Source organism: Engystomops pustulosus, chromosome 1 (genome assembly GCF_040894005.1).
Source record: "Engystomops pustulosus chromosome 1, aEngPut4.maternal, whole genome shotgun sequence".
Classification (NCBI taxonomy): Eukaryota; Metazoa; Chordata; class Amphibia; order Anura; family Leptodactylidae; genus Engystomops; species Engystomops pustulosus.
Window position 1 is genome coordinate 4,456,701 of NC_092411.1, and position 288,358 is coordinate 4,745,058.

The window sequence follows — 288,358 nt, forward strand, 5'->3', positions numbered from 1 at the left end:
CCACAGGAGGAGGCTGGAGGACAGGGGGCTACAGGAGGAGGCTGTAGGACAGGAGACTACTGGAGGAGGCTGGAGGACAGGAGGCCACAGGATGAGGCTGTAGGACAGGAGACTACTGGAGGAGGCTGGAGGACAGGAGGCCACAGGAAGAGGCTGGAGGACAGGAGGCCACAGGAGGAGGCTGGAGGACAGGAGGTCACAGGAGGAGGCTGGAGGACAGGGGGCTACAGGAGGAGGCTGGAGGACAGGAGGCTACAGGGGGAGGCTGGAGGACAGGAGGCTACAGGAGGAGGCTGGAGGACAGGAGGCCACAGGAGGAGGCTGGAGGACAGGAGACTACAGGAGGAGGCTGGAGGACAGGAGGCCACAGGAGGAGGCTGGAGGACAGGAGACTACAGGAGGAGGCTGGAGGACAGGAGGCTACAGGGGGAGGCTGGAGGACAGGAGGCTACAGGAGGAGGCTGGAGGACAGGAGGCCACAGGAGGAGGCTGGAGGACAGGAGACTACAGGAGGCGGCTGGAGGACAGGAGGCCACAGGAGGAGACTGGAGGACAGGAGACTACAGGCGGAGGCTGGTGGACAGAAGACTAGAGGAGGAGGCTGGAGGACAGAAGACTAGAGGAGGAGGCTGGAGGACAGGAGGCTACAGGAGGAGGCTGGAGGACAGGAGGAGGCTGGAGGACAGGAGGCTACAGGAGGAGGCTGGAGGACAGAAGACTAGAGGAGGAGGCTGGAGGACAGAAGACTAGAGGAGGAGGCTGGAGGACAGGAGGCTACAGGAGGAGGCTGGAGGACAGGAGGCTACATGAGGAGGCTGGAGGACAGGAGACTACAGGAGGAGGCTGGAGGACAGGAGACTACAGGAGGAGGCTGGAGGACAGGAGGCCACAGGAGGATACTGGAGGACAGGAGACTACAGGAGGAGGATGGAGGACAGGAGACTACAGGAGGAGGCTAGAGGACAAGAGACTACAGGAGGAGGCTGGAGGACAGCAGACTAGAGGAGGAGGCTGTAGGACAGGAGACTACTGGAGGAGGCTGGAGAACAGGAGGCCACAGGAGGAGGCTGGAGGACAGGAGGCTACAGGAGGAGGCTGGAGGACAGGAGGCTACAGGAGGAGGCTGTAGGACAGGAGACTACTGGAGGAGGCTGGAGAACAGGAGGCCACAGGAGGAGGCTGTAGGACAGGAGGCCACAGGAGGAGGCTGGAGGACAGGGGGCTACAGGAGGAGGCTGGTGGACAGGAGGCTACAGGAGGAGGCTGGAGGACAGGGGGCTACAGGAGGAGGCTGGTGGACAGGAGGCTACAGGAGGAGGCTGGAGGACAGAAGACTAGAGGAGGAGGCTGGAGGACAGAAGACTAGAGGAGGAGGCTGGAGGACAGGAGGAGGCTGGAGGACAGGGGGCTACAGGAGGAGACTGGAGGACAGGAGACTACAGGAGGAGGCTAGAGGACAAGAGACTACAGGAGGAGGCTGGAGGACAGGAGGCCACAGGAGGAGACTGGAGTACAGGAGACTAGAGGAGGAGGCTGCAGGACAGAAGACTACAGGAGGAGGCTGGAGAACAGGAGGCCACAGGAGGACGCTGGAGGACAGGGGGCTACAGGAGGAGGCTGTAGGACAGGAGACTACAGGAGGAGGCTGGAGGACAGGAGGCCACAGGAGGAGGCTGGAGGACAGGGGGCTACAGGAGGAGGCTGGAGGACAGGAGGCTACAGGAGGAGGCTGGAGGACAGGAGGCTACAGGAGGAGGCTGGAGGACAGGAGGCTACAGGAGGAGGCTGGAGGACAGGAGGCTACAGGAGGAGGCTGGAGGACAGGAGGCTACAGGAGGAGGCTGGAGGACAGGGGGCTACAGGAGGAGGCTGGAGGACAGGAGGCTACAGGAGGAGGCTGGAGGACAGGGGGCTACAGGAGGAGGCTGGAGGACAGGAGGCTACAGGAGGAGGCTGGAGGACAGGAGGCTACAGGGGGAGGCTGGAGGACAGGGGGCTACAAGAGGAGGCTGGAGGACAGGGGGTTACAGGCGGAGGCTGGAGGACAGGGGGCTATAGGAGGAGGCTGGAGGACAGGGGGCTACAGGAGGAGGCTGGAGGACAGGGGGCTATAGGAGGAGGCTGGAGGACAGGGGGTTACAGGAGGAGGAGGACAGGAGGCCACAATAATATGAGGTAGAATAGGTTGAATAGGTATACTATGCTTGTGGGTGGGACAAGGGGACGTAGTCTAGTAAAAGTGGGTGGGGGTTTTGTCCCTCTTTTTCTCAGCCAAAAGTTGGGAGGTGTGCGATCTTATGTTTATAAATACAGTCACGGATCCTAAATACATTCTGACCCAAAACCAGACCCCCCCCCCCCTTAAAATTATTAATAAACCCCATAAACACATCTGAATAATCGAATGGTAAAAATTTGGGGCCACTCAACAGATATCCCTCCTACCAACAGGGGTCCAAAAATTGTGCTCATGGGTAGTTTAGAGTATCGACAAACCTGGGCAAAATATTCTGACAGTGTCCAGAGCACCAATGTTTGGTTCACCCTATTACTGTTGTATAAAGTAGAATTAGCAATTTTAGTATTTAAATAACACAGAATGTTTTATTTAATGTTTTATTTTAACACAGAATATTTTATGTTATTTAAATACTAAAACTGCTATTTTTTCTTCATACAACAGTAACGTCTGAATAATCATCTTCTACATTGCTCTCCGATGTCTTGACTCATATTCACCACTAGGTGTCAGTATCGGTCAGTAATGATCTAATAATCTCTTGTTCTTTGTCTTTTGTTCAGGTTTTGGGACTTTGATGATTTTTACCATTTATCACTTTCGGCCTTAGTAATTTGTAATGAGTGGGTAACGCGGCTCTGGTTATAGTCACTCAAAATCAATAGTTAATAAGCAATTTATCTGCAGTTTTGTTCATCCTAATCTGTACTGGGATCGGTCAGAACCCTGGACCAGGGGGCGACCCCTGCACCCGCTGCTGTATCTGCCGCCCGCAGATTAATGTCATATAAATTGATAAGACAGATCCAGCCCTGAGGACGGAGTGCGGGGGGGTAATGGCTTCTCCATACTGCAGCCTAATGGATATGGATCAGACTAAGTGGCTGCCCCTCCCCCACGCAGTATAATAGTCACTATATAATAATCTACAGGGTGTTCTCACTGTTACACAGTAATGAGTATTATATCGTATAATCACATCTAGAAAACCGGGGAATTCCAGCAGCAAATGAGCAGAAGCTTTATTTATCCTTTATGTTAGCCGAAAACTGGTCACTGTTATAGGGGGTGGTCGGGGGGAGATGTATAAATGATGATAATGAATCATAAATAGAATAAAAAAAACAAGCAGCAATTTACTTGGTTTAAAAGGACCCCTAGGCCCCACACATGGCGCGTCCTGGAGCCCATTCAGCCATTACAGGTCCATCCCTGACGACAATACACAACATCATAGTACAAACCTCTGCTGCTGCAGAACATCAGTATACAATCCTCTGCCATGAAACGAGTTTAGCCACTCGCCTCAGGCGGCGCCTCCTGCTAGGCAAGGAGGGCAGAATCTCATAGGCTGGTACAGGCAGCCTGGATGCGTCACTATAAAATAACCGGACGGTGGCACATCCTGGAGGAGGTGGCGCTATCAGCAGTCACGTGCGGCAGAGGGGGCATCAGCCAGGGATTAACTGTCCCAAATGAACAAAAAGATCCAGAAAAAAGATCCAGTTCTCCTGATTCCAAAAGTTATTGGTCTTTATTCCTATTGCATCAAGGACACTAAGTGAGTTATTAATGTGATAAGTTCACAGGACAGTCAGCTGAAAGGACCTACTGGCTTACCACGTGACCACACAGGTCATCAGGTGATAGGGGTGTAATACAAACCTCAGCTGCTGCAGAACCTCATAATACACACCTCAGCTTCTGCATGTCATAATGCACACCTAAGCTGCTTTATATCAGCATAATACACATCTCTGCTGCTACAGGACCTCATAATACACACCTCAGTTGCTGTATATCAGCATAATACATACCTCAGCTGCTGTATATCAGCATAATACAGACCTCAGCTGCTGTATATCAGCATAATACATACCTCAGCTGCTGCAGAACCTCATAATACACACCTCAGCTGCTGCAGAATCTCATAATACACACCTCAGCTGCTGTATATCAGCATAATACAGACCTCAGCTGCTGTATATCAGCATAATACATACCTCAGCTGCTGCAGAATCTCATAATACACACCTCAGCTGCTGTATATCAGCATAATACACACATCTGCTCCTACAGGACCTCATAATCCAGACCTCAGCTGCTGCAGAACCGCATAATACATACCTCAGCTGCTGCAGAACCTCATAATACACACCTCAGCTTCTACAGAACCTCATAATACACACCTCCGCTGTTGCAGAAACTCTGAATACACACCTCAGCTGCTGCAGGACCTCATAATACACACCTCAGTTGCTGCAGAACCTCATAATACACACCTTACTTGCTGCAGAACCTCATAATACACACCTCACCTGCTGCAGAACCTCATAATACACACCTCACCTGCTGCAGAACCGCATAATACAGACCTCAGCTGCTGCATAAACTCATAATACACACCTCAGCTGCTGCAGAATCTCATAATACACACCTCAGCTACCGCAGAAACTCATAATACACACCTCAGCTGTTGCAGAAACTCTTAATACACATTTCAGTTGCTGTATGTCAGCATAATACACACCTCAGCTGCTACAGAACCTCATAATACACAACTTAGGTGCTACAGAACCCATAATACACACATCAGCTGCTACAGAACCTCATAATACACACCTCAGCTGCTACAGAACCTCATAATACACAACTTAGGTGCTACAGAACCCATAATACACAACTTAGGTGCTACAGAACCCATAATACACACCTCCGCTGCCGCAGAAACTCATAATACACAGCTCAGCTGCTGCAGAAATTCTTAATACACACGTCAGCTGCTGCAGAAATTCTTAATACACACCTCAGCTGCTGCAGAACCTCATAATACACACCTCATATCATAATATATAGCTCAGACGCTGCGGAACCTAACAAATCACCCTTACTAATAATATAAAGGAATATCCTTTTAAACCCAACTAATCCCTACAATGAGCCCTTGTGTATAAGCCCTTAGGGTATAATGTGCCCTGGGGGTTCTGAATGTGATGAAACCAATAATACAGAATGTTTCTTCCTACGTTACATTATATTGTGTTACATTTTGTATTCCGCCCTCTTATCCTGTGTCTCCACATTTCACCAGGGGACGTCACGTTACTGTTTGCTCTGGAGCCACGTGACGTGGCTATTTCTGCTCAGCTGTGGCCACATATATCTCCCTCCATTCTGAAGTTCTGTCTGTTGTTCTGTGAGAAATATTTGGAATTCCTCTGACGTCCATGGATAGACTCGTTGTGGAATGTTTTGGAAGCTGCCAGGAAAACCCTCCCTTCCTGAGAGCCGGGAACATTCTGTGACTGAGGCCTCCACCATGGAGTCAGATCCACAGCTGATCCCCTGGACTACAATGAATGACCCCCACCGAAACTTTTATGACCGGCAGAATGGGGTAAACACCGGCCCCCACATAATCCTGCTCACAATGTTATTTATTGTTCATTTTCAGATTCAAAAAGCTTCATGACTGTAAATGATATGTCAGTTCTACCTTTGCATAAGCAAATAAGGGTTTGTTTTTTGTTGGATGAGTTGTATTTCAAATGTACCATATAATGCACTGAGAAAAAAAACATATTTATGGGGTGAATTTTTAGTATTTCTTTTCACAATTTTTACATTCAGCATTGCAGCTTTATTTTGCTTTAAAAGTCATATAAATATAAAATTATATATAAAATTGTGAACTGAACTGTGCGCACTTACTCATAGATCAATGGTCTCCTTCCTTTCCTCCTAAAATCAACTTTTAAAATTATGGTAAGGAGCCAGAAGGGCTATGGAGGTGTTACCAGAGCCCCTCAGTGCTCCCTTAGCAACTTACCCCTCATTCTGCCTGATGTAATCTCACAAAATAGGAGGGGGCTCTAGCACCCCCAAGAGTCCTTTTTGCTCATTAGCATAATTGTAGAAGTTAGGGTAATAGTAATGTCCCTGGTTTATCATGATGGATTTTCAGGGTAGATTTCCTTTAAAGAAGACATTTCGCCACCGTCACCAACACTGTGTATGTGTTAATAAGTGTCGCGTCACTGATTCTAATGCATCTATCTTTCTATTTTTCAGATACTAGTGAATGTTCAGAAACTAAATGAAAGTGTAGATAAACCCTGTACCCTGATAATCTAAGCACATTGTCAGCTCACAGATCTAGAGGAATCATGAAGAGTCCTCGCTCACACTCTGGAATCTTACAATGACCATCGCTGAGTCATAGGAGCTAAAACAGCATGTAAACTGAGTAGAATTATAAAGTAAGTGGTTAAAAATTATCTTTATTGTGTAAACACCACCAGGAGGTTGAAATTTGAGAATTGTCTTTCAAGGGCAAATCCCTTTAATTTGGGAGAGTCAACACATGTGGGGTAATTTCTGCTCAGAGAAAACAGACTCATGTGAAGGGCAGAGATGAGCATTAAATCAGTTACCGCAGAAAATGGTCAACTGTTAGAGAAAGGAACAGACACTTGTAATACAAAGGTAATTAACAGATAAATACCATTGCAAAGGCTGTGAGTGATGACATGAATGGCAGTGTATATAGCATTCAGCTATAGGAGATATATACCTGTAGAAAGAGGAGAAAGCTTCATGTTATATCCATTCAATGTGTGACTGACAGTCAGTGCTCTATATATCCACAGAAGTGTTCATTCAAAATTAGAGTAATTAAGTAATTGCTTATTGGCATCATATACAGTATCATGTATATATATATTATATATATACAGCCATAATATATAAGATGAGATCTGGTTTTCTTTGAGATGTTGATAATCATTAGATACTTAGAAAACCTCTCGTGTCATATATTTCTGCTGTCAACAAATTGATACATTGGTATTAGGTTTTGTATAAATTGTATCCAGTAAAGATCCTCAATCATGTCGGATACATTGATACATAAATCACAACAATAAAGAAATGTACACAGCACTACATTTTATTAATCCCTGCACAGTACTACTTCTCATTAATCCCTGCACAGTACTACCTCTCATTAATCCCTGCACAGTACTACTTCTCATTAATCCCTGCACAGTACTACCTATTATTAATCCCTGCACAGTACTACTTCTCATTAATCCCTGTACAGTACTACCTCTCATTAATCCCTGTACAGTACTACCTCTCATTAATCCCTGCACAGTACTACCTCTCATCAATCCCTGTACAGTACTACCTCTCATTAATCCCTGTACAGTACTACCTCTCATTAATCTCTGTACATTACTACTTCTCATTAATCCCTGCACAGTACTACCTCTCATTAATCCCTGCACAGTACTACTTCTCATTAATCCCTGCACAGTACTACTTCTCATTAATCCCTGCACAGTACTACTTCTCATTAATCCCTGCACAGTACTACCTCTCATTAATCCCTGCACAGTACTACCTCTCATTTATCCCTGCACAGTACTACCTATTATTAATCCCTGCACAGTACTACCTCTCATTATTCCCTGCACAGTACTACTTCCCATTAATCCCTGCACAGTACTACTTCTCATTAATCCCTGCACAGTACTACCTCTCATTAATCCCTGCACAGTACTACCTCTCATTAATCCCTGCACAGTACTACTTCTCATGAATCCCTGCACAGTACTACCTCTCATTAATCCCTGTACAGTACTACCTCTCATTAATCCCTGCACAGTACTACTTCTCATTAATCCCTGCACAGTACTACCTCTCATTAATCCCTGCACAGTACTACCTCTCATTAATCCCTGCACAGTACTACTTCTCATTAATCCCTGCACAGTACTACTTCTCATTAATCCCTGCACAGTACTACCTCTCATTAATCCCTGCACAGTACTACCTCTCATTAATCCCTGCACAGTACTACTTCTCATTAATCCCTGCACAGTACTACCTCTCATTAATCCCTGCACAGTACTACCTCTCATGAATTCCTGCACAGTACTACTTCTCATTAATCCCTGCACAGTACTACTTCTCATCAATCCCTGCACAGTACTACCTCTCATTAATCCCTGCATAGTACTACCTCTCATTAATCCCTGCACAGTACTACCTATTATTAATCCCTGTACAGTACTACCTATTATTAATCCCTGCACAGTACTACTTCTCATTAATCCCTGTACAGTACTACTTCTCATTAATCCCTGTACAGTATTACCTCTCATTAATCCCTGCACAGTACTACTTCTCATTAATCCCTGCACAGTACTACTTCTCATTAATCCCTGCACAGTACTACCTCTCATTAATCCCTGCACAGTACTACCTCTCATTAATCCCTGCACAGTACTACCTCTCATTAATCCCTGCACAGTACTACCTCTCATTAATCCCTGCACAGTACTACCTCTCATTAATCCCTGCACAGTACTACCTCTCATTAATCCCTGCACAGTACTACCTCTCATTAATCCCTGCACAGTACTACCTCTCATTAATCCCTGTACAGTACTACCTCTCATTAATCCCTGCACAGTACTGCTTCTCATTAATCCCTGTACAGTACTACCTCTCATTAATCCCTGTACAGTACTACCTCTCATTAATCCCTGCACAGTACTACTTCTCATTAATCCCTGCACAGTACTACTTCTCATTAATCCCTGCACAGTACTACCTCTCATTAATCCCTGTACAGTACTACCTCTCATTAATCCCTGTACAGTACTACCTCTCATTAATCCCTGCACAGTACTACCTCTCATTAATCCCTGCACAGTACTACTTCTCATTAATCCCTGCACAGTACTACCTCTCATTAATCCCTGCACAGTACTACTTCTCATGAATCCCTGCACAGTACTACTTCTCATGAATCCCTGCACAGTACTACCTCTCATTAATCCCTGTACAGTACTACCTCTCATTAATCCCTGCACAGTACTACCTCTCATTAATCCCTGCACAGTACTACTTCTCATTAATCCCTGTACAGTACTACCTCTCATTAATCCCTGCACAGTACTACCTCTCATTAATCCCTGCACAGTACTACTTCTCATTAATCCCTGCACAGTACTACTTCTCATTAATCCCTGCACAGTACTACTTCTCATTTATCCCTGCACAGTACTACCTCTCATTAATCCCTGCACAGTACTACCTCTCATTAATCCCTGCACAGTACTACCTCTCATGAATCCCTGCACAGTACTACCTCTCATTAATCCCTGCACAGTACTACTTCTCATTAATCCATGCACAGTACTGCCTCTCATGAATCCCTGCACAGTACTACTTCTCATTAATCCCTGCACAGTACTACCTATTATTAATCCCTGTACAGTACTACCTCTCATTATTCCCTGCACAGCAATACCTCTCATTAAACCCTGTACAGTATTACCTATTATTAATCCCTGTACAGTACTACCTCTCATTAATCCCTGCACAGTACTACTTCTCATTAATCCCTGCACAGTAATACCTCTCATTACACCCTGTACAGTATTACCTATTATTAATCCCTGCACATTACTACCTATTATTAATCCCTGCACAGTACTACCTCTTATTAATCCCTGCACAGTACTACCTCTCATTAATCCCTGCACAGTACTACCTCTCATTAATCCCTGCACAGTACTACCTCTCATTAATCCCTGCACAGTACTACTTCTCATTAATCCCTGCACAGTACTACTTCTCATTAATCCCTGTACAGTACTACCTCTCATTAATCCCTGTACAGTACTACCTCTCATTAATCCCTGCACAGTACTACTTCTCATTAATCCCTGCACAGTACTACTTCTCATTAATCCCTGCACAGTACTACCTCTCATTAATCCCTGTACAGTACTACCTCTCATTAATCCCTGTACAGTACTACCTCTCATTAATCCCTGCACAGTACTACCTCTCATTAATCCCTGCACAGTACTACTTCTCATTAATCCCTGCACAGTACTACTTCTCATTAATCCCTGCACAGTACTACTTCTCATTTATCCCTGCACAGTACTACCTCTCATTAATCCATGCACAGTACTGCCTCTCATGAATCCCTGCACAGTACTACTTCTCATTAATCCCTGCAGAGTACTACCTCTCATTAATCTCTGCACAGTGCTACCTCTCATTAATCCCTGTACAGAACTAACTCTCATTAATCCCTGCACAGTACTACCTCTCATTAATCCCTGCACAGTACTACTTCTCATTAATCCCTGCACAGTACTACTTCTCATTAATCCCTGCACAGTACTACTTCTCATTAATCCCTGCACAGTACTACTTCTCATTAATCCCTGCACAGTACTACCTCTCATTAATCCCTGCACAGTACTACCTCTCATGAATTCCTGCACAGTACTACTTCTCATTAATCCCTGCACAGTACTACTTCTCATCAATCCCTGCATGGTACTACCTCTCATTAATACCTGCACAGTACTACCTCTCATTAATCCCTGCACAGTACTACCTATTATTAATCCCTGTACAGTACTACCTATTATTAATCCCTGCACAGTACTACTTCTCATTAATCCCTGCACAGTACTACTTCTCATTAATCCCTGTACAGTATTACCTCTCATTAATCCCTGCACAGTACTACTTCTCATTAATCCCTGCACAGTACTACCTCTCATTAATCCCTGCACAGTACTACCTCTCATTAATCCCTGCACAGTACTACCTCTCATTAATCCCTGCACAGTACTACCTCTCATTAATCCCTGCACAGTACTACCTCTCATTAATCCCTGCACAGTACTACCTCTCATTAATCCCTGCACAGTACTACCTCTCATTAATCCCTGCACAGTACTACCTCTCATTAATCCCTGCACAGTACTACTTCTCATTAATCCCTGCACAGTACTACCTCTCATTAATCCCTGCACAGTACTACCTCTCATTAAACCCTGTACAGTACTACCTATTATTAATCCCTGTACAGTACTACTTCTCATTAATCCCTGCACAGTACTACTTCTCATTAATCCCTGTACAGTACTACTTCTCATTAATCCCTGCACAGTACTACTTCTCATTAATCCCTGCACAGTACTACTTCTCATTAATCCCTGCACAGTACTACTTCTCATTATTCCCTGCACAGTACTACCTCTGTTGTTATGGCGGGCGGTGATGATTGGAGTACATCATAGGTTGCCATGTTTGGGGCCTCCTGGGTGATCCGTCCTGGCATCTCTCCTGTAATGACAGTAAAAGCAATTCTTCATGTTCATTAATTATCACAACACGATGGCGGCCGTCACACTGTATCCACAGAAGGCGTAAAAGATGGTGAAAGTATCTGGTGCTGGTGCTGACATTATACTGTGCACCTTCTATCATGTGATACAGTCTTCTCAAGTTATGTATCTAAGCTGCTGAGTGCATTTATGCGTCATAATCCATAGTGTCCACTGTGTATCTAAGTCTATTATGTGGAATACTGCCTGGTGGACCAGTGTATCTAAGCCTGCCATGTCTGATACTGCCTCTGAGTCACATGTATCTAAGCCTGTACACAGTTTCATATGCCACTGCATGTATCTAAGCCTATTATGTGTAATACTGCCTGGTGGACCTATGTATCTAAGCCTGCCATGTCTGATACTGTCTCTGAGTCACATGTATCTAAGCCTATTATGTGTAATACTGTCTGGTGGACCAGTGTATCTAAGCCTGGCATGTTTAAAACTGCCTCTGAGTCACATGTACCTAAGCCTATACACAGTTTCATGACCCAGTGCATGTATCTAAGCCTATTATGTGTTATACTGTCTGGTGGACCAGTGTATCTAAGCCTGCCATGTCTGATACTGTCTCTAAGCCTGTACACAGTTTCATGGGCCACAACATGTATCTAAGACTATTATGTGTGATACTTCTCACATGTCATCCATATCTTAACTGGTCTACAGTTTTATAAAATGCAAACACTGCATGTATCTAAAGCTGTGATACCTCCCATACATTATCTATACCATTATTTTTATTAAAACAAGGTCTTTTTAAAATAAAAACTTAGATACATATGTATCTAAGCCAGCCATGTGTGATACTGTCAGTGTGTCGTCTACATCTAACACCATTTAATGTTGTATTAAGATAAAGATTATAGGGAGATCTGTCAGAGTTGTCTGAGAACAGAACGGTTCTTGTTGCCCATGGCAACCAATCAGAGCGCAGCTTTCATCTTACCACAGTTGTTTATAAAATAAAAGCTGAGCTCTGATTGGTTTCCATAGGCATCATCTGTATCTAAGCCTGGCATGTGTGATACTGTCCAGGCATCATCTATATATAAGGTTATTTACAGTTGTATAATGATAGAGATTGTCTGTATCTAAGCCTGGTGTGTGTGATACTGCCCATGTGTCATCTATATATAAGGCTATTTACAGTTGTATAATGATAGAGATTGTCTGTATCTAAGCCTGGCGTGTGTGATACTGTCCAGGCATCATCTATATATAAGGCTATTTACACTTGTATAATGATAGAGATTTTCTGTATCTAAGCCTGGCATGTGTGATACTGCCCATGCATCGTCTGTATATAAGGCTATTTACAGTTGTATAATGATAGAGATCATCTGTATCTAAGCCTGGCATGTGTGATACTGTCCAGAAATCATCTATACATAAGGCTATTTACAGCTGTATAATGATAGAGATCGTCTGTATCTAAGCCTGGCATGTGTGATACTGCCCATGTGTCATCTATATATAAGGCTATTTACAGTTGTATAATGATAGAGATTGTCTGTATCTAAGCCCGGTGTGTGTGATACTGCCCATGCATCATCTATATATAAGGCTATTTACAGTTGTATAATGATAAAGATTGTCTGTATCTAAGCCTGGCGCGTGTGATACTGTCCATGCATCGTCTATATATAAGGCTATTTACAGTTGTATAAAGATAGAGATCGTCTGTATCTAAGCTTGGGGGGTGTGATACTACCCATGTGTCATCTATATATAAGGCTATTTACAGTTGTATGACAGAGATCGTCTGTATCTAAGCCTGGCGTGTGTGATACTGTCCATACATCATCTATATATAAGGTTATTTACAGTTGTATAATGATAGAGATTGTCTGTATCTAAGCCTGGGGTGTGTGATACTGCCCATGTGTCATCTATATATAAGGCCATTTACAGTTGTATAATGATAAAGATTGTCTGTATCTAAGCCTGAGGTGTGTGATACTGCCCATGCATCATCTATATATAAGGCTATTTACAGTTGTATGATAGAGATCGTCTGTATCTAAGCCTGGAGTGTGTGATACTGCCCATGCATCATCTATATATAAGGCTATTTACAGTTGTATGATAGAGATCGTCTGTATCTAAGCCTGAGGTGTGTGATACTGCCCATGCATCATCCATATATAAGGCTATTTACAGTTGTATAATGATAAAGATTCTGTATCTAAGCCCGGCATGTGTGATACTGTCCATGCATCGTCTGTATATAAGGCTATTTACAGTTGTATAATGATAGATACTTTCTATACTGTGTACTATGATCGGATGCAGTCTGACGAGTAATATCATTCTACTATGTCCTGGTGCGGTTAGAGTGTCAGCTCCTGGGGTCATGTATATCACATGAGGGTGAGGTCTGTGTATCTGGGGCTTTCCTGTCACCCTCATACTGATCACTGGCCTCATCTGCCTGCATGGTATGAATAGCATCTGGCAGGAGCGGGTGCACCAGGCGGTGCTGGATGGGCATGGATTGGAAGGGGTTAAGCCTGCCTCTTCTTCCCACCCTTCCTCCTCCATCCTCCTCCTCCTCCGCCTATCCTGTGCTTTCCATCCCTGCCACCTTGCAGCTTCTCCCTCCTGTGGTCCCTCTCTCTGGGCAGAGGCAGTGCTGACGTCAGTCCAGCTGCACTCGCAGGGGCTGTGATGGTGTCAGCGCAGCCAGGAATGCGATGCACATACAAGGAGCCATGTTAGGAGGAGCAGAGCGCTGTGCTGGGTAAGTGTCCTTGTCTCCAGGCATCCGTCAGGGGCTCAGCTGTCATCCCCACAATGGGCTCCATCAGGGCTGCGCAGGCTGGGCGTGTGGCTGTCTCCATTGTGTGTGTCACCTTGTACAGCAGCGGCCGCCGCATCCACAGCTGCCATGAGTGTCAGTGTATACAGTGTACGCCTGTGTGTGTATAACAGTATACGCCTGTGTGTGTGTATATAGCAATATATACGCTTGTGTGTGTATAACAGTATACGGCTGTGTGTGTGTGTATGACATTATACGCCTGTGTGTGTATATAGCAGTATACGCCTGTCTATGTATAACAGTATACGCCCGTGTATGTGTATAACAGTATACGCCTGTGTGTATAACAGTATACGCCTGTGTGTGTGTATAACAGTATACGCCCGTGTATGTGTATAACAGTATACGCTTGTGTATGTATAACAGTATACGCCTGTGTGTGTGTATAACAGTATACGCCTGTGTATAACAGTATACGCTTGTGTATGTATAACAGTATACGCCTGTGTGTGTGTATAACAGTATACGGCTGTGTGTGTGTGTATGACATTATACGCCTGTGTGTGTATATAGCAGTATACGCCTGTCTATGTATAACAGTATACGCCCGTGTATGTGTATAACAGTATACGCCTGTGTGTATAACAGTATACGCCTGTGTGTGTGTATAACAGTATACGCCCGTGTATGTGTATAACAGTATACGCTTGTGTATGTATAACAGTATACGCCTGTGTGTGTGTATAACAGTATACGGCTGTGTGTGTGTGTATGACATTATACGCCTGTGTGTGTATATAGCAGTATACGCCTGTCTATGTATAACAGTATACGCCCGTGTATGTGTATAACAGTATACGCCTGTGTGTATAACAGTATACGCCTGTGTGTGTGTATAACAGTATACGCCCGTGTATGTGTATAACAGTATACGCTTGTGTATGTATAACAGTATACGCCTGTGTGTGTGTATAACAGTATACGCCTGTGTATAACAGTATACGCTTGTGTATGTATAACAGTATACGCCTGTGTGTGTGTATAACAGTATACGCCTGTGTATAACAGTATACGCTTGTGTATGTATAACAGTATACGCCTGTGTGTGTGTATATGTGCACAGCCCATGTGTATGTCGCAGTGTTGTGGATGTTACAATGTGTGTGTATGATCCTGTGTGTGGGGATGTATCTGGGTATCTATACGGTGGTGTATATGATGATCCCTGTATGTGACGCTGCGCCTCTGGCCTGTTGTGTCATGGTTTATCTGGGGGGGAAACTGCCCTAGATGTATAAACTAGATATGTATAGGCCCGTATACTGTACACTGTATACACTAGACATGTATAGGTCTGTATACTGTACACTGTATATACTAGATATGTATAGGCCTGTATACTGTACACTGTATACACTAGATATGTATAGGCCTGTATACTGTACACTGTATACACTAGATATGTATAGGCCTGTATACTGTACACTGTATACACTAGACATGTATAGGTCTGTATACTGTACACTGTATATACTAGATATGTATAGGTCCATATACTGTACACTGTATACACTAGATATGTATAGGCCTGTATACTGTACACTGTATACACTAGATATGTATAGGCCTGTATACTGTACACTGTATACACTAGACATGTATAGGCCTGTATACTGTACACTGTATACACTAGATATGTATAGGTCCATATACTGTACACTGTATACACTAGATATGTATAGGCCTGTATACTGTACACTGTATACACTAGATATGTATAGGCCTGTATACTGTACACTGTATACACTAGATATGTATAGGCCTGTATACTGTACACTGTATACACTAGATATGTATAGGCCTGTATACTGTACACTGTATACACTAGATATGTATAGGCCTGTATACTCTACACTGTATACACTAGATGTGTATAGGCCTGTATACTGTACACTGTATACACTAGATATGTATAGGCCCGTATACTCTACACTGTATACACTAGATATGTATAGGCCCGTATACTCTACACTGTATACACTAGATATGTATAGGCCCGTATACTCTACACTGTATACACTAGATATGTATAGGCCTGTATACTGTACACTGTATACACTAGATATGTATAGGCCTGTATACTCTACACTGTATACACTAGATATGTATAGGCCTGTATACTGTACACTGTATACACTAGATATGTATAGGCCTGTATACTGTACACTGTATATACTAGATATGTATGGGCCTGTATACTGTACACTGTATATACTAGATATGTATAGGCCCGTTTACTGTACACTGTATTTACTGGATATGTATAGGCCTATGTACGGTACACTGTATACACTAGATACGTATAGGCCCATATACTGTACACTGTATACACTAGATATGTATAGGCCCATATACTGTACACTGTATACACTGGATATGTATAGGCCTGTATACTGTACACTGTATACACTAGATATGTATAGGCCTATATACTGTACACTGTATACACTAGATATGTATAGGCCCGTGTACTGTACACTGTATATACTAGATATGTATAGGCCTGTATACTGCACATTGTATACACTAGGTATGTATAGGCCTGTATTCTGTACACTGTATACACTAGATATGTATAGGCCTGTATACTGTACACTGTATACACTAGGTATGTATAGGCCTGTATTCTGTACACTGTATACACTAGATATGTATAGGCCCGTACACTCTACACTGTATACACTAGATATGTATAGGCCCATATACTGTACACTGTATATACTGGATATGTATAGGCCTGTATACTGTACACTGTATACACTATATATGTATAGGCCTGTATACTGTACACTGTATACACTGGATATGTATAGGCCTGTATACTGTACACTGTATACACTAGATATGTATAGGCCTATATACTGTACACTGTATACACTAGATATGTATAGGCCCGTGTACTGTACACTGTATATACTAGATATGTATAGGCCTGTATACTGCACATTGTATACACTAGGTATGTATAGGCCTGTATTCTGTACACTGTATACACTAGATATGTATAGGCCTGTATTCTGTACACTGTATACACTAGGTATGTATAGGCCTGTATTCTGTACACTGTATACACTAGATATGTATAGGCCCGTACACTCTACACTGTATACACTAGATATGTATAGGCCTGTATACTCTACACTGTATACACTAGATATGTATAGGCCCATATACTGTACACTGTATATACTGGATATGTATAGGCCTGTATACTGTACACTGTATACACTATATATGTATAGGCCTGTATACTGTACACTGTATACACTAGATATGTATAGGCCCGTATACTGTACACTGTATATACTAGATATGTATAGGCCCGTATACTGTACACTGTATACACTAGATATGTATAGGCCTGTATTCTGTACACTGTATACACTAGATATGTATAGGGCCGTATACTGTACACTGTATATACTAGATATGTATAGGCCCGTATACTGTACACTGTATACACTAGATATGTAAAGGCCTGTATACTGTACACTGTATACACTAGATATGTATAGGCCTGTATTCTGTACACTGTATATACTAGATATGTATAGGCCCGTATACTCTACACTGTATACACTAGATATGTATAGGCCCAAATACTGTACACTGTATATACTGGATATGTATAGGCCCATATACTGTACACTGTATACACTAGATATGTATAGGCCTGTATTCTGTACACTGTATATACTGGATATGTATAGGCCCGTGTACTGTACACTGTATATACTAGATATGTATAGGCCCATATACTGTACACTGTATATACTGGATATGTATAGGCCTGTATACTGTACACTGTATACACTAGATATGTATAGGCCTGTATTCTGTACACTGTATATACTGGATATGTATAGGCCCTTATACTGTACACTGTATACACTAGATATGTATAGGCCTGTATACTGTACACTGTATACACTAGATATGTATAGGCCTGTATTCTGTACACTGTATATACTGGATATGTATAGGCCCGTATACTGTACACTGTATACACTAGACATGTATAGGTCTGTATACTGTACACTGTATACACTAGATATGTATAGGTCCATATACTGTACACTGTATATACTAGATATGTATAGGCCCATATACTGTACACTGTATACACTAGATATGTATAGGCCCATATACTGTACACTGTATATACTAGATATGTATAGGCCTGTATACTGCCCTTGTACTGTAGGCATAGGCCTCTATATATCTGACCTACGCTGATTATCTAGTATCTATCTTTGATATATAACCTTATACAATAGTCATCAGTCATATATTCTGTACATCTGTACATTGTGTCTGCTCCACATGTCACGCTCTGTTTCCTTAAGTGTAAAGTCATTTTTTCCTTGACTGATCTTCTTTAAATTAACCCTCTCAGCCCCCCATGTGCAGCACAGGCGGCGCTGGGCCTGGTGCTCCTATGGCTCAGCCTCCTGCTGATGGCCGATCATGTATCTAATGAATATTTCACATCCTGAGCTTAGGATGACAATTATCTCTGCTCCCCCCTGGATGACAGAGGAGAAGAGCGACCGGTACCAGGACCCGATTGTCATAGGAGCCACAATGCTGGCGGCTGGGAGATTGGGCTGGAAGGAGCCGGGCCTGGAATTCCTGGATCTGGTCTCCTGTCACCAGATATATGGGATTATCAGCCGCTGGATAATTGGAATTTCTCTATGACCTTCATCTGTTTACAAAAAGTCCCTGAATGGTAAATATAGTCCCAAACCAGACAGCGGAATATTCTAGACATAACACATGGTATATACTCATAGTTATTACAGGCAGAGACCATGATATCATTCCTGAGGAACCTGCATGATACCCAGAATTTCCATCCACAGATTCCTGTGTTATACAGAAATAATTGTCTATCACTTTGTTTATGCTTTATCATACACACACATAATAATGTATGATAATATATATACTCTTGTACATAGGGGGCAGTATTATAGTAGTTATATTCTTGTACATAGGGGGCAGTATTATAGAAGTTATATTCTTGTACATAGGGAGCAGTATTATAGTAGTTATATTCCAATACATATGGGGGGCACTATTATAGTAGTTATATTCCTGTACATAGGGGGCAGTATTATAGTAGTTATATTCTTGTACATAGGGGCAGTATTATAGTAGTTATATTCTTGTACATAGGGGGGAGTATTATAGTAGTTATATTCCTGTACATAGGGGGCAGTATTATAGTAGTTATATTCCTGTACATAGGGGGAAGTATTATAGTAGTTATATTCCTGTACATAGGAGGCAGTATTATAGTAGTTATATTCCTGTACATAGGGAGCAGTATTATAGTAGTTATATTCCTGTACATAGGGGGCAGTATTATAGTAGTTATATTCCTGTACATAGGGGGCAGTATTATAGTAGTTATATTCTTGTACATAGGGGGCAGTATTATAGTAGTTATATTCTTGTACATAGGGGGCAGTATTATAGTAGTTATATTCTTGTACATAGGGGCAGTATTATAGTAGTTATATTCCTGTACATAGGGGGCAGTATTATAGTAGTTATATTCTTGTACATAGGGGGCAGTATTATAGTAGTTATATTCTTGTACATAGGGGGCAGTATTATAGTAGTTATATTCTTGTACATAGGGGGGAGTATTATAGTAGTTATATTCTTGTACATAGGGGCAGTATTATAGTAGTTATATTCCTGTACATAGGGGGCAGTATTATAGTAGTTATATTCCTGTACATAGGGGGCAGTATTTTAGTAGTTATATTCTTGTACTTAGGGGGCAGTATTATAGTAGTTATATTCTTGTACATAGGGGGCAGTATTATAGTAGTTATATTCCTGTACATAGGAGGCAGTATTATAGTAGTTATATTCCTGTACATAGGGGGCAGTATTATAGTAGTTATATTCCTGTACATAGGGGGCAGTATTATAGTAGTTATAGTCTTGTACATAGGGGGCAGTATTATAGTAGTTATATTCCTGTACATAGGGGACAGTATTATAGTAGTTATATTCTTGTACATAGGGGGCAGTATTATAGTAGTTATATTCCTGTACATAGGGGGCAGTATTATAGTAGTAATATTCTTGTACATAGGAGCAGTATTATAGTAGTTATATTCCTGTACATAGGAGGCAGTATTATAGTAGTTATATTCTTGTACATAGGAGCAGTATTATAGTAGTTATATTCCTGTACATAGGGGGCAGTATTATAGTAGTTATATTCTTGTACATAGGGGGCAGTATTATAGTAGTTATATTCTTGTACATAGGAGCAGTATTATAGTAGTTATATTCCTGTACATAGGGGGCAGTATTATAGTAGTTATATTCCTGTACATAGGGGGCAGTATTATAGTAGTTATATTCTTGTACATAGGGGGCAGTATTATAGTAGTTATATTCCTGTACATAGGAGGCAGTATTATAGTAGTTATATTCCTGTACATAGGAGGCAGTATTATAGTAGTTATATTCTTGTACATAGGGGGCAGTATTATAGTAGTTATATTCTTGTACATAGGGGGCAGTATTATAGTAGTTATATTCCTGTAGATAGGGGGCAGTATTATAGTAGTTATATTCTTGTACATAGGGGGCAGTAGTATAGTAGTTATATTCTTGTACATAGGGGGCAGTATTATAGTAGTTATATTTCTGTACATAGGGAGCAGTATTATAGTAGTTATATTCTTGTACATAGGCGCAGTATTATAGTAGTTATATTCTTGTACATAGGGGGCAGTATTATAGAAGTTATATTCCTGTACATAGGGGGCAGTATTATAGTAGTTATATTCCTGTACATAGGGGGCAGTATTATAGTAGTTATATTCCTGTACATAGGGGGCAGTATTATAGTAGTTATATTCCTGTACATAGGGGGCAGTATTATAGTAGTTATATTCTTGTACATAGGGGGCAGTATTATAGTAGTTATATTCTTGTACATAGGGGGCAGTATTATAGTAGTTATATTCCTGTACATAGGGGGCAGTATTATAGTAGTTATATTCCTGTACATAGGGGGCAGTATTGTAGTAGTTATATTCTTGTACATAGGGGGCAGTATTATAGTAATTATATTCTTGTACATAGGGGGAAGTATTATAGTAGTTATATTCTTGTACATAGGGGGCAGTATTATAGTAGTTATATTCTTGTACATAGGGGGCAGTATTATAGTAGTTATATTCTTGTACATAGGGGGCAGTATTATAGTAGTTATATTCTTGTACATAGGGGACAGTATTATAGTAGTTATATTCCTGTACATAGGGAGCAGTATTATAGTAGTTATATTCCTGTACATAGGGGTCAGTATTATAGTAGTTATATTCTTGTACATATGGGGCAGTATTATAGTAGTTATATTCTTGTACATAGGGGGCAGTATTATAGTAGTTATATTCTTGTACATAGGGGGCAGTATTATAGTAGTTATATTCTTGTATATAGGGGGCAGTATTATAGTAGTTATATCCCTGTACATAGGAGGCTGTATTATAGTAGTTATATTCTTGTACATAGAGGGCAGTATTATAGTAGTTATATTCCTGTACATAGGGGGCAGTATTACAGTAGTTATATTCCTGTACATAGGGAGCAGTATTATAGTAGTTATATTCTTGTACATAGGGGGCAGTATTATAGTAGTTATATTCTTGTACATAAGGGGCAGTATTATAGTAGTTATATTCTTGTACATAGGGGGCAGTATTATAGTAGTTATATTCCTGTACATAGGGGGCAGTATTATAGTAGTTATATTCTTGGACATAGGGGGCAGTATTATAGTAGTTATATTCCTGTACATAGGGGGCAGTATTATAGTAGTTATATTCCTGTACATAGGGGGCAGTATTATAGTAGTTATATTCTTGTACATAGGGGGCAGTATTATAGTAGTTATATTCCTGTACATAGGGGGCAGTATTATAGTAGTTATATTCTTGTACATAGGGGGCAGTATTATAGTAGTTATATTCCTGTACATAGGGGGCAGTATTATAGTACAGGCAGTCCCCGGGTTACATACAAGATAGGGTCTGTAGGTTTGTTCTTAAGTTGAATTTGTATGTAAGTCGGAACTGTATATTTTATCATTGTAATCCCAGCCAGAACTTTTTTGGTCTCTGTGGCAATTGGATTTTTAAATTGTTGGGTTGTCATAAGAATCAGGATTAAGACTAAAGCTTCATTACAGACGCCTGTGATAACTGTTATAGCTGTTTATTGTAGCCTAGAACTAAAGTACAATAAATTACCAATATCCAGTGGTCCGTTTGTAACTAGGGGTCGTATGTAAGTCGAGTGTTCTTAAGTAGGGGACCGCCTGTAGTTATATTCTTGTACATAGGGGGCAGTATTATAGTAGTTATATTCTTGTACATAGGGGGCAGTATTATAGTAGTTATATTCCTGTACATAGGGGGCAGTATTATAGTAGTTATATTCCTGTACATAGGGGGCAGTATTATAGTAGTTATATTCTTGTACATAGGGGGCAGTATTATAGTAGTTATATTCTTGTACACAGGGGGCAGTATTATAGTAGTTATATTCTTGTACATAGGGGGCAGTATTATAGTAGTTATATTCCTGTACATAGGGGGCAGTATTATAGTAGTTATATTCTTGTACATAGGGGGCAGTATTATAGTAGTTATATTCTTGTACATAGGGGGCAGTATTATAGTAGTTATATTCTTGTACATAGGGGGCAGTATTATAGTAGTTATATTCCTGTACATAGGGGGCAGTATTATAGTAGTTATATTCCTGTACATAGGGGGCAGTATTATAGTAGTTATATTCTTGTACATAGGGGGCAGTATTATAGTAGTTATATTCTTGTACATAAGGGGCAGTATTATAGTAGTTATATTCTTGTACATAGGGGGCAGTATTATAGTAGTTATATTCCTGTACATAGGGGGCAGTATTATAGTAGTTATATTCCTGTACATAGGGGGCAGTATTATAGTAGTTATATTCCTGTACATAGGGGGCAGTATTATAGAAGTTATATTCCTGTACATAGGGGGCAGTATTATAGTAGTTATATTCCTGTACATAGGGGGCAGTATTATAGTAGTTATATTCCTGTACATAGGAGCAGTATTATAGTAGTTATATTCCTGTACATAGGGGCAGTATTATAGTAGTTATATTCTTGTACATAGGGGGCAGTATTATAGTAGTTATATTCCTGTACATAGGGAGCAGTATTATAGTAGTTATATTCTTGTACATAGGAGGCAGTATTATAGTAGTTATATTCCTGTACATAGGGGGCAGTATTATAGTAGTTATATTCCTGTACATAGGGGGCAGTATTATAGTAGTTATATTCCTGTACATAGGGGGCAGTATTATAGTAGTTATATTCCTGTACATAGGGGGCAGTATTATAGTAGTTATATTCCTGTACATAGGGGGCAGTATTATAGTAGTTATATTCCTGTACATAGGAGGCAGTATTATAGTAGTTATATTATTGTACATAGGGGGCAGTATTATAGTAGTTATATTCTTGTACATAGGGGGCAGTATTATAGTAGTTATATTCCTGTACACAGGGGGCAGTATTATAGTAGTTATATTCCTGTACACAGGGGGCAGTATTATAGTAGTTATATTCTTGTACATAGGGGGCAGCATTATAGTAGTTATATTCTTGTACATAGGGGGCAGTATTATAGTAGTTATATTCCTGTACATAGGGGGCAGTATTATAGTAGTTATATTCCTGTACATAGGGGGCAGTATTAGAGTAGGTATTTTCCTGTACATAGGGGGCAGTATTATAGTAGTTATATCCATGTACATAGGGGCAGTATTATAGTAGTTATATTCCTGTACATAGGAGGCAGTATTATAGTAGTTATATTCTTGTACATAGGGGGCAGTATTATAGTAGTTATATTCCTGTACATAGGGGGCAGTATTATAGTAGTTATATTCCTGTACATAGGAGGCAGTATTATAGTAGTTATATTCTTGTACATAGGGGGCAGTATTATAGTAGTTATATTCCTGTACATAGGAGGCAGTATTATAGTAGTTATATTCTTGTACATAGGGGCAGTATTATAGTAGTTATATTCCTGTACATAGGGGGCAGTATTATAGTAGTTATATTCTTGTACATAGGGGGCAGTATTATAGTAGTTATATTCCTGTACATAGGAGGCAGTATTATAGTAGTTATATTCCTGTACACAGGGGGCAGTATTATAGTAGTTATATTCCTGTACACAGGGGGCAGTATTATAGTAGTTATATTCTTGTACATAGGGGGCAGCATTATAGTAGTTATATTCTTGTACATAGGGGGCAGTATTATAGTAGTTATATTCCTGTACATAGGGGGCAGTATTATAGTAGTTATATTCCTGTACATAGGGGGCAGTATTATAGTAGTTATTTTCCTGTACATAGGGGGCAGTATTATAGTAGTTATATTCCTGTACATAGGAGGCAGTATTATAGTAGTTATATTCTTGTACATAGGGGGCAGTATTATAGTAGTTATATTCTTGTACATAGGGGGCAGTATTATAGTAGTTATATTCTTGTACATAGGGGGCAGTATTATAGTAGTTATATTCTTGTACATAGGGGGCAGTATTATAGTAGTTATATTCTTGTACATAGGGGCAGTATTATAGTAGTTATATTCCTGTACATAGGGGGCAGTATTATAGTAGTTATATTTTTATACATAGGGGGCAGTATTATAGTAGTTATATTCCTGTACATAGGAGGCAGTATTATAGTAGTTATATTCTTGTACATAGGGGCAGTATTATAGTAGTTATATTCCTGTACATAGGGGGCAGTATTATAGTAGTTATATTCTTGTACATAGGGGGCAGTATTATAGTAGTTATATTCCTGTACATAGGAGGCAGTATTATAGTAGTTATATTCCTGTACATAGGAGGCAGTATTATAGTAGTTATATTCTTGTACATAGGGGGCAGTATTATAGTAGTTATATTCCTGTATATAGGGGGCAGTATTATAGTAGTTATATTCCTGTACATAGGGGGCAGTATTATAGTAGTTATATTCTTGTACATAGGGGGCAGTATTATAGTAGTTATATTCCTGTACATAGGAGGCAGTATTATAGTAGTTATATTCCTGTACATAGGAGGCAGTATTATAGTAGTTATATTCTTGTACATAGGGGGCAGTATTATAGTAGTTATATTCCTGTACATAGGGGGCAGTATTATAGTAGTTATATTCCTGTACATAGGAGGCAGTATTATAGTAGTTATATTCTTGTACATAGGGGGCAGTATTATAGTAGTTATATTCCTGTACATAGGGGGCAGTATTATAGCAGTTATATTCTTGTACATAGGGGGCAGTATAGTAGTTATATTCTTGTACATAGGGGGCAGTATTATAGCAGTTATATTCTTGTACATAGGGGGCAGTATTATAGTAGTTATATTCTTGTACATAGGGGGCAGTATTATAGTAGTTATATTCCTGTACATAGGGGGCAGTATTATAGTAGTTATATTCCTGTACATAGGGGGCAGTATTATAGTAGTTATATTCCTGTACATAGAGGGCAGTATTATAGTAATTATATTCTTGTACATAGGGGGCAGTATTATAGTAGTTATATTCTTGTACATAGGGGGCAGTATTATAGTAGTTATATTCTTGTACATAGGGGGCAGTATTATAGTAGTTATATTCCTGTACATAGGGGGCAGTATTATAGTAGTTATATTCCTGTACATAGGGGGCAGTATTATAGTAGTTATATTCCTGTACATAGAGGGCAGTATTATAGTAATTATATTCTTGTACATAGGGGGCAGTATTATAGTAGTTATATTCTTGTACATAGGGGGCAGTATTATAGTAGTTATATTCTTGTACATAGGGGGCAGTATTATAGTAGTTATATTCTTGTACATAGGGGGCAGTATTATAGTAGTTATATTCCTGTACATAGGGGGCAGTATTATAGTAGTTATATTCCTGTACATAGGGGACAGTATTATAGTAGTTATATTCTTGTACATAGGGGGCAGTATTATAGTAGTTATATTCCTGTACATAGGGGGCAGTATTATAGTAGTTATATCCTGTACATAGGGGGCAGTATTATAGTAGTTATATTCATGTACATAGGGGGCAGTATTATAGTACATATATTCCTGTACATAGGGGGCAGTATTATAGTAGTTATATTCTTGTAGAAATCTGATGATATGTTATGTTCTGTATGGAATAGGTGGATGACAATCCAATAGATACAGGACTCTGGAGATGTTTCTTTATTGGTGGAGACAATAAACGGTTCAATGAATGGAAAAATCAGTAAAAATACAACTAATTGCTTTAATTAAGTAGTTGTCTCAATTGTTCAGTCTCTTATTGAATTCTAAATAAAATAGAGATATATTGGAGATGGATATGAGACGTGTGTATTGAGCGTAGTCACACTTATGTTGCATCTTCACATAAAACAAAATATTTCCCAATAAACCTGAAACCTAAAAAAGTAAAATATATATTTTTAGTGGGTTTCTGGTTCCCCTCACATGCTGTAGAGAGCCAATTCCACGACCTGGATCCAAAATCCAGAGCTGTGAGCCTCGAGCATCTCCTGCTTGTTCAGTGACTCCGCCAAGATATTTATGTTTTGCAAAAATCGAGAAAAATCTAACTGCCCCCCCCCCTTACCTTGTTACCTTCTAGTGTTGTACCTGACCTGATAAAATCTTATTAAGTTTTAGAATTGTATAACTATAGGCAGATATTAGAATAATTGACATAGCTGTCCGGGTGATTGCACCGCAGCCATGAGACGCATCATGACTCACATGTTTTCATGCATTATGTAATAGACAGGTGTCTGTTGTGTCACATTCCTGCTCCATCGTCTTCTGCGATGCATCACTTGGACATGTGCTCCTCTGTGATGGCCGCTCTGTGCTTGACGTAGACCTCAGGAAGATCTGTGCCATTTATCAGCTCAGGTGGGTGAATCGCTTTGTCCCACGCACACAGATTCATGGTCTTGTCTTCATCTTGGTCAGTTGTCCGTTTGACTTGATCTACTGCACATGTGCTGGTCCTGTAGTCAAGTAGTTGACATTCTTAGATATTGTCAGGCTGGATTTGCTTTAGATGCGTCTATTAATTTTAGTCTCTGGTTTGGGGTCTCCAGCTTCAACATTGAAGCTCCAATGGATACGTCTTCTCTTAGCCAGGAATATATATCAGTCTTAGTTGTTGGTTGAAGAGTCTCCACTCTTCAACCAAAGAGTGTCCTTAGGTCCAATCTCTGTATCACCAGAGGATCTGATCTATTGACCTATGGTACTTGTCCTAACCTGTCCTACCGGCCTTTGGATCTCCTTCTATCACCTTCTCTTTCATTATTTCACAGTGGGGGTCATTTACTAAGGGCCCGATTTGCGGTTTCCCGTCGTGTTACCCGAATATTTCCGATTTCCCCTGAATTGCCCCGGGATTTTGGCGCACGCGATCGGATTGTGGCGCATCGGCACTGGCATGCACACAATGGAAATCAGGGGGCGTGGCTGAACGAAAAACCGGCGGATTCTGAAAAAACGCCGCATTTTTAAAAAAAAATGTGTCGCAGAGCTTGCACTTACCTTCACTTACCATTGGGGCAGATTTACTTACCCGGTCCATTCGCAAGCCAGCAGCGCGTTCTCTGCGGTGGATTCGGGTCTGGACGGGATTCATTAAGGCAGTTCCTCCGTTGTCCACCAGGTGGCGCTGCTGCGCTGAAGAGCATAGGAACGCACTCAAGTACACCGGCCTATTCCTAGTGAAGGTAAGTGCAAGCTACGCAACACATTTTTTTTTTTAAATGCAGCAGTTTTTCCGAATCCGTCGGTTTTCCGTTCTGCCACGCCCCCCCGATTTCCGTTGCGTGCATGCCAGCGCCGATCACGTGCGCCAAAAACCCGGGGCAATTCACGGAAATTGGCCCAAATCGGAAATGTTCGGGTAACCCGCCGTAAAAACGCGTTTTGGGCCCTTAGTAAATGACCCCCAATGTGTCTTCAAGGTCATCAATACGTTAGAGGTAAAACCTATGGTCTTCTTTCTTACTAGCTGATAAAAGTGTAGACAGAACTTGTCTCTCCAGAAGAGATACATTTGTGATGTAGCAAAAAAGTAACAAATGTCCTACAAGCCAAAACCAGGATCATAATGACCATTTAGAATTTTCCAATGGGCCCTTCTATCTACCTTCCTTGTTGATCAGTTGTCTACATTCTCTTCTTTTTTCCTTTTTCCATCGAGTTTCAACTAAGATCATCTTTTTTTCTTGGTGGAACCTCATGAAGTTCCGGGAGCCATCCATAAATCTTAAAAGCCAGACTCCATCTAAGTTAGACTTGTGTGGTGAGTTTTGGGGCCCTTCCCACACTGTTTAGGTGGAGGTCTACTTTGGGTACTCTTGACGTTGAATTGATCCTTGTATTTGGATGCCATGTAGTCCCGATCCGTGTGCCAGGAAACCGGAAGCAATGGGTGTGACTGGAATGGCGCCAAATGTAGATGTAGGTGTATTGGAGAAGATGCTCAGGTCCACACATATAAAGATATAATAGATATTTATTCATTTAGAAGATTGGGCATTTTGCAGGTGGACCAACTCCTTCATTAGGTCTAGGGGTTCAGATATTGCTATACAGCTAGTACCTGAACCCCCAGATCTGGCCGTTCACCTTCAAATTATACATGTATGGACCTCAGCATCGTCTCCAATACATCATCTCCCTTTGGTACCACTCCAGTCACACCAATCGGTGTCGACTCCATCTCTGAGACAAGACACAATTTCACAATAATCTTTTGAGGGCCATCTGTCTTACATGTGTCTATGAGCGGGTAACCGGTGGTCGTGATGTGGATTGTGGCCAGTTAAGAGGTTTACTTGTATGTTATTGCATTCATTTTGTATCATGCAAAATTGGATTTGATCATAGAATTTGCTCTAAGGGTGGACAGATTGGTGGCCCTGTATCTTCACGTCTTGACCATTGACTTTGTAATCTTCTTCCAGGTCAGTAGTTGATCTTTTGGTCGTTGGGTCTTGTCTTCTGGCCTGTGACTTAGCTCTGTATAGCTCTGGGTCCCCTCCTACCTCTGTTTGGGGCTGAGTTGGGGTGATTTAGCTCTGTATAGCTCTGGGTCCCCTCCTACCTCTGCTTGGGGCTGAGTTGGGGTGACTGAGGTATGTATAGCTCTGGGTCCCCTCCTACCTCTGTTTGGGGCTGAGTTGGGGTGACTTAGCTCTGTATAGCTCTGTGTCCCCTCCTACCTCTGTTTGGGGCTGAGTTGGGGTGACTTAGCTCTGTATAGCTCTGGGTCCCCTCCTACCTCTGTTTGGGGCTGAGTTGAGGTGACTTAGCTCTGTATAGCTCTGGGTCCCCTCCTACCTCTGTTTGGGGCTGAGTTGGGGTGACTTAGCTCTGTATAGCTGTGGGTCCCCTCCTCCCTCTGTTTGGGGCTGAGTTGGGGTGACTTAGCTCTGTATAGCTCTGGGTCCCCTCCTACCTCGGTTTGGGGCTGATTTGGGGTGACTTAGCTCTGTATAGCTCTGGGTCCCCTCCTACCTCTGTTTGGGGCTGAGTTGAGGTGACTTAGCTCTGTATAGCTCTGGGTCCCCTCCTACCTCTGTTTGGGGCTGAGTTGGGGTGACTTAGCTCTGTGTCCCCTCCTACCTCTGTTTGGGGCTGAGTTGGGGTGACTTAGCTCTGTATAGCTCTGGGTCCCCTCCTACCTCTGTTTGGGGCTGAGTCGGGGTGACTGAGCTATGTATAGCTCTGGGTCCCCTCCTCCCTCTGTTTGGGGCTGAGTTGGGGTGACTTAGCTCTGTATAGCTCTGGGTCCCCTCCTACCTCTGTTTGGGGCTGAGTTGGGGTGGCTGAGCTCTGTATAGCTCTGGGTCCCCTCCTACCTCTGTTTGGGGCTGAGTTGGGGTGACTTAGCTCTGTATAGCTGTGGGTCCCCTCCTACCTCTGTTTGGGGCTGAGTTGGGGTGACTTAGCTCTGTATAGCTCTGTGTCCCCTCCTACCTCTGTTTGGGGCTGAGTTGGGATGACTTAGCTCTGTATAGAAGTGGGTCCCCTCCTACCTCTGTTTGGGGCTGAGTTGGGGTGACTTAGCTCTGTATAGCTGTGGGTCCCCTCCTCCCTCTGTTTGGGGCTGAGTTGGGGTGACTTAGCTCTGTATAGCTCTGGGTCCCCTCCTACCTCGGTTTGGGGCTGATTTGGGGTGACTTAGCTCTGTATAGCTCTGGGTCCCCTCCTACCTCTGTTTGGGGCTGAGTTGGGGTGACTGAGCTATGTATAGCTCTGGGTCCCCTCCTACCTCTGTTTGGGGCTGAGTTGGGGTAACTTAGCTCTGTATAGCTCTGGGTCCCCTCCTACCTCTGTTTGGGGCTGAGTTGGGGTGACTTAGCTCTGTATAGCTCTGGGTCCCCTCCTCCCTCTGTTTGGGGCTGAGTTGGGGTGACTTAGCTCTGTATAGCTCTGGGTCCCCTCCTACCTCTGTTTGGGGCTGAGTTGGGGTGACTTAGCTCTGTATGTCTCTGGGTCCCCTCCTCCCTCTGTTTGGGGCTGAGTCGGGGTGACTGAGCTATGTATAGCTCTGGGTCCCCTCCTCCCTCTGTTTGGGGCTGAGTTGGGGTGACTTAGCTCTGTATAGCTCTGGGTCCCCTCCTACCTCTGTTTGGGGCTGAGTTGGGGTGACTGAGCTCTGTATAGCTCTGGGTCCCCTCCTACCTCTGTTTGGGGCTGAGTTGGGGTGACTTAGCTCTGTATAGCTGTGGGTCCCCTCCTACCTCTGTTTGGGGCTGAGTTGGGGTGACTTAGCTCTGTATAGCTCTGTGTCCCCTCCTACCTCTGTTTGGGGCTGAGTTGGGATGACTTAGCTCTGTATAGAAGTGGGTCCCCTCCTACCTCTGTTTGGGGCTGAGTTGGGGTGACTTAGCTCTGTATAGCTGTGGGTCCCCTCCTCCCTCTGTTTGGGGCTGAGTTGGGGTGACTTAGCTCTGTATAGCTCTGGGTCCCCTCCTACCTCGGTTTGGGGCTGATTTGGGGTGACTTAGCTCTGTATAGCTCTGGGTCCCCTCCTACCTCTGTTTGGGGCTGAGTTGGGGTGACTGAGCTATGTATAGCTCTGGGTCCCCTCCTACCTCTGTTTGGGGCTGAGTTGGGGTAACTTAGCTCTGTATAGCTCTGGGTCCCCTCCTACCTCTGTTTGGGGCTGAGTTGGGGTGACTTAGCTCTGTATAGTTCTGGGTCCCCTCCTACCTCTGTTTGGGGCTGAGTTGGGGTGACTTAGCTCTGTATAGCTCTGGGTCCCCTCCTACCTCTGTTTGGGGCTGAGTTGGGGTGACTTAGCTCTGTATAGCTCTGGGTCCCCTCCTACCTCTGTTTGGGGCTGAGTTGGGGTGACTGAGCTCTGTATAGCTCTGGGTCCCCTCCTACCTCTGTTTGGGGCTGAGTTGGGGTGACTTAGCTCTGTATAGCTCTGGGTCGCCTCCTACCTCTGTTTGGGGCTGAGTTGGGGTGACTTAGCTCTGTATAGCTGTGGGTCCCCTCCTACCTCTGTTTGGGGCTGAGTTGGGGTGACTTAGCTCTGTATAGCTCTGGGTCCCCTCCTCCCTCTGTTTGGGGCTGAGTTGGGGTGACTTAGCTATGGATAGCTCTGGGTCCCCTCCTACCTCTGTTTGGGGCTGAGTTGGGGTGGCTTAGCTCTGTATAGCTCTGGGTCCCCTCCTACCTCTGTTTGGGGCTGAGTTGGGGTGACTTAGCTATGGATAGCTCTGGGTCCCCTCCTACCTCTGTTTGGGGCTGAGTTGGGGTGACTTAGCTCTGTATAGTTCTGGGTCCCCTCCTCCCTCTGTTTGGGGCTGAGTTGGGGTGACTTAGCTATGGATAGCTCTGGGTCCCCTCCTACCTCTGTTTGGGGCTGAGTTGGGGTGACTTAGCTCTGTATAGCTCTGGGTCCCCTCCTCCCTCTGTTTGGGGCTGAGTTGGGGTGACTTAGCTCTGTATAGCTGTGGGTCCCCTCCTACCTCTGTTTGGGGCTGAGTTGGGGTGACTGAGCTATGTATAGCTGTGGGTCCCCTCCTACCTCTGTTTGGGGCTGAGTTGGGGTGACTTAGCTCTGTATAGCTCTGGGTCCCCTCCTACCTCTGTTTGGGGCTGAGTTGGGGTGACTGAGCTCTGTATAGCTCTGGGTCCCCTCCTACCTCTGTTTGGGGCTGAGTTGGGGTGACTTAGCTCTGTATAGCTCTGGGTCCCCTCCTACCTCTGTTTGGGGCTGAGTTGGGGTGACTTAGCTCTGTATAGCTGTGGGTCCCCTCCTCCCTCTGTTTGGGGCTGAGTTGGGGTGACTTAGCTCTGTATAGCTCTGAGTCCCCTCCTACCTCTGTTTGGGGCTGAGTTGGGGTGACTGAGCTCTGTATAGCTGTGGGTCCCCTCCTACCTCTGTTTGGGGCTGAGTTGGGGTGACTTAGCTCTGTATAGTTCTGGGTCCCCTCCTACCTCTGTTTGGGGCTGAGTTGGGGTGACTTAGCTCTGTATAGCTCTGGGTCCCCTCCTCCCTCTGTTTGGGGCTGAGTTGGGGTGACTTAGCTCTGTATAGCTGTGGGTCCCCTCCTACCTCTGTTTGGGGCTGAGTTGGGGTGACTTAGCTCTGTATAGCTCTTGGTCCCCTCCTACCTCTGTTTGGGGCTGAGTTGGGGTGACTTAGCTCTGTATAGCTCTGGGTCCCCTCCTACCTCTGTTTGGGGCTGAGTTGGGGTGACTTAGCTCTGTATAGCTCTGGGTCCCCTCCTACCTCTGTTTGGGGCTGAGTTGGGGTGACTTAGCTCTGTATAGTTCTGGGTCCCCTCCTACCTCTGTTTGGGGCTGAGTTGGGGTGGCTTAGCTATGTATAGTTCTGGGTCCCCTCCTACCTCTGTTTGGGGCTGAGTTGGGGTGACTTAGCTATGTATAGCTCTGGGTCCCCTCCTACCTCTGTTTGGGGCTGAGTTGGGGTGGCTTAGCTATGTATAGCTCTGGGTCCCCTCCTACCTCTGTTTGGGGCTGAGTTGGGGTGACTTAGCTCTGTATAGCTCTGGGTCCCCTCCTCCCTCTGTTTGGGGCTGAGTTGGGGTGACTTAGCTCTGTATAGCTCTGGGTCCCCTCCTCCCTCTGTTTGGGGCTGAGTTGGGGTGACTTAGCTCTGTATAGCTGTGGGTCCCCTCCTACCTCTGTTTGGGGCTGAGTTGGGGTGACTTAGCTCTGTATAGCTCTGGGTCCCCTCCTACCTCTGTTTGGGGCTGAGTTGGGTGACTTAGCTATGGATAGCTCTGGGTCCCCTCCTACCTCTGTTTGGGGCTGAGTTGGGGTGACTGAGCTCTGTATAGCTCTGGGTCCCCTCCTACCTCTGTTTGGGGCTGAGTTGGGGTGACTTAGCTCTGTATAGCTCTGGGTCCCCTCCTACCTCTGTTTGGGGCTGAGTTGGGGTGACTTAGCTCTGTATGTCTCTGGGTCCCCTCCTACCTCTGTTTGGGGCTGAGTTGGGGTGACTGAGCTCTGTATAGCTCTGAGTCCCCTCCTACCTCTGTTTGGGGCTGAGTTGGGGTGACTTAGCTCTGTATGTCTCTGGGTCCCCTCCTCCCTCTGTTTGGGGCTGAGTTGGGGTGACTGAGCTCTGTATAGCTCTGGGTCCCCTCCTACCTCTGTTTGGGGCTGAGTTGGGGTGACTGAGCTCTGTATAGCTCTGGGTCCCCTCCTACCTCTGTTTGGGGCTGAGTTGGGGTGACTTAGCTATGTATAGCTCTGGGTCCCCTCCTACCTCTGTTTGGGGCTGAGTTGGGGTGACTTAGCTCTGTATAGCTCTGGGTCCCCTCCTACCTCTGTTTGGGGCTGAGTTGGGGTGACTTAGCTGTGTATAGTTCTGGGTCCCCTCCTACCTCTGTTTGGGGCTGAGTTGGGGTGACTTAGCTCTGTATAGCTCTGGGTCCCCTCCTACCTCTGTTTGGGGCTGAGTTGGGGTGACTTAGCTCTGTATAGCTCTGGGTCCCCTCCTACCTCTGTTTGGGGCTGAGTTGGGGTGACTTAGCTCTGTATAGCTCTGGGTCCCCTCCTACCTCTGTTTGGGGCTGAGTTGGGGTGACTTAGCTCTGTATAGCTCTGGGTCCCCTCCTCCCTCTGTTTGGGGCTGAGTTGGGGTGACTTAGCTCTGTATAGCTGTGGGTCCCCTCCTACCTCTGTTTGGGGCTGAGTTGGGGTGACTTAGCTCTGTATAGCTCTGGGTCCCCTCCTACCTCTGTTTGGGGCTGAGTTGGGTGACTTAGCTCTGTATAGCTCTGGGTCCCCTCCTCCCTCTGTTTGGGGCTGAGTTGGGGTGACTTAGCTCTGTATAGCTCTGGGTCCCCTCCTACCTCTGTTTGGGGCTGAGTTGGGGTGACTTAGCTCTGTATAGCTCTGGGTCCCCTCCTCCCTCTGTTTGGGGCTGAGTTGGGGTGACTTAGCTCTGTATAGCTCTGGGTCCCCTCCTACCTCTGTTTGGGGCTGAGTTGGGGTGACTTAGCTCTGTATAGCTCTGGGTCCCCTCCTACCTCTGTTTGGGGCTGAGTTGGGGTGACTTAGCTCTGTATAGTTCTGGGTCCCCTCCTACCTCTGTTTGGGGCTGAGTTGGGGTGACTTAGCTCTGTATAGCTCTGGGTCGCCTCCTCCCTCTGTTTGGGGCTGAGTCGGGGTGACTTAGCTCTGTATAGCTGTGGGTCCCCTCCTACCTCTGTTTGGGGCTGAGTTGGGGTGACTTAGCTCTGTATAGCTCTGGGTCCCCTCCTCCCTCTGTTTGGGGCTGAGTTGGGGTGACTTAGCTCTGTATAGCTGTGGGTCCCCTCCTACCTCTGTTTGGGGCTGAGTTGGGGTGACTTAGCTCTGTATAGCTCTGGGTCCCCTCCTACCTCTGTTTGGGGCTGAGTTGGGTGACTTAGCTATGGATAGCTCTGGGTCCCCTCCTACCTCTGTTTGGGGCTGAGTTGGGGTGACTGAGCTCTGTATAGCTCTGGGTCCCCTCCTACCTCTGTTTGGGGCTGAGTTGGGGTGACTTAGCTCTGTATAGCTCTGGGTCCCCTCCTACCTCTGTTTGGGGCTGAGTTGGGGTGACTTAGCTCTGTATGTCTCTGGGTCCCCTCCTACCTCTGTTTGGGGCTGAGTTGGGGTGACTGAGCTCTGTATAGCTCTGAGTCCCCTCCTACCTCTGTTTGGGGCTGAGTTGGGGTGACTTAGCTCTGTATGTCTCTGGGTCCCCTCCTCCCTCTGTTTGGGGCTGAGTTGGGGTGACTGAGCTCTGTATAGCTCTGGGTCCCCTCCTACCTCTGTTTGGGGCTGAGTTGGGGTGACTGAGCTCTGTATAGCTCTGGGTCCCCTCCTACCTCTGTTTGGGGCTGAGTTGGGGTGACTTAGCTATGTATAGCTCTGGGTCCCCTCCTACCTCTGTTTGGGGCTGAGTTGGGGTGACTTAGCTCTGTATAGCTCTGGGTCCCCTCCTACCTCTGTTTGGGGCTGAGTTGGGGTGACTTAGCTGTGTATAGTTCTGGGTCCCCTCCTACCTCTGTTTGGGGCTGAGTTGGGGTGACTTAGCTCTGTATAGCTCTGGGTCCCCTCCTACCTCTGTTTGGGGCTGAGTTGGGGTGACTTAGCTCTGTATAGCTCTGGGTCCCCTCCTACCTCTGTTTGGGGCTGAGTTGGGGTGACTTAGCTCTGTATAGCTCTGGGTCCCCTCCTACCTCTGTTTGGGGCTGAGTTGGGGTGACTTAGCTCTGTATAGCTCTGGGTCCCCTCCTCCCTCTGTTTGGGGCTGAGTTGGGGTGACTTAGCTCTGTATAGCTGTGGGTCCCCTCCTACCTCTGTTTGGGGCTGAGTTGGGGTGACTTAGCTCTGTATAGCTCTGGGTCCCCTCCTACCTCTGTTTGGGGCTGAGTTGGGTGACTTAGCTCTGTATAGCTCTGGGTCCCCTCCTCCCTCTGTTTGGGGCTGAGTTGGGGTGACTTAGCTCTGTATAGCTCTGGGTCCCCTCCTACCTCTGTTTGGGGCTGAGTTGGGGTGACTTAGCTCTGTATAGCTCTGGGTCCCCTCCTCCCTCTGTTTGGGGCTGAGTTGGGGTGACTTAGCTCTGTATAGCTCTGGGTCCCCTCCTACCTCTGTTTGGGGCTGAGTTGGGGTGACTTAGCTCTGTATAGCTCTGGGTCCCCTCCTACCTCTGTTTGGGGCTGAGTTGGGGTGACTTAGCTCTGTATAGTTCTGGGTCCCCTCCTACCTCTGTTTGGGGCTGAGTTGGGGTGACTTAGCTCTGTATAGCTCTGGGTCGCCTCCTCCCTCTGTTTGGGGCTGAGTCGGGGTGACTTAGCTCTGTATAGCTCTGGGTCCCCTCCTACCTCTGTTTGGGGCTGAGTTGGGGTGACTTAGCTCTGTATAGCTCTGGGTCCCCTCCTACCTCTGTTTGGGGCTGATTTGGGGTGACTTAGCTCTGTATAGCTCTGGGTCCCCTCCTACCTCTGTTTGGGGCTGAGTTGGGGTGACTTAGCTCTGTATAGCTCTGGGTCCCCTCCTACCTCTGTTTGGGGCTGAGTTGGGGTGACTTAGCTCTGTATAGCTCTGGGTCCCCTCCTCCCTCTGTTTGGGGCTGAGTTGGGGTGACTTAGCTCTGTATAGCTCTGGGTCCCCTCCTCCCTCTGTTTGGGGCTGAGTTGGGGTGACTTAGCTCTGTATAGTTCTGGGTCCCCTCCTCCCTCTGTTTGGGGCTGAGTTGGGGTGACTTAGCTCTGTATAGCTCTGGGCCCCCTCCTACCTCTGTTTGGGGCTGAGTTGGGGTGACTTAGCTCTGTATAGTTCTGGGTCCCCTCTTACCTCTGTTTGGGGCTGAGTTGGGGTGACTTAGCTCTGTATAGCTCTGGGTCCCCTCCTACCTCTGTTTGGGGCTGAGTTGGGGTGACTTAGCTCTGTATAGCTCTGGGTCCCCTCCTACCTCTGTTTGGGGCTGAGTTGGGGTGGCTTAGCTATGTATAGCTCTGGGTCCCCTCCTACCTCTGTTTGGGGCTGGGTTGGGGTGACTTAGCTCTGTATAGCTCTGGGTCCCCTCCTACCTCTGTTTGGGGCTGAGTTGGGGTGACTTAGCTCTGTATAGCTCTGGGTCCCCTCCTACCTCGGTTTGGGGCTGATTTGGGGTGACTTAGCTCTGTATAGCTCTGGGTCCCCTCCTACCTCTGTTTGGGGCTGAGTTGGGGTGACTTAGCTCTGTATAGCTCTGGGTCCCCCTCCTACCTCTGTTTGGGGCTGAGTTGGGGTGACTTAGCTCTGTATAGCTCTGGGTCCCCTCCTCCCTCTGTTTGGGGCTGAGTTGGGGTGACTTAGCTCTGTATAGCTCTGGGTCCCCTCCTACCTCTGTTTGGGGCTGAGTTGGGGTGACTTAGCTCTGTATAGCTGTGGGTCCCCTCCTACCTCTGTTTGGGGCTGAGTTGGGGTGACTTAGCTCTGTATAGCTCTGGGTCCCCTCCTACCTCTGTTTGGGGCTGAGTTGGGGTGACTTAGCTCTGTATAGCTCTGGGTCCCCTCCTACCTCTGTTTGGGGCTGAGTTGGGGTGACTTAGCTCTGTATAGCTCTGGGTCCCCTCCTCCCTCTGTTTGGGGCTGAGTTGGGGTGACTTAGCTCTGTATAGCTCTGGGTCCCCTCCTACCTCTGTTTGGGGCTGAGTTGGGGTGACTTAGCTCTGTATAGCTCTGGGTCCCCTCCTACCTCTGTTTGGGGCTGAGTTGGGGTGACTTAGCTCTGTATAGCTCTGGGTCCCCTCCTCCCTCTGTTTGGGGCTGAGTTGGGGTGATTTAGCTCTGTATAGCTCTGGGTCCCCTCCTACCTCTGTTTGGGGCTGAGTTGGGGTGACTTAGCTCTGTATAGTTCTGGGTCCCCTCCTCCCTCTGTTTGGGGCCGGGTGTCTCCACTATCCCTTGGTCTCTGGTTGTGGGATCTCTTCCTGACTCTCTTGTAGCCAGTTGTTCAGCTGGACAGAAGATTCCGGCTCGTTGTTGTCATGATCTATTCTTGGCCGAGGATTTCAGTTTGTTTCCACTTGTCACATGCGCCACACGAGCGGCCGGGCTCTCGCCCCGACATGGGTGAGTTTTTGTGAGACGTTTGTAGTTGTTCTGCACTGGAGACACTGAGCTCAGATATTTTGTGCTCTTTTTATTGTGTTGTGCAATTTTGGGAGAAATGAACTCTTGTAACTTCTGACATTTAGAGGACGATAGTGGATAGGAGGTTTTTAACAAGTCTTCACAAGAAGGATAAGAAATCAAACCTCAGCAATTGAATTTTATAGAACTCTTGTGGATTGTTTTTGTACCCTGGTCTGTCAACTTTTTATTGAAGCATGTTTGACAGTGTTAAAGGTAAAAAAAAACAGAACTGGAGAAGAAACATGGACACTATGTAAAATCCTTTCAGCTCCTCCTGCTCTATAACATGCTGCCTACAGATAGGACACCATGTACAATGTGCTCAGCTCCTCCTGCTGTATAACATACTAACTGCAGATAGGACACTATATACAATCTGCTCAGCTCCTCCTACTCTATAACATGCTGCCTGCAGATAGGACACTATGTATAATCTGCTCAGCTCCTCCTACTCTATAACATGCTGCCTGCAGATAGGACACTATGTACAATGTGCTCAGCTCCTCCTGCTCTATAACATGCTGCCTGCAGATAGGACACTATGTACAATCATTTCAGCTCCTCCTGCTCTATAACATGCTGCCTGCAGATAGGACACTATGTACAATCCTTTCAGCTCCTCCTGCTCTATAACATGCTGCCTGCAGATAGGACACTATGTACAATAATTTCAGCTCCTCCTGCTCTATAACATGCTGCCTGCAGATAGGACACTAGGTGCAATCTGCTCATCTCCTCCTGCTCTATAACATGCTGCCTGCAGATAGGACACCATGTACAATCTGCTCAGGTCTTCCTGCTCTATAACATGCTGCTTGCAGATAGGACACTATATACAATTTGCTCAGCTCCTCCTGCTCTATAACATGCTGACTGCAGATAGGACAATATGTACAATCTGCTCAGCTCCTCCTGCTCTATAACATTCTGCCTGCAGATAGGACACTATGTACAATCTGCTCAGCTCCTCCTGCTCTATAACATGCTGCCTGCAGATATGACACTTTGTACAATGTGCTCAGCTCATCCTGCTCTATAACATGCTGCCTGCAGATAGGATGCTATGTACAATCTGCTCAGCTCCTCCTGCTATATAACATGCTGCTTGCAGACAGGACACTTTATACAATCTGCTCAACTCCTCCTGCTCTATAACATGCTGCCTACGGATAGGACACTATGTACAAACTACTCAGCTCCTCCTGCTCTATAACATGCTGCCTGCAGATAGGACATTATGTACAATCGTCTCGGCTCCTCCTGCTCTATAACATGCTGCCGGCAGCTAGGACGCTATGTATAATCTGCCCAGCTTCTCCTGCTCTATAACATGCTCCTGCAGATAGGACACTATGTATAATCTTCTCAGCTCCTGCTGCTCTATAACATGCTGCCTGCAGCTAGGACGCTATGTACAATCTGCCCAGCTCCTCCTGCTCTATAACATGCTCCTGCAGATAGGATACTATGAATAATCTTCTCAGCTCCTCCTGTTCTATAACATGTGGCCTGCAGATAGGACACTATGTACAATCTGCCAGCTCCTCCTGCTCTATAACTTGCTGCCTGCAGATAGGACACTATGTATAATCTGCTCAGCTCCTCCTGCTCTATAACATGTTGTCTGTATATAGGACACTATGTACAATCTGCTCTGATCCTCCTGCTCTATAACATGCTGCCTGCAGATAGGACACTATGTACAATCTGCTCAGCTCCTCCTGCTCTATAACTTGCTGCCTGCAGATAGGACACTATATATAATCTGCTCAGCTCCTCCTGCTCTATAACATGTTGTCTGTATATAGGACACTATGTACAATCTGCTCTGATCCTCCTGCTCTATAACATGCTGCCTGCAGATAGGACACTATGTACAATCTGCTCAGCTCCTCCTGCTCTATAACTTGCTGCCTGCAGATAGGACACTATGTATAATCTGCTCAGCTCCTCCTGCTCTATAACATGTTGTCTGTATATAGGATACTATGTACAATCTGCTCAGCTCCTCCTGCTCTATAACATGCTGCCTGCAGATAGGACACTATGTACAATCTGCTCAGCTCCTCCTGCTCTATAACATGCTGCCTGCAGATAGGACACTATGTACAATGTGCTCAGCTCCCCCTGCTCTATAACATGTTGTCTGTATATAGGATACTATGTACAATCTGCTCAGCTCCTCCTGCTCTATAACATGCTGCATGCAGAAAGGACACTATGTACCATCTGCTCAGCCCCTCCTGCTCTATAACATGCTGCCTGCAGATAGGACACTATGTACAATGTGCTCAGCTCCTCCTGCTCTATAACATGTTGTCTGTATATAGGATACTATCAGACAGAAAATTGTTTTGGCCTTATGTATAATCTGCTCCGTAAACTGGCTGGTTCCTATGATCTGTGTGTTGACTGCTGGAGAAACTAGATACTGTAGCTTGGCTGAGTATATAGATACGGGTGAGAGTGGCAGATTGGCCCACATTTACTTAGGACAGTGTAGTGTGTACTATGTGCAGTTACCTGTTTAATATGCAGGGGGCGCCAGATTCAGGATTTCTGGCGTCCGTTCTGCATGAATCTGGTGGCCCCTGCATTGCTCAGAGGGCACCACTTTTTTTTGGTGCACCTTTAACATAGGACGTGGGACACATTTCTATAGGACTTTGCATGATAAATGTGTCACATGGTCGGACTGAGCACCGGACGCCCAATCCAGTCGCAATGGGGACAGTGCAAAATGTGTCAAAGAAACTTTATATATACATGTGCAAATAGTTTGCACTAAAAGAACATGCAAAGTCCGACAGAAAACTGGCGCAGGGGCTTCAGTAAATGTGAGCCAATGGCCCAGATTTACTAAAGCCCCTTCTCCAGATTTCTGTCGGACTTTGCATGTTCTTTCATGTACAAACTGCTTGGTCAGGTATTTTAGAAGTGTCCGAGATACAGTGGGGCAGATTTACTTACCCGGTCCATTCGGGATCCAGCGGCGCGTTCTCTGCGCTGAATTCGGGTCCGGACGGGATTTATTAAGGTAGTTCTTAATAAGCCGGGCTGAGTGAAGGTAAGTGCAAGCTCCGCAACAGATTTTTTTTTTTAAATGCAGCGGTTTTTCCGAATCCGTCTGGTTTTCGGTCGCCCACGCCCCCCGATTTCCGTCGCGTGCATGCTGGCGCCGATGCGCCACAATCCGATCGCGTGCGCCAAAATCCCGGGGCAATTCAGGGGAAATCGGTGCAAATCGGAAATATTCGGGTAACACGTCGGAAAACCGCGAATCGGGCCCTTAGTAAATGACCCCCATTGTGGCGCGGCTGCACTATTCTTCATGCGGCACAAATTTCTGCACATAAGGGATTGTTTTGGTGTTCAGTCGGACCGACAGAAATGTGTCACATGCCCCATGTTAAAGGTGCACCAAAAAACACTGGTTCCCTCTGTCGGAGCAGTTCCGGGGGTGCCAGATTCATGAAGAACGTGCACCAGACATCCTGACTCTGGCGCCCCCTGCACACTACACAGGACACTGCACATAGTACACCCTGCACATTGCACACACCCTGCACATAGTACACCCTGCACATTGCACACACACTGCACATTGTACACACACTGCACATAGTACACACACTGCACATAGTACACCCCCTGCACACAGTACACACACTGCACATAGTACACACACTGCACATAGTACACCCCTGCACATAGTACACCCCTGCACACTACACAGGACACTGCACATAGTACACCCCCTGCACATAGTACACACGGCACATAGTACACCCCTTGCACATAGCACAAACCCCGCACATAGTACACTCCCTGCACATAGTACACACCCTGCACATAGCACACACCCTGCATATAGTACACACCCTGCACATAGTACACACCCTGCACATAGTACACACCCTGCACATAGTACACACCCTGCACATAGTACACACCCTGCACATGGTACACCCTGCACATGGTACACCCTGCACATAGTACACACCCTGCACATGGTACATACCCTGCACATGGTACATACCCTGCACATGGTACATACCCTGCACATGGTACACCCTGCACATGGTACACCCTGCACATGGTACACACTGCACATGGTACACACTGCACATGGTACACACTGCACATGGTACACACTGCACATGGTACACACCGCACATAGTACACACCGCACATAGTACACACCCTGCACATAGTACACACCGCACATAGTACACACCCTGCACATAGTACACACCGCACATAGTACATCCCCTGCACATAGTACACTCCCTGCACATAGTACACTCCCTGCACATAGTACACACCCTGCACATAGTACATCCCCTACACATAGTACACCCTGCACATAGTACACACCCTGCACATAGTACACACTGCACATAGTACACCCTGCACATAGTACACTCCCTGCACATAGTACACACCCTGCACATAGTACACACACTGCACATAGTACACACTGCACATAGCACACAGACTGCACATAGCACACAGCCTGCACATAGTACACACTGCACATAGTACACACTGCACATAGTACACCCCCTGCACATAGTACACCCCCTGCACATAGCACACACTGCATATAGTACATCCCCTGCACATAGTACACTCCCTGCACATAGTACACACTGCACATAGTACAAAGACACTGCACATAGTACACACTGCACATAGTTTACACCGCACATAGTACATCCCCTGCACATAGTACACTCCCTGCACATAGTAGACACCCTGCACATAGTACACACCCTGCACATAGTACACAGCCTGCACATAGTACACACCCTGCACATAGTACACCCCCTGCACATAGCACACACTGCACATAGTACACCCCCTGCACATAGCACCCACTGCACATAGTACACACCGCACATAGTACATCCCCTGCACGTAGTACACACCCTGCACATAGTACACAGCCTGCACATAGTACACACTGCACATAGTACACACTGCACATAGTACACACTGCACATAGTACAAAGACACTGCACATAGTACACACTGCACATAGTACACACTGCACATAGTACACACTGCACATAGTACACACTGCACATAGTACACACTGCACATAGTACACACTGCACATAGTACACACTGCACATAGTACACACTGCACATAGTACACACTGCACATAGTTTACACCGCACATAGTACATCCCCTGCACATAGTACACACTGCACATAGTACACACTGCACATAGTACACACTGCACATAGTTTACACCGCACATAGTACATCCCCTGCACATAGTACACTCCCTGCACATAGTACACACCCTGCACATAGTACACACTGCACATAGTACACCCCTGCACATAGTACACACTGCACATAGTTCACACCGCACATAGTACACACCCTGCACATAGTACACACCCTGCACATAGTACACACCCTGCACATAGTACACCCCCCTGCACATAGTACACCCCCTGCACATAGTACAAAGACACTGCACATAGAACACACTGCACATAGTACACACTGCACATAGAACACACTGCACATAGAACACACTGCACCTAGTACACACTGCACATAGAACACACTGCACATAGAACACACTGCACATAGAACACACTGCACATAGAACACACTGCACATAGAACACACTGCACATAGTACACACTGCACATAGTTCACACTGCACATAGTTCACACTGCACATAGTTCACACCGCACATAGTACATCCCCTGCACATAGTACACACTCTGCACATAGTACACACCCTGCACATAGTACACCCCCCTGCACACAGTACACACCGCACATAGTACACACAGCACTGTTTTTAATAAATCTGGGCCTATAAGTTTGATTAGGTAAAAATAATGCAGAGCTACAACTCATGTTCTAGAGCCTCTGCATGTTATGCAAATGACTAAATATTAAAAGGAACAATAAGAAATCTCTTAGAACAAAATTCATGTATTTCTTTTCTTCTTCCAGGTGTCTTCACGTGTAACATGTAGAAGGTTTCTCCAAACTGCAGTCGGTGAGAGTACCCAATGTCCTAAGAGGAGACCATTATGGATAGCCCACCCAAGCTAGCCGGAGAAACCCTAATAGTGCATCATATCCCACTGGTGCACTGCCAAGTCCCGGATAGGCAATGCTGTCCAACCTCCAACAGATCCCATTCCTACAGCAAGAATGATCTTGGAATCACCAGAACAACTTCCTTACCAGAACGGGACCTATCACAGGCGGACTCACTGGTCTACAGCAGTTTAATCCAAACTTCTGAATCATCTGGAAAAGGAAGGGGGAGCAGAAAGGAAGACGATTGGCCGGGGCCAGTCACCAGAAAGAGACATAACCCATTCCTACCCAACGAAGAAGACGAAACCACATCTAGTGGAAGTGAAGGGGAAAAGTCCTTCCATCTCCACGGCACTTTAGGTGGTCCAAAAACAGGATTTCATTTTCAAGACCTGTCCTTGCCTCCATTTCACCTCCACGATAATCCACCAGTAGTGAAGCCATGGATCTTGACCAGAAGATCAGGACTTTTGGATGGGCAAGAGGAGAAGACTTCACCGGACGATCTGCAGAAGGTTACAAATGGCAACCCAGGTTCTTCAATGATTGAAGACCAGTCTTGGAATCATCATGGTGGCCCTGGCTTTACTCTCGATTGGAATCAAAGCTCTGATTTAGGAAGTCAAGATTTTCTCCAAAGCAGAGAGTGTACCTGTAATGGTTCAGAGTCATTGAGGCACTGCAGGTGCTACAGTGCCTCAAGCCAGTCGGAAATGGACCAGCAGGTGAGTTACGTGAGCGACTCCTCCTGCAATAGTTCAGATGGGATTCTTGTTAATTTCAGTACCTTGTATAACAAGATGAACGGACAACCAAGGTCCAACCTAAATTCTGGAAGCCTCTCGTGTGACTCTTCATTTTGCAGTCATCCAGACACAGGGGCTTTCTACCTTGACCTACAAAATTCACCTACCGAGTCCAAGATGTCTTGTGACTCACATGTTCCAGAAGCTTCGGGCAAGCCATGTGGTTGCCACCACCACTCATCTTCTCCAGAGCTGGATGCCAATTGCAACTCCTACCACCTGAACTGTGACTCCGTGCCATGTAATGGAGAGAGTTCAGAACTAACGTCATGTTTCCAAAGCCAGGCAAGGCTTGTAGTGGCCACCCAAAATTATTATAAATTGGTAACATGTGACTTGTCATCTCAATCTTCTCCCAGTCCGGCAGGGTCATCGATAACCAGTTGCTCGGATGACCATACCAAGGGGAGCCCAGTGCAGCCAACAGAGTATTTCCTTTTCCAACAGCCAGAGACCAGTTCAGACACAAGTGATCCCAAACCCCTAATTGAAAGATCCAAGTCGGACACCATTGAGGGTCAGGTCTACGTCAATGTGTCACCACCCAATTTTAATACAGGTAGACAGCGCTCTCGAAGTTATGATCGGAGCTTGGACAAGAGTCCGTCCACTCGACTAGGGTCTCTGGAGCGCATGATGAGTTGTCCTGTCAAACTGAGCGAAGGTCAAGTCATACACACCCAAGATTCATCCCCTAAGAGGGTTACGTCATTTTTGGAATTAGCCAAGAGCAGAAAAAAGAATGGAACTAGCCCTCCATTAAGATCCAGTGGGGATTCTTCCTTGGAGTTCTCTCCAATTCCAGAGTATCATCGAGATGGCGGTAGAACGTATGAACATGGAGAATTTCGGAGTCACAGCCTTCCACCCATGTCGTTCTTGCACTGCATGAGCCGTACGTGTGAAGGATGCTCAAGTGACAATGTGGATAATAAACCCTCTACTTCTAAGCACACACCTAATACTAACCAAACACGTGCAACTACCGACACTGGTGTGGACCAGACCCTAAAGAGCAATGTCCTGGATGCTGGAGCTTCTGGGTTTAATTTTCTCCACAGGGATGCAAGAGTGAAAGGAGATGGTAAGCAGAATATAATACTGCCCCCTATGTACAAGAATATAACTACTACTATACTGCCCCCTATGTACAAGAATATAACTACTATAATACTGCCCCCTATGTACAAGAATATAACTACTATAATACTGCCCCTATGTACAGGAATATAACTACTATAATACTGCCCCTATGTACAGGAATATAACTACTATAATACTGCCCCCTATGTACAGGAATATAACTACTATAATACTGCCCCCTATGTACAAGAATATAACTACTATAATACTTCCCCCTATGTACAAGAATATAACTACTATAATACTGCCCCCTATGTACAGGAATATAACTACTATAATACTGCCCCTATGTACAGGAATATAACTACTATAATACTGCCCCCTATGTACAGGAATATAACTACTATAATACTACCCCTATGTACAAGAATATAACTACTATAATACTGCCCCCTATGTACAAGAATATAACTACTATAATACTGCCCCCTATGTACAGGAATATAACTACTATAATACTGCCCCCTATGTACAAGAATATAACTACTATAATACTGCCCCTATGTAAAGGAATATAACTACTAGAATACTGCCCCCTATGTACAAGAAAAAAACTACTATAATACTGCCCCCTATGTACAGGAATATAACTACTATAATACTGCCCCCTATGTACAGGAATATAACTACTATAATACTGCTCCCTATGTACAGGAATATAACTACTATAATACTGTCCCCTATGTACAGGAATATAACTACTATAATACTGTCCCCTATGTACAGGAATATAACTACTATAATACTGCCCCCTATGTACAAGAATATAACTACTATAATACTGCCCCCTATGTACAGGAATATAACTACTATAATACTGCCCCCTATGTACAAGAATATAACTACTATAATACTGCTCCCTATGTACAAGAATATAACTACTATAATACTGCCCCCTATGTACAAGAATATAACTACTATAATACTGCCCCCTATGTACAAGAATATAACTACTATAATACTGCTCCCTATGTACAAGAATATAACTACTATAATACTGCCCCCTATGTACAAGAATATAACTACTATAATACTGCCCCCTATGTACAAGAATATAACTACTAGAATACTGCCCCCTATGTACAGGAATATAACTACTATAATACTGCCCCCTATGTACAGGAATATAACTACTATAATACTGCCTCCTATGTACAGGAATATAACTACTATAATACTGCCCCCTATGTACAAGAATATAACTACTATAATACTGCTCCCTATGTACAGGAATATAACTACTATATTACTGCCCCCTATGTACAAGAATATAACTACTATAATACTGCTCCCTATGTACAGGAATATAACTACTATATTACTGCCCCCTATGTACAGGAATATAACTACTATAATACTGCCTCCTATGTACAGGAATATAACTACTATAATACTGCCCTCTATGTACAGGAATATAACTACTATAATACTGCCCCCTATGTACAAGAATATAACTACTATAATACTGCTCCCTATGTACAAGAATATAACTACTATAATACTGCTCCCTATGTACAAGAATATAACTACTATAATACTGCCCCCTATGTACAAGAATATAACTACTATAATACTGCCCCCTATGTACAAGAATATAACTACTAGAATACTGCCCCCTATGTACAGGAATATAACTACTATAATACTGCCCCCTATGTACAGGAATATAACTACTATAATACTGCCTCCTATGTACAGGAATATAACTACTATAATACTGCCCCCTATGTACAAGAATATAACTACTATAATACTGCTCCCTATGTACAGGAATATAACTACTATATTACTGCCCCCTATGTACAAGAATATAACTACTATAATACTGCTCCCTATGTACAGGAATATAACTACTATATTACTGCCCCCTATGTACAGGAATATAACTACTATAATACTGCCTCCTATGTACAGGAATATAACTACTATAATACTGCCCTCTATGTACAGGAATATAACTACTATAATACTGCCCCCTATGTACAAGAATATAACTACTATAATACTGCCCCCTATGTACAGGAATATACCTACTATAATACTGCCCCCTATGTACAGGAATATAACTACTATAATACTGCCCCCTATGTACAGGAATATAACTACTATAATACTGTCCCCTATGTACAGGAATATAACTACTATAATACTGCCCCCTATGTACAGGAATATAACTACTATAATACTGCCCCTATGTACAAGAATATAACTACTATAATACTGCCCCCTATGTACAGGAATATAACTACTATAATACTGCCCCTATGTACAGGAATATAACTACTATAATACTGCCCCCTATGTACAGGAATATAACTACTATAATACTGCCCCCTATGTACAGGAATATACCTACTATAATACTGCCCCCTATGTACAGGAATATAACTACTATAATACTGCCCCCTATGTACAGGAATATAACTACTATAATACTGCCCCTATGTACAAGAATATAACTACTATAATACTGCCCCTATGTACAAGAATATAACTACTATAATACTGCCCCCTATGTACAGGAATATCACTACTATAATACTGCCCCCTATGTACAGGAATATAACTACTATAATACTGCCCCTATGTACAAGAATATAACTACTATAATACTGCCCCCTATGTACAGGAATATAACTACTATAATACTGCCCCCTATGTACAGGAAGTAGAGATTGTGACAATTCTTATAACTTGTTACATCATTGATGATTTTATGTTATGTTTCTATTTTTGTAATGATAGGAAATAGATGTAACATTGTTATTACAGTTATTATTTTAGTTATTGGACCATCAGGTCCTTACTGATGTGTGACTGGACCGGTACCGTCCATTGCTCTCCGTCTACTGCAGTTACTACATCTGGGACATGTTTTGGAAATGCCCCTTTAAGCTACAGATATTTATCCTCACCTTAGCCATGAGCCATGGAGCAGGAAAATCAAAAAGAAAAATTCCGGGCCTGTCTCCATGACAACTTCCATAGCTCCTGTGTCTCGCGGCTCAATGTCTTTACGGATGAGGGACATGAAAACATCTTTCCTTTTCTATTGAAAAATTTGGGATGTTTTTATGTTCCCCGGGGGCCATTGTTAATACAGCTGACGGATCCTCAGGATCATGTGTATCAGATAGATGAGAGACCTGGACCCTGCAATGATCTGCTGTTCCAGGCGCCTCACAGTGGAGGGAACTGGAAGCAGACAGCGCCCTCCACTATATAGTGGCCCAACCGAGGTATTGCAGCTCGGGACAATAGGTCATAAGTATCAAAGCTGATGGAGGGATCCGAGAAAATCCTTCCTGTGATTGCACCACCCCAGGGCTGGTACACAGACAGTGCACTACAAATCACTATTGCGCCATTTTGCTAGTAGCGCTATAGCAGAAGTAAGAGGATATACCAGCATGCACTGCATCAGGCCGCAACATTCACAATAGTCTTTGGTTAGTCTACTCCTCTCTGTAAGGAAACTACTAATGCAGTGATATCCAAGAGTTGCACATGGATTGATATCCAAGAGAGGCGCATGCACTATTATCCAACAGTTGCACATGCACTGGTATCCTAGAGCATGCGCAGGCACTGCTATCCGAAAGCTGGGCATGCCCTGCTATCCAAAAGCTAGTAAGCACCGGTATGTGAATGCTGCGCATGCACTGGTATCCAAAAGCTGCACATGCACTGGTATCCAAGAGCTGCGCATGCACTGCTATCCAAAAGCTAGCAAGCACTGGTATGTGAAAGCTGCGCATGCACTGGTATCCAAGAGCTGCGCATGCACTGCTATCCAAAAGCTAGCAAGCACCGGTATGTGAGAGCTGCGCATGCACTGCTATCCAAAAGCTGCACATGCACTGGTATCCAAGAGCTGCGCATGCACTGGTATCCAAGAGCTGCGCATGCACTGCTATCCAAAAGCTAGCAAGCACCGGTATGTGAGAGCTGCGCATGCACTGCTATCCAAAAGCTGCACATGCACTGGTATCCAAGAGCTTTTCATGCACTGGTATCCAAGAGCTGCGCATGCACTGGTATCCAAGAGCTGCGCATGCACTGGTATCCAAGAGCTGCGCATGCACTGGTATCCAAAAGCTACGCAAGCACCAGTATGTAAAAGCTGCGCATGCACTTGTATCCAAAAGCTGCGCATGCACTTGTATCCCAGAGCTGTGCATGCCAAAAAATAGCCACTTAGTTGGGCTGGCCTTAGTAAGTGAGAGGAGGAGCAGGGGAGAGGCTAGAGCAGTGCTGCGGGAGGCACACCCCCAGTACACCTACTAGCTAATTAACATATGTGTAAAAAAATTTTTTTAGAAAACAGAACAGTCATACGTGGGACTTTACCTTTTTTATATGAAATCAACCAATAAAATCCATCCAGATAAACCAGTGACATTACTCCTAGATCCAGGCATTGGGACTGGATTTTACACTGTCGCCCCCTGCTCCCTCAGCACTTCTTCCTCCCTCTACCTGATGTAATCACACACAGTAGGAAAGGGAAGTGTGTCTGCACAGTGTAACATCCTGGGAAGCTACAGCATGGAGGGGCTCTGGTAAAGCCCATCAGAACCCTTCTGCCTCATTAGCATCATTTTGACAGATGATTTAACAAGGAAGGAGGTCATGGATAGCAAATATAAGAAGGTTCCCACAGTCCCGGTGCCTGGATCTATGAGTAATGTCCCTGGTTTATTCTGATGGTAAATTAAAGAGGTTGTTGGGAAGTTGAAAATAATTTATAATAATATATTAACTTCCTTTCTAAAACAGCGCCACCCCTGCCCCTGGTGCGTCCCGGTACTGCAGGACAGCTGCATATAAATGTATGGAGTGTAGCTGCACTGCTATCCATTCACCAGGGGCAGGGGTGGCGCTGTTTTTGGATGAAGCAGCCATGTTTTCAACCTCCAGACAATCCCTTTAAATATATATTTATTGATTATTTCTCGTCTTTTTATGTGAGATAACGAGCCGGCGATCGGCAGGAGCTGGTGAATTGTGCTGCGTCATGGACACAAGGCAGAGTGTTATCCTGGTGCCCGGGGTTTTTTTGGTTTTCCTTGGCCGATGACGTCTGGAAATATGAAATCTAAAAACTCATTTGTGATGTGGGATCTTATCTGAGCTGCTGCTCATCCATCCTGGAGGCTGCTGATTCACTGACAGGTAGCGGAGGACTCGGCGGTTACTGGAAAGTCAGAGACAACATGAGTAATGCAGTGAGCGGGTATAAATAGCCCGAGCGGACAGCTGCCGGGGACATTATAGAGCAGACACACCCCGGGAGACATGGAATATTACATACCTGACCCCTGCTGACCTCTGCCCTGACACATTGTAACACGTGCACATGTCATATACTCACGGAATTAGTCATGTAATATGCACAGAGATGGATACATACACATCAAACGCTCAAGGAAATACCATATATATACAGACAAACGTATCCAAGTCACGAGGATACACAGACATAGTAATAATCCTAATAATTTATATAGCGCCATCATATTCCGTAGCGCGTTACATATCATACACCTATACAGACAAGACATATCCACGTCGTATGAGGAGATACAGACGGACAGCCATATAGCTCCTACGCCATGCGCCATAAGCTCCTGCGCCAGTTTTTTTACGTTGGCCATGGCACTTATTAGAGGAACCTGCCCCCCCAGATCTTAATACCGTATTTTCCGGGCCATTAGGCGCACCGGACTATAAGGCGCATCAGTACTAAACGCCTTATATATGGAATAATTCCATATATAAGGCGCATCGGACTATAAGGCGCAGGGTCGGGAGCATGGCGGAGGTCCGGGGGCATGGCAGAGCGGAGACCGTCCGGAGTGGAGACCGACCGGAGCGGAGACCGGAGAGGTGAGCGGGGAAGGGGGTCCCTTCAGGTGGAGGATGGCAGCGGACCCTACTTACATAGGTCCCCGCTACCAGAGACAGCAGATCTCCAGCGGGAACTGCAGACCATGCGGCAGAAGTTGGTTCGCGCTATGGCGCCTGTTGTCCGTGCCACGTGGTCTGCAGTTCCCGCTGGAGATCTGCTGTCTCCGGTCTCCGGTAGCGGGGACCTATGTAAGTAGGGTCCGCTGCCCTCCTCCATACATAGGGCGCACCGGACTATAAGGCGCACTTTGGATTTCTAAGGAAATCCTAGGTTTTTATGTGCGCCTTATATTCCGGAAAATACGGTACCTTAATAACTGGAGACGGGAGGTTTCCTTAAAGATTGGTAATAATCGCACTCTCGGATATGATCCTATAGAAAATGATGAATACTTGAGGCCATTTTAATGGTGAGATGCTGAAATTTGACAATTTAAAACTAACGTGTGCCCGCATTACCATAGCACGGCGGGCACACATCGGCGCCAGGGAAAGCAGGAGGGGCTAAGCGCCGCTCACCCCCACCCCTCTCCACAGGGAAAAAAAACATGGAACACGGCGCCGTATTCCGGGAAAAGAAAGGACATGTCCTATCTTTTCACGGGGTACAGAACGGGACGGTGCCGCTCCCGTACGGCGCTGTTCACCCATTGCCTTCTATGGGGGACACACATACACATAAATAAACACGTACATACACATAAATACACATGTACATACACATAAATACATACATACACACATACATATACATAAATATACACAAACATACACATAAATACACACATATATACATAAATACACATAAATACACACACACATATATATACATACACATATATATACATACATACATATACATAAATATACACAAACATATACGTAAATACACACATATATACATAAACACACACATACACATAAATATATATATATATATATATATACATAAATACACATGCCTCTTTGCCTCCTCCTATATTTGTTGCCTCCATCACTCCTGTCTGATCAATGATGTTTGTTTTTGATGCCAATAACATGGCACTCTTCTGTCAAGTGGGCGGTCCTGGGCGGGGCCAGACGGTCTGGAACCACCCACCAGACAGTAGAGGGCCTATTAAGCATTTGGGGGGAAAACTAATGGCACTGATTGCTCTTGGACTGTGGGGACTACAGACAAAATTCCAACTGTGCCGGAATCAGTGGAGCCGAAGCCACGAGAGGAGGCCGAGCCGTGGACTGGTGCTTAGATCCAGTATATGTAGATTTCTCTGTAGATTTGTCTCTGCTTTATTACATTATTTTGTGTCTGATTGCACTTGGATGATAACTCCAGCATCCGTCGTGTCCTGTAGGACTGTAGAGTAGTAGTTACCGTCTATCGGGCTGTGAGGTTTGTTTAATAACATTGTCTGGTTACTGAGAAACAGAAGTGTCCAGGGAGACCCGGCGCCGGCCCAGGCCGAGGATCCCCAATGTCATCACCCCGGGGGACCAGCTGTATATGGGAGTCATTAAATAGGAGGACAGGAGATGCTCATGACATAGGATGAAGAAGACACTTCATACACCACGTCGTATACTAGTTATTGTATATTGGGTGGGGGGAGGGAGAATTTAAAGAGTAACTGTAGAGGGTTTTTTTCACAATTTAATAGCTCTGAAAAACAACTTTGCCTTTTATCTTTTTTACCTATACGCAGCAGTTTCTTTGCTATCCCCCTCAGATTACCTCAATGGTGCAGGAGCTGCTTGAACTGCCTACTCTTTATCATTTGGTTTCATGGGGGAAAGGGGCTGCTGCTTCCTGCTGACAGGGGAAGAGGTCATGTGACAAAGCTCTCACTGTGTATGTAGCAGGGCTGGATGTGTTCTGAACAAAAGATCTACCTGTTCCCTATGAGTTCTTCCATCCCAGTCTGTGATTCTACAGAACTTTCTCTGTCTGTCTATGCTCTTCATGCTGCTCCCTCCCCCCACCTTGTCATCAGCAGCATCAGCTATGTGCAGATAAGTTATTAACTCTTAGTGCTCACACAGTACAAGCTATAGACTACATGTAAATGGGTTACTTATGATTCCTACCACTTATTCCATGTCCCCTACTCCTTCATGTGATGGTAGCTGCCAGGCTGTCACCCTATACACCCTCTATGTGCTCTATGCAGTGTTCAGTGGATTTACTTTTGGGAAACTAAATGGATTTAATGCTAAATTACTTTGAGAAAGAACACTAGGCTTCATGGGATCTGTGGGCAAGCTAACTGGCCTCAGCTTGAGGGCATAGACAGACAGATATGAGTCTCCGCCCACTTCACCTCTAGTGAGAAAGATTTTTGACAAACACTTTCAGAACAGAAAATGCAATAACTTTGGAAAGTTAAAGGTGAGCAGCACAAAGTAGGCATCAAAGGGGGAATCACCTGTAATAATTAGGTGAAATCATTATATCTTTACAGTTACGCTTTTTGACATTATAAAACGCTACTTACAACTACCTGCCACTTCCTGGGTGTAACCTAACTCCACAGGAAGTGTTAGCGGAGACTGCTGAGCCAATCAGGGGCTAAGATGGATAAATTCTCCATCCACTGATTGGCTGATTGGCCTCATTTAGGGTTTCCTGGTGCCAGGAGAGTTTCTGGTTGTGCAGTACAGCGGAGACCTGGAACGACTCTACTGAAGCAGGGGAAGGGCAGGGAGTGGGAATCTTATTATGTTTATCCAAGATCGATCTGTATCTCAGCAGCTGGGAAAGCTCACACCCGGGTCCTGCCAAATCCGGATGTATCGAACCTTCTAGCTTTGTGATTCTGAAGTCTTAAAGGGGTTGTAGCAGGTTTCATTGTCAGTATAGGGGATAACAATCTTATAGGTGTCCAACTGTTAGATCATGAGAATTAGGGTCTTTTTCTTAAAGGGGTTGGTCGCCCTTTTAAATAAGTTGCCCACGTGCCTTTACGGCCTTGTGGATAATCCCTGAATGTTCATCAAGTAATTCAGCAGTTCGGCTACTTACTTTTGTGCTGTGTGCAGACTCTCCATGCTTATTTCTTTACATGTCTGAGCTCTGCTGAATAGGAGGGGCTGCAGCAGGAGAGTTATGCCTCTTCCTGCTCCCCCCCCCCTCTTTCTTTCTCTGTCAGTGAGGATAGACAGTGATAAGAGAGAGGCTATAAGTGATAAGAGGAGGGGCTGGAGTAATCAGAAGGAGGAAGCTGTGTATATATACAGAGGGCAGCATGGGGAGAACAGGTACATATTTATAAGGAAACATGTCTAATGGAAGAGATTTTTTGAAAAGTGGCCAACCTCTTTAATTATTAATGAAGCAGTAGGTTAAGTATGTGTCCTGCCGCTCTATTCAATACTATGGGAGCAGAAAAAATTGCTGAACACAGCGCTCTGGTATCTCCATTCAGTGTTTATGAGAGTGCAGGAGATGTACTCGGCAATTCCCGGCGCTGCTATAGTATTGAATGGAGTAGCAGGTCCAACATTAGTGAAACAGGACTTTCATTGATGGGGGTCAGTTCTTGTGAGCAGTTGGACCGTTGTATATAATCCCCTATTTCCCAATGATATAAGGGGTGAGAGCTGATGATATAGGGGGCACTGATTACATGGGAGAAGGGGCTGACTGTGGTCTTCTCTTTTGTTCTTTTGTGGGGAAGAGTAATTTTACTCTTTCATTGCTTCAATATATCTTTTTCGCTTACTGTTGCATTGTGGGAGAGGCCTAATGAAATCAGTGCAGCCTGGAGAGGCAGTGTGTGGTATGGAAGATCAAAACCATAGATAATTCTAAATCTTATTGCATCCTTGTAGATATTTAGTAATAACCCAATTCATCAGTAAAGGGGCAATCATTGCACCATCCGGGGTGGGTCCGGGGGGTTTCTGTTTTCCTCCTTGATCTCAGATCTGGTGCACTGATGTATGTAACGCACAGAACGTTGCGATGTGGTTCACATTGATGAATCCCTGCAGACCCCGCTGGTTACTACAGATAAAAGTCTTGTGAAGTTCTCTGGGAATCGTTGCGGCTTCTGCTCCGAGCTTTGTCCTGGGAATGCAGATTTTTTTGGCTTTTTAATTTGGTTTTTGGGTGAGCTGAAGAATCTGGATCGGCGCCAGCTTCACACAGCGGCAGAACCTGCTCTGCTTACTGAAATCGCCCTCATTATAAGCAACGTATAAAGACGTTGGATTAAATAACCTCATTATTATTCCTTGTGTTTACCCCATGGGAACATAATGAATATGTAGATGATACAAATAGAAGCCCCGGAGATGCTACACGTAGAAGCCCCTGGAAATACTAAGTAACGGCTGTTACACTTATATACTCACTATAGTCAGTACAATGACCCCCCAGATTATAAGAAATGGCAGGGGGGGGCGGTTTTTCAACAATGAGGCTCATTTACTAAGGGTCCGAACCGCCGCACTTTCATCGGGGTTCCCGAATCTTTCTGTTTTGTGCCGAATTGCCCCAGGTTTTTGGTGCACGCGATCGGAATGTGGCGCATCGACGTCAGCTTGCATGCGACAGAAATCGGGGGGGGGCGTGGCCATCGGACAACCTGACGGATTCGGACAAACTGCGGAATTTAAAAAAAGGAAATGTGTCGCAATATCAAGCACTCACATGCACCAGGAAGAAGAAGGTGAACACCAGCGGACCTCGGCACAGAAGTGACAGATGCAGGAACTCAGGCACACAATCTTAGTGAATCGTGGCAGACCTCGTCGGACAACGCACCGCGTGATTGCGACGGGACGGGTAAGTAAATGTGCCCCATTGTATCACTGAGCTCAGACTTAGATACAAAATCTTTGCAGATGGTATCACACTGGATAGACATAGATACAAAATAGAAACATTTGTTACCTATCTTCAGGAAGGGAGATTAATGTCTGATTGATGGGGCATCCTCCGGCAGATGGTTGTTTCCACCAGGAAGCATGTGCCACCACTACGACTACTATTTAGATTGCTCTCAAGACTCACTGAGCTCCTGTTGCATGGGTTGTATTATGGGTAAATCCATCGCTTCTTTCAATACCACCTACTGGTGACATCTCTTCCTGAGATGACTCAACCCATCTGGTCGCCAACGTGTTGTGTAACCATATGTCAGTGATGGCGATCCTTTTTGAGACCGAGGGCCTAGACTACAACCAAAACCCAGGCATTTATCACAAAGTGCTTATATAAGCAGCAATTTATGTATTTATTTGTTGAACTGTTCTCCTAACCTACCTGCCTCCTAAGGACACTGATACAAATGAAAGCAGGAGGGCAAATCCAGACTATCACTTTAGCTTCTCTCCAAGGTCCCGCTGTACAGGAAGAGTGGTGAGGCCAGCAGGAGCACCTTCATAGATATTCCGGTCCTCTCCACACCTTCACGCTCTTCCTTCAGTCCCAAGCTGTCAAGAGATTCTAGGTGCCAGGGATCTAAAGTTATGGCTCCTATTTTCCAGGATGTATCTCATGCATGCTTGGCCATTGAGGTGCCACCCTGTGAGGATATATGAGATACTTCCCTGGCGATTAAAGGGTTAAAATGGCATGGAGATTAGTAAATCTTGACTTATGTGATTCTTTGAGTCCTGGTGAACTCTGAGCTGAGCTTGAGTGCCAACAGAGAGCAGTCTGAGTGCCATTTCTGGCACCATTGCCATAGGTTCACCACCACTGCCATATGTGATCCATCAGACCAGAACATCTTCTTACTGTACTTCATGACTGGTCATAGGCTCGTTGGGTAGTGGAAAGCAATTAGTATACACACCCTGACCCGTCTGCAACTATATAACTCCGGTCAGTATGTCCTATGTTTTCCACAGCAGCTCCGTTGTGGGATCTTCTTTACCAAAGCACATTAGTCTTGGGCGCCCATGACCTTGGTGTATAGTAAAAATTCCAGGTTATAGGTAATGTTCTTATATTATCACTTGATCTCATGGATCGTATCATGTCTCTTGTCGTCACACAGGTATGGGAGCAGAAGCCAAACCAGTTTTCCGCTACAGCAAAGACCAACGTCCAACCACTTTACCAATACAACCATTTGTATTCCAGCATCATTTTAGCAAACCGAAAACTCGCCCCCTACACAGTCACTTCACCTCTAGCCTATCCCAGTTGTATGGACTGTCCAGTAATAGATCAGCTAGTCAACAAAATGTATCAGAATCCCAATCATCGGCACCAGGCACTCTGGTCGGGCAGATGGAGGCCAATGGTGGCCACAGTAGAACCATCAATTTACCTGGAAAACTTTCTTTGGATGGACTGGCAACCATTAGAGATGATCAAAATGGAAAGCAAGCACCCGAAACAACGCGGCCATCCCCATTGGGCAGTTATTCTCCAATCAGGAGTAATGCCACTTTCTTTCAAAGTATGGACTCTGGTTCCTCCAGTTCTCCATCTCCAGAAAAAGCCAAGGAGAACCAACCACCTAGAAGTCGCTCCTGTCCGACATCAGCCAATCTTCTGCCTCTAAGAGCCACACAAGTCAGAGGGACAACTCTACCGGGAGCTGCCAAACCCACTCGGAAATTTGATGTGTCTCCCAAGATGGAGGTCCCAAGGCCACTAGTCAAGAAAGAGCCGCTCAAGGAACCAGGCACGCATGTGTCCAAGCATGGACTTCCCCCTATTACCTCTCTACCCCTGCTGAACACGGTTCTCCATGAGGTCACCCAGCCTAGCCAAACTGAAGAGGACAAAACAAAGAGAGTCCCAGAAAATATCATGCTATCAAGACCTGTTAATGGTAATTACATTTTTACATATTAATTATTTTTGCTTAATTTTATAATTCTTTAAAGAAGTTTGAGAGAAGTTTTAACATGTTGTGGCTTTACATTGAAAAAAAATTAGATTGTAGTTTCTCTAAGTGCTCTTTGAGCATGTCCTCACACTGCTGTGTTCTTAGCTCTCTGCAAAGCTCTGCTCCAGTAAGCTTTGGGTTTGATACTATAGCAGTCACTCAAGCTGTAGAGGGGAGGGGCTAGAGAGCAGTGCACTATATAGAGCTTAGAGCACAGCAGTGTGAGGACAAGCTTCAGTGCACTTTTATTCTAAGCAGTATGGGCCCTCTGAGACCATTGGAGGAGGGAAGGTGCAAAAATGGTAGGATTTTGGACCCGAAATCTAGGGTACAATGGTAAGTGGATAGAAATATTAGTGCATGGAGATCAGTGGTAGGGGATAGATGCCAACATTTTTAGACTATTTGTCAGGACTTAGGTTCAGGAGAATAACGGGTCACACTGGTCCGCCCTTTGACAGCTCTCCTCCCTCCAGAACCTGAGTGATTTTATCTGCAACAATTTGACATATATCAGACGCCTTGTACCAGACGCCTTGCATAGATTTTGCCTAAATACATTATTAACCTCATTAATAAATCAAATAATTTAGTTAATGTCTAATTGTTAGAGCACAAGAAAGCTTGTATTAAATTGAAGATTTAATATAAAAAAGGGCAGTGCTTACAAACATAAAGGGTTATCATACAAAAAAGGTAACAAATTAAACCAATAAATGCATACAAAGCAAAAATAACAGTTTGATCAAATAAAAAGGCATAAGAAACTGAATTTACTACATTACCTAACATTGATAAGTCCGGTGCCGGGGGAAGCAGAAATACATGATCAATCTCTATCCAATAGGGATCCCCAACGAATGACAATTGACTTCCTGCAAAGTTCTATCTAAGTTCCATTTCAAAATGACACAAAGTAGCCTTGGAATATGTTAATTTCCTTTGATGACTTGTTTGCCTGTGTTCCTCAGAATCTTTATATGCTGTTATCTTGCCATGTGGGTGTCCTATAAACTTGATCTTCCTTCCTTTTCCCTTATAATGTCCCGCACATATACATACTAATCATGGGATGTCCCTGTTAATGGGATGTCAGACCGATGCCTTTGAGACAGTTACAGCCGGGGGTGGATGGAGTTTTTAGGAAATATGAATTATGCCTCAAGTTCCATTGATGTGTAGAGCAGGAGGGGTTTTTCTAGCTGTGACCTTAGGTCATTACCTCTTGCTGACCTCGTTAACGGATGTAGAGAGGATCTCATCCACATTCTGGGATCTCATTCTATGATAGGATCTCTGGTTCTGGGAGAGATTGGTTTTATTGCCCCAGCATCCTGCCCTGGAGTAGAGGCATTTCAGAGGGGAGGGTTTCCTACCTCTCCTAATTTTGAGATATTCCTATGTTTTCCACCAAACTATTATTCATGGTCCCTCTCTCCGGAATGCATGTTGCCTTCAAAAATAGACTTTATCTGCATGACATGAAAGACGAGAGGTCTTGTTGAAGTCTTCTCCACAAGAGCATCCAATCCCTCATCTCCCAGGATGTCCTTTCCTTCCCAAACAATGTCGGTCCCTAGGTTGGTCTTGTCTTCCAATACAATAGTGATTGTGTAGAAGTTGTCCCACCACTCACACAGTTGAGGGTTAAGGAGACCTCAACCAGCATCTTGGACATCACATTGGGTCACGTGCATGGTCTAGATGTCCACCAAGATCAAGTCTTCTCCTATATTGTGGCCACTAACATGACTTGAGATTTGGTTGCGTCACCTTTCACTTGTCTTCTTTCTCTTCACTAACCGCAGTCACTTCTTCCTTCTCTCTCCTCCTTTCCTCTGATCGCCTGTTACCACTGTGTAGCCAATCACCTGTCCCCTCAAGCACTGAAATGGAGGGAGTATAGGCGCCGGAACCCATTGGGCCTGGACCGAGCTCATGTGCTACCAGGATTGTCCGGAAGTCTGGACAGAAGGCAGGAAACGAAGATAGTGAGGAGGAACCATTTCTTCGACTTCCCAGGCAGTATCGGCGGCGGCCATTTACACTCCCGCTTCCACGGTGCGAAGTGAATGATTGGTTGTGTATACAGGGAGGAGACTGTGTGGATGGAGAGGAATTAGAATATGAATGAAGGAATGATATAGGAATGTATCCAGACTATATAGAAAATGTATCCAGGAATTCATTCATTTAAGTATAGTTTGGGAACCGATGCAATGCAGAGTGTGGTTTAAGAAGAATGAATGAATGAATGAACTGTAGCTACAAATAGAAGGAAATATATATTATATTGCAAGAAGTATTTGGAATGAATCATAAACATAGAGTGATGTAGATAAGCAGACGGAAGGGAATCTATAGGGGAATGAACGCTATAAAGATAGAAGAGATTATGGAATGAGTGCATGAAGCTGGGAATGAATTCATACAACACAAAACATGTTACAATAATTAGTAGATATTTCTTAGAAATAAAGGAATCGTTATTATTAATATTATTATTATTATATATGACAAGAAGGATTTTCGAAGATTTAGAGACAAACATAAACATTAAACAGGAGGGAATACAAAAAATTAGGAAAGATTTAGGAATGAAAAATGATCTACCCCGAAACGGAGGAGATTCTAGAAATGAATGGGTGACCGAGGAGTTTATGAATGATAGAGAATTGGTGTAAATTTAAATGAATAATCTGCAGTAAGAAGGATGTAGAGATGGGTAAATGAATGAACACCCTGGGACATATGAGAATACTCATACTCATGAACAACAGCAACAAAGAATCTATAGAGGGATGTAGGATTTGATACATGACATAAAGAGATGAAACCAGGAAAGGAGGATATATATATATATGCAACTCAGACAATTAGGTTATATACCTGACGAATGGTCGTGGTGATGAATGAAGGAATAAATGAACAAATAAAAATAATAAAATGGGAATAATCAATGAATTACAGAATTTTTGCAAAAGGAACAGAGAAGGAATGATAGGAAAGAAAGAAGTGTTGTATATTTACTTCTATATTGCATAATGTCTAGGAATGAATGAATGAATGAATGATAAAGTCAGCGACTGGTTTGGCAAAAATGATCGTACAAAAATTCTAGTGAAATAAAGTAATTTTGTATCATATGCAGACGATCTAGGAATGAATGAATGAATGGATCTATGAATGAAAGGGACGTTTATTATCCGTCATCTTGAGCAGTTTGTGTTGTAGATTTAGCAGATTTCTGTTCCATTCATGTCACATCATTTTCCGCGCTTTCGCTTGTGGATTGTTTTGTTATTTTGAATGAATTTCTCGCCTTTCATTCCACTTTCATATCGTTCTCTGTGCTGACATCTTATCTGATTTTTATCATTTTCCATCATAACTTATCTTTTTTTTTTTCCATAGGAAAACCTTCGTCTCTGATCTCCAGTGACTTTTTCCCAGACTATTTCTCCATGACGGAGCGCCCCCCGGCCGAGTTCTGCCTCTCCCCAGACTGCAGCGTGGAGGCCGTGTCTATTGATCTCTTGCAAAAAAGGGGTAAGTGGGTAAAAGGGGTGTGAATAAAGTATTGTACCCCCCCCCCCTGTCACCCTCCAGGTCCCAAAGCAGCAGCTTTGTGGGGTTCTATAGCAGCTACAAGTAAAGCAAGTTTTCCAATGGTTCCATAGCAGCTTCATTTGCAGTTTTTCTTGAGTCCCATAGTAGCTTCATAGCAGTATAGATTTTGGGGTCCTATAGCAACTCCATTTATTGTTCGTTTTTGTGGCCCCTGGCAGGTTTTTTTCTGGTCCCAAGTTTTCTGTATGCTCTATAAGAATACATAAGCTTCATGTGTTGGGTCACATAGCAGCTGCATGTGGTGTATTTGTTGGGTCACATAGCAGCCGCATGTGGTGTATTTGTTGGGTCCCATAGCAGCTGCATGTGGAGTATTTGTTGGGTCCTATAGCAGCTGCATGTGGTGTATTTGTTGGGTCACATAGCAGCTGCATGTAGTGTATTTGTTGGGTCCTATAGCAGCTGCATGTGGTGTATTTGTTGGGTCACATAGCAGCTGCATGTGGTGTATTTGTTGGGTCACATAGCAGCTGCATGTGGTGTATTTGTTGGGTCACATAGCAGCTGCATGTGGTGTATTTGTTGGGTCACATAGCAGCTGCATGTGGTGTATTTGTTGGGTCACATGGCAGTTGCATGTAGTGTATTTGTTGGGTCCTATAGCAGCTGCATGTGGTGTATTTGTTGGGTCCTATAGCAGCTGCATGTGGTGTATTTGTTGGGTCACATAGCAGCTGCATGTGGTGTATTTGTTGGGTCACATAGCAGCTGCATGTGGTGTATTTGTTGGGTCACATAGCAGCTGCATGTGGTGTATTTGTTGGGTCACATAGCAGCTGCATGTGGTGTATTTGTTGGGTCACATGGCAGTTGCATGTAGTGTATTTGTTGGGTCCTATAGCAGCTGCATGTGGTGTATTTGTTGGGTCACATAGCAGCTGCATGTGGTGTATTTGTTGGGTCACATAGCAGCTGCATGTGGTGTATTTGTTGGGTCACATAGCAGCTGCATGTGGTGTATTTGTTGGGTCACATGGCAGTTGCATGTAGTGTATTTGTTGGGTCCTATAGCAGCTGCATGTGGTGTATTTGTTGGGTCACATAGCAGCTGCATGTGGTGTATTTGTTGGGTCACATAGCAGCTGCATGTGGTGTATTTGTTGGGTCACATAGCAGCTGCATGTGGAGTATTTGTTGGGTCACATAGCAGCTGCATGTGGTGTATTTGTTGGGTCACATAGCAGCTGCATGTGGTGTATGTGTTGGGTCACATAGCAGCCGCATGTGGTGTATTTGTTGGGTCCCATAGCAGCTGCATGTGGTGTATTTGTTGGCTCACATAGCAGCTGCATGTGGTGTATGTGTTGGGTCACACAGCAGCTGCATGTGGTGTATGTGTTGGGTCACATAGCAGCTGCATGTGCTGTATTGTTGGGTCACATAGCAGCTGCATGTGGTGTATGTGTTGGGTCACACAGCAGCTGCATGTAGTGTATTTGTTGGGTCACATAGCAGCTGCATGTGGTGTATTTGTTGGGTCACATAGCAGCTTCATGTGGTGTATGTGTTGGGTCACATAGCAGCTGCATGTGGTGTATTTGTTGGGTCACATAGCAGCTGCATGTGGTGTATTTGTTGGGTCACATAGCAGCTGCATGTGGTGTATTTGTTGGGTCACATAGCAGCTTCATGTGCTGTATTTGTTGGGTCACAAAGCAGCTGCATGTGGTGTATTTGTTGGGTCACATAGCAGCTGCATGTGGTGTATTTGTTGGGTCACATAGCAGAGGCATGTGGTGTATTTGTTGGGTCACATAGCAGCTGCATGTGGTGTATTTGTTGGGTCACATAGCAGCTTCATGTGGTGTATGTGTTGGGTCACATAACAGCTGCATGTGGTGTATTGTTGGGTCACATAGCTGCTGCATGTGGTGTATTTGTTGGGTCACATAGCAGCTGCATGTGGTGTATTTGTTGGGTCACATAGCAGCTGCATGTGGTGTATTTGTTGGGTCACATAGCAGCTGCATGTGGTGTATTTGTTGGGTCACATAGCAGAGGCATGTGGTGTATTTGTTGGGTCACATAGCAGCTGCATGTGGTGTATTTGTTGGGTCACATAGCAGCTGCATGTGGTGTATTTGTTGGGTCACATAGCAGCTGCATGTGGTGTATTTGTTGGGTCACATAGCAGCTGCATGTAGTGTATTTGTTGGGTCACATAGCAGCTGCATGTGCTGTATTGTTGGGTCACATAGCAGCTGCATGTGGTGTTTTTGTTGGGTCACATAGCAGCTGCATGTGGTGTATTTGTTGGGTCACATAGCAGAGGCATGTGGTGTATTTGTTGGGTCACATAGCAGCTGCATGTAGTGTATTTGTTGGGTCACATAGCAGCTGCATGTGGTGTATTTGTTGGGTCACATAGCAGCTGCATGTGGTGTATGTGTTGGGTCACATAGCAGCTGCATGTGGTGTATTTGTTGGGTCACATAGCAGCTGCATGTGGTGTATTTGTTGGGTCACATAGCAGCTGCATGTGGTGTATGTGTTGGGTCACATAGCAGCTCCATGTGGTGTATTTGTTGGGTCACATAGCAGCTGCATGTGGTGTATTTGTTGGGTCACATAGCAGCTGCATGTAGTGTATTTGTTGGGTCACATAGCAGCTTCATGTGGTGTATTTGTTGGGTCACATAGCAGCTGCATGTGGTGTATTTGTTGGGTCACATAGCAGCTGCATGTGGTGTATTTGTTGGGTCACATAGCAGCTGCCTGTGGTGTATTTGTTGGGTCACATAGCAGCTGCATGTGGTGTATTTGTTGGGTCACATAGCTGCTGCATGTGGTGTATTTGTTGGGTCACATAGCAGCTACATGTGGTGTATTTGTTGGGTCACACAGCAGCTGCATGTGGTGTATTTGTTGGGTCACATAGCAGCTACATGTGGTGTATTTGTTGGGTCACATAGCAGCTGCATGTGGTGTATTTGTTGGGTCACATAGCAGCTGCATGTGGTGTATTTGTTGGGTCACATAGCAGCTGCATGTGGTGTTTTTGTTGGGTCACATAGCACCTGGATGTGGTGTATGTGTTGGGTCACATAGCAGAGGCATGTGGTGTATTGTTGGGTCACATAGCAGCTGTATGTAGTGTATTTGTTGGGTCACATAGCAGCTGCATGTGGTGTATGTGTTGGGTCACATAGCAGCTGCATGTAGTGTATTTGTTGGGTCACATAGCAGCTGCATGTGGTGTATTTGTTGGGTCACATAGCAGCTGCATGTGGTGTATTTGTTGGGTCACATAGCAGAGGCATGTGGTGTATTTGTTGGGTCACATAGCAGCTGCATGTGGTGTATTTGTTGGGTCACATAGCAGAGGCATGTGGTGTATTTGTTGGGTCACATAGCAGCTGCATGTAGTGAATGTGTTGGGTCACATAGCAGCTGCATGTGGTGTATGTGTTGGGTCACATAGCAGCGGCATGTGGTGTATTTGTTGGGTCACATAGCAGCTGCATGTGGTGTATTTGTTGGGTCACATAGCAGCTGCATGTGGTGTATTTGTTGGGTCACATAGCAGCTGCATGTGGTGTATTTGTTGGGTCACATAGCAGCTGCATGTGGTGTATGTGTTGGGTCACATAGCAGCTTCATGTGGTGTATTTGTTGGGTCACATAGCAGCTGCATGTAGTGTATTTGTTGGGTCACATAGCAGCTGCATGTGGTGTATTTGTTGGGTCACATAGCAGCTGCATGTGGTGTATTTGTTGGGTCACATAGCAGCTGCATGTGGTGTATTTGTTGGGTCCTATAGCAGCTGCATGTGGTGTATTTGTTGGGTCACATAGCAGCTCCATGTGGTGTATTTGTTGGGTCACATAGCAGCTGCATGTGGTGTATTTGTTGGGTCACATAGCAGCTGCATGTGGTGTATTTGTTGGGTCACATAGCAGCTGCATGTGGTGTATTTGTTGGGTCACATAGCAGCTGCATGTGGTGTATGTGTTGGGTCACATAGCAGCTGCATGTGGTGTATGTGTTGGGTCACATAGCAGCTGCATGTGGTGTATGTGTTGGGTCACATAGCAGCTCCATGTGGTGTATTTGTTGGGTCACATAGCAGCTGCATGTGGTGTATTTGTTGGGTCACATAGCAGCTGCATGTGGTGTATGTGTTGGGTCACATAGCAGCTGCATGTGGTGTATTTGTTGGGTCACATAGCAGCTGCATGTGGTGTATTTGTTGGGTCACATAGCAGCTGCATGTGGTGTATTTGTTGGGTCCTATAGCAGCTGCATGTGGTGTATGTGTTGGGTCACATAGCAGCTGCATGTGGTGTATGTGTTGGGTTACACAGCAGCTGCATGTGGTGTATTTGTTGGGTCACATAGCAGCTGCATGTGGTGTATGTGTTGGGTCACATAGCAGCTGCATGTGGTGTATTTGTTGGGTCACATAGCAGCTGCATGTGGTGTATGTGTTGGGTTACACAGCAGCTGCATGTGGTGTATTTGTTGGGTCACATAGCAGCTGCATGTGGTGTATTTGTTGGGTCACATAGCAGCTGCATGTAGTGTATTTGTTGGGTCACATAGCAGAGGCATGTGGTGTATTTGTTGGGTCACATAGCAGCTGCATGTAGTGTATTTGTTGGGTCACATAGCAGCTGCATGTAGTGTATTTGTTGGGTCACATAGCAGCTGTATGTGGTGTGTTTGTTGGGTCACATAGCAGCTGCATGTGGTGTATTTGTTGGGTCACATAGCAGCTGCATGTAGTGTATTTGTTGGGTCCTATAGCAGCTGCATGTGGTGTATTTGTTGGGTCACATAGCAGCTGCATGTGGTGTATTTGTTGGGTCACATAGCAGCTCCATGTGGTGTATTTGTACATGTGTCTCACGGTCCTTTTCTCTTCCAGGACTGGTGAAGGCTGTGAATACGGCTGTAGATCTGGTTGTCGCTCACTTTGGAACAAGCCGGGACCCAGGAGTGAAGGTCAGACAGAACCGGACCAGAATTTATTCCTCAGTAATGATACTGCAGAGTATCGATGTTTCAGGTTCCAGATTCTGTGTCTTCATGAGAACCTTCCTGTCCTGGTCCGTGCTCTGGTGATTGAGTCATCAGAGGGGAACTGGACCTTATAGGAACCAAATCACAATCCGGATTTTACACCCAAAGGTCCAGCGTTCCTATGATGACACTGAGAGCATAAGCACAGGAAGTGTTGTCATGGGGTCGGAGAGGTCCTGTAGTGGGGACAATACATACAATGACATAGTCCTATAATTATCCCTAATGAGGAGAACCCCCATCATTGTGGTCGGTTATTGGAAGACTCGTTACTATAGATCCATCACTACACACATCCACAGACCGCAGGTCATCGAAGGGTTACAGCTCCCGAGAACCCAATATTCCGGATAGTCCTATGATTGTCCTATGAATTATCATGTCTGCTGCCTGAAGGGCGCCTGTCAGCAGGATTCACCTTCCACAGATACGGGCAGTAATATGTATTGTCCCTGGAGGGATGTGTAATCAAGCCGGGCAAACTTTGTGCTTGTTGTTGGTAGCAGCAGAACTGTGAAATATGGGTTTAGATTCCAGGATTGTTGCTTCTCCAAGTGCAATGGCGGAGTGTCCTCACACTGCTGCGCTCTTAGTTCTCTGCCTTACACTGCTCCACAGTCCCTCCTCTTCTGTTCTCATTGCCTGTAGTATTCAACCAGGAACCTAGTACGGCTTTTAAATTTTTAAAGCAGAGGGGAGTGGAGCAGTTCAAGGCAGAGAACAGAGAGCACAGCAGTGTGAGGAGACTCCACATGTGCACTTTGGGAAGCTACAATGCAGGCATACATAAACACATTTGTCACAGCCCTTCTATTACCAACTACACACAAAGGTCTGATTACACATCTCTCCAGGGACAATAACTAACACTGGCTGCAGAGAGCTCAGGGCACAGCAGTGTGAGGTCTGATTACACATCTCTCCAGGGACAGTACATAACACTGGCTGTAGAGAGCACAGAGCACAGCAGTGTGAGGTCTGATTACACATCTCTCCAGGGACAGTACATAACACTGGCTGCAGAGAGCTCAGGGCACAGCAGTGTGAGGTCTGATTACACATCTCTCCAGGGATAATACATAACACTGGCTGCAGAGAGCACAGAGCACAGCAGTGTGAGGTCTGATTACACATCTCTCCAGGGACAATAACTAACACTGGCTGCAGAGAGCTCAGGGCACAGCAGTGTGAGGTCTGATTACACATCTCTCCAGGGATAATACATAACACTGGCTGCAGAGAGCACAGAGCACAGCAGTGTGAGGTCTGATTACACATCTCTCCAGGGACAATACATAACACTGGCTGCAGAGAGCACAGAGCACAGCAGTGTGAGGTCTGATTACACATCTCTCCAGGGATAATACATAACACTGGCTGCAGGGAGCACAGAGCACAGCAGTGCGAGGTATAATTACACATCTCTCCAGGGACCATACATAACACTGGCTGCAGAGAGAACAGAGCACAGCAGTGTGAGGTCTGATTACACATCTCTCCAGGGACCATACATAACACTGGCTGCAGAGAGCTCAGGGCACAGCAGTGTTAGGTCTGATTACACATCTCTCCAGGGACAATACATAACACTGGCTGCAGAGAGCACAGAGCACAGCAGTGTGAGGTCTGATTACACATCTATCCAGGGACAATACATAACACTGGCTGCAGAGAGCACAGAGCACAGCAGTGTGAGGTCTGATTACACATCTCTCCAGGGATAATACATAACACTGGCTGCAGGGAGCACAGAGCACAGCAGTGTGAGGTCTGATTACACATCTCTCCAGGGACAATACATAACACTGGCTGCAGAGAGCACAGAGCACAGCAGTGTGAGGTCTGATTACACATCTCTCCAGGCACAATACATAACACTGGCTGCAGAGAGCACAGAGCACAGCAGTGTGAGGTCTGATTACACATCTCTCCAGGGACAATACATGACACTGGCTGCAGAGAGCACAGAGTACAGCAGTGTGAGGTCTGATTACACATCTCTCCAGGGACAATACATAACACTGGCTGCAGAGAGCACAGAGCACAGCAGTGTGAGGTCTGATTACACATCTCTCCAGGGATAATAGATAACACTGGCTGCAGAGAGCACAGAGCACAGCAGTGTGAGGTCTGATTACACATCTCTCCAGGGACAATACATAACACTGGCTGCAGAGAGCACAGAGCACAGCAGTGTGAGGTCTGATTACACATCTCTCCAGGGACAATACATAACACTGGCTGCAGAGAGCACAGAGCACAGCAGTGTGAGGTCTGATTACACATCTCTCCAGGGACAATACATGACACTGGCTGCAGAGAGCACAGAGTACAGCAGTGTGAGGTCTGATTACACATCTCTCCAGGGACAATACATAACACTGGCTGCAGAGAGCACAGAGCACAGCAGTGTGAGGTCTGATTACACATCTCTCCAGGGACAATACATAACACTGGCTGCAGAGAGCACAGAGCACAGCAGTGTGAGGTCTGATTACACATCTCTCCAGGGACAATACATGACACTGGCTGCAGAGAGCACAGAGCACAGCAGTGTGAGGTCTGATTACACATCTCTCCAGGGACAATACAGAACACTGGCTGCAGAGAGCACAGAGCACAGCAGTGTGAGGTCTGATTACACATCTCTCCAGGCACAATACATAACACTGACTGCAGAGAGCACAGAGCACAGCAGTGTGAGGTCTGATTACACATCTCTCCAGGGACAATAACTAACACTGGCTGCAGAGAGCACAGAGCACAGCAGTGTGAGGTCTGATTACACATCTCTCCAGGAAAAATATATAAAACTGGCTGCAGAGAGCTCAGAGCACAGCAGTGTGAGGTCTGATTACACATCTCTCCAGGGACAATACCTAACACTGGCTGCAGGGAGCACAGGGCACAGCAGTGTGAGGTCTGATTACACATCTCTCCAGGCACAATACATAACACTGACTGCAGAGAGCACAGAGCACAGCAGTGTGAGGTCTGATTACACATCTCTCCAGGGACAATACATAACACTGGCTGCAGAGAGCACAGGGCACAGCAGTGTGAGGTCTGATTACACATCTCTCCAGGGACAATAACTAACACTGGCTGCAGAGAGCACAGAGGACAGCAGTGTGAGGTCTGATTACACATCTCTCCAGGGACAATACATAACACTGGCTGCAGAGAGCACAGAGCACAGCAGTGTGAGGTCTGATTACACATCTCTCCAGGGACAATACATAACACTGGCTGCAGAGAGCACAGAGCACAGCAGTGTGAGGTCTGATTACACATCTCTCCAGGGACTATACATAACACTGGCTGCAGAGAGCAAAGAGCACAGCAGTGTGAGGTCTGATCACATATCTCTCCAGGGACAATAACTAACACTGGCTGCAGAGAGCACAGAGCACAGCAGTGTGAGGTCTGATTACACATCTCTCCAGGGACAATAACTAACACTGGATGCAGAGAGCACAGAGCACAGCAGTGTGAGGTCTGATTACACATCTGTCCAGGGACAATACATAACACTGGATGCAGAGAGCACAGAGCACAGCAGTGTGAGGTTTGATTACACATCTCTCCAGGGACAATACATAACACTGGCTGCAGAGAGCACAGAGCACAGCAGTGTGAGGTCTGATTACACATCTCTCCAGGGACAATACATAACACTGGCTGCAGAGAGCACAGAGCACAGCAGTGTGAGGTCTGATTACACATCTCTCCAGGGACAGTACATAACACTGGCTGCAGAGAGCACAGAGCACAGCAGTGTGAGGTCTGATTACACATCTCTCCAGGTACAGTACATAACACTGGCTGCAGAGAGCACAGAGCACAGCAGTGTGAGGTCTGATTACACATCTCTCCAGGGACAATAACTAACACTGGCTGCAGAGAGCACAGAGCACAGCAGTGTGAGGTCTGATTACACATCTCTCCAGGAACAATATATAACACTGGCTGCAGAGAGCTCAGAGCACAGCAGTGTGAGGTCTGATTACACATCTCTCCAGGGACAATACCTAACACTGGCTGCAGGGAGCACAGAGCACAGCAGTGTGAGGTCTGATTACACATCTCTCCAGGCACAATACATAACACTGGCTGCAGAGAGCACAGAGCACAGCAGTGTGAGGTCTGATTACACATCTCTCCAGGGACAATAACTAACACTGGCTGCAGAGAGCACAGAGCACAGCAGTGTGAGGTCTGATTACACATCTCTCCAGGGACAATACATAACACTGGCTGCAGAGAGCACAGAGCACAGCAGTGTGAGGTCTGATTACACATCTCTCCAGGGACAGTACATAACACTGGCTGCAGAGAGCACAGAGCACAGCAGTGTGAGGTCTGATTACACATCTCTCCAGGGACAATACATAACACTGGCTGCAGAGAGCACAGAGCACAGCAGTGTGAGGTCTGATTACACATCTCTCCAGGGACAATACATAACACTGGCTGCAGAGAGCACAGAGCACAGCATTGTGAGGTCTGATTACACATCTCTCCAGGGATAATACATAATACTGGCTGCAGAGAGCACAGAGCACAGCAGTGTGAGGTCTGATTACACATCTCTCCAGGGACAATAACTAACACTGGATGCAGAGAGCACAGAGCACAGCAGTGTGAGGTCTGATTACACATCTGTCCAGGGACAATACATAACACTGGCTGCAGAGAGCACAGAGCACAGCAGTGTGAGGTCTGATTACACATCTCTCCAGGGACAATACATAATACTGGCTGCAGAGAGCACAGAGCACAGCAGTGTGAGGTCTGATTACACATCTCTCCAGGGACAGTACATAACACTGGCTGCAGAGAGCACAGAGCACAGCAGTGTGAGGTCTGATTACACATCTCTCCAGGGACAATACATAACACTGGCTGCAGAGAGCACAGAGCACAGCAGTGTGAGGTCTGATTACACATCTCTCCAGGGACAGTACATAACACTGGCTGCAGAGAGCACAGAGCACAGCAGTGTGAGGTCTGATTACACATCTCTCCAGGTACAGTACATAACACTGGCTGCAGAGAGCACAGAGCACAGCAGTGTGAGGTCTGATTACACATCTCTCCAGGGACAATACATAACACTGACTGCAGAGAGCACAGAGCACAGCAGTGTGAGGTCTGATCACATGTCTCTCCAGGGACAATAACTAACACTGGCTGCAGAGAGCACAGAGCACAGCAGTGTGAGGTCTGATTACACATCTCTCCAGGGACAATAACTAACACTGGATGCAGAGAGCACAGAGCACAGCAGTGTGAGGTGTGATTACACATCTGTCCAGGGACAATACATAACACTGGCTGCAGAGAGCACAGAGCACAGCAGTGTGAGGTCTGATTACACATCTCTCCAGGGACAATACATAACACTGGCTGCAGAGAGCACAGAGCACAGCAGTGTGAGGTCTGATTACACATCTCTCCAGGGACAGTACATAACACTGGCTGCAGAGAGCACAGAGCACAGCAGTGTGAGGTCTGATTACACATCTCTCCAGGGACAATACATAACACTGGCTGCAGAGAGCACAGAGCACAGCAGTGTGAGGTCTGATTACACATCTCTCCAGGGACAGTACATAACACTGGCTGCAGAGAGCACAGAGCACAGCAGTGTGAGGTCTGATTACACATCTCTCCAGGGACAATACATAACACTGGCTGCAGAGAGCACAGAGCACAGCAGTGTGAGGTCTGATTACACATCTCTCCAGGGACAGTACATAACACTGGCTGCAGAGAGCACAGAGCACAGCAGTGTGAGGTCTGATTACACATCTCTCCAGGTACAGTACATAACACTGGCTGCAGAGAGCACAGAGCACAGCAGTGTGAGGTCTGATTACACATCTCTCCAGGGACAATACATAACACTGACTGCAGAGAGCACAGAGCACAGCAGTGTGAGGTCTGATTACACATCTCTCCAGGTACAGTACATAACACTGGCTGCAGAGAGCACAGAGCACAGCAGTGTGAGGTCTGATTACACATCTCTCCAGGTACAGTACATAACACTGGCTGCAGAGAGCACAGAGCACAGCAGTGTGAGGTCTGATTACACATCTCTCCAGGTACAGTACATAACACTGGCTGCAGAGAGCACAGAGCACAGCAGTGTGAGGTCTGATTACACATCTCTCCAGGGACAGTACATAACACTGGCTGCAGAGAGCACAGAGCACAGCAGTGTGAGGTCTGATTACACATCTCTCCAGGTACAGTACATAACACTGGCTGCAGAGAGCACAGAGCACAGCAGTGTGAGGTCTGATTACACATCTCTCCAGGTACAGTACATAACACTGGCTGCAGAGAGCACAGAGCACAGCAGTGTGAGGTCTGATTACACATCTCTCCAGGGACAATACATAACACTGGCTGCAGAGAGCACAGAGCACAGCAGTGTGAGGTCTGATTACACATCTCTCCAGGTACAGTACATAACACTGGCTGCAGAGAGCACAGAGCACAGCAGTGTGAGGTCTGATTACACATCTCTCCAGGGACAATACATAACACTGGCTGCAGAGAGCACAGAGCACAGCAGTGTGAGGTCTGATTACACATCTCTCCAGGGACAATACATAACACTGGCTGCAGAGAGCACAGAGCACAGCATTGTGAGGTCTGATTACACATCTCTCCAGGGATAATACATAATACTGGCTGCAGAGAGCACAGAGCACAGCAGTGTGAGGTCTGATTACACATCTCTCCAGGGACAGTACATAACACTGGCTGCAGAGAGCACAGAGCACAGCAGTGTGAGGTCTGATTACACATCTCTCCAGGGACAAGACATAACACTGGCTGCAGAGAGCACAGAGCACAGCAGTGTGAGGTCTGATTACATATCTCCAGGGACAGTACATAACACTGGCTGTAGAGAGCACAGAGCACAGCAGTGTGAGGTCTGTTTACACATCTCTCCAGGGACAGTACATAACACTGGCTGCAGAGAGCACAGAGCACAGCAGTGTGAGGTCTGATTACACATCTCTCCAGGGACAAGACATAACACTGGCTGCAGAGAGCACAGAGCACAGCAGTGTGAGGTCTGATTACACATCTCTCCAGGGACAGTACATAACACTGGCTGTAGAGAGCACAGAGCACAGCAGTGTGAGGTCTGATTACACATCTCTCCAGGGACAGTACATAACACTGGCTGTAGAGAGCACAGAGCACAGCAGTGTGAGGTCTGATTACACATCTCTCCAGGGACAGTACATAACACTGGCTGCAGAGAGCACAGAGCACAGCAGTGTGAGGTCTGATTACACATCTCTCCAGGGACAAGACATAACACTGGCTGCAGAGAGCACAGAGCACAGCAGTGTGAGGTCTGATTACACATCTCTCCAGGGACAGTACATAACACTGGCTGTAGAGAGCACAGAGCACAGCAGTGTGAGGTCTGATTACACATCTCTCCAGGGACAGTACATAACACTGGCTGTAGAGAGCACAGAGCACAGCAGTGTGAGGTCTGATTACACATCTCTCCAGGGACAATATATAACACTGGCTGCAGAGAGCACAGAGCACAGCAGTGTGAGGTCTGATTACACATCTCTCCAGGAACAATACATAACACTGGCTGCAGAGAGCACAGAGCACAGCAGTGTGAGGTCTGATTACACATCTCTCCAGGGACAATACATAACACTGGCTGCAGAGAGCACAGAGCACAGCAGTGTGAGGTCTGATTACACATCTCTCCAGGGACAGTACATAACACTGGCTGTAGAGAGCACAGAGCACAGCAGTGTGAGGTCTGATTACACATCTCTCCAGGGACAATACATAACACTGGCTGCAGAGAGCACAGAGCACAGCAGTGTGAGGTCTGATTACACATCTCTCCAGGGACAAGACATAACACTGGCTGCAGAGAGCACAGAGCACAGCAGTGTGAGGTCTGATTACACATCTCTCCAGGGACAGTACATAACACTGGCTGTAGAGAGCACAGAGCACAGCAGTGTGAGGTCTGATTACACATCTCTCCAGGGACAGTACATAACACTGGCTGTAGAGAGCACAGAGCACAGCAGTGTGAGGTCTGATTACACATCTCTCCAGGGACAATATATAACACTGGCTGCAGAGAGCACAGAGCACAGCAGTGTGAGGTCTGATTACACATCTCTCCAGGAACAATACATAACACTGGCTGCAGAGAGCACAGAGCACAGCAGTGTGAGGTCTGATTACACATCTCTCCAGGGACAATACATAACACTGGCTGCAGAGAGCACAGAGCACAGCAGTGTGAGGTCTGATTACACATCTCTCCAGGGACAGTACATAACACTGGCTGTAGAGAGCACAGAGCACAGCAGTGTGAGGTCTGATTACACATCTCTCCAGGGACAGTACATAACACTGGCTGTAGAGAGCACAGATCCACCGGGTTCTATTCCTCAGGGAACATCAGTCGCTGAATTCTAGATCTCATTTAGCAGGACGGATCCAGCGCAGTGTAATAAACCACATGTCAAACCAGTCCACGACCTTCCAGGACCTTATGTTGGAAATGAGGGTCATGCGATCTCTAACTGTCCATTACCAATCTCCCTCTCAGGACCTTGAGCTTATATTCATGAATACTATCATAAGGTCCTGGAAGGGAGTTTTGTATGTGGATTATTACACGATGCTGTGATCCATCTATCTAAATGAGGGGGAGATTTATAAAAAGTGTCTGAGAAATAAAAGCAGAGTGGAAGCTGCGCTCTGATTGCCATTGGCACCTAGAACAGTTCTACTCTCAGACACTTTTGATAAATCTCCCCCATAGTGTCAGAGCAGACAAATGAATCCGGGTCCAGGGATTCAGTGGAGGAATAGAATCCGGTAGAACTCCAATGTCCCAGCAATCCTTGTGGTGATGAAGAACAATCACTACTCTATTGGGTTGGATCATTACCTGATACAAAGTATCTACGTAGGATGAGACATTGATTTACTGTGCAACTAAGAGACTATTACACCGGAACGTCATAGCGGAGGGAATGCTGAGGCAGCGGATATGACCAGGATCCAGAACCGGAGGGAACCTGGAGGCTCCTCAGACACATAAGAAGATACCAGTATTATAGCCCGGGAGCTTCAAGTTACATCTCAGACACTAATGGATCAGAAAATTCTGTATTGACAGAACCCCCATCCCTTAAGTGTCCAGTTTCCGCACATATTGTATGTACTGGAGTATATAAGAGCATGAGTAACCTCTGGTGTCACACATTGTCCTCCTGGGGCAGCCGGCTGACCGTGTGTGTGCCTGGTATTACATTGTCCTCCTGGAGCAGCCGGCTGACCATGTGTGTGCCTGGTATTACATTGTCCTCCTGGAGGAGCCGGCTGACCATGTGTGTGCCTGGTATTACATTGTCCTCCTGGAGCAGCCGGCTGACCATGTGTGTGTCTGGTATTACATTGTCCTCCTGGGGCAGCCGGCTGACCATGTGTGTGTCTGGTATTACATTGTCCTCCTGGAGCAGCCGGCTGACCATGTGTGTGCCTGGTATTACATTGTCCTCCTGGAGCAGCCGGCTGACCATGTGTGTGCCTGGTATTACATTGTCCTCCTGGAGCAGCCGGCTGACCATGTGTGTGCCTGGTATTACATTGTCCTCCTGGAGCAGCCGGCTGACCGTGTGTGTGCCTGGTATTACATTGTCCTCCTGGAGCAGCCGGCTGACCGTGTGTGTGCCTGGTATTACATTGTCCTCCTGGAGCAGCCGGCTGACCATGTGTGTGCCTGGTATTACATTGTCCTCCTGGAGCAGCCGGCTGACCATGTGTGTGCCTGGTATTACATTGTCCCCCTGGAGCAGCCGGCTGACCGTGTGTGTGCCTGGTATTACATTGTCCTCCTGGAGCAGCCGGCTGACCATGTGTGTGCCTGGTATTACATTGTCCTCCTGGAGCAGCCGGCTGACCATGTGTGTGCCTGGTATTACATTGTCCTCCTGGAGCAGCCGGCTGACCATGTGTGTGCCTGGTATTACATTGTCCTCCTGGAGCAGCCGGCTGACCATGTGTGTGCCTGGTATTACATTGTCCTCCTGGAGCAGCCGGCTGACCATGTGTGTGCCTGGTATTACATTGTCCTCCTGGAGCAGCCGGCTGACCATGTGTGTGCCTGGTATTACATTGTCCTCCTGGAGCAGCCGGCTGACCATGTATGTGCCTGGTATTACATTGTCCTCCTGGAGCAGCCGGCTGACCGTGTGTGTGCCTGGTATTACATTGTCCTCCTGGAGCAGCCGGCTGACCATGTGTGTGCCTGGTATTACATTGTCCTCCTGGAGCAGCCGGCTGACCATGTGTGTGCCTGGTATTACATTGTCCTCCTGGTGCAGCCGGCTGACCATGTGTGTGCCTGGTATTACATTGTCCTCCTGGAGGAGCCGGCTGACCATGTGTGTGTCTGGTATTACATTGTCCTCCTGGAGCAGCCGGCTGACCATGTGTGTGCCTGGTATTACATTGTCCTCCTGGAGCAGCCGGCTGACCATGTGTGTGCCTGGTATTACATTGTCCTCCTGGAGCAGCCGGCTGACCATGTGTGTGCCTGGTATTACATTGTCCTCCTGGAGCAGCCGGCTGACCATGTGTGTGCCTGGTATTACATTGTCCTCCTGGGGCAGCCGGCTGACCATGTGTGTGTCTGGTATTACATTGTCCTCCTGGGGCAGCCGGCTGACCATGTGTGTGCCTGGTATTACATTGTCCTCCTGGAGCAGCCGGCTGACCATGTGTGTGCCTGGTATTACATTGTCCTCCTGGAGAAGCTGGCTGACCGTGTGTGTGCCTGGTATTACATTGTCCTCCTGGAGCAGCCGGCTGACCATGTGTGTGCCTGGTATTACATTGTCCTCCTGGGGCAGCCGGCTGACCATGTGTGTGCCTGGTATTACATTGTCCTCCTGGAGCAGCCGGCTGACCATGTGTGTGCCTGGTATTACATTGTCCTCCTGGGGCAGCCGGCTGACCATGTGTGTGCCTGGTATTACATTGTCCTCCTGGAGCAGCCGGCTGACCATGTGTGTGCCTGGTATTACATTGTCCTCCTGGAGCAGCCTGCTGACCATGTGTGTGCCTGGTATTACATTGTCCTCCTGGAGCAGCCGGCTGACCATGTGTGTGCCTGGTATTACATTGTCCTCCTGGAGCAGCCGGCTGACCATGTGTGTGCCTGGTATTACATTGTCCTCCTGGAGCAGCCGGCTGACCATGTGTGTGCCTGGTATTACATTGTCCTCCTGGAGCAGTCGGCTGACCGTGTGTGTGCCTGGTATTACATTGTCCTCCTGGGGCAGCTGGCTGACCATGTGTGTGCCTGGTATTACATTGTCCTCCTGGGGCAGCCGGCTGACCATGTGTGTGCCTGGTATTACATTGTCCTCCTGGAGCAGCCGGCTGACCATGTGTGTGCCTGGTATTACATTGTCCTCCTGGAGCAGCCGGCTGACCATGTGTGTGTCTGGTATTACATTGTCCTCCTGGAGCAGCCGGCTGACCATGTGTGTGTGCCTGGTATTACATTGTCCTCCTGGAGCAGCCGGCTGACCATGTGTGTGCCTGGTATTACATTGTCCTCCTGGAGCAGCCGGCTGACCGTGTGTGTAGCTGGTATTACATTGTCCTCCTGGAGCAGCCGGCTGACCATGTGTGTGCCTGGTATTACATTGCCTGATATATTTAGGACACATCTAATATTTCCCAACCCATCAATTACAAAAATGATGATTCAGATCTGAGACTGATACAATTACATTAGGGAAATGGATCAGTAGACAAGTATGTGCACCGGTGCCCAATGGGATTGGTAGAAACAGTCAACCATGGACCACTGGGGGTCCCTGATGTATTAGGTGGTACATTCTATATCTTTGGAGTCTAATGATGCAGAGGTCTACCAGTATTAGGGAGTCTTATATTGCAATGTTTGCTGGGAAAACTATGCAGATTAGTTCTCCTCTAGAGGAAAGAAAACTGTCTCTTTAGCACCACCTATAGGTTGTCACCATTTACAATAGATTTCAACCCTTTAAAGGGAACCTTTTGCCTCAATTTTCTCAAATACAGCTAGAGACTGGTTCCCATAGAGCCCTATTAACTAAAAGCCCCCCTTCTTTTAACTAAAAATTGTTTCCCTCACATCCCAATAAAATCAACTTTGTTATCTTACCTGGCATCCAGCCAGATCCAGCAGCAGGAGGAGGCAGGTCCTGCTTGGCTTAGTCCAGCAGCTTTTCCCCATGTCCCATGCCTCCTTATCACCATTCAGACCAGAGTGATGTCATCTGAGGTTCTTTACCCTGTAACATTTGCAAAATCTACCCCATGTATGTATCTGATCACACAAAATCACAGAAGCCTCCATGGAGGATTGGGAGGAGTAGAAGTCCATGGAGGCTGCTGTGATTTCATGTGATAAGATACATACATGGGGTTTATTTTGCAAATGATACAGGGTGAGGAACCTTAGATGACATCACCCTGGTCACATGACATGAAGTGCTGAATGGCGGAGGGGGCCATGGGGAGGAGCTGCTGGACTCGGCTGAGCAGGACACGCCCCCTCCGCCTTACTGCTGGATCTGGCTTTAAGCCAGGTAAGATAACAAAGTTGATTTTATGGGGCGGTGAGGAAAACAATTTTTAGGTAAAAGAAGGTTGGTATTTAGTTAATAGGACTCTATGGGAAACTGTCACTAACTTTATTTGTGAAAAATGTGGTGACAGGTTCCCTTTAAAAGGCTGTGAAACTAGACAAATCATAAACCCCTGGAAATGGTTACATAGAACACAGAACTAGATAATGAACAGCTTTTATCTGCATTGTCTGCAGGCCAAACTGGGGAACAGCTCCGTGAGTCCCAATATTGGACATCTGATCCTGAAATACCTGTGCCCGGCCATCAGGGACATCCTAAGCGATGGCTTGAAGCCTTGTGTCCTGGATCTGATTATTGGACAGAGAAGAAACATGCCATGGACGGTGGTGGAGGCATCGACACAACTAGGTACGGGCAACATTCATCTGGCATGGGGCCATAGGGAGCCCTGTTTGGTGGTATGTTGGATAGCTGACGTGGTGGGGGGGATGGACTGTAAGGAGGGGTCTCTTACCTGGGAATGATGTGACATGTAAATATAAAGGGTCCATATAGACCCTGGGGATCCTCAATGACAAACCTGCCATCCCCCATCCAGGTCCTTCCACTAAACTCCTGCACACTCTGTGCCTGAAGGTGAACCAGTACTCCGAGCTGTCCAATCACAACCTCCGCTTCAACGCCTTCATCTTCGGACTCCTCAAGTAAGTCCACAGTCCCCCTACAGACCCTCTGCACGTAACCTGTAGTCCATCCGTTTCTAACATATTATGTGTCCATTTGTCTTATCAGTATCCGATCACTGGAATTCTGGTTCAACCATCTGTATAACCATGAAGGTAAGTCGCCAAGATCTGCTTCATTTTTAGGAAAATTTGTTGTAGGTTTGCCAAAAAAGTTTGCATGGTAAATGCACAATTTCATACAGAAAGGTTGGATCCATTTTTATGCAGTTTGTGAACTCAAATTAATGTTAAATAGTGGGAAACCTCTGCAATGAATTAGTCTCTGCAATGTCTATACTTACCTACAATGTTAGATAGAAGTCTATGGAGAGGGGAGCAGGTGGGGGATGGCTGATAGAGGAGCCACATACAAGCTGATTTTAGTGATGTTTCACGGAGCAGCTTTGACTATTGGTGTAACAAGACTTCAGGGGCCACCATGCAAACTTAGGATCTTAGGGACCCCATGTTCCTAAATCCTCACTGCCCTCCCCATTCCACATGATACACTTCAGAATACAATTTACACCGATATATACACACATACACTACATATGCATTTCACACATACAGTATATACACACACATTGGGCACATTTATCATATGCTGCCCCTAAGTGGACCCTCAGTCATTAATATTCCGCACAGAACCCCCTATTAATTGAATGTAGCACAGCAGCTCCATCTCTTGTTAATTTATATGTAACGCGGCAACCCCCATTGATTAAAATATAGAACAGCATCTCCACATTGAAAGAAATCTACAATCAAAATCCAGCATGATAAACCACTTACTCATAGCTGCAGCGCTCCATATGGCTTCTTCTCCTTGGGCTTCTAGTGCAGCCATTGAGGCTAGGATAATGCTTAGAGGGATTTTTCATTCATAAACAGCCACCCAAGTAATAGATCAACTGATGATACTAGAGGGCAAGTCATGGGGTTATTGGTCCATGTTCTTGGGATGATGTATATTCTTCTGTCTTCTAGATATCATCTGGGCTCACTATGACCCTGTTGGTTTCTTGTCCGTGTCCCATGGAGTTTGTCAACCTCTGTTTGAAGAACTTCTTCTCCTTCTCCAACCTCTGTCTCTTTTACCTTTCGACTTGGACCTTCTATTCGAGCACCACTTGGTCCAGATGAGCAGAGAACAGCAGCAAAAAAAGGAGATGCTCCGTGTGAAGCAGGACCTCATCCAGTCCGTACACTCCACCATACAGCTCATGAGAAGCCGTGAAGAAGAAGAGCAGACTGGCCAAGAGAGGAAAGGTCTTATGAAGACATCTTCAGAGGAGTCCAGCAGTAATGAGAGGCCTACAGGCGAAGGCGCCGCTGCTGCAGACCTGGATGAAGAACACAAGAAAGAGGCCACGATGGAGGTGAAGCGGGACAAGCAGGCCGGGTGGTGGTACCAACTCATGCAGAGCTCCCAGGTCTATATTGAGAACTCTACTGATACAACCAGGTTTACCCGGCAAGACAGGAGAAGGCCTGGAAATGGGGGGACACCTAAAAAAGTGCCACCACCCAGAGAGGGGGTCGTAGATGGAGCAGAGGCTTGTCCGTGTGTGGAAAGGACGGTGGAAGAGAAGCCGAGTAAGAAAGAGACGGGAGATGATACTCAAAAGGATAATCGTAAGTCGTGGATGGGAAGTCCCCCCGAGTCTGTGCTCAATGAACTGAAACACGGGCAAGAGAAAGTGAGTGGGAACTCACAAAAGACCGGTCAGCCCAGTGGTCCGGAGCCCGGGGCGGCTAAAGAGAACGTACAGAGCAGCCCTGCCCGGAAATGGGGGCATCTATTCGGGTCAAGGAGGAATATGAGTGAAGGAAAGCAGATGAACAGGTGAGTGACAGCATCTTACAGGGGAACTATACAGATGCATCATGCAGACAGCTATGTGTATCCACTGGAAGTAACAATGTGGCAATGTGGTCCATAAGGACCTGTAGTTGTGGGTCCCAAATCAACATGACAGGTCCCCTTTGTAGATGGAACGTAGACCGTGTCCTATACCTATTACATCATCCTATGGTTAAGCACAAGTGTATTTTAGGCTTCCTTAGGACAATGACTAACATATGATGACGTCGTAGGAAGCTAAGATCTCCCAGCATCCCCTACTGGTTCAGTGTCTTTCGATTTAAATTCTGGAAAGTGTCGTCCTTACACTTTGCCATCCGGTATAAACTATCACTGTTTAGTACTGACTGTTTCCAAATGTAACCAACAGAATTCTGAGTGCAGCTCTGCAGGATAATAAGTAACCCGTGATTAGTGATGAGCGCTTCCGAACCTCAATGTTCAGGTTTGAGTTGAACATTGGGGGTCAGAGTCATCTGCACCCAGTCAGAAGTTTGGGTCTGGCTCAGAGATCCCCAAACCTACCACCCCCCACCAGTCATACTGGTTAACTCTTTAAATGATGGCCCTTTCCATGCAGCCGCCACTTTCCCGAGGAGCGTCGCTCCCCAATGACGTAACGGGAAGCCAAGATCCTCCGGAAAATGGTGGTGCTCATGTTCTGCCATGTACGTGGCACTCGTGTCTCCTGTATTTAAGTCCTGCCGCAGCTTTGCTGACGTCATCTAAAGGGGTTTTCTGGTGGGGACCAAACCCTGAACCGAATTTTCAGGTTTGGGATTGAGGTCAGCTCATCACTACTCAAGATCAGAATTTTTAGATCCTATGGATCATTGACTTTTCATCCACTTTTGTATCGGCTTTTGTTTCCTTTGGCCCCTGTCTTGCTATAAATGTTTGATGTCATTGCTGTCGCTGTGTCTCCGCCGCAGGCTACCCTCGGGCTGGCTGAGCCTCGATAAGTCCGTGTTCCAGATGGTGGCTCAGACGGTGAGCGCAGGTATCTGGGGAGACTCAACCTCTGAGAAGGAAAGCACGGCCGCCGAAACAGGAGCCGCAGCCGTGTCCCCATCTTCCCAGAAGCCTCAGTAAGTTCCCTAGCGGAGGTCTCACTGCATTACCATACAATACGGGGCTAATCGGCCAATCACAGCCCAGCTTTCATTTTGTATGTTGCTCTGGTAAAACGAAAGCTGTGCTGTGATTGGTTTAAGATGTTTTTTTTTTTTCCAGAAACAGCGCCCCCCTCTTCCTCATGTTTGTGTTTGGTACTGCATCTCATCTTAGGTAAAATAACTTATTAGTAATGGAAAAATGGGTAGAAATTGGGGCAGTTCCGATTTATACCCTTACCCCCCAGTGTATGGCAGGCGTCGCTATGATCTCCTCGCTATGACTCATTATACCCGGCCGCTGTTCACAGTCAGTCTGCAGCGCAGGAGAAATCTGGTGGACGGCGTCTGACTCCAGAAATCACAGCGGACAGATGCACATTTGTTTACGTGTCCGTCATAATCGATCCTTGTATCCGTCCATCACGCCGGAGCGTTAGTCATTTCTCGTCGCCCATCACACGGATCTGACTTTCGAAATTATCGTCAGAGTCAGAGTCGCACAAGTATCCGATCAGAATTATCTCCATGCAATGATACAATCCAGAACGTTCCGTGAGATTCCATTGGAGGACGGGTCATTTACATCATATACAATATAATACAATAACAACATTGAATGTTCCAATAATCCAACATTGATTTGAATATGAGCTGTAGTTACTGGTACCGGCCAATCTACATAGATCCGGTCCTGTACATAGAACGGATCTTCCTCCCAGAATCAGCGGATCTGTGTTGGTCTTGACAGTCGGACGTCCAACAATCAATATCGTTAACCTGGAAAACTCCTTTAAAGGGAACCTATCATCAGGTTTTGACATTTAATCTAATGACGGGTTCCCTGCAGCTTATTAATTTCTATTTTTTTTAAATATAGAACCATAAAAATAAAGGGGGAGATTTATTAATCTGTCTAGGATAGAATTCTGTCGTAGTTTGCACTAAAAAACCGTCTCCACCCCATTTATAAAGGATCTAGACAGTTTTCTGGGGGGTTCCATGTTCTATCCTTAGGTACATTGGGCTGTTATTGGTTCCTGTAGGTTTATTTCGGGAAATAATATTCTGATTTGTTATGTTTAGTGACCGGTGACCACAGACTGGTCTATAATGTGAGACTATGACAACTACTACTAATCCCTATAACCCGTGTTCCTTATCTCCTAGACAATCCTCATCTTCAGGTCAACACCCAGAACGTAACCAGAACGACATCAGCTTCACATACGAATCGCATCCGGAGCAGCTACGAGGCGGCCTCCAGAACCGGAACCCCCTTATGCCCCTGAAGTTTGTTCCTCAGCCCAACCGAATAGACTCATAACATCGGTGGGACGCGCTGCGTTCAAGACACTCAAAAGACGGGGCTCATTGTGAGAGCGGCATGAGGAACGCGCCAAGATCTCTGTGGTTCTTCTACAGAACGGAGTGACCCTAGGGTGACCCTACTGACCTCTGGGAGGATATTGGAGCCTTATGATTGGACGAGTGCGGTGGGATAGGTCACGTTAATACAGTATTCTTTCTTCCTGCGCCCAAACCAACGTGCACGTGTGCTAGCCGTGATATTGCCGTGAGCTGTGCATGCAGACATCTTAGAATATACCCCAATCCTTACCGATTGCCAGACTCATTACCGGGCAAGTAGACTTCTCCGATTCTGCAATATCCGCCATTTCTCTGTAACTAGCACCTAAATATCAAAGGCTCTCCATTCTTTTTCCCTTAGGATAGCTTAGGTAAGCCTGCAGTGCCCGACCCCAAGAGCTTACAATCTACTTGGTAACCGGGAGCTCAAGCCTTTGGCTGCTTATATCACATCAGTTTGTGTCCTTGTACTAATAGCGATGGCCGAGAGGAGAAGGAAGATGGTAAATGGAGAGAAGAAACCCACAAGTGGAGAATCCTGGAAGCTTAGGATGTAGACAGGTCCCAGAATATTGGATGGTGGGGAATATAGAAAGATGGCGGCGCGGGATGGGGGTGGATTGAGTAGGATGAGAGATGAGTGGTACAAGAAGGGTTTCGGAGGATGTGGTGGACCCTGGGTGAATAGGGCTGGGGGGGGGGGATCCATGTAATAAGGTGGAAGGAGCTGCAATGGAGTTTGGTGGAGGAGATCCTACTCTATAAGCGAGGAGGGTGTTGGGTGATATAATGTGGCTCTCACCCCATTATTACAGACCACGGTGATCATAAACCAAACATTGGGATGGGAAATGGGATAAGGGAACTTTTATGGGAACAGCCGGTCAGGACGGACAACACATTGCTGGTGAGGAGGCTTCATCCGTAGCTCATCTCATCCGCACCGCAGAAGATCCATTACCAAGAACATTTCCCCTACCGTGATGTTAATAATCGTAATATCGGAGGAGGGGGGGGGGGGCACTATATATATATCCCAATAATAAGCTATATTACCCCTATTGACTTATTCATGCACTTTCTTCATTTTCTTGGATCCCAAGAGCTTACAATTCAGTCAGTCATGGCATCTGATCCCCCCCCCCCCTCAGTTGGCGATCAGTAACGTAGTGTAGTTGCGCTTTTCTTCCATATTCCTGCAGCGGATTAGTATTTGTACTGGATATTGAGTGTGACCCAGTGGTTGTAGGGGGGTCTGGGTATTGCTGTGTATATAGATATGGCAGCAGTGTGTGTGCTGGATGCTCGCACTGTGAATATTATATTCCGGATCACCTGCGTCGCCGTATACGCCAGGGCTGGGCTGCTGATATCCTTGATGTATCCACCATGTGTATAAATGAGAGGATCTGCAGTCTGGTTTCGGATAGGTCCAGATGACCCGATGGGGGTTTTACGTGATCCATAACGCGTTTCCTGCTGGATTTTCGTATATGGAAAATAACTCACAATATTCAACCCTGTATAATAGTTCATAGAACGCGTATCAATAATCATTACTGGAGATGCAGAAGGCGTAAAAAGAGCCGCAAAGCGTAAAAACGGTATAAAATGATTTACCGCAATATGGTACTGGTGAAATAAGCCGCTATACTAAGGTGGTGTCAGGGGAGAAAGCTCCAGCGGATGTTACTATGTAGTTGCTACTTCTTCACCCTTACAAGGTTACATTGTAACAACTTTACCATGTATCAGGGGCGGAGCTAAAAAACAAAACCCTCAGCTTATAGGACAAGAGGATAGGGAAGTATATAGGACCTGCATTTCAGGACCCCACAGCCGCATAGGAAGGGAGATTTTTGGATCACAGCTTTTGGTACTGTTTGTGTAGCAACTATTATTATGCAAATGAACAAACCAATTTAATGGAAAACCAATGATCATCTTGGACCACAGCCAGTGGCCGCACTTACACACTACAAAATAAACTTTGTAATACTGAACCTTGACAGGTGACAGGTTCCAGTGGCCTGTGCGATGCTGATTTTACAAATGCTGTTGTCAGCATTCTAGACCATTTCAGTACTTTATGTAAGTTTCATTCACATTACCTGGCTCCCAGCCAGCAGCGTGTGGTGAGTCCCTGGGGAGGGGACAACTGCAGCCTGTGAGTGCCTGTGTCTCCTCATGTCTTCTTTCTCTTCTCCATTCCATCCCCCTCCCTCCCCTGCCAGCTCAATGCACATGACAAGAAGTAGGGAAGGATCTGTATGAGTGTAGAGGAAACTGAGGCACAAGATGCAGCTGCACCTCACCAGGGATTCAACACAAGCTGCTGGCAGGGAGCCAGATAATGTGAAATAAACTATGATAATGTACTGAAATGATTCAGAATGCTGACAAAGACATTTTTTAAATCAGCCTAGCACAGGGTATACCATTCCTGGGGACAGGTTCACTTTAAGTCCATGACTAGATTTAGCAAATATCATCTCATGGACATAGAAGTTCTCAATTTCCTGCAGGACATCTGATCCTGGATTTCCTTTCACATCAGTTGATAATTAAACTGATCTCTGAAACCTACTGGCAATTTTGCATATACACGTGTGAATTTATATGCGTTTTTGCTTATTGGGCGATCCTGATCGTGTGAATGTATATGTGATCCACCTCGAACACAGAATTCACATGTTCCAAATGGTGTCCATCATTTGCAAAAATAATAGTCGAATAATTCCAATATGATAAAGTTTCAAACCGAAACTCGTACTCAAGTTATGTACAGTAAATGTGTATATATATATACTTTGGGGTGGTCATTGGGTGGTCACAATGGACACTTGTGCACCTTCATAGGATCTCTACTTTGGGAACCGTTCTTACAATGTTGAAGCAGTCTTACAAACAATAGGAACACTACATTGAAAAGAACCATTACAAACCAATTCTGTCCCGACGAACCCCCAACATTTTTTTTTTGCATTGGTACGAAAACCATTACCGAATGCCCACGATGGCTTACAGTGACATTTATCATGTATTTTCTGTCGTCAAAAGCCATAACTGTTATTAATTTGAATCATGTAATCGGTTATATACTAAATCTTGACCAAGCGTCTGCTATGTGCTATAGGGCGGGGCTTGTAGTAACGTCTACAGTGCATTAATAAGAGACATATCTCTATGGAGTATCAGCTCTGTGTTCCCGAGGCATTTCATAAAGAAATCTCCTAATTAACTTTGCAGTCATTATTTTGGGTGGAACCCAAGAGCTTACAATTGCATGCACATACAGTGATAAAGCTAAGCCTAAAAGACTAATAACCTCAGACGTGAGACCAGTGGACGGAGCGAGGAGATCAAACCACATACTTCTAATTTGAAGTCCAGTTCCCCTTGAGTTTTCCCCGTTGTTTCGCTGCAGCGGTCTTTATGTTGGGGCCACTTTCTACAATGGGGTCGGGATGGGGTTAATCTGCGTATATACATCCGCTTGTGCCGAAATTAACCCTCGTCTGTGACATCTGCGCCTGTCATCTCGGTGTCCTCTGCCATATATATGTATATTTATTGGTTTGTTTGTTTATTTATTACGCATATTAATAAAAAAAAAGGTGCTGAATAGAAGATGCGATTAATGTTTTTTGAAGTTGTTACAAATTATATCATTGGGACGACATCAAAGGACATCTATTACCAGGATGAAGGATTGTAAACCCAGCACAAACATCTATTACCAGGATGAAGGATTGTAAACCCAGCACAAACATCTATTACCAGGATGAAGGACTGTAAACCCAGCACAAAAATCTATTACCAGGATGAAGGATTGTAAACCCAGCACAGACATCTATTACCAGGATGAAGGATTGTAAACCAAGCACACAGACATACTGCTGTGTGCCTCCTCTGGGAGGATTTGCGCTTCCTTTAGCTTCCAATGCCCTTGTTTTTAAGTAAAAAAGGCTTTCAAGTTATGCAAATGAGCCTAAGGGGCTCCAGGTTTTATTAACACATATGGAACCTGAAGCCCCTCAGGCTAATTTGCATAATTTTAAAAGCTTTTTTTTTGTAGAAACCAAGGCATAAAAAACTTAAAGAAGAGCCGATCCTGCCAGAGGGGGTTACACCAGTATGTCTGGTTTACAATCCTTCATCCTGGTGGTAGATGTCCTTTAATGGCTTATTCAGATGGGAGTGTCCATTGAGTGTCCGTAACAAAATACAGACGTGTGATATTCATGTGCCATCCGTATTCTAAACGCATACATTTTTTCACGTCCACAAAAAAAAAATGGATGGTTTCCTATCTTTTGCCCCCCCCCCCATTTGATAAAAAATGGACCGAACATGGACGTCATCTGCGTTCCGACCATTGCAGATCCATTGACCCACCAATCTATGTGCACTCACTAATGTGCAGGGTGAGGCAGATTAATGAACACTGGCGCCCCCTGTGCTGCTCGAGAATTAAATGCACCCTTTTTTTTTTGGTGCACCTTTGCTGAGTCACAGTAACAAGTGTGGTGCGCGGTCCAACTCTGCACCGGACGCCCCTTTAGGTGCTGAATTTTGTGTCGTGGTGGACACAGAGCATAAAACTAGCGCAGACACTTTATAATTACATGTACAAGCAGTTTGCACTGTAAAGTCTGACGCAAAGCCTAAATGTGGCCTATGGGCGTCCGTGTCCCACATGTGAACAGACCCATAGAAATCAATGAGTCAGTCTGCAAAAAAACGGACAGCAAACTGAGGTCAAAAATGCCCGACTGAATGAGCTCAAACAGGACTCCTTGATGATATACGATGAGGTGTGGACCTATATAGAATTATGGTAAATCTAAATATATCCAAAGCAGGGGTGGAACCCAACACCAATAGAGGTAATGGACTTCCTGAATCCAAAAAGTCACTTTTTTGGTATATTGATGAGATAGGGAACACCCCTCCTGGAAAAGAAGCCCTTTCCTTGTGTATATATCAACATTTACAGATAGGGGGTGTGGTCTCCCAAAGCGGGGGTGTGGTCTCCCAAAGCGGGGGTGTGGTCTCCCAAAGCGGGGGGGTGTCCTTACACTCATATCCGCACATTGTACTTTACCAACTCACCGGGACTCATTCTACCTTATCCCAAATGGAACACTTATGACTTTATGAGGAAGGACAGACAAGGAGTCCTAAATCATGGTCCATTATATGAGTCCTGCAATGCGGGGAGAAAATACTAACATACTAGTCTAAGGTCTAAGAAAAGGCAGAAAATGAAAACCTTTTTTTTACTGAAACAGAGTTTCAATCCCGTGCTTCACTCCCAACTACTAAGGTACATGATAGAACGGCGGCTGCCTGCACCTACCACTAGGGGGAGCTCTCTGAATACATTTCTCATTTATTATAATAAAGTTGCATCTTCATGGAAGGAAAATTAGGACTGAAAAGCAACAGAAGGCACGAAAAAAACTGCATCTGCAATGATGATTGGATAGCGAGAGGCCCTGAGAAGGCGGACATACTGTATAGACACTCGTGCACACACATATTTATTGCAAGTAAAGTGATTGTCTCCGTGGTTTTTTTGGGCTTTGGAATAATGATTGTCTCATTTGCATCCTAAGGCTTTGGCACACACCTCATCGTCATAACGAATCCACCCCCGAATAACAATGGGAAACCAACGCAGTCCCCAGTATATGGCTTCAGTACAACCGTCTGCAGGTCACCACATTATCCACCAGGGGGCGAAGGTTCCTTTTGTCTTTCATTGGCTTCTGACACTTGCTAATTGACTATTTGCTTTTGCAAAGTGGACTGCCCAAGTGCATTATGGGTAAGGTGGCCGTAGGTGTGTCCGTACTGAAACTTGTAGCCTATTAAAGGGAGAGAGTAACAGTGTTACCAGTTTATACTTAATAAAATAATAAAAAACCAAATCAACAGCTTAAGATTTGGTTAAGATATTTTTCTTTTTTCTTAAATTTTGAAGTTTAAATCCGTCTCTAATTTTCTTATGTTTTGAGTATTTGAAAACAAAGCCAAATATTCCCTAGAAGGATGTAACACATCAAATGCAATGACCTGCAACCACCACTAGAGGGAGGGAGGTTATGCATGATGTCAATAAAAACACAGTATGCAATAAGCTTACAAGCTCCCTCTAGTGGTGGCTGCAGCATCTAACCTTTTAGGTCTATTCCCAAGCAAAGGATTTTGTATCATAAAAATGTAGCCCTGGACACAATAAAAGTAAATTAAGAAATGAATCATCTTGGAATTAATGACCCACATACAGCAGGATGATCGAAGATGAGCATCCCCTTTAAATGACATAGACATTACCAACGCAGCTTTCAAACCACAGATGAGTGACAGTCAGATCTTTTATATTGTGATCTAAAACCTCACTTAAGGGTCACAGTCTGCATTGGAGTTCTTAAAGGGATACGTATTCTGTATATAGGAAATTAGGATAAATCTTGGGATTTCCCTTTACATAAAATTCTAAATAAATCTGCATGATTAGGGTAAAATTGGGGTTTTCTATACATATTACATAGTAAAACATACACAAACATCGAAAAAAAAATTTGGGTTTCCATCCATTACCTATAAAAGATCTATATTCCCAATAAAGGGGAATATTTTGGGGATACGTTTTATTCAGTGCAATGTATCACAGCAGCTACAGGAAGCCACAAGGACCCAAAATCTGTATGAATACAGAACGGGATTTTGGAATAGTAGGTGTGGAGCTATGAGACTCTCCCCCCCCCCCCCCTAATATTTGGAGAGGAAGTGGTGGCCATATAGGGCACATGTAGAAGGGTCTCACCTGGCACATACCCCGTGTAGCGGGGCAATAATCCCAGCTGCTGCAGGTAGATGTGACTCTGCTCCGGCTGCTGTCTCCCCCCTGCTCCCGGCCTCTGGAGGTCGCCTATTTTGGATCCTTTATTCAGAGTCATTTCGGAGAATTCGGTGATAGCTTTGTTGGTGGTGATGGGGTAACCGCTGCCAATGAGGAAACGAGAGCGGGGAACATACCCCGTGTAGCCTGCGGGAACAGATGGAGTCGAGCATTTGCATGCAGCAGACACTATAGCAGTGCTGCTCAGCCTTCCTAATGCCCTTTTATACCGTTCAATTTGCTACTCCTATGAATCATATTTGTAGTCACAGTGGTGCCCCCAGGAGTTACAGTAATGCCCCCAGTAGCCAGCATTCACAGTGGTGTCCCCAGTAGCCAGCAGTCACAGTGGTGCCCCCAGTAGCCAGTAGTCACAGTGGTGCCCCCAGTAGTCACAGTGATGTCCACTGTAGCCAGCAGTCACAGTGGTGCCCCCAGTAGCCAGCAGTCACAGTAATGCCCCCCAGTAGTCACAGTGATGTCCACTGTAGCCAGCAGTCACAGTGGTGCCCCCAGTAGTCACAGTGATGTCCACTGTAGCCAGCAGTCACAGTGGTGCCTCCAGTAGTCACAGTGATGTCCACAGTAGCCAGCAGTCACAGAGTTGCCTCCTGTAGCCAGCAGTCACAGAGATTTCTCCAGTAGCCAGTAGCCACCGAGATGCCTCCAGTAGACAGTAGTCACAGTGATCCTCCAAGTAATCACAGCACCTGCCCCCAGTAACCAGCAGTCACAATGATGCTCCAAGTGGCCAGTAGTCACAGTGATGTCACCAGTAGTCAGTAGTCACAGTGATGCCCCCAGTAGGCAGTAGTCACAGTGATGCCCCCAGTAGTCACAGTAATGCCCCCAGTAGCCAGTAGTCATAGTGGTGCAGCCAGTAGCCAGTAGTCACAATGATGCCCCAGTAGTCACAGTGATGCCCCCAGTAGCCAGTAGTCATAGTGGTGCAGGCAGTAGTCACGGTGATGCCCCCGGTAGCCATCAGTCACTGTGATGCCCCCCCATAGCCAGTAGTCACGGTGATGCCCCCAGTAGCCAGTAGTCACAGTGATGCCCCCAGTAGGCAGTAGTCACAGTGATGCCCCCGTAGGCAGTAGTCACGGTGATCCCCCCAGTAGCCAGTAGTCACAGTGATGTCCCCAGTAGGCAGTAGTCACGGTGATGCCCCAGTAGTCACAGTGATGCCCCCAGTAGCCAGTAGTCATAGTGGTGCAGCCAGTAACCAGTAGTCACGGTCATGCCCCCGGTAGCCACCAGTCACTGTGATGCCCCCCCCCCGTAGCCAGTGGTCACGGTGATGCCCCCAGTAGACAGCAGTCACAGTGATGCCCCCAGTAGCCAGTAGTCACAGTGATGCCCCCAGTAGGCAGTAGTCACAGTGATGTCCCCAGTAGGCAGTAGTCACGGTGATGCCCCAGTAGTCACAGTGATGCCCCCAGTAGCCAGTAGTCATAGTGGTGCAGCCAGTAACCAGTAGTCACGGTCATGCCCCCGGTAGCCACCAGTCACTGTGATGCCCCCCCCCCCGTAGCCAGTGGTCACGGTGATGCCCCCAGTAGACAGCAGTCACAGTGATGCCCCCAGTAGCCAGTAGTCACAGTGATGCCCCCAGTAGGCAGTAGTCACAGTGATGTCCCCAGTAGGCAGTAGTCACAGTGATGTCCCCAGTAGGCAGTAGTCACGGTGATCCCCCCAGTAGTCACAGTGATGTCCACAGTAGCCAGCAGTCACAGAGTTGCCTCCTGTAGCCAGCAGTCACAGAGATTTCTCCAGTAGCCAGTAGCCACCGAGATGCCTCCAGTAGACAGTAGTCACAGTGATCCTCCAAGTAATCACAGCACCTGCCCCCAGTAACCAGCAGTCACAATGATGCTCCAAGTGGCCAGTAGTCACAGTGATGTCACCAGTAGTCAGTAGTCACAGTGATGCCCCCAGTAGTCACAGTAATGCCCCCAGTAGCCAGTAGTCATAGAGGTGCAGCCAGTAGCCAGTAGTCACAATGATGCCCCAGTAGTCACAGTGATGCCCCCAGTAGCCAGTAGTCATAGTGGTGCAGGCAGTAGTCACGGTGATGCCCCCGGTAGCCATCAGTCACTGTGATGCCCCCCCATAGCCAGTAGTCACGGTGATGCCCCCAGTAGCCAGTAGTCACAGTGATGCCCCCAGTAGCCAGTAGTCACAGTGATGCCCCCGTAGGCAGTAGTCACGGTGATCCCCCCAGTAGCCAGTAGTCACAGTGATGTCCCCAGTAGGCAGTAGTCACGGTGATGCCCCAGTAGTCACAGTGATGCCCCCAGTAGCCAGTAGTCATAGTGGTGCAGCCAGTAACCAGTAGTCACGGTCATGCCCCCGGTAGCCACCAGTCACTGTGATGCCCCCCCCCCCCCCCCGTAGCCAGTGGTCACGGTGATGCCCCCAGTAGACAGCAGTCACAGTGATGCCCCCAGTAGCCAGTAGTCACAGTGATGCCCCCAGTAGGCAGTAGTCACAGTGATGCCCCCCGTAGGCAGTAGTCACGGTGATCCCCCCAGTAGCCAGATGTCACAGTGGTGTCTCCAGTAGTCACAGTGATGTCCACAGTAGCCAGCAGTCACAGAGTTGCCTCCTGTAGCCAGCAGTCACAGAGATTTCTCCAGTAGCCAGTAGCCACCGAGATGCCTCCAGTAGACAGTAGTCACAGTGATCCTCCAAGTAATCACAGCACCTGCCCCCAGTAACCAGCAGTCACAATGATGCTCCAAGTGGCCAGTAGTCACAGTGATGTCACCAGTAGTCAGTAGTCACAGTGATGCCCCCAGTAGTCACAGTAATGCCCCCAGTAGCCAGTAGTCATAGTGGTGCAGGTAGTAGCCAGTAGTCACAATGATGCCCCAGTAGTCACAGTGATGCCCCCAGTAGCCAGTAGTCATAGTGGTGCAGGCAGTAGTCACGGTGATGCCCCCGGTAGCCATCAGTCACTGTGATGCCCCCCCGTAGCCAGTAGTCACGGTGATGCCCCCAGTAGCCAGTAGTCACAGTGATGCCCCCGTAGGCAGTAGTCACGGTGATCCCCCCAGTAGCCAGTAGTCACAGTGATGTCCCCAGTAGGCAGTAGTCACGGTGATCCCCCCAGTAGCCAGTAGTCACAGTGATGTCCCCAGTAGGCAGTAGTCACAGTAATGCCCCCATAGCCAGTAGTCACAGTGATGCCCCCAGTAGCCAATTAATAAATTATTCTACATCTTGGAGATACTATACATCTACAAAACGTTGATGAATTAAAAATAACAAACACCTGAAATGAAGTACTTATTGGGGTCCTCATCCTCCATGTAGTAGGGGGAAACTTGTATCTGGAAGGCATTGGGGGAAACGTATTGGGTCGGTTCCTTGGAGAGAGCTGGGAGCGGAGTCCGATACTTGGCTGTGATAAGCTGGGGATAGGATCAAACAGAAAAAAAACATTTATATCAGTAGAGATTACAGAGTTAGGTCACAGCACCAAGGTGGAAATATACACATAGAGCACACGTACACATAGGCACCAGGCGACCTAATATCTATGGGCTTGAGGTGTGTCTGCTTTTTATAGAGGACTCCAACAATATGTCACTGCAGAAGCTTTATCTTATAAGGAGGCATTCAGTTATTTTCATTCGTGCCCTGACAAGGTTAGGAGCGCCATCAAGTGGGCAGCAATAAATATCTCCAGAAATCCTCTACCTACTGGTGTCAGTGTGGGAAAGAAAGGATAGATTGTGGTCCTATACGTAGTCCTGAATTTACAACAACGGGTACCCCTCTCTTGGTGGGGAAATGGACAAAAACACAATAAAATATATTCTTAAAAATTGTTGGAACTTTATTAATACAGAAAAACACACAAAGATACCAGTGTGGTTACTACTGGTGATGTATACAAGTGATAATATATACAATAGAAACACAGTGGTTTGGCACAGATGAAAAACGGATAACCTGGACAGGGGAAAAAGGTTATAGTGTACTAAAGCGGGTGAATAGGAAGCTGGGCAATGCAGTGTGTTAGGTGTGTGATAGCTCCATGTAGTACATGTGTAGAGTATATGCAGAGAGACTCTCCTATATAAAGGAGGATAATAATGTCTTAGAGGGCTATCTGAAAAAGTATGCCAGCTCTTACCAGTAAAGGATGTTGCAAAGCACCGCTGCCAGGTTAGGACCGCGTCCCCGACGCGCGTTTCGGCTCTAAGGGAGCCTTCGTCTGGGGGGTGGCGTCTCTTTAGTACCAGGGGAATATAAGAGAAATTTGAGCCAATGAGAGTGTTAGTGAGCGATCACGTGCCCGTGGGTTTCTCTCGCGAGAACACGGAAACATGAACAACCCGACGTGATGTGCAGTCACCCAAGATCACAGAACCCGTTTAGAGCTGGATCCAAGGTTAAAGGCGCATGCGTGAGAGGCGCCCCATACATGAAAAGTTTTAGCTATGGTGATGCGGTTAAAAGAAATGCATGTGGATAGTGACAGGAGTGTACATGAATTATAAATATAACAATAGTGCAATATAGTTGAAAGGTAACACTATTCATCCAAAATAAATTACACAGTGTTCTTTTTATATATAACAGTGATGATACTATAAATTGCCATGGGTACTGAAATATAAAGTGCACAGTGCATTTACATATGATGATAGAGAGTTAAATGGGAGAGCAAAATATACAGTGAACATGTATTATTAATATAAAGTGCACAGTGCGTTTACATATGATTTTAAAGGGTTAGCATAGGAGAGCAAAATATACAGTGAACATGTATTATTCCATATTGGTTACTACATATATTACACATCAATTTGGTTACCAGAGTTAACATAATTAAATAAAATATATAGTGGACATGTATTGTACGCCCCATTAATTACTGCATATGTTGCACACCAATTTGGTTGACGTACAAAATTAGTGAAGCGAATTGTATAGTGGACATATATTATATACCATATTGGTTACTGCACATGTTCCACATCAATTTGGTTACCACAGAATGGCAGGATACACATATATGCATATGACTGATGAATGGCATGCAAATCCATAAATTCATAACAGTGTCACAGATTTCATAAATATGATAAAGTTTATACCGGTGATAAATATCTTACATTGTCATAGACCATAATGGATAAAGTGCACCGTGCCTGTTCGATATAGATATGTTCAAAATGTAAACTATGTACCGTATTAGTTATCTAAGGCCAACAGGCAGCTGTGTATATGTATATTGTAACAATGGATCTAGATACCTGCTGAGAACAGGGGACAATTGAATTTGTTCAAATACATTGGATATTATACAATAGTTGTTGTCCTTATGGCCTACACATATTACAAACAAACACTATAAGTTTGGTAGCAGGTAAAATAGGGAACAATGTAATTTGTTCAAATATGTTGGATATTGTGCAATGATTATTATCCTTATAGCCTACATATATTGTAAACAAAACAATATGAATTGGTGACAAGTGAGGTGGGGAGGTGAAAGGGATTACGTGAGGGGGGGGGGGGGGAGGTTGTGAGGTGAGGGAGAACGTGAGGTAAGAGAAACATGCAAGTCGAAAACAAGTGAATTAGTATTTAGCTCTAAAATGCAGCCCTGTATTACCTAATTGGATCTATACACTGACACTTTATTGTCATATTTATAGTCAGGGAATTTCCCGAAAAGATATATACGTGCTGTTGAAACGCACTTTTAGGTGGGTCTGTTAGACATGGTGGTATAGTACACATAATGATGGTATAGATAAGTTTTTTAGACATGATGGTCCAAAACGCCATAGATCCTGGGATAAGAAAGGTTGGTATATTCCACCAGGTGGGTTAAGTCATGGGGTTTGGTTCCGTTGTTTCTCCAGATACTGACAACATAATCGTAACGGCTCATTAGTTGTTGATGATATATATGTATATAAACCTATGAAGAAATGGTTGCTGAAACATAAAAATGTAGAGTTAGAGACAAATAAAAACAATTAAAAGTCTGGAGTGTTAAGACGCCAGTTTGTGTTAGCATAGCATGAACCCAGCACTATAATTAGGGTCACCAAATAGAGGGGTGAGAATATTATGGTGAATGGGGACTATTTTGGTTTATGTATATTATAAATACGGGGCGAAACTCAGGGTCTCATTGAGACCTCTTGGTTTTAAAGTATTGAGGGTCCAAATCCATCTGGTTTCGTGCTGAGCCAGAACTTTCTGGATCGGACCCCCTCTGATGCCGAGATCCACTTTCTCAATACCACGTACCACGTGCACATACCTTCACAGATTCATCAGGTACAAAGACCTACAATATCCAACATAACATCTCTTGCACAACCACAGCGGTAATATACTATGCCACATGCCCTTGTAATCTGATTTACATCGGTCTAACAAGCAGGGCCCTAAAGGTGAGAATCAGAGAACATATGCGGGACATCAGGGCCACACTCGAGAGTGATGCGGTTTGTGAGGGCAAACCAGTTGCAGCCCACTTTAGGGACAAACATAAATCCGATCCAAATCTTCTAATGGTACGTGGTATTGAGAAAGTGGATCTCGGCATCAGAGGGGGTCCGATCCAGAAAGTTCTGGCTCAGCACGAAACCAGATGGATTTGGACCCTCAATACTTTAAAACCAAGAGGTCTCAATGAGACCCTGAGTTTCGCCCCGTATTTATAATATACATAAACCAAAATAGTCCCCATTCACCATAATATTCTCACCCCTCTATTTGGTGACCCTAATTATAGTGCTGGGTTCATGCTATGCTAACACAAACTGGCGTCTTAACACTCCAGACTTTTAATTGTTTTTATTTGTCTCTAACTCTACATTTTTATGTTTCAGCAACCATTTCTTCATAGGTTTATATACATATATATCATCAACAACTAATGAGCCGTTACGATTATGTTGTCAGTATCTGGAGAAACAACGGAACCAAACCCCATGACTTAACCCACCTGGTGGAATATACCAACCTTTCTTATCCCAGGATCTATGGCGTTTTGGACCATCATGTCTAAAAAACTTATCTATACCATCATTATGTGTACTATACCACCATGTCTAACAGACCCACCTAAAAGTGCGTTTCAACAGCACGTATATATCTTTTCGGGAAATTCCCTGACTATAAATATGACAATAAAGTGTCAGTGTATAGATCCAATTAGGTAATACAGGGCTGCATTTTAGAGCTAAATACTAATTCACTTGTTTTCGACTTGCATGTTTCTCTTACCTCACGTTCTCCCTCACCTCACAACCTCCCCCCCCCCCCCTCACGTAATCCCTTTCACCTCCCCACCTCACTTGTCACCAATTCATATTGTTTTGTTTACAATATATGTAGGCTATAAGGATAATAATCATTGCACAATATCCAACATATTTGAACAAATTACATTGTTCCCTATTTTACCTGCTACCAAACTTATAGTGTTTGTTTGTAATATGTGTAGGCCATAAGGACAACAACTATTGTATAATATCCAATGTATTTGAACAAATTCAATTGTCCCCTGTTCTCAGCAGGTATCTAGATCCATTGTTACAATATACATATACACAGCTGCCTGTTGGCCTTAGATAACTAATACGGTACATAGTTTACATTTTGAACATATCTATATCGAACAGGCACGGTGCACTTTATCCATTATGGTCTATGACAATGTAAGATATTTATCACCGGTATAAACTTTATCATATTTATGAAATCTGTGACACTGTTATGAATTTATGGATTTGCATGCCATTCATCAGTCATATGCATATATGTGTATCCTGCCATTCTGTGGTAACCAAATTGATGTGGAACATGTGCAGTAACCAATATGGTATATAATATATGTCCACTATACAATTCGCTTCACTAATTTTGTACGTCAACCAAATTGGTGTGCAACATATGCAGTAATTAATGGGGCGTACAATACATGTCCACTATATATTTTATTTAATTATGTTAACTCTGGTAACCAAATTGATGTGTAATATATGTAGTAACCAATATGGAATAATACATGTTCACTGTATATTTTGCTCTCCTATGCTAACCCTTTAAAATCATATGTAAACGCACTGTGCACTTTATATTAATAATACATGTTCACTGTATATTTTGCTCTCCCATTTAACTCTCTATCATCATATGTAAATGCACTGTGCACTTTATATTTCAGTACCCATGGCAATTTATAGTATCATCACTGTTATATATAAAAAGAACACTGTGTAATTTATTTTGGATGAATAGTGTTACCTTTCAACTATATTGCACTATTGTTATATTTATAATTCATGTACACTCCTGTCACTATCCACATGCATTTCTTTTAACCGCATCACCATAGCTAAAACTTTTCATGTATGGGGCGCCTCTCACGCATGCGCCTTTAACCTTGGATCCAGCTCTAAACGGGTTCTGTGATCTTGGGTGACTGCACATCACGTCGGGTTGTTCATGTTTCCGTGTTCTCGCGAGAGAAACCCACGGGCACGTGATCGCTCACTAACACTCTCATTGGCTCAAATTTCTCTTATATTCCCCTGGTACTAAAGAGACGCCACCCCCCAGACGAAGGCTCCCTTAGAGCCGAAACGCGCGTCGGGGACGCGGTCCTAACCTGGCAGCGGTGCTTTGCAACATCCTTTACTGGTAAGAGCTGGCATACTTCTCCAGATAGCCCTCTAAGACATTATTATCCTCCTTTATATAGGAGAGTCTCTCTGCATATACTCTACACATGTACTACATGGAGCTATCACACACCTAACACACTGCATTGCCCAGCTTCCTATTCACCCGCTTTAGTACACTATAACCTTTTTCCCCTGTCCAGGTTATCCGTTTTTCATCTGTGCCAAACCACTGTGTTTCTATTGTATATATTATCACTTGTATACATCACCAGTAGTAACCACACTGGTATCTTTGTGTGTTTTTCTGTATTAATAAAGTTCCAACAATTTTTAAGAATATATTTTATTGTGTTTTTGTCCATTTCCCCACCAAGAGAGGGGTACCCGTTGTTGTCTATGTAGTTTTGGACTAAACAATGCGTCATAAGAGCGGGCCACACCACATAAATACTTTGGTTAGTCACTAGAGGCACCATATAACTTAGTGGAGTCTGGTGGGCCCTCATCTCTGTATCCAACCTCTTTTCTACGTAGTCCTGAATTTGCCAGGATTGTTCTGAATCGTAAGTTACGCCCCTGGCAATTGTGGTAAAAAAAAAAAAGGAAGTGGGCGTTAATAGTCTAGGGGTGGAGCTTATATGCATGTATTTTGCAGAGCATTAATGTATTGAAAGTTTTTTCAGTATCTGATCTCACCTGCTTCTCGTGTTCGGTCCGGGGTGCCTGCTGCCCGCTCTGGAGCTTACTGACCAGGAGCTGCTCCTTCAGGTGAATTTGCTGGTGGTTTTGGTCTTTCTGAAAATCAGTCAAGGCGTCTCGAGTCGTCTCAGCGTACGTCTTAGCGAAGAATTTCTGCGATCGGGGGATAAAACCTGAGGACACAAGGAAAAAGCAGGAGAAAGAACTGACTTTTTATCCCGCTACATTTAGAAAACAAAGAAAGAAGCTACCTTAAAGGGATTCTCCTTAAGTGAGTTGGCCATTCTCCCTTAAGGACTCTCTCCTGAAGGCTTATGTGCCTTTACTAATTAAATAATATTTCCTGAATGTTCATCAAGTGATTTAGCAGTCCTGCTACTTGCCTCTGTGCTGTGTGCAGACTCTCTGTGGTTCTTTGTTTACATGTGTGAGCACTGCTGAATAGGAGGAGCTGCAGCAGGAGGTTATACTAGATTCAGTGAGGATGGACAGTGTGAAGAGAGAGAGTGGAAGGTGGGAGGGCGGACAGAAGCAGTGAAAAAGAGGAAACTGTGTGTATATGCAGTAACATGCGCCACATCATTACCGGTGTATCCTGGGATCATAGTAGAGGACAACTTCTCATCTCCCAGACGTGGTTTCCTTCTGTTTGACAAGTCCAGTTTGGTGTCATTACGAGGAGGAGGGAATGGACAGGACTGGAGAACCAGCTGCCCGGAGTGCCGGACGTCAGGGCTGGTCAACAGCTGACCGGTGAGTTTCCCATAGGTCTTACCCAGATTATACTTGTACTGAGGACAGAAGCCGCCGTACCTGGAATACATACATAGAGATACATTGTACTACAAATCAGAAGTAGTACAGAATAGGTAATAGTAATAGTGAGTGCAGCTCTGAATACAAGTTACGGATGAGTGATTTAATTTAAAAAAATGTATTTACTGAAGCAGATTTTGTGTTATTCAGCTTCCTCTACTGTGGAAGGATAAAGCACAGTTATGATATAGATAATAATCCAGGGCATCTACCAGGCGAGTAACTACCAGGGGTAGCAGCCTTAGCAGCTGCTATTGGGGCCTTAGTGTCAGGGGGGGCCAGCATCTGGGGTATTGGGTGTGAATATGCTGTATGTCTGTGTATATGATGCAGAGGTGTATATGGTACTGCATGTATGTGTGTATATATGGTGCATATACTGCATATACTTTTTTTAAGGGGTAAGTGGGGCCCCATTCAGAAGTCTGCTATGGGGCCCTTCCTCTCCTAGTTACACCACGCTCAGTATTTCCGCTGTGTGATAGTATGTAACACATTTGTATATGGCGCCATAAGAAAGAAGATGAAGACTGTAAACATTTGAGGGTCTCCTCTGGTTCTATTAGAATCTGGAAATAGCAGAGAGGTCATGAAAGGGTCAAATAATCTTATTGTTTGGTATTGTATACAATAATATCATTTATTAACCCCTTCCCGCAAAATCCCGGTCTATAACGCCATAGTCCTGGCAGCGGGTCACACGCGGTGCTGGCGCCAGAAGCAGTGGGTGTCATGCGTCTGTTATAGTTGACACCCAGCTCTTCCACCCATGAATGTGGGTGTTAACCCCTTGCACACCACCATCAGGCATAACAGCAGAGCGTAGGAGGCTTCCCCGTGGATCGGACCTCCCTCCCCCCCGTGCCGCTTACCAGGGGTATCCGATCCTTTCCATGGCCGCCCTGTAACTGTCAGCGCATGCGGCTGCATCGTGAGACTGTTACACTGCATCACATCAGGATCTCAGTGCAGTGACCTGGACTAGAACAATCAGAACCCGGCCTGTGCAGGTCCAAGCGTAAAAAATATCAACTGTGAGCAAAGGGGTCAAAAACCTAATAATGTAAAGTTCCTTCCCATAGAAATACCTAATAAACTATTAAAATCACAAATAAACATACAGTTCTTCAATCTTACACACATGTATACACTCCTACACACATACACACAACATATAGAGCCATATACAGCCGTATAGCATATATACATCACATATATGTTGTATACATATTGGGGGTCATTTACTAAGGGCCCGATTCGCATTTTCCTGACGTGTTACCCAAATATTTCCGGTTTGCGCCGATTTTCCCTGTATTGCCCCTGGTTTTTGCCGCACACTATCGGATTGTGGCGCATCGGCGCTGGCATGCACGCAACGGAAATCAGGAGACGTGGCCGAACGAAAACCCGACGGATTCGGAAAAACCGCCGCATTTTAAAAAAATATTGTGTCGCGGGACTGGCGCTTACCTTCACCAGGTATAGGCTCGTGCATTCCGGCGGACCTTGGGGAACTTCAGCGCAGCAGCGACACCTGGTGGACGTCGGAGGAACTACCTTAGTGAATCACCGGAAGACCCGAATTCACCGCAGAGAACGCGCCGATGGATCGCGAATGGACCGGGTAAGTAAATCTGCCCCATTAGTCTGTGCAGTGTGCACATCCTCCATTCTTTAGTGTTAGGATGGCTGACGGGGCCCCCTGACACTGTGGGCCCCATAGCGGCTGCTATGGCTGCTACCACTCCCCTGATACTCCCCTGATAGCGACCCAGAGAACAGAGATAGCATATTATTTGTACCATACAGGGAACAAGCAAGAAAAAAAACTAAAAATCCTGACGAGATGTGATGATTTTTTTTCCATCTCCTTGAAAGAGTTAATAAAGCTTCATCAATAATCTATAGACGCCCTAAAATGAGGAATCTGTAAAGTGCATCTCATAACAGAAAAAATAATCCCTCATTATGTCCACAATATAAAGTCTTTATATGTTTGGAAGTTTGTACAAGGTGGCATTGCAGATCTGCTCTGAATGCAATGCCTTGCTCTGTTGCTTCAATGCCTTGTTGCTGGAGGGCATCAACCATGAGGCAACTTGAGCCTCTTGCCTCAGGCTGCACCTCCTGAGGCAAGAAGGGGGCGGCATCAGTCATCTGCTACAAAGCAGGACCTGGAAAGTGAAAAACAGCCGATGCCAGTGAGGGTGTGAGATACAGCATGGAGAACCCACCAACTAAAACTCAAACCTGATGTGTTACTTATGGGGGGGGGGAGGGGTCATCCTATAGTTTGCATTAAGAAGTAAACATTTAGGATTAACCCTGCCCTGTTGTGAGCCCACTGAATGTCTATACAGTCATGGCCATAAGTTTTGAGAATGATACAAATGTTAATTGTTACAAAGTCTCCGGCATCAGTTGTTATAATGGTAATTTGCATATTCTCCAGAATGTTATAAAGAGCGATCAGCTTAACAGCAATTAATTACAAAGTTAATATTTGCCTAGAAAATGAACTTTTTCCCCCAAAACACATTTCACCTTCATTGCAGGCGCCTTAGGCGGAGCAGCTGCCATGGTGTCAGTGATGTCTCCAGTAACACAGGTGCGGGGGCTGATGGGGACAGGGCTGGGGACAATGTGTCATGTGTAAGTAACAATCACCACTGGGCAGTATAATAGGAGCAGGTAACATGGTGTCAGTGATGTCTCCAGTAACACAGGTGCGGGGGCTGATGGGGACAGGGCTGGGGGAAAATGTGTCATGTGTAAGTAACAATCACCACTGGGCAGTATAATAGGAGCAGGTAACATGGTGTCAGTGATGTCTCCAGTAACACAGGTGCAGGGGCTGATGGGGACAGGGCTGGGAGACAATGTGTCATGTGTAAGTAACAATCACCACTGGGCAGTATAATAGGAGCAGGTAACATGGTGTCAGTGATGTCCCCAGTAACACAGGTGCGGGGGCTGATGAGGACAGGGCTGGGGACAATGTGTCATGTGTAAGTAACAATCACCACTGGGCAGTATAATAGGAGCAGGTAACATGGTGTCAGTGATGTCCCCAGTAACACAGGTGCGGGGGCTGATGGGGACAGGGCTGGGGACAATGTGTCATGTGTAAGTAACAATCACCACTGGGCAGTATAATAGGAGCAGGTAACATGGTGTCAGTGATGTCTCCAGTAACACAGGTGCGGGGGCTGATGGGGACAGAGCTGGGGACAATGTGTCATGTGTAAGTAACAATCACCACTGGGCAGTATAATAGGAGCAGGTAACATGGTGTCAGTGATGTCTCCAGTAACACAGGTGCAGGGGCTGATGGGGACAGGGCTGGGGACAATGTGTCATGTGTAAGTAACAATCACCACTGGGCAGTATAATAGGAGCAGGTAACATGGTGTCAGTGATGTCTCCAGTAACACAGGTGCGGGGGCTGATGGGGACAGGGCTGGGGACAATGTGTCATGTGTAAGTAACAATCACCACTGGGCAGTATAATAGGAGCAGGTAACATGGTGTCAGTGATGTCCCCAGTAACACAGGTGCAGGGGCTGATGAGGACAGGGCTGGGGACAATGTGTCATGTGTAAGTAACAATCACCACTGGGCAGTATAATAGGAGCAGGTAACATGGTGTCAGTGATGTCTCCAGTAACACAGGTGCGGGGGCTGATGGGGACAGGGCTGGGGACAATGTGTCATGTGTAAGTAACAATCACCACTGGGCAGTATAATAGGAGCAGGTAACATGGTGTCAGTGATGTCCCCAGTAACACAGGTGCAGGGGCTGATGAGGACAGGGCTGGGGACAATGTGTCATGTGTAAGTAACAATCACCACTGGGCAGTATAATAGGAGCAGGTAACATGGTGTCAGTGATGTCTCCAGTAACACAGGTGCGGGGGCTGATGGGGACAGGGCTGGGGACAATGTGTCATGTGTAAGTAACAATCACCACTGGGCAGTATAATAGGAGCAGGTAACATGGTGTCAGTGATGTCTCCAGTAACACAGGTGCGGGGGCTGATGGGGACAGGGCTGGGGACAATGTGTCATGTGTAAGTAACAATCACCACTGGGCAGTATAATAGGAGCAGGTAACATGGTGTCAGTGATGTCTCCAGTAACACAGGTGCGGGGGCTGATGGGGACAGGGCTGGGGACAATGTGTCATGTGTAAGTAACAATCACCACTGGGCAGTATAATAGGAGCAGGTAACATGGTGTCAGTGATGTCTCCAGTAACACAGGTGCGGGGGCTGATGGGGACAGGGCTGGGAGACAATGTGTCATGTGTAAGTAACAATCACCACTGGGCAGTATAATAGGAGCAGGTAACATGGTGTCAGTGATGTCTCCAGTAACACAGGTGCCGGGGCTGATGGGGACAGGGCTGGGGGGACAATGTGTCAGGATTAAGTAACAATCACACCCCTGGACACTTTACAAGGAGGCTGGTGCTTGGCATCATTGTTTCTCTTCTGTTACCCATGGTTATCTCTAAAGAAACACGTGCAGTCATCATTGCACTGCACAAAACTGACCTAACAGGGAAGAGTACCGCAGCGAGAAAGATTGCACCTCAGTCACCAATCTATCGCATCATCAAGGAATCCAAGGAGAGAGGCTCCATTGTTACCAAAAAGGCTCCAGGAGCCCAAGAAGGACCAGCAAGCACCAAGACGTCTCTTACAAGTGTCTCAGCTTGGGGATGGGGCTCCCAGCATCGCAGAGCTCAGGAATGGCAGCAGCAGGTGTGAGGCATCTGCACGCACTGTGACACTGCGGAGACTCCTGGAGCAAGACCTGGTGTCCAGGAGGGCAGCACAGAAGCCGCTTCTCTCCAGAAACCATCAGGGACAGACGGATATTCTGCAGGAGGTGCAGGGAGTGGACGCTGAGGACTGGGGGAAAGTCATTGGGGGTCATTTACTAAGGGCCCGATTCGCGTTTTCCCGACGTGTTACCCGAATATTTCCGATTTGCGCCGATTGTACCTGAATAGCCCCGGGATTTTGGCGCACGCGATCGGATTGTGGCGCATCGGCACCGGCATGCACGCGACGGAAATCGTGGGGCGTGGCCGAACGAAAACCCGACGGAATCGGAAAAAACGCAGCATTTAAAAAAGGAAATTGTGTCGCGGAGCTTGCACTCACCTTCATCCAGGATAGGATCGTGAACTTCAGTGCATTTCAGGGAACTTCAGCGCAGGAACTGCCTTGATGAATCCCGGCCGGACCCGAATCCATCGCAGAGAATGCACCGCTGGATCGCGAACGGACCGGGTAAGTAAATCTGCCCCACTGTCTCTGATGAATCCCCTTTCCGATTGTTGGGAGAAGACAAGGTGAGCGATGCCCCCAGTCCTGTCTCCTGCACCTGTAAAGCCTCCTGCAGCCATTCATGTGTGGGGGGGGGGGGGGGGGGGCGCTTCTCAGCCAAGGGAATCGCCTAAAAACACCTCCATGAATAAAGAATTGGAGCAGAATGTCCTCCAGGAGCCGCTTCTCCCTACCCTCCAGGAGCCGCTTCTCCCGACCCTCCCGGAGCAGATGGTGATGAGCAGAGCCTCCTCCAGCATGATGGAGCACCTGCCATAAAGGGGAGAACTAAATGGTGCAGGGAACAGAACACACAGATTCTGGGTCCATGGCCCGGGAACAGAACACAGAGATTCTGGGTCCATGGCTCCGGGAACAGAACACAGAGATTCTGGGTCCATGGCCCGGGAACAGAACACAGAGATTCTGGGTCCATGGCCCGGGAACAGAACACAGAGATTCTGGGTCCATGGCCCGGGAACAGAACACAGAGATTCTGGGTCCATGGCCCGGAAACTCCCCGGATCTTATCCCATTGAGAACTTGTGGTCAATCATCAGGAGACGGAGGACAAACAAAAACTAACACATTGGGGCACATTTACTAAGGGTCTGCAGCCGCGAATCCGTCGGGTTTTTCCCGAATATTTCCGCTTTGCGCTGTATTTCACAGGATTGTGGCGCACGCGATCGATTTTTGGCGCAATCGCGCCGACTTTCACGCGACACAAATCGGGGGCGTGGCCACCGGACAACCCGAAGGATTCGGACAAACCGCGGAATTTAAAAAGCCATTTGTGTCGCAAGATGAAGCACTCACATACACCAGAAAAAAGCAGGTGAACTCCGGCGGACCTCGGCGCAGCAGCGACACCTGGTGAATATCGGCGCACGGACCTTAGTGAATCCCGGCAGAACCCGAATCAGCGTCAGAGAAACCGCCGCTGGATCGCGACTGGACCGGGTAAGTAAATGTGCCCCATTGTGACAGAATGCAGCAGTGATTGTGCGGGAATGGACGGCGATCAGTCAGGATCTGGTGCAGGAGGTGAGTGAGCGCTGCCAGGGAGAATTGCAGAGGTCCCGGAGAAGAAGGAGAGGTCCTGCAGATACTGACTCGCTGCAGTAACTCCTCCCACCTGACAATAAAAGCTTCTGCTCCCCATAATATGATTGCACTTGTATCTCTGTATGTGATAAACATCTGACAGACCAGAGGGACACATCATGTGACAAGAGGAGATTTGTGTCATGGCCATGACTGTATGTGCAGTGCCCTGTGTAGTGTGCAGGGGGCGCCAGATTACTGAATACTTGCGTCGGGTCTTCGTGTATCTGGCGCCCTCTGTTCTTGCTGGGGGGGGCACCATTGTTTTGGTGCACTTTGTTGATGCTGCAGAATTGTGGAGTAATAAATGTGGCGAACGGTCAGACACTTGCGAACAAATTTCAATTCTATAGCCTGTACAATGCGTCTTTTCCCTCCATGCCCGGCCGTGCGCCCCCCGTACAGCAGGTGACCACCACATATGGGGGATCGGCACTCGGGAGAAATTTTGTATCAAACCTTATGGTACATTTTGACATTTTTTCCATTATGAATTTGTAAATTTTTTGAAAAATACTTTAATTTAGCCCAAAAAATTACAATTTTTAAAATCACACCTCATATTGTTTTAACTCCTGTGAAAAACTTAAAGGGTTAACAAACTGTAGTTTTACATACATTGAGGGGTGACATTTCCAAGTCATTCATGGGGTTTCACTATTATTTAGGCTTCTCAAAGTCACCTGAAATCTGGGAACTTTCCATAAAACACGAGTCCTGGCGAAATTCATGAAAAAACGAAAAATCGCACCCAAAAATGAGCGGACGCATAAAAAAGTGACATAAATCAGAAGACATTGGGGAAACGATTGTCATCCGGATATTTGGGAGCGATCACTTTCTGTCTCACAAATTCAATGGAGGAAATGGAGAAATTTTGTAAATTTTAGTCAAATTTCAGCAATTAAAAGCAATAGAATCTAAACCTAGGGTCAGGATTGGCTTGGAAGGGGTTAAATGACCCAGACCCCTAAGGGGTTAATAGCGCTCCTGTATTGTCACCGGTCTCTGGTGTCCCAGGCCCTTGTGGTATCCAAGCCGGACGGCCGCCATGGAGACGTATAACACACGGATCAGCCTGGAGCAATGATGACAGGAAACCATTGTGTATCCACTGCCGATACTGTATCACAGAGGGTCACATGACCCCGGCAGGAAAAGACCAATGGGGATACAGTGTCACACCTTACAGGCTTAGATACCAGAACCGAGCAAAATGTATCACACCTTACAGACTTAGATACAAGAACCAAGCAAAATGTATCACACCTTACAGGCTTAGATACAAGAACTGAGCAAAATGTATCACAACTTACAGGCTTAGATACAAGAACTGAGCAAAATGTATCACAACTTACAGGCTTAGATACAAGAACTGAGCAAAATGTATCACAACTTACAGGCTTAGATACAAGAACCTACCTAGGAGAATGAATCACACCTTACAGGCTTAGATACAAGGACCTACCTAGAAGAATGTATCACACCCTGCAGGCTTAGATACAAGGACCTATCCGAATGTATCACACCTTAGAGGCTTAGATACAAGAACCTAGAAGAATGTATCACACCTTACAAGGCTTAGGTACAAGAACCTAGAAGAATGTATCACACACTACAGGCTGAGATACATGAATTTAGAAGACAGGATCAAAGCTGATAGACTTTGATAACGGAGCTCAGCAGATCCAGTATCCAGTATCACACAGGAAAGGCTGAGATCTAAAAAATTATCAGACTGTCACACCTGATTGGCTTAGATACACTGATATTGCAGAACGTATCAAACCTTCTAGGCTTAGATGCAAGAATTTAAGAAACATAGTCATAGGGGGATATTTATCCTACGCCGGCGAAGAGGCCCTGATAAATATGCCCCATAATCCTAATTCCTGGTTGCTACGAGCAACATGAATGATACGGGAACACGGATAGTTACAATGTAACAATCTGTCCCTCAGTACTGCAAGGGTTAAGGAACTACTACAAATATTCTAGGTTTCAGTGAAGTTCAGAAACTGTGAAGTAAAAAGCCTATTGAATATGAGAGAGGCGCAGATACATTGTGATACAGTCTCCTCTGAGTATTCAATAGACTTAGATACCTTGTGATACTCCCTGATTATTTCATAGACTCAGATACATTGCAATATATTAAATAATAATAATTCTTTATTTCTATAGCGCACACATATTACGCAGCGCTGCACAGAACTTGTCACATCAGTCCCTGTCCCCATGGGGCTCACAATCTAATCATCCTACCGTTATTTTTGGAGTGTGGGAGGAAACCGGAGGACCCGGAGGAAAGCCACACAAACACGGAGAGAACATACAGACTATTTGTAGATGTTGACCTGGCTGGGACTTAAACCCAGGACCCCAGCGCTGCAAGGCAGAAGTGCTACTCACTGAGCCACCCTGCTGCAAGGCTGTAGTGCTAATCACTGAGTCACCCTGCTGCAAAGCTGTAGTGCTAACCACTGAGCCACCGTGCTGCGAGGCTGTAGTGCCAACCACTAAACCACTGTGCTGCAAGGCTGTAGTGCCAACCACTGAGCCACCAAGCTCTCTGGTATATGCTGATACTTGAGCATTCTTTAGGCTTAGATACAATGTGATACATACTCCCCTGAGTTAAAGTGTAATACTCCATTACCTGATTCTGTATTTATATATTGTGATATATCCCCTCTGATTATTCCATAGGGTCAGATACACTGTGATACACTCTCTGAATATTTGATAGGATTAGATACATTAGGGCGCATGTATCATAAGTCCGGTTTTGTCCGTCTGTTTTTGGGGACTGTTCTTAGAGGTTTTTCCTTATTGATACTTGTGGCGTTTGGTCTTGAATTTGCAACGTTTTAAAACAAAAGTTTCCAAAACTTGCGATCGGTTCCGAGCTCATTTCTACGCCTGGTCAGGGGCAGCCGTGGATCTGCGACTTTCACATCTGGATTTAGGTGATAACTCGGGGAACACTGCAGAAATCTAGACAGTGGCGAACTCCGTAGGGAGACTGTCTTAGGCGCAAATGTAAAAACCGCAAATGTGCACGAGCCCCATAAAAAGTCTCAAAAATTAACAAAAAAGGTAAACCAAAACCTTGATACATGCGCCCAGGGAGATCCACTGTTATGTATGCGGAGCCATCACATACCACTCCATTGTCTTTAACTTTCTCTGTTTTGGATAAGATACAGAAGTGTATAATATAATATACTTTGTGGTCAGTATCTCTGCTTGCTGTCATTGAATGACACTTTCCTGTTTATATAGAGATGAAAACTGTAATGAACCGTTTCTTCTCGCAGATAATTTCTGGCACAAATGTCAATGAGAGAAACTTTAGTACAAGAGGAGGATGGAGAGGAAAGATCTGCCGCTGGACGGACTTACCCTGGGATATAATGGGGATCAGGTGTCATCAGCATGGGGCTGAGTTTTGGGGGGTAGGTGGCTGCCATGCTGCTGCTCCCCTGTGTCACTGGGTGTGCGGCTCTGGTGTCGCTGTGTACTGAGCGTTGTTAGGGATGATAAGGAACAGGAGGAGGAGAGACGACTCCAGGCAATGAGAGGAGGAGCAGATCTCCTGGTCACTGTCACACAGGGAGATGGCAACAAACCTGCACAACCTTCTCCAACTACTAAGGCAACAGTGATTGATAGTCCAGCCCCTACCCAGCTTTCCCAGGGTCCTGAATCTACAATTAGCAATATTCCAAATAAAGCTCCAGGGGGATTAAAAACTATTTCAACATCTGCAAAGAGTTTGTATGTTCTCTCTGTGTTTGCGTGGGTTTCCTCCGGGTTCCCCGGTTTCCTCCCACACTCCAAAACATACTGGTAGGTTGGATTAGTTTGTGAGCCCCATTGGGGACAGGGACTGATCTGTTAAACTATGTGCAGCGCTGCGGAATCTGTGTGCGCTATATAAATAAATTATTATTATTATTATTTTGTAACGTTGTGTTATGATACCCTGGCGCTGTGTAAGGTGTAAGGGACCCAATATCACAAATCCAAAATTCGCTGCTGAAACAACACAAAGTTTAGGAATAACCCGCCACAAGCCTCTAAGAATATAATGGGGTTTATCAAAGCTTTGATCATTTATCTTAATCTTAACAAAATTTCATAAATCTGGAGGTAATGGGGCAGATTTACTTACCCGGTCTATTCGCGATCCAGTGGCGCGTTCTGTGTGGTGGATTCGGGTCTTCCGGCGATTCACTAAGGCAGTTCCTCCGACGTCCACCAGGTGTCGCTGCTGCACTGAAGTTCCCCGAGGCCCGCCGGAGTTCACGATCCTATACTTGGTGAAGGTAAGCGCGTGTCCCGCGACACTTTTTTTTTAAAATGCGGCGGTTTTTCCGAATCCGTCGGGTTTTCGTTCGGCCATGCCCCCCGATTTCCGTTACGTGCATGCCGGCGCCGATGCGGCACAATCTGCTCGTGTGCGCAAAAATCCCGGGGCAATACAGGGAAAATCGGCGCAAAAACGGAAAAATTCACGTAACCCGCCGGTAAAATGCGATTCGAGCCCTTAGTAAATTACCCCCAATGTGTTACACATGAAGCAGATCTGCCATTGGATGCTGTCGGGTTGGTCAGTTCCTTGGGAAGTCGCATCCATCCCATTGCAGAGACTACCGGCTACCAATATATATAGAAAAATATACCCCCCCCCCAATAAATAATAGAATATCACAACACAATAAAGCTTGAGACTACAATATCACCAGGACTACCCAGTACCCAGTATACTGACCAAATGTTTACCATATACTTCCCACACACAAACCTCAACATCTTCTTATGAACAATGGCTGAAGTTATTGATACAAAGCAAACAAAGGCGGAGTCATAAAGATATGAGAATAATAGATAAGCAGCTAACAGGACACCAAAGCATATATGCCTACTATAACTATATACTGCCCCCTATGTGATATTTGGGGCACTGGAGGAGCACTGTGTCTACTGGGGCACTGGAGGAGCACTGTGTCTACTGGGGGAGCACTGTGTCTACTGGGGGCACTGGGGGAGCACTGTGTCTACTGGGGGAGCACTGTGGCTACTCGGGGCACCGGAGGAGCACTGTGGCTACTGGAGGAGCACTGTGTCTACTGGGGCACTGGAGGAGCACTGTGTCTACTGGGGGGCACTGGGGGAGCGCTGTGGCTACCGGGGGGCACTGGGGGAGCATTGTGGCTACTGGGGGAGCACTCTGGCTACTGGGGGAGCACTGTGGCTCCTCAGGGCACTGGAGGAGCACTGTGTCTACTGGGGCACTGGGGGAGTGCTGTGGCTACTGGGGGAGCGCTGTGGCTACTGGGGGAGCACTGTGGCTACTGGGGGGCACTGGGGGAGCACTCTGACTACTGGGGGAGCACTGTGGCTACTCAGGGCACTGGGGGAGCACTGTGGCTACTAAAGGCACTGAAGGAGCACTGTGGCTACTGGGGGGCAGTAAGGGAGCACTGTGGCTACTGGGGGGCAGTAAGGGAGCACTGTGGCTACTGGGCGAACTGGGGGAGCGCTGTGGCTACTGGGGGGCACTGGGGAGTGCTGTGGCTACTGGGGGGCACTGGGGGAGCACTGTGGCTACTGGGGGGCACTGGGGGAGCGCTGTGGCTACTGGGGGAGAACTGTGGCTACTATAGCTACTGGAGGGGCACTGTGGCTACTGGGGGCACTTGGGGAGCACTGTGGCTATTGGGGGAGCACTGTGGCTACTGGGGGCGCTGGAGGAGCACCATGACTACTAGGGGAGCACTGTAGCTACTTGGGGCACTGGAGGAGCACTGTGGCTACTGAGGGAGCACTGTGGCTACTTGGGGCGCTGGAGGAGCACCATGGCTACTAGGGGAGCACTGTAGCTACTCGGGGCACTGGAGGAGCACTGTGGCTACTGGGGGAGTACTGTGGCTACTGGGGGCACTGGAGGAGCACAGTGGCTACTGAGGGAGCACTGTGGGAACTGGGGGCACTGGAGGAGCAATGTGGCTACTGGGGGAGTACTGTGGCTACTGGGGGCACTGGAGGAGCACTGTGGCTACTGAGGGAGCACTGTGGCTACTCGGGGCACTGGAGGAGCACTGTGGCTACTGGGGGAGCACTGTGGCTACTCGGGGCACTGGAGGAGCACTGTGGCTACTGGGGGAGCACTGTGGCTACTCGGGGCACTGGAGGAGCACTGTGGCTACTGGGGGAGCACTGTGGCTACTGGGGAGCGCTGTGGCCACTAGGGGGCACTGTGGCTACTGGGGGCACTGGAGGAGCACTGTGGCTACTGAGGGAGCACTGTGGCTACTGGGGGCACTGTGGCTACTGGGGGCACTGTGGCTACTGGGGGAGCACTGTGGCTACTGAGGGCACTGGAGGAGCACTGTGGCTACTGAGGGAGCACTGTGGCTACTCGGGGCACTGGAGGAGCACTGTGGCTACTGGGGGAGCACTGTGGCTACTCGGGGCACCGGAGGAGCACTGTGGCTACTGGGGGAGCACTGTGGCTACTGGGGGCACTGGAGGAGCACTGTGGCTACTAGGGGCACTGGTGGAGCACTGTGGCTACTGGGGGAGCATTGTGGCTATTAGGGGAGCACTGTGGATGCTGGTGGCATTGTGGCTTCTGCGGCACTAGGAGCACTGTGACTATAGGGGCACTGTTGCGGCTGGGGAGCACTGTGGCTGGGGGGGGGCACTCTGATTACGGTACTTGTTATTGTGGGGCACATACAAGCCCTGCCGTTGTCTCAGGTTAAGGTTATGTAACACTATGTCCAGCGTTGTGGTCGCCCTCAGAGAGCTGAGTGTAATCATAATACTGTATAAATGTAACCACTAATCATCTCCAGTAGACACATTTATATAGTAATAAAATGACAGTCGGCCCCTTTGTGGCAGCCACGAGGCTGATGTGGCCCCCCACAAAAATGAGTTTGACACCCCTGACCTAGAATAAAAAATCAAAGACTTGAGAAAAGTTGGCTACAGAAGGAGTTTATCTACAAGTATAGAGCAGGTATCCGAGGATGGACCAGGGAAGGGAGACAGAGGTAAAGGGGGCAATAAGTTTAATGTTTTTTCTAAACCTTTCATTAGGCCATTTATGTGGATGAAGACAATTACGTTTGTAGATCCAAAACTAGAGCTCACCATGTTCTTTACATCTATTGGTGTAACTGAAAAAGCCGCAAAATCGTGATTGTGGCGCCTGGTGACGGGTCTTGATACATTGTATTCTAGAGAATCTGTGGTCACTTTATTCCGGTGACAATTCAACCTTGTTCTAATAAATACATGACATGTGGAGGAACAGTTTAGGAAGGACTTTATTTTGGAAGATTCACATGTTTGGTTACTGGGGAAGGTTTTCTGACCCAATTTCATTGGGCTGAGCACATTTGTAACTTCCTATAAGTTCTGGGGAAGGAGATGTTCTTCTGTAGGTGCTTTGGTAATCTACGGGGTCCACGAGGCTCTTCAAAGTGCGCGACCTCCTATACATCATCATTGGATGTTTATGAATATTGTCTATCAAGGACGAGGCGATCATTAAGACGGACCAGTGTTTTTTCAGGATGTGGTCTAAAAGTTGGTGGTTGCTGTTATAGGTCGAAATGACGTTTGAGCAGTTGTTTTTCTGCTGTTTGGCCCCAGTGGATGTCTCTAAACAATCCTCTTGTGTTAGAGCCTCAGCTCTCTGAAAAGCTGCTTGTACTATTGGCCGTGGAAACTTTTTTTCTTTGATGGAATCTTTAGTATACGAAAAGTTCTTCCTCGCCCTTCTAAACTGGCTGAAAGGGGTGTTCTTTTCCATTTACGATGATGTGCGCTGTTAGAGTGGAGATATAATGCTAGCGACCGTCTTGATGAATGTCTCAGTTGAAATGATCTTATTAGTAGATGTAAGATGAAGATCTAGAAACTCAAGTTCATGGGGAGATGATGTAACTGTGATTTAGGCACCAATCATTTGGGTTAAGAAAAATGACAAGTTCTAGGATCTGAGCTTCCAAATGATTAACAGATCATCTATGCAGCATTTGAAGCAGATAATATGTTGTTGCCATTTGGATTGTCCTTAGATGAACTGTTCTTCAAATTTACGCATAAATTAGTTGTTGAAACTAGGGGTAAACCTAGACCCCATGGCGGTTCCCTTTGTTTCCCTGTATATGACATTTTGGAACATAAAGTAATTGGGGCAGATTTACTTACCCGGTCTATTCGCGATCCAGCGGCGCCTTCTCTGCGGTGGATTCGGGTCCGGCCGGGATTCACTAAGGTAGTTCCTCCGGAACGCACTTGAATACACCGAGGCCGGCTGAGTGAAGGTAAGTGCAAGCTCCGCGACACATTTTCAGTTTTTAAATGTGGCGGTTTTTCCGAATACGTCGGGTTTTCGTTTGGCCACGCCCCCCGATTTCCGTCGCGCGCATGCCGGCGCCGATGCGCCACAATCCGATCTTTGCGCCAAAATCCCGGGGCAATACAGGGAAAATCGGCGCAAATCGGAAATATTCGGGTAACACGTCGGGAAAACGCGAATCGGGACCTTAGTAAATGACCCCCATTGTGTTTTAAATGAAATCTATAGCTCCAATTATAAAGGATACATGTCTGGATGGCATCAGAGGGTCCTTGTCAAGAAAGTATTTGGTGGCATCAAGGCCCCTATGGTGAGAGATAAGTTGTTAATACACATATATAGTGGAATCTCAAAGATAAAATTCAAGGTTTAAGACATATTTTTACTGTTAATGAATTTACTCATTTACTATTTGTTTTTATCTATAGATGTATCTACTTCTCTTATATAACATGTATTATATATTTTATTTCAGTAATGTATAGACTATGCATTGTAATTCTATTGTTTTTATTTTTTATTAGGGATTTAATAGGGAATATGCTGTCCAGTTCTGGGCACCGGTCCATAAAAAGGAGGCCCTGGAGCAGGAGAGGGAAAAACGTAGAGCCACAAAAATGATAAGGGGTACGGAGGGTCTTAGTTATGAGGAAAGATTATTTAGTCTGGAAAAGAAACGACTACGAGGGGACATGATTAATTTATAAAAATATAATCAAATAAAAAGACGAGGGGGCACTGTCTCCGTCTGGAGAAAACAAGGTTTGATCACCAGAAGTGAAAAGGCTTTTTTACTATGAGAACTGTATATCTGTGGAAAAGCCTGCCTCAGGTGCTGGTCACAGCAGGGACAGCAGAGAGCTCAGGCGCTGGTCACAGCAGGGACAGCAGAGAGCTCAGGCGCTGGTCACAGCAGGGGCAGCAGAGAGCTCAGGCGCTGGTCACAGCAGGGGCAGCAGAGAGCTCAGGCGCTGGTCACAGCAGGGACAGCAGAGAGCTCAGGCGCTGGTCACAGCAGGGACAGCAGAGAGCTCAGGCGCTGGTCACAGCAGGGACAGCAGAGAGCTCAGGCGCTGGTCACAGCAGGGACAGCAGAGAGCTCAGGCGCTGGTCACAGCAGGGACAGCAGAGAGCTCAGGCGCTGGTCACAGCAGGGACAGCAGAGAGCTCAGGCGCTGGTCACAGCAGGGACAGCAGAGACCTCAGGTGCTGGTCACAGCAGGGACAGCAGAGAGCTCAGGCACTGGTCACAGCAGGGACAGCAGAGAGCTCAGGCGCTGGTCACAGCAGGGACAGCAGATAGCTCCGGTGCTGGTCACAGCAGGGACAGCAGAGAGCTCAGGCACTGGTCACAGCAGGGGCAGCAGAGAGCTCAGGCGCTGGTCACAGCAGGGGCAGCAGAGAGCTCAAGCGCTGGTCACAGCAGGGACAGCAGAGAGCTCAGGCGCTGGTCACAGCAGGGACAGCAGGGAGCTCAGGCGCTGGTCACAGCAGGGGCAGCAGAGACCTCAGGCGCTGGTCACAGCAGGGACAGCAGAGAGCTCAGGCGCTGGTCACAGCAGGGACAGCAGATAGCTCCGGTGCTGGTCACAGCAGGGACAGCAGAGAGCTCAGGCACTGGTCACAGCAGGGGCAGCAGAGAGCTCAGGCGCTGGTCACAGCAGGGGCAGCAGAGAGCTCAGGCGCTGGTCACAGCAGGGACAGCAGAGAGCTCAGGCGCTGGTCACAGCAGGGACAGCAGGGAGCTCAGGCGCTGGTCACAGCAGGGGCAGCAGAGACCTCAGGCGCTGGTCACAGCAGGGACAGCTGAGAGCTCAGGCGCTGGTCACAGCAGGGACAGCAGAGAGCTCAGGCGCTGGTCACAGCAGGGACAGCAGAGAGCTCAGGCGCTGGTCACAGCAGGGACAGCAGAGAGCTCAGGCGCTGGTCACAGCAGGGACAGCAGGGAGCTCAGGCGCTGGTCACAGCAGGGACAGCAGGGAGCTCAGGCGCTGGTCACAGTAGGGACAGCAGAGAGCTCAGGCGCTGGTCACAGCAGGGACAGCAGGGAGCTCAGGCGCTGGTCACAGCAGGGACAGCAGGGAGCTCAGATGCTGGTCACAAAAGGGACAGCAGAGAGCTCAGGCGCTGGTCACAGCAGGGACAGCAAAGAGCTCAAGCGCTGGTCACAGCAGGGACAGCAGAGAGCTCAGGCGCTGGTCACAGCAGCGAGAGCAGAGAGCTCAGGCGCAGGTCACAGCAGGGACAGCAGAGAGCTCAGGCGCTGGTCACAGCAGGGACAGCAGAGAGCTCAGGCGCTGGTCACAACAGGGACAGCAGAGAGCTCAGGCGCTGGTCACAGCAGGGACACAGGAGAGCTCAGGTGCTGGTCACAGCAGGGACAGCAGAGAGCTCAGGCGCTGGTCACAGCAGGGACAGCAGAGAGCTCAGGCTCTGGTCACAGCAGGGACAGCAGATAGCTCAGGCGCTGGCCACAGCAGGGACAGCAGAGAGCTCAGGCGCTGGTCACAGCAGGGACAGCAGAGAGCTCAGGCGCTGGTCACAGCAGGGACAACAGGGAGCTCAGGCGCTGGTCACTGCAGGGACAGCAGGGAGCTCTGGCGCTGGTCACAGCAGGGACAGCAGAGAGCTCAGGCGCTGGCCACAGCAGGGACAGCAGAGAGCTCAGGTGCTGGTCACAGCAGGGACAGCAGAGAGCTCAGGCGCTGGTCACAGCAGGGACAGCAGAGAGCTCAGGTGCTGGTCACAGCAGGGACAGCAGAGAGCTCAGGCGCTGGTCACAGCAGGGACAGCAGAGAGAGTTCAGGCGCTGGTCACAGCAGGGACAGCAGAGAGCTCAGGCGCTGGTCACAGCAGGGGCAGCAGAGAGCTCAGGCGCTGGCCACAGCAGGGACAGCAGAGAGCTCAGGCGCTGGCCACAGCAGGGACAGAAGAGAGCTCAGGCGCTGGTCACAGCAGGGACAGCAGAGAGCTCAAGAGCTGGTCGCAGCAGGGACAGCAGAGAGCTCAGGGGCAGAGCACAGCAGGGACAGCAGAGAGCTCAGGTGCTGGTCACAGCAGGGACAGCAGAGAGCTCAGGCGCTGGTCACAGAAGGGACAGCAGAGAGCTCAGGAGCAGAGCACAGCAGGGACAGCAGAGCGCAGCAGGGACAGCAGAGAGCTCAGGAGCAGAGAGCAGCAAGGACAGCAGAGAGATCAGGAGCAGAGCGCAGCAGGGACAGCAGAGAGCTCAGGCGCTGGTCACAGCAGGGACAGCAGAGAGCTCAGGCATTGGTCACAGCAGGGACAGCAGAGAGCTCAGGAGCAGAGCACAGCAGGGACAGCAGAGAGCTCAGGAGCAGAGCGCAGCAGGGACAGCAGAGAGCTTCAAGAAGGGTCTAGATGCCTTTTTACACCTAAATAACATTGATGGTTCTGTTATATAGAATAGTTTCCCCTAAATCCCTTCCTCATCCAATCCCTTCCCTTCCTTGGTTGAACTTGATGGACAAGTGTCTTTTTTCAACAATAAACTATGGGCCACATTTATCACTTTTGTGCGCCTAAGTGTAGTAGTTGCGCCTAAATTCTGGCGCACTGTTGTTCCAGAATTATCACAAGCTACAACCATCTGTGATAAGTTAATTTCCTGCCTCTTATTAATCACTTTACTTTAACACAGTTTCGGCGCAATGTTAGATTCGGGCAGTTACATGTTATCCTGCTACAAGCTCCTCTCTGCTTCTCCCACAGCCCAGAATGAAGATAATACTCACAGCAGCACCCAGGTGTGTGACACCCAGCACCCAGTGACTTCCTCAGCAGCACCCAGGTGTGTGACACCCTGCACCCAGTGACCTCCTCAGCAGCACCCAGGTGTGTGACACCCAGCACCCAGTGACCTCCTCAGCAGCACCCAGGTGTGTGACACCCTGCACCCAGTGACCTCCTCAGCAGCACCCAGGTGTGTGACACCCTGCACCCAGTGACCTCCTCAGCAGGGGCTTCTCCTGGAGGGGATCCCCCAATGCTGGTCTCCTGCTGCACCCCTGAAATTCTGCACAGTATCCCCCTCAGACACACTGGTGATACTGTGCAGAATTACATGGGGGACACTTGTCTGTAATTTCTGCAAAATTCTGCAAAGTTCTCTTCTCTCTTGCTTTGAGCTCAGGATTCTGCAGAATGTTTTGTAAATAGAAGAGGATGAACTGTAAATAGAGTCTGCAGCTCCTGTCTGCAGAGTATCTCATGTATCTATTATATGTTCTAGTGTCTGCAGTGTATGTAGTGTCTGTATTATCTGTACTAGTGTCTGCAGAGTATCTAATGTATCTATTATATGTTCTAGTGTCTGCAGTGTATGTAGTGTCTGTATTATCTGTACTAGTGTCTGCAGTGTATGTAGTGTCTGTATTATCTGTACTAGTGTCTGCAGTGTATGTAATGTCTGCATTATCTGTTCTAGTGTCTGCAGTGTCTGTAGTGTTTGTATTATCTGTACTAGTGTCTGCAGTGCATGAAATGTCTGTATTATCTGTTCTAGTGTCTGCAGAGTATCTAATATCTGTATTATATGTTCTAGTGTCTGCAGTGTATGTAATGTCTGTATTATCTGTTCTAGTGTCTGCACTGTATGTAGTGTCTGTATTATCTGTACTAGTGTCTGTACTGTATGCAGTGTCTGTATTATCTGTACTTATGTCTGCAGTGTCTGTAGTGTGTCTATTATCTGTTATAGTGTCTGCAGTGCATGTAGTATCTGCGCTCAGGCGCAGGTCACAGCAGGGATAGCAGAGAGCTCAGGCGCTGGTCACAGCAGGGACAGCAGGGAGCTCAGGTGCTGGTCACAGCAGGGACAGCAGGGAGCTCAGGCGCTGGTCACAGTAGGGACAGCAGAGAGCTCAGGCGCTGGTCACAGCAGAGAGCTCAGGAGCTGGTCACAGCAGGGACAGCAGGGAGCTCAGGCGCTGGTCACAGCAGGGACAGCAGGGAGCTCAGGCACTGGTCACAGCAGGGACAGCAGGGAGATCAGATGCTGGTCACAAAAGGGACAGCAGAGAGCTCAGGCGCTGGTCACAGCAGGGACAGCAGAGAGCTCAAGCGCTGGTCACAGCAGGGACAGCAGAGAGCTCAGGCGCTGGTCACAGCAGCGAGAGCAGAGAGCTCAGGCGCTGGTCACAGCAGGGACAGCAGAGAGCTCAGGCGCTGGTCACAGCAGGGACAGCAGAGAGCTCAGGTGCTGGTCACAACAGGGACAGCAGAGAGCTCAGGCGCTGGTCACAGCAGGGACACAGGAGAGCTCAGGTGCTGGTCACAGCAGGGACAGCAGAGAGCTCAGGCGCTGGTCACAGCAGGGACAGCAGAGAGCTCAGGCTCTGGTCACAGCAGGGACAGCAGATAGCTCAGGCGCTGGCCACAGCAGGGACAGCAGAGAGCTCAGGCGCTGGTCACAGCAGGGACAGCAGAGAGCTCAGGCGCTGGTCACAGCAGGGACAACAGGGAGCTCAGGCGCTGGTCACTGCAGGGACAGCAGGGAGCTCAGGCGCTGGTCACAGCAGGGACAGCAGAGAGCTCAGGCGCTGGCCACAGCAGGGACAGCAGAGAGCTCAGGTGCTGGTCACAGCAGGGACAGCAGAGAGCTCAGGCGCTGGTCACAGCAGGGACAGCAGAGAGCTCAGGCGCTGGTCACAGCAGGGACAGCAGAGAGCTCAGGCGCTGGTCACAGCAGGGACAGCAGAGAGCTCAGGCGCTGGCCACAGCAGGGGCAGCAGAGAGCTCAGGCGCTGGCCACAGCAGGGACAGCAGAGAGCTCAGGCGCTGGCCACAGCAGGGACAGAAGAGAGCTCAGGCGCTGGTCACAGCAGGGACAGCAGAGAGCTCAAGAGCTGGTCGCAGCAGGGACAGCAGAGAGCTCAGGGGCAGAGCACAGCAGGGACAGCAGAGAGCTCAGGTGCTAGTCACAGCAGGGACAGCAGAGAGCTCAGGCGCTGGTCACAGAAGGGACAGCAGAGAGCTCAGGAGCAGAGAGCAGCAAGGACAGCAGAGAGATCAGGAGCAGAGCGCAGCAGGGACAGCAGAGAGCTCAGGCGCTGGTCACAGGAGGGACAGCAGAGAGCTTCAAGAAGGGTCTAGATGCCTTTTTACACCTAAATAACATTGATGGTTCTGTTATATAGAATAGTTTCCCCTAAATCCCTTCCTCATCCAATCCCTTCCCTTCCTTGGTTGAACTTGATGGACAAGTGTCTTTTTTCAACAATAAACTATGGGCCACATTTATCACTTTTGTGCGCCTAAGTGTAGTAGTTGCGCCTAAATTCTGGCGCACTGTTGTTCCAGAATTATCACAAGCTACAACCATCTGTGATAAGTTAATTTCCTGCCTCTTATTAATCACTTTACTTTAACACAGTTTCGGCGCAATGTTAGATTCGGGCAGTTACATGTGATCCTGCTACAAGCTCCTCTCTGCTTCTCCCACAGCCCAGAATGAAGATAACACTCACAGCAGCACCCAGGTGTGTGACACCCTGCACCCAGTGACCTCCTCAGCAGCACCCAGGTGTGTGACACCCTGCACCCAGTGACCTCCTCAGCAGCACCCAGGTGTGTGACACCCTGCACCCAGTGACCTCCTCAGCAGCACCCAGGTGTGTGACACCCAGCACCCAGTGACCTCCTCAGCAGCACCCAGGTGTGTGACACCCTGCACCCAGTGACCTCCTCAGCAGCACCCAGGTGTGTGACACCCTGCACCCAGTGACCTCCTCAGCAGGGGCTTCTCCTGGAGGGGATCCCCCAATGCTGGTCTCCTGCTGCACCCCTGTAATTCTGCACAGTATCCCCCTCAGACACACTGGTGATACTGTGCAGAATTACATGGGGGACACTTGTCTGTAATTTCTGCAAAATTCTGCAAAGTTCTCTTCTCTCTTGCTTTGAGCTCAGGATTCTGCAGAATGTTTTGTAAATAGAAGAGGATGAACTGTAAATAGAGTCTGCAGCTCCTGTCTGCAGAGTATCTAATGTATCTATTATATGTTCTAGTGTCTGCAGTGTATGTAGTGTCTGTATTATCTGTACTAGTGTCTGCAGAGTATCTAATGTATCTATTATATGTTCTAGTGTCTGCAGTGTATGTAGTGTCTGTATTATCTGTTCTAGTGTCTGCAGTGTATGTAATGTCTGCATTATCTGTTCTAGTGTCTGCAGTGTCTGTAGTGTGTGTATTATCTGTTCTAGTGTCTGCAGTGTATGTAGTGTCTGTATTATATGTACTGGTGTCTGCAGTGTATGTAATGTCTGTATTATCTGTACTAGTGTCTGCATTGTATGTAGTGTCTGTATTATCTGTACTAGTGTCTGCAGTGTATGTAATGTCTGTATTATCTGTACTAGTGTCTGCAGTGTATGTAATGTCTGCATTATCTGTACTAGTGTCTGCAGTGTATGTAATGTCTGTATTATCTGTTCTAGTGTCTGCAGTGTCTGTAGTGTGTGTATTATCTGTACTAGTGTCTGCAGTGTATGTAGTGTCTGTATTATCTGTACTAGTGTCTGCAGTGTATGTAATGTCTGCATTATCTGTTCTAGTGTCTGCAGTGTCTGTAGTGTGTGTATTATCTGTACTAGTGTCTGCAGTGTATGTAGTGTCTGTATTATATGTTCTAGTGTCTGCAGTGTATGTAATGTCTGTATTATCTGTTCTAGTGTCTGCAGTGTATGTAGTGTCTGTATTATATGTTCTAGTGTCTGCAGTGTATGTAATGTCTGTATTATCTGTACTAGTGTCTGCAGTGTATGTAATGTCTGTATTATCTGTACTAGTGTCTGCAGTGTATGTAGTGTCTGTATTATCTGTACTAGTGTCTGCAGTGTATGTAATGTCTGTATTATCTGTACTAGTGTCTGCAGTGTATGTAGTGTCTGTATTATCTGCACTAGTGTCTGCAGTGTATGTAATGTCTGTATTATCTGTACTAGTGTCTGCAGTGTATGTAGTGTCTGTATTATATGTACTAGTGTCTGCAATGTATGTAATGTCTGTATTATCTGTACTAGTGTCTGCAGTGTATGTAGTGTCTGTATTATCTGTTCTAGTGTCTGCAGTGTATGTAGTGTCTGTATTATCTGTACTAGTGTCTGCAGTGTATGTAATGTCTGTATTATCTGTACTAGTGTCTGCAGTGTATGTAGTGTGTGTATTATCTGTACTAGTGTCTGCAGTGTATATAATGTCTGTATTATCTGTACTAGTGTCTGCAGTGTATGTAGTGTGTGTATTATCTGTACTAGTGTCTGCAGTGTATGTAATGTCTGTATTATCTGTACTAGTGTCTGCAGTGTATGTAGTGTCCGTATTATATGTACTGGTGTCTGCAGTGTATGTAGTGTCTGTATTATCTGTACTATTGTCTGCAGTGTATGTAGTGTCTGTATTATCTGTACTAGTGTCTGCAGTGTATGTAATGTGTGTAGTATCTGTACTAGTGTCTGCAGTGTATGTAATGTCTGTAGTATCTGTACTAGTGTCTGCAGTGTATGTAATGTCTGTATTATATGTACTGGTGTCTGCAGTGTATGTAATGTCTGTATTATATGTACTAGTGTCTGCAGTGTATGTAATGTCTGTATTATATGTACTAGTGTCTGCAGTGTATGTAATGTCTGTATTATCTGTACTATTGTCTGCAGTGTATGTAATGTCTGTATTATCTGTACTAGTGTCTGCAGTGTATGTAGTGTCTGTATTATCTGTACTATTGTCTGCAGTGTATGTAATGTCTGTATTATCTGTACTAGTGTCTGCAGTGTATGTAGTGTCTGTATTATCTGTACTAGTGTCTGCAGTGTATGTAATGTCTGTATTATCTGTACTATTGTCTGCAGTGTATGTAATGTCTGTATTATCTGTACTAGTGTCTGCAGTGTATGTAGTGTCTGTATTATCTGTACCAGTGTCTGCAGTGTATGTAATGTCTGTATTATATGTACTGGTGTCTGCAGTGTATGTAATGTCTGTATTATATGTACTAGTGTCTGCAGTGTATGTAATGTCTGTATTATATGTACTAGTGTCTGCAGTGTATGTAGTGTCTGTATTATCTGTTCTAGTGTCTGTAGTGTATGTAGTGTCTGCATTATCTGTACTAGTGTCTGTAGTGTATGTAGTGTGTGTATTATCTGTACTAGTGTCTGCAGTGTATGTAATGTCTGTATTATCTGTACTAGTGTCTGCAGTGTATGTAGTGTCTGTATTATCTGTACTAGTGTCTGCAGTGTATGTAATGTCTGTATTATCTGTACTAGTGTCTGCAGTGTATGTAATGTCTGTGTTATATGTACTAGTGTCTGCAGTGTATGTAGTGTCTGTATTATATGTACTAGTGTCTGCAGTGTATGTAATGTCTGTATTATCTGTACTAGTGTCTGCAGTGTATGTAGTGTCTGTATTATCTGTTCTAGTGTCTGTAGTGTATGTAGTGTCTGCATTATCTGTACTAGTGTCTGTAGTGTATGTAGTGTGTGTATTATCTGTACTAGTGTCTGCAGTGTATGTAGTGTCTGTATTATCTGTACTAGTGTCTGCAGTGTATGTAATGTCTGTATTATCTGTACTAGTGTCTGCAGTGTATGTAGTGTCTGTATTATCTGTACTAGTGTCTGCAGTGTATGTAATGTGTGTAGTATCTGTACTAGTGTCTGCAGTGTATGTAATGTCTGTATTATCTGTACTAGTGTCTGCAGTGTATGTAGTGTCTGTATTATCTGTACTAGTGTCTGCAGTGTATGTAGTGTCTGTATTATCTGTTCTAGTGTCTGTAGTGTATGTAGTGTCTGCATTATCTGTACTAGTGTCTGTAGTGTATGTAGTGTGTGTATTATCTGTACTAGTGTCTGCAGTGTATGTAATGTCTGTATTATCTGTACTAGTGTCTGCAGTGTATGTAGTGTCTGTATTATCTGTACTAGTGTCTGCAGTGTATGTAATGTCTGTATTATCTGTACTAGTGTCTGCAGTGTATGTAATGTCTGTATTATATGTACTAGTGTCTGCAGTGTATGTAGTGTCTGTATTATATGTACTAGTGTCTGCAGTGTATGTAATGTCTGTATTATCTGTACTAGTGTCTGTAGTGTATGTAGTGTCTGTATTATCTGTACTGGTGTCTGCAGTGTATGTAATGTCTGTATTATCTGTACTAGTGTCTGCAGTGTATGTAATGTCTGTATTATCTGTACTAGTGTCTGTAGTGTATGTAGTGTCTGTATTATCTGTACTGGTGTCTGCAGTGTATGTAATGTCTGTATTATCTGTACTAGTGTCTGTAGTGTATGTAATGTCTGTATTATCTGTACTAGTGTCTGCAGTGTATGTAGTGTCTGTATTATCTGTACAATTGTCTGCAGTGTATGTAATGTCTGTATTATCTGTACTAGTGTCTGCAGTGTATGTAGTGTCTGTATTATCTGTACTAGTGTCTGCAGTGTATGTAGTGTCTGTATTATCTGTTCTAGTGTCTGTAGTGTATGTAGTGTCTGCATTATCTGTACTAGTGTCTGTAGTGTATGTAGTGTGTGTATTATCTGTACTAGTGTCTGCAGTGTATGTAGTGTCTGTATTATATGTACTAGTGTCTGCAGTGTATGTAATGTCTGTATTATCTGTACTAGTGTCTGTAGTGTATGTAGTGTCTGTATTATCTGTACTGGTGTCTGCAGTGTATGTAATGTCTGTATTATCTGTTCTAGTGTCTGTAGTGTATGTAGTGTCTGTATTATCTGTTCTAGTGTCTGTAGTGTATGTAATGTCTGTATTATCTGTTCCAGTGTCTGTAGTGTCTGTAGTGTATGTAGTGTCTGTATTATCTGTACTAGTGTCTGTAGTGTATGTAATGTCTGTATTATCTGTACTAGTGTCTGCAGTGTATGTAGTGTCTGTATTATCTGTACTAGTGTCTGCAGTGTATGTAGTGTCTGTATTATCTGTACTAGTGTCTGCAGTGTATGTAATGTCTGTATTATCTGTACTAGTGTCTGCAGTGTATGTAGTGTCTGTAGTATCTGTACTAGTGTCTGCAGTGTGTGTAATGTCTGTATTATCTGTACTAGTGTCTGCAGTGTATGTAGTGTCTGTATTATCTGTACTAGTGTCTGCAGTGTATGTAGTGTCTGTATTATCTGTTCTAGTGTCTGTAGTGTATGTAGTGTGTGTATTATCTGTACTAGTGTCTGTAGTGTATGTAATGTGTGTATTATCTGTACTAGTGTCTGCAGTGTATGTAATGTCTGTAGTATCTGTACTAGTGTCTGCAGTGTATGTAATGTCTGTATTATCTGTACTAGTGTCTGCAGTGTATGTAATGTCTGTATTATCTGTACTAGTGTCTGTAGTGTATGTAGTGTGTGTATTATCTGTACTAATGTCTGCAGTGTATGTAATGTCTGTAGTATCTGTACTAGTGTCTGCAGTGTATGTAATGTCTGTGTTATATGTACTGGTGTCTGCAGTGTATGTAATGTCTGTATTATATGTACTAGTGTCTGCAGTGTATGTAGTGTGTGTATTATCTGTACTAGTGTCTGTAGTGTATGTAGTGTGTGTATTATCTGTACTAGTGTCTGCAGTGTATGTAATGTCTGTAGTATCTGTACTAGTGTCTGCAGTGTATGTAATGTCTGTAGTATCTGTACTAGTGTCTGCAGTGTATGTAATGTCTGTAGTATCTGTACTAGTGTCTGCAGTGTATGTAATGTCTGTAGTATCTGTACTAGTGTCTGCAGTGTATGTAATGTCTGTGTTATATGTACTGGTGTCTGCAGTGTATGTAATGTCTGTATTATATGTACTAATGTCTGCAGTGTATGTAGTGTGTGTATTATCTGTACTAGTGTCTGTAGTGTATGTAGTGTGTGTATTATCTGTACTAGTGTCTGCAGTGTATGTAATGTCTGTAGTATCTGTACTAGTGTCTGCAGTGTATGTAATGTCTGTAGTATCTGTACTAGTGTCTGCAGTGTATGTAATGTCTGTATTATATGTACTGGTGTCTGCAGTGTATGTAATGTCTGTATTATATGTACTAGTGTCTGCAGTGTATGTAGTGTCTGTATTATCTGTACTAGTGTCTGCAGTGTATGTAATGTCTGTAGTATCTGTACTAGTGTCTGCAGTGTATGTAATGTCTGTATTATATGTACTGGTGTCTGCAGTGTATGTAATGTCTGTATTATATGTACTAGTGTCTGCAGTGTATGTAGTGTCTGTATTATCTACACTAGTGTCTGTAATGTATCTCATGTATCTATTATATGTACCAGTGTCTGGCTAAACTTTGCTGCTAGAAATGAGCTCTTCTGCAAAGGGGCTCAGTGCTTACTTCTCAGTTTACGCCACCTTCAGGCTGCAGTGTTTTTGCACCCGTTTTTGTGCCTAAATGAAAAGTCGCGAGTGATGAATATCATTAGGCGCAGCAAAACATCTGGATTGGTAAAATAGATGAGGGAAAGTTGCTTATTTTTGCTGCGCGGCTAGTTTGGCGTTTAATCGCAAAAATGGCGCAAAAACTGTGCGCCTGAATGAAAAGGCGCAAAAACAACAGAAAAAACGAGTGATACATGTGGGCCTATGAGTTTTACATATTTGATAAATCATACTATGTGATACATGTAATTCTTGCAGCTAATCCACTTGGGGTTCTTTTGGCCCCTGAAACGTGTTGTGGTTCCTGTGTCTGTCTCACTCTTCTTCGGTTCTGGTCCTGTATCGATGTAGTAATCTTTGCTCATGGCTCTGGTCCTGTAACAATCTTAGTTCTGGTCCTAAACCTATGTATGTTTCTGTGTAGTAATCTCTGATCTGGTACTGTATCTTTGTAGTAATCTTGGTTCTGGTACCATATCTATGTAGTAAGCTTTATTCTAGTGCTGTATCTATGTAATAAGCTTGGTTCTGGTTCTGTCATAAGAACCAGGAATAACAACTCAGCTTGTATCTGCTATAACTCTGATCCTTTTCCTGAGTGTTTGCTTCTGTATCTCCAGACTTTTGGCACAAGTCCATAAGTGGTAACAATGTAACATCACAAGAAGAAATTCAAGTTTTTTTTTCGTTAACTCTATGGATTTTCTAACAAAATACTGAAGTTTCCTGTTTGGAGGGTCCCCACGTTTTGGGACAATAATAATGAGCTATTGTTATGACAGCGGGAGGAGGTTCCTGACTCCTGGGGCCTCTGCCGGTAAATGTTATATAATGTACAGTAATGCTATAAATACTCTATACGGTGACTGCTGTATGATGTGTAGTTATTGGTGAACAGATATTCAATATATATTATTTCTGAATATAATTATCAAGGTAAACACCAATAATACTGCATCAGGACCAAGTATTACCGCCATACAGGGGATAAATATTACCGCCATATGGTTACTAAGCAAACACCATAGTGGAAAGAATCATGAACCAGTAATAAAGCCGTAAAGACTGAGATAACAGCGTCCTGCCATTACCACCACATGGAAGGTGAATAATACCACCATAGCGCTATCTCTATAATACCGCCATAGCGCTGTCTCTATAATACCGCCATACTGCTGTCTCTATAATACCGCCATAGCGCTGTCTCTATAATACCGCCATACTGCTGTCTCTATAATACCGCCATAGTGCTGTCTCTATAATTCCGCCATAGCGCTGTCTCTATAATACCGCCACAACATGATTCAGTTTCATAGAACATGATGTTTTCTCTACATATTGGGGCAGATTTACTTACCCGGTCCATTCGCGATCAAGCGGCGTGTTCTCTGTGGTAGATTCGGGTCTTCCTGCGATTCACTAAGGCAGTTCCTCCGACGGCCACCAGGTGTCGCTGCTGCGCTGAAGTCCGCCAAGGTCCACCAGAGTTCACGATCCGTTGCTGGGTGCAGGTAAGCGCGTGTCCAGCGACACTTTTTTTTTTTTTAAATGAGGCGGTTATTCCGAATTGGTCGGGTGTTCGTTGGGCCACGTCCCCCGATTCCCGTCGCGTGTATGCCGGTGCCGATGCGACACAATCCGATCGCGTGCGCCAAAATCCTGGGGCAATTCAGGGAAAATCGCTGCAAAACGGAAAAATTCGGGTATCCCGCCGTAAAAACGTGATTCAGGCCCTTAGTAAATGACCCCCAATGTCTAAAGCATAACACTATATAACACGGCTACACCGTGATCACTACCAGCACAGCTACAGGGTGACTGTATAGTCTCACCGCCCAGCTTCAGTCTAAGAGCAGCACATAATAACCACCAGCAGCATCTCTACATAATAACACTATAAAACCACTGATACTAAATCAATAAACAAAATGAGGCACATTTACTTACCCGGTCCGAGGAGTTCACAGAAAGTGCATTGTCCGTGTATAATACGCTGTGCGGGGAGTCACTAAGATCGTGCCCCCGATATCCTGCATTTGTCGCTTCCCCGCTCAGGTCCCCGGAGTTCACCTTCTTCTTCCTGGTGCATGTAAGTGCATTGTCCGTGTATAATGCGCTGTGCGGGGAGTCACTAAGATCGTGCGCCCGATATCCTGCATGTGTCGCTTCCCCGCTCAGGTCCCCGGAGTTCACCTTCTTCTTCCTGGTTCATGTAAGTGCATTGTCCGTGTATAATGCGCTGTGCGGGGAGTCACTAAGATCCTGCACCCGATATCCTGCATGTGTCGCTTCCCCGCTCAGGTCCCCGGAGTTCACCTTCTTCTTCCTGGTGCATGTAAGTGCATTGTCCGTGTATAATGCGCTGTGCGGGGAATCACTAAGATCCTGCACCCAATATCCTGCATGTGTCGCTTCCCTGCTCAGGTCCCTGGAGTTCACCTTCTTCTTCCTGGTGCATGTAAGTGCATTGTCCGTGTATAATGCGCTGTGCGGGGAGTCACTAAGATCCTGCGCCCGATATCCTGCATGTGTCGCTTCCCCGCTCAGGTCCCCGGAGTTCACCTTCTTCCTCCTGGTGCATGTAAGTGCATTGTGCGTGTATAATGCGCTGTGCAGGGAGTCACTAAGATCGTGCACCCGATATCCTGCATGTGTCACTTCCCCGCTCAGGTCCCCGGAGTTCACCTTCTTCTTCCTGGTTCATGTAAGTGCATTGTCCGTGTATAATGCGCTGTGCGGGAAGTCACTAAGATCCTGCACCCGATATCCTGCATGTGTCACTTCCCCGCTCAGGTCCCTGGAGTTCACCTTCTTCTTCCTGGTGCATGTAAGTGCATTGTCCGTGTATAATGCGCTGTGCGGGGAGTCACTAAGATCCTGCGCCCGATATCCTGCATGTGTCGCTTCCCCGCTCAGGTCCCCGGAGTTCACCTTCTTCCTCCTGGTGCATGTAAGTGCATTGTCCGTGTATAATGCGCTGTGCAGGGAGTCACTAAGATCGTGCACCCGATATCCTGCATGTGTCACTTCCCCGCTCAGGTCCCTGGAGTTCACCTTCTTCTTCCTGGTGCATGTAAGTGCATTGTCCATGTATAATGCGCTGTGCGGGGAATCACTAAGATCGTGCACCCAATATCCTGCATGTGTCGCTTCCCTGCTCAGGTCCCTGGAGTTCACCTTCTTCTTCCTGGTGCATGTAAGTGCATTGTCCGTGTATAATGCGCTGTGCGGGGAGTCACTAAGATCCTGCGCCCGATATCCTGCATGTGTCGCTTCCCCGCTCAGGTCCCCGGAGTTCACCTTCTTCCTCCTGGTGCATGTAAGTGCATTGTCCGTGTATAATGCGCTGTGCAGGGAGTCACTAAGATCGTGCACCCGATATCCTGCATGTGTCACTTCCCCGCTCAGGTCCCTGGAGTTCACCTTCTTCTTCCTGGTGCATGTAAGTGCATTGTCCGTGTATAATGCGCTGTGCAGGGAGTCACTAAGATCCTGCGCCCGATATCCTGCTATGTCGCTTCCCCGCTCAGGTCCCTGGAGTTCACCTTCTTCCTGGTGCATGTAAGTGCATTGTCCGTGTATAATGCGCTGTGCGGGGAATCACTAAGATCCTGCACCCAATATCCTGCATGTGTCGCTTCCCTGCTCAGGTCCCTGGAGTTCACCTTCTTCTTCCTGGTGCATGTAAGTGCATTGTCTGTGTATAATGCGCTGTGCGGGGAGTCACTAAGATCGTGCCCCCGATATCCTGTATGTGTCGCTTCCCCGCTCAGGTCCCTGGAGTTCACCTTCTTCTTCCTGGTGCATATAAGTGCATTGTCCGTGTATAATGCGCTGTGCAGGGAGTCGCTAAGATCCTGCGCCCGAAATCCTGCATGTGTCACTTCCCCGCTCAGGTCCCTGGAGTTCAACTTCTTCTTCCTGGTGCATGTAAGTGCATTGTCCGTGTATAATGCGCTGTGCGGGGAGTCACTAAGATCGTGCGCCCGATATCCTGCATGTGTCACTTCCCCGCACAGGTCCCCGGAGTTCAGTGGGGGCGTGGCCGTCGGAAAACCCGACGGATTCGTAAAAACCGCAGTATTTAAAAAAAAAATTAGTCGCACGCGCCATACTTACATGCACCAGGAAGAGATCAGTGAACTCCGGGGCACCTCGGCGGACCTCAGCGCAGCAGCGACACCTGGTGGACATCGGACGCAGGACCTTCATGAATCGCCGGAAGACCCGAACGCTCGTCGTGGAAGCTGCCGCTGGAACGCGATTGGACCGGGTAAGTAAATGTGCCCCATTATGACTTACATTTACACATAAAGGGGCATATTTACTTACCCAGTCCTGTTGCGATCCCCGATCCAGACTGTCCGACATGGATGAAGTCCGGCGCGATTCACCAAGATCGTGTGTCCGAGATCCTGCATGTGTCGCTTCCCCGCTCAGGTCCATGGAGTTCACCTTCTTCTTCCTGGTGTTTGTGACACAATTTGACATGTTAAATACTGCGCAGTGTCCGAATCCGTCAGATCGTCCGACGGCACGCCTGCTGATTTGTGTCGCGTGAAAGCCGGCACCGATGCGGCAAAACCCGATCGTGTGCGAAAAAAGCCCTACTAAATGCGGCACACATCGGTAATCGACGGACCCGATCCGCGTAACCTTAGTAAATAAGCCCCAGTGTATATAATAGGACATATAACACAGATTAAAATGAACCATCTTTATTTAAGAACGTCCCTTACTGAAAATTACATATCCCTGTAGTGTAACATCACTGTGTGTATTATCCCTGTACTGTGACATCACTGTGTGTATTATCCCTGTACTGTGACATCACTGTGTGTATTATCCCTGTACTGTGACATCACTGTGTGTATTATCCCTGTACTGTGACATCACTGTATGTATTACCCCTGTACTGTGACATCACTGTGTGTATTATCCCTGTACTGTGACATCACTGTGTGTATTATCTCTGTACTGTGACATCACTGTGTGTATTATCCCTGTACTGTGACGTCGCTGTGTGTATTATCTCTGTACTGTGACATCCCTGTGTGTATTATCCCTGTACTGTGACATCACTGTGTGTATTATCCCTGTACTGTGACATCGCTGTGTGTATTATCTCTGTAGTGTAACATCACTGTGTGTATTATCCCTGTACTGTGACATCACTGTGTGTATTATCCCTGTACTGTGACATCACTGTGTGTATTATCCCTGTACTGTGACATCACTGTATGTATTACCCCTGTACTGTGACATCACTGTGTGTATTATCCCTGTACTGTGACATCACTGTGTGTATTATCTCTGTACTGTGACATCACTGTGTGTATTATCCCTGTACTGTGACGTCGCTGTGTGTATTATCTCTGTACTGTGACATCCCTGTGTGTATTATCCCTGTACTGTGACATCACTGTGTGTATTATCTCTGTAGTGTAACATCACTGTGCGTATTATCCCTGTACTGTGACATCACTGTGTGTATTATCTCTGTACTGTGACATCACTGTGTGTATTATCTCTGTACTGTGACATCACTGTATGTATTATCCTGTACTGTGACATCACTGTGTGTATTACCCCTGTACTGTGACATCACTGTGTGTATTATCCCTGTACTGTGACATCGCTGTGTGTCTTATGCCTTTACTGTGACATCACTGTGTATAATCCCTGTACTGTGACATCACTGTGTGTATTATCTCTGTACAGTGACATCACTGTGTGTATCATCTCCGTACTGTGACATCACTGTGTGTATTACCCCTGTACTGTGACATCACTGTGTGTATTATCCCTGTACTGTGACATCACTGTATGTATCATCTCTGTACTGTGACATCACTGTGTGTATTACCCCTGTACTGTGACATCACTGTGTGTATTACCCCTGTACTGTGACATCACTGTGTGTATTATACCTGTGCTGTGACATCACTGTGTGTATTATCCCCTGTACTGTGATATCACTGTGTGTATTATCCCTGTACTGTGACATCACTGTGTGTATTATCCCTGTACTGTGACATCACTGTGTGTATTACACCTGTACTGTGACATCACTGTGTGTATTATCCCTGTACTGTGACATCACTGTGTGTATTACACCTGTACTGTGACATCACTGTGTGTATTATCCCTGTACTGTGACATCACTGTGTGTATTATCCCTGTACAGTGACATCACTGTGTATATAATCCCTGTACTGTGACATCACTGTGTGTATTATCTCTGTACTGTGACATCACTGTGTGTATTATCCCCTGTACTGTGACATCACTGTGTATTATGTCTGTACTGTGACATCACTGTGTGTATTATCCCTGTACTGTGACATCGCTGTGTGTATTACCCCTGTACTGTGACATCACTGTGTGTATTACACCTGTACTGTGACATCACTGTGTGTATTATCCCTGTACTGTGACATCACTGTGTATTATACCTGTGCTGTGACATCACTGTGTGTATTATGCATGTACTGTGACATCACTGTGTGTAATATCCCTGTACTGTGACATAACTGTGTGTATTACCCCTGTGCTGTGACATCACTGTGTGTATTATCCCTTGTGAGACACTGAAGGGGTTAACTGTGGATGGGCGGTATGTTTCCCCTAGGTTTTGCTTCTATGCAAGGCCTTAGTGCTGAGGTGGGTTTGTCCAGCACCTTGGACACAGGTGATGGGTGCAGACTAATGAGCCTGCATAAAATCACTCAGCAGAGTTGAGTGTGTGCTCTCTCTCTGTGGAAGGAGGCTGAGAGGACACAGCCCTGACCTCTGTGCCTGGAGCAGCCACGTGATCTTTGTATAGTGTGAGTTAGTGGACTATTTGTATAGTTAGCACCCTGACGGGTAGGTTTTTGTTTGTTTATTCAAATACCTGAATGTAAAGGCTGGTTTATTTTTGCTGCAATAAACTCAGGCGAGACCTGTTTGGACTGTACCCTGGTGTCCCTGTCTTGAACTGCATCACAGCACCCCGCTACCACGGTCTCTACTGAGCCAAATCTTCCACATATGGTGCTTCGGATTGCGGGCAGTTCAAAAGACACACACCTGAAAGGCTCACTACATCCTGCAACATTGCATGGCCTGGCTGAAAGCAGCAGGCAAAGTGCAGGATAAAGCCAAGATGGAGGACTTTATTAAATACCTGCAAGAGGAGGCCAGAGCTAATCGGCAGCAGCAGCAGGAGGAGAGGTCCCGCCAGCAGCAGGAGGAGAGGTCCCGCCAGCAGCAGGAGGAGGCCAGAGCTAATCGGCAGCAGCAGCAGGAAGAGTCCCAGGCTAATCGACAGCTGCAGCAAGCCATGCTCCAGCAGCAGGAGGAGAGGTCCCGCCAGCAGCAAGCCATGCTCCAGCAACAGCAGGCAGAGTCCCGAGCCATGCTCCAGCAACAGCAGGCAGAGTCCCGAGCCATGCTCCAGCAACAGCAGGCAGAGTCCCGAGCCATGCTCCAGCAACAGCAGGCAGAGTCCCGAGCCATGCTCCAGCAACAGCAGGCAGAGTCCCGAGCCATGCTCCAGCAACAGCAGGCAGAGTCCCGAGCCATGCTCCAGCAACAGCAGGCAGAGTCCCGAGCCATGCTCCAGCAACAGCAGGCAGAGTCCCGAGCCATGCTCCAGCAACAGCAGGCAGAGTCCCGAGCCATGCTCCAGCAACAGCAGGCAGAGTCCCGAGCCATGCTCCAGCAACAGCAGGCAGAGTCCCGAGCCATGCTCCAGCAACAGCAGGAAGAGTCCCGAGCCATGTTCCAGCTGATGATGGAAAAGTTTTCTGGCATGATGGCAGCACCGCAAGCGACGACTACTGAGGGGTCCCATACTGGTCTGCAAGGGTACCCGGTTGTCCAGCGTTCCGCACGGGCTGCAGTACAAAAGGCTTTACAAAAAATGGCGACGACCGACGACGTGGAGGCGTATCTCACAGTGTTCGAGCGAGTAGCTGAGCGAGAGGAGTTACCGGCTGAGCAGTGGGCAGATGTCCTGGCACCGTTCCTGACCGGCGAGTCGCAGAAGGCTTACTACGACCTGAGTGAAACGGAGGCCCGTAAGTACCCCCAGCTAAAGGCGGAGATTCTGGCTCGTCTTGGGGTCACCGTTCATGTTCGCTCCAGCCGGGTCCACCAGTGGGCTTACTCAGAAAAATTACCCCCACGTTCCCAAATGCATGACCTGATCCATCTTGTCCGGAAGTGGCTACAACCAGAGGACTTACCCCCGCACAGATGGTAGAGAGAGTGGTCCTCGACAAACTCACCCGTTCTCTGCCCTCTCGGCTCCAGCGGTGGGTTGGACAGGCCGGTCCCACAAAAGCTGAGGAGCTTGTGTCCCTAGTAGAGAGGTATCGGGCTACGGAGGACCTTTTACTTACCTCTCCGACACGAAGCAGTGCCAGTGACAGGGGCACCAAACCAGCTGGTAAGACTGCTACTGCGGAAAAGGGGAGACATGTCAGGTTGGGAGGGGGTTCATTGGGGGGCGTGGATACCCAGAAACCCAGTGAGGCTCGTGACAGAGGTCATGGCCGTATCCAGTGTTGGCGGTGCCATGAAATGGGCCATATTGCTGCCAACTGTCCACTGTCAGTGGAGCCAATGGACTGCAACCAGACCCGGCGAGTGTCACTGTTTGCCTGGCCAGTTCTGGCGGCTGAGTCAGTCACGGATGCAGAACCCCAAGTATGCATGGTCACAATCGGTGGTCACACAGTGGAAGCCTTGCTAGACTCAGGGAGTCTGGTCACCCTGGTGCGGGGAACTTTGGTTGATCCTGGACTATACAGTGGGCGGAGAGTGGGAGTGTTGTGTATACATGGGGACACTCGCGAATATCCCACTGCTGTCATCAACCTACATACCCCTTGTGGTACTGTTACCCATGAAGTGGGGGTGGTGGGGACCCTTTTTCATGAGGCTATTATCGGCAGAGACTTACCGGTGTTTTGGGACCTCTGGAGACAAAGACCCACCTCGGGTGCTGTTGCAGATATTGGACATCAGGTATGTCCGGCCTTGGCCCCTGAACCCTTTGAGGCCGATGTACACACACCAGCAGTAGGGGTGACCCCATGTGATGAATTCTCTCCCCTAGAGGTCCTAGCTGGTGAGGTAGAGGGCCACGAGGAGGTGGCCGACATGCTGGACCTTGAGATTTCCCGTGAAAATTTTGGGGCTGCACAGCTACAGGACCCTACCTTGGTTAAAGCACGGGAGAATGTTAAGGTGATAAATGGGGTACTCCAAATACCAGGGGCTGATAAAATATACCCCCGAATGGTGATTATTGGGGAACTGTTGTACAGGGTCGACCAGATACGGGGTGAGGAGGTTGAGCAACTTGTAGTACCCCAATTTCACCGTAGGCTGGTGCTAGAGTTGGCACACAAACATGTGCTGGGAGGGCACTTAGGTGCTGAGAAGACCCGAGAGAGGATCCTGCAGCGATTTTTCTGGCCCGGGGTGTGGGAGGAGGTAAACCGGTATTGTAGCTCCTGCCCTGAGTGTCAACTTACTGCCCCGGTCTCCCACTTCAGGAGTCCTTTGGTCCCGCTACCAATCATAGAAGTGCCCTTTGAACGGATTGCAATGGATCTGGTTGGCCCCATAGTCAAATCCTCCAGGGGGCACCAATACATCCTAGTTATCCTGGACTACGCTACGCGGTATCCCGAGGCGATTCCATTAAGGAACACCTCCTCCAAAAATATTGCTAGGGAGCTGTTCCAGGTGTTCTCACGCACAGGCCTCCCCAAGGAAATCTTGACTGACCAGGGTACCCCATTCATGTCTAGGGTAATGAAGGAGATGTGTAAGTTACTACAGGTAAAACAGCTCCGCACCTCTGTGTATCATCCTCAGACAGATGGCCTGGTCGAGAGGTTTAATAAGACCTTGAAGGGGATGCTTAAGAGGGTGGTCAGCAAAGATGGGAAGGACTGGGATTGTTTGTTGTCCTATTTGATGTTTGCCATACGGGAAGTTCCCCAGTCCTCCACGGGTTTCTCACCCTTTGAGCTGTTATATGGCCGTTCCCCACGTGGGCTTTTGGATATAGCCAAGGAGACCTGGGAACAGGAGAGGACCCCCCACCGTAGTGTGATAGAACACGTCTCCCTTATGCAGGACTGCATAGCGGCGGTAATGCCCCTTGTAAAGGAGCACATGACAAGGGCACAAGAGGCCCAGTCAAGGGTCTACAATAGGTCAGCCAGACTCAGGACCTTTAACCCAGGCGACAGAGTGCTAGTTCTGGTGCCCACCGTGGAGAGCAAGTTCTTGGCAAAATGGCAAGGACCATATGAGGTCATGGAGAAAGTGGGGGAGGTAACCTACAGGGTATCTCAGCCGGGGAGGAGGAAACCCGAACAGATATACCACGTGAACCTCCTAAAGCCATGGAGGGAAAGAGAGTCCCTGATGGCCATGGGAGTAGAGAAGGCGTCTGTCCCCAAGAAGGGGACACCGGAGGTAGGTGTACCCGATGCCAAGGTGCCTGAAGTACGGATCTCGGAGTCCCTCTCCAGGGCCCAGATTCAGGAAGCGAAGGAGTTTGTGCTCCGAAATATGGATGTGTTCTCTAAGTTACCGGGACGTACTTCAGTCATCAAGCATGATATCATAACCGAACCCCACATCCGGGTACACCAAAAACCCTACCGGGTCCCTGAAGCGCGCCGGCTTGCCATATCCGAAGAAGTCAGGCAGATGTTAGACCTGGGGGTTATCGAGGAGTCTAAAAGTGACTGGTCGAGTCCTATTGTGTTGATTCCCAAACCTGATGGTTCCCTACGGTTCTGCAATGATTTTAGGAAGTTGAACGAGGTGTCCAAATTTGATTCCTATCCCATGCCCAGGGTTGACGACTTGGACAGGCTAGGTTCTTCTCCACCCTTGACCTGACGAAAGGGTATTGGCAGGTACCCCTTACTGACAGGGCCAAAGAGAAGACCGCTTTTGTTACCCCTGATGGGCTTTTTCAGTACGTGGTACTCCCCTTTGGGCTACATGGGGCTCCCGCCACATTCCAGAGGTTAATGGATCTCGTGCTAAAACCTCACCGGAGATATGCCTCGGCCTACTTGGATGACATCATAGTCTATAGTAACGACTGGGAGAGTCATCTAGCCAAAGTACAAGCAGTGGTAGACTCCCTGAGGGCGGCAGGGCTGACAGCGAACCCCCAAAAATGTGCACTGGGTCTGGAAGAGGCCCGTTACCTGGGGTACCGTATTGGGCGAGGGGTCATCAAACCCCAAGTAAATAAAGTAGAGGCGATCAAGCAGTGGCCACGACCTTTGAGCAAGAAGCAAGTGAGGGCTTTCCTAGGCATAGTGGGCTATTATCGCCGATTTATCCCCGATTTTGCTACCATAGCGGCACCCCTGACTGACCTGACCAAGGGTAGCAGGGCGGTGATGGTAAAGTGGAGTGAAGAGGCTGAGGGGGCGTTTCAGCGACTTAAGACAGTTTTGTGTGAGGGACCGATACTGATCACCCCTAACTTCACCAAGACCTTTATTGTGCAGACTGACGCTTCTGACGTGGGCTTGGGGGCTGTCCTGTCCCAAGTAGTGGAGGGTGAGGAACATCCTGTAACATTCCTGAGCCGCAAGCTCACACCCCATGAGAAGAACTACAGTATAGTTGAGAGGGAGTGCTTGGCGATCAAATGGGCTCTGGAATCCCTGAGGTATTACTTAGTAGGGCGACAGTTTACACTAGTGACCGATCACTCTCCCCTCACCTGGATGAGTCAGGCCAAAGAGAGGAACGCCAGGGTCACAAGGTGGTTCCTAATGCTCCAGAATTTTAAATTCACGGTGGAACATCGAGCAGGAAAGCTGCATGGGAATGCCGATGCCCTATCCCGTACCCACTGTCTGATGGCCAAAAGTGTTCGCCCCCACAGGGTCAAACAGAGGGGGAGGGTATGTGAGACACTGAAGGGGTTAACTGTGGATGGGCGGTATGTTTCCCCTAGGTTTTGCTTCTATGCAAGGCCTTAGTGCTGAGGTGGGTTTGTCCAGCACCTTGGACACAGGTGATGGGTGCAGACTAATGAGCCTGCATAAAATCACTCAGCAGAGTTGAGTGTGTTGTCTCTCTGTGGAAGGAGGCTGAGAGGACACAGCCCTGACCTCTGTGCCTGGAGCAGCCACGTGATCTTTGTATAGTGTGAGTTAGTGGACTATTTGTATAGTTAGCACCCTGACGGGTAGGTTTTTGTTTGTTTATTCAAATACCTGAATGTAAAGGCTGGTTTATTTTTGCTGCAATAAACGCAGGCGAGACCTGTTTGGACTGTACCCTGGTGTCCCTGTCTTGAACTGCATCACAGCACCCCGCTACCACGGTCTCTACTGAGCCAAATCTTCCACACCCTGTACTGTGACATCACTGTGTGTATTATCCTGTACTGTGACATCGCTGTGTGTATTATCCCTGTACTGTGACATCACTGTGTGTATTATCCCTGTACTGTAACATCACTGTGTATTATCCCTGTACTGTGACATCGCTGTGTGTATTATCCTGTACTGTGACATCGCTGTGTGTATTACACCTGTACTGTGACATCACTGTGTGTATTATCCCCGTACTGTGACATCACTGTGTGTATGATCCCTGTACTGTGACATCACTGTGTGTATGATCCCTGTACTGTGACATTGCTGTGTGTATTACCCCTGTACTGTGACATCGCTGTGTGTATTATCCTGTACAGTGACATCACTGTGTGTATTACACCTGTACTGTGACATCACTGTGTGTATTACACCTGTACTGTGACATCACTGTGTGTATTATCCCCTGTACTGTGACATCACTGTGTGTATTACACCTGTACTGTGACATCACTGTGTGTATTACCCCTGTACTGTGACATCACTGTGTGTATTATCCCCTGTACTGTGACATCACTGTGTGTATTATCCTGTACTGTGACATCGCTGTGTGTATTATCCCTGTACTGTGACATCACTGTGTGTATTATCCCTGTACTGTAACATCACTGTGTATTATCCCTGTACTGTGACATCGCTGTGTGTATTATCCTGTACTGTGACATCGCTGTGTGTATTACACCTGTACTGTGACATCACTGTGTGTATTATCCCCGTACTGTGACATCACTGTGTGTATGATCCCTGTACTGTGACATCACTGTGTGTATGATCCCTGTACTGTGACATTGCTGTGTGTATTACCCCTGTACTGTGACATCGCTGTGTGTATTATCCTGTACAGTGACATCACTGTGTGTATTACACCTGTACTGTGACATCACTGTGTGTATTATCCCCTGTACTGTGACATCACTGTGTGTATTACACCTGTACTGTGACATCACTGTGTGTATTACCCCTGTACTGTGACATCACTGTGTGTATTATCCCCTGTACTGTGACATCACTGTGTGTATTATCCCCTGTACTGTGACATCACTGTGTGTATTATCCCCTGTACTGTGACATCACTGTGTGTATTACCCCTGTACTGTGACATCACTGTGTGTATTACACCTGTACTGTGACATCACTGTGTGTATTATCCCCTGTACTGTGACATCACTGTGTGTATTACCCCTGTACTGTGACATCACTGTGTGTATTATCCCCTGTACTGTGACATCACTGTGTGTATTATCCCCTGTACTGTGACATCACTGTGTGTATTATCCCCTGTACTGTGACATCACTGTGTGTATTACCCCTGTACTGTGACATCACTGTGTGTATTACACCTGTACTGTGAAATCACTGTGTGTATTATCCCCTGTACTGTGACATCACTGTGTGTATTACACCTGTACTGTGACATCACTGTGTATATTATCCCCTGTACTGTGACATCACTGTGTGTATTATCCCCTGTACTGTGACATCACTGTGTGTATTATCATGTACTGTGACATCACTGTGTGTATTACACCTGTACTGTGACATCACTGTGTGTATTACAGTACATTGATCGAGATCGGATTGTGTCGCATCGGCGCCGGCTTTAACGCAACAGAAATTGGGGGGGGGGGCGTTGACAAAACGACGGATTCGGAAAAACCACAGAATTTAAAAAAGAATTGTGTCGCAATATCAGCACTCACATGCACCAGGAAGAAGGTGAACTCCGGCGGACCTCAGCGCGGAAGCGACACATGCAGGATATCGGGCGCGCGATCTTAGTGAATCCCGCCAGACCCGAATCAGCGTCGGACAATGCGCCACGGGATCACTACTGGACCGGGTAAGTAAATGAGCCCCGTTAGCTGTAATGACATGAAATGTGAGCTGAATGATGAGGCGGGCGGGAGGGGTCGGGAGGGGACGGGTTTCTCGGTTTATCTGATTTACATTCTCCCCTCATCCCTCGGCTGCTGCCGCCTGACAAAGAAAAAAACTCCTTCTAAGTTTTTCTTTTCCATACTCTGCGGCCTGATTTCCCGTCATTGTCTGGACCTTCCCCTTCAGGAATGGACATTCCAGCCCAAGACTGAAAAGCCCGGACTCCCTGCAGCCTGGAGGAGATCCCACCACACAGGGGGAGATGATGGGGGTCCCCGGTATGTGGCTCCTGGCGTCACTCTGTGTCCTCCCGCAAGGTAAGGAACAAGGCGATGTCTATAGAATAGCAGCATAAAACCTGTAAAAGTGCAATATAAAAGGGTAACATAATAATAATATCAGTAATGATAGCGATACAATAAAACTAATGTCATATAATAATATTAATACTGGATCTATAGAACTGGAAATATCATTACTACATTATTACAGTGTTATACAATAATATTTTTATGCCTTTATTGTTATCACAATTATTGACTATTTGTTGCTGCATATGATATCAATAGAAATTTTGGGGGACATTAACCCCTTAAGGACCAGGCTCTTTTTCGTTTTTGCGTCTTTATTTTTCACACCCCACCTTCAAAAATCCATAACTTTTTTATTTTTCCATGTAGAGAGCTGTGTCATGGCTTGTTTTCTGCGTAACAAATTGCACTTCATAGTGATGGCATTTAATTGTCTATGCCATATACTGGGAAGCGGGAAAAAAAATCTGAATGCAGTGAAAATGGTGAAAAAACGCATTTGCACCGTTTTCTTGTGGGCGTGGATTTTACGTCTTTCACTGTGCGCTCCAAATGACAGGTCTAATTTCTTCATTGGGTCAATAGGATCACATGGATACCAAATTTGTACAGGTTTTATAATGTTTTCATACATTTACAAAAATTAAAACCTCCTGTACAAAAAATAAAAATTCTTCATTTTGCCGTCTTCTTGTGCTAATAACTTTTTCATACTTTGGTGTATGGAACTGTGGGTGGTGTCATTTTTTGCGACTTTTGATGACGTTTTCAATGCTTTTATTTTTAGAATTGTACGACCTTTTGATCACTTTTTATTGAATTTTGTATATTTTTCAAAATGGCAAAAAAATGCCATTTGCGACTTTGGGCACTATTTTCCGCTACGGGGTTAAACGCAGTAAAAAAACAAACATTCTTATATTTTGATAGATTGGGCATTTTCGGACGCGGCGATACCTAATGTGTTTATGATTTTTACTGTTTATTTATATGAGTTCTAGGGAAAGGGGGGTGATTTGAATTTTTAGGTTTTTTTAATATAATTTTTTATTTTTTATTTTTTTTTATTAAAATTTTTTACTATTTTTCAGACTCCCTAAGGTACTTTAACCCTAGGTTGTCTGATTGATCCTACCATATACTGCCATACTACAGTATGGCAGTATATGGGGATTTTGCACACCATCTATTACAATGTGCAGATCGCACATTGTAATAGATGGTCTAAAACATGATAGCCTCGGATCATTGTGTGATCCGAGGCTGTCATGGCAATGGATCGCCGCTCCCCGATGACGTCACGAGGAGCGGCGATCGGAGCCAAGATGGCGGCGCCCACGCGCCGCCGGCTCGTTAATCCCGCCGGCAGCTTTGGCGGCGGCTATGAAAGGGTTAACACCCGCGATCGGTACAAGCACCGATCGCGGGTGTTAGCGACGGGTGCTTGCTTCATTGTGAAGCAAGCACCCGGCGTGTATGAAGAGGGCTCAGCACGTGAACCCTCTTCATACTACCCCATGCGCAATAAAACGTAAGGGTACGTCTTATTGCGCTATGGGGTTAATCATAGGGTGTCTCAGGTTCGCCTGTTTTTGCGCCTGGTTTGTTCTTCTTTTTGGCTCCTGATCTATGATGGATCTAGTTCTGCCTTAGTAAATGCACTTTGGATTTGTCTCACGTCCGATTCATTTGCGCCTAAATTTGAGCCTAATTTGGCGCAAATTGTTAGATCTCATTTGTGAGCAATAATGAAAGAAGACTGAGAAAATGTGACAGAACGTTCAGGGCTTCATCTCTGCACATAAACTATCATTGTGATGTAACTGCAGGGACTAAAAGTTACAGAGATGTAAAAAAAAAAAAAAATTCTTGCTGAAATGAGTCTTTTCCTTTTTTATTATAATTTACAGGAAATGGAGACTGATAATATTCTCAGATCTGTACAATAAGACAATAATCACTCCCAGAGATGATCCCATAGACAATAATCACTCCCAGAGATGATCCCATAGACAATAATCACTCCCAGAGATGATCCCATAGACAATAATCACTCCCAGAGATGATCCCATAGACAATAATCACTCCCAGAGATGATCCCATAGACAATAATCACTCCCAGAGATGATCCCATAGACAATAATCACTCCCAGAGATGATCCCATAGACAATGATCACTCCCAGAGATGATCCCATAGACAATAATCACTCCCAGAGATGATCCCACAGACAATAATCACTCCCAGAGATGATCCCACAGACAATAATCACTCCCAGAGATGATCCCATAGACAATAATCACTCCCAGAGATGATCCCATAGACGATAATCACTCCCAGAGATGATCCCATAGACAATGATCACTCCCAGAGATGATCCCATAGACAATAATCACTCCCAGAGATGATCCCATAGATAATAATCACTCCCAGAGATGATCCCATAGACAATAATCACTCCCAGAGATGATCCCATAGACAATAATCACTCCCAGAAATGATCCCATAGACAATAATCACTCCCAGAGATGATCCCATAGACAATAATCACTCCCAGAGATGATCCCATAGACAATGATCACTCCCAGAGATGATCCCATAGACAATAATCACTCCCAGAGATGATCCCATAGACAATAATCACTCCCAGAGATGATCCCATAGACAATAATCACTCCCAGAGATGATCCCATAGACAATAATCACTCCCAGAGATGATCCCATAGACAATAATCACTCCCAGAGATGATCCCATAGACAATAATCACTCCCAGAGATGATCCCATAGACAATAATCACTCCCAGAGATGATCCCATAGACAATAATCACTCCCAGAGATGATCCCATAGACAATAATCACTCCCAGAGATGGTCCCATAGACAATGATCACTCCCAGAGATGATCCCATAGACGATAATCACTCCCAGAGATGATCCCATAGACGATAATCACTCCCAGAGATGATCCCAGAGACACTAATCACTCCCAGAGATGATCCCATAGACAATAATCACTCCCAGAGATGATCCCATAGACAATAATCACTCCCAGAGATGATCCCATAGACAATAATCACTCCCAGAGATGATCCCATAGACAATAATCACTCCCAGAGATGATCCCATGGACAATAATCACTCCCAGAGATGATCCCATGGACAATAATCACTCCCAGAGATGATCCCATAGACAATGATCACTCCCAGAGATGATCCCATAGACAATAATCACTCCCAGAGATGATCCCATAGACAATGATCACTCCCAGAGATGATCCCATAGACAATAATCACTCCCAGAGATGACCCCATAGACAATAATCACTCCCAGAGATGATCCCATAGACAATAATCACTCCCAGAGATGATCCCATAGACAATGATCACTCCCAGAGATGATCCCATAGACAATGATCACTCCCAGAGATGATCCCATAGACAATAATCACTCCCAGAGATGATCCCATAGACAATAATCACTCCCAGAGATGATCCCATAGACAATAATCACTCCCAGAGATGATCCCATAGACAATAATCACTCCCAGAGATGATCCCATAGACAATGATCACTCCCAGAGATGATCCCATAGACAATAATCACTCCCAGAGATGACCCCATAGACAATAATCACTCCCAGAGATGATCCCATAGACAATAATCACTCCCAGAGATGATCCCATAGACAATAATCACTCCCAGAGATGATCCCATAGACAATAATCACTCCCAGAGATGATCCCATAGACAATAATCACTCCCAGAGATGATCCCATAGACAATAATCACTCCCAGAGATGATCCCATAGACAATAATCACTCCCAGAGATGATCCCATAGACAATAATCACTCCCAGAGATGATCCCATAGACAATAATCACTCCCAGAGATGATCCCATAGACAATAATCACTCCCAGAGATGATCCCATAGACAATGATGAAGACGTTACTGGAGAAATGTTACATTATAAAACTGCTCCGAAGGATTTTCCATGTTGCATGGAGGGAATTCTTCATTTGGGAACCTAAAATGTATGTTTTTAGTAATGAAAAGGAAAGTTTTTTGGAAGTGCAGCTGCTCAGAGTAAGTGCATTTTTGCGCCTTTTTTGGCGCAATTTTGTGATAGATCCCGTGCAAACATCTGTATAGGACGCATTCAGTGGGGGTCATTTACTAAGGGCCCGATTCGCGTTTTCCCGACGTGTTACCCGAATATTTCCGTGAATTGCCCCGGGATTTTGGCGCACGCGATCGGATTGTGGCGCATCGGCGCTGGCATGCACGCGACGGAAATCGGGGGCGTGGCCGAACGATAACCCGACGGATTCGGAGAAACCGCCGCATTTAAAAAAAAAAATTGGTCGCACGGGCCATACTCACATGAAGACGATGAACTCCGGGGCACCTCGGCGGACTTCGGCGCAGCAGCGACACCTGGTGGACATCGGGCGCAGGACCTTCATGAATCGCTGGAAGACCCGAACACTCGTCGGAGAAGCCGCCGCTGGAACACGAATGGACTGGGTAAGTAAATGTGCCCCAATGTGTCAGATAAGGCGCAGGGCCTTGCACCAAAATGCGCCAAATTAACGAGATGCGCCAGATTTTAGCGATGAAAGACGCTCAAAACAGTCTAACAGACTAAGATTAATGTCCCCCATTATTATTACTTCCATTAATATAATACTGGTATTCAATCACTGTAAGCTCACACCCAAGATAGATAGATAGATAGATATGAGATAGATAGATAGATAGATAGATAGATAGATAGGAGATAGATAGATAGATAGATGGATAGGAGATAGATAGATAGATAGATAGGAGATAGATAGGAGATAGATAGATAGGAGATAGATAGATAGATAGATAGATAGATGGATAGGAGATAGATAGATAGATAGATAGATAGATAGATAGATAGATAGATAGATAGATAGATAGGAGATAGATAGATAGATAGATAGATGGATAGGAGATAGATATGAGATAGATAGGAGATAGATAGATAGGAGATAGATAGATATGAGATAGATAGATAAGAGATAGATAGATAGATAGATAGATAGATAGATAGATAGATAGATAGGAGATAGATAGATAGATAGATATGAGATAGATAGATAGATAGATATGAGATAGATAGATAGATAGATAGATAGGAGATAGATAGATAGATAGATAGATAGATAGATGGATAGGAGATAGATATGAGATAGATAGATAGGAGATAGATAGATATGAGATAGATAGATAAGAGATAGATAGATAGATAGATAGATAGGAGATAGATAGATAGATAGATAGATAGATAGATAGATAGAAGATAGATAGATAGATAGATATGAGATAGATAGATAGGAGATAGATAGATATGAGATAGATAGATAAGAGATAGATAGATAGATAGATAGATAGATAGATAGATAGATAGATAGGAGATAGATATGAGAGATAGATAGATAGATAGATAGATAGATAGATAGGAGATAGATAGATAGATAGATAGATAGATATGAGATAGATAGATAGATAGATAGATAGATAGATAGAAGATAGATAGATAGATAGATAGATAGATAGATAGATAGATAGATAGATAGATAGGAGATAGATAGATGGAGATAGATAGATAGATAGATAGATAGATAGATAGATAGATAGATAGAAGATAGATAGATAGATAGATAGATAGATAGATAGATAGATAGATAGATAGATAGGAGATAGATAGATGGAGATAGATAGATAGATAGATAGATAGATAGATAGATAGATAGATATGAGATAGATAGATAGATATGAGATAGATAGATAGATAAGAGATAGATAGATAGATAGATAGATAGATAGATAGATAGATAGATAGATAGATAGATAGATAGATAGATAGATAGGAGATAGATAGGAGATAGATAGATAGATATGAGATAGATAGATAGATAGATAGATAGATAGGAGATAATAGATAGATAGATAGATAGATAGATAGATAGATAGGAGATAGATAGATGGAGATAGATAGATAGATAGATAGATAGATAGATAGATAGATAGATATGAGATAGATAGATAGATATGAGATAGATAGATAGATAGATAGATAGATAGACCTGAGAATCGCCAGCGCCAATTAGTTTATGCAAATTCCCAGTCATTACAGAATTTTTTACAATTAATCTGAACGAAGCTCGTATAAATCATTGAATCTGATACAAACTCAACTCTATGTAGATTCACAAACTATGGATAATAAATTGCAGATATTAATCCCACAATGTCTGGACATTTCCTGATCCCCGTGTGCTCCGGTTGGGAATCCATTGTCCTTAAAGCTACTGCTGGGATGTGATTATAGGATGATACAATGTATAACTATATGAAGTGGAATGGTAGAAGCTGCACGTCCTGTAAAGGCCATTTATACCTGTTTACACTTGTACATTTCGAAAGTTTAAATGATCTATTAGATAATGAGGCACATGTATCTAGAATAGTGCTGCAGCCGTATGCAATAAGCTTGGTTCCTCTGCTGTATCTATGTAGTATCAGATTTTTTTCAGAGTTTTCACCAGATTCCATATGTGGAACTTTAGATTTTGCTTTGCAACTTTTTCAGTAGTCACTAATTTGGGTACAAAACCCTCTCTGCTCCCAGGTGTAGGATTTAGATTTGAGCAAATTGCTACTTTTTGTGAGTTTATTGTTTTTTGGTTTTTTTTAAATGTTGCAAACTCACCGAAGACCTTCACTCCTCAAACACCAAATGTATCAAATAAGAGAAAACACAAGACATACCTGAGCAGCACAAAAGAACCATTCCCACAACCAAGATACCGATCAGTTCTACTATACAGATACAGGTCAGTTAGAGGATTTCTCACAGTGACTGACTCTGTATGATAATCCTGACTTATTATAATACGGTCCCCATGTAGCTCCTCTTCACAGAAGAGAGAAAATGCTGCAGAATTGTGCGCTCATGTGTAACACCAGCACAGATCAGAAAACTTCTTCTCTTCTTCTTCTACCTGGACACAATGTCAGCTTCTCCCAGCAACAATTCATCACTGCAGACATTTACTGCCTAAAACAGTAATATAACAAATCCTGCTGCATTGAAACTATACCAACACAACAATATAATATTAAAAAACTAATTACATGGGAATCTTACCAAAACCAATGTTACTATATGGATACCAGTACCAAGACTGATATATAGAAACAGCACCAAAATAAATCATACTACATAGAAACAGCACCAAAATCAACCATACTACATAGATACAGCAACAAAACCAAGCTTGCTACATAGAAACAGCACCAAAATAAATCATACTACATAGAAACAGCACCAAAATAAACCATACTACATAGAAACAGCACCAAAATCAACCATACTACATAGATACAGCAACAAAACCAAGCTTGCTACATAGAAATTTTTACTAATTTTTTTTAGAACCAAATTTACTAAATAGATACAGCACCAAAAGCAATATAACTACATAGATACAGCACCAAAAGCAATATAACTACATAGATACAGCACCAAAAGCAATATTACTACATAGACACAGCACCAAAAGCAATCTTACTACATAGATACAGCACCAAAATCAATCTTACTACATAGATACAGCACCAAAAGCAATATAACTACATAGATACAGCACCAAAAGCAATATTACTACATAGATACAGCACCAAAAGCAATATAACTACATAGATACAGCACCAAAAGCAATATTACTACATAGATACAGCACCAAAAGCAATATAACTACATAGATACAGCACCAAAAGCAATATTACTACATAGATACAGCACCAAAAGCAATATTACTACATAGACACAGCACCAAAAGCAATATAACTACATAGATACAGCACCAAAACAATATTACTACATAGATACAGCACCAAAAGCAATATTACTACATAGACACAGCACCAAAAGCAATATTACTACATAGATACAGCACCAAAACAATATTACTACATAGATACAGCACCAAAAGCAATCTTACTACATAGATACAGCACCAAAAGCAATAGAACTACATAGATACAGCACCAAAAGCAATATTACTACATAGATACAGCACCAAAAGCAATATAACTACATAGATACAGCACCAAAAGCAATATTACTACATAGATACAGCACCAAAAGCAATATTACTACATAGACACAGCACCAAAAGCAATATAACTACATAGATACAGCACCAAAAGCAATATAACTACATAGATACAGCACCAAAAGCAATATTACTACATAGACACAGCACCAAAAGCAATATTACTACATAGACACAGCACCAAAAGCAATATAACTACATAGATACAGCACCAAAACAATATAACTACATAGATACAGCACCAAAACAATATAACTACATAGACACAGCACCAAAAACAATATAACTACATAGATACAGCACCAAAACAATATTACTACATAGACACAGCACCAAAAGCAATATTACTACATAGACACAGCACCAAAAGCAATATTACTACATAGACACAGCACCAAAAGCAATATTACTACATAGATACAGCACCAAAACAATATTACTACATAGATACAGCACCAAAAGCAATCTTACTACATAGATACAGCACCAAAAGCAATATAACTACATAGATACAGCACCAAAAGCAATATTACTACATAGATACAGCACCAAAAGCAATATTACTACATAGACACAGCACCAAAAGCAATATAACTACATAGATACAGCACCAAAACAATATAACTACATAGATACAGCACCAAAAGCAATATTACTACATAGATACAGCACCAAAACAATATAACTACATAGACACAGCACCAAAAACAATATAACTACATAGATACAGCACCAAAAGCAATATAACTACATAGATACAGCACCAAAAGCAATCTTACTACATAGATACAGCACCAAAAGCAATATAACTACATAGATACAGCACCAAAAGCAATATTACTACATAGATACAGCACCAAAAGCAATATTACTACATAGACACAGCACCAAAAGCAATATAACTACATAGATACAGCACCAAAACAATATAACTACATAGATACAGCACCAAAAGCAATATAACTACATAGACACAGCACCAAAAGCAATATTACTACATAGACACAGCACCAAAAGCAATATAACTACATAGATACAGCACCAAAACAATATAACTACATAGATACAGCACCAAAAGCAATATAACTACATAGACACAGCACCAAAAGCAATATTACTACATAGACACAGCACCAAAAGCAATATTACTACATAGATACAGCACCAAAACAATATTACTACATAGACACAGCACCAAAAGCAATATAACTACATAGATACAGCACCAAAACAATATAACTACATAGATACAGCACCAAAAGCAATCTTACTACATAGATACAGCACCAAAAGCAATATAACTACATAGATACAGCACCAAAAGCAATATAACTACATAGATACAGCACCAAAAGCAATATAACTACATAGATACAGCACCAAAAGCAATATAACTACATAGATACAGCACCAAAAGCAATATTACTACATAGACACAGCACCAAAAGCAATATAACTACATAGATACAGCACCAAAACAATATAACTACATAGATACAGCACCAAAAGCAATATAACTACATAGACACAGCACCAAAAGCAATATTACTACATAGACACAGCACCAAAAGCAATAGAACTACATAGATACAGCACCAAAAGCAATATAACTACATAGATACAGCACCAAAAGCAATATAACTACATAGATACAGCACCAAAAGCAATATAACTACTGTGAGAAAGTGAGAGGTGTTGTGTGGGAAAACCGCTATATGTCTTACAGGCAGATGAAATGCTGGTGGTAAAAGCCCTGGGTTTGTCTGCAGTAACCCAAGGGTTAATGCAGACATGATAAGCAGAAATAGTCTGATTGGTCCATGTTGGCCTAGCTAACACAGACACATTTGTAATGTCCGTACTGGGCCTGCTTATTATGGAGTAGGGGTAGGCTGGTAGTGGGACTCCTACTCCACCCGGGCTTCGGTCCTGGGTTTGTGAATTGCCCACAGGTGTGGGTCACAGGCCTCGTTAGGGCCTGATTTAGTCTGCAGGCCAGAAGCAGTAGGAGAGGCCCTACCTGGAGAGCTGAAAGCGAGATTGCATTCTCACAGCAAAGGTAACTGAGGGTCTCCTGTCTTACTGCTGGCCAAGAGCGTGTGCCAGGCAGCCTGGTACCCGGATAGCTAGGGTCCTCCAAATGTATTAGACAGCGCCTAGCCGGGCAGGAATTACTTTTATAATGTTTTTGCATGTGCCTAAGCCAAGGCTGAATTTGTGTTCTGTTTTGCAAGTGTGAATAAACACTTAAGTTGGACTTTTAAACCTGCGTGTGTCACTGCTTCCTGCACTGCTACCAGTCAACTACCAGAGCAATTCCCCACACATGGTGGATTGGAGTGGGCATAGTGCAGTGAAGTATACACTAGTGCATGTCCTGGACAGCACTGAAGCTGCAAGCCACGGCCATGGAGGAGTTAATCAAGCAGCTTGTCCAGTCCAACGTGCAGCAGCAAGAGACAAACAGATTGCTGCTCCAGCAGGTAACAGCCCTGACCGCTGCTCAGCAAAGGACTGTCCCAGCAATGACGGTGAAGGACGCCAGGAAAGAGGTCCGCAAAGCTATGACCAAGATGACCGCCGAGGATGATGTGGAGGCCTATCTGACAGGCTTTGAGAGGGTGGCCACCCGAGAGAGATTGCCACAGCAACACTGGGCAGAGGTGTTGGCCCCCTTCCTCGTCGCTGATCCCCAGCAGGCATACTACGACCTGAGCGAGGAGGATGCCCGGGACTACTCCAAGGTAAAGGCAGAGATCTTGGCCCGACTAGGAGTGGATCAGCATCTACGCGCTCAAAGAGTGAATAGCTGGAGATACCAGGAGGCGCTACCACCGAGGGGGCAGATGCACCAACTTGTTCACTTGGGCCGCAAGTGGCTTCAGCCGGAGACATCAACCCCAGCCCAGATGGTCGAGAAGGTTGTTTTGGACTGTTTCCTGAGGGCCTTGCCGGGTGAGATCCAACAATGGGTGGGACACGTCTGATGCCGAGGCGCTGGTGGGGTTGGTGGAGAGGTTTTGTGCCACTCAGGCCCTAACAAAGAAAGCCCCTTATACCCAGACAGGCCTTAAGGCACGGAAGGTCTTGTCACCCACAAATTCCCGGGGCAGGACAATGCCCAATGTCCGGGAAGTACCCCAGGGGAGGAGGAGGGGGGAGGCTCCCACCTGTTGGACCTGCCATGAGCCAGGTCATATTGCAGCCCATTGCCCCAATTCCTCAGAGCCCATGGACTGCAGTTCCGCCAGAAGGGTTTCTCTCTATGTTGCCCCTGTCTACACAGCTACTAGCCCCGACTCTGCTGATGAGCGCCACCTGTGCCGGGTGACTGTGGCAGGGCATCCAGCGTTGGCCCTGCTGGACTCAGGCAGTCGGGTGACCTTGATTAATGGGTCCCTCACAGACCCCAAGACGGTCACAGGGCGCACAATTGGAGTCCTGTGCATCCATGGGGACGTAAAGGACTACCCCACCACAGTTATTAACTTCCAGACCTCTTGTGGAGAGACTCTACATGAGGCAGCGGTTGTCATGAACTTGCCCCATGATCTTATTTTGGGACGGGACTTCCCCATGTTCTGGACTCTATGGCGGGGAAACCAAGAGTTGGGGGGTTGTTCTCCTGTGTTGTCTGGTCAGATCTCTGAACCCGAGCCTGATGACCCAGACTCTGGAGTTCCTGCCGTAGGGGTGACCGCCACAGAAGATGGAAGTGTAATGTTTCCCCTAGATGTTATGGCAGGCGAAACTGAGGAGGTAGTAACAGGACCACAGTTGTCGGATTTGGAGGTATCCCGTGACAACTTTGGTACTGCACAACTCCAGGACCCCACTCTGGTCCACGCCAGAGAAAATGTGGTAGAGATTAATGGTGTACCTCAGCACCCAGGTGCGGATAAGTTGTTCCCTCGAGTGGTGGTAAATCAGGAGTTATTGTACCGCATTGATCAGGTCCACGGTGAAACCCGGGAGCAGTTAATGGTACCTCAGCCATATCGTCAGATGGTGTTAGACCTTGCACATAAGCATGTGATGGGAGGGCACCTAGGTACCACAAAAACTCTGGAACGCATCTTGCAGCGTTTTTATTGGCCCGGAGTGTACGATAGGGTAAAAAGGTATTGTGAAACTTGCCCTGATTGTCAATTGCATGCTCCCATGGTACACTTTCGAAGTCCGTTGGTACCTCTGCCCATTATTGAGGTACCCTTTGAAAGGGTCGCCATGGATTTGGTCGGTCCTTTGGTTAAATCTGCTCGGGGGCATCAGCATATCCTGGTAGTCATGGACTATGCTACCCGATATCCTGAGGCCATCCCACTGCGGCACACCTCGGCGAAACTAATTGCTAAAGAGTTGTTTGCCATGTTCTGCCGGGTGGGACTTCCCAAGGAGATCCTCACAGATCAGGGGACTCCTTTTATGTCAAAAGTCCCCAAGGAGCTATGTCGGCTCTTTAATATTAAACAGTTACGCACCTCTGTGTACCATCCTCAGACGGATGGATTGGTAGAACGGTTTAACAAAACTTTAAAGAGTATGGTAAAAAAGGTGGTAAACAAGGATGGGAAGGACTGGGATGTACTGTTGCCATATTTAATGTTCGCCATCCGAGAAGTCCCACAAGCCTCTACTGGGTTCTCGCCGTTTGAGTTAGTTTATGGCAGACATCCCAGGGGTCTCCTGGACATAGCCAAGGAGACATGGGAACAAGAGCCCACCCCCCACAAAAGTGTAATAGACCATATCTCAGATATGCAGGACAGGGTGGCGGCCGTCATGCCCATTGTCAAAGAGCATATGGAGGAGGCACAAAGAACTCAAAGCCGGGTTTATAACAGGTCAGCAAAAGTAAGGACCTTTAATCCCGGTGATCGTGTGTTGGTGCTAGTCCCCACTGTGGAAAGTAAGTTTCTCGCTAAATGGCAAGGACCGTATGAGGTTATAGAGAAGGTAGGAGAGGTGAACTACAGGATACGTCAGCCCGGACGGAGAAAACCCGAGCAGACTTATCATGTAAATCTGTTAAAGGCCTGGAAAGACAGAGAGAGTCTGCATACAGAGATGGTTCTGGCTAGTCCACCTCCTGCGCTACCCTCACAGGCTGCAGATAAGCCAGTGCCGGAGGCAGAAGTGCGGATAGCCGATACCCTTACCAAAGAGCAACAGCGAGAGGCTCGAGAGTTTGTAGCAAGAAATACAGATGTGTTCTCAGAGTTGCCAGGCTACACATCTGTAATTAAACATGATATTGTCACTGAGCCAGGGGTAAAGGTAAGATTAAGGCCGTACCGAGTCCCTGAAGCTCGTAGACAAGCCATATCAGAAGAAGTTCAGAAGATGCTGAAGCTAGGGGTTATTGAGGAGTCCAAAAGTGAGTGGGCCAGTCCAATTGTTCTAATTCCCAAACCGGATGGGACGTTGCGATTTTGCAACGATTTTAGAAAATTGAATGAGGTGTCTAAGTTTGATGCCTATTCCATGCCCCGGGTGGACGAGCTTATTGAGAGACTAGGGGGTGCTCGGTACTTCACCACCCTGGATATAACTAAAGGATATTGGCAGGTACCCCTGACAGATAGGGCTAAAGAAAAGACAGCCTTTGTTACCCCTGAGGGCCTTTTTCACTATGTTGTGTTACCATTTGGGCTTCATGGGGCCCCCGCTACCTTTCAACGGTTAATGGACATAGTGTTAAAGCCACATAGGAGATACGCCTCCGCCTATCTAGATGACATTATCATCTACAGCCAAGACTGGGCGAGTCACTTGGCCAAGGTACAGGCCGTAGTAAACTCTCTAAGGGCAGCGGGCCTGACTGCAAACCCCAAGAAGTGTGCGCTAGGAATGGAGGAAACGCACTATTTGGGGTATGTGATTGGTCGAGGTATAATTAAACCTCAGGTCAACAAGATTGACGCTATACAGGGTTGGCCTCAACCAGTGAGCACGAAACAAGTCAGGGCATTCCTGGGCATTGTTGGGTACTACAGACGGTTTATACCAAGCTTTGCCACCATGTCCGCTCCCCTGACAGACCTGCTGAAGGGTAAAAGGCCGGTCATGGTGCGGTGGAATGAACAAGCAGAAGGTGCTTTTCAGGCATTGAAGTCTGCGTTGTGTGGATCTCCCATCCTCATTGCGCCAAACTTCAAGAAAGAGTTTATTGTGCAGACGGATGCGTCAGATGTAGGGCTGGGAGCTGTCCTGTCTCAGGAGGTGAATGGCGAGGAACACCCCATTACTTACCTGAGCAGGAAGCTCACGCCAGCTGAAAAAAATTACAGTATGGTAGAGAAGGAATGTCTGGCGATAAAGTGGGCATTAGAGTCCCTACGGTACTACTGGCTGGGACGACAGTTCCGTCTCATAACTGACCACTCTCCTCTCACGTGGATGAGTAGAACTAAGGAGAAGAATGCCAGGGTGACTAGGTGGTTCTTGTCCCTCCAAAATTTCAGTTTCATGGTGGAGCACAGAGCCGGGAAGCTACAGGGCAATGCGGATGCCTTGTCCCGAACGCATTGCTTAATGTCAGGAGTTCGCCCCGGAGTGTCTGAACTGAGGGGGAGGGTATGTGAGAAAGTGAGAGGTGTTGTGTGGGAAAACCGCTATCTGTCTTACAGGCAGATGAAATGCTGGTGGTAAAAGCCCTGGGTTTGTCTGCAGTAACCCAAGGGTTAATGCAGACATGATAAGCAGGAATAGTCTGTTTTGTCTGTGTTGGCCTCGCTAACATGGACACATTGGTAATGTCCGTACTGGGCGGCTTATTATGGAGTATGGGTAGGCTGGTAGTGGGACTCCTACTCCACCCGGGCATCGGTCCTGGGCTTTTGTATAGCCCACAGGTGCAGGTCACAGGCCTCGTTAGGGCCTGATTTAGTCTGCAGGCCAGAAGCAGTAGGAGAGGCCCTACCTGGAGAGCTGAAAGCGAGATTGCATTCTCACAGCAAAGGTAACTGAGAGTCTCCTGTCTTACTGCTGGCCAAGAGCGTGTGCCAGGCAGCCTGGTACCCGGATAGCTAGGGTCCTCCAAATGTATTAGACAGCGCCTAGCCGGGCAGGAATTACTTTTGTAATGTTTTTGCATGTGCCTAAGCCAAGGCTGAATTTGTGTTCTGTTTTGCAAGTGTGAATAAACACTTAAGTTGGACTTTTAAACCTGCGTGTGTCACTGCTTCCTGCACTGCTACCAGTCAACTACCAGAGCAATTCCCCACACTACATAGATACAGCACCAAAAGCAATATAACTACATAGATACAGCACCAAAAGCAATATTACTACATAGATACAGCACCAAAAGCAATATAACTACATAGATACAGCACCAAAAGCAATATAACTACATAGATACAGCACCAAAAGCAATATTACTACATAGACACAGCACCAAAAGCAATATAACTACATAGATACAGCACCAAAAGCAATATAACTACATAGATACAGCACCAAAAGCAATATAACTACATAGATACAGCACCAAAAGCAATATTACTACATAGATACAGCACCAAAAGCAATATTACTACATAGATACAGCACCAAAAACAATCTTACTACATAGATACAGCACCAAAAGCAATATTACTACATAGATACAGCACCAAAAGCAATATAACTACAAAGATACAGCACCAAAAGCAATATAACTACACACACTCACCGGCCACTTTATTAGGTGCACCATGCTAGTAACGGGTTGGACCCCCTTTTGCCTTCAGAACTGCCTCAATTCTTCGTGGCATAGATACAACAAGGTGCTGGAAGCTCCTCAGAGATTTTGCTCCATAGTGACATGATGGCATCACACAGTTGCCGCAGATTTGTCGGCTGCACATCCATGATGCGAATCTCCCGTTCCACCACATCCCAAAGATGCTCTATTGGATTGAGATCTGGTGACTGTGGAGCCATTTGTGTCCAGTGACCTCATTGTCATGTTCAAGAAACCAGTCTGAGATGATTCCAGCTTTATGACATGGCGCATTATCCTGCTGAAAGTAGCCATCAGATGTTACAGGGTACATTGTGCTCATAAAGGGATGGACATGGTCAGCAACAGTACTCAGGTAGGCTGTGGCATTGTACCAAGGGGCCCAAAGACACCATGACACCACCACCACCAGCCTGAGCCGCTGATACAAGGCAGGATGGATCCATGACACCACCACCACCAGCCTGAGCCGCTGATACAAGGCAGGATGGATCCATGACACCACCACCACCAGCCTGAGCCGCTGATACAAGGCAGGATGGATCCATGACACCACCACCACCAGCCTGAGCCGCTGATACAAGGCAGGATGGATCCATGACACCACCACCACCAGCCTGACCCACTGATACAAGGCAGGATGGATCCATGACACCACCACCACAAGCCTGACCCGCTGATACAAGGCAGGATGGATCCATGACACCACCACCACAAGCCTGAGCCGCTGATACAAGGCAGGATGGATCCATGACACCAGCACCACCAGCCTGAGCCGCTGATACAAGGCAGGATGGATCCATGACACCACCACCACCAGCCTGAGCCGCTGATACAAGGCAGGATGGATCCATGACACCACCACCACCAGCCTGACCCGCTGATACAAGGCAGGATGGATCCATGACACCACCACCACCAGCCTGAGCCGCTGATACAAGGCAGGATGGATCCATGACACCACCACCACCAGCCTGACCCGCTGATACAAGGCAGGATGGATCCATGACACCAGCACCACCAGCCTGAGCCGCTGATACAAGGCAGGATGGATCCATGACACCACCACCACCAGCCTGAGCCGCTGATACAAGGCAGGATGGATCCATGCTTTCATGTTGTTGACGCCAAATTCTGACCCTACCATCCGAATGTCGCAGCAGAAATCCAGACTCATCAGACCAGGCAACGTTTTTCCAATCTTCTACTGTCCAGTTTCGATGAGCTTGTGCAAATTGTAGCCTCAGTTTCCTGTTCTTAGCTGAAAGGAGTGGCACCCAGTGTGGTCTTCTGCTGCTGTAGCCCATCTGCCTCAAAGTTGGACGTACTGTGCGTTCAGAGATGCTCTTCTGCCTACCTTGGTTGTAACGGGTGGCGATTTGAGTCACTGTTGCCTTTCTATCAGCTCGAACCAGTCTGCCCATTCTCCTCTGACCTCTGGCATCAACAAGGCATTTCCGCCCACAGAACTGCCGCTCACTGGATGTTTTTTCTTTTTCGGACCATTCTCTGTAAACCCTAGAGATGGTTGTGCGTGAAAATCCCAGTAGATCAGCAGTTTCTGAAATACTCAGACCAGCCCTTCTGGCACCAACAACCATGCCACGTTCACAGGCCTCAAATCACCTTTCTTCCCCATACTGATGCTCGGGAGAACTGCAGGAGACTGTCTTGACCATGTCTACATGCCTAAATGCACTGAGCTGCCGCCATGTGATTGGCTGATTAGAAATTAAGTGTTAACGAGCAGTTGGACAGGTGCACCTAATAAAGTGGCCGGTGAGTGTAGATACAGCACCAAAAGCAATATAACTACATAGACACAGCACCAACTATAGGGGTTCGTCTCAAACGGAGGGGTCACCAATGACAAAGATTTCTCAGACTACGGTCCAAACTCTACATTTATTTGCAAACATCCAGCAGCAAACAAAACATAAAATCTAATCCTTGCCTGTCTGGCTACGATACATCTGGGGACCCTCACTGACCGCTTGTCCCTGCCACCATACAAAACACTCTGAGCAACCCTGTGTCACTCACGTGCGGCCCTCACACAGCCCAGGTCCTGTGTCTCCAGGTCGAGGGCCCCTCTGATTGCTCCACACCTGGTGCATCGTTAGACCCATTACAATGTGGAGGCTTTGGTCTGGAGTTATGATCACACTTCTCTCTCCACTCCTGTACCAGGTCTTCCAAGAGTCCGACACCTGGGAAACTGCTTCCAGTGAGATCTCATGCACAGTCTGGCTGCTGTAACACACAAAACCTCTAATTTATTCTCATATCCAGATTAATACATAGATACAGCACCAGAACCAAAATGACCACATAGATCCAGGACTATAACCAAAGATTACAAAATAGATACGTCACTAGAACCAAACTTAACACACAAATATTTTTACCAAGCTTATTAACCCCTTAACGCTCTGCGCCGTAGCTCTACGGCGCAGAGGTATAAGGGATGTATGAAGAGGGCTCACGGGCTGAGTCCTCTTCATACAAAGGTGGGGGTTTTTGCATATTGCACAAAACCCCCACCGCTAATAACCGCGGTCGGTGCTTGCACCGATCGCAGCTATTAACCATGTGATTGCCGCCGGCAAAGTCTCCGGCAGCGTTTAAAAAACGGCGGGCGCCGCCATCTTTAATGCGATCGCCGCGCCCCCGAACGTCATCGGGGGGCGGCGATCGGTTGCCATGGTAGCCTCGGGTCTTCTTTTGGGATTTGCATAAGCCCTCCATTGTAAGGACACATTGGGAATCCGCACAGGGTATTCTTACAATGGAAGCCAAAAACGTTATGGGAATGTAGCCTGAGAGGTGGGATCCAGTTTTGGATACAGATTCTCCGGAATCCTGTACGAATAATCAGAGAGGTGTGGGCTGGGATCAGTGTCGGACTGGAGTACCTTGGGCCCACCAGAGAAAATCTTTTTTGGGGCCCGCCTTTCATTAAAATAGAAAGAATACTACAGAACCCAAGACACATTAGGGCAGATTTAACAGATGCATTCAACATTAGACAGCGTAAACGAAGACGGACAGATTTATACTGCACCAGGTATCATCCAGCCTCACGATATATGAATCTGGATGATAAATATGTTGTAGTATAAGTCTTATTAGTATAAATTTGCACCTTCTATCAGTTGGTTTAGATTACATAAAAAATAAGCCTGATTTTTGGGCAATTTTGATACTGGTATTGAGGAACTGATTAAAAACTGCACTGCAAAGCTCAGTACACAAATACAGTAACAGAACCATACATAATACAATATTTAACATATGGAAAGACCAGCGCTTCAGGAGACAGTTGTAGTATTCGAAAAAAATATATATTTTCTATATTTGTTCCTTTTAAAAACGTATCTTACGGCAGAGTGCACAAAAAGAATGATTTTACCCCGTGTTACCTTCTTTTTGTGCACTCTGCCGTAAGATACGTTTTTAAAAGGAACAAATAAAGAAAATATATATTTTTTTCGAATACTACAACTGTCTCCTGAAGCGCTGGTCTTTCTTTGCTATTGCCCTGAGTCTATGGGGGATCTTCCTGTGTCCGTGCGCTGGAAACACTTCGTCTGAGTGGTGAGCTGGATTTCTTTTGTATTTTTTCTGTTTGCTTACTTATAATACAATATTTGTACATTGCCAACGACAACCTTGGTCATAACAACACAGGTGACATTACTGTACTGGAAGCCGTAGGAAGGGAATCTACCAACCTTTAGATGAGAGAGACCTAAGAGCAAAATCTAGAGAGTGCTAAACAGTGACTATATAGAAGTCAGATACAAGATATACACATCTCCATGTATCTCCATGTATGGCTGTGTACTGCTGCTGTAGCTCCATGTATGACTGTGTACTGCAGCTGTAGGTCCATGTATGGCTGTGTACTGCTGCTGTATCCATTTATGGCTATATACTGCTCCTGTAGCTCCATGTGTGGCTGTGTACTGCAGGTGTAGCTCCATGTATGGCTGTGTACTGTGGCTGTAGCACCATGTATGGCTGTGTACTGCGGCTGTAGCTCCATGTATGGCTGTGTACTGCAGGTGTAGCTCCATGTATGGCTGTGTACTGCAGGTGTAGCTCCATGTATGGCTGTGTACTGGGGCTGTAGCTCCATGTATGGCTGTGTACTGAAGCTGTAGCTCCATGTATGGCTGTGTACTGTGGCTGTAGCTCCATGTATGGCTGTGTACTGCGGCTGTATCCATTTATGGCTGTATACTGCTCCTGTAGCTCCATGTGTGGCTGTGTACTGTGGCTGTAGCTCCATGTATGGCTGTGTACTGCAGGTGTAGCTCCATGTATGGCTGTGTACTGTGACTGTATCTCCATGTATGGCTGTGCACTGCGGCTGTAGCTCCATGTATGGCTGTGTACTGCGGCTGTAGCTCCATGTATGGCTGTGTACTGCAGGTGTAGCTCCATGTATGGCTGTGTACTGGGGCTGTAGCTCCATGTATGGCTGTGTACTGCGGCTGTATCCATTTATGGCTGTATACTGTGACTGTAGCTCCATGTATGGCTGTGTACTGCGGCTGTAGCTCCATGTATGGCTGTGTACTGCTCCTGTAGCTCCATGTATGGCTGTGTACTGCGGCTGTAGATCCATGTATGGCTGTGTACTGCAGGTGTAGCTCCATGTATGGCTGTATACTGCTTCTGTAGCTCCATGTGTGGCTGTGTACTGCTGCTGTATCCATTTATGGCTGTATACTGCTCCTGTATCTCCATGTATGGCTGTGTACTGCGGCTGTAGCTCCATGTATGGCTGTGTACTGCTGCTGTATCCATTTATGGCTGTATACTGCTCCTGCAGCTCCATGTATGGCTGTGTACTGCAGCTGTATCCATTTATGGCTGTATACTGCTCCTGCAGCTCCATGTATGGCTGTGTACTGCAGCTGTATCTCCATGTATGGCTGTGTACTGCAGGTGTAGCTCCATGTATGGCTGTATACTGCTTCTGTAGCTCCATGTGTGGCTGTGTACTGCTGCTATATCCATGTATGGCTGTATACTGCTCCTGTATCTCCATGTGTGGCTGTGTACTGCAGCTGTAGCTCCATGTATGGCTGTATACTGCTCCTGTAGCTCCATGTGTGGCTGTGTACTGCTGCTGTATCCATTTATGGCTGTGTACTGCTCCTGTAGCTCCATGTATAATAATAATAATAATTCTTTATTTATATAGCGCACACAGATTACGCAGCGCTGCACAAGCATGTCAAATTGGTCCCTGTCCCCATGGGGCTCACAATCTAAACAACCTAACAGTATGTTTTGAAGTGTGGGAGGAAACCGGAGTACCCGGAGGAAACCCACGCAAACACGGAGAGAACATACAAACTCTTTGCAGATGTTGACCTGGGTGGGATTCGAACCCAGGACCCCAGTGCTGCAAGGCAGAAGTGCTACTCACTCAGCCACCGTGCCGCCCTATGTATGGCTGTGTACTCCGGCTGTAGCTCCATGTATGGCTGTGGACTGCGGCTGTAGCTCCCTGTATGGCTGTGTACTGCGGCTGTAACTCCATGTATGGCTCTAGCTCCATGTATGGCTGTGTACTGAAGCTGTAGCTCCATGTATGGCTGTGTACTGTTCCTGTAGCTCCATGTATGGCTGTGTACTGCGGCTGTTGCTCCATGTATGGCTGTGTACTGCTCCTGTAGCTCCATGTATGGCTGTGTACTGCTCCTGTAGCTCCATGTATGGCTGTGTACTGCGGCTGTAGCTCCATGTATGGCTGTGTACTGTGGCTGTAGCTCCATGTATGGCTGTGTACTGCGGCTGTAGCTCCATGTATGGCTGTGTACTGCGGCTGTAGCTCCATGTATGGCTGTGTACTGCGGCTTTAGCTCCATGTATGGCTGTGTACTGTGGCTGTATCTCCATGTATGGCTGTGTACTCTGGCTGTATCTCCATGTATGACTGTGTACTGTGGCTGTATCTCCATGTATGGCTGTGTACTGTGGCTGTATCTCCATGTATGGCTGTGTACTGTGGCTGTATCTCCATGTATGGCTGTGTACTGGGGCTATAGCTCCATGTATGGCTGTGTACTGGGGCTGTAGCTCCATGTATGGCTGTGTACTGCGGCTGTATCCATGTATGGCTGTGTACTGCGGCTGTATCTCTATGTATGGCTGTGTACTCTGGCTGTATCTCCATGTATGGCTGAGTACTGTGGCTGTAGCTCCATGTATGGCTTTGTACTGTGGCTGTATCTCCATGTATGGCTGTGTACTGTGTCTCTAGTTCCATGTATGGCTGTGCACTGCGGCTGTAGCTCCATGTATGGCTGTGTACTGCGGCTGTATCTCCATGTATGGCTGTGTACTGCTCCTGTAGCTCCATGTATGGCTGTGTACTGCTCCTGTAGCTCCATGTATGGCTGTGTACTGCGGCTGTAGCTCCATTTATGGCTGTGTACTGCGGCTGTATCTCCATGTATGGCTGTGTACTGCTCCTGTAGCTCCATTTATGGCTGTGTACTGTGACTGTATCTCCATGTATGGCTGTGTACTGTGGCTGTATCTCCATGTATGGCTGTGTACTGCTCCTGTAGCTCCATTTATGGCTGTGTACTGTGACTGTATCTCCATGTATGGCTGTGTACTGCGGCTGTATCTCCATGTATGGCTGTGTACTGCGGCTGTAGCTCCATGTATGGCTGTGTACTGTGACTGTATCTCCATGTATGGCTGTGTACTGTGGCTGTATCTCCATGTATGGCTGTGTACTGCTCCTGTAGCTCCATGTATGGCTGTATACTGCTCCTGTAGCTCCATGAATAGCTGTGTACTGCTGTATCTATTTCAGGGCCTCTCTCACAGCATCCATTCCAAAGCTCCCCTCCACTCATAGCATCTATTCCAGAGCCCCACTTCCCCCACAGCATCTATTACAGGGCCCCGTCCCCCCCACAGCATACATTACAGGGCCCCCAAAGCATCCATTACAGGGCCCCCTATCCCCCTCCTCCCACAGCATCCATTACAGGACGGTTCCCCCCATCATCCATTACACACACCCCTTCCCCCTCCCCCCACAGCATCCATTACAGGGCCTCCCATCCCCCCCACAGCATGCATTACAGGGCCCCTCCCATCCCCCTCACCCGCAGCATCCATCACAGGGCCTCCCATCCCCCCCCCCCACAGCATCCATTCCATGCCCCCCATGAGCATCCATTACAGGCCCCCCCTCAGCATCCAATACAGGGCCCCATCCCCTTCCCCCCTCCTCAACAGCATCTATTACAGGGCCCCCCTCCCCAACAGCATCCATTACAGGGCCCCCCTCCCCACATAGCATCCATTACAGGGCCCCCCATCCCCCTCAGCATCCATTACATACGCGCGCGCACAGTACCGCCTCCGCCGCGCACACTGACACTTGCGAACAGACTGACACCGGCGCGCACACTGATGCCGCTGCCGCGATCTGACACTTCGGCAGTGCACTGTGAACTGGTGCTGGCGGAAACAGCGTCCGCCAGCGCCTGATCACGGACACTCTTTAAATGTATAAGTTTCAGGACTCGGGGCCCACCGGAGGTTTCTCCGGTACTCCGCTGGGCCAGTCCGACGCTGGCTGGGATATTTGGACTCCTCTCCGTGACTGGCAGCCAGTATTCTCCTCCTGATGGGGACTTGATAGACAGTGTATCGGTCAATTACTGCTGCGGATTCTATATACAGTGATGCTGATGTCTGCTGCAGGAAGTCTTGGTTCTAGAAAACACCTTTAAGTGACAATCCACATTGTACAGTTCAGACAATTACAGACGTGTAACACAAGGAACTAAAAGCACAAGGCAAGTTGTGGAGCAAGAAAGTTGGTTATTGCCATCTAGACTCCGATCCCAAACACCCATTCGGCTTATCTGTACATATAATTTACATATCAATATATTTTTGTAGTTTGGGAGGAAACCAAAAACAGGAAAAACCATCCAAACTCCAGATGTTGTCCTGGGTCAGATTGGCAGCTACTCGCACTAGTGGTGACATCGTAGTATAAGAGACACAAAACACCGGACAGAATCGCAGTCACTTTACATCATCAACTATTTCATCTCACTGATATCGGAAGATGTAGGAAATCCCCTGAATGATCTGTGGGACAAAAATCTGCTGAAGGGCTAACAGAACATTTGGAAAGTTTTGTGTTACACAGAAGCCTGTGATGTATGATCTCACTAATTATACACGACAGCCGAGCAAACCACCGCAACCAGTCATACAAGGAGGAGCTATAACAACACAAAGCATAATAAAGCCTTGACCATAGAGATGTATAAAATATTACAATATAAATGTTACTGCTATAATTACCCTACATACAAGAATATAACTACTATAATACTGCCCCCTATGTACAAGAATATAACTACTATAATACTGCCCCCTATGTACAGGAATATAACTACTATAATACTGCCCCATATGTACAAGAATATAACTACTATAATACTGCCCCCTATGTACAAGAATATAACTACTATAATACTGCCCCCTATGTACAAGAATATAACTACTATAATACTGCCCCCTATGTACAAGAATATAACTACTATAATACTGCCCCCTATGTACAAGAATATAACTACTATAATCCTGCCTCCTAGAGGTGAGGTTGTGTGCTAGTTGAGCTCCTGATCTCTCTGGATGTCTGGAGCTAGCCCAGGGCAGGGCCACCCTGGGTGGGGAAGCTCCCCATGCAAGGCCCAGGCTTCTAGGCCTAATCTGGTGAATACTACTCAGCCAGTGCAAGCAACCAATGTGATTTCAAAAGACTCCGTGAAAGGAACAAATGTGAACAGTCCCAGTTTTACAAAGAAATTTGATGTGGAAAAACCAGCAGTTTCAGGTCAGAACTTGGTGAAACAACCTGCAAGTATGATTGTAGTACCTGTGAGTAAAGCTAAAGTGCCTGAAAGTCCAAAAGCAAGGAACATGCAGAGTGTGCAGCAGCCTCCATCCCAGGCCTCAGGTGTACAATCCACCTCCACCCCGGGCAGGCAGAGGAGGACATCGCTGGAGAGACAGACAATCCAGGAGAACCTGAAGCAGCGAGTGATGTTACCAGCTGAGCGCACCAGGTCTGGGGGAATGCAGGCTGGGAAGGAGATGCAAGGCGGCCATGAGGAAAGACCCAAAGGTGCTACTGATGTTGTGTCTGCAAGACCTCTGGGACCCAGTCACCCAGCAAGAGATTGTGACCCACGAGCAGTAACAGCAGCTTCCAAACACCAGAAGTCACAGGACTTTGCACCAAAGTCACCGGGTCTGTTACCAGGAAAGAGTGGTGGTGCGGCTACAGGATCCAGGCCTGCAACCAAGTCAGAACAACACCCCAGCAGCAAACTGCAGCCCCCAGAGCCATCACCGGAGCTCCAGCTGGCCGCTCAGATCCCAGCACTGGTGAGGAAGATGGATGCTTTACAAAAACAAAAGCTGTACCTGCAAAAACAAATAGATTGTACATATATGCTAAAGACAGCAAACCCTGGGAAGCAGAACCTGCTGGATAACAAGCTGGACTCCCTGGCCAAACAGCTCTCTGACATTGTGAGGGAGATGGAGTCTGTTATTGACCAAATGGGACCAGTTGGAGAGACCTACAGGAACCAGCAGAGGTTTGACAAGATGTCTGCGTCAACATCAAGGTCTGAGACCCAGCAGTCCCATGTAAGGCCAGTACTGCAGCCGGCAACTCTTCTTTTTGAGGAGGGAGAAGTATACAAAAGAAGATATCAACACGGTGAGGTACTACAAGACCCAGCAACCCTTGATGAGGCACCACAAGTCCCAGCAACCCTTGGTGAGGCACCACAAGTCCCAGCAGTAAGCAGACCTGATGACAGCAGTGAAGTTGTGCAAACACCACAAGGCAAACTGCAGGAGGACTCAGGACTCGCACCTGAAGGTAACACCTTAGCACCTCAGGGTGTTTCTCCACAGGACTTTGCTGTGCAGGATGTTTCTGGGGAGGACATTCAGGACTGTGATGTGCAAGGGGTTAATGCTGATATTGATGAAGCTGCTGATGTGCCTAATATTGTGGTTGCTGTTTCTGATATGTCTGATGTTTCTGTGCATAATAATGTCCCAGCTGAGGAGTCATCTCCAGTGCAGTCTATGGCAGCTAATGACGCAGATAGCACTGATGTTGTTGTGGAGGGTGCGGGACAATCTACAGCTGAGGAATTCCCCCCACTAGTCACGCCACAGGCAGCAGAGCCCCATGGTCCGGGTGGTCAGCAAGGCCCTAGTGCAGATGGTCCACAGCCCACACAACCCCCACAGCAGGACAGGGGTCAGACATCAGGGAATGCGTGGAGTCGGGGTTCCCCATTTTTCTCCTCCAGCACCCATTACACCGGCCAGGCCTTCAAGAGGAGGAATGTTGTCAGGTTTAGGCATAAGGGGGCCAAAGAGGATCTGCCTGACAGGAGACACGTGGTGAGGGACATGTTGTGCACCCAGATGGGTTTCCAGCCAGCCGACATCCTGGCTGTAATAAATCTGCCTGATAGACAGGGGTATGACATTAGTTTCAAGCTGATGTCTAATCTGGACCGGTTCTGGGCTCAACAACCCCGCTACAGAGATACTGAGGGATGGAGTAAGTTTAGTTTTATTCCCATCTCCAAACTAGATACTGCCATTGTCACCATCATGTTCTGGAACGAGTCTGTCCCACCTCAGGATATCATTACCTGGCTTAAGAGACATTGCACCCTCATGTCAGACATGACCAAGACCAGGGATGAGGATGGGATCTGGACCGGGGGGTGGAGGGTCCTGGTTAAATTACATCAGAACCAGAACGTCACCCATCACCTCCCCAACTCATTCTTTATCGGCAGAGAGAAGGGTGTGTGTTTCTACGTTGGTCAGCCCAGGTTATGTTTTAAGTGTGGAAGATCCGGTCATGTGGCGAGTAACTGCACCACAGTGAAGTGCACCCTGTGCGGAGACCTCGGCCATGTGAGCGCCAACTGCAAGACCATCAGGTGCAACCTTTGTGGTCAGATCGGTCACCCCCATAGGGACTGCCCTGATGCCTGGCACAACATCTGTAGGGACCTCCCCGATGAAGACCTGATGGAAGGGGCAGATGTACCAGAGGAGGAGCAGGAGGAGGAGGCCCTATTGTCAGGGTCAGTGTGCACAGTGCCAGAGACCCCAGATATTAGTGGTGCTGCCCCGGACCATCCAGGGACAGGTAACACAGAGGGAGACATGGAGGTAGTGGAGCAGCCTGTAGTGCAGCCAGCGCCCGTCTCTTCCCCTGAACTGATACCAACCACAAGGGAAAATAATAGTGTTAAAAAGAGGAAGAAGGATAAAAGCACCAGAAAACCTGAGAGTGCGTGGACCACCGTCCAAAAACCCTCAAAAATGAAAGTGCAGAGTCAGGCTGATGTTACTGTAACCACTAATAGGTACAGCGTACTGTCCGAGTCAGATGGGGAGGAGGAGATAGATCGAGAGCTGCAACGTATGATGGAGGAATATGATGACGACCCAGGGGGAGATCCTCCCACAAAAAGGAAACCGCTTAATGCCGAGTCTCAGTCAGTTTGGGATATGGAAACTTGTAGTCAGGAAAACAACTCTGACTCTGATCTATGATGATGGGGATGGTCTTTCTATTTCTTTTTATGATGGCGCACTTCCATCTTACTGTGGTCACCAGTAATGTGAATAGCATTAGAGCTAGAAGGACCAGGCATGTTGTGTATGATCATCTAAAGTATCTCAAGGCCGATGTGTTCTTCTTACAGGAGACCCGATTAAACACCTTGGGTCTCATACGAGAGGCGGAGAGAGATTGGCAGTCTGGTCCGTCCTTTTGGTCGCTGGCTGTGGAGCCTTATGCCGGAGTCTCCATCTTGTTTAACACCCATGATGTCACCGTCCACAGACTCACCGAGATATCGATGGGACGGTGCCTGCTGCTAGAGGTCACCATCAGAGGTAGAAGACTCCGGCTCATTAACATCTATGGCCCACAGACAGTGACCGAAAGGACTCAGCTTTTTAATGATGTAAAGCCTTATCTGTTCACATCAATTCCTGTCATCATGGCTGGGGACTTTAATGCCACCACTACCACCAGGGACAGGAACAGTAGGCCCCTTACCAGGGACTGTAAAGTCCTAAATAGTATTATTCAGCAGGCTGGCCTGTCCGATGTTTTTGTAGAGGGTGGTAGGAGTCCCAAGTTCACTTACACCTGTGCAGGACGCAGCAGCAGGATAGATCTAGCTCTGGTAAGTCCTACTGAAGCCATTGGAGAAAGAAGGGAAAGAACGGTCCCATACTCCGATCACTCAGCTTTATATTTTTGTTTGGGTGCCTCTAAGTATCCTGATGTTGGTAGAGGGCTGTGGAGACTAAATTCTAGTCTGTTAGATGATGATTCTGTCCAGGAATACATTTACTCTTTCTTTCAGCATCAACTGGACAGAGTAGATTTTTATAATAACATGGCCGACTGGTGGGAGGACGTCAAGGAGGAGATCCGGTCCCTCTTGCAGAGACTGTCAATTAAGAAGGGGAGAAGTAAGTACAGCCAGTATCTGAGACTGCGTAAAGAATTGGAGTCACTCTATTCGGCGGGTGGGGATGACCAACAAAGGATTGACCGGCTGAAATCTGAGATAAGGCAGTATCAGTACAGTAGGTACACCTCCCTGGTAGTGGAAAGGGACTATGGAACCCGAGGGGCACCGGATCCATTTGAGAATTGCCGGGAGCGTGTGGAGAAGAAACTGATCGCAGGTCTCACTGACTCCCAGGGTGTCTTACAAGAGTCTCGGGAGGGAATCCTGGGGGTGGTGAGATCTTACTATACTGACTTGTTTCAGAAGAAAGCTTTGGATAAGGAAAAAGTGACCCAATTCTTGGAGGCAACTCCAGGCCCTGATACTAGAGATTTGGATTTTTCTCCTTTGACAGCAGAAATAACGGTGGAGGAGATAAAAGAGGCTATTGATAAGTTAAATCTGAAGAAGGCACCAGGTCCTGATGGTATTACAGCAGAATTTTATAAGAAGTTCAGAGACCTCTTAGCTCCAATCCTCATGGATGTTTACAGAAATTGTCTAGAAAATCACCTGATGCCTCCATCCATGAGAGTCTCATCGTTAATCCTGCTGTCCAAAGGGAAAGAGCCTAGTGACATCAAGAACTGGAGGCCGATCGCCCTCTTGAATGTTGACAGGAAGATTTTGGCAAAAATCCTGTTTTCTAGATTAGTCTGTTTGTCCCCGGCACTGTTGGCAGGCTCTCAGTACGGCACAGTAAAAGGGCGGAACATCTCTGGAGCAGTCATCTCGATAAGAGAGATGTTTGAGAGATGTAAAGCCCTGAGGTGTGGGAGATATGTTGTAGGTCTGGACCAGGCTAAAGCCTTTGACAGGGTTGACCACGATTATCTATGGGCCACTTTATCAAAGTACGGTATTCCGGGAGAATTTGTGGATTGGCTCAGGACTTTGTACAGAGAGGCGAAGAGCTTTCCTCTCATCAATGGTTGGCAGGGGGACACTTTCAGGGTAGAGGCCGGGGTGCGACAGGGCTGCCCCCTGAGTCCACTGCTGTATGTGTTCGCTATCGATCCGTTCCTGAGATCACTGCAGCGGTGTGATTTTCGGGGGGTGCCGGTCCCCCATTGCTTGCCCCTGGATGTTGTTGCCTACGCGGATGATGTGACTGTGGTGATATCTGAACCTCGTGAGGTGGAGATGTTATCTGCAGCCATCAGAAGTTACTCAGAGGCCTCTGGGTCTATGGTTAACCTAGAGAAGAGTCAGGCTTTCTGGACATTGGATACTGCTCCTGGCTTTGATCTGCCACAGTTCGCCAAGGCCTCCACCCATATTAAAATCCTTGGGGTTAAATTTGGGAGGGAAGATAATTCCATACTAAATTGGGAGAAAAAGTTGGAAGCCGGAAATGTAAAGGTTCAGCGATGGAAGAACTGGAGGCTGACCTATAGAGAAAGGGTTACTCTGCTGAAGACTTACCTGGTCCCTGTCTTCCTCTACGTCTCTGTTGTCTTTCCTTTGCCAGAATCTTTCTCCGCTAGGCTCTTTAGCCTGTTCTTCCAGCTTTTATGGGGGAACAGGTTGAACCCAGTAAAAAGAGGGATCACCTACCTGCAGAGGAGAGAGGGTGGACTGGATATGTTAAATCCAAGGGTCTTTTTTGACTCCATGTTTCTGAAAGTAAATTTTGGAAGCCTGGACTCAAATAATGATCTCCTGTGGGTAAGTAGTGTCAGGGACTGGATATTGCCTTTTGCAGAGTCTTGGGTGCGAGGCGGCAGTCTCAAGAGGGGGCGATGGACTCCTGGCTTCCTCCCCCAGTATCTGGAGTATGGTCTAAGGTGTTTAAGGAAATGGGGGATAGACAAGTCTTTTATTGAAAGTAAGACCAGGAAAGATCTGTACTCCAGAGTCTGTAGGACCTTCTACTCTCTGCAGCTGGCACTTCCAGACTGTCCAACCACCACCCTAAAGGACAGCCTGAGGTTTATGAATGGTCGGAGGCTGCCCTATAAGTTCTGTGACATCGCCTGGCTCTCATTACAGGGGAAACTGTTTGTCAGGGGAAATCTAAAGTTCCTAAGTGTGACTGATCGTATGTGTCCCCTCGGGTGTCAGACAGAGGAGACTATGGTCCATTTTATCTCTCAGTGCTGGGGTGGACGGAACATCTGGCAGGACATTTCCAACAAGCTAAGAATCCCATCACTGCAGTCCCTCAGGTACCCAGAGATCCTCTATGGTGTGACACCTACTGTAAGTAACATCGACCGGGAGACCATGTACATAGTGATCCAGGTCATCAAGTACTATCACTGGCACATGAGAACCAGAGTGTCCATACACAGCGAGCCATTCCATCATAATAAGGCCATAAGCCTCATAATGTCCGAGCTCAGGTGGATCAGGTCATTAGAGGTCAGGAAAAAGGGGGAGAATATAACACTCTGGAGGAACATCCATCTAGACTGAAATATGTCCGATTATATAATGTGGATGCATTTGTTTTTGTTTTTTTTCTGTTTTTTCTTTGTTTCCCTTTCAGCCAAAATGGACTCTTAAGTTATATTTAATATACATTTCATTTTTATGAATATGTATGATTTATTTTGATGGAAAAAGTATTTCTGTATTTATGTTTGTTTTTTACTAATAAAAATTGCCCCCTATGTACAGGAATATAACTACTATAATACTGCCCCCTATGTACAAGAATATAACTACTATAATACTGCCCCCTATGTACAGGTATATAACTACTATAATACTGCCCCCTATGTACAGGAATATAACTACTATAATACTGCTCCCTATGTACAAGAATATAACTACTATAATACTGCCCCTATGTACAAGAATATAACTACTATAATACTGCCCCCTATGTACAGGAATATAACTACTATAATACTGCCCCCTATGTACAGGAATATAACTACTATAATACTGCCCCCTATGTACAGGAGTATAACTACTATAATACTGCCCCCTATGTACAGGAATATAACTACTATAATACTGCCCCCTATATACAAGAATATAACTACTATAATACTGCCCCCTATGTACAAGAATATAACTACTACAATACTGCCCCTATGTACAGGAATATAACTACTATAATACTGCCCCCTATGTACAGGAATATAACTACTATAATACTGCCCCCTATGTACAAGAATATAACTACTATAATACTGCCCCCTATGTACAGGAATATAACTACTATAATACTGCCCCCTATGTACAGGTATATAACTACTATAATACTGCCCCCTATGTACAGGAATATAACTACTATAGTACTGCCCCCTATGTACAGTAATATAACTACTATAATACTGCCCCCTATGTACAGGTATATAACTACTATAATACTGCCCCCTATGTACAGGTATATAACTACTATAATACTGCCCCCTATGTACAGGAATATAACTACTATAGTACTGCCCCCTATGTACAGTAATATAACTACTATAATACCGCCCCCTATGTACAGGAATATAACTACTATAATACTGTCCCCTATGTACAAGAATATAACTACTATAATACTGCCCCCTATGTACAAGAATATAACTACTATAATACTATCCCCTATGTACAAGAATATAACTACTATAATACTGCCCCCTATGTACAAGAATATAACTACTATAATACTGCCCCTATGTACAAAAATATAACTACTATAATACTGCCCCCTATATACAAGAATATAACTACTATAATACTGCCCCCTATGTACAAGAATATAACTACTATAATACTGCCCCTATGTACAAGAATATAACTACTATAATACTGCCCCCTATATACAAGAATATAACTACTATAATACTGCCCCCTATGTACAAGAATATAACTACTATAATACTGCCCCTATGTACAAGAATATAACTACTATAATACTGCCCCTATGTACAAGAATATAACTACTATAATACTGCCCCCTATGTACAAGAATATAACTACTATAATACTATCCCCTATGTACAGGAATATAACTACTATAATACTGCCCCCTATGTACAAGAATATAACTACTATAATACTGCCCCCTATGTACAAGAATATAACTACTATAATACTGCCCTCTATGTACAGGAATATAACTACTATAATACTGCCCTCTATGTACAGGAATATAATTACTATAATACTGCCCCCTATGTACAAGAATATAACTACTATAATACTGCCCCCTATGTACATGAATATAACTACTATAATACTGCCTCCTATGTACAAGAATATAACTACTATAATACTGCCCCCTATGTACAAGAATATAACTACTATAATACTGCCCCCTATGTACAGGAACATAACTACTATAATACTGCCCCCTATGTACAAGAATATAACTACTATAATACTGCCCCCTATGTACAAGAATATAACTACTATAATACTGCCCCCTATGTACAAGAATATAACTACTATAATACTGCCCTCTATGTACAAGAATATAACTACTATAATACTGCCCTCTATGTACAAGAATATAACTACTATAATACTGCCCCCTATGTACAGGAATATAACTACTATAATACTGCCCCCCTATGTACAAGAATATAACTACTATAATACTGCCCCCTATGTACAGGAATATAACTACTATAATACTGCCCCTATGTACTAGAATATAACTACTATAATACTGCCCCCTATGTACAAGAATATAACTACTATAATACTGCCCCTATGTACTAGAATATAACTACTATAATACTGCCCCCTATGTACAGGAATATAACTACTATAATACTGCTCCCTATGTACAGGAATATAACTACTATAATACTGCCCCTATGTACAAGAATATAACTACTATAATACTGCCCCTATGTACAAGAATATAACTACTATAATACTGCCCCCTATGTACAAGAATATAACTACTATAATACTATCCCCTATGTACAGGAATATAACTACTATAATACTGCCCCCTATGTACAAGAATAGAACTACTATAATAATGCCCCCTATGTACAAGAATATAACTACTATAATACTGCCCCCTATGTACAAGAATATAACTACTATAATACTGCCCCCTATGTACAAGAATATAACTACTATAATACTACCCCCTATGTACAAGAATATAACTACTATAATACTGCCCCCTATGTACAAGAATATAACTACTATAATACTGCCCTGTATGTACAGGAATATAATTACTATAATACTGCCCCCTATGTACAAGAATATAACTACTATAATACTGCCCCCTATGTACATGAATATAACTACTATAATACTGCCTCCTATGTACAAGAATATAACTACTATAATACTGCCCCCTATGTACAAGAATATAACTACTATAATACTACCCCCTATGTGCAGGAATATAACTACTATAATACTGCCCCCTATGTACAGGAATATAACTACTATAATAGTGCCCCCTATGTACAAGAATATAACTACTATAATACTGCCCCCTATGTACAAGAATATAACTACTATAATACTGCCCTCTATGTACAAGAATATAACTACTATAATACTGCCCTCTATGTACAAGAATATAACTACTATAATACTGCCCCCTATGTACAGGAATATAACTACTATAATACTGCCCCCCTATGTACAAGAATATAACTACTATAATACTGCCCCCTATGTACAGGAATATAACTACTATAATACTGCCCCTATGTACTAGAATATAACTACTATAATACTGCCCCCTTTGTACAGGAATATAACTACTATAATACTGCCCCCTATGTACAAGAATATAACTACTATAATACTGCCTCCTATGTACATGAATATAACTACTGTAATACTGCTCTCTATGTACAGGAATATAACTACTATAATACTGCCCCCTATGTACAAGAATATAACTACTATAATACTGCCCCCTATGTACAAGAATATAACTACTATAATACTACCCCCTATGTGCAGGAATATAACTACTATAATACTGCCCCCTATGTACAGGAATATAACTACTATAATAGTGCCCCCTATGTACAAGAATATAACTACTATAATACTGCCCCCTATGTACAAGAATATAACTACTATAATACTGCCCTCTATGTACAAGAATATAACTACTATAATACTGCCCTCTATGTACAAGAATATAACTACTATAATACTGCCCCCTATGTACAGGAATATAACTACTATAATACTGCCCCCCTATGTACAAGAATATAACTACTATAATACTGCCCCCTATGTACAGGAATATAACTACTATAATACTGCCCCTATGTACTAGAATATAACTACTATAATACTGCCCCCTTTGTACAGGAATATAACTACTATAATACTGCCCCCTATGTACAAGAATATAACTACTATAATACTGCCTCCTATGTACATGAATATAACTACTGTAATACTGCTCTCTATGTACAGGAATATAACTACTATAATACTGCCCCCTATGTAAAGGAATATAACTACTATAATACTGCTCCCTATGTACAGGAATATAACTACTATAATACTGCCCCCCATGTACAGGAATATAACTACTATAATACTGCCCCCCATGTACAGGAATATAACTACTATAATACTGCCCCCCATGTACAGGAATATAACTACTATAATACTGCCCCCCATGTACAGGAATATAACTACTATAATACTGCCCCCCATGTACAGGAATATAACTACTATAATACTGCCCCCTATGTACAGGAATATAACTACTATAATACTGCCCCTATGTACAATAATATAACTACTATAATACTGCCCCCTATGTACAGGAATATAACTACTATAATACTGCCCCCCATGTACAGGAATATAACTACTATAATACTGCCCCCCATGTACAGGAATATAACTACTATAATACTGCCCCCTATGTACAGGAATATAACTACTATAATACTGCCCCCTATGTACAGGAATATAACTACTATAATACTGCCCCCCATGTACAGGGATATAACTACTATAATACTGCCCCCTATGTACAAGGATATAACTACTATAATACTGTATAGCATGAAACAAAAAAAAAGGAAAAACGCCGGCTCACCCGTACCAACGGTGTTCGTGATAAGTCCGTACTCCAATTCACGGCAGGTGCTTCGGAAACTGGCCTCCGTCCACAGGCCCAATAAACACGAAGAGAGAAAACAGGTTCGGATCCAGCACTCAATGCCAAACACGGAGACGGTCCAATGTAGAAAATTGATCCTTTATTGAAGATAAAATCAAGCGGACACACGAAGCTGAATGTAAGGGATCAACGCGTTTCGGCAAGGACTGCCTTATTCATGATCTGGTGTATACAATAGAACATGATACTTTTAAAATACCCGCTTCATGACCTCACGAATCAGGTGACCCATATGGGAGGGGTTGCACACGTGGAGATAATGAGAAACATGTCAATCATGAAGTCATGTGATCCACGGTGTCGGCCCTCATGCACCTGAGATCGTGGGGTAGAAGAAATCCGGAAATAAAACAATGTAAGTATTACAATATAACAGAAGGGACTCAAAACGTGGCATGACAGATGATATGTTAGATTCATCAAAATATAATAATGTAGAAGAATTGGTAAAACATAAGCAATAGGTAAGTTTCTATGATACTCCTTGGAGGAAAACGCAAGTACAGATATCGCAATGATATGAGTCGTTGTTCACATTATTAAGTTAAAGAAAATATGAAATGTGGACAAGTGCAGTAACATGAGTTGCATCAAATAGCATCTATGAAGAAACAAAATATAAACAGAAGGTAAGTCTCCGAAGTAATCGTTAAATAGGGTATATATGAAATACTACAATGGCATAACATCTATAAAGAGGCTGCGATGACATAGCATCTATAGAGAAGCAGAATATAGTCATCAGGTAAAACTCCGTGGTAATCGGAGAATAAATTCACTTATGAACACGCATATGAAGATACATATGAAACACTTCAATGACACAAATTAATGTTTTCAGAAAACACATAATGTATAGATACTGTGATGGCAAAAGTTATTCAGAAAAAGATATACATATACATAAACCGGTATCAAAGTTAAAGACTAGTCACTAAAGGGGAAGAGGATGTTATTAGTATGTTAATATAATGTCAGATCTCTTGTTTAAACCCTCTGGTTGGCGACTGGCTAGGGTGAACATCCAAAAAGTCTCTCGATTGAGAAGTTTTCGTTTAATATCTCCCCCTCTGATGGGTTGGTATACTCTCTCTATGCCAGTCCAAGAAAAGCCATCAGTGCGTTTATTATGGCAATCTCTAAAATGCTTAGAAATAGAAGAAATGTTTATAGAATTGTTACTTATATCGGATAGATGCCTACGTATCCTAATCTTTAAAGGGCCAGCTGTGTGTCCTACGTATTGCTTATTGCATTTCAAACAAGAGGCTACATAGATAACATTAGAGGTATTACAGTTGATATAAGATTTAATGTTATGACATGTGCCTGTGTTCATGGATGTAACAGTGTCTCCTGTTTTGATGTAATCACAAGCTATGCACTGTTTGTGTCCACATCTGAAATTACCTTTATATTTAAGCCAAGTAGGTTTTTTCTTATCCTCACTAAGAAAGAGACTTGGGGAAAGACTGTTACCCAGAGTGGGAGCTCGTCTAGCGATATATTTAATTCCAGGGGATATGATTTCTCGTAAAATAAGGTCTTGGAGAAGCATCGGAATGAATTTTTTGATGATATTTGTTATTTGGGGATATTGATTGCTATATGATGTAATAAATGGCCCCATTTGTTTCCCTACTTCTTTGATGTTTTTCTTTCTGTTCATATCCAATAGTGTCTTTTGTGAAATATTATTGATTTTTTTAGCCGCTATGGCTATGTCTTTGTTCTTTTATCGACGGGTTCTTAGTCGTTGACCTAAACTTTGCCTCTCCAACGTGAAATCCTGATCTAATGTACAATTTCTGCGAAGTCTTACCATTTCCCCATAAGGGATATTTCTAATCACATGTTGGGGATGACACGAAGTAGCTAAAAGGGTGGTATTCCCTGAAATTTTCTTTCTAAAAGGTTTGACTAGTACTCTATCACCTGTGCCCATGAGAGTAATGTCCAAAAAATTAATTGAATCTCCCCCAAACTCTGAGGTAAATTTTAAATTCATTTCATTATCATTCAGGTAGTTTACAAACTCAATGAACCTATCCTTTGAATCTCTCCAAACCCATATCAAATCGTCGATAAATCTACCGAACCATACAATAGATTGGGAGTGTGGGTTGGTGTCTGAAAAGATGTAGGACTCCTCCCATTGGGACATATAGATATTCGCAAGGGAGGGGGAAAACTTGGCCCCCATAGGGGCCCCCTCCACTTGCAAATAAAACATACGATCGAAAATAAAGAAATTATTTTTTAGTAGAAATTCGGTAGCCATCAGAAGAAATGTTTTCAGATGTTCATCATATGTACTGTATATGTCTAGATGTCTTTTTAAAAGGCTCAAGCCCATTGAATGAGGGATAGAGGAGTATAGTGCAGCCACATCACATGTGGCCCAGCTATACTCCTGTTTCCACTCAAAATTGTCCATAGTATATATAATGTGCTTCGTATCTTGGATGAAGCTGGGAGTGACATGTGTGAGGGGTTGGAGGTACATGTCAAGCCATTCGCCTAATCTCTCTCCTAGGCTTCCAATACCAGCTACAATTGGTAAAGAGTGGAAAATCGCTGTAACTGGATGTTCTACAAATAGATATTCCTCCAACCTATGTGTCAAAATGCCCATATGTACCCCTTCTTTTAGAAGCCGTTTAAGCTCTAATTGGCTACCCTGTGTGGGGAAAAAAAGGACTCAATTTTTCCCCAACATGCAATTTTGATCTATTCAAAACGATACTTGATGTAAACAAACTTGCTAGAAACATTACAGTTAAGAAACATTTTTTTGATACTAGCCTAGAAGAAGTAAATACTTGTATGCAGGAAGTTGTATCTAATGATTACATTACTGAATTGTCTTTACCTAGTTTACATACCAATTTTTCTGAACAATGTGATATTTTGTGTATGCGGGCTCTAATGTGTGGTGGATCTGAAGCTAGCAATATTGTTAACAAAAATTTCCCTATCAAAAATCCCAATTTTTATCCAGTGGGTTCACGTCCACCCATACTGGATAGATTCCAGGAGATTGTGGAGGGCGAGTTAATTAAACTACACAATAAAATAGAAACTCAGCGGACACACTCTCATCATAATTTATCCAAAAACGAATTTTTAGCTCTTAGAAACCTTAAGAGTAATACTGATATTACTATTAGGAATGCGGATAAAGGTGGGGCGGTGGTTGTCCTTAACTCCTCTTTGTATAAACAACTGAATATAACGATGTTACAAGACCAAACCACCTATAAACAACTAAACGGAGATCCCACACAGGGTAGCCAATTAGAGCTTAAACGGCTTCTAAAAGAAGGGGTACATATGGGCATTTTGACACATAGGTTGGAGGAATATCTATTTGTAGAACATCCAGTTACAGCGATTTTCCACTCTTTACCAATTGTAGCTGGTATTGGAAGCCTAGGAGAGAGATTAGGCGAATGGCTTGACATGTACCTCCAACCCCTCACACATGTCACTCCCAGCTTCATCCAAGATACGAAGCACATTATATATACTATGGACAATTTTGAGTGGAAACAGGAGTATAGCTGGGCCACATGTGATGTGGCTGCACTATACTCCTCTATCCCTCATTCAATGGGCTTGAGCCTTTTAAAAAGACATCTAGACATATACAGTACATATGATGAACATCTGAAAACATTTCTTCTGATGGCTACCGAATTTCTACTAAAAAATAATTTCTTTATTTTCGATCGTATGTTTTATTTGCAAGTGGAGGGGGCCCCTATGGGGGCCAAGTTTTCCCCCTCCCTTGCGAATATCTATATGTCCCAATGGGAGGAGTCCTACATCTTTTCAGACACCAACCCACACTCCCAATCTATTGTATGGTTCGGTAGATTTATCGACGATTTGATATGGGTTTGGAGAGATTCAAAGGATAGGTTCATTGAGTTTGTAAACTACCTGAATGATAATGAAATGAATTTAAAATTTACCTCAGAGTTTGGGGGAGATTCAATTAATTTTTTGGACATTACTCTCATGGGCACAGGTGATAGAGTACTAGTCAAACCTTTTAGAAAGAAAATTTCAGGGAATACCACCCTTTTAGCTACTTCGTGTCATCCCCAACATGTGATTAGAAATATCCCTTATGGGGAAATGGTAAGACTTCGCAGAAATTGTACATTAGATCAGGATTTCACGTTGGAGAGGCAAAGTTTAGGTCAACGACTAAGAACCCGTCGATAAAAGAACAAAGACATAGCCATAGCGGCTAAAAAAATCAATAATATTTCACAAAAGACACTATTGGATATGAACAGAAAGAAAAACATCAAAGAAGTAGGGAAACAAATGGGGCCATTTATTACATCATATAGCAATCAATATCCCCAAATAACAAATATCATCAAAAAATTCATTCCGATGCTTCTCCAAGACCTTATTTTACGAGAAATCATATCCCCTGGAATTAAATATATCGCTAGACGAGCTCCCACTCTGGGTAACAGTCTTTCCCCAAGTCTCTTTCTTAGTGAGGATAAGAAAAAATCCACTTGGCTTAAATATAAAGGTAATTTCAGATGTGGACACAAACAGTGTATAGCTTGTGATTACATCAAAACAGGAGACACTGTTACATCCATGAACACAGGCACATGTCATAACATTAAATCTTATATCAACTGTAATACCTCTAATGTTATCTATGTAGCCTCTTGTTTGAAATGCAATAAGCAATACGTAGGACACACAGCTGGCCCTTTAAAGATTAGGATACGTAGGCATCTATCCGATAGAAGAAATGTTTATAGAATTGTTACTTATATTTCTAAGCATTTTAGAGATTGCCACAATAAACGTACCGATGGCTTTTCTTGGACTGGCATAGAGAGAGTATACCAACCCATCAGAGGGGGAGATATTAAACGAAAACTTCTCAATCGAGAGACTTTTTGGATGTTCACCCTAGCCAGTCGCCAACCAGGTTTAAACAAGAGATCTGACATTATATTAACATACTAATAACATCCTCTTCCCCTTTAGTGACTAGTCTTTAACTTTGATACCGGTTTATGTATATGTATATCTTTTTCTGAATAACTTTTGCCATCACAGTATCTATACATTATGTGTTTTCTGAAAACATTAATTTGTGTCATTGAAGTGTTTCATATGTATCTTCATATGCGTGTTCATAAGTGAATTTATTCTCCGATTACCACGGAGTTTTACCTGATGACTATATTCTGCTTCTCTATAGATGCTATGTCATCGCAGCCTCTTTATAGATGTTATGCCATTGTAGTATTTCATATATACCCTATTTAACGATTACTTCGGAGACTTACCTTCTGTTTATATTTTGTTTCTTCATAGATGCTATTTGATGCAACTCATGTTACTGCACTTGTCCACATTTCATATTTTCTTTAACTTAATAATGTGAACAACGACTCATATCATTGCGATATCTGTACTTGCGTTTTCCTCCAAGGAGTATCATAGAAACTTACCTATTGCTTATGTTTTACCAATTGCTTATGTTTTACCAATTCTTCTACATTATTATATTTTGATGAATCTAACATATCATCTGTCATGCCACGTTTTGAGTCCCTTCTGTTATATTGTAATACTTACATTGTTTTATTTCCGGATTTCTTCTACCCCACGATCTCAGGTGCATGAGGGCCGACACCGTGGATCACATGACTTCATGATTGACATGTTTCTCATTATCTCCACGTGTGCAACCCCTCCCATATGGGTCACCTGATTCGTGAGGTCATGAAGCGGGTATTTTAAAAGTATCATGTTCTATTGTATACACCAGATCATGAATAAGGCAGTCCTTGCCGAAACGCGTTGATCCCTTACATTCAGCTTCGTGTGTCCGCTTGATTTTATCTTCAATAAAGGATCAATTTTCTACATTGGACCGTCTCCGTGTTTGGCATTAAGTGCTGGATCCGAACCTGTTTTCTCTCTTCGTGTTTGTTGGGCCTGTGGACGGAGGCCAGTTTCCGAAGCACCTGCCGTGAATTGGAGTACGGACTTATCACGAACACCGTTGGTACGGGTGAGCCGGTGTTTTTCCCCTTTTTTTTTTGTTTCATGCTATATACTATAATACTGCCCCCTATGTACAAGAATATAACTACTATAATACTGTCCCCTATGTACAGGAATATAACTACTATAATACTGCCCCCTATGTACAGGAATATAACTACTATAATACTGCCCCCTATGTACAGGAATATAACTACTATAATACTGCCCCCTGTGTACAGGAATATAACTACTATAATACTGCCCCCTATGTACAGGAATATAACTACTATAATACTGCCCCTATGTACAAGAATATAACTACTATAATACTGCCCCCTATGTACAAGAATATAACTACTATAATACTGCCCCCTATGTACAAGAATATAACTACTATAATACTGCCCCCTATGTACAAGAATATAACTACTATAATACTGCCCCCTATGTACAAGAATATAACTACTATAATACTGCCCCCTATGTACAAGAATATAACTACTATAATACTGCCCCCTATGTACAAGAATATAACTACTATAATACTGCCCCCTATGTACAAGAATATAACTACTATAATACTGCCCCCTATGTACAAGAATATAACTACTATAATACTGCCCCCTATGTACAAGAATATAACTACTATAATACTGCCCCCTATGTACAAGAATATAACTACTATAATACTGCCCCCTATGTACAAGAATATAACTACTATAATACTGCCCCCTATGTACAAGAATATAACTACTATAATACTGCCCCCTATGTACAAGAATATAACTACTATAATACTGCCCCTATGTACAAGACTATAACTACTATAATACTGCCCCTATGTACAAGAATATAACTACTATAATACTGCCCCCTATGTACAAGAATATAACTACTATAATACTGCCCCCTATGTACAAGAATATAACTACTATAATACTGCCCCCTATGTACAAGAATATAACTCCTATAATACTGCCCCCTATGTACAGGAATATAACTACTATAATACTGCCCCCTATGTACAAGAATATAACTACTATAATACTGCCCCTATGTACAAGAATATAACTACTATAATACTGCCCCCTATGTACAAGAATATAACTACTATAATACTGCCCCCTATGTACAAGAATATAACTACTATAATACTGCCCCCTATGTACAAGAATATAACTACTATAATACTGCCCCCTATGTATAGGGATATAACTACTATAATACTGCCCCCTATGTACAGGAATATAACTACTATAATACTGCCCCCTATGTACAGGAATATAACTACTATAATACTGCCCCCTATGTACAAGAATATAACTACTATAATACTGCCCCTATGTACAAGAAAATAACTACTATAATACTGCCCCCTATGTACAGGAATATAACTACTATAATACTGCCCCCTATGTACAAGGATATAACTACTATAATTCTACCCGCTATGTACAAGAATATAACTACTATAATACTGCCTCCTATGTACAAGAATATAACTACTATAATACTGCCCCCTATGTACAAGAATATAACTACTATAATACTGCCCCCTATGTACAAGAATTTAACTACTATAATACTGCCCCCTATGTACAGGAATATAACTACTATAATACTGCCTCCTATGTACAAGAATATAACTACTATAATACTGCCTCCTATGTACAAGAATATAACTACTATAATACTGCCCCCTATGTACAAGAATATAACTACTATAATACTGCCCCCTATGTACAGGAATATAACTACTATAATACTGCCCCCTATGTACAAGAATATAACTACTATAATACTGCCCCCTATGTACAAGAATATAACTACTATAATACTGCCCCTATGTACAAGAATATAACTACTATAATACTGCCTCCTATGTACAGGAATATAACTACTATAATACTGCCACCTATGTACAAGAATATAACTACTATAATACTGCCCCCTATGTACAAGAATATAACTACTATAATACTGCCACCTATGTACAAGAATATAACTACTATAATACTGCCCCCTATGTACAAGAATATAACTACTATAATACTGCCCCTATGTACAAGAATATAACTACTATAATACTGCCCCCTATGTACAAGAATATAACTACTATAATACTGCCCCCTATGTACAAGAATATAACTACTATAATACTGCCCCCTATGTACAGGAATATAACTACTATAATAATGCCCCCTATGTACAGGAATATAACTACTATAATAATGCCCCCTATGTACAGGAATATAACTAATATAATACTGCCCCCTATGTACAAGAATATAACTACTATAATACTGCCCCCTATGTACAAGAATATAACTACTATAATACTGCCCCCTATGTACAGGAATATAACTACTATAATAATGCCCCCTATGTACAGGAATATAACTAATATAATACTGCCCCCTATGTACAAGAATATAACTACTATAATACTGCCCCCTATGTACAAGAATATAACTACTATAATACTGCCCCTATGTACAAGAATATAACTACTATAATACTGCCCCCTATGTACAAGAATATAACTACTATAATACTGCCACCTATGTACAAGAATATAACTACTATAATACTGCCCCCTATGTACAAGAATATAACTACTATAATACTGCCCCTATGTACAAGAATATAACTACTATAATACTGCCCCCTATGTACAAGAATATAACTACTATAATACTGCCCCCTATGTACAAGAATATAACTACTATAATACTGCCCCCTATGTACAGGAATATAACTACTATAATAATGCCCCCTATGTACAGGAATATAACTAATATAATACTGCCCCCTATGTACAAGAATATAACTACTATAATACTGCCCCCTATGTACAAGAATATAACTACTATAATACTGCCCCCTATGTACAGGAATATAACTACTATAATAATGCCCCCTATGTACAGGAATATAACTAATATAATACTGCCCCCTATGTACAAGAATATAACTACTATAATACTGCCCCCTATGTACAAGAATATAACTACTATAATACTGCCCCCTATGTACAAGAATATAACTACTATAATACTGCCCCCTATGTACAAGAATATAACTACTATAATACTGCCCCCATGTACAGGAATATAACTACTGTAATACTGCCCCCTATGTACAAGAATATAACTACTATAATACTGCCCCCTATGTACAGGAATATAACTACTATAATACTGCCCCCTATGTACAAGAATATAACTACTATAATACTGCCCCCTATGTACAAGAATATAACTACTATAATACTGCCCCCTATGTACAGGAATATAACTACTATAATACTGCCCCCTATGTACAAGAATATAACTACTATAATACTGCCCCCTATGTACAGGAATATAACTACTATAATACTGCCCCCTATGTACAGGAATATAACTACTATAATACTGCCCCCTATGTACAAGAATATAACTACTATAATACTGCCGCCTATGTACAAGAATATAACTACTATAATACTGCCCCCTATGTACAAGAATATAACTACTATAATACTGCCCCCTATGTACAGGAATATAACTACTATAATACTGCCCCCTATGTACAAGAATATAACTACTATAATACTGCTCCCTATGTACAGGAATATAACTACTATAATACTGCCTCCTATGTACAGGAATATAACTACTATAATACTGCCCCCTATGTACAAGAATATAACTACTATAATACTGCCCCCTATGTACAGGAATATAACTACTATAATACTGCCCCCTATGTACAAGAATATAACTACTATAATACTGCCCCCTATGTACAGGAATATAACTACTATAATACTGCCCCCTATGTACAGGAATATAACCACTATAATACTGCCCCCTATGTACAAGAATATAACTACTATAATACTGCCCCCTATGTACAGGAATATAACTACTATAATACTGCCCCCTATGTACAAGAATATAACTACTATAATACTGCCCCCTATGTACAGGAATATAACCACTATAATACTGCCCCCTATGTACAGGGATATAACTACTATAATACTGCCCCCTATGTACAAGAATATAACTACTATAATACTGCCCCCTATGTACAAGAATATAACTACTATAATACTGCCCCCTATGTACAAGAATGTAACTACTATAATACTGCCCCCTATGTACAGGAATATAACCACTATAATACTGCCCCCTATGTACAGGGATATAACTACTATAATACTGCCCCCTATGTACAAGAATATAACTACTATAATACTGCCCCCTATGTACAAGAATATAACTACTATAATACTGCCCCCTATGTACAAGAATATAACTACTATAATACTGCCTCCTATGTACAGGAATATAACTACTATAATACTGCCCCCTATGTACAAGAATATAACTACTATAGTACTGACCCCTATGTACAGGAATATAACTACTATAATACTGCCCCCTATGTACAGGAATATAACTACTATAATACTGCCCCCTATGTACAGGAATATAACTACTATAATAGATGAGTGTGTTAGGACGCTGTGTCTCTGGCCCTGATATATTCTGGATCCGGAGGATGAATATCATGGTAGCGGCTTCTGTCCTCGGGTCCTGGCGTCTATATAAAAGTCTCTGTGTTTGTGCTCAGCAGCTCAGAACTAATCACTCGGTGACTTCTGGAGATTTAAATTCTTTTCTTTGTCGCCTTCCTATTGGAAAGGATTTGAATTTCTTACACATTTCTCTTCAGTTTTTTACATGATATTTTTATATATTATCTCCTTGCCGTGAGCCGTCGTCCATCTCATCCAAATCCTCAATTCCTGTGTTTTTTTTTATTTTTGTATATGGACATTAATCTTCAGTCCTTATTGTTGGCTGAGCCCTCACCTTCCAGAAGATTTAATGTGTCACATTGTAACAGCCAGGGAAGCTAAAGCAGGGAGGGGCTCTGCTATTGCCCCAAGAGCCCTTCAAACTCATTAGCATAATTTAAAAAGTTGATATTAGAAGGAAGGAGACCATGGATACAGATATAAGAAGATCCTGGTGCCTGGTTCTATGAGTAATGTCCCGGGTTTATCAGGATGGAGTCTGATGGGAGATTTTCTATGATGCTCTCATTTGCATAAGCATTTGCATAAACTCACTGTATATCACTAGATGTAATGATGTGTCTGCCACCTGGTGGTGAATTACCTAATTACATGACCCGACAATCCTGACCGCAAGCAACAATCCCTGTTGGGGGGGGGGGGGGGGAATAAAATAAGTGATAATAACTGGAGAAGGGATAAGTTTTCATCATGAAAAACCATATGTGTCCAGAGAAGGAAGCAGAGATTTCCTGTCCGGCTTCTTTATGTTACTGTTTTTACCTTCTTACAAATTGAAGAACAATGGTCGTCCCTCTGGGCTTGTTACTGCTTTTATCTATAGCAGCCAATGTATACACTACACATATATATATATATCTTACCATGTATACAAGTAATACAAAAACATAAGTACACACCATAGGTGTAACTAGTGGGTCCCCCTCCCACTTACATTACAAAATATATACATATATGTATACTCATGTTTATACAATATTACAAATTATGCTAGACAATTACAATTAATTACAATACAATAATACAATTACACAATACAATATTCCACTTATATATAACCACATTTATAAACGTACACACAGTTCTACATTCATATACACACACACATACATATATACACACACAAACATATATACACACTTATACACACATACATATATACACATTTATACACACATACATATATACACACACAAACACACATACATATATACACACATAGATGCATACATATATACACACACATACATATATAAACACTTATACACAAATACATATATACACACTTATACACTCATACATATGTACACACTTATACACACATACATATATACACACTTATACACACATACATATATACACACACATACATATATACACACTTATACACACATACATATATACACTCTTATACACACATACATATATACACTCTTATACACACATACATATATACACTCTTATACACACATACATATATACACTCTTATACACACATACATATATACACACTTATACACACATACATATATACACACACATACATATATACACACACATACACACATACATATATACACACTTATACACACATACATATATACACTCTTATACACACATACATATATACACTCTTATACACACATACATATATACACACTTATACACACATACATATATACACACTTATACACACATATATACACACACATACACACATACATATATACACACACATACACACATACATATATACACACTTATACACACATATATACACACACATACACACATACATATATACACACACATACACACATACATATATACACACTTATACACACATACATATATACACACTTACACACACATACATATATACATATATACACACATACATATATACACACTTATACACACATACATATGTATACACTTATACACACATACATATGTACACACTTATACACACATACATATATACACACATACATATATACACACTTATACACACATACATATGTACACACTTATACACACATACATATGTACACACTTATACACACATACATATGTACACACTTATACACACATACATATGTACACACTTATACACACATACATATATACACACATACATATATACACACTCATACACACATACATATGTACACACTTATACACACATACATATGTACACACTTATACACACATACATATGTACACACTTATACACACATACATATATACATATATACACACATACATATATACACACTTATACACACATACATATGTACACACTTATACACACATACATATATACATATATACACACATACATATGTACACACTTATACACACATACATATGTACACACTTATACACACATACATATATACATATATACACACATACATATATACACACTTATACACACATACATATATACACACTTATACACACATACATATGTACACACTTATACACACATACATATGTACACACTTATACACACATACATATTGTAGGGGTTCAGCTCACTGGTGAGAGCCAAGACAGTTCACAGAGACGCTGAGTCCGACCCCCAGTTCCAAACACTGGTTTAACTTCCAGTCTTTATTGTCAGTTGTGGTTACAACTTGTACAGGCTCATAACTAACAGAAATAAAATACAAAACAAAAGACCTGCCCGTCTGACAATAGCTTTTCCCTCTCTAGCAAAGGATACAAAACAAAAGCAGTGGGGCAGATTTACTTACCCGGTCCATTCGCGATCCAGCAGCGCGTTCTCTGCGGTGGATTCGGGTCTTCCGGCGATTCACAAAGGCAGTTCCTCCGATGTCCACCAGGTGGCGCTGCTGCGCTGAAGTTCCCCGAGGCCCGCCGGAATGCACTGAATTCACCGGCCTATTCCTGCGGCGGTTTTTCCGAATCCGTCGGGTTTTCGTTCGGCCACGCCCCCGATTTCCGTCGCGTGCATGCCGGCGCCGATGCGCCACAATCCGATCGCGTGCGCCAAAATCCCAGGGCAATACAGGGAAAATCGGCGCAAAACGGAAATATTCGGGTAACACGTCGGGGAAACACGAAGCGGGCCCTTAGTAAATGACCCCCAATGTCTTTACCTCCAGGCTTGTTTCACTCACAGCAGCACCTCTAGCGCTGGTCAGAGAGACAGCTCTCCTGGTGCAGCTCGGGTCAGAGAGACAGCTCTCATGGTGCAACTCTGGTCAGAGAGACAGCTCTCATGATGCAGCTTGGGTTTCTAAAGCCCTGGCCCAGGTGTGAGCTCCATTACCAAAGCCCCAGAACCTGGATTAATCATCAATGACCATCCCTTTACCAAGCATAGGAGAAAAACCTAGCTGGAATATAGATGCTATTGATGACCTTTCCAGCAATTGCCTTACTATATATACACTAATATACACACACATACATATATACACTCATATACACACTTATACACACATACATTCATATACACACTTATACACACATACATTCATATACACACTGATACACACTTATACACACATACATTCATATACACACTTATACACACATCCATATATACACTCATATACACACTTATACACACATACATTCATATACACACTTATACACACATACATTCATATACACACTTATACACACATACATATATACACTCATATACACACATACATATATACACTCATATACACACTTATACACACTTATACACACATACATATATACACACATACATATATACACACTTATACACACATACATATATACACTCATATACACACTTATACACACATACATATATACACTCATATACACACTTATACACACATACATATATACACTCATATACACACATACATATATACACTCATATACACACTTATACACACATACATATATACACTCATATACACACTTATACACACATACATATATACACTCATATACACACTTATACACACATACATATATACACTCATATACACACTTATACACACATACATATATACACTCATATACACACATACATATATACACTCATATACACACTTATACACACATACATATATACACTCATATACACACTTATACACACATACATATATACACTCATATACACACTTATACACACATACATATATACACACATACATATATACACACTTATACACACATACATATATACACTCATATACACACTTATACACACATACATATATACACTCATATACACACTTATACACACATACATATATACACTCATATACACACATACATATATACACTCATATACACACTTATACACACATACATATATACACTCATATACACACTTATACACACATACATATATACACTCATATACACACTTATACACACATACATATATACACTCATATACACACTTATACACACATACATATATACACTCATATACACACTTATACACACATACATATATACACTCATATACACACTTATACACACATACATATATACACTCATATACACACTTATACACACATACATATATACACTCATATACACACTTATACACACTTATACACACATACATATATACACACTTATACACACATACATATATACACACATACATATATACACTTATACACACATACATATATACACACATACACACACATACATATATACACTTACACTTATATACATACAGTATATAATATGCACTCATTCAGTATATACACATCATATACACACACAGAATATACACATTATAAACACCGATGTATAATATACTTTTATAGGGGCCACTAGGTGGATTCTGGTACAGTTTGAATTTTACCTCTAGTCATTGAAATGATTCAGGACTGGAGAGTTCCCAAAATTTTATTTGGGTCTGAATCAAACTGGTCCGAACCAATATTGCTCCAATTGTCCTAAAAATTGGTAGGCGACTCCCCTGGTCCTCTAAAACTTAGATAACTTTAATGAAAAATTATTCTGTTCATTTCCTACTAATTATTTTGAATCAGGTTTATCCCCATCAAAAAAAAAAAATGCAGATTTTTGCCAAATTTAGGAATCAAGAAAAAAATCGTTCATCACTACTAGTACAGGCAGTCCCCTACTTAAGGACACCCGACTTACAGACGACCCCTAGTTACAGACAGACCCCTGTGACCTCTGGTGACCTCTGGATGTTACTATACTCCCAGACTGTAATGATCAGCTGTAAAGTGTCTGTAATTAAACTTTATTCATAATCCTTGGTCCCATTACAGCAAAAAATTTTGAAACTCCAATTGTCACTGGGGCAAAAAAAACATTTTGTCTGGATCTACAATTATAAAATATACAGTTTCGACTTAAATACAAATTCAACTTAAGTACAAACCCACAGAAGCGATCTTGTACGTAACCTGGTGACTGCCTGTATAGGTAAGAAGTCAGAATAAACTTGTATATACTTTTGTTTCCTTTTGTATCTTATCTGCAGTCACACGTGGCCAGAACTTCATGATAAGAAACCTCCAGCTGGAGAAGTGTGTCCACGCTGCTGAAGACACCGGCAGAGTCTCGCTGGCCAAGTGTAAGATTACCTCCCATCATCAGTACTGGACCTGGGACCTGAGCACCAATTCCATCATCAATGTCCATAGTAACAAGTGTCTGACCGTGATGACATCCCACTCCCATCACACCCTGAAGATAGAACCATGTGAGAAGAGAAGGAACCAGGCCTGGGCGTGTGACCCGAGGGGTTACCTTACGCTCTACGCTCACAACTTACATCTGACGGCCAAACAGGGGACCAAGAAAGTCTTCATGTCGGACGGAATCGATAAGTTCAGTAAATGGAAGACGAGGTTGGATTCACCAATTTGTATGGAGGGTCAGACCCCGAGGAGCTTCCCACCAACGCTGTACTTCGAGAAGAGTACAAAGAAGGACCTGGAGGAAGCGACCACCATACACTATGAAAGTAAGAGGGGGAGGGGGTCTTCTCTTTCACCAAAACAGTTCCATTGTCAACACTTGTTCATGAGTTGTGTGTATTCATGTCATCATTGCTTTGTCCCCACAATGAGGCTCATTTACTTACCTGGTCCAGTAGCGATCCCGCGGTGCGTTGTCCAACGAGGATTCAGAGTTGCTGCAATTCACTGAGGTCGTGCGTCCAATTTCCTGCAGGTGTCGCTGCTGCGTCGAGGTCCGCCGGAGTTCACCTGCTTCTTCCTGGTGTATGTAAGTACATGATCTTGCGACACATTTCATTTTTTAAATTCCGCAGTTTTTCCGGATCCGTCGGCTTGTCCGACAGCCATGCCCCCCCATTTTTGTCTCGTAAAAGCCGACGCGATTGCGCTGAAATCCGATTACGTGTGCCAAAATCCTAGAAGAATTCGGCGCAAAACGGAAACATTTGGGAAAACCAAAGGGAAATGCGCCCGTGGAGCCCTTAGTAAATGAGCCCCATTGAGTCAAGGGAGGGCTGTGCATGTGCTTCTTTCTCAATTTACTACTGTGGGATACCCAAAAATAGCTGAGAATCCTACTCAGCTACTCTTGCAGGATTCCCATAGAGACAGAGCTACAAGACAGGGGTGGAAGAGGCAGGACCTGTGTCTAACAGACATTAAAGGGGTTGGACACTTTTCAAGAAATCTCTTCCATCAGACATGTCTTTCCCTGTTCTCACCATTATGCCCTCAGCATATATACACAGCTTCTTCTCTTCCTCTGCTCCAGCACGTCCTCATAGTGTTTCCCACTGTGTCTCTCTTCCCACTGTCCACCTTCATTGACAGTTACAAGGAGAAGGGAGGAGGAGGGGTGAGCCTTAACTTTGCTACAGCTCCTCCTATCTATGATAGCTCAGAGATGTAAACAAAGAAGCACGTAGAGTCTGCAGTAAGTAAGCAGCAGGACTGCTGAATCACTTGATGAACATTCGGGAATTATTATTAAAGGGGTATTCGTCCCACGAAGACAAGTTTCTCATATGTACTCAGGATAACAAAATAACACATTCTCTAATTCTCTGTTATTAACAAAAATGCAGAATTTCACAGATATATAGTCCAACCTGTCTGTATCAGTCCTGCTGTACACAATTTCAGTTGCCCCTAGACAAGACCCAGTAACTTCTGACTTAGGGTCGGGTGGCAGCCATCTTGGATGAGATCGTGCAGATGAGATTTCTGTCTGTCTCTGTTGTGTGGCTGTAGCCCCGCCCCCTGCACGGAGCTCAGAGACTCTCACTGATCACATCCTGCCAGGAAGTCAGGAGGAGAGAGAGGCTGCAAATTACAAGCTACAAGGAGATAAGTGATCCGGGTGGAGGCAGGCACATATCTGTGAGATGTAGAAGACCTCACAGTGTAACAGTCTGCAGCCTCTGTGTAATAGGCATCATGCATCTCTCATCTGTCTCATCTATCTCTCTCTATGTGTCAGTGTGTTAGTACAGAAGCCAGATGAAAGTGCATATACACCTGTACCCTGATAATGTAACCAGATTATCACCCCACAGAACTAGATGGGTCATAATGGGGCTCATTTACTAAGGGTCCGAATCGCGCATTTTCGTCGGTTTCCCGAATTTTCCCGATTTGCGCCGAATTGCCCTGGGATTTTGGCGCACGAGATCGGATTGTGGCGCATCGGCGCCGGCTTTCACGCAACAGAAATCGGGGGGGCGTGGCTGTCGGAAAACCCGACGGATTCGAAAAAACCATGGAATTAAAAAAAAAAAAATTGTGTTGCAAGAATAGCACTCACATACACCGAGACGGAGAAGGTGAACTCTGGCGGACTTCAGCGCAGAAGCGACACCTGGTGGACGACCTTAGTGAATCCAAGCAGAACCCGAATCAGCGTCAGAGAACGTGCCGCTGGATTGTGACTGGACCGGGTAAGCAAATCTGCTTCATTGTGTCTACTCAGAGAGGCCACGTCCACACCCTGGGATTTTGCATTGAGCAGCTGAGGGAGAGAGAGGAGCTAAAACAGCAAAAACACTGAGTAAAATTGTAAAGTAAGGGGTTAAAATGATCTAGGGGATAGAAATGTGAGAATTTTCTTTCGTGGGAAAACCCCTTTAAGGGAGTAAAAGCACATGTGTAAAAGAGTGGCCAACCCCTTTAATTGCATATCTGTACCGTATAACGTTAATTATTTATATTTTTTTCTTTTTTGTCTTTTAAAAGCAAAGTTAAGCAACAATACAGATGGAACAACAACTTCTCCCCACCTGCCCTATATAAGTGAGAGCCCCACCGCCACACAGACCCCTGGACCTGCTCACACCACAGACATTGGTGAGTTGCAGAGACATTATTTGTCCTAAAAGTTCCACGTGAGCCGTATGTATAAGGCCGGTAGAAGCGATAGCAGAGTGGGCAGCCCGATACAACGCCATCAGCGATGGAGTGTGCAAGGATATACGGTGCCAGACTAAGGTTCCTTGGTTCCATCCGATAAAATTATACTCTACGAGCCTTCAAATTAGATTGTCTTCTGCTGCACCTGAGGTCAATTATTGGGTTAGAGCCTGGGAGCACTGGAGGGTCCTCTGGTGGGAGAGTTTGATTCTGTAGATATGTTAGCAGAAGAAATGGTTACAGACCTACATATACATGGTGAGAGGATCAGCCCGCCCTACATTAAGATCTACACATGGATGGACATATAGCGGGTCATTTACTAAGGGCCCGATTCGCGTTTTCCCGACGTGTTACCTGAATATTTCCGATTTGCGACGATTTTTCCCTGAATTGCCCCGGGATTTTGGCGCACGCGATCGGATTGTGGCGCATCGGCGCTGGCATGCACGCGACGGAAATCGGGGGGCGTGGCCGAACGAAAACCTGACGGTTTCGGAAAAACCGCCGCATTTAAAAAAAAAAATAATAATCTGTTGCGGAGCTTGGACTTACCTTCACTCAGCCCGGCTCGGTGTATTCCAGTGCGTTCCAGGGAACTTCAGTGCAGCAGCGCCACCTGGTGGACGTCGGAGGAACTGCCTTAATAAATCCCAGCCGGATCCGCTGGATCGCGAATGGACCGGGTAAGTAAATGTGCCCAATAGAGTGGATGAGAACCATCTGAGAAATGGGGCTGCCACTGAATGACTAGAGACCCAACATACCAAACCGAAAATCTCTCATGGTTACGTCGGTAAGAATATTTCCATGTTGAAGTCACATTCGGTTCTTACATTAATCATCTTACAGGTGATGGTCGATTTGTCAGTTCCTGGGAAGGGATGACTGAAAGAATCTACATCTTGGAGGAAGACGGTAGGTAATGTTCTTCGTTACCCTTTATAGAAGTTTGGCCCTTTCTTTTATCCGGTATTCCTCCTCTTCCCCTAGGCAGCGGATGGAGGACAGCCATGTTGGTCCTAAGCCCCTTCACATTTTTACTGGGAGTGATCATACTGGTACTGAATGTCCGTGTCAACAAGTAAGTCCAACTTTATGACTGGATCTTCATACGTTCTCCATGTTGTAATCATGTTCTCTAATAATTATTCTACTTTACAGGAAAAGGAAACTTTTATCGGCGTTGCCAAATCACGTCAAGCCTCACCATAAACTTGGTTCTTTGTTTGAGAGATCCCCTTTAACTGGCAAGGCCCATCCATCGGAATATTCAAGTCCCGATTGAGATCCTGATCGAGTGGAAGGATGGTACAATCACCCCTCTGTACGATAACCAGTAAATTGCCAACGGAAAACCACGTTTTATGTGAAATTTTGGATCATGACCAAAACATGAATTTTAGATGCCGACGTGTAGTCAAGTGGTCATTTACATTTCCATCTTCCCAAACAATAAACCGACTCTTAGCAGATGGAATGAAAATAGTCCATGGGGCAGATTAACTAATCAAATTGTGGCAAATTATTAAAGGGGTTTTCTAGCCAAATTTTGATGATAAAGACCTATTGGCCATCAGCATTCGGTCGTTGGGGTTTTGACAATCGGAATCAGAAGCATAAGGCTCTGTCCACTGTATAACCTCATTACCAGTGTATAGGTCTGCATTTCAGACCTTCACTGATTGGACACCGATGGCCAATCCTATACTTTGCTTGAAGGGGTTGGGTTTTTCGATGCAACCCAATAAAAGTGATGCATCTATGTATTAGATATGATTAGTCAATATGCTCCTTACTCTTTTCTAGACCAACTCTCATCCTTTGTAGAACCTTCAGCTTTGCTCCTTTTCAAACAACATCTATCCTTTCCCCTGTCTGTAGTAGATCCTTTAGATTCTTAACCTCCCAACCAACATATATAAACAGACTAACATCAATCAGATCCACTAGATCCTCCACAAGTTACATGACGACTCCCTGACGATCTACCGCTCTGCATAACATGGAGTCTAGATCTTCCGGAGCTTCTAGTTGCACACGCATCTCATTTCTAATTCCCAAACCCGAATAAAACCATCATCACACCTTCGGTTGTGGAAGTAACATCAGCCTGTACCTTCATTAGACCTTCCAAGACTTGTATGACAAATATATTTCTGTCTTCCCGAATAATAAACTCGTCTTCAGTCAATGGAGTGATGATTGTGTCTCCTTCAGACCATGTTAGGGTTGTGTGACCATATAATAGTTGACCACAAGTTGATGATCTGTAAGAATATTCTGTTGGGATTCATTTCCCAAATATTTTTAAGGGAATGAACCACCTCCCCCCATGCTGTATAACCTCCTGCCACTCAGTGCACCTGGGGTGTGTCCTCTGCACTCAATGCTCTGCATATGACAGCTGGTTTTCTCCACTTTCCTCCAAGGTCAACATCTTCTCATCTGCCAATTCACTTGTCCAGCTCATGCTACTTTTTAAAGAGATCCGTTCACCAGGTTTTACCCCACTAAACTACCAGCCCTCTCAGGTAGGGTATGAAAGGGTTATATACAGTCAGGGAGGTGGAGATCCTCAGGGGGTGCTCTTATTTCGAGAAATGAGTGTTATTGTTTGTATAATGAAAAGTTATATTACTTCAAAATATATTTTCAGTATCAATTCCTAAAGCTTCTATGTTTACTTCGAATGGACAGAAATCTGACCATGGTCACACAGGGGCACCGCTTATTAGTATCATAGAGAGTAATCAGAGCTGTTGTCACAGGTGCTCCCGCGATCCATGTCACGGGACGCGGGCACATCCATGGCACAGCCCCGGACTTACCTCTCCACGCTCCTGTCCGGCCTAGGCCACGCAAGCGTCCCTGCTGGTGCGCATGTGGTGGTACTCTGAGATTTAAAGGGCCAGCGCACAGGTGATTGGCTGGCCACTTCCGGGTCTGCATTTAATCATGTTCCGTGTTCCAGTCTGTTCCTGTGCCGTGTGCCTGCTCCTGTGTTCCTGCCGTGAGTTCCAGTGTTCCTTCCAGCACTGTTCTCCCCCTTTTACCCTGGGCTCGGACTGTGTACTGCACTACTACCTTGGCTGCCACCGCAGGCTATTCGCACCTGTGGAACAACCTGGTGGCACCCCTCTGCAGCAAGACCATCCCGCTTTGTGGTGGGCTCTGGTGAAGACCAGGTGCCACTTAGACTTCGGTCCCAGGTGTCGGCTAGTACCATCTCCTTCGGTGGTCCAAAGGGTCCACAGACCCAGAGCCCTGACAGTAAGATCCGGCCATGGACCCTTCCAAGGAGCCACGTCGGTTACTGGCTGAACTTTCCGGGGTTGTCGCCCAGCAGTCTCAACAGATTGCTTCTCAAGGAGAGCTACTGGGCCAATTTGCTGCAGCGCTTCAACAGCCGCCCGACTCCCAGCATCAGCATCAGGCTCCTGTGACTACTCCTACGGCAGTTCCAGCAACTACCCCTGCGACTTCTCCAGTCATCCCGACTTGCCATCTCAGTTTGTCACCAAACGCTCCAAGGTGGCATTCATCCTCAGCCTCCTCTCCGGGAAAGCCCTGGCCTGGGCTACTCCTCTATGGGACAGAAACAATCTAGTCAGGGTTACCAATACCACCTTTGTGGCTGAATTCCACTCCATGTTGGAGGAACCCACACGAGCCTCCTCAGCTGAAACGGCGCTGGTGAACTTGCGCCAAGGAGAATCATCTGTGGGCAAACATGCCGTCAACTTCCACACCCTGGCTTCCGAGCTCCCCTGGAACGACGCGGCCTAGTCAGTAAACTTCAAAAAGGGACTGTCTTCACGGGTCAAAGAGGCACTGGCTGCCCAAGACCTTCTGGCTATTCTGAGTGGTCTCATCACCCTGGCCACTGATAGACATGCGGTTCACGGAGCGTGCTGAAAAGTTGTGTCACAAGCAACCTCAACTCCGGCTTCCACGGCTGCCTCGCTTGGCTCCAGTTTTCCAAAAGCCGCTCCAGCCTCCGGCCGCACAGTCTGCAGTGGAGTCAATGCAGGTTGGCAGAGCCCGACTCATGGCTAGGGAACCTTCCAGATGTGTCTAAAAAATCTCTACCAGTCCCAAGCACCTCATCGGGACTTGTTCAGTCCGTCCCCAATGTCCGGGAAACGCCAGCACCTTTGGCTTCTGGCAGAAGCATCCCTGGGTGTGAATTCAGCTTCTCCACGCTTGACTGTTCTGCTTCTCGGTGTCGGTACCAGCGCTCCTGTGCAAGCCTCAGCATTTTTGGACCTCTTGTTATCTCCTACATCAGCTGACAGCTTCTCTCTGATCCGATACCGCACTGAGCTTATCCATCTTTGGAGCCCTAGACAATGAAAGACTGGTCTTCTATGTCCTGCCACGCTCCACATCATCTCTTCTCCTGGGACTTCCATGGCTGCAACTCCATGCACTGGTCCTCAACTGGAAAACTGGTGAGATCCTGCGTTGGGGCCTATGATTGCCCTGCAGACCTCCTACCAGGTGCCTCTCTTCCCAGGGGCCGTGTCTATCCTCTTTCTGTTCCTCAGACGGCTGCCATGTCCGAGTACATCATGGAGAACCTGCAGAGGGGTTTCATACGCAAGTCCTCCTCTCCAGCTGGCGCAGGGTTCTTCTTTGTCACCAAGAAGGACGGTTCCTTACGTCCCTGCATAGACTATAATGGGATGAACAAAGTCACGGTTAAAAAACGCTACCCCCTGCTGCTGATACATTGTATCACAGGTTCAGGTCTTCAACGTCATCCCATGAAACATATTATAAAATATTCCCAAAATGTGAAGGGTGTATCTACTTTCACGAGACACTGTGTGTATCCAAGCCAACGCATTCCAAGTGTCATTGGTGGTAACGAGTAGGACACATAATCCCCCGGGTGCGGGTACAATCCTCTGATAACAGATGCTGCTTGGCCATTTTTAATGTGATATTTGAGAACAGAGAATAGTGATCCGTCCAGACAGGGCAAGACATGAAAAAAGAATATTTCATTCAATTTAAAGGGGTCACAGTCTATGAGGATGAGGGGGGACACAAGAGCTTACAGTCTATGAGGATGAGGGGTGACACAAGAGCTTACAGTCTATGAGGATGAGGGGGGACACAAGAGCTTACAGTCTATGAGGATGAGGGGTGACACAAGAGCTTACAGTCTATGAGGATGAGGGGGGTGACACAGAGCTTACAGTCTATGAGGATGAGGGGGTGACACAAGAGCTTACAGTCTATGAGGATGAGGGGTGACACAAGAGCTTACAGTCTATGAGGATGAGGGGGGACACAAGAGCTTACAGTCTATGAGGATGAGGGGGTGACACAAGAGCTTACAGTCTATGAGGATGAGGGGGGACACAAGAGCTTACAGTCTATGAGGATGAGGAGGTGACACAAGAGCTTACAGTCTATGAGGGAGGGGGGTGACACAAGAGCTTACAGTCTATGAGGATGAGGGGTGGACACAAGAGCTTACAGTCTATGAGGATGAGGAGGTGACACAAGAGCTTACAGTCTATGAGGATGAGGGGGTGACACAAGAGGCTTACAGTCTATGAGATGAGGGGGGACACAAGAGGCTTACAGTCTATGAGGATGAGGGGTGACACAAGAGCTTACAGTCTATGAGGATGAGGGGTGACAAGAGCTTACAGTCTATGAGGATGAGGAGGTGACACAAGAGCTTACAGTCTATGAGGATGAGGGGGACACAAGAGGTTACAGTATATGAGGATGAGGGGGGACACAAGAGCTTACAGTCTATGAGGATGAGGGGGTGACACAAGAGCTTACAGTCTATGAGGATGAGGGGTGACACAAGAGCTTACAGTCTATGAGGATGAGGGGGTGACACAAGAGCTTACAGTCTATGAGGATGAGGGGGTGACACAAGCGCTTACAGTATATGAGGATGAGGGGGGACACAAGAGCTTACAGTCTATGAGGATGAGGGGGGACACAAGAGCTTACAGTCTATGAGGATGAGGGGGACACAAGAGCTTACAGTCTATGAGGATGAGAGGGTGACACAAGAGCTTACAGTCTATGAGGATGAGGGGGTGACACAAGAGCTTACAGTCTATGAGGATGAGGGGGTGACACAAGAGCTTACAGTCTATGAGGATGAGGGGTGACACAAGAGCTTACAGTCTATGAGGATGAGGGGGGTGACACAAGAGCTTACAGTCTATGAGGATGAGGGGGTGACACAAGAGCTTACAGTCTATGAGGATGAGGAGGTGACACAAGAGCTTACAGTCTATGAGAATGAGGGGGTGACACAAGAGCTTACAGTCTATGAGGATGAGGGGGTGACACAAGAGCTTACAGTCTATGAGGATGAGGGGGACACAAGAGCTTACAGTCTATGAGGATGAGGGGGTGACACAAGAGCTTACAGTCTATGAGGATGAGGAGGTGACACAAGAGCTTACAGTCTATGAGAATGAGGGGGTGACACAAGAGCTTACAGTCTATGAGGATGAGGAGGTGACACAAGAGCTTACAGTCTATGAGGATGAGGAGGTGACACAAGAGCTTACAGTCTATGAGGATGAGGGGGTGACAAGAGCTTGCAGTCTAGGAGGATGAAGGGGTGACACAAGAGCTTACAGTCTATGAGGATGAGGAGGTGACACAAGAGCTTACAGTCTATGAGGATGAGGGGGTGACACAAGAGCTTACAGTCTATGAGGATGAGGAGGTGACACAAGAGCTTACAGTCTATGAGGATGAGGGGGACACAAGAGCTTACAGTCTATGAGGATGAGGGGGTGACACAAGAGCTTACAGTCTATGAGGATGAGGGGGACACAAGAGCTTACAGTCTATGAGGATGAGGGGGTGACACAAGAGCTTACAGTCTATGAGGATGAGGGGTGACACAAGAGCTTACAGTCTATGAGGATGAGGAGGTGACACAAGAGCTTACAGTCTATGAGAATGAGGGGGTGACACAAGAGCTTACAGTCTATGAGGATGAGGGGGTGACACAAGAGCTTACAGTCTATGAGGATGAGGGGGACACAAGAGCTTACAGTCTATGAGGATGAGGGGGTGACACAAGAGCTTACAGTCTATGAGGATGAGGAGGTGACACAAGAGCTTACAGTCTATGAGAATGAGGGGGTGACACAAGAGCTTACAGTCTATGAGGATGAGGAGGTGACACAAGAGCTTACAGTCTATGAGGATGAGGGGGACACAAGAGCTTACAGTCTATGAGGATGAGGGGGTGACACAAGAGCTTACAGTCTATGAGGATGAGGAGGTGACACAAGAGCTTACAGTCTATGAGAATGAGGGGGTGACACAAGAGCTTACAGTCTATGAGGATGAGGAGGTGACACAAGAGCTTACAGTCTATGAGGATGAGGAGGTGACACAAGAGCTTACAGTCTATGAGGATAAGGGGGTGACAAGAGCTTGCAGTCTAGGAGGATGAAGGGGTGACACAAGAGCTTACAGTCTATGAGGATGAGGAGGTGACACAAGAGCTTACAGTCTATGAGGATGAGGAGGTGACACAAGAGCTTACAGTCCATAAGGATGAGGGGGTGACACAAGAGCTTACAGTCTATGAGAATGAGGGGGGACACAAGAGCTTACAGACTATGAGGATGAGGGGAGACACAAGAGCTTACAGTCTATGAGGATGAGGGGGTGACACAAGAGCTTACAGTCTATGAGGATGAGGAGGTGACACAAGAGCTTACAGTCTATGAGGATGAGGGGGTGACACAAGAGCTTACAGTCTATGAGGAGGTGACACAAGAGCTTACAGTCTATGAGGATGAGGAGGTGACACAAGAGCTTACAGTCTATGAGGATGAGGAGGTGACACAAGAGCTTACAGTCTATGAGGATGAGGAGGTGACACAAGAGCTTACAGTCTATGAGGATGAGGAGGTGACACAAGAGCTTACAGTCTATGAGGATGAGGAGGTGACACAGGAGCTTACAGTCTATGAGGATGAGGGGGTGACACAAGAGCTTACAGTCTATGAGGATGAGGGGGTGACACAAGAGCTTACAGTCTATGAGGATGAGGGGTGACACAAGAGCTTACAGTCTATGAGGATGAGGGGGTGACACAAGAGCTTACAGTCTATGAGGATGAGGGGGTGACACAAGAGCTTACAGTCTATGAGGATGAGGGGTGACACAAGAGCTTACAGTCTATGAGGATGAGGGGGTGACACAGGAGCTTACAGTCTATGAGGATGAGGGGGTGACACAAGAGCTTACAGTCTATGAGGATGAGGGGGGGCACAAGAGCTTACAGTCTATGAGGATGAGGGGGACACAAGAGTTTACAGTCTATGATGATGAGGGGGTGACACAAGAGCTTACAGTCTATGAGGATGAGGGGGACACAAGAGCTTACAGTCTATGAGGATGAAGGGGGACACAAGAGCTTACAGTCTATGAGGATGAGGGGGTGACACAAGAGCTTACAGTCTTGAGGATGAGGGGTGACACAAGAGCTTACAATCTATGAGGATGAGGGGGTGACACAAGAGGTTACAGTCTATGAGGATGAGGGGGGACACAAGAGGTTACAGTCTATGAGGATGAGGGGGTGACACAAGAGCTTACAGTCTATGAGGATGAGGGGGTGACACAAGAGCTTACAGTCTATGAGGATGAGGGGGTGACACAAGGGCTTACAGTCTATGAGGATGAGGGGTGACACAAGAGCTTACAGTCTATGAGGATGAGAGGGTGACACAAGAGCTTACAGTCTATGAGGATGAGGGGGTGACACAAGAGCTTACAGTCTATGAGGATGAGGAGGTGACACAAGAGCTTACAGTCTATGAGGATGAGGGGGAGACACAAGAGCTTACAGTCTATGAGGATGAGGGGGAGACACAAGAGCTTACAGTCTATGAGGATGAGGGGAGACACAAGAGCTTACAGTCTATGAGGATGAGGGGGGGACACAAGAGCTTACAGTCTATGAGGATGAGGAGGTGACACAAGAGCTTACAGTCTATGGGGATAAGGGGATGACACAAGAGCTTACAGTCTATGTGGATGAGGGAGGACACAAGAGCTTACAGTCTATGAGGATGAGGGGGTGACACAAGAGCTTACAGTCTATGAGGATGAGGAGGTGACACAAGAGCTTACAGTCTATGAGGATGAGGGGGTGACACAAGAGCTTACAGTCTATGAGGATGAGGAGGTGACACAAGAGCTTACAGTCTATGAGGATGAGGGGGTGACACAAGAGCTTACAGTCTATGAGGATGAGGGGGTGACACAAGAGCTTACAGTCTATGAGGATGAGGGGGTGACACAAGGGCTTACAGTCTATGAGGATGAGGGGTGACACAAGAGCTTACAGTCTATGAGGATGAGGAGGTGACACAAGAGCTTACAGTCTATGAGGATGAGGGGGAGACACAAGAGCTTACAGTCTATGAGGATGAGGGGGAGACACAAGAGCTTACAGTCTATGAGGATGAGGGGAGACACAAGAGCTTACAGTCTATGAGGATGAGGGGGGGACACAAGAGCTTACAGTCTATGAGGATGAGGAGGTGACACAAGAGCTTACAGTCTATGGGGATAAGGGGATGACACAAGAGCTTACAGTCTATGTGGATGAGGGGGGACACAAGAGCTTACAGTCTATGAGGATGAGGGGGTGACACAAGAGCTTACAGTCTATGAGTATGAGGAGGTGAGGGGGTGACACAAGAGCTTACAGTCTATGAGGATGAGGGGGTGACACAAGAGCTTACAGTCTATGAGGATGAGGGGGACACAAGAGCTTACAGTCTATGAGGATGAGGGGGGACACAAGAGCTTACAGTCTATGAGGATGAAGGGAAGACACAAGAGCTTACAGTCTATGAGGATGAAGGGATGACACAAGAGCTTACAGTCTATGAGGATGAGGGGGTGACAAGAGCTTACAGTCTATGAGGATGAGGGGGTGACAAGAGCTTACAGTCTATGAGGATGAGGGGGGGACACAAGAGCTTACAGTCTATGAGGATGAGGGGGTGACACAAGAGCTTACAGTCTATGAGGATGAGGGGGACACAAGAGCTTACAGTCTATGAGGATGAAGGGGGGGCACAATAGGTGAGGGTTTTATCATGAACATTCATCTGCTCCTCCTGTGATCTATTGTTTACTATGGGACAAGCTGATGCTGACCCGCTAAGACCTGCCGAAACATTGAATTTCTTGGCTCAACCCCAGCACCAGCTTATACTATAACCAGTGCAGCAATTACATACAATGTTTCTGACAATATAAAACCACGAAGCTTCTTCATCTTCATCTTCTAGTTTTTATTATTTCATCAATTTAAAAAATTTGAGACCAAAAAAATCCTTACAATCAGTTACTATAACACAATGAATACACCATCAGGGTTGCGTCTGTCCCTGCAGGAAGTGCTGAGCCTCTTTCAGTGTATCCTGCATGTCCTGGTATCCGACGAGGGCACAGGCGTCCTGCAGACGCAGCCAGCGATAGTCCTGGTGCTCGTCCGAGAGCTTCACCTGCGCGCTTCCATCCATCAGCTCCCCCAGCCAGTAGATGACCGTCTTTGGCTTGTTGTTCACATTGTAATTTAACTCCTTCCTGAATCCATCCACAATGCGGAAGTGATTGTGCTGCAGCCCGGCCTCCTCCTCCGTCTCACGCAACGCCGTCGTCATGTCATCCTCTCCAGGGTCCACATGGCCTTGGGGAGAAATTTTCAAAAACTAATAATGCAGACCCCCCCCAAGTGAATACAAAAATATGGCAATGGAGACCTACAGTCTAGACATGAAATAATGTAACAGGCCACAGTCCCGACAAAACAAACACTCACCTCTCATCAAACTTCTGGGTCCGGATATTGGGAAACTCCCCGCCTCAGTATGCTCTTTGTTCCTCCTACCCTGACTTGTTCGGCGCGCAGCTCCTCATAGCTGCGTCTGAGTAGCCGGAGTTCCGAAGCCGGTGCTACTGTACAATGCCAGAACTGCGGCTTCTCAGACGAAGGCGCGCAGCTACGAGGAAGATGTCTGGGTAGGAGGAACAACGAGGCTACTGGGGCGTGGAGTAGCCGCGACGTGTAGCCTCAGCTCCGGCTACTCCACACCCCAGTAGCCTCTTTAGAAAATTTACATATTAGGGTATTAAAGTTTTTAAAAAGATAGCCGGGACGTGGGGATTAGCTCTAAAAAGGGCTATCCTCACGTCCAATAGAGGCACCTACCACCCGATCTACCTTTATAGGTAGAATCGTAGTGGTAGGTTCCTACATCATGTCATTGGGCTTTGGAAGAGTCATGCTTGATGTTAAGGGAGCTGCCTTACAAGGTAGCTAAGAGGTGTGGGTTTCCTTGTCCTATCTAGGAAAACTAATTTGCATATCTCCCAGGGTCCTGATATTGGTGCATACTATCAGCAGAAGAGTGGCGCCTAAAGCAGGATAGGACCCCAAAGCTGTTACACTGTGTCCTCTCCCCTACAGTAATCTCACAAAGTAAGAGGGGGAAGTGCTCTTGGATAGTGTAACAGTCTGCGAAGCAATGGCGCGGAAGGGCTCTAATATTGGGTGTGGGAGGTGCAGACAGGCCTGGGTTATCATTGGAGATTTATCTACAGGCCAGCAATGGAGAGAAGCTACAATGAATATTGTCCTTCTTTGTAGTGAATTGGTGTCATGGTGAAAAGTTTTGCTATTCCTGCCCCATAACACGACACCTCCTGCCCCCCACAGCGTACGGCGAGACTTAGCCTCCAGGACCATAGAGGATATTTTCTGGTTCCTAACTCTTCTTTTACACCCAATGAGCTTTCTCGCTCTCCAGGCCATGTTCTCACCTTTGGGAGGAGTCCAGTGATGGATCCCATAAGACGTCTGAAGGAGCAGGAACTCGATGTCACTGGCAGCGGCGCCGGTGACCCTCCGGAAGATGATGAGACCGCACGCCCGGAGCGCCATGGACTCTGCAACCCAATCATACGGATAAGGAGAAGATGAGCGCAGGCTCACAACAGATGTATAACATCTACCGTACATTAACCAATCCCTTTAAATAGGCGGCTCAGATTGGATCAGCGTCGTATGAGCCCGACTATTTCCTGACTCCTTCCCATTGGAAGAATTTAGGGGAGAGAAGGATCGGACATATTGAATGTTACATGCACAATCAATTATTTCTCCGGTGAGAAAGCTGCTGTTTGGATTCAGAGGCTCTGAGTGCAGATGATCGGACCCAACATTTACCTTCACGTTTCGCCTGTGCGACCCGTTCATGTTTCTGGATTGGTGATTGAGCAGCCAATTCGGTGTATCGATGCATGTAGTAACTACCTGTGGCTATCACTGACCGAGCGGTCCGACTGATAATCTGGCAACGCAACACCGAACCCCAATGTAAACTTCTGGTCCCCCGATCTCTACCTGGATGCAATATTGCCTGGCAACTGCTTTCAAAATCTCTGCTTGCTGTCAGTGAAAGGAACGTCTGTTATTTATAGCCACTGGCGGATAATATTACACAGCAGCTTCATATCTTGTCCTTTATGTATAAGGATCCCGGTTATACTGTATAGATGGGCTGCTACTTGTAGTCCCACACACAGATGCATGATGTCTGACTGATAATATTCTGTAGGGGGCTCCATAGGTATTGGCACTACACTGATGCTGGGTTGAGGGCAGCTTCCCCTCACACCTGGATCCATTCACACTGGATGGAGTCATCCCCTTCCGCATATCACAATCTATGGAGGGAGATGTGATTGTAGTCGCAGTTTCCATACATACCCAGGGGGGAAAAAAAATCTGCACTGCGCATGCGCCGCCGGAACCCGGGCGCGTCGTGCTCAAGCAGCGCCTGTCACGTGACGCAGCGCGGCGGCCATTTTACTTGTGGGCAACTGGAAAACGGTTCATGTTTTTAGGTTTATTGCAAACGAAAGCGGCGCCTGTACCGGGCGCGTCCTATCTGGTGATGTGAGCGGAGGAGAAGGTAAAACTGCCGTATATAGAGAGGGAAGGTGTTATAGTCACGTGTGTATAGTATTAGTCCCCGCCCTAGAGCGCTGGGATTGGCTGGGCTGGGGCCGTGTTGTTATGGAGACGGGAACAGCTGTGCTGCCGCTGACGGTTGGAGGTAGAGCGGGAGAAGAGACGGAAGACCCGGGGACAGAGCGGCCGGAGCAGCGAGAGGAGCGGGGGACAGAGCGGCCGGAGGTGAGGGGAGACCCGGGGACAGAGCGGCCGGAGCAGCGAGAGGAGCGGGTGACAGAGCGGCCGGAGGTGAGGGGAGACCCGGGGACCGAGCGGCCGGAGGTGAGGGGAGACCCGGGGACAGAGCGGCCGGAGGTGAGGGGAGACCCGGGGACAGAGCGGCCGGAGGTGAGGGGAGACCCGGGGACAGAGCGGCCGGAGGTGAGGGGAGACCCGGGGACAGAGCGGCCGGAGGTGAGGGGAGACCCGGGGACAGAGCGGCCGGAGGTGAGGGGAGACCCGGGGACAGAGCGGCCGGAGGTGAGGGGAGACCCGGGGACAGAGCGGCCGGAGGTGAGGGGAGACCCGGGGACAGAGGGGCCGGAGGTGAGGGGAGACCCGGGGACAGAGCGGCCGGAGGTGAGGGGAGACCCGGGGACAGAGCGGCCGGAGGTGAGGGGAGACCCGGGGACAGAGGGGCCGGAGGTGAGGGGAGACCCGGGGACAGAGGGGCCGGAGGTGAGGGGAGACCCGGGGACAGAGGGGCCGGAGGTGAGGGGAGACCCGGGGACAGAGGGGCCGGAGGTGAGGGGAGACCCGGGGACAGAGCGGCCGGAGGTGAGGGGAGACCCGGGGACAGAGCGGCCGGAGGTGAGGGGAGACCCGGGGACAGAGCGGCCGGAGGTGAGGGGAGACCCGGGGACAGAGCGGCCGGAGGTGAGGGGAGACCCGGGGACAGAGCGGCCGGAGGTGAGGGGAGACCCGGGGACAGAGGGGCCGGAGGTGAGGGGAGACCCGGGGACCGAGCGGCCGGAGGTGAGGGGAGACCCGGGGACAGAGCGGCCGGAGGTGAGGGGAGACCCGGGGACAGAGGGGCCGGAGGTGAGGGGAGACCCGGGGACAGAGCGGCCGGAGGTGAGGGGAGACCCGGGGACAGAGCGGCCGGAGGTGAGGGGAGACCCGGGGACAGAGGGGCCGGAGGTGAGGGGAGACCCGGGGACAGAGGGGCCGGAGGTGAGGGGAGACCCGGGGACAGAGCGGCCGGAGGTGAGGGGAGACCCGGGGACAGAGCGGCCGGAGGTGAGGGGAGACCCGGGGACAGAGCGGCCGGAGGTGAGGGGAGACCCGGGGACAGAGCGGCCGGAGGTGAGGGGAGACCCGGGGACAGAGCGGCCGGAGGTGAGGGGAGACCCGGGGACAGAGCGGCCGGAGGTGAGGGGAGACCCGGGGACAGAGCGGCCGGAGGTGAGGGGAGACCCGGGGACAGAGCGGCCGGAGGTGAGGGGAGACCCGGGGACAGAGCGGCCGGAGGTGAGGGGAGACCCGGGGACAGAGCGGCCGGAGGTGAGGGGAGACCCGGGGACAGAGCGGCCGGAGGTGAGGGGAGAAGGAGTGTTATATGTATATATACCTGCGGGGAAGCGGCGTAGATGTGTATAGACCGGCGGGGAAGCGGCGTAGATGTGTATAGACCGGCGGGGAAGCGGCGTAGATGTGTATAGACCGGCGGGGAAGCGGCGTAGATGTGTATAGACCGGCGGGGAAGCGGCGTAGATGTGTATAGACCGGCGGGGAAGCGGCGTAGATGTGTATAGACCGGCGGGGAAGCGGCGTAGATGTGTATAGACCGGCGGGGAAGCGGCGTAGATGTGTATAGACCGGCGGGGAAGCGGCGTAGATGTGTATAGACCGGCGGGGAAGCGGCGTAGACGTGTATAGACCGGCGGGGAAGCGGCGTAGACGTGTATAGACCGGCGGGGAAGCGGCGTAGACGTGTATAGACCGGCGGGGAAGCGGCGTAGACGTGTATAGACCGGCGGGGAAGCGGCGTAGACGTGTATAGACCGGCGGGGAAGCGGCGTAGACGTGTATAGACCGGCGGGGAAGCGGCGTAGACGTGTATAGACCGGCGGGGAAGCGGCGTAGACGTGTATAGACCGGCGGGGAAGCGGCGTAGACGTGTATAGACCGGCGGGGAAGCGGCGTAGACGTGTATAGACCGGCGGGGAAGCGGCGTAGACGTGTATAGACCGGCGGGGAAGCGGCGTAGACGTGTATAGACCGGCGGGGAAGCGGCGTAGACGTGTATAGACCGGCGGGGAAGCGGCGTAGACGTGTATAGACCGGCGGGGAAGCGGCGTAGACGTGTATAGACCGGCGGGGAAGCGGCGTAGACGTGTATAGACCGGCGGGGAAGCGGCGTAGACGTGTATAGACCGGCGGGGAAGCGGCGTAGACGTGTATAGACCGGCGGGGAAGCGGCGTAGACGTGTATAGACCGGCGGGGAAGCGGCGTAGACGTGTATAGACCGGCGGGGAAGCGGCGTAGACGTGTATAGACCGGCGGGGAAGCGGCGTAGACGTGTATAGACCGGCGGGGAAGCGGCGTAGACGTGTATAGACCGGCGGGGAAGCGGCGTAGACGTGTATAGACCGGCGGGGAAGCGGCGTAGACGTGTATAGACCGGCGGGGAAGCGGCGTAGACGTGTATAGACCGGCGGGGAAGCGGCGTAGACGTGTATAGACCGGCGGGGAAGCGGCGTAGACGTGTATAGACCGGCGGGGAAGCGGCGTAGACGTGTATAGACCGGCGGGGAAGCGGCGTAGATGTGTATAGACCGGCGGGGGAGACACTGGGGGAGAGGTGGTAGAGGAAGTATATATACACCTGAGGGGGAGAGGCTGCTGTGCTGTGAGGAGCAGGACCCTGTCATATAGATTGTTATAGGGTGTGTGACTGCTCCAAAATTTAAAGGAAGTTTTGCCACAGACTCCATCCTGATAAATTACCTATAGATCCAGGTATCAGTATCAACTTTTAAAATTATGCTAATGAGCCAGAAGGGCCACTAGGGGCTGTTACCAGAGTCCCTCTCTGCTGTAGCTTCACGGGCTGTTACACGGTCTCCCCCCTCAGCTCCCTCAGCACTTCCTCCTCCCTCTGCCTGATGTAATCTCACAGAATGGGAGGGGAAAGTGCTCCTGCACAGTGTAACAGCCTGTGAAGATACATGGAAGGTCTCTAGTCACGGCCTTCATGCACATTAGAATAATTATAAAAGTTGATTTTAGAAGGCAGGAGGCCATGGATAAGAAATATAAGAAGATGCCGCAGTCCCGGTGCCTGGATCTAGGAGTAATGTCCCCGGTTTGTCCTGTAACCTGCCTATTAGTACATTGTGCTGTAGTTATTCTCTGTATACATCACATCAGGGACAATGTATGTACTACACGCTGGTCACATATAGTCCGAGCATCTCTGTCCTCCCTGACATTACACACTGTGCAGCACATAACAGCATCGCCCTCCTCATCCTCACTTCTTCAATGGCCGCCATTCTGAACATTGCTCAGGGCACAACATGTGAATATATGATCATCCTGTAGAGAAAGTTAATAGATGTTAATGAGATTTCTGGAGAGATGTGTCGTAATAACTTTGTATGTTGTTAGTAGCAGCAGGACTGTGATGTAGGGATTTATATTCTAGGATTGTTGCTTTTCCTAGTGTACTAATGTCCTCACACTGCTGTGCTCTGTGCTCTCTGCAGCCAGTGTTATGTATTGTCCCTGGAGGAAATGTAGTGAAATGTGCCCATCACATGGCATCCTGTGCCCGGCTGTAAATGTTTTTTCCTAATTTCTGGAAGTATTTCCCAGCTATGACCCGAGTAGTGCCCCCTGCGGTCCCGTGCCCATCACGTGGCATCCTGTGCGGTCCCGTGCCCATCACGTGGCATCCTGTGCGGTCCCGTGCCCATCACGTGGCATCCTGTGCGGTCCCGTGCCCATCACGTGGCATCCTGTGCGGTCCCGTGCCCATCACGTGGCATCCTGTGCGGTCCCGTGCCCATCACGTGGCATCCTGTGCGGTCCCGTGCCCATCTTGTGGCATCCTGTGCGGTCCCGTGCCCATCTTGTGGCATCCTGTGCGGTCCCGTGCCCATCACGTGGCATCCTGTGCGGTCCCGTGCCCATCACGTGGCATCCTGTGCGGTCCCGTGCCCATCACGTGGCATCCTGTGCGGTCCCGTGCCCATCACGTGGCATCCTGTGCGGTCCCGTGCCCATCACGTGGCATCCTGTGCGGTCCCGTGCCCATCACGTGGCATCCTGTGCGGTCCTGTGCCCGGCTGTAGACATGGGCAGGGCTGGTGCAGTTGCTGTGGGGTGCAGCTGTCTCCGGCCTCAGCTGTGATCGGCTTAGCAGCAGGTTATAATGGGAACATGGATATAGTGGGGGTCACATAACAGGCGGTGCCCCGCGCCCGCAGCCTGATGCCCTGCATTCTCTGACGAGCTGGGGGTGTGCCGGGCCGGGGCGTCTTTCATCTCATCCGTCACCCTGCAGTGAAAACCTTCATAACCTCCTTTCATCTGCGTCCTAATTCACACCTATGTGTCCGCCCTCCCCTGCCCCGATCCTCTGGGTGCTCCCTGTACTGACTCACAGACAACTGATCGAGGTCTGTAAGAGGAATCCATGAAGCTGCTGCAGAGTCTTCTTTCTGCCCTGAGCTGAAATACTCTGCGCTGCTGTGGGTGCCCTGCGCTCTGCAAGCTGCTGCTTTGCTGGAAACATAAGACACAAGTTTCCCATTCTCTCTCTATTAATATTGATGCTGCCGGGGCGTGGGTGGGGGACAGCTGTCAGGCTGTGTGATAAGTGACGCCGTGATGGGAGCTGCTGCTGTAGTTTGGAGCAGTGTAAAAATACACCCAGACAATTACCCCCACCCCCCACCCCCACCTACCTTCCATCATCAGGGTCCCGACCTTTAGTGACCTGGAGCAGCTGCCGACCCTATAGTAATAGTGTAATATGTAAGGAAGAACTTCCAGTATACAGACCGTGTAACTCATTACATGAATAGTGATCCTGTATTATACCCCAGAGCTGCACTCACTATTCTGCTGCTGGTGCAGTCACTGTGTACATACATGACATTACTTATCCTGTACTGATCCTGAGTTACATCCTGTATTATACCCCAGAGCTGCACTCACTATTCTGCTGCTGGTGCAGTCACTGTGTACATACATGACATTACTTATCCTGTACTGATCCTGAGTTACATCCTGTATTATCCTCCAGAGCTGCACTCACTATTCTGCTGCTGGTGCAGTCACTGTGTACATACATGACATTACTTATCCTGTACTGATCCTGAGTTACATCCTGTATTATACCCAGAGCTGCACTCACTATTCTGCTGCTGGTGCAGACACTGTGTACATACATGACATTACTTATCCTGTACTGATCCTGAGTTACATCCTGTATTATTCTCCAGAGCTGCACTCACTATTCTGCTGCTGGTGCAGTCACTGTGTACATACATGACATTACTTATCCTGTACTGATCCTGAGTTACATCCTGTATTATACCCCAGAGCTGCACTCACTATTCTGCTGCTGGTGCAGTCACTGTGTACATACATGACATTACTTATCCTGTACTGATCCTGAGTTACATCCTGTATTATACCCCAGAGCTGCACTCACTATTCTGCTGGTGGTGCAGTCACTGTGTACATACATGACATTACTTATCCTGTACTGATCCTGAGTTACATCCTGTATTATACCCCAGAGCTGCACTCACTATTCTGCTGCTGGTGCAGTCACTGTGTACATACATGACGTTACTTATCCTGTACTGATCCTGAGTTACATCCTGTATTATACCCCAGAGCTGCACTCACTATTCTGCTGGTGGTGCAGTCACTGTGTACATACATGACATTACTTATCCTGTACTGATCCTGAGTTACATCCTGTATTATACCCCAGAGCTGCACTCACTATTCTGCTGGTGCAGTCACTGTGTACATACATGACATTACTTATCCTGTACTGATCCTGAGTTACATCCTCTATTATACTCCAGAGCTGCACTCACTATTCTGCTGCTGGTGCAGTCACTGTGTACATACATGACATTACTTATCCTGTACTGATCCTGAGTTACATCCTGTATTATACCCCAGAGCTGCACTCACTATTCTGCTGGTGCAGTCACTGTGTACATACATGACATTACTTATCCTGTACTGATCCTGAGTTACATCCTCTATTATACTCCAGAGCTGCACTCACTATTCTGCTGCTGGTGCAGTCACTGTGTACATACATGACATTACTTATCCTGTACTGATCCTGAGTTAAATCCTGTATTATACCCCAGAGCTGCACTCACTATTCTGCTGCTGGTGCAGTCACTGTGTATATACATGACATTACTTATCCTGTACTGATCCTGAGTTACATCCTGTATTATACCCCAGAGCTGCACTCACTATTCTGCTGCTGGTGCAGTCACTGTGTACATACATGACATTACTTATTCTGTACTGATCCTGAGTTACATCCTGTATTATACCCCAGAGCTGCACTCACTATTCTGCTGCTGGTGCAGTCACTGTGTACATACATGACATTACTTATCCTGTACTGATCCTGAGTTACATCCTGTATTATACCCCAGAGCTGCACTCACTATTCTGCTGCTGGTGCAGTCACTGTGTACATACATGACATTACTTATCCTGTACTGATCCTGAGTTACATCCTGTATTATACCCCAGAGCTGCACTCACTATTCTGCTGGTGGTGCAGTCACTGTGTACATACATGACATTACTTATCCTGTACTGATCCTGAGTTACATCCTGTATTATACCCCAGAGCTGCACTCACTATTCTGCTGGTGGTGCAGTCACTGTGTACATACATGACATTACTTATCCTGTACTGATCCTGAGTTACATCCTGGATTATACCCCAGAGCTGCACTCACTATTCTGCTGCTGGTGCAGTCACTGTGTACATACATGACATTACTTATCCTGTACTGATCCTGAGTTACATCCTGGATTATACCCCAGAGCTGCACTCACTATTCTGCTGCTGGTGCAGTCACTGTGTACATACATGACATTACTTATCCTGTACTGATCCTGAGTTACATCCTGGATTATACCCCAGAGCTGCACTCACTATTCTGCTGCTGGTGCAGTCACTGTGTACATACATGACATTACTTATCCTGTACTGATCCTGAGTTACATCCTGGATTATACCCCAGAGCTGCACTCACTATTCTGCTGCTGGTGCAGTCACTGTGTACATACATGACATTACTTATCCTGTACTGATCCTGAGTTACATCCTGTATTATACCCCAGAGCTGCACTCACTATTCTGCTGCTGGTGCAGTCACTGTGTACATACATGACATTACTTATCCTGTACTGATCCTGAGTTACATCCTGTATTATACCCCAGAGCTGCACTCACTATTCTGCTGCTGGTGCAGTCACTGTGTACATACATGACATTACTTATCCTGTACTGATCCTGAGTTACATCCTGTATTATACCCCAGAGCTGCACTCACTATTCTGCTGCTGGTGCAGTCACTGTGTACATACATGACATTACTTATCCTGTACTGATCCTGAGTTACATCCTGTATTATACTCCAGAGCTGCACTCACTATTCTGCTGCTGGTGCAGTCACTGTGTACATACATGACATTACTTATCCTGTACTGATCCTGAGTTACATCCTGTATTATACTCCAGAGCTGCACTCACTATTCTGCTGCTGGTGCAGTCACTGTGTACATACATGACATTACTTATCCTGTACTGATCCTGAGTTACATCCTGTATTATACTCCAGAGCTGCACTCACTATTCTGCTGCTGGTGCAGTCACTGTGTACATACATGACATTACTTATCCTGTACTGATCCTGAGTTACATCCTCTATTATACTCCAGAGCTGCACTCACTATTCTGCTGGTGCAGTCACTGTGTACATACATGACATTACTTATCCTGTACTGATCCTGAGTTACATCCTCTATTATACTCCAGAGCTGCACTCACTATTCTGCTGGTGCAGTCACTGTGTACATACATGACATTACTTATCCTGTACTGATCCTGAGTTACATCCTGTATTATACCCCAGAGCTGCGCTCACTATTCTGCTGCTGGTGCAGTCACTGTGTACATACATGACATTACTTATCCTGTACTGATCCTGAGTTACATCCTGTATTATACCCCAGAGCTGCACTCACTATTCTGCTGCTGGTGCAGTCACTGTGTACATACATGACATTACTTATCCTGTACTGATCCTGAGTTACATCCTGTATTATACTCCAGAGCTGCACTCACTATTCTGCTGCTGGTGCAGTCACTGTGTACATACATGACATTACTTATCCTGTACTGATCCTGAGTTACATCCTGTATTATACTCCAGAGCTGCACTCACTATTCTGCTGCTGGTGCAGTCACTGTGTACATACATGACATTACTTATCCTGGTTTCTATTGGGTTATTGATGTGTCTGATCAGTAATGGGTGTTGTGTTTCTCCCCTGCAGAGCCGTCCTCCTGAACATGGCCTCCTGTCTCCTGGAGTGCCTCTGCGAGGCTGAGCTGGACCAGTACTACCCGCACTTTGTAGCTCTTGGACTTCAGAAGATTGAGGAATTGGCCAAGGTGACGATGAGGGATTACTCCAAGCTGGGCGTGCACTGCATGGAGGACCGCAAACGCCTCTTCCAGCTGATTAAGATCATCCAGAGCGTGGCAGCTGAGGACAGCAGTGACAGCCGGACCCCCCCACTACAGCCGGGCTGCGTCTACCTCCAGCCCCCCAGTAACTCCTCCAGCACCCGCAGACAGCTGCACTTTGATATCTTCGATACAGACAGAAACGCATTTCCCTCCTCCCTGTCTTATCCCATGAAGCATCCAGCTAATTTCTGTGAGACATTAACCCTTGCCGACCACAACCCTCAGACTATGAAGGGAGAGGAGAGTGTCAGCTCATCGGCCGACGAGTCCAGCCTGAAAGCCATGGACCCTGGAGACAGCGAGGGCCCCATCATACACAGAGTAATGCATGTGTCCGGATACAACTATGGTGTCCCACAGACATGCACACGGTGGGTTAAGGAGATGCTGGGGGTTATACTTCTTATATGGACCGCCGATGCTTATGCAAACGTTTGTGCCCCCTTTTATAGAGATGTTTTCTGATGATTTGCATATGAGTATTTATCTATCTATGTATTATCTGTCTATTAAGCCGGCAACCAACCAATGCAAAAATGTAAAATATATCGCCTTATTAACCCCTTCCCACACCCGGTACATCATAGGATGCAGGTAGTTCCCGCACCTTGACGTAGAGTTGCGTCATGGTGATTGCTCGGGCTCAGAAGCCACAGGATTCCAGCAGGGCACGGAGGTGCCGATCATTGCCATAGCAAACCTGAGGTCCGATAAGGACCCCTGGGCTGCCTTCAGTAGCAGCCTGTTAGGATGATGCTGAATGCATAGGCTGACATTAGTGAACAAGTCAACATATGGACACACTGCCTGGCGTCCTGCCTGCTTCCCGCTGGCACAGCAAGTGGCCACGTCTGCGCCGCAAACACAGGTGAGAAGTTTATTAGCCATTGCTGTGATGCTCCGCTATTGGTGAATTTCACGATTTAACCCCGCCCTGTGCTCTCTAGCGGCACCCCATGATAAAGATCTCTGTGGCTGAAACGTGCGTTGTTGTGGACGCCAGGCAGTGCGTCCAAATCCTAATCTCTCCCTTGTGCCCAGGTATAACCCTATTATTGTTTTGTGACACGCTCTGAGCACCATATTTATTGGATATTGGGGCTTATTACCTGGTATTCCAATATATTGCACTTCTTCCTGCCTTATGTTTTGCACTTTACCTGTAAATGTCCTGATTGATGGACACAATGAGGCTCATTTACTTACCCGGTCCTGTCGCGATCCCGCGATGCGTTGTCCGACAAGGATTCGGGTACTGCCGGGATTCACGAAGGTCGTGCGCCCGAGTTCCTGCAGGTGTCGCTGCTGCGTCGAGGTCCTCCGGAGTTCACCTTCTTCTTCCCGGTGCATGTGCGTGCCGATCTTGCAACACAAATTCTTTTTTACATTCCGCTGTTTTTCCGAATCCGTCAGGTTGTCCGACGGCCACGCCCCCCTGATTTCTGTCACGTGAAAGCCGGTGCCGTTGCACCGAAATCCGATTGCGTGCGCCAAAATCCCGGGGCAATTCGGCGCAAAACTGAAATCATCGGGAAACCCAACGAAAGTGCGTCGTTCACACCCTTGGTAAATGCGCTCCAGTGTCTGGATGTCTGTTGTTTGCTTTCCTCTTCCTGTATTTCATTGTCTACAATTTTAATAATTTGTTTAATAAAGTGAGATATTTTACATAATCCTATCTGGCTGTGGTTGGTGGGTTGTGTAGTTATCTCATGCGAGTTGTGGCATTTTGGCGCACACTTGTGCTTGACTTATCTTGTATTTTATTTTATATTTTTTCTGTGTGTGTGTAGGTTCCTTGCCATTAAAGCTGGAGGTGAAAAACCAATTTTAAGTGACTTTTTTTCTTCTTTTTTTTCATTGGACAGACCCTGCAGTGCGGACAAGGAGACCCCATGGACGGACAGTGATAAAATCCGAGTGTGCGTGCGGAAACGTCCGCTGGGGCTGAGGGAAGAGCGGCGCGGGGAAGCGAGTGTGGTGACTGTAGAAGACAAGGAGACCATCGCCATCTACGAGAGGAAAGAAGCTGTGAACCTGAAGGAGTATATTCTGCAGGTACCGACGTGGCCCAATACCGGACTAGATACCTGCAGATGTGAAATCCTTGCCCAGGAGTGAATGTGATGCGATTTACCTGCATCACTCGCATCACACACTTTCCTGAGTGTCTGAGCTCAGTTCTGGTCTCTAAGTGTTCAGGCCGGATATTCGGACAAGTGCTGGATGCGCTCGCTCGTGGCCAATAGACCTCCTAGAGTGAGACCATCAGTGTCCGTCCTCATGGGTCTAATGTGTAACGGGGCTTTTGGGGCTTTCTGATTAATTTGTTTATTTTTATATAAAGCTTTACTTTCCACTTTTTTACTTTTTGACATGTCCCCCCTATGATTGCTTGTTCATTACTGATCCTGAAATACGGTCACTTAATTGTCACCTTTTTGGGGTCTGCGATGTTGGGCGATCACTGATCATACAGCAATGGCTCATCCCAGGCTTATGTATTACATGTATTAACTAGATAAGTTAATAGTAATTATAATTTAATTTTTTTTATTCTGTGTTCTGTAGAGCCTTTTAGATTGTGGGGTTCCTCTACAAAGAAATAAGTCACTTTTCATAGTCATAAACCAACAGGAATCGGGGCACTAAGAAGAGCTCGCAATCTTTCCACTACACTTTAAGGAGATTTACCATCAAAATTCATAAGGGGGCACTTGTTCATAGATCCAGGCCCCCGTGACCTGGGAAATGCACTTATATTTGTTACCCCCGGCTTCCTTCCTTCTATTATCAACTTTTAAAATTATTCTAAAGAGCCTGAAGGGCTCCTGCTGTGGTTACCAGAGCCCCTCCGAGCTGTAGCTTCACAAGCCGTGCAGGAACACTCCTGGGAGAGACAGTGAACGGCCTGTGAAGATGGGGAAGGGCTCTCAGGAGCCCTTCAGGCTCATTAGCATAAGTATAGAAGTTGATTTTACAAGGAAGGAGGCCATGGATAACAGATATAAGAAGATACCGCAGTCCCGGTGCCTGGATCTATGAGTAATGTCCCTGGTTTATCAGGATGGAGTCTGATGGGAGATTTCCTTTAATAAGTTGTATTTTACAGCATGAGAAGTTTCTGCTTGTAGCGATGTGACGTCCCTCTATGAAACACTCTCCATGTAAGTCGTTACCTAAAAATCCAGCTCTGTAATCGAGGCCGTTATGGTCTATTGGAGACGACTGTGTTCAGGAGGAGGTAAAGGCACTAGTATAATAGTATAAATCAGGGACTGCTGCGTGTGCTCTGTGTCTCTCTACTCTCACATAGTATTGCCCCTGGTGATGAGACCTTATAGTAGGTCCTCCGTGGCCTCTTCACTGGGCGTCCTCCTCCTCCATCCTCCTATAGACCAGAGCAGATGTATAGTCCTCCATGGCCTCTTCACTGCTCCTCCTCCTCCATCCTCCTATAGACCAGAGCAGATGTATAGTCCTCCATGGCCTCTTCTCTGGTCCTCCTCCTCCATCCTCCTATAGACCAGAGCAGATGTATAGTCCTCCATGGCCTCTTCTCTGGTCCTCCTCCTCCATCCTCCTATAGACCAGAGCAGATGTATAGTCCTCCATGGCCTCTTCTCTGCTCCTTCTCCTCCTATAGACCAGAGCAGATGTATAGTCCTCCATGGCCTCTTCTCTGCTCCTTCTCCTCCTATAGACCAGAGCAGATGTATAGTCCTCCATGGCCTCTTCTCTGCTCCTCCTCCTCCTCCATCCTCCTATAGACCAGAGCAGATGTATAGTCCTCCATGGCCTCTTCACTGCTCCTCCTCCTCCATCCTCCTATAGACCAGAGCAGATGTATAGTCCTCCATGGCCTCTTCTCTGCTCCTCCTCCTCCTCCATCCTCCTATAGACCAGAGCAGATGTATAGTCCTCCATGGCCTCTTCTCTGGTCCTCCTCCTCCATCCTCCTATAGACCAGAGCAGATGTATAGTCCTCCATGGCCTCTTCTCTGCTCCTTCTCCTCCTATAGACCAGAGCAGATGTATAGTCCTCCATGGCCTCTTCTCTGCTCCTTCTCCTCCTATAGACCAGAGCAGATGTATAGTCCTCCATGGCCTCTTCTCTGCTCCTCCTCCTCCTCCATCCTCCTATAGACCAGAGCAGATGTATAGTCCTCCATGGCCTCTTCACTGCTCCTCCTCCTCCATCCTCCTATAGACCAGAGCAGATGTATAGTCCTCCATGGCCTCTTCTCTGCTCCTCCTCCTCCTCCATCCTCCTATAGACCAGAGCAGATGTATAGTCCTCCATGGCCTCTTCTCTGGTCCTCCTCCTCCTCCATCCTCCTATAGACCAGAGCAGATGTATAGTCCTCCATGGCCTCTTCTCTGCTCCTTCTCCTCCTATAGACCAGAGCAGATGTATAGTCCTCCATGGCCTCTTTTCTGCTCCTCCTCCTCCTCCTCCATCCTCCTATAGACCAGAGCAGATGTATAGTCCTCCATGGCCTCTTCTCTGCTCCTCCTCCTCCTCCTCCATCCTCCTATAGACCAGAGCAGATGTATAGTCCTCCATGGCCTCTTCTCTGCTCCTTCTCCTCCTATAGACCAGAGCAGATGTATAGTCCTCCATGGCCTCTTCTCTGCTCCTTCTCCTCCTATAGACCAGAGCAGATGTATAGTCCTCCATGGCCTCTTCTCTGCTCCTTCTCCTCCTATAGACCAGAGCAGATGTATAGTCCTCCATGGCCTCTTCTCTGCTCCTCCTCCTCCATCCTCCTATAGACCAGAGCAGATGTATAGTCCTCCATGGCCTCTTCACTGCTCCTCCTCCTCCATCCTCCTATAGACCAGAGCAGATGTATAGTCCTCCATGGCCTCTTCTCTGCTCCTCCTCCTCCTCCATCCTCCTATAGACCAGAGCAGATGTATAGTCCTCCATGGCCTCTTCTCTGGTCCTCCTCCTCCTCCATCCTCCTATAGACCAGAGCAGATGTATAGTCCTCCATGGCCTCTTCTCTGCTCCTTCTCCTCCTATAGACCAGAGCAGATGTATAGTCCTCCATGGCCTCTTTTCTGCTCCTCCTCCTCCTCCTCCATCCTCCTATAGACCAGAGCAGATGTATAGTCCTCCATGGCCTCTTCTCTGCTCCTCCTCCTCCTCCATCCTCCTATAGACCAGAGCAGATGTATAGTCCTCCATGGCCTCTTCTCTGCTCCTTCTCCTCCTATAGACCAGAGCAGATGTATAGTCCTCCATGGCCTCTTTTCTGCTCCTCCTCCTCCTCCTCCATCCTCCTATAGACCAGAGCAGATGTATAGTCCTCCATGGCCTCTTCTCTGCTCCTCCTCCTCCTCCATCCTCCTATAGACCAGAGCAGATGTATAGTCCTCCATGGCCTCCTCTCTGCTCCTTCTCCTCCTATAGACCAGAGCAGATGTATAGTCCTCCATGGCCTCTTCTCTGCTCCTTCTCCTCCTATAGACCAGAGCAGATGCATAGTCCTCCATGGCCTCTTCTCTGCTCCTCCTCCTCCTCCTCCATCCTCCTATAGACCAGAGCAGATGTATAGTCCTCCATGGCCTCTTCACTGCTCCTCCTCCTCCATCCTCCTATAGACCAGAGCAGATGTATAGTCCTCCATGGCCTCTTCTCTGGTCCTCCTCCTCCATCCTCCTATAGACCAGAGCAGATGTATAGTCCTCCATGGCCTCTTCTCTGGTCCTCCTCCTCCTCCATCCTCCTATAGACCAGAGCAGATGTATAGTCCTCCATGGCCTCTTCTCTGGTCCTCCTCCTCCATCCTCCTATAGACCAGAGCAGATGTATAGTCCTCCATGGCCTCTTCTCTGCTCCTTCTCCTCCTATAGACCAGAGCAGATGTATAGTCCTCCATGGCCTCTTCTCTGCTCCTTCTCCTCCTATAGACCAGAGCAGATGTATAGTCCTCCATGGCCTCTTTTCTGCTCCTCCTCCTCCTCCTCCATCCTCCTATAGACCAGAGCAGATGTATAGTCCTCCATGGCCTCTTCTCTGCTCCTCCTCCTCCTCCATCCTCCTATAGACCAGAGCAGATGTATAGTCCTCCATGGCCTCTTCTCTGCTCCTTCTCCTCCTATAGACCAGAGCAGATGTATAGTCCTCCATGGCCTCTTCTCTGCTCCTCCTCCTCCTCCATCCTCCTATAGACCAGAGCAGATGTATAGTCCTCCATGGCCTCCTCTCTGCTCCTTCTCCTCCTATAGACCAGAGCAGATGTATAGTCCTCCATGGCCTCTTCTCTGCTCCTTCTCCTCCTATAGACCAGAGCAGATGTATAGTCCTCCATGGCCTCTTCTCTGGTCCTCCTCCTCCATCCTCCTATAGACCAGAGCAGATGTATAGTCCTCCATGGCCTCTTCTCTGCTCCTCCTCCATCCTCCTATAGACCAGAGCAGATGTATAGTCCTCCATGGCCTCTTCTCTGCTCCTCCTCCTCCTCCATCCTCCTATAGACCAGAGCAGATGTATAGTCCTCCATGGCCTCTTCTCTGGTCCTCCTCCTCCTCCATCCTCCTATAGACCAGAGCAGATGTATAGTCCTCCATGGCCTCTTCTCTGCTCCTTCTCCTCCTATAGACCAGAGCAGATGTATAGTCCTCCATTGCCTCTTCTCTGGTCCTCCTCCTCCATCCTCCTATAGACCAGAGCAGATGTATAGTCCTCCATGGCCTCTTCTCTGCTCCTTCTCCTCCTATAGACCAGAGCAGATGTATAGTCCTCCATGGCCTCTTCTCTGCTCCTTCTCCTCCTATAGACCAGAGCAGATGTATAGTCCTCCATGGCCTCTTTTCTGCTCCTCCTCCTCCTCCTCCATCCTCCTATAGACCAGAGCAGATGTATAGTCCTCCATGGCCTCTTCTCTGCTCCTCCTCCTCCTCCATCCTCCTATAGACCAGAGCAGATGTATAGTCCTCCATGGCCTCCTCTCTGCTCCTTCTCCTCCTATAGACCAGAGCAGATGTATAGTCCTCCATGGCCTCTTCTCTGCTCCTTCTCCTCCTATAGACCAGAGCAGATGTATAGTCCTCCATGGCCTCTTCTCTGCTCCTTCTCCTCCTATAGACCAGAGCAGATGTATAGTCCTCCATGGCCTCTTCTCTGGTCCTCCTCCTCCATCCTCCTATAGACCAGAGCAGATGTATAGTCCTCCATGGCCTCTTCTCTGCTCCTCCTCCATCCTCCTATAGACCAGAGCAGATGTATAGTCCTCCATGGCCTCTTCTCTGCTCCTCCTCCTCCATCCTCCTATAGACCAGAGCAGATGTATAGTCCTCCATGGCCTCCTCTCTGCTCCTTCTCCTCCTATAGACCAGAGCAGATGTATAGTCCTCCATGGCCTCTTCTCTGCTCCTTCTCCTCCTATAGACCAGAGCAGATGCATAGTCCTCCATGGCCTCTTCTCTGCTCCTCCTCCTCCTCCATCCTCCTATAGACCAGAGCAGATGTATAGTCCTCCACGGCCTCTTCTCTGCTCCTCCTCCTCCATCCTCCTATAGACCAGGGCAGATGTATAGTCCTATAATGGCTCCTGTATCATGTTGTAAGGCAGACATTGAGACCTGTACCATAACCCAGTCTCCCCCGTCATGCGTGACCCTCACCCGCTTCATTCTTCTTGCAGCACGTGTTTTATTTCGATGAGGTTTTCAGCGAGACGTTCACCAATCAGGATGTGTACATGAAGACGGCTCAGCCGCTCATCCAGCACGTGTTTAACGGGTAAGGGGCGTCCTAACATTTTGGGTTTTTTTCTCTTTATGGTGAGATGATATTTCATTTGTACCATCAGTAGATTGCGATGGATACACTAAAAACGGAGGCAAGCCCAAAGCCAAATGGTTCTGGTTCTGGAGTGTCTGTGAGCCTCGGGATGGATTCACATGTTCCGTCTGGATTGTGGAATGGAGTTTGACCCAATCTGTAAGGAGCACCCAGTATGTAAACAATACAGAACACTGGGTGCTAGTGACTTTACTGGAAACGAATATGTGATTGGGTCGAGCTCCGCTCACTCACATGCGCATTGTGTTTCTAAACAGAACGTGTGACTACAGCCTGAAGGTCATTGTCATTTACACAGCAGGAACTTCCACGACTGTCACCAGACTTCCACTAGTTAAACAACCGAACTCTCCTCTCAGGACGGGGATGAAATGTCCTTTCTCACCGTTTACCTATAAAAATAAAATCTCTGCCAAAGTCTTGTGACAACGAGCAGAGAAAAGTCGTATTTAAACTGAGATGAGTCACATTTAGAAGCTGGAGGATCACTTTAGACACTATCTACAGTTCTATAGCACCTAGAAATATGGCTGGTGTCATATTAAAGATAAGAACCTCGTGTTTTTGCATCCGGGTCTGTGAGCTACAGAACTGGAGATCTGCCACCCGTTCTCCTGATCACAGAACCACAAGCCTGATGTGGTCTGAAAGATGAGATTATTATCTTTAATATGACACCAAATGGATCTAGGTACCACGGTACAGAAGATGGGGGCGTCTGAAGTGACTTATTCCTTGCAGCCTCTAAACTTGGCTCATCTCTGGCGAAGTCTGACTCTCATCAGCTCATTATCTCATGACTTTGGAGATTTTATAAAGGTAAAATGGTGAGATTTCACATAAAGGGAATTTTAGACGGGATATTTCGCCCCCTGAGGGGCTGGTAATGGATAAAAATCTACTGACGGGTTCCCTTTAAATGTGTTTATGGATATCGGGGGCCCGTGCACAGAGGTTTTCCGGATGCTACTTTACTCTATCACCTCACTTGTCTTTAGGTTGATATATTCTTTTTATTTTTTTTTAGAGGAAACGCCACGTGTTTTGCTTATGGTCAGACAGGAGCGGGTAAGACCTACACCATGATCGGCAGCCCGAAAAACCCCGGACTCTACGCCTTGGCCGCTAAAGACATCTTCCAGCGACTGGAGACGAACCAGCAGAAGAAGGAGCAGTCTGTCTGGATCAGTTTCTACGAGATCTACTGTGGACAGCTGTATGACCTGCTGCATGGGAGGAAAAGGTGAGTGCACCCTGGTCACACAGTACAGAGGTCCCATGGCTATGGGTGGCTGCTTCTCTCATGTGGTGATGTTCAGATCTTCCATATTTCCAGTTTTGTAGGAATTGGATGAATCACTATAGTTTTATGGGATGTGTTTTGTAGCAGAGCTGGATCTTACAAGCCTCCTCCTCTGATGTCTCACAGATATTACTGCCGCCTCTGCTACATTTATTGGGTCTCTTCAATATTACACATTACCAAGTGTCAGATAATAAAGTATTACATCATCTTCCTATAGACTCTACGCGAGAGAAGATGGGAAGCGCGTCGTGCAGGTCGTGGGATTGCGGGAAGTTCAAGTCAGTAGCGTGGATTTCCTCCTGGAGGTAAGAAACGTGACTTGCTGTCTAAATCTATCATCAAAATCCACCCTGATAAACCAGGGACACTTACTCATAGATCCAGGCACCGTGACTGTGGTAACCCTGTTATCAGCTTTTACATTTATGCCAATCAAATAGAAGGGCTCCTGGAGGTGTTACCAGAGCCCCACCAGGCTGTAATCTCACACAGTGGGAAGGAGAAGTGTTCCTGCACAGTGTAACAGCCTGTGAAGCTACAGCATGGAGGGGTTCTGGTAACACTACACAGAGATTTTACTGCAGCCTGTTCTTGCATATTTACCTGTACATCCAAATGGATAGAAGCGTCCAGGTGATCATGTCAGCCTCCTCCTTCAATGCCCTTGCTCAGTGTTAATGGTTGAACCCCTTGGCTCTCTCGCCACCTTGGGGCTTCTGACTCACCATTGGGGGGGATACAAAAAAATTACAACTGTGCATAAGGACTGGTTTCCATCTCTCTTTTAGGTGATTGTAAAGGGCAGCAGAGAGCGCAGCACCGGTGCCACGGGTGTGAATTCTGACTCTTCCCGCTCACATGCCGTCATTCAGATCCAGATCAAAGACGCCGGGAACCGCAAACTCGGCAGGTGAGGAGATGGGATGCAGCGATGTTGTAGAAGTTTCCTTCTGTCCACAGCTAGGAGGCGCTCACAGTGTACAGATTAATGCATCTTTACTGCACTAACCACCTCCTTCCCTCTCCAGAATGTCCTTCATTGATTTAGCCGGAAGTGAAAGAGCGTCTGATGCCCGCGAGTCCGATAAACAAACGAAAATGGAAGGAGCCGAGATAAACCAGAGCCTTCTGGCTGTAAGTCTGCAGCTCTCTGTACATTTACCACCGGGTGTCGCCTGCCACCCATAGGCACCCATGTCATCACATTCATCCCTATGTAAGATGATGCAGGGTGCAGCTGATCACTTGTTAGATGGTTGAGGGGACCTCCGGGTGCTGTCACATGTATCGTGTATACAAACGCAACGGACAGACTGATGCATCTTCCCCCCAATGTGACCGCAGCCTCAGGGCCTCGGGCTTTACCTCTATGTAATTGTGTCCTATTGTATCTCAGCTGAAGGAGTGTATCCGAGCGCTGGATCAGGAGCAGGCCCACACACCGTTCAGACAGAGCAAACTCACACAGGTAGGTCCAAATTCTGGACTGCAACCTACAGCATATGTTTGATAGAAAACCTGCAATTAAACTTTTGTTTCATTTCCTTATGGTTTATATCTCTAGATTTTATTTCCCACAATTCTCTTATCAATTCTGCTCCATTTAACAGATGGGGCCTTATTGTTAGACGGGTTCTGGTCTTTAATGGGGATCTCCAGGCTATGCAAAGGTTAGGTCACTGGTAGCAGGATATTAGGGGCAGGGGCGTAACTACAGGGGTAGCGGCCATAGCAGCTGCTGTGGGGTCGGCACCCGGGGTATCGGGTGTGAATATGCTGTAGGTGTGTATATGTGATGTGTGTATACAATGTGTGGGTGTATATGGCACTGTATGTATGTGTATATATTTATTAAAGGGGTCAGTGGGGTCTTATTCAGAAGTCTGCTATTCATTAAGACATCCCTTTTAAAATTGACAGCTTTCTGGATCTACACTTGTGAGTTTATAGACCGTTCGTTCTTGATCGGGTCATTTCTGATGGACGCTCTTAGAGACCTGTGATAATTTCTTCTGTCTCTTCTTTAGGTGCTGAAAGATTCCTTTATTGGAAACTCCAAGACCTGCATGATCGCCAACGTATCCCCGAGCCACGTGGCCACCGAGCACACGCTCAACACTCTGCGCTATGCAGACAGGTAGGTGGTCACGTGTTGCAGGTTACATAATGAAGGACCCGCTATCCCTATTGTGCATTGCAGTGGTGTCAGGTTTGCAGGCTCGTAGCCCTTAGAGAGGTTTTATAAGACATTACTAAGTTGTAGTAACTCCCAGCATCTGAGGGGGATTGCAGCGCTGCCATCCACTGTAACCTGTTACTCGTGGTACTAGTAAGGTGCTGCACACTGTAGTATCCGTGCCTGCGGTTCTGTGTGGAGGTCTGTCCAATCATCCTTGAAATCGCTTGTTTATCAATGATCTCCCTTGAACTGCATGTGACATTACATCTCTACAAGATCTGAGCATCCTAGAAAATACCACCTGAGGGTGCGCTCACACATCACTAATACTAAAAGTGTGAATGGGTGGAGCGGCTGATCATGTACTTTGCCTTCCCATTTAATTATATAAAAGCAGATGTAGATTGCCGAGCAAAGCGCTCTGGTATCTTCCGTCCATCCCATTCATAGAAGGAAGATCCCCAATTCTGCAATTGGTGAGGGTCCCAGCTGTAGGACCCTCACCGATTAGGAAGTTCTCCCCTATCCGGTGGAACAGGTACTGATCCCCTAAAGAAAGATGATCAGTAAGAGAGAATATATATACATTTAAGTGAAATTCATATGATTTTTTTTTTTTTTTTCTATTTTTAAATGAAATTTACCATCAGAATCCATCCTGATAAGCCAAGGACATTACTCATAGATCCAGTCACCGGGACTGTGGTATCTTATTATATGTGTTATCCATGGCCTCCTGCCTTTTAAACTTTTAAAATTATACTAATGAGCCCCAAGGCTCTTGGGGGTGTTACCTGAGCCCTCTCCATGCTGTAGCATCATTGCCTGTTACACTCTCCTCTTCCTCTGCCTAATGTAATCTCTCACAGTGGGAAGGGGGGGTCAGTGTAACAGCCTGTAAACCTGCAGCATGGAGGGGCTCTGGGAACCACCCCAGTAGCCTTTTAGGCTTATCAGCATAATTCTATTATAGTTGCTGTTAGAAGGAGGCCGTGAATAACAAATATAAGAAGATACCACAGTCTCGGTACCCGGATCTGTGATTTTGGATTTCATTTAAAGTGGCCGTTAAGATTCTAGAAGGTCTGGAAGATGTACGACCGTTTCACTAGAAAATAGCAAACAAAAAACTTGTATCATCACCTAAATTATGTTTGTTATTTTCTAGGGTAAAGGAGCTGAAAAAAGGAATGAAGTGCCCTGGATCCTGCACTGGTCGGGGCAGATCCGGTCCGTGTCTGTCACCAAAAAGAGGTCAGAATTCTCCTTCAGTCTTGGGTGAAAAAATATCTCCGAAAAAAGTAAAACTCGGACCTTCGGGCTCCTCGCCTACAATCGTTAAGCACAAATCCTGTCCATCCGTTTTCCATCCGTCCAATGTGCCCTTATCATCAACTCCAAAAATCTGCACCAAGCAAAACTCTGGGGGTAGAGGCTGCCCGACCCAGGCCTGGCTGCACCACACGACTCCTGTCAGGGGCGCAATAAAGACGAGCAGAAAGAAGAGCGAAAACCAGGAGAAGATCCCGACGCCCATGAATCCTCTAAACGTGAAGCACGACGCGGGCAATGAGCCAAAAGATGATCGCACCCGGCAGCCGTCACAGAGAGTCCAAGCCGTGCACCCTGTACAGAAGCAAATAGTATCCAAAAGTCGGGTGTTTACAGATGTGACGGCAAAATCAGGAGAGGGTAATGATGACCCCTCGTGCAGGAAGACAAGTGGGGAACACAAGGGTCTCCCAGCACAGAAGGAAAGAGAGGAACACTTGAGATACTATCACCAGCAGATCCAGCACCCTCCAATCCTGCTGCAGAAGCTGCACTACCAGCCACTGGAAAGGTTTCTGGATCAGTACAAGCCTCGGTCGGTCACGGTGGGTCACGTCAGGAGCTCGGCGACACAACGCGAAGGAACCCCACTAGAAGACCCCGACGACAGCGACTTTAGCGAAGACTCGTTCTCATTCACTTCCAACCAGAAGAAAGGGAGGAAAGAAGAGCTGGTCAGAGAGAGGCTTTCCTTCTTTCTGCACCAGAGTTCTCCAAGCCTGGAGATCAGGAAGGCGTCCGGCACCGGACAAGGACTCCAGGAATCAAGGGGGAACACAAGTACCTTAAACACCAAGTGTGGCTGCAGATTATCTGACCGAAAGAGAGCGGAGAACTGTGACCGCTCTACATGGAGCCCAGAAGACGAGTCCACCGATTCACGAGACTCCTCTGATATCAGCACCGCTCCAGAGAAGCCTTATTCTTCTCAGGAAGATCTGGACAACCATAAGAAGACCATAAAGGATTCACTGGTGTCTCGCCGGTCGTCTACTGACTTGCATCCATCACAAGAGAGATGTAGTGGAGCCGTCGCCTTAAATCTCTCTCCAGCACCAGGACCCAAGTCGCTAGAAGGAAGAAGTCCAGGTACAAATACCTCATCGGAGTCGTCCGTGATGGCTCCCCTTACCGTGTCGCTGCTAAAGGATAACTGGTCCATGGATACGAGCCATAACCTCGGGCCGCACGAACTCTCCGGGATCAACGATGAACCAAATTCAGCTGGAATCTTGGATGTTGGAGCTCACATGGAGGATCATTCTGTGGAGAAGAACTTATCGGATCTGGTGAAGAAAATGCTCCGATACAATGAGAGCTTACACATAGACAAGTCACAGCGCAGGGGTAAGGAGCGCTATCTGGACAGCAGCTACGAGTCCAGGTCCAGTGACGCTGGTTCCCCACACTTCCTGGTGCAGACGGGTTTGGCTGACACGAGTTCCTCTAGATCCGGACCTATAGGACAGTCGCCAGCATTCGCCAAAAATGACTCCTACAACATTAGCGACTCTTTTTTAGATTTTTCCCCTCTCCGGTGCAGGGATCAGGGGAGCCATTGTTATGACGCAGACACAGAGGACACCACTCAGAAAAGATCAGAAGATGCTACTCGGGACCCCCGGCCAGAATCGTCACCCTCCGCTGTCAGCCCCGGGCCGCCCCAGTCCAGCGCCGAGGACTCGGAAGACTCCTTTAAGCTGCCGCTAAGAGACGGTGAACTGGAACATCTCAAGAATCAACTTATTAACTGTATATTTGCCCATTGTGGTGCCAAGGAGAACCCGATACCGAGGCGTCCCCCTGACAGAGAAGAGCCAAGAACCGGCCCACTGCAGTCTCATGGGACCGGTCCGCAAGGGAAGACTCTGGAAAAGGCCCAGTAAGTAAAGTTGGTTATTGGGACGGGGGGAAGGAGGGTTGAGCTACTGAAGAGATGTGAAGATGCTGGAGGTTCTCCGCCCATGATCTCCGTCCCTTATATCTGTTGTGGTCTCTATTCTGCAGGCAGGCGGTGATTCAGGCCCACAGCATCCAGCTGTACGAGATGTCTGCTCTGTGCTCCCAGGAGGAGGCGCTGCTCCGTCACACATCCGCTGCTGTGAGTGCTTCTCTTCAGCTTTGCTCAAATCCTGATCCTTTGTCTTGTATAAAGAATTTTAGTGTAACTAAACTATACTCAGACAGATTCTTCTCATGAATAGCTTCTCCTGTCTGCACATTACAGTGCTTTCTGGCTGAGCTGGTCTTGTAATGCAGGGACAGAAGGCACAGGCACTTCCTGCTGGCAAGCTGCAGTGTGCAGAGACTTGCTCTACAAGCTACAGACAGATAAGGTCTTTATAGCAGGGGAAGGAGGTAAAGCAGAGCTGACTGCATGTTCCATTGATTAGGTAAGGCAGCAGAGCTGAGGGTGTCATTGTGTGTGATATCCATCTCATGACTCTGATCTCCTCTTTCTCTGTGTCAGATACTAGTAGAATGTTCAGAAGATAAATAATTGTATATAACCCTGTACCCTGATAATCTAAGCACATTGTTAGCTCAGAGCATTGCATAGCACAGAGGGATCATGAAGTGTCAGCTCAGAGAGTCAATCCGCTTTTTCTCCAGACTCGCACAGACAGCAGATAGTTTCTTATCTCCTTGCCGAATTATCAAGTGACTGTAAAGAGATGGCGATTTCACTTGATAAACTCGAAGTATGTAAGGAGTAAATCTTTAGCCTCCTCTCCTTATCTTTTTGTTGTGCGCAAACCTCATTCCTATATACTTCTCAGCCGGGGGGAAGGGATAAAATTGGACTCAGGATTTTTATCTTTAACCATTTGCTCCACTTGTCATTTTACCATTAAATTTTTTTATTTGCATAAATTTAGAAAAAATTTACTGAGCAAAACGCACCCCAATCCTGTCTGACGTCTTCATTTTGTTTCCAGGATTTCCAGGAATACGTGAAGAAGCTGGAGGAGATCCTGAGCCTCAAGTGCAAACACATAGAGAAGCTGAGAGCTCAGATGCAGAGGTTCCTGGATCACAAACCTGCAGAAGCGTCAGCTCTGCTGCCCACAGCCCAGAAGCTGGAGGACTGCCTGTGCTGCTCCTGATCTCACCCCCATTAAACTCCCAGCCCCGCTCAGGAATGAAACGGCCTGTTCATGTGAAATCTCATCCGTTCTCCTCCAAAATCATGTGACCTAGAGCAGAGAAGAGTCATATTTTACCTAAGATGAGTCATAGTCAGAGGCTGCAGGGGGGGATCACTTCAGATGCTATTATTTACTATATCATGCCAAAAGCATCGGTCCCGATAATGAAGAGCCAAAGATAAGACAGTCTGAGGGGTCTCTCCCCCCCCCCCCCCCCCTGCAGTGACATAACAGCCAAAAAGTGACTCGTCTCTGCTCATTTGCATATGACTTTGGAGACTATTTATTATAGGTAAAAGTGTTGTTACATAAGAGGGAAAGCCAAAAAGTACAAATCATACCCTACATGTGGCCGTTACTGGTTTAGTGGGGTAAAAGCTGGTGATGATTTCTCTTTAAGGGCGATAACACAAGAGACGGGCCTCAATGAATGGGGAGAGGAAGAATAATCAGCAGCATCAGCCTGCGGTGTCACTAGAGGAAGCCTCCAGCCATGGCTGACACATGGAATAATACAGGAGGGAGGAGCCAGACTCGTTGTATTCCTAGCACCTGGAGTCGTGCTCCTCCCCCCACCCCCAGGCCCTGCACAAGGTGTAATGGAGCCTCCCTTTAACCCTGCAGCAAAGCAACAATAGAAGAGATGCTGTGACCCAGACAAAAGAGAGAGAAACAATAGAAAAGCGGAAATATTTTAAGGAAAAAAAGAGAAATTTTATGTTTTTAACCCTTTACGAGAAAATGAAATAATGTGACCCTGATATCTCTAGACTGTATTTCCCTAATCCGGCTTCACTGGGATTAGCAAATATTTTTTGGAAAATTATAACCCGAATGGGAAAGTCTTTAAACTATAAGAACCTTGAAGGAACCCCCCCCCCCCCCACTTTGCATAAACAAATGAAAGGAATTCCAGGTCCAAATAGTGGACTTGCCCGGCACCCAGATTTGTTGTCCCAGTTCTTATTTATGGGTGGGTGAGAGCGCAGGCTACACGTGAGCTATAGAAGAGCGAGGGGAAGTAACGCATAACTGTATGATCTGACAACGGGGGGGGGGGGGGGGGGGGGTTAGTCTGTTACTATGGTGACTCATAGCTCTGCATAGGAGCTGTACACACAAAACGATAAAAGTTTTTTTTTTTTTTTTTTTTAGCCTGTCATTTATTTATAAACAAGTGCAGATAACAAATGAATCTACAGCGAGGTCACGGAAACGGTCAAATGGTTTTTTTTTCGGCAATGCCTTGTCTTTGACCCCAAATTGGGCACAAAATTGTATAAAAGGTGGGGGAAAAGGACGAGCAGCGCTGAGATCATGAACAAAGAACGAGGTTATAATGAGTGCGGTTTCTTGGGCTGCGCACACATAATATGGTTTTTATCCCCTCTGGTGTAAGGCCAGGGATTGGCTGCTGCCAGTGTTAAAAGCGTCTGCTCAGTGGAGGACGGGGATGGATTCTATACTGTTACATCCGCCCCCTATAATCTATTACGGCCTCCGCTGAGTGTATATGCCGCCCAGCAGGATGGAATCACGCAGCTGACTACATCTGTCACTGTTTTCTGCTGGATGTGACGTAGGGACATTACACAGAGGAAACATGAGCTGTGGATGGAGCCTCCCTCGCTGACTCTCCTGTGTCGTCCTTCTAAGTACTTGGAATCTTCCTGCAGTAACAATCCTGGACTCATTCTTAGACCTCAGTGTTGTTCCTACAGAATTCATCCTGGAAATACAGGTTAGTCTTCCCCCTCGTCTATAGGGCACAGTCTGAATGCTGATTGGACAAAGTGGATGGAGAAAGGCGGAGCAGTAGCTATAAGTAATAAGCCCCAACACCCTCCACCCAGGTTATCTGCAGCGAGGGGTCACGTCTGGGGCGCAGGTCATGGATGTGTGTGATGTGAGAAATGACTATTTATTACGTTGTATTTTTGAGATTGTGAAATAAATCAAACAAAAAGCTTTTGAATAATAAAAAAAAATATTAAATACTAACAAACCCTTCAATAAAATTTTTATAAATGTCAATCGTATATAAAAGATAAGAAGAAAACACCGATATTATCTCTAAACTTGTACAGATTGTGATAGAAAAATCTGTACATAGGGGGCAGTATTATAGTAGTTATATTCCTGTACATAGGGGGCAGTATTATAGTAGTTATATTCCTGTACATAGGGGGCAGTATTATAGTAGTTATATTCCTGTACATAGGGGGCAGTATTATAGTAGTTATATTCCTGTACACAGGGGGCAGTATTATAGTAGTTATATTCCTGTACATAGGGGGCAGTATTATAGTAGTTATATTCCTGTACATAGGGGGCAGTATTATAGTAGTTATATTCCTGTACACAGGGGGCAGTATTATAGTAGTTATATTCCTGTACATAGGGGGCAGTATTATAGTAGTTATTTCCGTGTACATAGGGAGCAGTATTATAGTAGTTATATTCCTGTACATAGGGGGCAGTATTATAGTAGTTATATTCCTGTACATAGGGGGCGGTATTATAGTAGTTATATTCCTGTACATAGGGGGCAGTATTATAGTAGTTATATTCCTGTACATAGGGGGCAGTATTATAGTAGTTATATTCTTGTACATAGGGGGCAGTATTATAGTAGTTATATTCCTGTACATAGGGGGCGGTATTATAGTAGTTATATTCCTGTACATAGGGGGCGGTATTATAGTAGTTATATTCCTGTACATAGGAGGCAGTATTATAGTAGTTATATTCCTGTACATAGGGGGCAGTATTATAGTAGTTATATTACTGTACATAGGGGGCAGTATTATAGTAGTTATATTCTTGTACATAGGGGGCAGTATTATAGTAGTTATACTCCTGTACATAGGGGGCAGTATTATAGTAGTTATACTCCTGTACATAGGGGGCAGTATTATAGTAGTTATATTCTTGTACATAAGGGGCAGTATTATAGTAGTTATATTCTTGTACATAGGGAGCAGTATTATAGTAGTTATATTCTTGTACATAGGGGGCAGTATTATAGTAGTTATATTCCTGTACATAGGGGGCAGTATTATAGTAGTTATATTCTTGTACATAGGGGGCAGTATTATAGTAGTTATATTCCTGTACATAGGGGGCAGTATTATAGTAGTTATATTCCTGTACATAGGGGGCAGTATTATAGTAGTTATATTCCTGTACATAGGGGGCAGTATTATAGTAGTTATATTCCTGTACATAGGGAGCAGTATTATAGTAGTTATATTCTTGTACATAGGGGGCAGTATTATAGTAGTTATATTCTTGTACATAGGGGGCAGTATTATAGTAGTTATATTCCTGTACATAGGGGGCAGTATTATAGTAGTTATATTCCTGTACATAGGGGGCAGTATTATAGTAGTTATATTCCTGTACATAGGGAGCAGTATTATAGTAGTTATATTCTTGTACATAGGGGGCAGTATTATAGTAGTTATATTCTTGTACATAGGGGGCAGTATTATAGTAGTTATATTCTTGTACATAGGGGGCAGTATTATAGTAGTTATATTCCTGTACATAGGGGGCAGTATTATAGTAGTTATACTCCTGTACATAGGGGGCAGTATTATAGTAGTTATATTCCTGTACATAGGGGGCAGTATTATAGTAGTTATATTACTGTACATAGGGGGCAGTATTATAGTAGTTATATTACTGTACATAGGGGGCAGTATTATAGTAGTTATATTCCTGTACATAGGGGGCGGTATTATAGTAGTTATATTCCTGTACATAGGAGGCAGTATTATAGTAGTTATATTCCTGTACATAGGGGGCAGTATTATAGTAGTTATATTACTGTACATAGGGGGCAGTATTATAGTAGTTATATTACTGTACATAGGGGGCAGTATTATAGTAGTTATATTCTTGTACATAGGGGGCAGTATTATAGTAGTTATACTCCTGTACATAGGGGGCAGTATTATAGTAGTTATATTCTTGTACATAGGGGGCAGTATTATAGTAGTTATATTCTTGTACATAGGGGGCAGTATTATAGTAGTTATATTCCTGTACATAGGGGGCAGTATTATAGTAGTTATATTCCTGTACATAGGGGGCAGTATTATAGTAGTTATATTCTTGTACATAGGGGGCAGTATTATAGTAGTTATATTCTTGTACATAGGGGGCAGTATTATAGTAGTTATATTCCTGTACATAGGGGGCAGTATTATAGTAGTTATATTCCTATACATAGGGGGAAGTATTATAGTAGTTATATTCTTGTACATAGGGGGCAGTATTATAGTAGTTATATTCCTGTACATAGGGGGCAGTATTATAGTAGTTATATTCCTGTACATAGGGGGCAGTATTATAGTAGTTATATTCCTGTACATAGGGGGCAGTATTATAGTAGTTATATTCCTGTACATAGGGGGCGGTATTATAGTAGTTATATTCCTGTACATAGGAGGCAGTATTATAGTAGTTATATTCCTGTACATAGGGGGCAGTATTATAGTAGTTATATTACTGTACATAGGGGGCAGTATTATAGTAGTTATACTCCTGTACATAGGGGGCAGTATTATAGTAGTTATACTCCTGTACATAGGGGGCAGTATTATAGTAGTTATACTCCTGTACATAGGGGGCAGTATTATAGTAGTTATATTCCTGTGCATAGGGGGCAGTATTATAGTAGTTATATTCTTGTGCATAGGGGGCAGTATTATAGTAGTTATATTCTTGTACATAGGGGGCAGTATTATAGTAGTTATATTCTTGTACATAGGGGGCAGTATTATAGTAGTTATATTCCTGTACATAGGGGGCAGTATTATAGTAGTTATATTCCTGTACATAGGGGGCAGTATTATAGTAGTTATATTCCTGTACATAGGGGGCAGTATTATAGTAGTTATATTCCTGTACATAGGGGGCAGTATTATAGTAGTTATATCCCTGTACATAGGGGGCAGTATTATAGTAGTTATATTCTTGTACATAGGGGCAGTATTATAGTAGTTATATTCCTGTACATAGGGGTATTATTATAGTAGTTATATTCTTGTACATAGGGGGCAGTATTATAGTAGTTATATTCTTGTACATAGGGGGCAGTATTATAGTAGTTATATTCCTGTACATAGGGGGCAGTATTATAGTAGTTATATTCTTGTACATAGGGGGCAGTATTATAGTAGTTATATTCCTGTACATAGGGGGCAGTATTATAGTAGTTATATCCCTGTACATAGGGGGCAGTATTATAGTAGTTATATTCTTGTACATAGGAGGCAGTATTATAGTAGTTATATTCCTGTACATAGGGGTATTATTATAGTAGTTATATTCTTGTACATAGGGAGCAGTATTATAGTAGTTATATTCCTGTACATAGGGGGCAGTATTATAGTAATTATATTCCTGTACATAGGGGGCAGTATTATAGTAGTTATATTCTTGTACATAGGGGGCAGTATTATAGTAGTTATATTCTTGTACATAGGGGGCAGTATTATAGTAGTTATATTCCTGTACATAGGGGGCAGTATTATAGTAGTTATATTCCTGTACATAGGGGGCAGTATTATAGTAGTTATATTCTTGTACATAGGGGGCAGTATTATAGTAGTTATATTCCTGTACATAGGGGGCAGTATTATAGTAGTTATATTCTTGTGCATAGGGGGCAGTATTATAGTAGTTATATTCCTGTACATAGGGGGCAGTATTATAGTAGTTATATTCCTGTGCATAGGGGGCAGTATTATAGTAGTTATATTCTTGTGCATAGGGGGCAGTATTATAGTAGTTATATTCCTGTACATAGGGGGCAGTATTATAGTAGTTATATTCCTGTACATAGGGGGCAGTATTATAGTAGTTATATTCCTGTACATAGGGGGCAGTATTATAGTAGTTATATCCCTGTACATAGGGGGCAGTATTATAGTAGTTATATTCCTGTACATAGGGGGCAGTATTATAGTAGTTATATTCTTGTACATAGGGGGCAGTATTATAGTAGTTATATTCTTGTACATAGGGGGCAGTATTATAGTAGTTATATTCTTGTGCATAGGGGGCAGTATTATAGTAGTTATATTCTTGTACATAGGGGGCAGTATTTAATGTCTCTGCATTACACTTCAGGACGAGAAAGAACTCCATAGACGCAATGATTGTTCTTTTTGAGTTTTATTAGTACCTCTGTTGGGAGAAAGAAAATATTTAGCAAATTACTTATATATTCAAGACTTAAGATTTACATTTTCTCTTGTTACACAATGTACAACATAATACACTTTGTACTATCAAAAGATGATTGGAAATACTAGATATAATTCTGTGAAGGGACAGAAGCGGAGAACAAAGTGCATGAAGAAAGTTGGATCACGTTGTTCGGGGGTCGAGCGGCTGCTGAGCTGCAGGGACGGCCAATCCCCAGGTGATCAGTGAAAGCTACAACTCCCATCATCCCGTGTCGGGCTGTAGGTGGTCAGCCCATGATGGGGGATGTAGCTTTGCAGAAGTTTGAAAAAACTGTAGCAACTTTTAATGAAACCTTCAATAATCTGATGGGGGTCGGGTCTTTCCCTCCTTCCTTTGTGCGACCCGGATCCTCCCGAGGGACAGCTCAGACGCCAACACGTTTCCATAGTCCAGTTTTCTTCCCGATTCTTCATCGTACTGTGGCACCAATAGACCACAAATATCTCCAACCTCGGCAATTCTGGGAGAAAAATTAATGACACTAATGGACCTCCAGCGCCGATCCGGTACAGGTCAGCAGCTGCCAGAACCACAACCTGTTTTTAAGTCAACACCTTCCAATAAGGAGTCAGGGGGGCGGGGTTAACAATGTCCTTGGATGCACAAATAAAGCTTTGAAAATTCAATAAACTTATAGAATATAATTAAACAATCCAGAGAAGCGTCACAGCTTTTTACCCGTGCGAAACTGCGACCACCACCGATCCGAGGTCCGGTGGATGAGACCAGGTGACCGGGTCAGGGTCTGCACAGAACTCTCTGCTCCTGCCGGCTCTATAGCGACCAGTGTAGCACTAACCAAAAAAAAAAAAATTTTTAATTGCACTAATGTTTGCCGTGTCGGGGTAGAACATTGCGGATTCCAGTATCAGCAGCTTCACACGTCAAATCTTCTCCATTCCCACAAACTCTACAAAGAAAATACCGCAAGGCAAACTCCGCCCCCGAGGTCCTGCAGGTTCCGGTCCAGAGACCCACTCGCTCCTCGGCAGGGGGTGAAGGTTCGGGTGAGGAAGGGCACTTCTTACCATATCTCTGGAGCTGGCATTGTTGTAAAAAAAGGGAAAAAAAATCGAGTAGAACACAAACGCGGTGGGAAGCAGCGGGATAATCCGCCATCTCCTGCTCCTCTGTGATCGGAAAACGGGTCACAGGAATCTCCAACACGAGACCTCAGCTAGGACCAGCGCGCGCCATCAGCTCCTCCAGAGCCTTGTCCTGATCATTGTTATGGAGCAACAAGACTTCCTTTATCTCCTTCTGCTCAAACCCCATCTCTCTAAACTTACTCATCAGCTGCAGGAACAGCATCGTCTGCAGGAGAAGCAACAAGGGAGATAGCAGTTATATTCCTGCACATAGGGGGAAGTATTATAGTAGTTATATTCCTGTACATAGGGGGCAGTATTATAGTAGCTATATTCTTGTACATAGGGGGCAGTATTATAGCAGTTATATTCCTGCACATAGGGGGCAGTATTATAGTAGTTATATTCTTGTACATAGGGGACAGTATTATAGTAGTTATATTCTTGTACATAGGGGGCAGTATTATAGCAGTTATATTCCTGTACATAGAGAGCAGTATTATAGTAGTTATATTCTTGTACATAGGGGGCAGTATTATAGTAGTTATATTCCTGTACATAGGGGGCAGTATTATAGTAGTTATATTCCTGTACATAGGGGGCAGTATTATAGTAGTTATATTCTTGTACATAGGGGGCAGTATTATAGTAGTTATATTCTTGTACATAGGGGGCAGTATTATAGTAGTTATATTCCTGTACATAGGGGCAGTATTATAGTAGTTATATTCTTGTACATAGGGGGCAGTATTATAGTAGTTATATCCCTGTACATAGGGGGCAGTATTATAGTAGTTATATTCTTGTACATAGGGGGCAGTATTATAGTAGTTATATTCTTGTACATAGGGGGCAGTATTATAGTAGTTATATCCCTGTACATAGGGGGCAGTATTATAGTAGTTATGCTCTTGTACATAGGGGGCAGTATTATAGTAGTTATATTCCTGTACATAGATGGCAGTATTATAGTAGTTATATTCCTGTACATAGGGGGCAGTATTATAGTAGTTATATTCCTGTACATAGGGGGCAGTATTATAGTAGTTATATTCTTGTACATAGATGGCAGTATTATAGTAGTTATATTCCTGTATATAGGGGGCAGTATTATAGTAGTTATATTCCTGTACATAGGGGGCAGTATTATAGTAGTTATATTCCTGTACATAGGGGGCAGTATTATAGTAGTTATATTCCTGTACATAGGGGGCAGTATTATAGTAGTTATATTCTTGTACATAGATGGCAGTATTATAGTAGTTATATTCCTGTATATAGGGGGCAGTATTATAGTAGTTATATTCCTGTACATAGGGGGCAGTATTATAGTAGTTATATTCCTGTACATAGGGGGCAGTATTATAGTAGTTATATTCTTGTACATAGGGGGCAGTATTATAGTAGTTATATTCTTGTACATAGGGGGCAGTATTATAGTAGTTATATTCTTGTACACAGGGGGCAGTATTATAGTAGTTATATTCTTGTACATAGGGGGCAGTATTATAGTAGTTATATTCCTGTACATAGGGGGCAGTATTATAGTAGTTATATTCTTGTACATAGGGGGCAGTATTATAGTAGTTATATTCTTGTACATAGGGGGCAGTATTATAGTAGTTATATTCCTGTACATAGAGAGCAGTATTATAGTAGTTATATTCTTGTACATAGGGGGCAGTATTATAGTAGTTATATTCTTGTACATAGGGGGCAGTATTATAGTAGTTATATTCTTGTACATAGGGGGCAGTATTATAGTAGTTATATTCTTGTACATAGGGGGCAGTATTATAGTAGTTATATTCTTGTACATAGGGGGCAGTATTATAGTAGTTATATTCCTGAGCATAGGTGGCAGTATTATAGTAGTTATATTCTTGTACATAGGGGCAGTATTATAGTAGTTATATTCTTGTACATAGGGGGCATTATTATAGTAGTTATATTCCTGTACATAGGGGGCATTATTATAGTAGTTATATTCTTGTACATAGGGGGCAGTATTATAGTAGTTATATTCTTGTACATAGGGGGCAGTATTATAGTAGTTATATTCTTGTACATAGGGGGCAGTATTATAGTAGTTATATTCTTGTACATAGGAGGCAGTATTATAGTAGTTATATTCCTGTACATAGGGGCAGTATTATAGTAGTTATATTCCTGTATATAGGGGGCAGTATTATAGTAGTTATATTCCTGTACATAGGGGGCAGTATTATAGTAGTTATATTCCTGTACATAGGGGGCAGTATTATAGTAGTTATATTCTTGTACATAGGGGGCAGTATTATAGTAGTTATATTCCTGTACATAGGGGCAGTATTATAGTAGTTATATTCTTGTACATAGGGGGCAGTATTATAGTAGTTATATTCTTGTACATAGGGGGCAGTATTATAGTAGTTATATTCTTGTACATAGGGGGCAGTATTATAGTAGTTATATTCTTGTACATAGGGGGCAGTATTATAGTAGTTATATTCTTGTACATAGGGGACAGTATTATAGTAGTTATATTCTTGTACATAGGGGGCAGTATTATAGTAGTTATATTCCTGTACATAGGGGCAGTATTATAGTAGTTATATGGACACTTACCTTCTCCTCAGAGCACTGATACATCTCCAGAGCCTCGTCCACCAGCAATGGGTCGAAGCCCTTCTCACACAGCTGGGACTGGATGAACAAGTACTCCAGCACCTACAATACAGAGCGGATCATCATGACCCAAATCAATATCATCCCGACCATCATCTTGTGTGACACTGACCAGAGCCAGAACTTTGCTCCCCCCAGTGCACCAGACAACAGCTCCCCCAAGTTACACTGTTATTTTCGGTCAGGATCTCATGTACACATGCGCTTCGGCTGACCACACAGGCAGGGGTGATCCCACAGCCCCAGCGCCTTACAATGGGCCCCTCCCGCACTGCAGATGCATGGGCCACCCTGAAGCGCATGCGCTCATGCCGGTTACTGACGAGAGTCTTATCTCATTGTGGTTTTTGTTGCAAGGAGCATTTTATGGCGAACAAACTTAACGGCAGTAACTAAAAACTGCATCGTCCTATCAGCTGCTGCGAGGCCGGAGCTATGAAGCGCAACCGTTTCCCAAAAGTCACAAACCGCTTCTATCTCCTCCTGGGGTGTAAGAAATCTAAGACTCGTTACCTTCCTGCATGGAAGAAGAAGCTGCTGCCAGAAATAAGATAAACCTGATGTTCAGAGGAGCAAAAAAATCCGACTTAAAGGAAATCTAGTGTCAAAATCCATGACAAACCAGGGACATTACTCCTAGATCCAGGCACCGGGACTGTGGTATCTTCTTATGTGTTATCCATGACTTCCTTCCTTCTAATATCAACTTTTATAACTATGCTAATTAGCCGAAAAGGGCTCTAGGAGGGCGTTACTAGAGACCCTCTGTGCTGCAGATTCACCGCGTATTACAATTGTCTCTCCCTCCTTGCTGTAATCTCACACAGTGGGAAGTGCACAGTGTAGCAGCCTGTGAAGCTACAGCACGGAGGGGCTCCGGAAACACCCCCATGGCCTTTCTGGCTCATTAGCATTATTGTAAACGTTGATATTAGAAGGGAAGAGACCATGGATAACAGATATAAGGAGATACCACAGTCCCGGTACCCGGATCTACAAGTAATGTCCCGGGTTTATCAGGATGGATTGTGATGGGAGATTTCATTTTAAAAATATTGGCTAAATGGCTGAGGAGATCTGAGGTTTTCTAGAAGACGAGCTGACACCACAATGTGATTGCTTAATCATGTGACTAAGCGGAAACGCGAGGTGCAGCAACATGAACAGACATGGCCGCTGAGGTCTTGCTGCAATCCTGGATGTCAGTCCGGGCACTTCCCCTCTCACCTGCTCCACGTTCTGCCCCTGCTTCTGCATGGCTCTCATCACGTGTTCATAGGAGTAGCCCATACTGACGATGGTCTCTGCGCACTGACGCTCGCTGCTGGTCAGCGCCTGCAGCAGCTCCTGGTAGCCCAGCGCCCGCACCCCGCTCACCCCATGGACCGCCCTGGACATTGTCACCTGATGAGCCGATACCTGCAAACAGAAAAGAGAGGTGAGGAAAACCTGCAGCGTCCTTCACAACTACACAATCAATCATTAGATCTTTCCTAAAACATTAACCCCTTCATGACTCGGCCCTCTTTTGTGTTTGCGTTTCCACTTTTTGCTCTAAATCTTCAAAAATCCATAACAAAATAAATAAATAAATTCTCTGTACGGAGCCTCACGAGGACTTGTCTTCTAGGTAACAAACTGTCCTTAATACCCCCAAACAGTGCACTGGGAAAAATCCCAAAAGCGGAGAAAACAGTTAAAAAAAATACCTAATTTGGGCCATTTCCTTGTTGGTTCCGTTTTTACAGTTTAGTTTTTTGTTTTTTGCGTCCTCTCATTTTTGTAGGATGTTATGTGGATTTTTCTCATTTTCAGAAAAAAAATGCAATAATCCTGCCATAGAGGGACCTGCTCTGCTGCTTTGAGGCCTAAATAGTAGTAAAACCCCATAAATTACCCCAATATAGAAACTACTCCCCTAACTGTGTGTATAAGTTTGCTCTTTAGCCTTTGATAGTTTTACAGGGGTTAAAACAATATCGATAACTTTGAAATTTTAATTTTTTATTAATTTATTTAAAAAAAAAATAAAAAAGTGCAGAGTAGATAAAAAGTTCAAAGTTTGATCCCCCCGTATGTGGTGGTAAACGCTGTAGCCCACCAGGGCATTAAAGGGAAGGTGCAACATTCACAGCAGATTTGCATTGTCCCTTTGTAAAGGTTGTATATTCTATAAATTTTTGGTCCTTTTTTGGTTATTTGGACACAGGTCCTGGTGCGCTGCGTCTCATACACCATGACGTCAACCACATTGTGTGCAGATGGTAATGTACACACTATGATGTCGATAAGCGGCTGTCATGGTGTATGCGACTCAGTAGGGAGCTGAAGATAGAATAGGGCGCCGCCGGCTACACACCAGGGCGCAGGGGGCCGCCGGCTACACACCAGGGCGCAGGGGGCCGCCGGCTACACACCAGGGCGCAGGGGGCCGCCGGCTACACACCAGGGCGCAGGGGGCCGCCGGCTACACACCAGGGCGCAGGGGGCCGCCGGCTACACACCAGGGCGCAGGGGGCCGCCGGCTACACACCAGGGCGCAGGGGGCCGCCGGCTACACACCAGGGCGCAGGGGGCCGCCGGCTACACACCAGGGCGCAGGGGGCCGCCGGCTACACACCAGGGCGCAGGGGGCCGCCGGCTACACACCAGGGCGCAGGGGGCCGCCGGCTACACACCAGGGCGCAGGGGGCCGCCGGCTACACACCAGGGCGCAGGGGGCCGCCGGCTACACACCAGGGCGCAGGGGGCCGCCGGCTACACACTAGGGTGCAGGGGGCTGCTGGCTCACACTAAGGTGCAGGGGGCCGCTGGCTACACACTAAGGTGCAGGGGGCTCCAGGCTATATACATTTTCAAGAAATTTCTTGTCTCCCTCAGAGAGGAGAGCTCTGTGAATCCACAGCAGAAAATAGACCCGATGAAGATTCTAAACTTCACATCTGACGTAACATGATTAGTTAATCTGCTGTGAATCCTGACCTAAGACGGCCTTCACAGGTCATACAGCTACGTGACACAATTCTGGCAGCCCGCAGCCACCACCAGAGGGAGCTCACAACACTCAGAACAATACTGATCCTTGTGAACTGTATAAGGCTATGTTCACACCAGAGTTCAGCAGTTTCCACTATGCCCTTCTGTTATATACAGCCATGGAAGCCTATGGGGAGTGGAAGGAGAAGGGAAGACCCTCCTTATTTAGTTTCTGTAGAGCTTAATGGAGATCCTGATCTGTGTCCGTATCCTGCAGCCTTGTATTCCTACAATACGGAATAGTCTCTTACCTTGTTGTCACTGCCTAGAGAGGTCCTGGAAATACTTTCTGTACCACTGCCTGGTCCTACGGATGAAGGGGTCCCACTTTCTAACTGCAAAGAGGGTCCCCACACGAGGTGTCCGTTCAGTTCATCTCCATTATGGGGCGAGCGGGATTGTAAGGTATCGAGGAAAGTGCCATTGGGGAGGCCGTGAGTGCTGGCCGGCGCCATCTTCTCATCAGAGTCTAATTTGGGGAAAGATAAGGATTTGATATTGCTGACCGTAGTCATGGGGGCAAGCGACACTTTGGAAGACGGGGGAAGTTCACAGTTTTCCAACTGTGGTAAAGTGATAAAACCATTGGGTTTGCGGAGATGCTTAAAGTCTAAGTTTTCCTGTTTCAGGGTAGTAAGTGCGTCCTCGTCCTTGGGGGGTGACTGCGAGTTCTGGATTGTGTCCGCGTTCCCGGGGTCAGGCCTCACGTGAACGTCTAGAATGTTCTTCAGCTCTTCTTTGTCATCGATGGTTTTTAATTCTAACTTGTCAAAGGGGTCCTCCTCGCACTCAAAGTCAGCGGGGTTAAAGTCTGCCTTGTTGTGCGGGGGGCTCAGCACTTTCGGGGGTATGGCACTAGTGTTGGCGGGGGTCGGGGTCAGGATGCTGTTATGTTGAAGACTTGCAAGAATTGGGTTGATGGGGGGAGGGCATCCTATACCCTCATCCCCTTCACTCTCCACCTGAGAATCGGGAATGGCTTGGGAACGAGCCGCCTCTGCCTTCCTCTCCGCTTCCCTCTGCGCAGCTTTTATCCTCTTCACTTCTTCCGCCCATTGCACAGTTTTCTTCTCCAGGGAAAAGTCATACTGTCAATAAGAAGGAAAAAGGGTCAAAATACAATAAATAAATAACTACAATAAATAACTATATTCCCAAAGCGAGAGCAACATTGTTTCCCATATGTCCACACAGAGACCCCAGAAGCATTGATTTACAGGACCTTGTGTGGTTGTTGTGGCCAAACAATTCATCTAGCAGAATGCAACATGAAGGGGTCCCGGCACGTGAAGGGGTCCCGGCACGTGAAGGGGTCGTCATCAGTTCAATGAAGGGGGGGGGGGGGGTTATCAGACATGCATATGATGTACCCTACCTCCCACACAGCCACTTGGTGAGGTGGCAGCAGAAAGGGGGGGAAATAGGTGCAATTCCTTGACGTGCCCCTATTTCAAGTCTTCTATGAGAGACGAATATAGTGGTCCCTGTGTAGCGGCCCCTGTTACAATATTTAAGCTCATTTCCCATTCAAACTAAGAGGTCATTAGATGCAATATCCCAGCACATACAATGCAAGAGGAACTTTCAGCTCCCGGGTATCCCCAACGCTATCCCCTGGATGCCAAATTCTAAGGCAGGATTTGAACTATGCCCATAAAACCAGAAGATTAAAATTGGGCGCTGCAGATTTTTATTTTTGTGCATATTAAACTTGTAGAAAGATATTTTTTTAAATTCAGTTGTTGCCACTTTTACAAAGTTGTTATAAAATCCAACATAAAGTGCAACGACTTCACTTCTGCGGGATGACAGAAACATAAGGTCACACACAATAATAACTGAAGGTTTTCCCAGGATTGTGGCGATTATCTGTCATCTACCAGAGGGCACAGGAAAGGGGTCGCTGAGACGCATCTGAATGGTTACAAATCACCAGATGATTTCAGATATGGACTAGAACCAGTGACCCGCTACCTGGACATCGCTGATGAGCTGGCTGATGTCCGGCACACAGAAACCAACAGGCAAACCAACTTTATCCGGCACTCGGAACTTGTCACCAATCTTAAACGGGACGTCCTCGAGGTAACTGAAAGGCCCTGGAACAGAGACAGATTGTACATATTAATAGCAATCCTTGTAGCCAGTTTTACCAGCTTTAACAATAACTCTGAAATTAAAAACACGTTCATATCCATCCAGATGGTGAAGCTACACGTGCCCTGTCAGGTACGGATAGTTCACATGGTGTTATATGCAGAGTCTCAAATATTTCGCAAAAAAAACCCCATATAGGGAATCTGTCAGCCATTAAATCGCCATCATTACCTTATCCGGCAGGGGTTAAGGGTCTCAAATGTATTCAGCTCATAGTTACCACTATGACGAGAAAGTGGAGAGAAGACCAGGATCTGTTCACATGGGTCCAAATGACTCCACAGCGCATGCGCAGTGAAGCTGTTTGTACTGGCCTGGTCTCACCTGGAGCATGTGCTGCCGACCCGTGAATAATTTCTAACCTGGATTTGTGATCTCAATATGTCTGGGACCCTAAGCTCCAGCGTGATAAAGGCTATGCTGCCACAAACTGGCTGATAGCTTCCCTTTCGTCTGCATCATGTAGGATGTTCATACATGTGGAAATCTGTAGCGGAAAGTTAGTTATGGGATTTCATTTTGAGGCTGAAGATCCTAAAATCTGATCCAAAAACTCTGTTTTTCTGAACATAAAGTCTTTCATCATCTCATCTTACTGACCTAAATCCATATACAACTAATACAATATGGGGGGGGGGGGGCAGTCCTTATGTCTTCACATAAATCTGCCCCCTCCCCACTAGTTTCCTTGCTTCTCTGACCTGCTGGCCACTTTGGGCACGTTGGGGTTGGGTTTGGAGAAGGGACGGGTAGGGGCGTAAATCTGCCGTATTTACTATAGACTCAATATATGGGAGTTGTGATATGGCTGCAGATTGCATGGCTGTATTAAAAGCAACCACATGTTTGTCCTTTAAGGCCACTAACAGAACTAGCTGCACATACTAACTAAAGACTGTCCCTATCCCTCATCCATTTATCCCACTGTCACAATCATTGATATAGGAGAACATACTAATAAGCTCCGCCGCCCTCTAGCCCCTAGTGGTCCCGTCGCCTGCCATATCCTCCAGTGGTCCGGCGTATTCATGAGGGGGCCATCCAGGGACTCTTCTGTCTCTCATCCCCTCCCACTCTAGGTGCCGGTGGTGACTGACGTGCGTCAAGCTGGATGCTGCAGTCACCACCCCCTGCACGGCCCCCTCATGAATACGCTGGCCCACTGCAGGGTGTGGCTGGTGATGGGACCACTAAGTGCCATAGTGCGGCATAGATTATCATAAAGTTCTACTACATCAATGATTGTGACAGTGGGATAAATGGAAGAGGCCTAGGGAGAGTACTTCATTACTATGTCCAGCTAGTCTGGTTATAGTAGCTGACAGGTTCCCTTTAATGAACTCCCCCCAATGTGTCCGGTGCACGGCCAGACCTTATTGTTGTTTAGTTATTCTTTACACTTGTTTTTGTAAAGGTGAAGCTTGTGAAATAATACGATGGATGGGTAAATTGTTATTCATTACAGCACATGGACGGCATAGAGGGCTGTACACAGAGCCCCCTGCGCCCCGTTACTCTGCTGAGACGGTTTCTCTATCAGAGGCTTTGGGATGTCAGGTCCGGAGTGATGGACGTCCTCTACGCTCCTCACTATCAGGTATAAGCGCACAGGCCTCCATTACGCTCAGGCAGGAACACGTCACCTGTAACTCTTACCGTGTAAATCTGAAGCCGACTTCCTAGAAGCCATTTAGAGTCTGTAAGAAGAAAACACAGCGAGTGAGTGCGGAGACACTTGAGATTCATATGAAAGCCACGTGACACCCAGACTAGGGATAATCATTAGCATCAAATATTAGGATCTTATCTGCTCCTCTCATACAAGTAACTCAGTCACACGAAATACACTGCAGCCAAATGTGCTCTACAACCATCATCCATGTGCTAATCCTGTGACCAGCAGAAAACACAAACTACAGGAAGACACAATCTGCAGACAATGTCTACAACCAACTTCAACAGCAAATAGCTAGTAGAATTAAAGGGATATCACAAGCTGTTAAAGGAAATCTCCCATCAGAATCCATTGTGATAAACCGGGGACATTACTCCTAGACCCAGGCACCGGGACTGTGGGATCTTCTTATATCTGTTATCCATGGCCTCCTGCCTTCTAAAATCAACTTTTACAATTATGCTAATGAACTCCAAAAGGCTACTAGGGCAGTTCTCATAGCCCCTCCTTCCTGTAGCTTCACAAGCTGTTGGTCTCCCCCTACTCTCTCAGCACTTCCACTCCCTGATAATCTTACACAGTGGGAGGGAGAAGTGTTCCTGATCAGTGTAACAGCCTGGGAAGGTACAGCCCGAGAAGACAGGCCTCTAGAAACGTCCTTAGAGCACTTCTTGCTCATTAGCATATTTGTAAACATTGATTTTAGAAGGCAGGAGGCCATGGATAACAGATATAAGAAGATCCCACAGTCCCGGTGCCTGGATCTAGGAGTAATGTCCCTGGTTTATCACGTTGGAGTCTGATGGTGGATTTCCTTTAAATTTTATATTTCCTTTAAAATTTCCTTGTAATATCCTTTAATTCTAATTGCTGAGGCCGTGCAGTGTGTAGACTACTTACTGTAGTTTGTACTTTGTGTTAGTAGCATTGACGCGGCTCAATAAACTTCCCAGTATGTTATAAAGCAGCTCGTGTCTTCAGAAAGGGAAGCTGCAGTAAATCCGGGTTTATACGGAGATAATAAAGAACTATTGTTTCAGCAGTTCCTTCATGTCGGAGGATGAGGCCTGAGACATTATAAGGGACCAGTTATAGTCTCAGATGTCACGTGTGGACACGTCTATGAGTATTGATTCTCCGGATACGTTGTGCAGAGTCATCAGCAGACATTGAGCTCACATGATGGATATATATATATATATCTGCTGGAGACGAGTCATGTGAACCTCTTGTGGCCGGACTTTGGATGTGACATTTATAGGAAGCCACTAACGTTAAACAGTAACTGGTAAGACATGAGCTCATGATCCGGCTCTGCGCACATCCAGCTCCTCGGTGCTACACGTATCAGCTCCAATAACCATGAATGACTATTTATGAGCGGAGCACAACGTCACCTTTATCCAGAGTCAGAAAGTAACAGAAAGTAGCTGGAGGCTTCCACGATCCCCCAGGATCAGATTCCATACATTCCATAAACCCAAACATATACAACGTCCCTTCAGCCTGTCCCAAACATGGAAACAGACATCAGATTATAATCCACCAAATCTACCAAATTAACATAATGATGGGCCAATACGTGCGAGCGCCAGCACACAGCAGGTCACGCAGGGCGAGGCGGGAGGGGGGGTATTTTTAGTCTCTAAATTACAGGTTTGATGAGTGATGATGAGGGTGGAGAAGGGGCGGAGGCTCGTTACTGTATGATGTATATAACTGATGACATATCCCGACTATCCATAGCATGAAGCCCTATGATGCTGCTGGGTGCAAGAATTACACTTGTGGTAGGAAATATATCAGCAGCCGCATCGGGGACCGTAAAGTATGGACGGAGAAGCCCCGGAGGACGAGGACGGATAAGGATCTTACCTAAAGTTTCCTGTGCAAGCGAGAGAGAAAGCAGGAAAATGTTACCTGAAGGGGTAAAAGACATTCCCCTCCGGTTATATATAATGCATGAGGAGTAAATACTATTGAAGCTTAAGAAGCGACTGATGCACATTAAAATTAGGATTGTACATGTACAGTATTTAAAGGAAATCTCCCATCAGACTCCATCCTGATAAACCAGGGACATTACTCATAGATCCAGGCACCAGGACTGCGGGGAATCTTCTTATATTTGTTATCCATAGGCTCCTTCCCTCAAAAATCAACTTTTATAATTATAGTAATGAACCAGAAGAGCTCTGGCGGAGTTATCAGTGAACCTCTGTGCTGCAGCTTCACTGGCTGTTACACTGTCTGTCCCTCACCACTTCCTCCTTCCTCTCCCTGATGTAATCTCTCACTGTGAAAGGGTAGGCTAGTACTGCTGCACAATGTAACGGCCTGTGAAGCTACGGCTTGGACAACGACCCTCAAAGCCCTTCAACCTCATTTGCATAATATTCAAAGTTGATTTCAGTAGGAAGGAGGCCATGGATACCAAATATAAGAAGATCCCACAGTCCCGGTGCCTGGATCTACGAGTAATGTCCCGGGTTTATCAGGATGGGTTGTGATGGGAGATTTCCTTTAATGTTAATGTACGGCACATATAGAAGGTTCATATAGAAAAAGTTTGTCATTAAAAGTCCTGCCCAAGTTTCTATTTCTGATAATCAGTGAAATATAGGACAACACATGGTGTCACTCATCTCACTGAGGAATAATCAGAAACTATCCCCATTGGATACGACATAAGAGGCCAATGTATTCGCAATAGTCTCGCTGTCCCTTTAAATCCCTCTTTATACAATGTTTATAGTCGCCTCCTCCTTGTCCTCCGGCTGTGACAATGTCTCACATAGCAATAACCTGAGCCCTACTGTCAGCAGGACGGATACAATCTTTATAGTGTCACGAGACTTCTCCAACTTTCCACCCTTAAACCTCATTGTACCAGAGAAGGCTCCTTACAGAAGACACTTCCGTCATCCGCTGACCCCCCCCCCCCCCCGCCCGGAGCAGCTGCTCCTCACAGCCCCCCATTAATTATTAAAGCTTCCGTTTTAAATATTTAATTTCACTGAAACAGAACCGAATGGCCGACGGAAAGCAGTCACCACCAACATCAATGCAAACTGCGCTGAGGTCTTCTATCAGATGGCACTCGGAATTACAAGCCCCGGGCCGATCACTGGGGTTTTCACTGCTCCATAGACTTCTGTTCATACAGAAGCTGAAGTGTGATCTCAGCTCTGGAGCACCATATGGACAGAAGTGCCGTGTATTTGACATACTTATGTGTGTACTTAATGCTATCAGAGGTCGCAATAACGCCTGTACAAGTGGCATGAACGCTTACTAGTTATTTTACCTGTCCCCTAGTAGCTGGCAGGTTTTTATCGCTTGCAATAACACTAAATTGGCAACAAATGGGTCAGATCAGGTGACGAATTGCAGCCAATGGACCACATGAAGCCACATCGCAACGGACATGCTGCAGATTCTACACCCACATACCTATAAGCGCTGCAGGGTTATTCCTGATCACACATGCATTTTTATACTCCTACTGTAATCAGTTAGGGTGATGCCACACATGGCGTTTTGTACCGGATTTGGTCCGTTTTTAAGCAGTCTGGAAGCGTTGTTAAAAAAAAAAACGGACCAAAAGCAGGTTCAAAACGCCATGTGTGGCATCACCCTTAGGTGCCACAGAGTCAGAGTGAAACTGACCTGTGGGCATTTAGGGGCGGGGCTCTGCCCGATCGCATTAGTTTCTATAGAAACACATTTGTGTTCGGGCCCGTGGCACGCCGCTGCGCACTTTGATTCTTTTTCTAAGCTGAGTCAAAATGCTACGCCTGGCAGCCCCCTAATCATAGGAACTACACCCATCACTATTCCTGAAGACAGAAGGTAAGTGCTGATCAGTGCGGGAGACGACGGAGGGGCCATTCACAAGGACGGGCGCGGCTTGTGGTACAAGACAAATCAATTCCCAACAATCGCACTGACATCTTTGTCGTGTTTAGAAAAACAATTAAAGGGGTTGTCAGAGATTGTGAAAAATAATTTGGGGGCCAGGAGGGGGCTGCTTAAAAAAAAAAAAGTGAATTAGTCTCACCGGTAATTCTGTTTCCATAAGTCTACCATGACGGCACCTGGAGGTTGCACCTTGACCTTTGGTATGGACAGGAAGTTGCGAAAGATATAAGGCCCCTCCTCTGCCGCTGTTCCCCAGTGTCTTCCAAATAACCACCGGGGTTCCAGTAGAGAGCTAGAAGATATTAGCCAGACATCATTAATAACACAGGGCAGGGTAAATATAGCCGTCATGGTGGACTTATGGAAACAGAATTACCGGTGAGACTAATTCACTTTTTCCATGACGTCCCCCATGACGGCACCTGGAGACTTACCAGATAAATAGATTAGGGAGGGACCACAGCCTGGAGAACTTTCCGTCCAAAACTCAAGTCATGGCTAGAAGATAGATCCAGGCGGTAATGTTTTGGGAATGTCGATGTACTTGACCACGTAGCTGCCTTGCAGATCTGGGAGATGGATGCTCCCCGTTTCTCTGCCCAGGAAGTAGCCATAGCTCTGGTAGAGTGGGCTGTTATGTTTTTTGAGAGACTCACATCTTGTAGCTGGTAGGATTTAGAGATGGTCTGTTTTATCCACCTAGCAATGGTGGAACTTGATGATTTCTCTCCTTTATTTTTTCCCCCAAACTGAATAAAAAGGTTTCTGCACTTTCTGAAAGATTTGGTTCTGTCTAGATAGATTATGACAGCTCTTCTGACATCCAGAGTATGCCAGAGCGCTTCCTTCTCATTCTTTGGGTTGTTACAGAAAGATGGTAAAACGATTTCCTGACTTCTATGGAAGTCTGAGACTACTTTTGGGAGGAAAGACGTATCTAATTTTAGTACTATCTTGTCTTCCGAGATGATCAGGAAGGGTTCCTTGGAGGATAGGGCCTGCAGTTCTCCAATTCTCCTGGCGGATGTTATGGCCACAAGGAAGGAGGTTTTGAGAGATAGGTCTTTCAGGCTGCATTCCGAGAGTGGTTCGAACGGAGGCTTCGTAAGGGAGTCTAGGACTAGTGATAAGTTCCATTTTGGTATATCTGATCGGATTGTAGGTCGCAGTCTTAAGACTGCTTTCATGAACATCTTCACCCACTTGTGCTCTGCTAAGGGGAAGTCAAAACAGGCGCTTAGGGCCGAAATTTGGACCTTAAGGGTGTTAGGTCTTAACCCTTTAGAAAAACCATCCTGTAAAAAAATCAAGAATTTTAATGATATCCGGTTTGCCCGGAATCGGGGAAAGGTCCCCACACCAGGATATATACTTTTTCCAGATCTTGTAGTATATTTTGTTGGTGATTGGTTTCCTGCTTGCTATTAGGGTCTGTATAACCTGGTGAGAAACCCCCTTAGCTAGGAGCAATTCCCTTTCAGGACCCAGGCCGCCAGGTTCAGAAACTTCGGGTCTGGGTAAAGAAGAGGGCCCTGGTGTAGCAGATCCCTTCTGCAGGGAAGGAAGATGGGTCCTGAGATTGCTAGTTTTAAGAGAAGTGGGAACCAAGGTTTTTTCGGCCAGAATGGTGCTACTAAGATCACTGTCGTCTGACTCGATTGAATTTTTTGTAAGGTCCTGGAGATTAGGGGAAATGGAGGAAAAGCATATGCTAGATTTGTCCCCCATGATTGGCTTAGGGCATCCAGTCCCAGGGGGTTGTCCTTGGGTGAGATGGAAAAAAATACCTCTGTTTGAGTATTCTTTTTTGAGGCAAACAGATCTATCGACGGAGAGCCCCATTTCTGGGTTAGAGAAAGAAAAACTTCCCTGTTCAGGGACCATTCGTGTGGGTCCATCTTTTCTCTGCTCAAGAAGTCCGCTGACTGATTCTCTGACCCTTTTAGGAATACCGCTGTTAAGGAATCTAGGTGATTTTCTGCCCAGGAGAAGATCTTCTTGGTGACCTCCATCAGGTCCGAGGATCTTGTGCCCCCTTGACGACGTAGATAGGCCACAGTGGTCACATTGTCTGACAGGATCCTGATATTTTTTACCTGGGTTTTGGGTAGCCTTTTTAGTGTTTCCCATACTGCCGATAATTCCCTTAGGTTTGAGGATTGTCTTCTCATCCAAGGGGACCATGACCCCTGAAGGTAACGGTCTGGAAGAACAGCTCCCCATCCTGAGGAACTGGCGTCTGTTTGGATGATCAGGACTGGAGTCGGATTCCATGGTGTTCCCTTTTCTAGATGCTGTTGGTATTTCCACCAGTTTAGAGAATTTTTGACTTCCAGGGGAATGACCTTCTTGAAGTCTAAATGATCCAAGTTCTTGTCCCAAATTTTTAATGTCCACGCCTGTAGTGTTCTTACATGGAACTGGCTCCATGATACACAATTTATGCAAGCTGTTAGGAGACCTAGCAGTCTCATGGCTGAACGGACGCTGCATGATTTTTTCCCCTGGAATTTGTCTATGAAGGAGGTAAGGGATTCTCTCTTGTCTTGTGGAAGAAAAGAAGTTTGGCGCCTGGAATCTAACATTACCCCTAAGAATCTTGCCTCCCTCTGGGGGTCTAGATGAGACTTTTGGAAATTTATAATCCAGCCCAGATTTTCCAGGGTTCGTATTGTCCGATCTCTGTGATTGAGAAGAGTCAGGGTCGAGTCTGCCACTATGAGGAGGTCGTCCAGATATGGAATAATTGAGATTCCTTCTTTCCTCAAGAATGCCGTCACTTCTGCCATGACCTTTGTGAAGGTCCTGGGGGCTGATGAAATTCCGAAGGGCAAGGCTCTGAATTGGAAGTGGCAGACCTTCCCTTGAGGTGATTCCACCGCGAATCTTAGGAATTTCTGATGATTCTTGTGTATGGGGACATGATAGTAGGCGTCCTTTAGGTCGATGGTGCACATTTGTGCGCCTGGAGGAATTAGTGGGGTAGCTGTCCTTACTGATTCCATCTTGAAATATTTGTATTTTATGTTCTTGTTTAGGCGCCTGAGGTTTATAATAAGTCGAAGGGTCCCATTTGGCTTTTTCACAAGAAATAAGGGGGAGTAGAAGCCCTTCTTTTCTTCTTCTTTGGGAACTGTAACAATTACCTTCATTGTTAACAATTCTTGAAGATTCTTCCATAGCTGTATTGTCATTCTCCGAGATGTTAGGTTGGAGACAAGAAATTTTTGTTGTGGAGGGGAGCTGAATTCTATCTGATAACCTGACTTGATGATACTCAGGATCCACTTGTTTGATGTGATCGTTTCCCATCTGTGGAAAAAGAAAAGAAGACGCCCCCCTACCTGGTAGTCACTGTTTTTTTGATTGATGTGGAAGGTTGGAGAATAGATATCCTCGGCCTCTTCCACCTTTGTTGAAGGACCAGCGGCCCTGTTTTCCTCTGCCTCTGGAGTCTTTAGGATCTTTGGAATTCCGAAAGGAAAAGTTTTTCTGGGGTTTCTTAATTTCCGGAAAACCTTTCTTTTTATCAGAGGCTTTTTCCAGAAGAGTATCCAGTTCAGCGCCGAACATGAAGTCTCCTGTGAATGGGATGTTGCAGAGCTTCGTCTTGGATTTTACATCCCCTCCCCACTGTCTAAGCCAAATAGCCCTACGGACTGAATTAGATAGAGCCCCTTCTTTTGCTGACAGTCTGATGTTTTCTGCTGAAGCATCAGCAAGAAAACCTGTCGCTGAACGCAGCAGCGGTATCGTTTGTAGAAGGAGATCCCTGTCCGCATCTGTTTTAAGGTGGTCTTCCAATTCTCCTAACCAAAAGAACAGAGTTCTCGCTACCGAAGTAGCAGCTATGTTAGACTTGAGGCTAAGCATGGAAGATTCCCAGACTCTACGGAGTAGGGCATCAGCCTTTCTGTCCATGGGGTCTCTTAATTGGGAAGAGTCCTCAAATGGCAGGTCCGTTTTTTTCACCACCTTAGACACTTGGATGTCTACCTTGGGGGGGCTGTCCCAGGTTTCTGTCTCTTTGGGGTCAAAGAGTAACCTGTTCCTGAACTCTTTAGTGATGTTTGCCTGCCCCTCAGGATTCTTCCATTCCTCTTGGACAATATCTTTTAGGGTCTGATTTATGGGAAAAACCCTTTTCCTTTTGGATTTTAACCCTCCAAACAGTTCGTCTTGGATGGATTTTGGCTCTACCACCTCTTCCACGTTAAGCGTATTGCGTACAGCTTTAAGGAGGTTATCCAGTTCCTCATTAGAAAAGAGGTATTTTGAGGTTCCTTTATCCTCGGACACCGAGGAGACATCATCAAGCGAGTCCTTCCAAGAATAGGTAGGAGCCGCAGAGTGTTTATCATAGTCCGAATCAGTATCATGGGATCTAAGTTTTTTAGGAGCTGGCTCTTGATATAAATCCGGATCCTGGTCAAGTTCAGGTTCGGGATTTGGCTCAGGACCTAGTCCCGGTCGGTTTAAATTGGTAAACATCATAAGAGAGGATTGGAATTCCTCCCGCATGGCCGCTTTAAGCTCATTTAACATTAACTCCTTTTCCTGTTGTAAGGCCCTGGCTAGGCATTCAGAACATAGTGATTTTGGATACAAATCTGATAATCTTATGTTACAGGAAAGACATCTTTTTGATTTAGTAACACATTTTCCTTTTTTGGGGTCTTTGTCTTTCTTCTCCTTGTCCTTAGGTCTAGAAGAGTCGTCCTAGGACAAGGAGACAGACTATATTAAAATCCAAACAATAATGCACAACAAATTTTTATCCCCTTTAAGCAAAGTTTTTTGGTTGTACTCACGGTACCCGGGACAATGGGGGAAGAACCAAGGTCGTCCGCCATAGTAAAGGATATTTCCACAGCTTCAGTAGTGAACTCGTTGGTGGTATAGAGGCTGACACAAAGCAGGAAGCACTTTTAAACTTCCCGCCACCTTCTAAGCCAATCAGATGGCTTCTTTAAGAGTCACGTGACCCAACCCGGAAGTCGGGCGTACTGCGCATGCGCGAATCGGCCGGCGATACACGGCCGTCGCGCAGTACGCACCGGCGTTCACAGGAGGCAGTAGCTGTGGGAGGTAGCGCCCGGAAGCCGGGAGGCACCTCATCCAGGGTCCGGAGACCCATGCTCCCCTCGGCTTCAGCTCCAGGCCGCAGGAGGAGGGGAGCCAGGACACGTCCTGCAAGACGCCCGGCCAGGAAGGGAGGTACAGCCCCCGCTCGCGGCCCGTCCTGGGGGGTTTCTAATTTCATCCCCCCCCCCAAGGGGAGAGACGAGGTCTCGCAACCCTGACCCTTGGTAGGGACAGGAATACACTGGGGAACAGCGGCAGAGGAGGGGCCTTATATCTTTCGCAACTTCCTGTCCCTACCAAAGGTCAAGGTGCAACCTCCAGGTGCCGTCATGGGGGACGTCATGGAAAATAAGCATTTACTTACCCCTGCGGTGGGGTGCATTTGTTTCCATGGGGCACGGACCAGACAGATGATCGGGACGCCGGAATCTGAATAGCTTCCCATGGTCTAGCACTGCTCAGGGATGTCCTGTAAATCACTATACATCCACTGACTAGATCAGATCTCTGTTCTCGGACATCTATATCAAATGGCAGAAAACCCATAAAGATCTATTATTTGTCAAGGTTGAGGGTTTTTCCATCCTGCTGAGTGATGTATATATTTCGCCACGGCCATTAGAGGAACGGATGCAAAGCACTGCATCCATCCCCCGCCTCCGCTGAGAGCACTTTCAGGGGGGAGGAAAGAAGAGGATACGTCCTGGCCCTCCTTTCCTAACAGAGGCAAATAACGTGGTGTGCACCTAGCCTCAGACTATATAACACAGTGGGGCTCACAATACACTTTCGGGATCTCCTCCGGACAGGGTAAGTACATGTGCCCCAGTGTGTCATGTCATGAAGTTTAGGTCAGAGGCGAAGGTTTCAGAACGGTAAATTTGTCTGACACACAGACCAAGATTCATGCACTGGACTTGACCTTGTACAAATATATGTGGAGTCAGTTAAATTATAGAGCTAGGAGTATGAGGTCTCTACTGCCCGGCACAACCACCACTACACCACCAGACCACCAGGGATTGTGCAGTCACAGGGGTTATGAAGTATTAATGTGATCTCACCCTGGTTCATATTCCCCATTATTACATAACCACATTATTTCCAGGCCGTCCCATTACAACCCTGGGGAAGCGAGAGTCAGATGTGGCGTGGACTCTGCAGACTCAAGGTCAAAACTCACCATCTAGAAATGCAAGAAAAGCCTCAGGAGAAGGATATCCCCCCACACATCACATAATGTTACACAGGACACCGCTATAATACATGCGGCATCACAGCACCAATAGATTGTGAGCTCTTTATGGTTAACCATCTCGGAATCTGTAACATTCATTCTACAAGCAATATCCATCCACAACAAAAGTTCTAATAAGTTACTGGAGTCTTGTAACATTTACAGCAGATCCACAGGATGAAGCTTCAGAAAGGAGAGTCACCAGAAGTGGGGTCTACCAGCTTCCTCTACTTGGTGGGGTGGTCCCAGTGGATAGTCACCCAGTCACAGATAAAGTCACCCATCACATTTGCTGTGTCACCCAGGATGCAGCCCGTCTCATGATCCGGAGAACCAGGACAGTCATCCGCGGTCCAGAGATCCAGTCACCCCGAGTTTTACCATCCATAACCAAGATCTAGTAACTAGGAGAAGAAGTCAGTGCGGTGATAAAGTGAATGTTACAAAGTCACCAATAAACCCATCAGTCTGAATTAGGATCTAGGGAACGTTGCTGTGCGAGATCAGTCACATCCACCATATATTATAGAACTGTCATTTACCTGCCATGAGCTACATCTGCCAGTGCAGGGACCACGTCACCAAAACTACAAGTGCTGCAACGTCGTCACCGGTGACTCAGTCAACCAATGTCGTCATCCAATCACCACTAGATCAACCATTGTTGTGATCCAGGCACCAGCACCGTGTCACTTACCAGTGAAGTCCCCGCCCCCGTACAGTTACGCCCATGTGTGACCACACCCTATGTCAGCCAGTACCAGCGGTGGAACTCAGAGCCATATTAATGGGCACCCAGCTCAGAATCTGCTAGACAGGTTTAGTGACTCAGGGCTCCTCCTGCAGTCCTGAGTAGCCAGTGGTATCTTACAGCAATGCTTTTTGGGACTGAAGTTGGAGCGCATAGTTGTGGACAGAGCTGGATTATCATGGGAGCTCCACAATTCTTGGAGGGGAGCTACAATCCCCATCTGACATTCCCCTGCTACTTTCCATAGTATTGATGTCCTCAAGACCCCGACTGAAAGCTGTGGAAGAGCAGGGGGGTACAAGGTGCTGATTAAAAATAAATTGGTGGCTTTTTGGTTGTAGTTTGGGCCCTTGGCATCTATAAGGTTCACCATCAGTGCCCTGTACTTCACCTACCACCAGCTATGTCTGCCAGCTCAGGGATCCTGTCACTTGCACCCATAAAACCAAGTGTTAGGATCCAGTCACCCGCACTGTGTCCCCCGTACTGTAATAGACCTACCACCACCCACATCAACCAAGGCACGGAGGCCTTCTTCAGTGCCTGCCATTGAGCGTTGCGATCCTATGTTACCATCAAAGTAATCAAGCCCCCCCATAGTGTGATCTACACATTGTAACACTCAACCCCCCCCATAGTGTGATGTACACATTGTAACACTCAAGCCCCCGTGCCGTGTCCCCCCCCATAGTGTGATCTACACATTGTAACACTCAAGCCCCCCGTGCTGTGTCCCCCCCCCCATAGTGTGATCTACACATTGTAACACTCAAGCCCCCCGTGCTGTGTCCCCCCCCCCATAGTGTGATCTACACATTGTAACACTCAAGCCCCCCGTGCTGTGTCCCCCGCTCCCCCCATACTGTGATCTACTTGCGATCTGATGTCCACCAGCGCCGTGATCCAGCCCCCCACTGTGTGATCTACAAAGCATGATCCACATCAGCCGGCGCAGGGAGTCAGTCACTGTTACCCATCATGTTGGGTTATGACCCCATGTACACCAGTGTTGTGATTGAGACCCCCAATGCTGTGTCCCCCGTAATATAATCTACACCCACATCAACTGGTGCAGGAATCCAATCACCAGTGCCTGCCATTTAGCGTCGCAAACCTATGTCACCAGCATCGCAATCAAGCCCCCCCGTGCTGTGCCCAACCCCATATTGTGATCCGATGTTCACCAGCGCCGTGATCCCCACTGTGTGATCTACAAACACGATCAGCCGGTGCAGGGAGACACGTTACCCATCACCTTGGGTTGTGATCTGACGTTTACCAGCGTAAGCCCCCCCCCCCCCCCCCCCCAACGCTGTGCCCCCCATCGCTGTGCCCCCCATATTGTAAACTAGAAAGTGTGACCCACATCAGCCGCTGCAGGGAGACAGTCACGTTACCCATCACCTGACATTTACCAGTGTAAGCCCCCCCAACGCTGTGCCGCCCGTATTGTAAACTAGAAAGTGTGACCCACATCGGCCGATACAGGGATGGGGTCACGACCCCCGGATCAGTCACTATGATGTCCCAGTCACATTCACCGTTTCCCCTCCTTGTAGTTTTAACCCTTTCATGCAGTGGCCGGGTGTGGGCCCCCGGGTTATGCTGACACCTCTGCTCTGCCCCCTATTACCTGACACACATACAAGTCTCTGCGTCACTGTGACCGCTGCCCCCTGGCGGCGGGAGCCGAGGAGCCCGCTCATGTATAGCCGCGCCAGGGCCGCACTCACCCGCTGCGCTGCCTCCTCCGCCCGCTGGGAATCCGCCACTTTCCTACACACCCAGCACCTCGGCCCCGGCCTCAGTGCGCGACGCCATCTTCCTCCTTCCTGCAGGGGGTGGCGAGTGACGTCACCGCGCGGAGCACGTGATGAGTACGCTGAATACGTCAGCGGTCACATGATGAGGCCTCCAGTGCTTGTGTACTGGATAATATGACGCGAGGTGATGTAAGCGGCGGGTGGAGGTGATTTATGGAGCGATATGTAATAATCAGTGTTATTACATGACATTAGAGCTCTATGATGAGGCAATGGACAAGGATCTGGCAGCAACCAATCAAATCACTGCTTTCATCTCTAATAGGGAAACTGAGCGCTGAAAGCCAGATGCTCATTGGCTGCAACGAGTGAAGCCGCCATTTTCCTCAGACCCTCCCCAGGACCCTTTTTCATTTTTGTTTTTTTTACTACAACCCCTCTAAAAGCCATAACTATTCAATTTTCCCATTTGCAGACGTGTGTGAGGGCTTTTACCCACAGGACAGATTGTAATTTTTAGCGTCACCTGTTAACATGACATGAAATGTACCTGGAAGCTGGAAAAAAAAAAGCTTCAAATGAGGCGAAATTGGCAAAAAAAAAAAAAAAAACCTTGTTGTTTTTTCTTGTGGTCTCTGTTTTTACGGGTTTCACTGTGGGCTCCTATTCACACCGCACCTTTATTCTTTTGTTGTTCTGATCAAGGAGATAAAACATTTCCAGACATTTTATTATGTTTTAGTAGATTTTAAACATTTTTAATCTTCTGTACAGATATTAACTTCACCCTTGTGTACTGACACCAGTAACTTTTATATACTTCGGTGTACGGATCTGTGTAGGCCGTGATTTTTTTGTTGGGGGGGGGGGGGGGGGAAGCTTATTTGGATGATATTTTCCATCGCGGAGTTGACAACTTGGGATAAAACTCCTGCTGCTGCGTTGTGTGTAAAACCTGGTTGAGAACTACAGGGAACAAAGGTTTTGTGCCAAATAATAAGTTCTATTTTTCTATTGTATCACATACTTATTTGTAGTAATCATTCAATAATAAGGTCTTTGGTTATTGATTGTACAAGCGTAGAAACGAAAAATTCGAGTGGCTTCGAGTAAGATCAACAACATCAAAATTGTCTTGGCACATTTGAGATAAAATCAAATTCTTTATATTTCATCCATTCAAATACACATAGCAGTGTCAGCAGTCTGTGTATGTGGAAGTACTACGCATGTCGGCTATACTTCAAGCCATGGATAAGGTCTTTTAGGGCGCGGTCCCACGTTGCGTTTGCAAACACAGACGCAGACCAAACCGCGCCCACCGGGCGGTCCGCGGTCCAATCGCATCGGCGTTTTCAATAGAAACATAGAGAAACGCCGATGCGATTGGACCGCGGACCGCCCGGTGGGCGCGGTTTGGTCTGCGTCTGCGTTTGCAAACGCAACGTGGGACCGCGCCCTTAGGGTCTAGGGGCAGCACGGAGTGGGTAGCACTACAGACTTGCAGCACGGTGGCTCAGTGGTTAGCATTACAACCTTGCAGCGCTGGGGTCCTGGGTTCAAGTCCCACCCAGGTCAACATCTGCAAAGAGTTTGTATGCTTTCTTCGGGTTTCCTCCCACACTCCAAAAAAACATACTGGTAGGTTGATTAGATTGTGAGCCCCATTGGGGACAGGGACTGATGTGGCAAGTTCTGTGCAACGCTGCGGAATCTGTGTGAGCTATATAAAAAAAACTGCAGTTAGGTTCAATGTTGCTGTTATAAAGCCTACGTAGAGAGGATGTTTTGCACAATAGTTGTCCGATCAAAAGTTGTAGCAGATGGGCGCTCAATAGGAGGATAGATATTATCTCTATTAGATTGTGGACAACAGTGCTATCTAGTGTCACTAGGTGGTAATAACGCAATAACACTGGTCCGATTTGCTATATGTCTGTGAAGTAATCCTACAGAGTCAGTGTGATAAGTGTACATAAAGGTCAGTTTAGGATCAAATAACAAAGTGCTGGCATATTTAATGCCGAGGTTAGCCCTCCCAACACGTTTCGCCACAAATGTGGTGCCATCAGAGATCAGACATTAGGGCTGTTACTGGAAGAAGCAGGCAGTTGCAAACAAAAGAAATCCAGGGCAAGGTGATGTCAGAGACACCCTTACCTCCCCTGGATGGCTCCTTGCACATGACCGCTCACTTGACCCTGTCCATCTTGTAGCCCCAAACAAACTGGACAAATGTCCTAGTAATGGCCTTGCTGAGGGGCACCTGGAGCGTGGGCAGCACCTCGTTATGTGGGACTAGCGTCTTCCTTCTTCGGGGAGAGTTGTCTGTGACCTACAAAGTCCCATAACTTCTAAAGCCTATACAAACTCCTTGTATGATTGGACAAGGGCTGTTAGTGCAGAAGACAGTCATTGCCCATCTACAGCAAGCAGTGATACAGTGATCCATTTGTTCTGCCAAATAGATTGTACTTACAATAATAATTCCTTTATTTGCTAACAGCTCTATAACGCAAACCAAAAGGTGAAAAGGTGTAAGTGGATATCTTTGTCTGATCCCCAAAACACATATGGAAGAGATCAGTTTAAAAAAAAGAAAAAAATTAACCCACAATCCCCTGCAAAGTCCAAATCAAGTGAAGAATGAGTGTTTTCCTGAACTTGCGGCAAGTGTAGGTTATCCGGTGGAAGTTGGAAAGTGCTGCCGTTGCTGGGAGTCTCCCTGAGGGAGGCGATGAGCTTCTAGGGAGGCGACCCAGCTAACAGGAGGAGGTCCAAATCAAGTCGGTCGTTGCTTGATCTGCCCTTCCTGTGTCGTCACAATAAAGACATAGACTCCTGTATCAGTATTATAATGTCATAGTTGCTACCGCCATGCATTAGATCCAAGCAGACAGCTTTGTCTTTTTATCTCACTGTCTTTCCTAAAGTGTAATGTTCATTAACTGCTAGACACAAATGTAAAGCTATGCTAGCAAACAAGGTGACTGATCAGTGGAGAGAGGGAAGGCTGAAAAATGGGGGTGCAGGGTGCCTTTGCTCACAGACCTGAAGCTTTATTGATAAAACACAAAAGGGAAGTTAAACCGGAAGGAGAGGATTGTGGGTTTTAACTTCCTGGTTTCTGCGATTTACATAAAATATACAAATGAAGAAAAGTCCCATAACTCCCAAAACGGCTCAAGAAGAGTCCAAGTTCTTGGTGGAGTTATACTAACCCACCGATCGCGGGTACTAACACTTCTGATGCTGATGTCGCTCCCCGGGACGTCCTCGGGGAGCTGTGATTGGTTGCCATAAAAACCAGACCCGAGGCTGCATGGCATCTGCAGTTTCCTTACAATGAGCCTGTAACTCATTGTAATGAATACTGTGTACAAATGCTATATACTGCAATACTAGAGTTAAAGTACCCCAGAGGGTCTAAAAAAATAGTAAAAAAAAATTCTTATCACCCCCCTAGAACTGATATAAAATGTAATAAACAGTAGAAATCACTGTTGGGTATCGCCGCGTCTCAAAATGCCCAATCTATCAAAATATAAAAATGGTTACAGCTGGCAGTGAACCCCATAGTGGAAAAAAGTGTCCAAATGCTCCTTTTACATCATTTTGCATCACATAAAAAATGTTAAAAAAAGTGATGGTCGCAATGAAAACATCAGCTCATTTCGCAATGACAAATGACACCTTACACAACTCCCTGCACCGAAGAATGAAAAAGTTATTCGCTACAGAAGATGTTGAAGCAATTTTCATTTTTCGTACACATTAATTTCATTTTTGTAAATGTATTAAAACACAGTAAAACCTATAAATCTGGTAACACTGTGATCGTATCGAACCAAAGAATAAAGTAGACGTGTTATTTGGAGCCCACAAGAAAGTGACGCAAACACTTTTTTTTTGCCAATTCCACCCAACCATACACTATGGTTTCATACATCACAAAGCAAGAGTATATTAGAAAGGACGGCACTCACCGATATCCTGTTGTAAACCAGTGCTTTATTGTGAAAAAAACAACACTATGGTTTATCCTCAAAACACAAATATCTTTTGCCTTTACTAGGAAGAATCTGAGAATTTGTGCAGATTATATGCAGTATTGGATCTCGACTCACCTGAAGAGAAACGGAGAAGCCTTTGAGAAGAACTCATCAGGGATGATTTGCATAAGTCCGCCCCCTTCTTGGAAGCTAAGCGAACAAGCCTGACTGGAAGATTTCACAACTCCAGAGGAAGTCTGAAAGAAGCCATGGCATCTTCAAGGAAAGCCATCAGAACAAAGAAACAAAAGAAGAAGACAAAGAACACCCTGGAAAAGAAGATAGAAGGGGAACCCCAGGCCCCAGCAGCTGATTCAACCACAGAAGCCTCATCGTCCAAGCATCAGCCACCAGTGGCTACACAGACCAGCCCAGAGCCCCCAAAGTTCCCACCCTACATGAGGGACATGGTGGCACTGCAACTGAAGGAGGTACAAGGAAGGGTGCCGGACATGACAAAAGAAGTGTTCTGCAAGAAAATGGTGCTGGACCAGGGGGTCCAAGCCTCTGACATCTTCGGTATCCAGGCCATGGTCACCGGGCTCTTCTACGTGACCTCAATCTCTGTGAGCGTCTGTAGAAGATATTGGGAAGCGATCAAAGCGGCAGCACCAGACTCTCCCTTCTCCAACTTTGTTGCTGCAGAGAGAAGAGAGGAAGATCACGGTGTCTAGGGGGAACTTGGAGGCTCTCAGCTACGACATCAACACTTTCCTCAAGAGGTTTTGCATAGTGGTGAAGGAGCGAAGATCCTGAACTGCTATAGCCTCTGGATGGGCAGGTGGTCAACGACCGTCCGACTCATCCCAGACCCGGAAGCCAAAGATGGACTCAAGCACCTGCCCCATTCCTTCACGCTAGGGAACTCCTATGGCCTAATTTACTATCAAGACATGCTGCAGACCTTCCGGAAATGCAGCAAAGAAGGACACATGGTGAAGGCCTGCAAGGAGGAAGCATGCAAGAAGTTTCTAAGGATTGCCATGTAACCTTTGCAGAATAGCTGGACATCTCTACAAGGACTGTTCAAAGAATAAAAAGACCTGGGCAGACGTGGCGGCACCTCAGCCCAAGACAAAGAGAAAGAAGGAGTCAAAGAATGTGGACAAGCAGCTGGAGGCGTCAAAGCCGAAGTCTGGTAAGACAAAGAAGGTGACACCTCATAACCCTTCTATCCCCCTGTCTCCCGCAGAGTATTCCACTAGCTGGCATCTCAGACATTCTGTCTGAGACTCAGGCTGCTACTTGCCACCAATAGGGCAGTGGTGTTCGCCCACGATTTCAACTGTCATAGAGAAAGAGTGGCGCAAGCTGGACCCCATGTCCAAACTGCTCTTGAAGATGGTAACAAAAGCGTCCCTGAGGGACGCCGTAGGTGCCAGCTCCGTGAATTACACTTGGAGAAGCCCCAAAGTGGACAACATGAAGAAGGGTGAGAAGTGTAACTTTCTTTTTCAGGAAAGTCCACACCAGCCACACATCCCTGAATGAACTGCGAGATGAAAGCAGATGCATGCAGGGGGGGAAGCAGGCCATCATGGGAGTTGTCAAAGACTTCTATAGCGACATCTACTCCCCGAACCCCATGGACTACAAAGCTGCTGAAAGGTTCCTGTCAGGATGCCCCTCTGACGGCGGCCGAGCTGCTCTCTGCCTCAAATCCTTCAGACCTGGCAGGACTCTGGGCAGTGGCGGTCTCCTGGCTGAGCTTAATGTAGCCCTGGGGGACCTCATCTGCCCAGACCTGCTGGAACTCCATGAGGAGATGGTGGTGGAGGGCAGGATGCCGCCGTCACTGAAGCATGGGCTGATCACAGCCTTGTACAAGCGGAAGGGAGAGAGGTGAGACCTGAAGAATTGGCGTCCACTCAACGTGGACTACAAGATCCTGGCCAACAGGCTGAAGGGAGTTATCGGTGAGATCTTCACCTGGACAAGTCCTACAGCATCCCGGGCCACAGGATTGTGGACAGCCTGGCCCTGGTGAGGAACACCCTGCAGTACGTTGGAAGCTGCCGCGTCTGCGCGGCCCTGGTCAACCTGGACTAGGAGGCGGGCTTTGGCTGTGTCTCGAGCCGCTTCATGGGCCTGTTGATGCACAGGTTTGGGTTGGGTAAGATTTTCTGCTCGTTTGTTGACCTAATGTACCTTGACATCCACAGCTCGGTGCTGGCGAACGGCTAGAAGACTGACCCCTTCCAGGTGCTATCTGGGGTCAGACAAGGCTGTCCTTTCTCACCTCTTCTTTTTGTTTAAATCATACAGCTGTTCGCAGAGTCTATCTGGCAGAACGAAGAGATCATGGTGATCACTGCACCGGATGCAATGAGGTCAAGTGCTTGCTGTACTTGGACGACGTGACAGTCTTCGACTCCGACCAGAGTTTGGTGACGGCGCTCGTCCAGACCTGCGAGGAGTTCGGACAGGCTTTGGGGGTAAAAGTCAACTGCAAGAAGTCAGAGGCCATGCTTTTTGGAAACTGGCAGCTTGCTTCTTCTGCCCCTTTCCCCTTCACCATTCAACAGGACTTCATGAAGGTTCTGGGGATTTGGTTTGGGAAGGAAGGTCACCCTCTGGAGCCTCAGACAACTCTCCCAGGAGGGGAAAACTTTTGTCCTGCATAATGAGGTGCTGCCCGTACTCCAGTACGTGGTGCAGGCATGGCCACCCCCGGTCCCCGTCTGCAAGGCTGTTACCAGGACCGTTTTCCATTTTGTTTGGGGTTCAAAGATGGACATGGTCAAGCGAGCAGTCATGTTCAAAAAGCCAAGCAAGGGGGGCAAAGGTCTCCCAGACATCTCCACTTTGATTTCTTTTGTTTGTGATTGTGTGTTCAGGACCCTGAGGAACTCTGCAATATCTGCGGGAAAGTCCTTGTCTCGCTATTTTATCCTGCCCCTCTGGAGGGGCCTCGGCTGGAACGTGCCTTGGTACTGCGGCCAGGTCGTCCGCTTTGTGACGGAGCACCAACTGGAGGAACTCAAGCCTGACCTGTGGAAGCCAAGGACAGTGCACAAGCTCACCCGAGCCAGATATGTTGGAATGTGTTCCAGGAGTCACCCAGGACACGGCCAGGACTGTTTGAGCCAATGTGTCTTGGGGCAGACTGCTCTACAGGCACAAGGACATATTGTGGATGGCCATTCAAAGGGGACTGCCCCTCCGGGCCTTCATGTGCGCCTAAACACTGAGCAACACTCCCTACTGCCCCAGGTGCCCCTGGAAGGAGGAGAACCCTGTGCACCTGATCTGGGAGTGCCCCTTTGCTCAGAGCCTGTTGCACGCCCAGGATCATTATTTCCAAGACTCTGTACCCAGGAGATCCATGACATACCACACAGTACTTTATGGGCTGTTCCAGGGCACTCATGCCATTAAGGATATCCAGAACAACTGGCTCATTATAAATTGCTATAAGGATGCCATCTAGTACACCAAGAGACTCCTCACTTAGCACAAGAGGACCTTGACAACACTGGACTGCTACAAACAGATCATCATCAGCCTGAATGATTATTCACTAGCAGTTGAACAAAGAGACTAAACTCTATGGTGGGAGGCCCTCCCCACTCAGGTTTACCAAGCAGTGGAGACACTGCACTGCCCAAGAAAGAATCAATGTCTTTACCGTGAGAAGACAATAAGGGCAGATCAGGCTACATCCAACTTGATTTGATCTCCTGCTGTGAGCTGGGTTACATCCCTAGAAGTTCATCGCCTCCCTCAGGGAGACTCACTGCAACAGCAGCACTTTCCGGCTTCCACTGAAAAACCTACACTTTGCGCAAGTTCAGGACTTTTGCACAAGAGCGAAAAACACTCACTCTTCACTTGATTTGGACCTTTGCAGGAGATTGTAGGTTATGCATATATTATGCAAATCAACCAAACCAGGAAGTGGACTTTTGGCAAGTTCCCCTTCCTATTTTTCCTCTTGTGTGTCCTTATTTCAATAAATCTTCGGGCAAGTGCTACTCTCACTTTCATCACCTCCACAAAAGACCTCAGAATATTTGCCCTCATCCTTGGAAAACAGTTCTGGTCAAAAAAACATATATTGTTAAGAGGAAAGAAATACATGTGCTTGACAAAGGACAGTCTCTGAATGTTTCTCGAAGACCATTGGTGAAAATGAAACAAGTGGTAAAATGCTGAAACATTTAGATGAGTTAAAAAGATAAAAACACTTCTGATAGAGGCGTAATCTGAAATCAAGAGAGATTTAGATTCTTACAATCTGATTTGCAAAACTGTTTAATATGGACACAAAAAGCAGCAATAATACTTTTTTCAAATTTAATAAATACCACTTTTGAGGCAGTAGAATATTATGATAAATAAAACAAATTATGCTCGTGCTCCATTTCCTGCTCGAGAAAAGTTGTCACCTTAAGTTATAAACATCCTTCCATGATGACACTTAAATAGCCACTGAAAACGCTTGTGTGTTGTGTGGAGAGAAGCTCAGGGCTGAGGCACCTTACAGACCACACTGTTGCTCTTCAGCTAGCCTTGGGGAAGGTCTGAGACAAGAGCCACATGCTGCTTCTACAAAGCATTGCTTGAACCAAGCAAGTGAGTTCCCATCAACATTGGTCACCTGACAACTCAATAGTACAAGAAGTAGCAAACACTCAGAATATGGTGCTGCTATGGATACAAAGTTGCCAAGTTTGGAAGCAACTCATGGCTGGCAAATATCAGTCCAATAACTGAGAGGAACAATTTCCTAACTCAATTCAGACTACTCTCTCTCCAACTTTTACCACATCAACTTCCGGCACTTCTGTTTATTTTATAGACCAAAGAAGTTACGTCACAGGAGGTAGAAGATTTTCTGTTTTTCAAGTATCATTGTAGTGGCAAAAATGTAGAATCACAATTTTTCGATTGCTTTTCTTTGTTTGCCTGATTATCGGCTTGGGGAAGACCTCCATCTATCTGCTGTTAGCAAGAACAAGTGTCTCTCAAAATCAGTTGGCTTTGGTTTAGTAACCGTCAGTATCCATTGCAAAAAAGGACTCAAATGTTCTCTGTTTACTGTTATCAAAAGATAATGCCGATTTTTCTCTCCCTTTCATCACCTCCACACAAGACCTCGGAATATTTGCCTTCATCCTTGGAAAACAGTTTTTTCAAAAATCCATATTCTGTTAAGAGGAAAGAAATACATGTGCTTGACAAAGGACAGTCTCTGAATGTTTCTCGAAGACCATTGGTGAAAATGAAACAAGTGGTAAAATGCTAAAACATTTAGATGAGTTAAAAAAGATAAAAACACTTCTGATAGAAGTGTAATCTGAAATCAAGAGAGATTTAGATTCTTACAATCTGATTTGCAAAACTGTTTAATATGGACACAAAAAGCAGCAACAATACTTTTTTCAAATTTAATAAATACCACTTTTGAGGCAGTAGAATATTTTGATAAATAAAACAAATTATGCTCGTGCTCCATTTCCTGCTCGAGAAAAGTTGTCACCTTAAGTTAAAAACGTCCTTCCATGATGACACTTAAATAGCCACTGAAAACGCTTGTGTGTTGTGTGGAGAGAAGCTCAGGGCTGAGGCACCTTACAGAGCACACTGTTGCTCTTCAGCTAGACTTGGGGAAGGTCTGAGGCAAGAGCCACATGCTGCTTCCACAAAGCATTGCTTGAACCAAGCAAGTGAGTTCCCATCAACATTGGTCACCTGACAACTCAAAAGTACAAGAAGTAGCAAACACTCAGAATATGGTGCTGCTATGGATACTAAGTTGCCAAGTTTGGAAGCAACTCATGGCTGGCAAATATCAGTCCAATAACTGAGAGGAACAATTTCCTAACTCAATTCAGACTACTCTCTCTCCAACTTTTACCACATCAACTTCCGGCACTTCTGTTTATTTTATAGACCAAAGAAGTTACGTCACAGGAGGTAGAAGATTTTCTGTTTTTCAAGTATCATTGTAGTGGCAAAAATGTAGAATCACAATTTTTCGATTGCTTTTCTTTGTTTGCCTGATTATCGGCTTGGGGAAGACCTCCATCTATCTGCTGTTAGCAAGAACAAGTGTCTCTCAAAATCAGTTGGCTTTGGTTTAGTAACCGTCAGTATCCATTGCAAAAAAGGACTCAAATGTTCTCTGTTTACTGTTATCAAAAGATAATGCCGATTTTTCTCTCCCTTTCATCACCTCCACACAAGACCTCGGAATATTTGCCTTCATCCTTGGAAAACAGTTTTTTCAAAAATCCATATTCTGTTAAGAGGAAAGAAATACATGTGCTTGACAAAGGACAGTCTCTGAATGTTTCTCGAAGACCATTGGTGAAAATGAAACAAGTGGTAAAATGCTAAAACATTTAGATGAGTTAAAAAAGATAAAAACACTTCTGATAGAAGCGTAATCTGAAATCAAGAGAGATTTAGATTCTTACAATCTGATTTGCAAAACTGTTTAATATGGACACAAAAAGCAGCAACAATACTTTTTTCAAATTTAATAAATACCACTTTTGAGGCAGTAGAACAAATAATGCTCGTGCTCCATTTCCTGCTCGAGAAGAGTTGTCACCTTAAGTTAAAAACGTCCTTCCATGATGACACTTAAATAGCCACTGAAAACGCTTGTGTGTTGTGTGGAGAGAAGCTCAGGGCTGAGGCACCTTACAGAGCACACTGTTGCTCTTCAGCTAGCCTTGGGGAAGGTCTGAGGCAAGAGCCACATGCTGCTTCCACAAAGCATTGCTTGAACCAAGCAAGTGAGTTCCCATCAACATTGGTCACCTGACAACTCAAAAGTACAAGAAGTAGCAAACACTCAGAATATGGTGCTGCTATGGATGCCAAGTTTGGAAGCAACTCATGGCTGGCAAATATCAGTCCAATAACTGAGAGGAACAATTTCCTAACTCAATTCAGACTACTCTCTCTCCAACTTTTACCACATCAACTTCCGGCACTTCTGTTTATTTTATAGACCAAAGAAGTTACGTCACAGGAGGTAGAAGATTTTCTGTTTTTCAAGTATCACTGTAGTGGCAAAAATGTAGAATCACAATTTTTCGATTGCTTTTCTTTGTTTGCCTGATTATCGGCTTGGGGAAGACCTCCATCTATCTGCTGTTAGCAAGAACAAGTGTCTCTCAAAATCAGTTGGCTTTGGTTTAGTAACCGTCAGTATCCATTGCAAAAAAGGACTCAAATGTTCTCTGTTTACTGTTATCAAAAGATAATGCCGATTTTTCTCTCCCTTTCATCACCTCCACACAAGACCTCGGAATATTTGCCTTCATCCTTGGAAAACAGTTTTTTCAAAAATCCATATTCTGTTAAGAGGAAAGAAATACATGTGCTTGACAAAGGACAGTCTCTGAATGTTTCTCGAAGACCATTGGTGAAAATGAAACAAGTGGTAAAATGCTGAAACATTTAGATGAGTTAAAAAAGATAAAAGCACTTCTGATAGAAGCGTAATCTGAAATCAAGAGAGATTTAGATTCTTACAATCTGATTTGCAAAACTGTTTAATATGGACACAAAAAGCAGCAACAATACTTTTTTCAAATGTAATAAATACCACTTTTGAGGCAGTAGAATATTTTGATAAATAAAACAAATTATGCTCGTGCTCCATTTCCTGCTCGAGAAAAGTTGTCATCTTAAGTTAAATACGTCCTTCCATGATGACACTTAAATAGCCACTGAAAACACTTGAGTGTTGTGTGGAGAGAAGCTCAGGGCTGAGGCACCTTACAGAGCACACTGTTGCTCTTCAGCTAGCCTTGGGGAAGGTCTGAGGCAAGAGCCACATGCTGCTTCCACAAAGCATTGCTTGAACCAAGCAAGTGAGTTCCCATCAACATTGGTCACCTGACAACTCAAAAGTACAAGAAGTAGCAAACACTCAGAATATGGTGCTGCTATGGATACTAAGTTGCCAAGTTTGGAAGCAACTCATGGCTGGCAAATATCAGTCCAATAACTGAGAGGAACAATTTCCTAACTCAATTCAGACTACTCTCTCTCCAACTTTTACCACATCAACTTCCGGCACTTCTGTTTATTTTATAGACCAAAGAAGTTACGTCACAGGAGGTAGAAGATTTTCTGTTTTTCAAGTATCATTGTAGTGGAAAAAATGTAGAATCACAATTTCTCGATTGCTTTTCTTTGCCTAATTATCGGCTTGGGGAAGACCTCCATCTATCTGCTGTTAGCAAGAACAAGTGTCTCTCAAAATCAGTTGGCTTTGGTTTAGTAACCGTCAGTATCCATTGCAAAAAAGGACTCAAATGTTCTCTGTTTACTGTTATCAAAAGATAATGCCGATTTTTTCTCTCCCTTTCATCACCTCCACACAAGACCTCGGAATATTTGCCCTCATCCTTGGAAAACAGTTTTTTCAAAAATCCATATTCTGTTAAGAGGAAAGAAATACATGTGCTTGACAAAGGACAGTCTCTGAATGTTTCTCGAAGACCATTGGTGAAAATGAAACAAGTGGTAAAATGCTGAAACATTTAGATGAGTTAAAAAAGATAAAAACACTTCTGATAGAAGCGTAATCTGAAATCAAGAGAGATTTAGATTCTTACAATCTGATTTGCAAAACTGTTTAATATGGACACAAAAAGCAGCAACAATACTTTTTTCAAATTTAATAAATACCACTTTTGAGGCAGTAGAACAAATAATGCTCGTGCTCCATTTCCTGCTCGAGAAGAGTTGTCACCTTAAGTTAAAAACGTCCTTCCATGATGACACTTAAATAGCCACTGAAAACGCTTGTGTGTTGTGTGGAGAGAAGCTCAGGGCTGAGGCACCTTACAGAGCACACTGTTGCTCTTCAGCTAGCCTTGGGGAAGGTCTGAGACAAGAGCCACATGCTGCTTCCACAAAGCATTGCTTGAACCAAGCAAGTGAGTTCCCATCAACATTGGTCACCTGACAACTCAAAAGTACAAGAAGTAGCAAACACTCAGAATATGGTGCTGCTATGGATGCTAAGTTGCCAAGTTTGGAAGCAACTCATGGCTGGCAAATATCAGTCCAATAACTGAGAAGAACAATTTCCTAACTCAATTCAGACTACTCTCTCTCCAACTTTTACCACATCAACTTCCGGCACTTCTGTTTATTTTATAGACCAAAGAAGTTACGTCACAGGAGGTAGAAGATTTTCTGTTTTTCAAGTATCACTGTAGTGGCAAAAATGTAGAATCACAATTTTTCGATTGCTTTTCTTTGTTTGCCTGATTATCGGCTTGGGGAAGACCTCCATCTATCTGCTGTTAGCAAGAACAAGTGTCTCTCAAAATCAGTTGGCTTTGGTTTAGTAACCGTCAGTATCCATTGCAAAAAAGGACTCAAATGTTCTCTGTTTACTGTTATCAAAAGATAATGCCGATTTTTCTCTCCCTTTCATCACCTCCACACAAGACCTCGGAATATTTGCCTTCATCCTTGGAAAACAGTTTTTTCAAAAATCCATATTCTGTTAAGAGGAAAGAAATACATGTGCTTGACAAAGGACAGTCTCTGAATGTTTCTCGAAGACCATTGGTGAAAATGAAACAAGTGGTAAAATGCTGAAACATTTAGATGAGTTAAAAAAGATAAAAGCACTTCTGATAGAAGCGTAATCTGAAATCAAGAGAGATTTAGATTCTTACAATCTGATTTGCTTTGCAAAACTGTTTAATATGGACACAAAAAGCAGCAACAATACTTTTTTCAAATGTAATAAATACCACTTTTGAGGCAGTAGAACAAATAATGCTCGTGCTCCATTTCCTGCTCGAGAAAAGTTGTCACCTTAAGTTAAAAACGTCCTTCCATGATGACACTTAAATAGCCACTGAAAACACTTGTGTGTTGTGTGGAGAGAAGCTCAGGGCTGAGGCACCTTACAGAGCACATTGTTGCTCTTCAGCTAGCCTTGGGGAAGGTCTGAGGCAAGAGCCACATGCTGTTTCCACAAAGCATTGCTTGAACCAAGCAAGTCAGTTCCCATCAACATTGGTCACCTAACAACTCAATAGTACAAGAAGTAGCAAACACTCAGAATATGGTGCTGCTATGGATACAAAGTTGCCAAGTTTGGAAGCAACTCATGGCTGGCAAATATCAGTCCAATAACTGAGAGGAACAATTTCCTAACTCAATTCAGACTACTCTCTCTCCAACTTTTACCACATCAACTTCCGGCACTTCTGTTTATTTTATAGACCAAAGAAGTTACGTCACAGGAGGTAGAAGATTTTCTGTTTTTTAAGTATCACTGTAGTGGCAAAAATGTAGAATCACAATTTTTCGATTGCTTTCCTTTGTTTGCCTGATTATCGGCTTGGGGAAGACCTCCATCTATCTGCTGTTAGCAAGAACAAGTGTCTCTCAAAATCAGTTGGCTTTGGTTTAGTAACCGTCAGTATCCATTGCAAAAAAGGACTCAAATGTTCTCTGTTTACTGTTATCAAAAGATAATGCCGATTTTTCTCTCCCTTTCATCACCTCCACACAAGACCTCGGAATATTTGCCTTCATCCTTGGAAAACAGTTTTTTCAAAAATCCATATTCTGTTAAGAGGAAAGAAATACATGTGCTTGACAAAGGACAGTCTCTGAATGTTTCTCGAAGACCATTGGTGAAAATGAAACAAGTGGTAAAATGCTGAAACATTTAGATGAGTTAAAAAAGATAAAAACACTTCTGATAGAAGCGTAATCTGAAATCAAGAGAGATTTAGATTCTTACAATCTGATTTGCAAAACTGTTTAATATGGACACAAAAAGCAGCAACAATACTTTTTTCAAATTTAATAAATACCACTTTTGAGGCAGTAGAACAAATAATGCTCGTGCTCCATTTCCTGCTCGAGAAAAGTTGTCACCTTAAGTTAAAAACGTCCTTCCATGATGACACTTAAATAGCCACTGAAAACGCTTGTGTGTTGTGTGGAGAGAAGCTCAGGGCTGAGGCACCTTACAGAGCACACTGTTGCTCTTCAGGTAGCCTTGGGGAAGGTCTGAGGCAAGAGCCACATGCTGCTTCCACAAAGCATTGCTTGAACCAAGCAAGTGAGTTCCCATCAACATTGGTCACCTAACAACTCAATAGTACAAGAAGTAGCAAACACTCAGAATATGGTGCTGCTATGGATACTAAGTTGCCAAGTTTGGAAGCAACTCATGGCTGGCAAATATCAGTCCAATAACTGAAAGGAACAATTTCCTAACTCAATTCAGACTACTCTCTCTCCAACTTTTACCACATCAACTTCCGGCACTTCTGTTTATTTTATAGACCAAAGAAGTTACGTCACAGGAGGTAGAAGATTTTCTGTTTTTCAAGTATCATTGTAGTGGCAAAAATGTAGAATCACAATTTTTCGATTGCTTTTCTTTGTTTGCCTGATTATCGGCTTGGGGAAGACCTCCATCTATCTGCTGTTAGCAAGAACAAGTGTCTCTCAAAATCAGTTGGCTTTGGTTTAGTAACCGTCAGTATCCATTGCAAAAAAGGACTCAAATGTTCTCTGTTTACTGTTATCAAAAGATAATGCCGATTTTTCTCTCCCTTTCATCACCTCCACACAAGACCTCGGAATATTTGCCTTCATCCTTGGAAAACAGTTTTTTCAAAAATCCATATTCTGTTAAGAGGAAAGAAATACATGTGCTTGACAAAGGACAGTCTCTGAATGTTTCTCGAAGACCATTGGTGAAAATGAAACAAGTGGTAAAATGCTGAAACATTTAGATGAGTTAATAAAGATAAAAACACTTCTGATAGAAGCGTAATCTGAAATCAAGAGAGATTTAGATTCTTACAATCTGATTTGCAAAACTGTTTAATATGGACACAAAAAGCAGCAACAATACTTTTTTAAAATTTAATAAATACCACTTTTGAGGCAGTAGAATATTTTGATAAATAAAACAAATTATGCTCGTGCTCCATTTCCTGCTCGAGAAAAGTTGTCACCTTAAGTTAAATACGTCCTTCCATGATGACACTTAAATAGCCACTGAAAACACTTGAGTGTTGTGTGGAGAGAAGCTCAGGGCTGAGGCACCTTACAGAGCACACTGTTGCTCTTCAGCTATCCTTGGGGAAGGTCTGAGACAAGAGCCACATGCTGCTTCCACAAAGCATTGCCTGAACCAAGCAAGTGAGTTCCCATCAACATTGGTCACCTGACAACTCAAAAGTACAAGAAGTAGCAAACACTCAGAATATGGTGCTGCTATGGATACAAAGTTGCCAAGTTTGGAAGCAACTCATGGCTGGCAAATATCAGTCCAGTAACTGAGAGGAACAATTTCCTAACTCAATTCAGACTACTCTCTCTCCAACTTTTACCACATCAACTTCCGGCACTTCTGTTTATTTTATAGACCAAAGAAGTTACGTCACAGGAGGTAGAAGATTTTCTGTTTTTCAAGTATCATTGTAGTGGCAAAAATGTAGAATCACAATTTCTCGATTGCTTTTCTTTGTTTGCCTGATTATCGGCTTGGGGAAGACCTCCATCTATCTGCTGTTAGCAAGAACAAGTGTCTCTCAAAATTAGTTGGCTTTGGTTTAGTAACCATCAGTATCCATTGCAAAAAAGGACTCAAATGTTCTCTATTTACTGTTATCAGAAGATAATGCCGATTTTTCTCTCACTTTCATCACTTCCACACAAGACCTTGGAATATTTGCCCTCCTCCTTGGAAATTAGTTTTTTCAAATAACCATATTTTGTTAAGAGAAAAGAAATACATGTGCTTGACAAAGGACAGTCTCTGAATGTTTCTCGAAGACCATTGGTGAAGATGAAACAAGTTGTTAAATGCTGAAACATTTAGATGAGTTAAAAGTGATAAAAACACTACTGAAAGAAGTGTAATTGTACTGGCAAAAATGTAGAATCCCAATTTCCCGATTGCTTTTCTTTGCCTAATTATCGGCTTGGGGAAGACCTCCATCTATCTGCTGTTAGCAAGAACAAGTGTCTCTCAAAATCAGTTGGCTTTGGTTTAGTAACTGTCAGTATCCATTGCAAAAAAGGACTCAAATGTTCTCTATTTACTGTTATCAAAAGATAATGCCGATTTTTCTCTCACTTTCATCACCTCCACACAAGACCTCGGAATATTTGCCCTCCTCCTTGGAAAACAGTTTTTTTCAAATAACCATATTTTGTTAAGAGGAAAGAAATACATGTGCTTGACAAAGGACAGTCTCTGAATGTTTCTCGAAGACCATTGGTGAAAATGAAACAAGTGGTAAAATGCTGAAACATTTAGATGAGTTAAAAAAGATAAAAACACTTCTGATAGAAGCGTAATCTGAAATCAAGAGAGATTTAGATTCTTACAATCTGATTTGCAAAACTGTTTAATATGGACACAAAAAGCAGCAATAATACTTTTTTCAAATTAAATAAATACCACTTTCGAGGCAGAAGAATATTATGATAAATAAAACAAATTATGCTTGTGCTCCATTTCCTGCTCGAGAAAAGTTGTCACCTTAAGTTAAATACATCCTTCCATGATGACACTTAAATAGCCACTGAAAACACTTGTGTGTTGTGTGGAGAGAAGCTCAGGGCTGAGGCACCTTACAGAGCACACTGTTGCTCTTCAGCTATCCTTGGGGAAGGTCTGAGACAAGAGCCACATGCTGCTTCCACAAAGCATTGCTTGAACCAAGCAAGTGAGTTCCCATCAACATTGGTCACCTGACAACTCAAAAGTACAAGAAGTAGCAAACACTCAGAATATGGTGCTGCTATGGATACAAAGTTGCCAAGTTTGGAAGCAACTCATGGCTGGCAAATATCAGTCCAATAACTGAGAGGAACAATTTCCTAACTCAATTCAGACTACTCTCTCTCCAACTTTTACCACATCAACTTCCGGCACTTCTGTTTATTTTATAGACCAAAGAAGTTACGTCACAGGAGGTAGAAGATTTTCTGTTTTTCAAGTATCATTGTAGTGGCAAAAATGTAGAATCACAATTTCTCGATTGCTTTTCTTTGTTTGCCTGATTATCGGCTTGGGGAAGACCTCCATCTATCTGCTGTTAGCAAGAACAAGTGTCTCTCAAAATTAGTTGGCTTTGGTTTAGTAACCATCAGTATCCATTGCAAAAAAGGACTCAAATGTTCTCTATTTACTGTTATCAGAAGATAATGCCGATTTTTCTCTCACTTTCATCACTTCCACACAAGACCTTGGAATATTTGCCCTCCTCCTTGGAAATTAGTTTTTTCAAATAACCATATTTTGTTAAGAGAAAAGAAATACATGTGCTTGACAAAGGACAGTCTCTGAATGTTTCTCGAAGACCATTGGTGAAGATGAAACAAGTTGTTAAATGCTGAAACATTTAGATGAGTTAAAAGTGATAAAAACACTACTGAAAGAAGTGTAATTGTACTGGCAAAAATGTAGAATCCCAATTTCCCGATTGCTTTTCTTTGCCTAATTATCGGCTTGGGGAAGACCTCCATCTATCTGCTGTTAGCAAGAACAAGTGTCTCTCAAAATCAGTTGGCTTTGGTTTAGTAACTGTCAGTATCCATTGCAAAAAAGGACTCAAATGTTCTCTATTTACTGTTATCAAAAGATAATGCCGATTTTTCTCTCACTTTCATCACCTCCACACAAGACCTCGGAATATTTGCCCTCCTCCTTGGAAAACAGTTTTTTTCAAATAACCATATTTTGTTAAGAGGAAAGAAATACATGTGCTTGACAAAGGACAGTCTCTGAATGTTTCTCGAAGACCATTGGTGAAAATGAAACAAGTGGTAAAATGCTGAAACATTTAGATGAGTTAAAAAAAATAAAAACACTTCTGATAGAAGCGTAATCTGAAATCAAGAGAGATTTAGATTCTTACAATCTGATTTGCAAAAATGTTTAATATGGACACAAAAAGCAGCAATAATACTTTTTTCAAATTTAATAAATACCACTTTCGAGGCAGAAGAATATTATGATAAATAAAACAAATTATGCTTGTGCTCCATTTCCTGCTCGAGAAAAGTTGTCACCTTAAGTTAAATACATCCTTCCATGATGACACTTAAATAGCCACTGAAAACGCTTGTGTGTTGTGTGGAGAGAAGCTCAGGGCTGAGGCACCTTACAGAGCACACTGTTGCTCTTCAGCTATCCTTGGGGAAGGTCTGAGACAAGAGCCACATGCTGCTTCCACAAAGCAATGCCTGAACCAAGCAAGTGAGTTCCCATCAACATTGGTCACCTGACAACTCAAAAGTACAAGAAGTAGCAAACACTCAGAATATGGTGCTGCTATGGATACAAAGTTGCCAAGTTTGGAAGCAACTCATGGCTGGCAAATATCAGTCCAATAACTGAGAGGAACAATTTCCTAACTCAATTCAGACTACTCTCTCTCCAACTTTTACCACATCAACTTCCGGCACTTCTGTTTATTTTATAGACCAAAGAAGTTACGTCACAGGAGGTAGAAGATTTTCTGTTTTTCAAGTATCATTGTAGTGGCAAAAATGTAGAATCACAATTTCTCGATTGCTTTTCTTTGTTTGCCTGATTATCGGCTTGGGGAAGACCTCCATCTATCTGCTGTTAGCAAGAACAAGTGTCTCTCAAAATTAGTTGGCTTTGGTTTAGTAACCATCAGTATCCATTGCAAAAAAGGACTCAAATGTTCTCTATTTACTGTTATCAGAAGATAATGCCGATTTTTCTCTCACTTTCATCACTTCCACACAAGACCTTGGAATATTTGCCCTCCTCCTTGGAAATTAGTTTTTTCAAATAACCATATTTTGTTAAGAGAAAAGAAATACATGTGCTTGACAAAGGACAGTCTCTGAATGTTTCTCGAAGACCATTGGTGAAGATGAAACAAGTTGTTAAATGCTGAAACATTTAGATGAGTTAAAAGTGATAAAAACACTACTGAAAGAAGTGTAATTGTACTGGCAAAAATGTAGAATCCCAATTTCCCGATTGCTTTTCTTTGCCTAATTATCAGCTTGGGGAAGACCTCCATCTATCTGCTGTTAGCAAGAACAAGTGTCTCTCAAAATCAGTTGGCTTTGGTTTAGTAACTGTCAGTATCCATTGCAAAAAAGGACTCAAATGTTCTCTATTTACTGTTATCAAAAGATAATGCCGATTTTTCTCTCACTTTCATCACCTCCACACAAGACCTCGGAATATTTGCCCTCCTCCTTGGAAAACAGTTTTTTTCAAATAACCATATTTTGTTAAGAGGAAAGAAATACATGTGCTTGACAAAGGACAGTCTCTGAATGTTTCTCGAAGACCATTGGTGAAAATGAAACAAGTGGTAAAATGCTGAAACATTTAGATGAGTTAAAAAAGATAAAAACACTTCTGATAGAAGCGTAATCTGAAATCAAGAGAGATTTAGATTCTTACAATCTGATTTGCAAAACTGTTTAATATGGACACAAAAAGCAGCAATAATACTTTTTTCAAATTTAATAAATACCACTTTCGAGGCAGAAGAATATTATGATAAATAAAACAAATTATGCTTGTGCTCCATTTCCTGCTCGAGAAAAGTTGTCACCTCAAGTTAAATACATCCTTCCATGATGACACTTAAATAGCCACTGAAAACGCTTGTGTGTTGTGTGGAGAGAAGCTCAGGGCTGAGGCACCTTACAGAGCACACTGTTGCTCTTCAGCTATCCTTGGGGAAGGTCTGAGACAAGAGCCACATGCTGCTTCCACAAAGCATTGCCTGAACCAAGCAAGTGAGTTCCCATCAACATTGGTCACCTGACAACTCAAAAGTACAAGAAGTAGCAAACACTCAGAATATGGTGCTGCTATGGATACAAAGTTGCCAAGTTTGGAAGCAACTCATGGCTGGCAAATATCAGTCCAATAACTGAGAGGAACAATTTCCTAACTCAATTCAGACTACTCTCTCTCCAACTTTTACCACATCAACTTCCGGCACTTCTGTTTATTTTATAGACCAAAGAAGTTACGTCACAGGAGGTAGAAGATTTTCTGTTTTTCAAGTATCATTGTAGTGGCAAAAATGTAGAATCACAATTTCTCGATTGCTTTTCTTTGTTTGCCTGATTATCGGCTTGGGGAAGACCTCCATCTATCTGCTGTTAGCAAGAACAAGTGTCTCTCAAAATTAGTTGGCTTTGGTTTAGTAACCATCAGTATCCATTGCAAAAAAGGACTCAAATGTTCTCTATTTACTGTTATCAGAAGATAATGCCGATTTTTCTCTCACTTTCATCACTTCCACACAAGACCTTGGAATATTTGCCCTCCTCCTTGGAAATTAGTTTTTTCAAATAACCATATTTTGTTAAGAGAAAAGAAATACATGTGCTTGACAAAGGACAGTCTCTGAATGTTTCTCGAAGACCATTGGTGAAGATGAAACAAGTTGTTAAATGCTGAAACATTTAGATGAGTTAAAAGTGATAAAAACACTACTGAAAGAAGTGTAATTGTACTGGCAAAAATGTAGAATCCCAATTTCCCGATTGCTTTTCTTTGCCTAATTATCGGCTTGGGGAAGACCTCCATCTATCTGCTGTTAGCAAGAACAAGTGTCTCTCAAAATCAGTTGGCTTTGGTTTAGTAACTGTCAGTATCCATTGCAAAAAAGGACTCAAATGTTCTCTATTTACTGTTATCAAAAGATAATGCCGATTTTTCTCTCACTTTCATCACCTCCACACAAGACCTCGGAATATTTGCCCTCCTCCTTGGAAAACAGTTTTTTTCAAATAACCAT

The 288,358-nt window shown here is 45.4% G+C and overlaps 6 protein-coding genes across 14 annotated transcripts; 3 read left to right on the top strand and 3 right to left on the bottom strand.

The window, feature by feature from the left end:
- The first annotated feature begins 14,004 nt into the window (after window positions 1-14,004).
- RUSC2 (RUN and SH3 domain containing 2) lies at window positions 14,005-89,394 on the top strand. Of its 3 annotated transcripts, none has more exons than XM_072132803.1 (12): window positions 14,006-14,194; window positions 44,551-46,533; window positions 58,508-59,293; window positions 61,214-61,411; window positions 62,765-62,899; window positions 67,849-67,925; window positions 80,908-81,082; window positions 81,273-81,378; window positions 81,467-81,513; window positions 82,390-83,248; window positions 84,199-84,354; window positions 85,549-89,394. In XM_072132803.1, the coding sequence occupies exons 2-12, from the start codon at window positions 44,631-44,633 to the stop codon at window positions 85,703-85,705; spliced, it is 4,599 nt and encodes a 1,532-aa protein (XP_071988904.1). In that variant the 5' UTR covers window positions 14,006-14,194; window positions 44,551-44,630; the 3' UTR covers window positions 85,706-89,394. The 3 variants fall into 3 exon arrangements, with proteins under 3 accessions (XP_071988906.1, XP_071988904.1, XP_071988905.1); XM_072132804.1 differs by lacking the exon at window positions 14,006-14,194 and adding an exon at window positions 38,353-38,499; XM_072132805.1 differs by lacking the exon at window positions 61,214-61,411 and having other exon boundaries at window positions 14,005-14,194.
- A 1,888-nt stretch (window positions 89,395-91,282) lies between these two features.
- CIMIP2B (ciliary microtubule inner protein 2B) lies at window positions 91,283-112,820 on the bottom strand. 2 transcript variants are annotated; one of them, XM_072132806.1, is made up of 6 exons: window positions 112,689-112,820; window positions 102,611-102,837; window positions 102,022-102,197; window positions 95,937-96,075; window positions 92,585-92,806; window positions 91,283-91,622 (listed from the first exon to the last, which is right to left on the bottom strand). In XM_072132806.1, the coding sequence occupies exons 1-6, from the start codon at window positions 112,754-112,756 to the stop codon at window positions 91,534-91,536; spliced, it is 921 nt and encodes a 306-aa protein (XP_071988907.1). In that variant the 5' UTR covers window positions 112,757-112,820; the 3' UTR covers window positions 91,283-91,533. The 2 variants fall into 2 exon arrangements, with proteins under 2 accessions (XP_071988907.1, XP_071988908.1); XM_072132807.1 differs by lacking the exon at window positions 112,689-112,820 and adding an exon at window positions 103,713-103,784.
- LOC140085346 (uncharacterized) lies at window positions 103,726-200,581 on the top strand. The gene is made up of 7 exons (XM_072126523.1): window positions 103,726-103,874; window positions 144,556-144,686; window positions 196,407-196,892; window positions 199,120-199,230; window positions 200,146-200,211; window positions 200,287-200,377; window positions 200,458-200,581. Exons 2-7 carry the CDS (start codon window positions 144,632-144,634, stop codon window positions 200,579-200,581), a joined length of 933 nt encoding a protein of 310 aa, XP_071982624.1. The 5' UTR covers window positions 103,726-103,874; window positions 144,556-144,631.
- A 9,013-nt stretch (window positions 200,582-209,594) lies between these two features.
- NUDT2 (nudix hydrolase 2) lies at window positions 209,595-212,319 on the bottom strand. Of its 3 annotated transcripts, none has more exons than XM_072132814.1 (3): window positions 212,099-212,319; window positions 211,150-211,275; window positions 209,595-210,016 (listed from the first exon to the last, which is right to left on the bottom strand). In XM_072132814.1, the coding sequence occupies exons 1-3, from the start codon at window positions 212,127-212,129 to the stop codon at window positions 209,697-209,699; spliced, it is 477 nt and encodes a 158-aa protein (XP_071988915.1). In that variant the 5' UTR covers window positions 212,130-212,319; the 3' UTR covers window positions 209,595-209,696. The 3 variants fall into 3 exon arrangements, with proteins under 3 accessions (XP_071988915.1, XP_071988916.1, XP_071988914.1); XM_072132815.1 differs by having other exon boundaries at window positions 212,007-212,105; XM_072132813.1 differs by lacking the exon at window positions 212,099-212,319 and adding an exon at window positions 211,556-211,954.
- On the top strand, window positions 212,194-236,887 carry KIF24 (kinesin family member 24). Of its 4 annotated transcripts, none has more exons than XM_072132812.1 (13): window positions 212,194-212,303; window positions 220,911-221,477; window positions 222,975-223,164; window positions 228,762-228,859; window positions 229,950-230,165; window positions 230,446-230,533; window positions 231,017-231,138; window positions 231,257-231,362; window positions 231,625-231,696; window positions 232,256-232,365; window positions 233,576-235,621; window positions 235,747-235,840; window positions 236,679-236,887. In XM_072132812.1, the coding sequence occupies exons 2-13, from the start codon at window positions 220,927-220,929 to the stop codon at window positions 236,844-236,846; spliced, it is 3,861 nt and encodes a 1,286-aa protein (XP_071988913.1). In that variant the 5' UTR covers window positions 212,194-212,303; window positions 220,911-220,926; the 3' UTR covers window positions 236,847-236,887. The 4 variants fall into 4 exon arrangements, with proteins under 4 accessions (XP_071988913.1, XP_071988909.1, XP_071988910.1 ...); XM_072132808.1 differs by lacking the exon at window positions 212,194-212,303 and adding an exon at window positions 212,391-212,527; XM_072132809.1 differs by lacking the exon at window positions 212,194-212,303 and adding an exon at window positions 212,412-212,593.
- Window positions 236,888-243,058: 6,171 nt separating this feature from the next.
- Window positions 243,059-266,647, bottom strand: UBAP1 (ubiquitin associated protein 1). The gene is made up of 7 exons (XM_072132816.1): window positions 266,500-266,647; window positions 253,754-253,794; window positions 251,915-252,039; window positions 250,192-251,028; window positions 248,132-248,323; window positions 246,845-246,946; window positions 243,059-244,463 (listed from the first exon to the last, which is right to left on the bottom strand). The coding sequence occupies exons 2-7, from the start codon at window positions 253,785-253,787 to the stop codon at window positions 244,323-244,325; spliced, it is 1,431 nt and encodes a 476-aa protein (XP_071988917.1). The 5' UTR covers window positions 253,788-253,794; window positions 266,500-266,647; the 3' UTR covers window positions 243,059-244,322.
- Window positions 266,648-288,358: the final 21,711 nt, after the last annotated feature.

Coding starts and splice junctions, on each gene's coding strand:
- RUSC2 (XM_072132803.1), top strand. CDS start 44,631: ATGGATAGCCCACCCAAGCTAGCCGGAGAAACCCTAATAGTGCATCAT. Junction 62,900..67,848: donor TGATCTCTTGCAAAAAAGGG/GTAAGTGGGTAA, acceptor TTTCTCTTCCAG/GACTGGTGAAGGCTGTGAAT. Junction 81,083..81,272: donor GGAGGCATCGACACAACTAG/GTACGGGCAACA, acceptor TCCCCCATCCAG/GTCCTTCCACTAAACTCCTG.
- CIMIP2B (XM_072132806.1), bottom strand. CDS start 112,756: ATGGCAGCCACCTACCCCCCAAAACTCAGCCCCATGCTGATGACACCT. Junction 96,076..102,021: donor GGACCGAACACGAGAAGCAG/GTGAGATCAGAT, acceptor TCCTATCCCCAG/CTTATCACAGCCAAGTATCG. Junction 92,807..95,936: donor CAATAAGTACTTCATTTCAG/GTGTTTGTTATT, acceptor CTGTTCCCGCAG/GCTACACGGGGTATGTTCCC.
- LOC140085346 (XM_072126523.1), top strand. CDS start 144,632: ATGATGGGGGTCCCCGGTATGTGGCTCCTGGCGTCACTCTGTGTCCTC. Junction 196,893..199,119: donor GACCACCATACACTATGAAA/GTAAGAGGGGGA, acceptor GTCTTTTAAAAG/CAAAGTTAAGCAACAATACA. Junction 199,231..200,145: donor TGCTCACACCACAGACATTG/GTGAGTTGCAGA, acceptor ATCATCTTACAG/GTGATGGTCGATTTGTCAGT.
- NUDT2 (XM_072132813.1), bottom strand. CDS start 211,631: ATGCATCGATACACCGAATTGGCTGCTCAATCACCAATCCAGAAACAT. Junction 211,276..211,555: donor CGCACAGGCGAAACGTGAAG/GTAAATGTTGGG, acceptor ATTGGGTTGCAG/AGTCCATGGCGCTCCGGGCG. Junction 210,017..211,149: donor TCACTGGACTCCTCCCAAAG/GTGAGAACATGG, acceptor TTTCTCCCCAAG/GCCATGTGGACCCTGGAGAG.
- KIF24 (XM_072132812.1), top strand. CDS start 220,927: ATGGCCTCCTGTCTCCTGGAGTGCCTCTGCGAGGCTGAGCTGGACCAG. Junction 230,534..231,016: donor GCGTGGATTTCCTCCTGGAG/GTAAGAAACGTG, acceptor TCTCTCTTTTAG/GTGATTGTAAAGGGCAGCAG. Junction 232,366..233,575: donor ACTCTGCGCTATGCAGACAG/GTAGGTGGTCAC, acceptor GTTATTTTCTAG/GGTAAAGGAGCTGAAAAAAG.
- UBAP1 (XM_072132816.1), bottom strand. CDS start 253,787: ATGGCTTCTAGGAAGTCGGCTTCAGATTTACACG. Junction 248,324..250,191: donor CTCTAGGCAGTGACAACAAG/GTAAGAGACTAT, acceptor TTCTGTTTGCAG/GTATCGGCTCATCAGGTGAC. Junction 244,464..246,844: donor ATCAGTGCTCTGAGGAGAAG/GTAAGTGTCCAT, acceptor CTTCTCCTGCAG/ACGATGCTGTTCCTGCAGCT.